This window comes from Oryctolagus cuniculus, chromosome 12, assembly GCF_051225735.1.
Source record: "Oryctolagus cuniculus isolate XC-2025 breed Fujian yellow rabbit chromosome 12, ASM5122573v1, whole genome shotgun sequence".
Taxonomy (NCBI): domain Eukaryota; kingdom Metazoa; phylum Chordata; class Mammalia; order Lagomorpha; family Leporidae; genus Oryctolagus; species Oryctolagus cuniculus.
Genome location: NC_142878.1, coordinates 100,721,003 through 100,927,923, shown reverse-complemented (window position 1 = coordinate 100,927,923; position 206,921 = coordinate 100,721,003). Strand labels below are relative to the sequence as shown.

Genomic DNA, 206,921 nt, shown 5'->3' with positions numbered 1-206,921 from the left:
ACACAACTCTGTCCATTCCGCCCTGGAGGGTGTGCTGCACCAGGACCTCTGGCTGCCAGCAGGGGGCGCCCCTGCCCAGAGGTAGCTCCGGAAGTCATGCCGGACCTCCTGATCACAGACACACGTCTGCCCTTGACAAGGAAGCCCACATTTGCTCTGGCGGAGTGGGATATGATCTTTTCAGATGGTTTGGGAACAGAGGGAGATGGCAGGGGCTGGCAGTGTGGCACAGCAGGTTAAGCCGCCACCTGTGACATGGGCATCCCATATCAGAGCGCTGGTTCCAGTCCCGTCGTCCGGCTCCCTGCTGAGGCACCTGGGAGAGCAGCAGAGGATGGCCTGAGAACTTGGGTCCCTGACACCCATGCGGGAGACCCAGACTGTTGCAGCCATTTGGGGAGTGAGTCAGGGGAGATAAGATTTCCTTCTCTCTGTCTCTCTGCCTTTCAAATTCTAGAAACCTTCTGTTTCAAGCAAGGTCCAAAGGAGTGACCAGTAAAGACCTGTCAGGGAGCTCACCGGCGGGCCGCCTCGGGAGAGCAGACCTGGAAGAGCAGAGACCAGCCCCATCGTCCCCATCCCCGCCCCAAGCAACCGGGGCAGAGCTGGCTTCACGTCCGTTAGTAAGCTCTGTAAATAAAGCGGATGTCAGAGAGAAGCTGCTGGCCGAAGATTTTGAAGTGACACCTCGACCCAAGTTGGGGCTCCATTTTAGAGCACCCGAGACTCCATCTTGAGAAAGCACCCCTGCCGTGAGACGCTGGTTGAAACTGTGTTACTCAGGCTGTAACAGTCCACTGGGTGCTACCTGGCAGGGCACCGGAACGCCCCAGCATGATCGCTCAAGCTTAAAACATGGGCTGCACCTGCCTTCGCTTTCTGACTGTAATTTGTCTACGGCCCACATGTGAGTTGGGTCAACACCTGGATTCAGGTCAATACCTGGGCTAATGTCAAGACTAATTGGTAATGTCAAGATTGTACTTAATATTAGTTCCCCATAGGTCTTAGGTCAGCTTGACCCTGGTAAGCTTGGATTCCCCCCTCCCCCTCCTTGTGGTTTTTTTTTTTTTTGTTTTGGTTTGGTTTGGTTTTTTTTTGCCTTTATAAACCCTGATGCTTTGAGCTTCGGGGTCAAGAGTTCTTTAGGGCATGAGCCCCCTCTCCACCGCAGGCAATAAAGGACCTCTGTTTGCACTCGCTCAGGTATAACCATTTATTTTCAATTTTAGACATTGACTTTGTGCTGTATACAATGAAAGATGTAGCTCTTGGATTAAAAAAAATCAATTTATTTCAGAGGTACAGAGAGGTACGGAATGATCACATCTGCTGGCTCAGGTTCCCAGCTGGGGCTGGGCCAGGCTGAAGCCAAGAGCCAGGAACTCCACCCAGGTCTCTCATGTAGGTGGCAGGGACCCAAAAGCCAGAGCCATCCCTGCTGCCCCCCAGGAGCTGCCTAGCAGGAAGCTGGAGCCAGGAGCCGGAGCCAGGAACTGAACTCAGGCACTCCGCTATGGGACACAGACATCCTGACAGCTAAGCCCAAAGCCTGCCCCGTACTGTATTTTTATTGCTATTTCAGACTGCCCTCCTACTCATAAAAACAGAAACCGACTAGACCGCTGTGTGCAGTCACGCCCCAGTGAGCGACGGCCCCACCTGCTCCAAGTTCAAGTGTGCTGTGATGTTCAGACTACAGCAACACGGCCCGGGGCCGTGTTTCTCAGCTCAGGACCCGCAGTGAAGCCAGCACGGAGCTGTGTCCAGGCCTGGGGCTCAGGCACTGTGCTGCCCTGCCTGCCTCGCTCGTCCCCCCGCGCTGCCTCTAACCAATACCTTTCTGATCTCTGCTCAAACACCAAGCCTCAGAGGAGACCCTGAGTCTGAACGAGCCCCACCCCACCCAGACCAGGTCTTCTCCCTGCCTCCTCCTTCCCAGAATTTCACACTTAGGTGTTAGCCATGGGTGTGTGTTGGGGGTGGTGGTGGTGGTTATCAGCAACTGTTATCAACGGTTATCAATGTGCCTGAGTTAGTGTCTGTCTCCTCCGTGGGGGGAGAGGGGAGGATGAGCCTGTGTCCTGTTCACTATTAGAATTGTCAACATCACAGGCAACCTAGAAATATGAGCGAAAGGTGAAAAACACTAGATGAGGCATCTCAGTAGGAGCGGAGAGGCGACACACGCTCACGTCCACCGGCTGGGGAGGCGGGGCTTGAACGGAGGCCCAGCAAGCCTTCTGAGAACAAGAATGGGTGGAGGAGGGAGGGAGGGGAGCATGGGGGTCCCGGCAGCTGGACTCGAAAATCAGCACCACCGTTTGTTGTGTGCATGTTCTTTTTTTAAAAAAGATTTATTTTTTTTCTTTTTTTTTTCTTTCTTTTTTTTTTTTTTGACAGGCAGAGTGGACAGTGAGAGAGAGAGACAGACAGAAAGGTCTTCCTTTGCCGTTGGTTCACCCTCCAATGGCCACTGCGGCCAGCGCACTGCGGCAGGCGCACCGTGCTGATCCGATGGCAGGAGCCAGGTGCTTCTCCTGGTCTCCCATGGGGTGCAGGACCCAAGCACTTGGGCCATCCTCCACTGCACTCCCTGGCCACAGCAGAGAGCTGGCCTGGAAGAGGGGCAACCGGGACAGAATCCGGCGCCCCGACCGGGACTAGAACCTGGTGTGCCAGCGCCGCAAGGCGGAGGATTAGCCTAGTGAGCCGCGGCGCCACCCAATTTATTTATTTTGAAAAGAGAATGAGAAAGAGAGAGAAACTTCCAGCCGCTGGTTCACTCCGGACTGGCCACAACAACCAGGGCTGGGCCAGGCTAAAGCCAGGGGCCAAGAGCTCCCTCTGGGACCCCCAACGTGAGTACAGGGGCCCAAGCACTTGGGCCATCTTCTGCGGCTTTTGCAGGCCATTAGCAGGGAGCTGGATCAGAAGTGGAGCAGCCGGGACTCGAACTGGCACCCATAAGGGATGCCGGCGTCACAAGTGGTGGCTTTACCCGCTGTGCCACAGCGCCGGCCTGTGTGTGCAGATTCTTTCATTGATTCACCTATTTGGCCCATTATTTTAAGCCGCACCTCTCCCCCACCGGCCCCACCCCAAGTCTGACCAGCTCCACTCAGGAGATGGTGGCCCTGCTCCTGCCCTGGGATGGCGTCACCAAGTTAGCTCCACTCATCCAGGCCACATGGGGTCCAGCTGCAAGACCTCCCCTGGGAGGACACTTGTGGTAAGAACCACCTCTCCCGTTTCCAGGGGGCCCCTCTCTCTCTCTTTCTCTCTGTCTCAACTCTGTCTAGTAGGCTCCACCCTCTTTGGTGACAGGTGGGCAGAAATCGCAGCTCCTCCTCCCCCCATCCCTCTGCTGCCCCTGGCCAGGCCCCTCGGGTCCCCTGTCTTGATTGGAGACTCCCAGCTGGGCTCCTAGCGGGAGAAAGATGCCCTCAGGGCAGCGGTCAGCGAGCTCTGGAGGCCGTGGCCCTGCTTACCCCTCACCCCAGGCTTGTGTCCCCCTCACAACACCTTTGTCCCTGCTCACATCAGAGCCCTGGCCAGCGTGGGATTCTCACCACAGGACCACGACAGTCTTCCTCCCACTGTGGGTGCGCTGGGATAGCACAAGTCGGGACCCAATATCGGCTCATGCTAAGTTCCAGCCGAAGACCAAAACCCCAAGAAAGGCAGGCGTGCAAAGGTTTCAGGGGAGAGATGCTTTATTGGGTCCCAGCATGCATCCTGTCTGTGCCGCGGGGGGACCCAGGCGGGCTCCCCCTGGCTGTGCAGAGACGTGGGGAGGCTCAGCCTGGAAGGGCTGCTGTGAGAACGAGCCCCGCTCTGATGCCAGCAGCTGAGGTGGAGCGAAGGGGACGCCAGGGTGGTCACCTGCCCTCCTGGACACGGCATGGACCAGACCGAGCTGTGGTCAACCGCTCACGGGGGCCCGGCAATGCAAAAGGCCAGATGGCTCCCCGGGGAGCACCTGGGAGCGACCGCAACTGGAGAATCCTGGTTGACCCTCAGATGCCTATGGGGAACCTTCCGTGCAGCCTTCCGGGGAGGGACCCGACCCGTATGTTTCTCTGGGGACGACAGAAGGCTGGGAGACCTGCCGCTCCCCCACGTGCCCGAGGAAGTTGTGCAAGGCTTAGGCGGGGGGGAGAAGTCACTTGAACGTGCAAAGGCCTACTCCTCCAGGCATATTTCCTTCAAAACGTGGGACAAGCGGCTGCATGGGAACCCTCACCACCAAGGCCTGGTTCCAGCACTAATGCTGCGCCAACCCATTTGCGCACTGACAAAAGGCTGCCAGCTTCGGGTTGGGCCCAGAGCCTGTGAAGTCTCTCCGGCTTTACTGTAACCAGTCGGCTACTGGCTGCAGGACACGGAGGTCCCTGCCTTCCCAGGGTGCACCGGGGAGGAGGCCCACGTGGATCCTGCAGGAAAAACGTGGTGGGGACACCCAGGCTTTGGAGCCAGGTGAGGCTCTGGCCAATGAGCAGCGGCAATCCTCTGGGAAATGCCCCCTGCTTGTCACCGGGTTGGGGGAGCCGAAGGATCTGACCGCAGCACACCCAGAGGCCGCGCCGCACTCGTGGCTGGTGTGGCCAGAGGCACGCTCTCATCAAGGGCCTTGTCCTCATGGAGGACAAGCCCTGGGTGCCTCCTCCTGCCGTACGGTCCACGCCCTTGGCTCTGGGAGCAGCCAGGGATTTCCCTTGTGCATTTTGTCAGACATTCGTCTCCGTTGGCCTTGACCTTCTCGTCTCTCCCGCCATCAGGCCCTGCGGGCTCGTCAGATGCCCGGGGCAGCATGGTGCTGTCCCGCTGTATCCATGGACTCAACCAACTGGAATAACTATTCAGAAAAAGCTTGCATGCGCACCGAACATGTGCAGACTTGCCTTGCCGTGCCCTAACACGACAGAGCGGCCATCCCTATGGTACTTAGGCTGTGTCGGGAACCGTCAGTCAGCCAGAGACGGCTGAACGTCTGCAGGGGGCTGTGTGCGGTTCCTACGCAGCACAGCATCTGCGGGTTTGACATCCTCGGGGGTGGGGGGTCCTGGGACCAAGCTCCTGCAGACAGCGAGGGAGGGCGGCAGCGGGCCGATGTGTAGGGCATGCCCTCCCCTGGTCTGGAGTCCCAGAGGCAGCCCTGAAACACCATTAAGAGGCTGGCGCCGAGCTGCAGAAGGCGGAGCAAGCTCGGAACTGGCAGCCGACCCATGGCACCTTCGTCCTGCAGGGCTGGGAGGCAGTGCGGAGACCGATGTCCCGTCACCGTGCCTCACTGCCTTTCTCACACCGGAGGTCTGGGGCCAGGGGGGTGGTGAGGTTTTAGGCCCCAAGGAAGAGTCCTCATGAAGACACAGTGACGGTTCACCTGACTTGGCAGCCCAGGCGGCCACCTCGTACCCCTGAGCGACGGAGAACAGGACGGGGAGCAGCTGGGGTGAAGAATCTGCCCAGAGGAATGCCTGTTGCTGTGTGAAGGGGGCGGGACCAGAGACGGGCAGGCGGGCATTCCGGGAGTGGCTCCTGGAATGTCCATGTCCGGGACTGAGTGCCTGGCACCCGGGCGCACTCTGGGGCTGGACACCTCCCACAAGCCCCAGATCTCTGGTCACATGTGAGGGCCCGGGACCAGCGCTTCCTCCCCGGCTCACTCCATCGTTTTGGTTGACTACAGTCCACTTTCCCCAGTAACGCACAGGTTGTAGAACCTCACAAAAGAGGACGGTTATCATCAGGGATGGTGGACTCTGGAGAAGAGTGGCCATCATCACCACTGGGCTTCGCTGAACAAGACCCTGAGCTGCCTGGGAGAGGAGTGTGTTTTGGGCTGCACGTGGAGTAGTAACACCTGAGACGTGGGGAGCAGGGTGCGTGTGTGTTTGCTGCTATGTGAGGCAGCGGCTTTGGCATTTGTCCACCAAACCCTTTCTGCCCCTCCACTGGCCACCGCTTCTCTGGCCAGGATCTCCAGCCTTTGGAAAATGGCTTCTGGCCTCCTCCGCAAGGTCTCGAGCTTCAGGCCAGATTCGCACCTGGAAGGCGAACCTTCCACGGAGGGGGGCCCCAGGGCAGCCCCACTTCCGAGGGCTGACTGCTCAGCTCTGCTTCCACTTCTGTGAGCTCTCCCACGGACCCTTCTCCGCGCTTAAGTTGGTCCAGGTACATTTCTACTGCTTAAGACTCAAGAAACCAGCAGGCAGGTAACTCCCTCCCGAGACTGCCTCACACACTGTGGCTTCTCAGTGGCCGCCGGCCAGGGCGTCCAGTGTCGGTCTGCGGGGCTGATGGGAGGATGAATGAGTGGCATTCAGCTCTCAGTTCAGGGTCTGGATGTGTGGGCTGGGGAAGTCGGGGGCATGCTGGGGCGGGGTGGGGGAGTCACCTGAGCACAGGAGGAGGTAGAGAAGGGAGCATCAGGCCAGGGAAGGCCCTGGGGCATGGGGCTGGGGAGAAGCAGGGGAGGCCGGTGTGGAGGCAGCCAGAGCCACAGGGAGTCCGCACAGAGCCCCTGGCTTCGCTCTCCCTGCCTGGGCTCCTTCCTTAATGTCCGTCTCTCAGGGAAAGAGCAATGCCAAGGGCGCGAGGCCCAGAGACCTGACACCCGCCCAGTGTGTGCACAGCGTGGAGTGTAGCTGTGGACGGAGAAGGCTGAGGCTGAACTTCAGCCCAAGAGCCAAGGGACTTCCTGGGGGGCCCGGGGACGGCAGGACACCCACTGGGAGCCTGCCTGGGCAGGGGGAGGGGACCTCGACTCCACACACCTAAACCACACTGGAGGAGGAAGCAGATGCGCAGTCGCTGCTTTATTGCAGGCTAGCTCAGGATCGACCCCGCCCCAGGACCCCAGGAGTGTGCTCGGGACCCAGAGCAGAATTCCTTGGGAGCCCCTATCCGTGACGGTTCAGAGCTGGGCCCCCAAGATTGAGAGCTGACAGCTGGGGCGGGCACAGAGGGGGCCTGGCACCCTAGTGCACGGATGGGTTGTTCCCTCCGAGCACCCATACACCCTGCCCATGGGGAGAGCCCCAGGCCTTCAGCCCTGGTTGAGAGGGATATGAATGTCCTGGGACCCCACCACCTCCACTATGGGCACAGCTACCTCCCGGCCACAGCTGCCGACGTGAGCTTCAGGCCAGCTCTCAGCTGCCGAGCAGAGGGCCCAGAAGAAGCGGGCAAGAGCATGCTCAGATACGAGGAGAGGCCGGGGCTCTGTTCCTCACCTGGGTGGTGGTGGGTGGGGCTGGGGTCAGGGTCAGGGTCAGGGGAGGCCTTGGGCAAAAAGACAAGCAAAGAGCTGGTGAGGGCAGGTGGCAGGCTGCAGCTGGGGTCCGAGCTGTGTGTGTGTGTGTGTGTGTGTTGGGGGGAGCATGGGGAGCAGGCGAGCACGTGCCGAGTGACGGGGAGGGAGGGGCAGGAACACACATCATCCAAGATCACGCGTGCGCCAGGGTCCTGAGGCCCACCTGGGCTGAGGGGCAGGTTAGTGCAGGAGAAGCCAGAATGAATTAGACCAAGTAGCCATGAGGAGACACCCTGAGAGTCAGCAGGCCAGACCCAGCAGAGGAGGCCTGGGCCCTGAGGACAGGGAGCGGTCAGGGCGGCGCGGGGCCCGAGGGGCCGTGCCGGCTGCAGGGCTGGGCTGGGGCGAGGGTGGGCTGAGCACTCATGCAGAGGACTCGGGAGCCTCCAGCAGTGGTGACTGTAAACTTAAACTTCAAGGAGGGCCCCGGCCACCAGGCACTTGGCGGGGGGAGGGGTGGCGCTTGAGGCCTGGGAGCCCTGAGTGACGATGGCACTGGCAGAGGCCAGGGGGCTGTGTGCCATGCACCGAAGTCGTCTGACGAGGAGCTGAGTGAGGAGAGGCTGCCCAGGGAGGCCCTGAGCGGGGCCTCGCGGTGCTCCTGCTCTGGTTAGTTCCGTACTGAGAAAGTTTCCATCCGGTTCAAGCTGCTTCCTGGTTGGTGTGCTGCTGGGTGGAGGCCCCCAGCCTCCTGGTGGGGCTACCGCATGCCCTGGGCCTTGGAGCCCCCCTCTTGAGCGGGAGGCTCTCCCAATAACTGGGCGGCAGCTGCCTCTGAGGCCTGCAGGGTGGCCTTGGAGCTTGGGGCACCCTTGCGGGCGCCCTGGGGACTAGGGGGGCCTTTCCTCTGGGGCTGAGGACTCAGCTGGGGGCCCTTCCTGCCAGCAGATGGACTCTTGGAGCCTTTGGCCTTGGCTTGAGGGTGGGCCTCGGGGCCCTTGAGGGGTTTGAGGCCGAGCGTCTCGCAGTAGGTGTTGCACTGGTGGGAGGAGGCAAACTGGTCCAGCAGGGCCGGGCAGCAGCTCTCCTTGAGGCCTTGGTATCTGCAGCCGAACAAGAAGAGCGCTGTGGGGTCCCACCCTTGGGGGCTGACTGGGGAGTCGTGCCCAGGGTCCCTCCCACCCCACCAGAGGGGGGTGGAGTCTCTCCCAGGTGCTACTGCAGGTGGCAGCACCGCCAACCTCAGTTTTACAACGGAGGTCTCACTACACCCTGACACGTGGGACTCCTCGTGAGGACACCTGCCGGTGTAAGCGTGGTTTATGTCAAACGGCCGCCGGAGGAGGCTCGGATCAGCAGCCCAGGCCCGGGCCTTGCTCGTCTGCACCGTGATGAGCACTCCCCAGTGGGAAGGATGCTCGGCAGCACGCGGAGGCGCCAAACCTCAGAGCACCCTGTGTGCGGGCATCAGCGCAGCTTCCAGTCCTGACCTGGGGTCAAGGGCGTGGTGGGGGCAATCACGGGCCTCCAGCACGTGAGCCCAGGACCACGGGTGTGACCAGGCCCCAGGCTAGCCCCTCCGGGCTGCAGAACCACGAGTCAGGACGTCTGACACCCAGAGACCCTTCAAGGACAGAAGACGCGCTCACTCACCCTCGCAGCTTCGTGGCGATCTGCACGTCAGTCATCTTCCAGTCCACGCCTGGAAAGACAGAGGGGTGGGGGTGACATCAGCCTGGGCTGGTTCCAGGTTCCGCTGTCTCAGAAAGACATCAGCTTGGACCAGAACTCCCCAGGACCCAGTGAAGGCACATCTCACACCACCGCCGGTCTCACAGGCAGTGCACCGGCCTCTGTCCTCTTAGTAGTAAGAATACTCCCAGCTTTACAGGCGAGGAGGGGGTTCAGAGCCAGGTGCCTGGCAGAGCCATTGTGAATCCAAGTCACAGCTGAGTTTTCCTGACTCCTGGAGCCAATCTCCTCCAGTCGTGCAAGGCTGCCTCCACTGGGGCAGACCAGGTCACACACTGGATGGCCGCAGGCTTTGGGATAAAATCTCCCCTTCCTCTTAGCAGATTAACAGTCTGTCTGGGCAAGAGACACACGGAGGAAGACAGGAATGCGAGGATAAATCAGGCTGACTGCGGAAACGTGACGCTGATGAGACTGGCTTCCACGCTGACCACGCAGGCAGCGCGCAAGCATGCCAAGGAGCCAGGACGGCCTTTAGCCTTGGAAGAACAGCCAGGCTAAACAGTGAGGGAGTGGGAGGGAGGCTGCCCAGGTATTGGGCCGGCCCACCCAGGTGCCTCAGCATTGGCGGGTCGGGGTGTGTGGTCGGAAGTGGAATCCTCTGCCCCCAAAGGCCCCCTGCCACCCGCCTGACCAGATGCCTGAGCCCGACTTTTCCTGTCACCTTTTTCTCTTGCCAACATTTGGTACAGGTTAGACTGCAGAAGGATGAATTCATAAGTTAATACATGAATGACAGTGGCTTAGTGTGTCACCAGCTTCCCTGCCTCCCAAAATATGGAGCCGTAGACACAATAATTACTGCAGAACCTAGCTCCCATAAAAGGCCTACTGGAGTCAGTTTTGCATCTCTAAGCCCTTGGTTTTCCCAATTCTTTGGCACAGGAACAAGATGGAATAACATGAAATAACCCAGTAACCTCTCCTCCCACTGTAGACATCATTTCATGTTTCCATTCCTGAGTGATGGTTAAACAAAGTAGGCGTGGGGCTGGCACTGTGGCATAGCGGGTGAAGCCGATGCCGGCACTGCAGGTGCCGGCATCCCACATGGGCTCCGGTTTGAGTCCTGGCTGCTCCACTTCTGATCCAGATCTCTGTTGTGGCCTGGGAAAGCAGTAGAAGATGGCCCAAGCGCTTGGGCCCCTGCATCTGTGTGGGAAGACCTGAAGAAGCTCCTGGCTCCTAGTTTCGGATTGGCCCAGCTCTGGCCGGGACCAGTGGATGGAAGATCTCTCTCTCTCTCTCTCTGTTTCTCTGTAACTCTGCCTTTCAAATAGATAAATAAATATTAAAAAGAGAGAGAGAGAGAAAGCCTGGGGAGGACTAGTTCAGGGAGGACTCAGTCTTGCTGGCTTCCTTTGCAGGACTTTCTGGGTGACGGGAACATTTCAGTAAAATAAAGAGAAGTCAGATGAAGTTGTTAACCTAAAAAAGCTAGCCCAGGTGGAGGGGGAGGGGCGACCACACAGCTCCCCAGCCAGGAGGGAGGAGAGGGCTGGGAGGCTGCGAGTGTGAGAAAGTCCAGGGCAGACTGAAAGGGGGGTTGTGTGTTATGGAGTCGATCCCATGTGATGTTTGACATGAATGCCTTCTGAATTTTCAGCTGCCTGCAGCGGGCTCCTCTAAATGCGCTGCAGCGGACTGGGCTGCCCAGACCCTGGGCTGCGTCAGGACCACAGGCGGGATGGTCCCTGTCCAGTGCACTGCACAGGGCGACTGCACAAGGTGAAGCCTTGCAGACCACCGACACCTCCCGTCGCCGAGCCCCTCCCGCCCGCGGCCCTCGTACCTGCCAGGTCTGTGACCAGGAAGCTGCCATTCGTCCACTGATACAGCCAGTGCTGGAAGGTCTGGCACTTCTGCACGGCCTCAGAGACGCCGGAGGCCGCGGGAGGCCCCGCGCAGCCCCATTCCCGGGAGCAGTAGGACTCCAGGGGCTTGCCCAAGTCCTCCTCCAGGGTGGCGTACGGGATGCTGTTTGCAGGCCGGTAGATCAGATACAGGGGGATGATCCTAAACACAGTTTCACCCTGCATGAGCACCAAGGGCGGCCGAGAGGGTGCTTCCCTCCAGCCCAAGTCTGTATTCTTGCCCCTAAAACAAGAGCCCTTCCAAGAAGGGCTTCTCAGCTCTGAACCCAAAAGACAGCAAGGAAGGAAGGCAGCTCCACACTCCCCACCCCCACAGTCAGGGTGGGAAACGGAGGCCGCCAGCTTCAAGTCCTGTCCGTTCTCTGCGGTCAGTGGGCTGGGGAGCAAACACCGTGGTGGCCCAGGCACACTCCGAGCTTGGGTGAGGGCGGAGGCCAGTGTGTGTCACAGGAGCGATGCCTCTACAGAACCCGACCATGGCTCAGGGCCTGGCAGACCGGGGAACGGCAGAGGGAAAGGAGCACACGGCGCAGAGCCCACTCCTGCAGACCCACGCTGACCCTGCCTGCGCACAGAAGCACCCGAGCGGAGCCCAGAGGCTGCGGCAGTCAGCAAAAGCTGAGCTTACAGGTGTGGGGTGTGGGGTGTGGGGTGGGTGTGAGATCAAACCCACCGGGGACTTCTTTGAAGTGAGGAGTGAACCGTGCGGCCTCTGTCCCTCGATTGTGTGGGGCTGCCAAGCCTCCTTGCACACGGCCTCCATGCAGGAGGCCCCGGGAGCCGTGGGGTCACTGCTTCTACACCGTGTGTCACCTCCCTGTGTACTTACTCAGGCACCTCTCCGAAGCCAGGCGCGGCCCGGGCTTCAGCTGCAAAGATCTTGCAGTACTCCCGGCTCATGTTCTGGATCTTGCACCCCTGTGGGTTAGAGGGCATCAAAGCTGATTGGCGCAGGAGCTCTAAGGGGGAGGTCACCTGCCAGGGGACTGATGGCGGCTGCCAGCGGAGGACGTAGGGCTGACTCCCCCATGCCCTGCTCTGCCTTGCTTTTCTCTCTCGTATAACAGAGGGCTATGAGCGCCTTTTCAGGCAGAGGCTGGCAGAGCGGCTTCCGAACTGCATTTTCTAGAGCTCTGTTAGTAGGGGCAGTGCCTCGGATGGCTCTGGGGAGAGCAGGGAAGAGGACACTTCCAAGAGAAAGCGGATTTGCGATGGGGAAGGTTGGAAAACCATGGCCCAAAGGCTTGGAAACGCGCAAGCTCTCGGAGGCCAAGTGCCTGGACCCTGGGCACGTGCCTGGCTCCCCTCTAGGACCGTCCTGGGAGCCAGACAGGCCTGAGACTGACGTGGCTTCTGCCTCCTTAGTGGGTATCCCAAAGGGATCCAGGCTGGGAAAGGAGAGGACTCGAGAGAGGACAGGGAGAGAATACCTGGATGGTGACGTCGTAGTTTCTTCCCAGGAGAGAAGTCTCACTGCTGGGCCCAAACACAAGCAGGCTGGACACCTTGATGATGCACGTGCGGCCCGACTCGAAGAGGGGGTCCAGCCCATAGATGACCTTGGCCTGGGAGGCCTTCCGAAGGCCACACCCACGTCCATGCCCTCGGAGCTCCTCGCTCACCAGTCTTCCAAAGAGCTTGTCCCCCCAGCAGCCGGAGTCAGCCAGACCCTTAGCAAACACCATGGGCGTCATCTCAATCTCCTCGCCAACTGAAGGGGAACAGGGAAAGGTGGGAAACCAGAAACTGCTGCCTGGCCGCCCTGGGGTCGCAGGGAAGGAGGAGCGTGGCGGCCCCCTGCCCTGCTGGCCGCCCTGGGGTCGCAGGGAAGGAAGAGCGTGGCGGCCCCCTGCCCTGCCGGCCGTGGCTGCTCGCCGGGTGTGCACTCCGAGCACCCTGTCTCCTGGGGCCCCTTGGAGCAGAAACCGCACCTGCTCCTCCTGCCACAGCACTGCGTGGGACCCACCACACCATCAGTGCTCGGCGAGCTTCTGGCAAGACAAGGGTTTTCTCTGGCAGCGGCAATCAATACAGGACGCCAGGACGATTCTGTTTCAGATTTGGGTGTTTTGACAAAATGAATAGCTGATTCCATCCGAACCAACACATTTGACAGAAACACAGTTTGCAGGACAAATCCAGCAGTGAGCACCCCTCTGATCGCTAAGTACCATTTCCCACTAAAAGGATCCCTAAAGAAAGGGCTGACTCCAGATCTCGGCAGGAGGTGCACAGCATGGGGCTGAGACATCGTGTGAGACCAGAAAGCATGGAGACAAAAGACACAGGAGCCAACAGGAGGCAACAATGAGACAATCTCAGCAACAAAGAGGCAGTACTGATGGAGTGCACGCACCAGATCCACGTGTCCATACAGGCATCTGCAGAAAACCCAGTCCTCCCTCAAGCAAACCTCAAATCCCACTGGTCACCTCTGGACAGCGCCAGGGCCTCCAATCCCTATTCTGAACTCCAGAAAGTAAGCGAGAAAGAACAAGTAAGGAAGTATTCACCCTGCCTTCTCTGTCGGAACCGTACACACCAGAGAACCAAATAAGCAGTCATTTACGGAAGGAGGATAGAATAAATTAATAATGATAGAATTTTAGTAAAAGAAAGGAAGGAATTAAAATGGATGTCACCCTTCGTGAAGTAATGGATTACAACGCAAGTTGATTTAGGGGTTTCTAACCTTGGGAAGGGTGGATCGTGCAGAACACCTGAAGTAAACACAGCGCGCAATCTTAGCATCAACCAGAGGAACAGCATGTGCCTCCAGACAGGAGCAAATGACATCCCAGCACACCTGTGAACTATCCTGGCCAACGAGGAAGGGCAGCTGAGGCTGACCAAACCTCTGCATCCGGTTACCAACGGTAGATGGGGATATAGCCAAGAAAACCCACAACATAGAAATTCTACACATCAAGTGACTGCAACAAATAAACAGCGAAGAGAAAACTGGCGAGGGAGGAGGGACTGTTACAACTACGAGAGACTTCGGACACACATGAGGCCAAAGCAGTGAGCGGCTGCTGATTCAAATAAGCCAACGCACCTGGGACAACTGGGGAGGCTTTGACTGGATATTCGATGATATTACAGAACTGTTACTAAGTTTTTAGGGGTGAGGTTATATTTGATAGAGATTTAAGTTTTTATTTGGTAACTGAACAAAAGGTACTAGTTGGATGAATGAATGAGTGAGTGAATGAGGGCATTGATGCATTTGTTAGCAATGAAACTAAGAATATGTCTACTGCTGGCTGCCTCCCCGGGCCCGGGCCTCAGTGGGAGCCTTGCAGGCCCATGACAGACTGCCGCTAACGGCGGGCTGAGCCGTGCGGGATGCCCACGCCCCAAGCCGGGTGCCTGGTTGAAGTCCTGGCCGCTCTGATCGCAGTTCAGCTTCCTCCTCTTCCCTGGCAGGCAGCGGGCGAGAGCTCAGGACTCGGGCCTGCAGCCCACATGGGTCCTGGCTCCTGGCTTTGACCTGGCCCAGTCCTGACGTTGTAGCTGGGGAGGGAACCAGCAAATAAAAGCTCTTTCTCTCGCTCGCTCTCTCTCTGGCACTTGACCTTTCAAGTAAATGAAAAGAAACAAACCTTTTTTAAAAATCGCTCAAAGTTTAAAACAAAATGCCAGGCACCTCACCATCACCAGGGAGCCTGCTAAAACGCAGCAGTCCTAGGCCCGACCTGGACGTCGCAGCCGTCTGCAGCAGGCGTTAAGAAAGCGCACGTTCAGCAGTTCCTGTGTGAGTCCAGGGAGCCCGGGGGCCCTGGGCAGGCTCGGCAGGGATGAAGGGAAGAAGCACCACCCCGCCTCCCCAGGGGGCACCACCGTACCTTCACCTTCTTCTCGGGAGATGAATCCAGACAGCACTGCGAGAGAAGAGGAAAGAGGGCAGCTGCCCCAGGCTGCCCTGCCCTGGGAGTGACCCCCCCCCCCCCCGGCCCGTGGCTGCTGCCCGCCCTGGGGGCCAGGCGGGCGGCTGTGCACACTCACCCTCGGGGCTGAGGCAGAAGTCAGTGGAGGCCGAGCCGTGCTCGTTCTGGATGGTGCATCGGTACACACCGCAGTCCACAGGGGACGCCTGCACGATGGCCAGGGCCGCCGGCCCCTCATCCCCGGCACTGCAGAGAGTGAGATCCGTCTGTGAGAGCCTGCGGGCGGCACGGGCCACACCTCGGGCCCAACAGTCCTTCCACCCTACTCAGGGGCTGCTCTGAACTCAGGCGCTTGGGGGCTCTGGGGAGCGGTAGGAGCTGGTCCTGAATTATGCTGATCTGGTCTGTAGCCCTGACACTTGTTGGCTGTGAGACTTCCGGTACGTGACCTAAGAGCTCTGGGCTTCAGCGTCCTCATCTCTCCCATGGGAATGAGGGAGTCTCCCTCCTGGGGCTATTGTGAGGATTAAAGGTGATGGCCTCCAAGTGCTAGGGCAGTAACCCACACGATCACCCTAATAGGGAGCCCGGTCAGCCAGCCATTGTACCCACGCGGCTTACCTCCTGCCCACCTCACCCACTGGGCGCTGGTCCTTGGCCCATGTCAAGACCGAGTCACTGAGGATGTTGAAAAACTGGCACCAGAGCTTCAGGCTGCCGGAGGCATCCGGAAACTGCTCCACCCGGATCTTCCGGATCACCTGGGGGGCTGGCAGGAGCCAGAGCGGAGGTGAGAGGGAGAAGCCACCGCGCTCCTCCTTGGGTGCGCCCTGCCATAGCCCTGCTTCCCCGGGGGGCCTTGGTGGGCCAGGCCAAGTCTCACCCCAATCACGCCACGGCCCTCCCATGTCGAGCACGTTTTAGTTGGTCCTCGCTCACAGCGAGTGCGTGCTCCTGGCCGGCCCACAGAAGCAGGGTAGTGAACCAGGAGCTCCAGTTGCCCCACGGCCCTGTAGCCATGGGAGGAGTCCAATGAGGGGCTGTGGCCACGACCCGGATGCTACTGAAGCCAGGCTTGCCCCAAGTTGTTGGCCCCTTCCCTCTCATGCAACCCAACCCATTTCACGCAGTTGATGCCTCACTGCCCCCTTTCACAGGGTGGCGGGGCCAAGGCGAGACGCAGGCCCAGGCGCCTCTGATTGCAGAGCTCGCAGATGACAGTGAAGAACGTCTTCACAAGGTAGGCGTCCAGACACTGCTTCTTGGCAGCCCCCACCCCGAAGCGTGCCCTGCCCTCTCTGTGGCTCACCTTTGAGCTGGTCTTGGGCTTTCCTGGGCTTGGCCAGAGATTCCTGCCGGCCTTCATCCGGGCCCAGCTCTGTGTCCGCACCACTGGCCTTGGGGCCGGAGCCCAGGGCCGGCTCCTCCTCTGCCCGTGGCACCTCCAGCATGGCCGCCCTTCTGCCCTGGGTAGGAGAGCGCCTCTCCCGCCCCGGAGTCCCCGGGGACCCAGGTGCCAGGCTCTTCCGGGATCCCCGTGGGGAAACTGTGGGGCTCTCTCTCTCTTCAGGCTTGGCTGCCTCCCCGTCTCCTGCTGCTCTGACCTTCGGGAGAAACCTCTTCCTCCGGGCCCCCAGCGCCAGCTCCTCAGGGGTAGCTGCAGGCAGGTCTGTCAGAGCCTCCCCTGGGACCTCGTCCTCTTGGAAGGGCTCCTGGGCCCCGCCCCCTGCCGAGAGCAGTCCCTGCCCAGAGGCTGCCTGCCCCAGGGGCCCACCAGGCCCCTCAGGGGACAGCTCTCCCTCCCCCTCGCTGGGTCCTTCGGAGGCCAGCCGGGTGCCCTCCTCCTCACCTACCACGATGGCGGGGACAGTGAGCGGGCTGGGGCCTGGGCCGCGGGAGCCCTGGGCCGCAGCCAGGGCCCGCTGGCCAGCCTGCACCTCGCGGTCCAGGAGGCCGGTGAGGCGGCGGGAGGTGCAGGGGCTCAGCAGCAGGGTCTGCGCGCTCTGCACCAGGTGGTCGTTCTCCACGCGCTCCAGGATGCGCCTCGATGTCCGCGGGCTCAGCCCAGCCACTTCCACGGTGGGGGCCAGAGTGGACGGGGCGGCCAGACCGCCCGCCGCGGTGCCCTCCTGAGCCTCTGCCCCGGCCTCGCTCGTCTGGGCGCTGGACAGCTTCAGCAGCAGAAGCAAGTAGTTCTTCAGGGAGTCGATGAGGCCAGGGTCACAGCTGCGGGGCCCTGAGGTCCCCCCTTCCCCGGGCGGTGTCTTGGCGCAGGCCCCCTCACTGCTGGCGCCCAGGGTTTCTGATGGGTGACCCTGGGAAGGGGGCCCTGGCCCCAGATGCAGAGTGGGGGCAGAACTCGGCAAGGCCTGGTCTGCAGAGGGCTGGATGGCAGCTGTGCCCCTGTGCTGAGCTGTCAGGGTGCTGGGCAGCCCCTCCCGTGGGCTGCTGGTGGGGCCCATCCCCGGAGGAGAAGGCACACTGGGCCCCTCCTGGCTCGGGCCAGCTGCAGGGCAGCCTCCCAGGTCCACACACAGCATGCCGCCTGGCTGCGCCTCCGTGGGGCAGGGGAACCCTCGTTCTCCTCCCTTCTGCTCCAAGCTCCCCCCGGGAGGCGGCTGGGCGGGGAGAGTAAGTGTTTCTTTATGGGTCTCTGGGGCCGGTACTGCTGCCTCCTCGGGTCTGAGCAGGAAACCAGGTTCCTCTGGGACACGAGACCCTGCTGGGGTCTGTGCAAAGCCTCCGGTGATCTGAGGAGGCCTCGGCCCTTCCGGAGATGGGAGCTGAGGGGCTGCGGCCGGTGGGCTGAGGCTGGTCACGGACGGCGGCTCCAGCTGCCCCGTCGTGGCTGCGGCTGCGCTCCCCCCTGACTGTGTCCCCTTTGCTTCCCGCATCTGTGTGCCTTCCTGAGTCTTCTCACCAGCCTGTGTCCTTTCTGCCTGTGTCACCACACCCCTCTGGGAGCTCTCGACTGACTGTGGCCTCGCACTTTCTTGGGTTACAACTTCCACCTGCATCTCCCCCTCTGCCTGTGTCCTCTGGCTTCTCTGTGCCCCGTCGGCCCAAGGCCTCCCCTCCACCTGCGTCTCTCCCCTCAACTGCTGATCCTGCTCGCCTCCGGCTCTCTGGTCAGCAGATGACGGCCCCCCAGCCTGGGTGTCTGTGTCCATGGGCTCGATGACGTCATGGCTTCTGGAGGTGCCACCACCACCAATGGAGGTGACACCAGAGCTGCCGCCGACCAGGGTGGCTGCAGTTGTGGTTGCCTGGGACTCCGGGACCTGCAGACACAGGGACAAAAGCAAGAGCTGAACAACTCGCATGCTAGGATCTCGCCCAGTGTGGCACCAGAACCGTCCTGCTAGAGGCCTCTCGGGCCTACTGGGGTTAGGGCACAGGCACATGATGAAACCCCAGTTCCTCACCCCAGAGTCTAGACTAGGGACCACCCAGCACCCAGGCCCCACTCTGGCCCTTCCAGCCTTTCCCGAAAGGCCCCACTCATGGGCTCTCCCAGCCTCCAGCCCTCAGGGGCCTCTCCCCAGGACTCCCAGAGCAGTGACTTTGTCCTTGTCCTTTTCCTGTGGCACCAACAGCCCTGGACAGAACTGCAGGCAACGTGGGGAGTGCCAGAGCCCAGCCTCAGGGAGCACCCACTGGTTACGTGGGGGAGGGCAGTAACAGGATGCCTGCAACCAGAGAGGGTAAAGTAACCGGAACAGAAGTACAAGAGCATTCTCCCGGCACCCTTGTGAAGACCTCCTACAGGCCACGCCCAGGCTGGACCCCCAGCTATCACACGGCATACCTCACTGCTCACACGCGTGACACACTCATGAGAGATCAAACAAGGGGAGGGATCTCTTATCAGGCAGTATGTGGCAGAGTTCAGAACAGAAGCTGGAGGGCGCTGTGGTGCAGTGGGTTAAAGGTCCCAGCCTGCAACACCAACATCCCACATGGGCACTGGTTCAAGTCCCAGCTGCTCCTCTTCTGATCCATCTCTCTGCTATGGCCTGGGAAGGCAGAAGAAGATGGTCCAACTCCTTGGGCCCCTGCACCTGCATGGGAGACCCAGAGGAAGCTCCTGGCTCCTGGCTTTGGATCGGCTCAGCTCTGGCTGTTGCCGTCATTTGGGGAGTGGACCAGCAGAATGAAAGACCTCTCTCTGTCTCTGCCTCTCTCTGTAGCTCTGTCTTTCAAATAAATACAATAATTCTTAAAAAAAAAAAAAAAAGAACAGAAGCTGGTGCATCCGCTTCAAAGCCCATATTCTTTGCTATTATACTGTCATGTCACCAAGTCAAAGGACTTTCTGTCTAATCAAGACACTACTTTCTTTGCCTCTTCTATTCAATAGCATCAGAACAAGCACACAACAAAGCAAACTTCATTGTTCGTGAAACTAGAGGTAAATAAAACAATCCCAAAAAACAAGCCACAAAGGACAAATGCTACCAAAAACAGACAGACGCAGACCCTGTGGGGCAGAGGAACCCAAGCTGTTGTGGGGTTGGGCTGGAGGCAGGTGCCCGAGCATGCCAGCAAAAACAGTCAGTGTGGGGAAAGGCCTCCCCTGGAGGACCGGGTAGAAGCAGAAGACACAGGGGTCGACCCAGCAGAGACAGGGAGAGGAGAATGGACACCAACAAAGCCTCCGTGAGAAACCTCCCCAGCACCGCTGCACCAAGAAGACTGGCGCTGAACACACAAGGACTTAAGGAACAGTGTTCCCACGAACCCAGAGAACAAACTTCAGTCAAAGAAAAGATGATTAAGGAAACCATAGCAAAAGAACAAATGGCAAGACTAACTATAAGTACATTCAGTTTCTATGTACACATTACACACACATTATATATGCATCATACATTAATACATATTACACACATTACATATTAATACATATGACTCTATATGACATATTAACACATATTAACATGCACCTGTGGAGCTATGGCTGAACGCAAATGGAGCTTGGAGTGGAGGTCAGGGTGCCAATTCCATGTGCCTTTATAACACAAAAACAAGATAACTAGCACCAACGTAGAAAGAACGACGTCAAGCAGAGAACATTCCTTGATTGTGTCATGTGTAAGAGCCAGGAACCAAAGACGTTACCCAAAGCTGAGCAATCAAGGCACAGAGACCTAGGACATCCAATTACACAAATATAATCCCCCAGAAGTGAGACTTGGCTAATGGGAGGTGGAGGACAGCAGGGGACACGCAGGGAGGAAATAGAAACACGACCCTTTCTCACTGTAAAGAACTGAGAGACGATGACAAAACAGATGAACGTATGGAGAAAATTCAAATGATAAAATATAATAAAAAATGATAAAGTATAAGAAAATTCAAATGATAAGATAAATTACTATCTATAGATAATTCTAAACATAAGAACCACACACAGGGGCCGGTGTTGTGGCATAGCAAGTTAAGCCACCACCAGTGGCGCCAACATCCCTTATGGGTGCTGGTTCAAGTCCTGGATGCTCCACTTCTGATCCAGCTCCCTGCTAATGCACCTGGGAAAGCAGTGGAAGACGGCCCAAGTACTTGGGCCCCTGTACCCATGTGGGAGAGAGACCTGGAAGAAGCTCCTGGCTCCCTGGCTTCACATCAGCCCAGCTCCTGTCATTGTGGCCATTTGGGGAGTGAACCCATGGATGGAAGACCATTCTTTCTGTCTCTCCCTCTGTCTGTAACTCCACCTCTCAAATAAGTAAAAAAATCTTTTAAAAATGTTTTCTAATTGCCCTTAAGATTTCCTTTGTGACCCATAAAACTATGTTTTTTAATCTAGAAGTGCTTAGAGAGTTTCCTATTGTATTTCTGTCATCAATTTTTAGTTTAATTCCATTTTAGCCAGAGCACATATTTTATATGATTTAAATTTATTTTAGTTTTGTTCATTTTTGTCCCATGATCAGAATAGAATACAGTCTATTTTTAAAAAAGATTTATTTATTTATTTGAAAGTCAGAGTTACACAGAAAGAGGAGAGGCAGAGAGAGAGAGAGAGAGGTCTTCCATCCAATGGTTCACTCCCCAGATGGCTGCAACAGCCAGAGCTGGGCCAATCCGAAGCCAGGAGCCAGGAGTTTCTTCCAGGACTCCCACACGGTGCAGGGGCCCAAGGACTTGGGCCATCTTCTACTGCTTTCCCAGGCCATAGCAGAGAGCTGGATCAGAAGTGGAGCAGCCAGGACTCGAACCGGCACCCATATGGGATGCCTGCGCTTGAGGCCAGAGCGTTAACCTGCTGCGCCACAGTGCTGGCCCCAAATACAATCTATTTTGATGAGTGATATACTTGAAAAGAATGAATATTCTTTAAGTATCTATTAGAGACAGATGGAGGATAGTCCTGTTCATTTCCTTTATATCCTTACTAATTTTAAGTCTATTAATTCTATCAACTACTAAGAGAGGAACGTTAAAGCTTCCAATTTTAATTGTTGGCTTAGCCATTTTGGACCACCAGTTTTTGTTTTGTGTATTTGAAAGCTACCTTGTTAGATCCATCCACATTTTTTCAATTATTACATTTTATTGAATTAGTCCTTTTATTATTAGGTAGCTCACTATTTTTCCCCAGTAATTTTGTTTGTTCTGAGGTCTATTTTGTCTGACACTAATACAGCCAATCCAGCTTTCATTTGATTAATGTGTGCATAGTATATACTTTTAACATATATATTATCATATTTAAAATGAATTTATTATAGGCAGCAGAGTTGAGGATGTTTTTTGATTCAGTCTCATAATCTCTGTCATTTAATTTATGAGTTTAGACTATTTATATTTAATATAATTAGTTATATGTTTGGACTTAGAGCAAACATTTTATTATTTGTTTTCTTTTGGCCTCTCTATTTTTCCTTCCTCTGCTTCCTCTTTCCTGCCTTCTTTCAGATTATATGAATATCTTTTAGTATTCTTCTATCTCTTTTTACAGTATTTCACTTGTTTCTCTAAGGCTTACAACACACAGGTGGGCTTCAAATTAAGAGATGAGAATTGGCCTTAAACTTTCTGAAGACCCTGTACACACCTAACTTTCTACAGTACCCTGAGGTTAATTTTACAACTTCAAGTGACATGTAGTAATCTCAGTACCAGAGGTCCCTTTACCCTCTCCCCTTTACACTGCAGTCTTCTTAGGTATTATATTTACAAACTGAAAACTCCAACAAGGTAAGATTTTTTTTTCCTTTTTGGCCTCAAACATATTCTACAGAGTTTAAGAGGAAAAGAGTAGTCTATTACACATGTATGCATTTTTTTATTATTTACCATTTCCTCCTTGATGTTGCTAGTTTCCTTCTGGTGCCACTTCTTTATGTCTGAAATGTTCACTCTAGCAATTCTTTTAGAAGAGATCTACTCATGATGCAGTCTCGGCTTTTCCTTTACTTGAGAATGTTTTTGTTTCACCTTTCTCTTTTAAAAATAAAAAAAGATTCATTTATTTGAAAGTCCATTACAGAGAAAGAGGGAGAAACAGAGAGATCTTCCATCTGCTGGTTTACTCTCCAAATGCCCACAACAGCTGGGGCTGGGCCATGCCAAAGCCAGAAGCCAGGAACACCATCCAAGTTTCCCATGTGGTGTCAGGGGCCCAAACATCTGCTGCTGCTTTCCCAGGCCATTAGCAAGGAACTGGATTGGAAGCAAAGGAGCTGGGACTTGAACTGCACTCTGATATGGGAGGCCGGCATCACAGTGGCAGCTTAACCTCCTGTGCCACAATGCCAGTCCCTTATTTCACTTTTAATACCTATAATTTTTGCTAAATGTAGAATTATCGGTTGAAAGATTTTTTTTTCTCCAGCATTTAAAAAATGTTCCATTTCCTTTTGGACTCCCTTATTTCTAATGAGAAATCCTGTCATTCAAATCATTGTTCAATTAAATGATGCATTATTTTTCTCTGGCTTTTTTTAAGAAAAGGTTTATTTATTTACTTGAAAGGCAGAGTTACAGAGAGGCAGGGGCAGAAAGAGAGGTCTTCCCTCTGCTGGTTCACTCTGCAAATAGCCACATCAGCCAGAGCCGGGCTGATCCGAAGCCAGGACCTTCTTCCAGTTCTCCCATGCAGCGCAGGGACCCAAGGACTTGGGCCATCCTCCACTGCTTTCCCAGGCCACAACAGAGAGTTGGACTGCAAGTGAAGCAGCCAGGACTAGAACCGGCACCTATATAGGATGCCGGCACTACAGGCGGCAGCTTTACCTGATACATCACAATGCCAGCCCTTCTTTTAAGAGTCTTTTTATTGTCTAGACTTTTTTTATTTTTTTTTAAAGATTTATTTATCTGAAAGACAAAGTTACAGAGAGAGGTAGAGACAGAGAGTCTTCCATCCCTATATGGTTAACTCCCCAAACGACCACAACAGCCGGAGCTGTGCCAATCTGAAGCCAGGAGCCAGGAGTTTCTTCTGGGTCTCCTACGTGGGTATAGGGGCCCAAGGACTTGGGCCATCTTCTACTGAAAGAGAGAGCTGGATCAGAAGAGGAGCAGCCGGGACTAGAAGAGGCACCCATATGGGATGCCAGCACTTCAGGCCAGGGCTTTAACCTGCTGCGCCACACTGCTGGCCCCTGTCTTGACTTTTCAGCAGTTTGATTATGATTTTTTTGCAATGTGGAACTCTGTAGGATTCCTCTGTTTGGATTGAAGAACTTTTTGATCTGCAGGTTTACATCTTTTGCCAAATTGCAGATGTTTTCAGCCATTATTTCTTCAGATATTTCTTCCTGTACCACACTATTTCTCCTCTCCTGGTTACCCAATAACATGAACATTAAATCTTTTGATATTGTACTCCAGGTACCTGAAGATCTGTTAATTTCATTTTTTAAAATATTTTATTTATTTATATGAGAGGCAGAGTTACAAACAGTGAGAGGGAGAGACAGAGAGAAAGGTGTTTCATCTGCTGGTTCACTCCCCAAATGGCCTCAATGGCCAGAGCTGTGCCGATCCAAAGCCAGGAGCCAGAAGCTTCTTCTGGGTCTCCCACAGAGTGCAGGGACCCAAGGACTTGGGCCATCTTCCACTGCTTCTCCAGGCCAAACCCTGGAAAGAGAGCTGGATTGGAAGAGGAGCTGCTGGGACTCAAATTGGTGCCCATATGGGATGCCAGCACTGCAGGCAGAGGATTAACCTACTGTGCCACAGTACCAGCCCCATCTGTTAATTTTTTTTCTTTATTTTTTCACCCTCTCTTGTTCAGACTGAATAATTTCTAATGATCTAACTTTAAGCTCACTGATGTCTTTCTGTTATCTATCATTCTGCTGTTATGCTCAATCAATGTTTCCATTTCAGTCACTGTATTTTTCAGTTCTAAGCTTAACATCTGGTCTTCTTTGAATCCTTTATTTCTTGACTGAGATTTTCTAAGTTTGCATTCATTTTCAGAATGTTCATCCTTACTTGTCAAATTTTACAGTAGCTGCTTTAAGTAAGATAATTCCAACATCTATATCATCTTGGCATTGGAATTCTTTGTCTTCCCTTCTAAGTTGAGATTTTCCTGACTTTTCATGTGTCATGTTTTTTAAAAAATCTTTTTCCTTTTTTTTTTTTTTTTTTTGCTATATCCTGGACATTTTTAACATAATGAGACTGTGGTTCTTATTTAAGTCCTATGGAGAATAACATTTTGTCTTAGCAGGCAATCTACTTGGTTGGGTTCAGATTATAAGTTCCCTTTAGCTCTCTGAGGGTCATTTCAATACCAGTTCCTTTTTCAAAAGCCTTCCAGTATTACCTGGGTCTGTACTCCGTATGTGCCATCCAGTGCCCAGTCCAGGACTTAGATGAGGTCTGAGAGCTCCGTTCTCAATTCTTTTAGAATTAGACCCATGTATGAGCAGTATGGGGAAGAGCCCAGAAAGTTATAAGGGGTTTAAAAACTCAGAGATCACAAATAACTCTCAAAGGTCATTTTCCCTCTGAGAAGTCCTCCCTCTCCTTAATCTCCCTAGTACTTTCTTAGTCCCCAGGGCTCCCTTTGTCACTCCTCTGGCCAGATAACTGGGACTTCATTTACCTCTCTTTGCCACTTACTTTCAGACACAAGCCTGTGCCCTGGACCAAGGAAGATATCCAGGAGAGAAAAAAAGCAATAGGGGTTCATCCTACTCATGTAAGACCAGAGCTCCTATGAGTGAAAGGGAAGATCCTCCTCCATCCAAATTTCAGGCACCTGTAGCATCTGCTCTTGTCACGGTCACTACCAGGAGATCCCTTTCCCACTCCTCAAACCTGATCCAGAGGTCTTTCAGAGCTCTCTGTTCATGCGGATGCTTACTTCTGGGTTTCAAATTGCATTAAGACAAGGCCATGAAAAGACCAGAAGTGGTTTTTTTGTTGTTTTTTTAAAAAGAGGTAACACTGCTGTTTCGGTGGTAATTTGAATTCTAGTCTTCTTTCCCAAACTGTCTGCTATGATTTGCTCTTCAAAGTTGTCAAAAACACCATGCATTTTGCCTATGTTTTCACTGCATTCAATAGGAGACACAAGTGGAGGTAGAAAAACTGGATTTGCCATAGTCATCACAACTAACTTAGTATTAGTTGTTATATTTTTCAGTCCTGAAACTCTAGATCGTTCATTTTTAAGTCTTTGGTACTTTCTATAGCTTCTAGTTCTCTGCTGAAATCCCTAACCCTGTTTTTTTAATTTCCTATTTATTTGAAAAGCAGAGAGACAGATAAATATAGACAGAACTGGTTCACTCCCCAAATGTTGGTTCACTCCCCAAACACCCACAATAGCTGGGGCTGGGCCAGGCTGAAGCAAGGAGTCAGGAACGGAATCCAGGCCTCCCACACAGGTAGCAGAGACCCAACTAATCAAGCCATCATCTGCTACCTCTCAGGATGCATACCAGCTGGAATCAGGAGCAGAGCTGAGGCTTAAACGTAGGCACCATGATATGGGGTGTGGGTTTTTAACTGATGTTGCAACCACTAGGCCAAACACTCGCCCACTTTTTAACTTCTTAAATATGTAAGTATAATTATAAATTTCCTATCTGATAATTCCAAAAGTTGGAAAACTGTGGGCCCATCTCTACTGTTTAATGCTCTTGCTATTTCTTTTTTATGTTTTCTTGTCTTTTATGCCTACTTATCTTCATTTGGTACTGAATATTAGATTTGAACAGCTTTTCAAAAGTAATTTGAGGCTTAAGGTAATGCTGTCATCCTCTAGATGTGATTTTGGTTTGCACCTACCAAGTGCCTGGGAGAAGTAGGTGTCTGTCTTGAATTACCTTAATCTAATTTCAGCAACTGAAATATCTCTTAGTCACCCTGATTAACTCAGAGCTCATCAATATCTCAACTCCCATGAGGCAGTCTCAGAAGAGATCTTAGGTGAGGGCACAGGAAAACAGCCACTGAGGACACAGAAGGCCAGTTTCCATCCACCAAGTACCTTCACCAAGACTGCTTCTACAGTGGGGACAGCATGGCTGGACTGGACAGGAAGATCTCACAACATTCGGAAAACCCAAGAGGCCTCAGTTCTAGCATCTGTTCCTCATTAATAACCAAGCAGGAAGTATAACTCAAGCTCCCAGCATTACCCCTTACTCCCAGGGAAGGAATGCAAAGTGGGCAGAGTGAGGGAGTTCTGGCATCAATGCCCAGGAACAGAGACCCTCATAGGATATGCTGGAGGGCTGGCGCTGTGGTGTGGCAGGTAAAGCAGCTGCCTGCAGTGCCAGCATCCCATATGGGCACCAGTTCAAGTCCTGGCTGCTCCACTTCTGATCCAGCTCTCTGCTCTGGCCTGGGAAAGCAGTGGAAGTTGGCCCAAGTCCTTGGGCCCCTGTACTCACATGGGAGACCCAGAAGAAGCTCCTGGCTCCTGGCTTCAGATCGGCGCAGCTCCGGCCATTGCGGCCATCTGGGGAGTGAACCAGTGGATGGAAGACCTCACTCTCTCTGCCTCTGCCTCTCTGTAACTCTGCCTTTCAAATATGTAAGTCTTTAAAAAGAGAGAGAGAGAGAGAAATAGAGAAAGAGAGAGAGAGAGAGATGCTGGGCCCACAGGAAGCAAAGGGCAGAACATAAAAAGAGATGAAAAAGTAGACTTGAAGTAATGGAAATAAATACCATGCCTCCAGATGAGAAAGCTAAACATGAAGCTATTGGTTTTTCAAAACTAATTCTTAGGCCAGCACCGCGGCTCAATAGGCTAATCCTCCACCTTGCGGCGCCGGCACACCAGGTTCTAGTCCCGGTCGGGGCGTCGGATTCTGTCCCAGTTGCCCTTCTTCCAGGCCAGCTCTCTGCTGTGGCCAGGGAGTGCAGTGGAGGATGGCCCAAGTACTTGGGCCCTGCACCCCATGGGAGACCAGGAGAAGCACCTGGCTCCTGCCATCGGATCAGCATGGTGCGCCGGCCACAGTGCGCCGGCCGTGGCAGCCATTGGAGGGTGAACCAACGGCAAAAGGAAGACCTTTCTCTCTGTCTCTCTCTCTCACTGTCCACTCTGCCTGTCAAAAAATTAAAAAAAAAAAAAAAAAAAAGGCTGGCACCGCGGCTCACTAGGCTAATCCTCCGCCTAGCGGCGCTGGCACACCGGGTTCTAGTCCCGGTCGGGGTGCCGGATTCTGTCCCGGTTGCCCCTCTTCCAGGCCAGCTCTCTGCTGTGGCCAGGGAGTGCAGTGGAGGATGGCCCAGGTGCTTGGGCCCTGCACCCCATGGGAGACCAGGAAAAGCACCTGGCTCCTGGCTCCTGCCATCGGATCAGCGCGGTGCGCTGGCCACAGCGCGCCAGCCGCGGCGGCCATTGGAGGGTGAACCAACGGCAAAAGGAAGACCTTTCTCTCTGTCCCTCTCTCTCACTGTCCACTCTGCCTGTCAAAAAAATTAAAAAAAAAAAAAAAAAGTCAGGCTAAGGGGCCAGCATTGTGGTGCAGCACGTAAAGCTGCTGCTTGCTGCTATATGGGTTCAAGTCCCAGCTGCTCCGTTTCCAATCCAGCTCCCTGCCAATGAGCCTGGAAAAGCAGTGGGAGATGGCTCAAGTGCTTGGGCCTCTGTACCCACGTAGAAGACCCAGAAGAGTCTTCAGCCCTTGGCTTCTGTCTGGCCCAGCCATGGCATTTGGGGAGTGAACCAGCAGATCTCTCTCTCTCTCTCTCTCTCTCTCTCTCTCTCATTTTTTAAGATTTGTTTATTTGAAATGTAGAGCTACAGAGATAGACAGAGAGACAAAGAGATCTTCTATCTGCTGGTTCACTCCCCAAGTGTCAGCAATGGGCTGGAGCTGGGCTGATCTGAAGCCAGGATCTAGGAGCCTCTCCTGGGTCCTCCACGTGGGTGCAAGGACCCAAGGACTTGGGCCATCCTATACTGCTTTCCCAGTAGGGAACTGGATCAGCAGGGAACTGGATCGAAAGTAGAGAAGCCTTGAACTGGCACCCATATGGGATGCCAGCACTACAGATGGCCGCTTTACCAGCTATGCCACAGCGCTGGCGCCTCTCTGTCTCTCTCACTTTCTGTATCTCCCTATCTCTCTCACTGTAACTCTGATTTTCAAATAACTGAAATAAATCTTTTTTTAAAAAAATCAAGCTAAAAACTGATGCTATACTAAACACTTAAATTCCAGATCAATTTAACAGTCAAGCCAAAGAATCAAACAACAAAGATTAGAAAAAATATCGATGAATATTTAGTCTTCTAATAGGAAAGCATAAACCCTGTGGAAGAAATGGTTAAAATATTCATAATATTATGGCACCTTTCGTGGCCATTAAAATGAAGTTTTTCACAGGGCTTTTAGGAATCATGGGGAAACACTCTCACAATAATGAAAAGCAGGACATAAAGCTGAATCAGAGTGACAGTGTAAATTAAATTTTAAAAATACTAAAATGATAAAACTACACACACCCATAAAAAAGAATGGTGGGTGCCCCAAGCCATCCCATCACCTCTCAGGTGATAATTATCTCCAGATGGTGGGCTACAGGCAAATTTTTACTTTCTCCTTTGAATTTTACAGTCCCCTCCCCCTCATATTTTCTAGTATGGCTACATGTTTCTTTTATAATAAGAAAAATAAGGCTGCTGTTTAAAAAAAAGATTTGGCAGGATAAGAATACAAAAAGCAATCAAATTCATTGACTGCAAAAAAGCTTAAAATGTAGATAGGTGCTGAATTCACATTTCACGTGGAGGTCGCTTCACAGTTTAAAGCTTAATAAAGTAGAAACCACACAAGATTTTGCAGGAGCCTGGGAACCATGCACCATGCTGGGAGGCCTAAGGGGAGGGGCTGGCGCTTCCTCCCAGGCCAGCCAGGAGCCAGCAGCCCGGCAGGGCAGCCGTCCTGGTGTGGGTTCCCACCCCGGCAGGCAGGCAGGCAGGCAGACGGAGAAGCCGCATTCCCAACAAACTTGGCTGCCAGCCCAGTCACTTCCTAGATGAGCTCCCTAGGGGCCTCCCTAGGGCGTCTCCTGGGAGAGGCCCTCTGCCCAGCCAGTGTGCTGTCGGGCACGCAGGGCAGCCCCACTGAGCTTCCCCTGGGCCACTGTGAACTCCCCACACCTCTGACCAACGTCCAAGTGGGAGCAGCAAGGGCAGGCGCAGATGACAGGGGCTGGTTTGAGTCCTTGGGGTATGCGCCACTCCAAAGCCCATTCGACTACCTAAGCACGCACTGATATAAAACTGTCTCCGTGAGAGCCCCTCCCGGTTCTCCACCAAGCTCCCTCTCCCCCGCCTTTCCTGTTTCCACCACTGTGCCAAGGGAACACCCACGAGAAACAGGGATTTCCAACCATCCCCCTCCTCCCCACGGAGTCTGTACTTCCAGGACCAAGACTCCTGCACCTCCACCCCCAGAAATAGTCCTTAGTGCCCCATCAAACCAGAGGCTGTCTCCACATATTTCATAAAAAGAAACACAGGACACTCAAGTTAAGTTGGAATTGAAGTTAAGCTGGAATTGGAATGAACAAGTTGGAATTGAAGATATATAACCAATCATTTCTCAGTGTAAACATCTCCTATTTGATCCATCCCACCCCACCCCACCCTTGAAACACTTTTTGCTTCTGTCACTCATCAGAAACACCATCTGCTATAGGGGGCTGGCGTTTGATCAGAGTGCTCCAGATTCCAGCTTCCTGCTAATACGCACCCTGGGGGGCAGGTGATGGCTCAAGTGGTCGGGTCCCTGCCACCCATATGGGAGACGCAGGTGAAGTTCCAGGCACCTGGCTGCAGCCCTGGCCCGGGAGATCTCAGTCTGTCTCTATGTCCTTATGTCTTTTAAATAGAAAATGAAGATTAATGTAACAAATACTGTCTACTACAAAACACCATCCTCCTAAAACCCCCCATGAAGCACTGTCCTCCCTCAGCCCTGGCACATGGAACGCGGCCACAGGACACATTATTTCCTCCTGTCAATTACTTTTTTTTTTTTTTGACAGGCAGAGTGGACAGTGAGAGAGAGAGACAGAGAGAAAGGTCTTCCTTTGCCGTTGGTTCACCCTCCGATGGCCGCCACGGCCGGCACACTGCGGCCGGCGCACCGCGCTGATCCGATGGCAGGAGCCAGGTGCTTCTCTTGGTCTCCCATGGGGTGCAGGGCCCAAGCACTTGGGCCATCCTCCACTGCACTCCCTGGCCACAGCAGAGAGCTGGCCTGGAAGAGGGGCAACCGGGACAGAATCTGATGCCCCGACCGCTAGAACCCGGGGTGCCGGCGCTGCAAGGCTAAGGATTAGCCTACTGAGCCGCGGCGCCGGCCGTCAACTACTCTTACCCCTGGTTCACAATGCTGGCCCCCATCTCCTCTTTCCTGGATGAGTGGACACCCCATGACCCGTCTCTACACGGGACATCATCTTCTCTGTGGACCCCCTGTCCCCAAGTGAAACGTGTGCCTCTCTCTCCTGCTACGGTGAGATCTACACTGGCTTCCAGGCCTGGGCTAAGCACCCTGTATCTCACAACAGCCCTTGCAGACAGACATTGGCAACTTTACTACCTGTCCAAGATCACACCATGTCAAGGGTCGTCAGACTTGTGCATAGATACAGCTGACTCCAAAACCTGGATAAACCCAGGGTAAACTGGCACTTGCTGGACACTTAGTAGTTTTCAAAATTCTCTTTTTCTAAAGACAAACTGAATTATTTGAAAGTTAGAGTCACAGAGAGAGGGAGAAACAGATAGAGACAAAGACAGATGTCTGCCATCCACTGGTTCACTCCCCAGGTGGCTGCAACAGCCGGAACTGAGCCAGGCTGATGCCAGGAACCAGAAGCTGCATATCCCGGTCTCCCACATGGGTGCAGGGGTCCCAACTCCTGGGCCATTTTTTGCTGCTTTTCCCAGGCCAGCGGCAGGGAGCTGGATTGGAAGTGGAGCAGCTGGGATACAAACCAGTGCCCACATGAGATGCCGGCGTCACAGGCAGTTTTACCCACTACACCATGGTGCTGGCCCCCAAAAGTCTTCTAACGAGTGTCCAGGCTGACTCTCTGCACGCTGCAGCCCACGCTGCTCCTCAGTGCCCCTTTCATATGCTGTGGCCTCGGCACAGTTCCAGAACACTGGTCCCTCCTCCACTCCCCTCCAGGGCACAGCCCCCTCTGCCGTGGACCCCTAGGCTCTCAGAGACAGGCTCAGTCAGGCCGCGCTGCCCACACGCCTGGCATCTGGAGACTGGCTGGGTGAGGGCCATGCCTGTGGTCCCCTGCTCCTGGCGGGAACTGTGTGCCCTCCCCACCCCTTCTATAAATAGCCCACTGCTCCCTGGCTGCCGAGCAGTTGGAGCAAGAGTTTCCATGAGGTCAGCTTCCCAGGGCAGCCTCCAGGCACCCAACACCCCCACTCACCTCTCCCGGAGTCCTGTGGACGGCTCGCCCCTGCAAGGGGCTGTCGCGGGTGCTGTGTCTCCGCCGGGCAGGGGGTGTAGGCACCTGAGCAGAGCCCTGGGCAGGGGCCTTCCCTAAGCTCTGGGCCCCATGCTCTGGAGTTTGACTCAAGGGAGAAACAGGCTTGCTGTCAGCAGTGGGCTCCGCTCTGGGCTTTGGAGGGGCAAATCTCTTCCTGTTAACGGGCCTAGTTGGCTGTGGGGCCAAGGAGGGCAGGGACTGGCCAGGAGCAGCAGGCACCCTCTCCCCTCCAGCCTCAATGGACAGCTGCCCTGAGAGGTTCTCTCCAGACACCCTGACACTTGGGGTCTGCGACCCCTCCTCGCCCTGAGGCCTGGCTGCCCGGGTGCTTTCCATGTACATGTCCTTCAGGGAGAAATATACTTCCTGGGTAGGGCCTGGGGTAGAGGTATCCTGGGCCTTGTCATTAGTCCCCATGGCAGAGGCTGGTTTTCCGGTGTTATCCACCCTGGAGGGCCCAGGGCCGCGTGAGGCCCTGCCTCTGGGCTGGCTGTGGCCCTGCTCCACGTCCGTGGGCCCCTGTGTGGCCCGGGCATCAGGCCTGTTAGAACTCGGGGTGTTGCTTTCTGAAGAGCGGTGGCTTCCGACTGCCTTCTCTAACTCTGGCTTCCGCACACTTTGCTTAGATTCCTCCTCTTTCTTTTTCTTCTTGGCCCGAGACTCCTTCCTGGGGGCTCTGTGGGGCCGCAGCTCCATGGCCTCACAGATGTAGGTCAGCAGGCCATGTTCCCCATCCTCCCCGTTCTCGGGGGCTGCCTCCCCGTTGGTGGGCATCTCTTCAGGAGCAAAGCTGGTGATCAGGCCCAAGTCCGGGTGCTGAGCAGATTCAGTGTCTCCCTCCTGCCAAGTCCGGGACCCTTCTTCTGCCTCCCTGGCTGGGGCTGGGGGGCCAGGCGCCTGTCCCCCGCTCAGCCGCCGCTTTCGCTGGAAGCGGTCAGGGCTGAGCTTGCGCAGGACGTCAGCTTCCCCTACGGCCTCCTTTCCGTGCTTCCAGCTCTGCTCGATCTCACGCATCTTTGCTGCAGCCTTGCGCTTCAACTTGGCAAACCAGCGCTGGTGGATCTTGTACTCAGTCATGGTGCCCACCTCCAGGACCCCTGAGCAGGACACAATGCCCTTGGTGTTCCGGGCAGAGGCCTGGTAGATGGCCGCGTCCTCTTCTCGACACCTAGAGGTAGGAGCGTGAGGTGCTACCTGGGCTCTCCCAGGAGGCGAGAGCCCTGCTCCCCACAGCCAGAGTCTTCCAGAGTTGAGCATGCTCCCCTCAACGCGGAAGTCCCGCCCCGAGTGCCACACCCATCTCAGACATCACCATGCACAGCACCTTGGGTACAGCTGAGGAAACTGAGGCCCACAGGAGGGCAGCCACTGACCAAGGTCGTGCTGGCCCGGGGGGATTAGCGTGGGGCCCAGGAGAGCTCCCTAGGAAGCGGGTGACCAGCACAGCCGTCCTGAGGTAGAGGTGACACACTTGCTTTTCTCGGCAGCTGACCTCACGGAAAATGTTTCTGTGGATCAGGACCTCCTCTAGTTGCACTCGGCTCTGACTGCCCCCACCCTGGCCTTAGGGGATCCCAGACACCGGCAGGCAGATGTGGGTCCCTGGTGGCTCAACTCAGCCACAGAACCCCGCCCTCTACCTCCAGATACTGCCTGGGCCTCTCCATCCAGCCAACACCGCTACTGAGGGTGGGCTGTGGGCCAGGCAGAGAGGGCGGGACAGGCCCTGCTGCCCTCACCTGTATAGCTGCAGTGTGTGGCGGTTGCCCTGGTGAGTGATCTCGTACTTTGGCAAGCCACAGTATCGGTCCAGCTCTGTGTCATCTTTGTACCAGGTCACCTCTGGCTCTGGGTATCCTGAGAAGGAGGCAAGAGATCAGGATGTAAGAAGGTGAGTTCTGAAATAGTGGGAGGAGACAACAGGCAGCCACAGCTTCCCCACACCGCCCAACAGGACTGGGCAGGACCACCTGCCCCAGGCTTGCCGGAAGCACGGTGCCACTGACACCTGGCTCGTTTCCAGAAGCTAGGCCCTGTCACAGCTGAGAACATTCCCTCTCAGCAACTGCAAGGGGAATGTGGAGGAGAAACCTCGTGGCTTCCTATTGAGAAGAGAAGCAAAGAGTTCCGGAAATCTCCCCCGGCAGTAACGCTTCCTTTCTGCAGTGGCCCATCCTACATCTCCCTCTGCAGCAGGGACTCTGTCCTCAGATGCCGCCTCTTCCCTAGCACCCCACCACCACCATCAATGCCAACAGCCCTCTGCTTTCATTCCAGGTTCCTAAAGTGTTGGTGCTATCCATCTGTTCATCAGCTGGACAATCCATCTGTCCACCAATTCATTCACTCATCCATCATCCATCTATCAATTCACCCATGCCTAACTACCCAGCCCATCACTGTAGTGAGACCACCTGCATTATCTGCCCAGTCCCTCTTCTCTGGGGACTTCCAGCCCACTCCCAAGGAAGAGCTTCCAACTGTCCAGCAGTGGGCACACAATTAGCCAAGCTAGTCCAATTCTTTGACCCAGGACTTGAGAATCAGGACCCAGAGACAGTCTGAAAACAACACTTCGAGGGTGGAACTGCTGCATTCCGCCACACAGACCAGGAAGCAGACAGGGCCAGTCTGCAGTGAGACCCGGAAAAGTGAAGCCGATGTTCACGTTGGAAGAAGAGACAGGAAGCACAGAATCCCAACACGCTTCCAAGTCCCAGGTCCACTCCTTTCTGAGCACAGCTGCCCTCCCGTACCCAACTCCGTAACAAACCCCCAACTTACCAATGGATTCTGCCTCACTGCTTAAGCTGACTCCAACAAGTTGCATTACTAACTGTTAGAAATCAAAGACTCGTAACATGCATCCATTCAAATACATGGAAGCAAGCCAGACAGGCACTCTGTTCTCAGGAAACTCTGCGTAGTGGAAAAGAGAAGGCAGCAATGCAACAGCAAGCGCGCAGGCCTGGCCGTGCCCACATCCACGGTTAAATGCGCCCCTATGGAAAGCAGCCTTCGCCGATCCAGTCTCCTCGTGTCCAGCCAAGGGTATCTTTCCCGCAGTTATTACTGTTCTTCTCTGTACCACTGAATTCTTCCTCTCTTCCCCCTTGTTCCTGCCACCACCTGGGCCTGCTGCGCTGTTTCCCTTCTTTAAAAAGTCCTCTTTGGGGCCAGCGTTGTGGCACGATGCTGCCTGGAGTGCCAGCATCCCACGTGAGCACTGATTCAAGTCCCAGCTGCTCCATTTCCACTTCAACTCCCTGTTAATTCGCCTGGGAAGGCAGCAGAGATGGTCCAAAGGCCAGTGGGAGACCTGGATAGAGTTCCAAGCTCCTTGCTTTGGCCTGGCCCAGTCCCAGCCATTGTGGTCATTTTGGAAGTGAACCTGTAGATGGGAGATCTTTCTCTCTGTAGCTCTGCCTTTCAAATAAATGTCTTTAAAATAAAATGGTTTAAAAAAAAAAAAAAACACAAACTCTTTTGATTCTATATCCTCCTATATGTGTAGCTCCTGCCCCAACTGCTCTGCTCTCTCCTTTTTTAAAAGATTTATTTATTTATTTGAAAGAGTTATACAGAGAGAGGATAGGCAGAGATAGAGAGAGCGAGGTCTTCCATCTGATGGTTCACTCCCCAACTGGCTGCAACAGCCGGAGCTGTGCTGATCCAAAGCCAGGAGTCAGGAGTTTCTTCCTGGTCTCCCACATGATGCAGGGGCCCAAGGACTTGGGCCATCTTCTACTGCTTTCCCAGGCCACAGCAGAGAGCTGGATTGGAAGTGGAGCAGCCAGGTCTCAAACCACCGCTCATATGGGATGCGGCGCTTCAGGCTAGGGTGTTAACCTACTGTGCCACAGTGTCGGCCCTGCTCTCTCCTTTATAGAAAAAGTCTTTTTTTTTTTTTTTTTTTTTTTGACAGGCAGAGTGGACAGTGAGAGAGAGAGACAGAGAGAAAGGTCTTCCTTTTGCTGTTGGTTCACCCTCCAATGGCCGCCGCGGCCGGCGCGCTGCGGCCAGCGCACCGTGCTGATCCGATGGCAGGAGCCAGGAGCCAGGTGCTTTTCCTGGTCTCCCATGGGGTGCAGGGCCCAAGCACCTGGGCCATCCTCCACTGCACTCCCTGGCCACAGCAGAGAGCTGGCCTGGAAAAGGGGCAACCGGGACAGAATCCGGCGCCCCAACCGGGACTAGAACCCGGTGTGCCGGCGCCGCTAGGCGGAGGATTAGCCTAGTGAGCCGCGGTGCCGGCCTAGAAAAAGTCTTTTTAAAAAAAAAAAAAATTATTTATTTGAAAGGCAGAGTTACAGAGAGGCAGAGGCAGAGAGAGAGAGAGAGAAAGAGAGAGAGAGAGAATCTTCCATCCACTGGTTCATTCCCCAGATGGCCGTAATGGTTGGAGCTCGGCTGATCAAAAGCCAGGAGCCAGGAGCTTCTTCTGGATCTTCCAAGCAGGTGCAGGGGCCCAAGGACTTGGGTCATTTGGGTCATTGTCTACTGCTTTCCCAGGCCATAGCAGGGAGCTGGATCAGCAGTGGAACAGCTGGGATTCGAACTGGCGCCATATGGGATGCCAGCACCGCAGGCAGCAGCTTTACCCACTACACCACAGCGCCAGCCCCAGAGAAGTCTCTGAAAGACCTTTCTACTCTACCTGCACTTCCCTCCTGCAGTCAGACCTCTGTGCCCACCACTGCACCAGAACGCCCTTGCCAGGGTCACCTACGGTTCTGCCAAATCCAGCGGCCGACTCCTACGTCCCATCTGGCCAGTGGATCAGTGGTGTGGACTCCACTTCCTGAAACCTCGTCCTCACCTGCTGCTGGGACCACATTCACGCTGGCCATTCCTCCTGCCTCACAGGCACTTCCCCCGATGTCCCCCCACCCCCCACCCCAGGCCTCAGGGGCGGGGCCATTCTCCCTTCTCTTCTCCACTCACAGCCCGCGGGAGCCAATCCTATCCAGTGCACTCACAGCTCCAGATCTCCGTTGGGGCTCAGACCTCTCTCCAAGCTACACCCCCGGCATCTGCACTTGCAGGTCTAAGAGGCATCAGAGTGACCGTACCCTAAGTCCACATCCTCTCTCTCCAAGCCAGCTCCCAAGTAGCTCAGGACAGGGCAACTCCAACCACCTAATCTGACCTGGAGGCAACCCCTTTACTCCTTTTGCCTCGAGCATCCACTCCCTCAGGCACTCCTACGGGAAGGAATCTGGTCCCTTCTCATTCTCCACCGCCAGCCTGGCCCACATCCCCACCACCTCACCTGAGCTCTCTAACAACCTCCTCGGGGATCTCACTGCTCCTGTCCTGCCCTCTCTTCAGGCCACTCTTAGCCCAGTGGCCAGAGCAAGCCTTTGGAAACAGGTCACGGTGCTCCACGGCCCCAAACGCTCAGAAAGCCCCCATGGCACCCAGGCCCTCGTGATCCAGGTCCCTTACTGGGCTGGCCTCATCTCCCACTGCTGGCCCCTGACCGACTGCTCCCTAGCCACTCGGTGCTGCCGGCCTCACTGCGGGAGGGAGACATTTCAGCTCTGCCAGGCCTCTGGCCACAGCTGCAGCCTCCGAAAGGCCTCCCCTCTACCGGGTGGAGCACCACCCCTCCCCCAGCACCTGCCCTCTCACTGGGCGGAACAGCAGACGCCCTCCTTCTCCGACAGCGGTGGAAGGACCAACTCTGGGACACAGGGACTCTCCTGGTGATCGCTGCTGTGAACCCAGTCCCTAGAACAGTGCCTGGTGTGGAATCAACACAGATTTATAGAGGAATACACACAGGGAAGGGAGCCATCACCTCTGGCCGCAGAGGCAGAAAAGGCTTCTGGGTGAGTGGCCCTGGAGTTAGACCTGAAGGGCAGGCGGAATCCAGACAACGTGGGCTCAGTGCCCCCGCTCTCCTCCCAGAGCTCTAACTTCAGCAGTACCTCCCCTCCTCGGCGCCAATCACAATGCTACCGTGGACTGTTTCCTGTCCCTCCTGCTAGACTTGGGTCCCGTGTGGCCAGGAATCCTCTCTTGTGCTGTTTTATCTCCACCACCTAACACAGTAACTGCTCATAGCAGTTACTAAAAACAAATCTTCTGGCCGAGTCAGGAGACAAGGGGCAAATGCAGTGGGTGGAAGGGTGTGCCCGACAAAGGACCTGCATCAGCAGTGTGTGAGCAAAGGGCAGGGGGGAGCCGTGCGCAGGCCAGGAGCAAGGGAGGTGAAGCTGCAGCTGGCTCAGCCAGGGACTAGCTCGGCAGCCGCGGCTGTAAAGGGAGCCCCATGTTTCCACTGTGAGCTAAGGCTGCTGGTTACATCACTCTGTGTGTGGCCAGGGCCAGCACAGGTGGCCTCACCATCCTGTAGGATGATCTCACCCCAGCACAGCCTCCAGGGCACCCGAGTCCAGTCGGCCTAGGGGGAGGGGGGAGGAGTGGAGCAAGGGGATGTCTAACGGATCTCCAAGGCTGGGGTCTCATGCTGCCACGCCACCTACGGTGCCTCCCCACACAGTGGGGGCTGACGTAACACCTTAGGGCTTCCTGGCGACAAAGGGCCTTGGAGTAAAGTAATCTGGGAGGGGGCGTTGCTTGGTCCCCTGGGTAATGCGAAGTGCATCCTGGAGCAGGGGGCAGGCCCCTCACAGCCCACCCACTGTGATGCCCACTCACAGCCCCCCACTGTGATGCCCACTCACAGCCCCCCACTGTGCGTGCCCACTCGCAGCCCGCCCACTGTGATGCCCCTCACAGCCCGCCCACTGTGCGTGCCCACTCACAGCCCGCCCACTGTGATGCCCCTCACAGCCCGCCCACTGTGATGCCCCTCACAGCCCGCCCACTGTGCGTGCCCACTCACAGCCCGCCCACTGTGATGCCCCTCACAGCCCGCCCACTGTGCATGCCCCTCACAGCCCGCCCACTGTGCAGGCCCACTCACAGCCCGCCCACTGTGATGCCCACTCGCAGCCCGCCCACTGTGATGCCCCTCACAGCCCGCCCACTGTGCATGCCCCTCACAGCCCACCCACTGTGATGCCCCTCACAGCCCGCCCACTGTGCAGGCCCACTCACAGCCCGCCCACTGTGATGCCCCTCACAGCCCGCCCACTGTGATGTCCCTCACAGCCCGCCCACTGTGATGCCCCTCACAGCCCGCCCACTGTGATGCCCCTCACAGCCCGCCCACTGTGCGTGCCCACTCACAGCCCGCCCACTGTGATGCCCCTCACAGCCCGCCCACTGTGATGCCCCTCACAGCCCACCCACTGTGCATGCCCACTCACAGCCCCCCACTGTGCGTGCCCACTCGCAGCCCGCCCACTGTGACGCCCCTCACAGCCCGCCCACTGTGATGCCCCTCACAGCCCGCCCACTGTGATGCCCCTCACAGCCCGCCCACTGTGCATGCCCCTCACAGCCCCCCACTGTGCATGCCCACTCACAGCCCACCCACTGTGATGCCCACAGACAGCCCCACATAGGCCCGGGCCTGTGGCCTTCCCTCTGCCCCTTCCCTCCCTGTGACCCCTGCTTCCAGCCAGCAGGCCCACCTAGGGATGTCAGCCCATTCCCGACCATTCCCCCAGTTCGAGGCCCCAGCTCATCCCCGACTATTCCCTGATTGGAGAGGCTCAGGGACAGAAGAACGAATGGGGATTTCTTTCAAACAAAGTCCAGACACAGATACCTGCTACCCTCAAGTCCAGCCTGGGCAGCCTGAAGACCCGCTGCGTGCAGAGGCTGAGCTGGATACCCTTCCTCTGTAGCTCCTCTACTCCTCACAAAAGTCCCCTGTGGATTGTTCTGTTACTAATCCCAATTTAAGGAAGAGGAAATCAAGGCTAATTAAAGCTCTTGCCCGAAGTCTCCTGGTCAGCAAGCAGAAGCAGCAGAATCCAAACCCTTCTCCTCTATAAAATAGGCAGGTGCTCTCATTCCTATTCTATACAAGAGGGAAATGAAGCTCAGAGGGGCTGAGTAGCACCCACCGCCACACAGCTGGCACGTGCAAAGCCCCCGGTTTCCTTTCCCTTCTTCCAGTGCTCTTTCCACTGGGAGGTCTGGGACCAGCACGCGGTTGCTCCTAGCAATGACATCAGACTTATTTCTTCAGACAAATGTTTCTTCAGGGGCTTGGTTCTGTCTAAAGGCTCAGTCCCTTTGTACAACCCGCCTGCTGCCGCTTCCTCCTTCCACCCCAACACGCGTACGCACACCCACAATCCACACCAGAGTTCCAGGGGGTCGGGAGGGAGGCACCACAGCGGACAGAGGCAGGCAGGCAGACCGAAGGACAGCAGGAGCCAGGAAAGCATCACCCAGTGGAGCTGACGAGTCCCAGCCTGCTTAGGGGGGAGGTACGAGGGGTCACTGTCTCCAGCACAGGAGTCTCCCCAGAGGCCAGGCATCGCCAGTGCCCGCCTCTCCAGGCCGGGAGATCCAGTTTCCAGCCCCGACCTCTTAGGTCTGGGCACCTTCACTATCACCCGCTCCCTGGTCTGACTGGAAAAGCTTGTGGATGGTGTACTAAGTGATCAGAGCCTTCTTCCCTAGTTCGCTACAGAAAATGCAGGTAACCTGAGATTTTGGATGGATGTGGGGAGGTACAGGTACAGCAGTGAACTTCAGCATGACCATCAGAGCTAGCCGGAGCCCTGCGCACCTCACGGCCTCTGCTGGCAGCCCAGTGAGGGGTCCTGAGCAGGAGACCACGGCTCTGGCTGGCTGCATGAGATGAGCATGGAAGTTTGCTCTTTTGAGTTAGGCACGAAAAAGGGAAAAACCTGTTTCTACTGCATTGATGACATGAGGAATGTTCAGGAAAAGGCTCCAAGATTCTACAGGCCAGACTCGTGTGGGGTCTCCACACTGCACTCAGAGCCCACAGCTACAAAGGACAGAGTGGAAGGAGAGAAGGGAGCCGCCCATGAGCCATCTCTGACATCTGTACTTCTTGAGTGGGCCCACGTCCCTCGGCAGCTGCTGTTTCCCGGGCACCAAAGGTGTTGTGCAAAGAGGAAAAGCCAGCGATTTCGTCATGAGCACAGCCAGGGTTCACTGTGGTCATCCTGTAAATATGGACTGAGCGTTCTGTCTGCTCCAGCCCAGGGAGGCACGGCCTCTGGGGGTGTGCCCTTTCCTCACAGATCTCATGATCTTACTGGACAGAGACGCACACGGACAGACACTGTGCCGGGAGACTGGAGCCAGAGCTGTCCTGGAAGAGCGGGGGTGACCTCCCAGAGAGGGGACACTTTGAGAAATGACAAGGAATTTTCCAGGCTAAGAAGGAGCCAGCTTCTAGGTGCAAAAGGAGAATGGTCATGCCATCTTCTCTCCCATCCTCCCAACACCCACTCAAATCACATGGGAGAGGTTCCTTCATCGAAATAGGAGGGGACTTCAAAAAGTCTGTGGAAAAATGGAATTAAAAGGTAAGTTTACTTTGGTGCAAAAATTTTGAAATCCATGCACAGTGTTTTCATAACACACATTTTCCATGATCCTTGTACATAGATTTCAACACTTTTTTTGCAACAAAATGAATTTACCTTTTAATTCCATTTTTCATGAACTTTTTGAAGTGCTCTGTGTGTAAAACCACAAGGTTGAAGAGAAAGGCAAGGAGAGCAAGAGGAGCAACAGGATTTCAAAGTTGGGAAGCACGTGGAAAAGCGGAAACCAACTCAGTCAAGCCCAGGCAGCTGAACTCCAAGCTGGCGGTAAGAGGAACAAAACTCCCCCTTTAAAACAAAGTTTACTGGGGCCCGCATTGTGACACAGTGGGTAAGGCTGCTGCCTGCGATGCTGGTGTCCCACGTGGATGCTGGCTGGAGTCCTGGCTGCTCCACTTCCAATCCAGTTCCCTGCTGATCCACCTGAGAAGGCAGTGGATGATGGTCCAAGTGCTTGGGCCCCTGTACCTACGTGGGAGACCCTGAAGAAGCTCCTGGCTCCTGGCTTCAGATCAGCCCAGCTCTGGCTGTTGTGGCCATATGGGGACTGAAGTAGCAGATGGAAGAGCTCGCTCTCTGTCTGTCTCTCTTTCTCTGTAACTCTGCCTTTCAAATAAATAAATAAATCTTTAAAAATATATTTATATGAGAGGCAGAGACACAGAGAAAGAGAGGAAAGATAAAGAGCTCCTATCCACTGGTCCGCTTCCCACAGTGGCCGGGACTGGTCTGGGGCCAAAGACAGGGGCTAGGAACTCAATCTGGACCTGCCCTGTGGGTGCAGGACCCAGCTACTTAAGCCATCACCATTACCTTCCACAGTGCATGGCAGCAGGAAGCTGGAGTCAGAAGCCAGAGCTTGGCTATCAAACCCAGGCACTCCAGTGTGGGATGTGGGTGTTTCTACTGCGAGGCTAAATGTCCACCCCGGAACTTTTCCTTTTATACCAAAGAAATCCCCAAACAGCAGAGGACCTGGCAAGCAGCACCTCTAGAACCGTGGAAACGGGGGGGGGGGGGGGCGGGGAGGTTCAGAGGTGCTTGAGAAGCAGTGGCTCTCTGGGCTCCTTCACCCACCTCCTACCACGGGAAACGGCTCGCCCCTCCACAGCCAGTGAGGTTTGGTCTCTGCAGGTGTAAGTTTGCCTTGAGGGGAAGCAGCATAGATGGGGGCATGGCTATTCTATGAAAAACAAGATAACAGCCATCTGTACAAAAATAAGTGCTTTATGCTGAGAGCCCACCTGGCCCTCTTATCTGCAAGACTTCCAGGAAACTTTTCCCCGGGGATCCAGCCAGCCGGAGAGGAAAAGAACTACAGAGACCTACTCGGCAGTCCCAACAGCGGTGACCAGGCCACCCACAGGGAGACCCCCATCTCCAGGCTCTCCTACCTGCTCAGAACGTCTCGTCAGCTTTGTGGTGCCTCACTCACGATCACTACCTGCCGGCCAGATTCTAACACAGCTGAGGGAAGCCTGTCATGCTAATTAAAGACCAAACAAAACAGAAAGACAGCAAGTTGGAAGAAACACAGAACGACGCGTGGAGGAGGAAACTTTTAGAATAAAACTACCACTAACAGTCTCTGAGAGCGAAGGGAAGAAGCTGCACTCATGAGAAGAGCAAAGACTAGGAGAGAGGGACAGAAGCAGCTCCTGGGAAATTAAACCTCAATGGAAGAGCTGAAAGACAAAACTGAGGAAGTCTCCCAGAGTGTAGAGCAAAAAGACAAATAGACGAAAGGACGAGAAAACAAGGGAACAAGCCCAGAACAGAAATCCAGCAAGAGCAGAGCAAACAGGAGGAAGAAGTCAATGTCAGAGCAGAGTATCGAGTTTCCCAGGACCAGCCGCTCTCAGTTTCCAACTGAAGGCATCAGAGCGTGCCCTGGGACGGGGAGACCCACATCAAAACACACGCTATGAAACATTAGGACACTCACAAGCTTCCAGGGAGAAAGGCCAGTCACGTGCAAAGAATGAGGATACAAGTGTGTTACGGCTCCCGACAGCAGCATGGGAAGCAAGAAGAAGGTGGTAGAGCAATGTCTTTTAAAATTCTGAATGGAGGAGCCGGCATTGTGGCTTAGCAGGTAAAGCACTGCCTGCGACATCGGCATCCCGTGTGAGCACCAGTCAAGTCCTGGCTGCTCCACTTCTGATCCCGTTCCCTGATAATGCACCTGGGAAAGCAGCAGAAGGTGGCTGAAGCGCTTGGGCCCCTGCACCCACATGGGAGACCTGGAAGAAGGACCTGGCTCGTGGCTTTGGTCTGGCCCAGCCCTGGCCATTGCCGCTATTTGGGGAATGAACCAGTGGATGGAAGCACTCTCTCTCTTCCTCTCCCTCTCCTTCTCCCTCTCTCTCTGCTTCTCCCTTTCTCTCTGTAACTCTGCCTTTCAAATAAATTAATTAATTAAAAAAATAAAATTCTGAATGGAAATTATTTTCAACTTAGAATTCTATACCCAGCCAAACTCTCCATCAAAAGTTTTATAAAAAAAAAAAAAAAAGGCATTTTCAGACACAAGTCATCCAACATTTACTTCATGTGTAGTCTTTCTAGAAACCAGCAAAACAGGAATGCAAGTCAACAAAGGGAAAACTGTGGAATACAAAAGCAGGAAATCATCACCAGAGAGAGGTGAAGGGACAACTATAGGGCAGGGCAAAGGGAGACTCCAGGGTGACAACAGTGCATGGCACAAACAGCTGAGTCACACCGGAGCAGAGGGCCCAAAGGAAGACAGCTCCAGAACCTGCCGGCACAACACCCTCTGCTGCTGTGCCATCTTCAGGACCTTGCAAAGCTCCTGGGGCAGGACTTCAACAAAGCCAGGGAATAAACCAAGAAAGGAAGACATAGATCCAGAAAGTCGAGGCAAACCCAGGAAAAAGGCAAAGACAGCTGTGTCTCAGCCCTGAAAGGCCACCAGTTCAGACAAAAGAAAATGCACATGTCCAAGGGGGAGGTCTCAAAGGAGGTAATGGGATGGCCCTGACCTCGGGGAGCATTATGTCAAGGGGCTATTAGAAGGTGTAAGAAACACAGGCAATAGATTCCCCAAAATAAAGAAAGAAGCAGTAAGGAAAGTACTAACCTTAGGGAAAACAGAAAAAAGAAATATAATCACATATTCAGTTATATAAGCAGTAATATGGAGAAATAAGAAGGCAAACAGTAAATGCTGATTTAAGCAAAAATTATGACACAGCTACATGGAAAAGATAAGTGTCGGGAAACAGAGAAAATGATGGTGAAGCACTAACACCTCAGCCACACGAACAGGAAGACAACCAAGAGCACCCGGGACTGAAGATTTGGGGCAGGCACCTGGCACAGTGGTTACAAGGCTGCGTGCAGAGGGAGGCAAGGTAATACCACTTTATTCTTAAAACTGTATCTGTGGACTACATCGAATCTCTTCTCTTTAACATCACACTAACACGAGAATTGTGTTGTGGTAATTTTTGTGCATTTGCAGTGACCCTGAGAATCTATTTAATAAATTCCTTAAAACACACACACACACACACACACACACACAGTTTGGGACACCTGCATCCCATATCAGGTGCCTGGGTTCAAGTTCTGTCTCCACCTCTGATTCCAGTTTCCTGTTACTGTGCATCGCGAGAGGCCAGCAGTGACAGTTCAAGTAGCTGGGTCCTTGCCACCCTCATGGGGGACCCAAGAATGAATCCCCAGATCTGGACTCGGGTCTGGCCCAGTCCTGGCTGTTGAAGGCACTTAGGGAACAAACTAGTTGAGTGAAGATATCTCTCCCTTCTTCTTTTCAAATAAATATGTAACAATAATAAAATATTATAGGCTTAAAAGTTACAAGTATTCCTGTATTACTCAGCACTGTGGCAATGTTTACCTGTCGGAAGAAACAGCTAAAGCAAGGACCAGTTGCTTCTGCAAAGACAAATAAGTAGGATACTGTGTTTTGATGTGTCTTTTAGTAGAACTTGAATCTTATTAAACTGTGTGCACTTACTAATTTGATCAAATAAAATTTAAATTTCCTTTAAAATTAAGGATTAAGAACTTCCTAAATAGAGAAAACAGCATATGAGAAGCATGGTGCCAAGGCAGCATTGTGATGCCGAAACACTGGCACCCTGTATCTGAATGCGGGTCCGTGTCCTGGCTGCTCCCCTTCCTGCTGATGTCCCTACAGAAAAGCAGAAAATGGCCCAAGTCCTGGGCTCCTGCCACCACGTGGGAGACCTGGATGGAGCTTCCCATCAGACCCAGCAGATGGAAGACCTCCCTCTCTCTTTCTCTGTCTCTCTGTCCCTCCCCTTCTCTCTCCGTCCCTCTGCCTTTCCAGGAAGTAAATGAATGGAAAGTAAATGTAAGTAAATAAAACAAAAAACATGGCACAGTGAAAGAACCAGTTTGCTCTCAGAAACTGTCACAGAGGAGACCAGGGTGCAGACCCTACAGACAGCGAAAGCCCATGTCCTGCGCCCAGCCTGGTGGACGCTGGCAAGTCTCTATCCCCTCCCAGCTCTCTCCTCTGTAAATTCGACTAATAATAGCACTTATTTCACAGGGTTCTGTGAGGTTGCAACAACAATGGAAACGGAAAATTGCGAAATACATCACGCTGCTGTTCTAAGGTAAGGGACACAGGCAGGCGCAGCGTCCTCAGCCTGGAGCTCACAGGGCCTTGGGTGAGAGTGAGAGCCACCCCTGAGAACTCGGCCCCAGAGCAGCTGCCTGTGGTGGACGAGTTCCCCGGGGTCAGGACATGTCAGAGCTGGAGACCATCACTGCCCCTGCTTTTCCACAACAGTGGGTTCTGGACCTGGGACCCTGGAACTGCTGCATAGTGGGGGTGGGAGGGCTCTGTGGGGCAGTTATTGCTTCAGTCCCCACAAGGAGCTCAGCAAAAGCCAAGAAGCCTTCGTTTCCAACCCTCACACAGTTCTTACTGTATGCTACGTACTCTCCCAAATGTTTCGCAAGGATTAACTCACTCAGTCTTGCATCAGCCCTAGGAAGCTCATGCCATTATGATCCCATTCTACAGATGAGTGGCTGAGGGGCTACGTAGCCTGCTCAACACCATGGAACTGCAGGACTCCAAGCCAGGCCGTCCGTTCCAGAGCCTGAGTCGGAGTCATTACATGTCCCTGACTCTCAGGCCTGAGACTCCCAAACCTCAAACTACCCAACTGGAAAATGGGGATATTTGGAGAGATTGCAGCAAAGATCTGTTTCAACTAGAGAACTTCTTGTCTTAGAATGAAGATTCATCCCTCGTGGATGTATGAAGAGCAGGGAGGAGAAGTGCAGGTTTATCGTGGCTCCAGAACGGGAGGAGGCATGGACACCAGCCCACACAGGGAGCTTAAGCTAGAGAGGAAGCTAAGAAAGCAAACATCAACCGGCACAGTGCTGCGCACACAGCCCACCTCCCCACCATGCTTGTCCCCATAGCCCCCTGGGACCCTGCTGTGGAACACACAGACAGCCGCATTACCTGTGACAATGCAGGTGAACCTGACGTCGCTGTCCTCGGACACAGCCTTGGACTTGAGCGTGGTCTCGAATAGGGGCTGGGTCTCCTCTGTTAGCTGAGCAATGATGGAGCAGAAGGTGCTCCTAGGAGAGGCAAAGAGCTATTCAGAGCAGCCCTCCCTTGCAGGACAGAGCAGCCTGGCCTTGTCCCAGGCAGCTAAATCTTACCGTGTCTGCCCAGGAGCCGTCCTGGGGCCGCGGCTCCAGCACCTGGGCAAGCCTTTCTTCAAGGGAGGCCGGGCCTCTTGGCCAGACTGTGGGCAGGGACGCTACTAGGGGTCAGATATAATTCTGATCCAGTCCCATTACAACAGAGGTCTCTTGGCCCTGGGGCCAGCCTCTTGAGCATGCCCAACTACCAAATCAGGTACCCCTTCGGGTATGGGGTGGGGGCAGGTGGGGGCTGGCTTCTCCTTTTCCCCTCCAGGGAAGCAGGTACATGGTGGGAGAGACAACAAAGGTCAAGCTCAGAATGGAGCCCCCAGCAGAGAGAGCTTCCATTCATGCCAGAGAGGGAAGAGCCAGCCAACCTTTTCAGAGCCGTGAGGCCCCAAAGAGGGGGAACTCATAGGGCCCAGGAGCCCAGAAGCTTGGGATCAGAAGGAAAGCTCCTGTGTGTGAGCTCAGACCCACAGTGGACCAAGAACGAGCTGGCGATGCCAGAGGCCCAGTTCCAAAAGTGGGCTCTCATTCCTAGGATTATCAGAAAAGAGACCCAAATGAATTCTGATCCCAAACAGAGCTCGGGAGCCACAGTGCAAAACCAGCCACGGCTGCCCTGAGCCATCCCTGGAGACCACATGCTGAAGTGCACACAGCGCTGGCAGCTCAGGCCAACCAGCAGGACTGCCAAACCACAAACAGATCCACCCCCGCACAGCCATAACCTTCAGTTCTCTTGGGGCAGTCCATCTCCCAGGACTCAGGGCTATCGTGGCTTACTGAGTCCAGCACAAACTCACCGTCCTCTCCCTCCTGGGCACAGGAAGCCGACCACTGCCCCAAGCCCTCCCCCGGGCCGACAGACACGGTGCATCGGTGCATCGTTCCCAGGCGTGAAGCACAACCACGCAGCCAGGCTGTGCGGTGCACAAGCCGTGCCCGCCCTCCTCCCCTGCCCTAGGCACGCACATACCCTCTGTGAGCAGCAGGGATGTGGGGTGGAAGGGAACAGGAGGGGGGGGTAGACAATCATCCAAAGGTGGGGTGGTCACCCAGGGTGGTGTTTGTGGGCAGCCTCTCCTCCAGGGCAGGGTGAGTGTGGTGCACAGGCAGACAGATCTGTAACCTTCCATGCCTGGGGGAGGAGCTCCATGGTCAGTGGAGGTTTGTTTGGTTTTGTAACTATCACTCTGGACTTGAATTTGAGGAGAAAGGCTGCACCCCAGGAGAATGTCTGGAATCAACTGAGACCTTTGGCCCAACAGGGCCACCTGTGGTTTCTCCGCAGGAAGGCAGATGCCTGGGTGGCTGCGGTTCATAGGAGCGAGCCCTCCACAAGAAGACTACTCAGAAAGAGGGTCCCAGCTCTCACGCTCCCAGACACTATCCCCTTCCCCTCCCTGCAGGGCTCTCTCATTCACGACCTGCTGTGTGAGCTGCTTGTCCTGTCCCTCGTGAGCCACTCAGAAGGTCCCTGGGACTTCGGCCACCAGCTCCCTCAACGCTCAGGAAATGGAACATTTGAAAACGGTTCTTGCTGTTCCCACACTAAGCAATGTCTGACTTTGGGAATTACCAAATCTCACTCAACAGTTCCTAGAAACTGTCAGGCCAAATGCAATTCTAGTTCTACAATTCAGTAATTCACACCAACAGCCACAGTCCTCCTACGTAATGGGAACACTACCTTGTCCATGAACTGAGCCTGGACCCAGGCTTCTGCATAGGCTTATGGGCGGGAAGGTGCTTGTGCCAACCTAGGAAAACCACTTCAGATCCACAGGCATGAGACAAGGAAGCTATGACTCAAGCAAACTTGCAAAGGCAAGCGCTCAATGCGGGCAGTGATGGAATCTGCTACCCTTTTAGACAAGAGCACTTAACTCCTCAAACTTTCCACATTAGTCCCCAAGCTACATTGTATTCAACATGTCGACATGGGAAAACCCTAAGTGACTGCTGTAAGGTGTGGCGACACAACAGCCCTCCCTCCAGGGAAGTGGGTGTGGGCTACATTTTGGGGCAGGGAGAGTCCCTGTGGACGCTGTCTTCCTCCAATGAATGTCACACAGCTTTTCATTGCCATGAACTTTCTGGCCCCTAGAGCTTTCTGCCAAACTACTCAGACTTGGGATGGGACTGAGGGGGCGGCACCCAGTCCCGTGGGAAGCCAGGAAGTCGGGGCTGTCATTGTGGTGTAAAGCCGCCACCTGCAATGCCAGCACCCCACAGTCTCTGCTGCTCCACTTCTGACTGCTCCCGTGCATCGTCTGGGAAAAGCAGAGGATGGCCCAATTACCTGGGTCCCTGCCACCCACGTGGGAGACCCAGATGTGGCTCCTGGCTCCTGGTTTCAGCCTGGCCCAGCTCTGGCTGTCACAGCCATCTGAGAAGGGGACCAGCAGATGTTCCTCTTCTCAGTAATTCTTTCAAATAAATGAATAAATCCTTTTTAAAAAGAAAGCCTGGCAGTCCACCTCCACATCTGGAGACGGTCTCGTCCAACCCTGATGCCACCAAGCCCTTCCAGCTCCATGACTTCAGGAGGACAGCACAGACCAACCAGGGGTCCGTAAGGAACCCCGGAATCCCTGGGCTTCACAACGTTCAGAGGAACCTGACGTTGGCCTTGCCTTGCTTTGACTGAACACACTACCCTCTACTTTGAATGAGCTGTGATGGCTTCTCCTTCTCTCACCCGTGAGCCACTCAGAACAGGCTCCTCAATGTTCACCCCCATCCAGGTCACGTGCCTGGCGGTGCTCAGCATGGCCATAGATAAGAGCAGCTCTTCAGATACCTGCCACTCAGTCATCTTTGGGAACAGGAACTGCAGCCAATCTCCCCAAATCCACCAGAGTCTAGGATGAGGTCCAAGTGGTGGGGAGTAGCAAGGATGTGCTCCCACCCTGATCATAAAAGTCAGTTCAGCCAGGACAGTGGTCCCCTGCTCAGGAGGCAAAAGGGCCATCATTCAGGCAGCAAATCTCGACCATGGGCTCGCTCAGGCCTCGCCCTGGCTCTGCAGCACGTCATAAAATACGCTCATGCAGGAACACGTTCTCACACGGTACACTGTCTTTGGGGGCACAGGGCAGCTGGAGGAAGGCAATTCAGAGAACAAGGAGGTAAAAGGAGAACTTAAGGGACTGCAGAATGAAATGAAAAGGCAGCAGCCAAAGTCAGGGGAGACAAAGAAAGGTGTCAAACCTCCATATGGGGCTACGGAAACCATGAAATCCAGGAAGAGGACGGGTCACGTGACTGGCAGCTCCCTGTGCTAGTCCCAGGGCATCTCTCCAGGGGCAAAGAGATGTTATCGCAGGCCCCTAGGGACCACTGCCCACATTTCTATTCTTGAGTCCCTGTGCTCCTTTCAAATGACCCATGCAAACTTCAGTCCTGGTCCCTGTGAGGGCCATGCTCACGTGAGACCTCCTCACCTCCCCACTCCTCCACCCACCCCTCTCCCCATGCAGCCTCATTAGTGCACAAGCAGCCCCCCAGTGGCCCCTGAGTGCCCAGACCCAAGAAAAGAGCAATCCAAGGAGTGGAATGCAATGTGCATTTACCTTCCAGAGCTTGGGTGAGGCAGCCGGTTGCTGGATAAGCTAAGCAAAAACAGCAAATGGAATCATTAGGCCCAAAAGCAAGGGGAGGAGGAGGCGAAATCAACAACAGTCGCAAAGTATTAATCGGCCACCATCTGGGGCCCGCAGGCCTTTCTATTAAAAGGGCCCAGCTGTCTTAGTTGGCCTGCTCCAGTTAGCAAGCGGCCTCACCACCGGACACCAACGCATCTGAAACCAAGAGCTCGTTAAAGGCAGCAGAGTCCAAGAACGTGGTTAGGCAGGAGGGGGGCCCCCCGGGGCTGTGCTCTGAGAAAGGTGTGTCCCAGCACTCGGGTCACTGCCCCCAGGACGGGAGCTTAGCGCTCCCTGGCACCTTGCCCAGCCCCGAAGCTCTCCAGGCCTTCTGGGAGAGAAGAGTCCAGTTCCTGGAAACCCCCCTGACAGGCCGGGAAGGAGACAGGTGGCTTATACAACACCCACCATTAATATGTTAAAGTACAGTTAAAGAGTCGCAAGGCAAACCAGCCCGGAGAGGGAAGAGGAGAGAAACAAAGCAGTTAATTCAGCAGGAGCCAGGCGTCCAGCTCCTCAGTCAGTCCAGCGCCAGGCCCACCCCCTGCCCGGAGGCTGGATCACCCCTCCCACCTGGGGCAGCTGGGAACAGACCGGGTGGGGACCCACACAGGGCTGCCCTGAGCACAGCTGGGCCCACTCGGTGTGAGTCAACTGCTACTCCCCTCCGCCTTTCCCAACACAAACATCTGCAGCCCTCGCCCGGCTCCCTGGGGTCCTCTGGGCCCGCCCATCACACTCACTCCCTGCAGTGAAAAAGCTCCCTGCTTCACCCGCACGTCTGAAGCTCTCCGAAGATCCCATCTCTGTAATCACAAAACCAAACTCAGTGTCTTCCCCAAAACCTGGCTTTCCTCCAGGGCTCTTGGTCTGTGGGTTCCACTGGCATTCTCCAAACTCCTGAGCTCAAAACCTGCCATGTCGGGGCTGGCACTGTGGCACAGCCGATTAAAGCTGCCGCCTGTGACGCGAGCCTCCCATATGGATGCTGGTTTAAGTCTCACTGCTCCACTATTTTTTTGTTTGTTTTTTAGATTTATTTATTTTATTTGAAAGGTAGAGTTACAGAGAGGCAGAGGCAGAGAGAGAGAAAGAGAGCAGTCTTCCATCCACTGGCCGGAGCTGAACAGATCTGAAGCCAGGAGCCAGAAGCCTCCTCCGGGCCTCTCATGCAGGTGCGGGGGCCCAACGATCTAGGCCATTCTCTACTGCTTTCCCAGGCCATAGCAGAGGGCTGGGTCAGAAGTGGAGCAGCCAGGACACAAACCAGCACCCATATGGGATGCCGGCACTGCAGGTGGCGGCTTTACCCGCTACCCTACAGCACCGCTCTTGCTCCACTTTTGAGCCAGCTCCCTGCTAATGTGCCTGGGAAAGCAGCATAAGATGGCCCAAGTGCTTGGGCCCCTGCCACCCATGTGGGAGACTGGATGAAGCTCCTGGCTCCTGGCTTTCCCCTGTCCCAGCCCTGGCCTTTGTGGCCATTTAGGGAGTGAACAGATGGAGGATCTGTCTGTCTCTCCTTCTCTCTGTAACTCTGCCTTTCAACTAAATAAATCAATCTTAAAACAGAAAACAAACCACCATATTGGACCCCCCTGCCCCATTCCCCCAGATCCAGTAAGACAGTTCTGGGCCCTTCTTTCTCCCCTTCCCTCTACTCCTGTGTTCTGACTTAGACTCCCAACTCCATATTTCATGACCACTTCTACCCGCTTCTCCTTAACCTCTCACATCAGCACCACTCGTCTGAACAAAACGCTGCAGTACCGCCACTGGACGCTACATTGTGCCGCAGCTCCTTGGCTGAGCTTTTCAGACCCTTGCTGATCTGCTCACACCCTCACCATCACCACGGCTCTCTTCTTCCCAGTATTCAGCGGGCATGGGTGCGGCCATGGCCTTCACTTCTGCTCTTAACGAAGTCCTGTGTTCTCAGCCTTCAAAGCTGGCCAGTTTTGTAGCTCTGTGGTTCTCCGCACAATGCTGGGCATACAATGGGTATTCAACCACTGTGGTGTGGAAGGAAGAGAGGAGAGGCAGGGAAGACAGGGGGATGCGTTTTCAAACAAGAAGGGTTCTGGCCTGCACCCTACCCTCAACCGCCAAGGGAGCTGCCGCCCCAGAAAAGTCGGAAAGGAACAGTGAGCTCCGAGCTTTAGAAAGCCTCTGGAGGCTGCGTGGGCAGAGCCTCCATGGTCCCAAGGCATCCCTTCCTGCAGGTTCACTTCCTTTGTCCCTCTCCTCAGAGTGGAGATCTCTCCTTTGGGTTTGGGGAGGACAGGGGGCAGTTAGCTTTCTAACTCAGAAGGGACAATGCCAGGGGCAGGGACTGAGCTGGACTGTGATCTCTCCCCGGCTCTCTCGGGGGCTGTCTGTGAGGCTCTGGTCCCTGGCCTCACTGTCCTGCTCCCTCTGGGCCTCACCCTTACAGCCTGGGCCTATGGGGGACTATAGGAGGCAGAAGTCCCACCAGCGTCCTGCTGACTAGGCCAAGACCAGGCCAGGGCTCTCAGTGACACAGGGGAGCCTCCCCATCTACGGCTTCCAAGCAAGACAGGAGCAGAAGTCTCAAATGTTGGGGCAGAAAAGCTTTAAAGAGATCTCCATGTGAAATGGGAACCCAGGGGCCTGGAAGGAAAAGGTTACTCCTTTAAGAGTAAAGTGGGCCCAGGGATTAGAGGGGAGCCAGGACTGGCTGTGGAAGCCAGGGCCACCCATCCTTCCTGGCTCTCATCTGCCCTGAGACATAAAAGGCCCTTGCAAAGTCCTGGCTGGCTTGACTCCTCAGTTTCTCTAAAAACCTGAGCTAGGCAGAACAGCAGAGGTCGTTTCAAAGCTGTCTGGAGAAACGTCACAGGATATGCTGTGTCTCTAAGTCCAAGAACCAAGAAACAAGGGAGCCAGGGATTTCCCGAACTTCTCAGTGTCCTGCAAAAGCCAATTAGTCACCACTGCTTCCAACCGACTGCACAACCTTAACCTCCTCTAGCATCCCCACATTACCTTCCTGCAGGGGTGCAGGCCCTGGGGCTGGGTGGCCGAGGAGGCTGGGCCGAAAGGCTGGATGGGCTACCTGTGTGCTGGGCCTCAGACCCCGGTGGGCCCTGGAAATATCCTTCAGCTGGCCTTGGACTGGAAACCCTTTGGCTATGGGCCAGGGAGTGCTGATGTATGTGGAGAAGAGCAGTTCGGGATCCTAAACCAAGGCTCCTGGGGTCCCGGCCACCAGTCCAGCCAGCCAGCCGCTCCCAGGAGCAGCCCAGCCTCCTGATGGCTGTGACAATGCCTCCGGGGTTCCAGAGACGCACAGACAGGTAGACTCAGAAAACGCCGGACACGAGACTGAGGGTCTCACTCAGGGCTGGGCAGAGCTGGAGCCAGACACGGCAGGCCCCAAACGGGTCCTCCTTCTTTCTTCCTCCTGGCCTGGGCCCTCCCTGCATCCCCAGGGCAGCCAGGCTGTTCTGAGGGACAGCAGAATGCATGGCTTTGCTAGAGAACTGCAAACCACCCCTCTTCTACTTTCCAATGCAGCCCCACTCACATTCGCCCCTCTTTGACCAAAGCCTTTTCCAGAAAAATCTGGCTCCTTTATCCCTCAAAACCTGTGACCTACTGGCAGGAGCAGTGAAAAACTGCAAGGACAGAACAGAACCTGGTCCACGGCTGGAAAACCCTCTCTCCCAACAGTCCAATCTACTCCCCCCAAATTCTTAGATACGTTTTCTGAGCACTCCCATGTAGGTCCAAGGGGACTTAAGCAGACAGCCCCCAGCTCTCAGGCTGGCACATGGTCATCAGGTGTGCAGTAAAACATGGGCACCATACCACAGCAGCACCTGTTCACTCTCCAGCCTTCTCCTCAAAGCCCAGGCCCTCTGTTCTGCCTGGTTCTCTGGTTCTCCATCCTTGTCCTCTCTCCAGTCTGCTGTCTCCAGTAAGGATCCTACTTCCTGCCCATCCACTTGTCTCCTTGTATTGATAAAGCCCAGACCCAGGAGGCCAATCCCAGACAAGGTGCTGTGTTGAGTGGGGCTCCGACAGGAAGCCAGCTTTGCGAAGCACTGGAATAAACGTTCCCATTTCCTTCTGGGTTTTCCGTAGAGCCAGTACTCAGGAGAAGGGGGCATTCTTTCCTGGCAGCCAGGAAACCTACTGAATCTGACTCAGTCACTAAGACCAGTTCTGGGCCCTGCCCTAGACATGTGACACCATTTGACAAGTTTTATGCAGAAACCGGTTCCGGTTACAGTTGAACTTTTCCAACTCCAAGGTCAACAGGGCTCAGCCAATCCCGAGGAAGTGCCCAGGACTTTTCCTGAATGTCCTTGGCGCCTGTTTTTGTGTTCTTTTATGAACAGAAAACAGGAGGTCTGTGGACAGTGTCTGAGAGGAGTGGCTGTTGTCTGCAGGATTGACAACCACCCAGATTCAGGGCACCAGGAACCCCTATCCCAACAGCCAAACCCTCACATTTCCCTTTAGGAAGGAGGCTCCGGGGTGAGGGAGCTGAGCGACAGGAAGTGTGCCTCCATGGCAATGCACCTGCCATGTCCTATCTGAGGGCCCCCAGCTTCTCAGTGTCCACCTGTCTTAACTGTCTACGCCAACCTCGCTCCTAAAACAACTCAACCTCCCCTCCTTAGCTCTTGGAAGCCCCCTGAAGGGCTCCTCACCGCCCCTCCCCGTAACTGGGCAGGGCAAAGGGGGTACCCCCAGAGTTCCACACCCTCAATCGCCACATCCCCAGTAGGGCCAACCCATGCCTCAAGGCATCCCCCATCTCACCAGCCCCCACGAAGATGCTGGACCCCCCCCCCCAAGGCCTTCTCTCCCCACCTCCACTTCTTATCTCTCCCACCTCAGCAGAGCAGCCCCCACAGTGCCCTCCTGTCAGTCCGGAAGGAATGTCTGCCACTCGGCCCTGCTTATCGCTGCCTGTGGAATCCGAGGCCAGGCAGCCAGGGCCCAGGCACGGGAGAGATAAGGAAGGCCTTCCGCCCTGGGAAATCAGTCCCAAAGGAGAGGGCCTCAATCCTGTCTTGACTCCCTGTGGCCTGGGGCCTGGGGCCCACGAGCCGCAAGAGGACAGAGGGAGCTCAAGGCCCGGGCCTTGGGCCTTCAGGCTCAGTGTTCGAGGGCGCGGCCGCCAGGGGCTGACCAAGCCTCCCGGAGGCCCCACGCGGCCACCCGGCCCGCCCGGCCCCCGCAGCGCCACTCACCTGGTCTCGGGCCGCACGCTGAGCAGGTAGCTGCGGCTGGCGGGGCTGGGGGTCCACACGGGCCCATCGTCCTCGCCATCGCCCCCAGCCCCCGACCGTCCCCCGGAACCCCAGCCACGGCTGGGGAGCCTCCGCGACCCCATGGCGCCCGCCTTTCCGCCTGCCGTCCCTCAGGCCTCCCCTCCGGCCAGGCCTCTAGGCCTCTGCCCGCCGGCCGCCGCTGTCGCCCGCGGCTGACGCGCGCCCCTATTTATAGCCCCGCGGCCCCGCCGTCACCTGCTGCTGTCCCTCCCCCGCGCGGCCGGCCGACGCAGCTCCAGGACGCCGGGGGTGGGGGCGCCGGGCCGCGGGGCCTCGCTGCCGGCCCTGGCCCGGGTCCCTGTTTCCCTCAGGCGCAGCCAGAGGCGGCTGGAGTCTCCCGGAGTGGGGGCTCTTGGGACGAGCTGCAGATGTGCCCCTCCGTGGAGTTCCTGGGACCCCGGCTTCCCGCTCCCTCAGGCTTTGCAGAAGAGGAAGCTTCTAGAAGCAGCTTGGGAGCTTGGGCCGACCCAGTGGAGATGAGGCTGCCTCCGGAGGACCGGCCTCCTCCTGGCCCCAGTGCTTGGGGGTCCAGCACTTACATAGCCCCAGCCACCTCAGTTTGTGGCCTTGGGGGGGGGCTGGGGCTCAGCCCCTCCAGTCTTCATGTTCCAGTGCCAGAGGGAGGTCATGGGCTTAGCCCTGACACCCGGAAAAAATATAATTTAAATCATTCCACAGTTTCCCACAGCAAGATGCTATGCATTGCCTGCACATGAACACATGTGGATAGCCCCTGGAGCCGCAGGCTGAACTGTTGGAGAGTGGGAGCAACCACCCACATCCCTGCTCCTCGAAATGGCTTCCCGCACTCCACTGGGTGGCTCCAGTGGCAACTCCCAGGTTCCTGCAGATTCCACTGTGGCAGGCGTTGACTGGCACCTGACTCAGCCCCAAGCTGTGCCAATTCACATTCTTCACCAACGTTTTACGTCTGGAATTGAGAATGAAAACCAGTCCCCTTGTAGTGAGCTCAAGCTCTCAGTAGCCACGGCTCTTGCTGGGTGGAGGTGGTTGGTCTACAGGGAGGAGGGGCCCAGAGTCCTGATGGTTGGTGCCTTGCTGCACACGTTCCTGAGAGCTGGTGTTATAGCTTGCGTAAGTGTAGGTGTCCCCCAAACGGCCATGTGTTGGAGACTTGATCTTCAGAATTATGTTAAAGGATTAAGGGTGGCACTTAATCCAATAATAGTGTCTGAAGGTGTGGCCTTGGAAAATGACTGGATTAGGATTAAGTTGTTAGAGAGGAGCCTCTAAAAATCAAAGAATGGTGGCTTTTTAAGGACAGAAGATAATCGTCTCTCTCCCTGTGTCTCGACTTCCAGGCTCACCATGGGGTCCCTCCTCCACACACGCTCTGCCATTACGAGCCTCGCCCTCATCAGACACTGGGACCATTGGGGCTGCTAGATCTTGGACTGTGAACCTCCGAAACTGTGAGCTGAAGTCAACCTGCTTCCTTCCTCAGTAGCTCCTCTTGGGTATTTGAGTTGTAGTGCAGCCTTCCCGCAAGCTGGCCGCTCCCACTTGCCCTGGAATCTGTGTGCCAGGGAAGTTCTGCCTACGCCCCTTGAGCTTAGGTTTCCAAGAGTCCTGAGTCTTGAGTGAGGTCCTCCAGTGAGCACCAGTCCATCTCCTGATCACACAACTCCATTTCTCTTTGTTCTTGGCTCTCTGGAGGTGCATCAGTTTAAACATTTCTTCAGTCATCTACAGCGCAAATATTCTTCAGAGATTTGCAAACTCACCGAAGTGTTGGTTCCTTTGTTTAATTCATGTGAACACCCATATGGCAGGCTAGGGTGTATGAGCTAGAGGCCAGAATTCCATGATCTGTGCCTGCGTGATACTTATCGTATAACTGGGAGACAAACATAGAGGCAAAATACAATGTAGGCGGAAGCATACACTAATAAAACTATGTACAGAGGAGCATAAAAGTAAAGTACAGAGTGGTTCGTTCATTCTACCTGAGGATCTGGTTCGGACAGTTTTATTAGGAAGAACTAAAGCTCAAGGAGAATTTTGAAAATTACATGGTCAATGACTGTGACACAGTGGGTTAAGCCCCTGCCTGAGACAGTGGAATCTTATGTTGGAGCACCAGTTCACGTCCCAGCTACCCAGCTCCCTGAAAATGTGCCTGGGAAAGCAGTGGAAGGTGGCCCAAGTACTTGGATCCTTGCCACCCGCGTGGGAGACCCAGAGAGAGTTCCAGGATCCTGGCCCAGCCCCAACTATAGTAGCCATTTGGGTAGTAAACCAATAAATGGAAGATCTCTCTCTCTCTCTCTCTCTCTCTCTCTCTCTCTCTCTCTCTTGCTCTGCCTTTCAAATAAATAAATAAATAAATTAATTAATTAATAAATAAATGTTGGGAGAGGAGGCTAAAGTTCAGGGGCAAGTGGATACCACCCTGAACTTTAGCCTCCTCCTTTGTGAAGGGGAGTGTGGCATGCCATTTATGTTCCTAAAGCTCACAGCCGTTCATTCCACAAGTGTTTATTCAGTGACTACTAACCACTCCATGCCAGGCGTTATGCCAGGTGCTGAGGGCACAGAGTGACTGAGTCATAATCTTTGCCTAAGGAACCTCCCAAGTCTGAAGGCAAGCTGGAAACAGCGTCGCCATAAATCCTCTGCTGGGGGGTTTGTGCAGGGCGCTGAAAGCACCCAGGGGAACACATGCTGTGGTTCTGCACTGGGAAAGAACGCTGCACAAGGCACCAGTGTTTGCTGTGAAATACAAGGACCGATGAAGCACTGTAGGAATTTGTTATTGGTGCCAGGATCCCATCTTCTGGTTGTTTTGAACTTCCCAGGACCCCAGAGTAAACAGAGTCCTTGCGGTAGGAAAATGTTGGGCTGCTGTGTAGGGACTCAGCGCAACAGGGGAAGCTGCTTGGTGCTGGGGCACACCGCAGCCCAGCCACCCAGCCTGCTGTCACTGAACATGACTGACTAGGTCCCACCTCTCCCCCTTCTGACTCGGCTCTTGCTCTTCCAATGCAAACAAAATTCAAAGGGGAAAACCCATCCTCCTTCATAGTGTACATTTTCAACCTTTAACCCCAGCATCTATCAGCTATCGGGGCATCATCCACGCTTCTTGCCATCTGCCACCTGAATTTATTAAAAACAATGGAATGGCCGACCCACATCGAGTGTCGCTGTGCCCCAGGTCATCCTGATGACTCAGCCGGCATTCTGACAGCAGGGCTGTTGACCTCATCCTCCCCAAGACTCCCCTTAAGCAGCCCAATCAAATGTCCACCACTCGAACCATGTCACCATGAATTCCTCCACCTTGCTATCCTTCCACCTCCCAAGCCTGCCCTCGACTTTAGGGCGACCCCCAAACTTCAGGCTCTTCTCCACCCCAACCTCTACACTCCTTCCCCTCCACATTTCCCCCCAAACTTTAGAGTATGTCTTTTGCTTTGAGGTACACAGAGACAGACACAGAGAGTAAACTCCCATCTGTTGATTCACTCCCCCAAATGACTGCAACAGCCCTAGGCTGGGAACCCAATCCCAGTCTCCCTCATCAGTGGCAGGAACCCAACTACTTGAGCCATTACTGCCGCCTCCCAGCATGCACATTAGCAGGAAGGTGGAGTCAGGAGCATCAGGCACTCCGATGTTCGGTGCAGGCATCTTAATGGCAAAGCCAAATGCCTGCCTTCCCCCTTCTCTCTCTCTCTCTCTCTCTCTCTCTCTCTCGTTCCTCCCTGGTTTCTCTTGTCTATCCTCCACTCCCCCATCTCCGCATGCACACAGGCACAGTGTGGAATGGACAATAACATCAACTTCACTTTCCCCCGGGGATCTCATTTCACTTGCCCCTTGACCTTGTACTTGGTTTGCCTTGCTGGTTCCCAAGCTGCAGTCTGGCTGTGGCTGCTTCTTGCTCCAGGGAGAGCCAACATTTCTGGTTTCTCACCTGAGTCCAGTCCAGGCAACTCGGCAATCCTTTTACATTCTCCCAAGCTGACCCCTTCCTTCCACTATGGCAACTGCTCCAAACTGGATCCCAGCCTCTACCTCCATTGCCTCTTCACTTGCCATGGTCAACTGTTCCTTCATTATACAGGGAAAAGTAGGGGTGGGTGTTTGGCCTGAGAGTTAAAGCGCCCATGTCGTGTACTGGAGTGCCTGGGTTTCAGTCCCAGCTCCAGCTGTTTCCTGCTAACGTACATCCTGGCAAGCAGCAGTGATGGCAAAAGTAATTGAGTCCCTGCTACCCAAGTGGGAGACATGGATTGAGCCCCTGGCTCCTGGCCTTGGCCCCAGTTCAGCACTGGCTACTGTGGGCATTTGGGGAATGAAGCAATGATGGGCACTGTCTCTGTCTCTCTGACTTTCAAATAATTAAAATATAATAAAAAAAAAAACTGGTAAAAGTGAGACCATCAGGCAAGAACATCACCTCTGAAAGACAGGCTGTCCATATAATCTCTGTTCTAACTTCTGCTTCAAAATGAATCACCATTCTTTTCTGGGACTCCCAAACTCAGGGCTTTCTGGGCAGCCCTGCTCCGACCGCTCTGACCTCGCCTGCCGGCCTTCTTCCCCACAGCCCAAGGAGGATCAGGTGTTTGCTCTTCCCTGAGACGTTTACCCTCCCCTTCGCTACCAGACTCCTCAGAGGAACCCAAGGGGGACAGGGCAAATGGTCGAGCAGTAACGGGTTACCAGCTTTGGGTTATAAAGTGCGGACTCTGGCCTCCTGACCACAGCTCGACAGCTAGAGCTGAAGCCCAGGGCCCAAGCCAGCCCACCAACAAGCACAGCCAGATGCCGCTTCCTGGGGGTTCATGTGGGGTACGGGAGGCCAGAGTTGGTCCCCTGACCTGGAGCAGGGCAAGGTGAGAAGTACATATGGCTGTAACTATGAAAAACAGGCAGAATGGAAGGCCGGCGCCGCGGCTCACTAGGCTAATCCTCCGCCTAGCGGCGCCGGCATACCGGGTTCTAGTCCCGGTTGGGGCGCCGGATTCTGTCCCGGTTGCCCCTCTTCCAGGCCAGCTTTCTGCTGTGGCCCGGGAGTGCAGTGGAGGATGGCCCAGGTGCTTGGGCCCTGCACCCCATGGGAGACCAGGAAAAGCACCTGGCTCCTGGCTCCTGCCATCGGATCAGCGCGGTGCGCCGGCCGCAGTGCGCCGGCCGCGGCGGCCATTGGAGGGTAAACCAACGGCAAAGGAAGACCTTTCTCTCTGTCTCTCTCTCACTGTCCACTCTGCCTGTCAAAAAAAAAAAAAAAAAAAAAAAAAAAAACACAGGCAGAATGGGAACCCGGCCGTCACTAAGTATCCTGTCCACCTGTTTCTCCACCCTGCCGTGGCAGGCCCTGCTGGGGCCCAGCCTGTACAGGGATGCCAGCCTCCTCCTCCAGGAAGCCCCTTTCACCTGGGTTTGCCTCCTGTCCTGAGTCAAATCCCATGAGTCTGAACTCCTTTTCCATGCAGCAGCCTCCACAGGTGCGGAGAGAGATCCTGAGGCGTCTCTTTTCTTGATGACACGTCACAGTCCCCGAGTAGCCCTTTGTGTGACACGACCCCGAGAGCCTCATTCTGTGCAGGATGAGCCTCTCTAGAGGCCCTGGAGCTGCTGGGCCGGTGACAGCCGGGCTCCGCGAGTGAGCTTTCTAGGGCAGAGTGGAGTCTAGCTCTGACCCTCCTTGTGGCCAGCAGACCTGCCTGATCCGGTTTTGCTTTTCTCAGCATCCGTGTGGACTCACACTGAGGTGGCCTTTCCCACAAGCAGTGGCAGAGACCTGGGGCAGGGGTCGGACAGAGGGGACTCATCAGCTCCCACAACCAGTCCTCAGAGCTCTGCAGACCTTGGCCCATCTCAGTGTGGGTTGTCACCGGCATGACAAATTAACTCCATACCTGTCCACTGTCTCCAGCTTCCTTTGTTTTCCTCTTGATTCTACTCATTCTAGTAAGGTCTTAGCTCTGAACCCAACAAAACCCAAAAATAGAAACCCTGTCTTGTGCTGCAAGCTGCCCCTGCCGGTGGCACTGCAGCCCCCTGGCGGCGTGTCTGCTCTCCCGTCCAGGAGGGTGGAGACTCTGGGCCCTGTCGCTCTGGCACCTCCCATCCAGGGACTGGAGATAGGGCTGCCGCTGTGCCTGAGTTAAGCAGACTCCAACTAAGGGGTTCCTGGTAACCGGAAGCCACTCCTGAGTCTGGTTGGACTGGAAGGGGAATTTGGAGCCCAAAGGTTGAGCTGCCTCAGGTGTCTGAGTCTACACCTGACCACCAGACATGCAGACACCATCCTTAGATGAGAGGGTGACTCTGTGGTCAGGCGGCAGCAAATCCCAGGACACAAATCCCATAGCAGCATTTGTCTGGGAAAGGCCCTAGCTGTCCAGGACTCTCGTGGTCTTCCTGCAGGTGAGCCAGTCTCTTCCCTCCCTCTCCAGACTTTTTCTCAGGAACTCTGTGTCTCAGCCTTCTCTTTCTTCAACATCTCTATTTTCTCATTATTTTTTTAAAAAAATGAGATAGCTGCCGCCATTACTGCTCACCCATGGGCTGACGAACTGTGCCACTGCCTCCCCTCCTGAGCTCACTAGCGCCACCCCTGTCACCGTCCTGAGTCAGTTATGTTGGTCTCAGGTTCCAAGCCCTCCATTGGGTCACTCTCCCTTTCCCTGCCATCACTTCCTCCTCTTCTCTCCCCTCCCCATCGTCTTCTTTTCCTCATTTTCAAATCATAGCCAAGACCAGTCTGGGGAAGAAGGCAAAGAGCTTCTCCAGAGGCAGCCCCTCCCACCACCACCACCCCCCCAGATGCCCCAAGCCTGCAGCCTTCTGTGCACAGTGGATCTTGGTGTGTGTGTGGGGGGGGCAGGGGCAGAGGGAGGGATTGCACTCAAATCAGTCTGTGGCCTAGAAAACCCCAAGGCTAAACAGGAATTGTGTGGACTAAGCTACAGTTGAAAAGGAAAGCCTGGAGACAGTGCGGGGCTTCCCATTTAAAAGAATGCCATATTGAAGAGCCACCTACTCACTCTTCAAACACCAAAAGCATACCAGCTGTCCCCATTTTCATGGAGAATAGAGGCAGAGGCTATGGGATTATGTGAGTCATGGTCTACACAACCCCATGTCTGCCCAGGAAGCAGGTGCCAGACTGTCACTTGAGCACTCACTGTGGCATCAACTTACGTGCCCGTATCACATCCTTTTGTGCTCTGTTTTTCAAAGAATCAATTATATCTTTGTGGGTTTTTGATTTTTAGTTGTCATACACAAAAAACAATTTAAAACTGCAAACGGTAAAATATGAGTTTTAATGAACTCACTTTACCCACTAAGTCCCAACTCTTCAACTCTGCAAATAGTGCAACGAAATTGACACAGATGCAAAGTGACCGTAAGTGGTATCTTTATTGCTCCATTTACGTTTTCATAGGTGTCCTCTATATGGACGATGGGACATAATGGGTTAAGAATTCACTGGGACCTAGGTCCTTTATGAAAAAATGCCTGGGTGACAGAAGGATGTGAAGATGGCTGGGAATTATCATGTAGGCAGATAGTTCAAAACTTGATAAGGCCTGCCTGACCAAAGTCAGAATAGGTACTCCTAAGAAAGCCAGAACTCACTCTCTCTGCGAATGTAGAAATACATTTATATCTGTAAATTATATTTGTAAGTACAATGGAAGTTAAAACACAAGGCTGAGTGGGAGGGCTCCTTCCCATGTTCGTGTATGTCTAGGCTGAAAGGAAATAAAGCAGTTAAGCAAAAGAGGAAATACAGGAAGAGTTCTTGCCCTGGGTAGGTCTCCACTATTTTGACATGAACATACCCAGCAATGAGAAGATCAAATTTAGCCAGGTTCAGGATTCCCCCAAAAAACAAAGCACACCCCCCAGCTGACAGCACCAAGGCCAAGAGCGACCAGGATGCTTTGTTACAGACTGGAACGGAGGGCTTCCATCTCCGGGGGTTAGCTTTCTCCACTGGAGCACACTGCCGGGGAGTCCACCCAAGAAAAAAGAGGGGTAAATTCCCGAGGAAATAATTCTGCATTGCACTGATGAACTGAGGGATTTATACGTTTTAAGCAGGAAATAATTAATTAGGTCAATCTGGCGGATGAAAGTGATTACAGTCTCTCAAAAATGTTTGAGTCAGAGAGACAGAGTCTCCCATATGCTGGTACACTCCCCGAATGCACCCCCCCACAACACAAGGCGGGGGACCAGGAACTCCATCTGTGTCTCCCTTGTGCGTGGCAGGGACCCAAGCACTCGAGCCATCACCTGCTGCCTCCCAGGGCGCACATGAGTAGGAAGCTGAAATCCCAGGCACTCCGATAAACTGCTGTGCCAAATGCCTGCCCCACGGTTATTGAAAATGATGACTTAAAGGCTATGTAGCAACATGGCATATGCCCATTACATAATGTTAAGTTGGACCAAACAGGGCACAAAATCAGAGAGGTTACCGTGGTGGTTACACCTGAGTGTAAACAGCAGTTCTGTGGCCTTAGGTTAGGTCACTCAACCACGCTGACCCCAACTTCACTGTCTCCAAAGGAATAAGGTTCCTATCTTGTAGAGGGCTGTTGGGAGGCTAAGAGAATGAGTGTGACGACGCCTGCATGTGGCCGTGCAGAGATGTCAGTGGCAGCCACTGACCCTGCCGTGGCCGTATGGTGAATTCTGAAGATGCTGCACGGGGACTGGAAAGCGACGTGCAGAAATGAGAACCGCAGCAACACGCTGGGTGGAGGTCGTCAATGTGTGCTTTAGTCTCCTCTGATGACGTTCAGTCATTTTCCAATAAGAAAAAGTCCCTGGCTCTTCATCCCCACTGTCTTCCCTCCAGGGGCCCAGGGCTTCCTGTGGCCAGCTCCTAACGCTGCCGAGGCATCTGTCAGTGGAGAGAGTGAACCTGGACCCCCAGAAAAGATGGGGGATGAAGAAGACCCCAGAAGGGCCCATCTGGACCAGGTCAGACCCTGCGAGAACTCTGTAGCCACAGCTGCGATAGGGTCATTCATTCACGCACACATTCGCTCACTCATCTGTACATGTTTCCAAACCATTATTTTTACAAGGAACCTATGCTAAGAGCTTTGAAGGAACTACCCTGACCCAGGGCATCAGTGTGAGATAATCTCCAAAATACTATGTAAGTGGGAAAAAAAAAAAGCAAGCTTCAGAACACTGTGTAGAGAATGCTACCATTTGTATTAAAAATAGATATATAAATATACATATTTATAAACTTGTAAATGCATAGAATCGCTCTGGAAGGATACACAAGATAGGGATAACAGTGATTAATTCTGACAAGGGGACTGGAGATGACTTTTGTACTGCTGAGTGTCTTACCAGGTATATGCTGTGAGTTTTCCAAAAACAAACAAACAAAAAGTAAAAGAAACTGCCTGGTGCTGAAGACACGGTGCTGAACAGGGCACAGGTTCCTCAGGCTCGGGGAGGGCCAAGTGTGGAACCTGCTGAGCCGCAACTGTGAGGTTTTTTTTTTTTTTTAAAAGAAAAATTAGACTGTTTACAGAAGGGGAAAGTTCTCCCTACAACAATTAGCATATAGTAATTCAGCATATCAGTTTACAAAGATAAAGCAGTCAGAAAATAAATACTAGTCATTTGTGAAGCCTTCGAGCATATTAAACTGTAGTTTCTACAAGGGCAGGATCTTATCTGGTTAACTTCATCAGCAGAGCCTTCACGGCAGCATGACGTGCGGGTAAGTGCTTGTTCCAGCAAGCACTGTCTGATGACGACACATGATAACACAACCATTAAACAACAGCTCGAAAAAGAAACCTGAACACACTGGGCTCTGAGGGAGCCGTGTGCTCCTGCGCAGGTTTAGGCAGCCTTGGCCGGACGGTCTTCCCGTGGCAAGATGAACCCCAATGAGAAAGAAAGGGTGCAAAGATGCTGTCCTACACTTCAGGGGCCTCCCTTGGGGTGATGAGGCGCGGATGGACCCCAGAGAGAATCTGGCCCTTGTGCGGTACCCGGTGTGGGAGGAAGAGTAGCCAGGCCGGTGGCCAGCCTTGCTCACTAAGGCAGCATAGTAGGGGGCGGGCTTGGCGCAGTGAGGTCCCTTGGTTTTCTTCTCTGTAAGACAGAGGGCAACTGTGAACTTTTGAGGACCGAATGAAAGAATCAGTAAGGAAGCGTTCAGCAAGATGCTGGGCACATGAGCAGGGCTTCAAATGCTGTAACCATCGCTAGTACAAAGTAACGGGCAGGGGTGCCAGGCCAACCCAGCAGGCATTGGGCACCGCGCTCCATGCATGCCCTACGGCCCAATAAAGAACCCCCACGTTCCCCATCTCAGGCGGGTTGCAAAGACTAGTTCCATTTTGAAGGGAAGGGCTGGTAAGGTCAGTGGGTTCGCTCAGAGCTGGTCCAGGGCAGACCCCAGGCCGTGAGCCAGGTTTCCCCAGAAGTAGCTCAGTCTCCTTCACCCCGCACCGCTCCGGGAAGGAGAGATGTGGTCAGACCCGCGGTGTTGCCCACCACAGCCCGGCTCCAGCTACCACTGTTCTGAGCAAGAAGGAGTTCAGCTGTCTGTTTCAAACCCTCCTATCAGCGTCACTAGAACCTGTTCCTGTGAAGAGATCCAGGGTACAGGGCTGACCCCCGCAACTGGAATTGGGGAAGGGACCACAGCTAAGTCGGGGCTCGCTCTGGCTTTCCAGGCAGCTGCAAGTCGTCCCAGCATGCCCTCACTACATGGGAAGCAAGGCGGCGGCAGCCTTGCCACTAACATGGTGCAGCCAGCCAGCCAGCATCGCTCTGCAACCAAGGCAAGCACTAACCTTTCTCCACTAGCATTTCCATTAGCATTTCCATTAAAAATCTGGCATTTGATAGAGGGAAAAATGCAATTTTTTTCCAATTGGGAAAAGGTCATGCATATTTACCTGGCTTAATTTTTAATTGACATTCAGTGCTTCCCTTGAAAGAGCACCTCTAAGACCCCAGCCAGCACCCAGTCCTCTCCCCAGCGCTGGATCCTGCTGGGCCCAGCACCATGCACCTGGGTCTGAGGTCAGAGCACAGGACAGCCCCAGCCTGCTCCTCGAGCCTGGACAGGCCCTAACTCTGCCATCAGTGACAAGACACCCGGCTTCCCGAGTCTAACCCCAGTTCTGAGGTCCCCATGGCAGTGGCAATACCAAAGCCTCATGAAAGTTGTGAGAAAATTATAGAATCCTTCCTCTCCCTCCCTCACCAGTAAAGGCTCTTCCAGTCTGAAAATCCATTTGTAAGGAAGATGCAGGTGCCAAGAACACTTCAATAGGCCCTAAAGCTGCTCGCCCGGGGACCTCGCGGGTGGCTTAATTAGCACTGAGACGCTCCCTAAGCCCTTCACCAGGCCTCTGGAGAACCAAGCAGCATGGGGCTCCTGGTCTGTTACCCACAAGCTCAGGAGGTGGAGAGGACCTTCCACGGACAGGAGGAGGCACTGTCCTCCTCCAAGGCGGCACAACTAAGTCTGGGGAGGGCCAGGCTCACTGGGAGAGGAATACAAGAGCCTACCTGCACGGTAAGAAGATGTTTTTATTTGAAATATAGTCTGAGCAACATGAGTGTAGCCAAGAGGACGAGGGGCTGACCTGCCTGGGGTGGCAGCCCCTCTAATGGCACAGGAGCAAGAATACAAATATCCCACGGTCTGCGTGCCCCAAACCCCACTTGGCAGGAAAAGGCCGAACAGCAGCAGAACGAGGTCCACCCACAGCTCCTGCTGGCGGTTCTGCCTCCCAGGGCCTGCCGTGGCCACACCTCCTGCTCTCCCCATTCCAGACAGGTGTACTACCCAAGTTCTCCCCCACCGAGACAGGATGCGCCAAGGTGACAATCCGTTCTCAGGACTACTTGTGGAGAGAAGAATCGGAGAGGACAAGAAGGAAGGACAGGGCGACTAAGGACCCTCGCCAAGCCAGGCTGGGCAGAGCTTTCCCAGAGAGACTGGAGCAGCAGCCCTCGTTCCCCTGCTCAGGGTAGGAGGAAGGAGGGCTGGAGTCTGCAGGCACAGAGCTCCGAGGAGTCCCCCGGCTGAAGGCAGCAAGCAGGGAACCTCCCAAGAGAGCACAGCGGCTGAGGGGTTTCCGAGCCAAGTTGACAGCACTGGGGTGGGGCCACGCAAGCGGCCTGGGGCTGGAAGGACACAGACAAGAGTCGGGATTCCAAGAAGCAGCACAAAGCCATAAATAACCGAAGCAAATTCAGAGCCGAGAGGGTCCCCAGCAACCCCACATTTTGTGGGGCTGGAGACACCCAGCACCTGCAGCTCAGGGCACAGCCGGCCACACTCACACTGGGCCAGAGCCTTTTACTCCCCATGGTCTACACGGCAGGTGGAGGCGCACACACTGCAGGGCCTCCGGTCACACCTGAGGGGAGAGCGCAGGGCTGTCGCGGTCCTGAGAGGCCTGGGGTTGGCTCTGAGCATCTCGGGTAGCGTCCTCTTCTGGGGCCGGGCCCAGGGGTCTCCTTGCCTCTGCACCCACCAACAAAGGCTCGCCAGCACCCTCCGCCAGTCCATTCTCTCTCGTCTCCACAGACATTTCCTCTCCGGAGCCCTCTTCTGGCTCTGCGGCCTCCACCTTCACCTCCACCGCGGCTGCCTCCTCCTCCTCCTCTTCTTCCTCCTGGTCTCTCACCTTGTGGACAATGAAGAGGTGGCGGCTGAGGGAGGTGGCGGAGGTGTAGCACAAGCCGCAGAGGAGACACTGGGCTGTGGAGCTGTCCACCTGGTGCTGAGGTATGTGGCTCTGGAACTCGAGCCCCGAGTCTGTGGCAAAGCTACATTTTGCACACTGGAAAAGGGACTTGTGCCTTTTGGTAGAAGAGACAGTAACGCCATTGCTGGTGCCTGGAGCGTCCCCGGCTCCACTGAGCGGTCTTTTCAGATGGTTCACCTGAAAGGAAAGACAGTGTAGGCAGAGGCCAGGCCACGCCCTGGACACAGCCGGGGTAGCTGAGGGATCAAGGCTGGTGTCACCCAGGCCAGATGCGCCCCAGCCCAGAACACTGGCTTCGGTTTCAGCTGCCTCCGTTCTTTGCTCTCTAATGGGATACATGCATGTGGTGCAATATTCCAAAGGCACGGGAAGGTACAGAGAAGACTAGGCCCCTCCTCCCCATCCCTGACATCCAGAGAGGACATACTAGCCCGTGGCTTCTGAGAGATCCTATATGCACACAAAACCGAATCCACTGTCTTCTGAGAACAGCGTCCCATGCACACTTCTTCAGCTGTCTTCCTGCCCATTTCCCGGAGCTCATCCCCACCAGCACCACGGGCAGCCAGCGGCACACAAACCCACTGTGGGCATGGCAGTGCCCACTGGCGGGCATTTGCTAAGTTCTGTCCTCGTCCCTGCACACCACACTGCGGCAAATGCCCTCGGGCACACTTCTTCGTGCCCCAGGCCAAAGCTGTCTGACATGTAACCCTAGGGGCAAGACTACTGCATCGAAGGGTGTGCACGCTTCAGGCAGAGGGGACGATGCACACTTCACTGTGAACAGAGGTCACCAGAGGTCAGCTGATACCCCCACCCACATGTGAACGGGCTTTCGCTGACAGCGCAACGCTGCACGGCCAGGCAAATCTCAGGGCTTCCCAGACCTGCTGGACTGCTCTGCCAGACCTGCCGGACACGCATGGGGAGCCACAGTGAGGGGAAACAAGGCTGCTCCAGTTCATCAGAATGGGAATGGGCATGGAATGCGGATGAGGACATGGGACTGGCTTGTCCCGTAACTAGCCTGGGGGACAGGGGATGACTAGGCCATGATTCCCCCAGCCACACAATCCTGCCACCCCTGCCTCTCTCACTGCGGGGCAGAAAGAGGATGGTGGTGAGCACGTGCCCACTCGGCAGAGCGTGCACACAGGTGCCGGGGAACTAGCCATGAAGGCCGACGTGTTGCCTCGCGGGTCTCTGTCCCCGCCCTCTACAAGACTGACCCACATGGCGGGACAGCGTGGCTCTTGCTGCCCTGTGGCCACAGCTACGTATGCACTCCCTGGAGCCCCCGCTGACACTCTTCCAGCCCCAGGCCGCCCCCACTCACCTGAGGGGAATGTCCACCCGGGGGTCTGACTTGGGATGTCTGGCTCAAATCAGGGTTTCGGATACCGTGCATAAGGCTGATGTGGCTCTCCAGGAGCGAGGGTCGGGGAAAGCTGGGACTATCCTCTGCGCAGTACCTGCAAAAGCAGTCGCCCAGGTCAGCCAGGCCTGGACCCCAGGCCCCTACAGGGCTCTCCACACGCAGCAGCGGGAGTCTGGCACGGGCAAAAAGTGCGCCCTCGGGCTGGCCAAGGCTTGCTGTTCCACCAAGGTGGCTGCCAACCACCAATCAGAACACACATCTGCTAGAACCTGGCCCACAGCATGATCTCGGCCCAGAAGCCCCAGTACGGGGCGAGTGGTCAGTGTGAAAAGGCCAGGGCACATCCTAGGCGCAGGCAGACGTCACCAGAGAGGTGCACGGCCACATCACTGCTGCCCCTCTTGAGCCTCAGGGCCCTTCCCCATCATGCAGCCCAGGCCCAGAGAGTGAGGCGGAGGCGGCTCAGGAACTGACGGAAGCCGCCCTGTCTGTCCAGTTAGAAACTCATCTCACAGCAGAGGGGCCCTCTGGCGTCCGGGGCCCAGCAGCACCCCGGGACTCACCCACACGTGTAGACCTTCTTCACAGTGTCGTGGCTGTGGCGGATGTGTTTGCGCAGGCTGTTGGGGGTGTGGAAGGACTGCTCACATTGCCGACACGGGTACCGCTTCATCGTCTGCGGGGAGGAGGAAACGGCGCATCAGAACCGGAGAGTCCGGGGTGCGTCTTTCTCAGCCACAGTGTCCACCCCGTCCAGGTCGCCCGGAAGCCTGCTGTGTGTGACCAGGGGACTGCGCTTACCCGACCATGGCTCTTTTTCATGTGGGAAACGTAGCTCTCCCGATCGGGAACCCACTCCTGGCACTCCTGGCAGGTCCAGCCGGTGCTCCTTAGCCGGGGTCTGGCCTCAGCCCTGCGATAGGCGTCCGGCCTGCCCCAGCGGCCCGAGGGCAGGGAGCTGCCCCTGGCAGCCACACTAGCAGCTGGGGACTCGGTGGTGGGGACGCGGGAGCTGGAGCGGCCCGAGGACGTGTCCGCTGAAGACTGGAGGCTCGACAGCTCGTCCACATTCCGGGGAACACCGTGGGTGCTCTGGGGATGGGGAGAGCGATTACTGACTGGGCAGGGGAAAGATGCACAGAGTCAGACCCTCGGCCTGAAGCGGGTGCCCGCCCCAGCCTCCTCGCCAGGCCTCCCACCTTGACGTGCTGCATTAACTCCGGCTTCTGCAGGAACAGAAGTGGGCACTCAGGGCACTTGAAGACGTTCGCCTGTGCCTCCCTGACGTCCTGGTAAAAATGCTGCTGAATGTGCCTCTTCTTGTTGAAGACCGTTTCACAGGAGCACTTATAAATGAGCCTGACGAGACAAGCCCCAGGACACAAGGTGGCCTGGGCTCTGCCGGCAGAGCCACCCAGCCTCCACCCCACTCTGAACCCGGGCCGGTTCTGGGAAAGCTCTACTGCCCCCCGCCTCAGGATGTCCTTAGCAGGCTCCAGCACCTCTACCGCTAGCCCTGGCTCCCTGGTCCAGCCCCGAGCCTACTGCTCCTGGAGTGCACTCACTGGGAGGGCTTGTGGGGCTGGCTGGGGTGCTGGGAGGCGGTGTGGTCCGCAGTGCTGCCGGCAGTCTTGAAGGCCATGGGGCAAAATGCACACTTGTGGAAGATCTGGCAGTGTCGCTCCTGGATGTGGCTTTTGAGCAAGGCCAAGGTCAGGTGGACGACACCACAGTGGATGCACCTATACAACAGACAGGTAGATGTGGGGGGAGGTCGGCGGGGTGTGGTGGTGTGAAGAGCCAGAGGGGGATGGAAGGCAGGACAGAGCCACCCCAGGGATCCTCTCCACTCCCAAGCATTCAGTATCCCCTCTCCTGCATATACATTGAGAGCCTCCTTGCTGCGACACGGCCCGACCTGGCCACCAGAGCCTGCTAGAGAAGGGGACAGACACACACACCCCCGTCCACCCTGGTCCACTGGCTAGAGGATATTTTCCTGCAAGACACAAGCTCAAAGCCCACGTAAGAGAAGTCGGCGGGAGCTGAGAGCGAGGAAAGTGGTTTAACAGCCTCCATTCAAGCCAAGCGGCTGCACAAGTCCAAAAGCCAGTTCAGAGGGAGGCTGCAAGAGCCTGTGCCTTCCCACAGACGGGCACTGAACAAGCAGGGACAGTCCCTAACAAAACATTCAGCCAGGAAGCGCTACGCTCCCTCTAACGAAAATCCCACGGAAACAAGCAGCCCCTCAAGCCCAGGAAGAGACGCTCCAGGGCAGCGCTGTCCACCAGAACTCGGCTGACGAGGGCTGCGCTCTACTGCTGTGCTGTCCGTGGGGCTACCTAAAGGTAACTCAGTCAGACCAACAGAAGAGGTTCAGTTCCTTAGCTGCACTGGCCATACTCCCAGTGCTCCAAACCCACACACACCTGGCACCGCTCTGGCTGTGCAACTCAGCGCCAGGTCTCCTGAGTGAATGAGGGATCATTTTTTCTTTTTATCCCTACCAATCTGTATTTTCTTTGGCTTCATAGATATATATTTTTATCACGTATGAGTAAATGAAGTAAAAAATTGTCTTTGAAGATTTTTTTAAATTGAGGCTATCTGGAACTCTTCTTTCTTTTCTTTTCTTTCTTTTTCTTTTCTTTTTTTTTTTTTTTGGACAGGCAGAGTTAGACAGTGAGTGAGAGAGAGAGAGACAGAGAAAGGTCTTCCTTCTGTTGGTTCAACCCACAAATGGCTGCTACGGCCGGCACACTGCGCTGATCCGAAGCCAGGAGCCAGGTGCTTCCTCCTGGTCTCCCATGCAGGTGCAGGGCCCAAGCACTTGGGCCATCGTCCACTGCACTCCCTGGCCACAGCAAAGAGCTGGACTGGAAGAGGAGCAACCAAGACAGAACTGGCGCTCCAACCGGGACTAGAACCCGGGGTGCCGGCGAGAATTAGCCTAGTGAGCCGTGGCGCTGGCCTGGAACTCTTCTTTCAACTTCAAAATATCTCAATAAATACTGCCTTTCCTTTTTTCCAATATCAGAGAAACATACAACTGTCTTCCATGCCAACTTAAATCCTTCAAGTCCCTAGTCCCTCCTGTTCAGTGTTTCTTCCTGCCCATAATCCCTTGCAAGACTCCCTACTAGCCCCTTTTTCTTCCTTCTGCTGCAGTATCGCCAGTGCTTGTGACCTTGACATCCCAGTAGGCACTAGAAGGTTGCTGCTTTACTGAAAGGACGTGGCTCCCTTAAGAATTCCTTGAGGCTTGGGCACTGTGGCACAGCGGGATAAGCCACCACTTAGGACACCCACATCCCACATGAGAGTGCAGGTTCGAATTTCAACTGTTTTGTGCTTCCAACCCAACTTTCTGCTAACACACCTGGGAGGCAGCAGATGACGGAACAAGTGCTGGGTTCCTGCCACCCCCATGGGAGACCAGGCTGGAGTTCCTGGCTCCTGGCTTCAGCCTAGCCCGGCCCTGGCTGTTGTGGGCATTTAGGGTGTCTACCCAGTACACGGTATCTCTCTCTCTTTGCACACCTTTCATACTAATACATCTAAGAAAAAACAACTTGGTTTGGGGGCATGTGTTGTGGTACAGCAAGTTAAGCTGCTGCTGTCATGCCTGCATCCCATATTGAGTTCCAGATACTCTGTGCTTCCAAAGCAGCTTCCTGCTAACATGCCTGGAAGGCGGCAGACGGCCCGTGGACTTGAATTCCCTGGGTGTTGTGGCATTTGGGGAGTGAGTCAGGGGATGGAATATTTCTCTCTTTCTCCCCCCTCTGTTACTCTGCCTTTCAAATAGATAAATTACATCCCTTAAGTGGGTGTCTGAAAGAAAAATCCCTTAAGTGGGTATCTGACCAAACTCCTGCCGAAACCACGTAAATACACTTTTCTCAATGTCATTGAAAATCCATTCCATTTATCCAGCAGATTTTCTCTGAGAAGCTTAATTAAAAGTAAGAACATATGGAGCAGGCGCTGTGGCCTAGTGGGTAAAGCTGCCTCCTGGACTGCCGGCATCCCATACGGGCAGCAGTTCAAGTCCCGGCTGCTCCACTTCCAATCCAGCTCTCTGCTGTGGCCTGGGAAAGCAGTAGAGGATAGCCCGAGTCCTTGGGTCCCTGCACCCGCGTGGGAGAACCAGAAGAAAATTCACGCCCCTGGCTTCAGATCGGCCCAGCTCCGGCTGTTGCAGCCATTTGAGGACATACAAAATAGCCTCAGTGCAGGAAACTAATGAAAAAGTGTGAAGAGATGTAAAATATTTAATATTTGCCAATTAATCACAAATAAGAAAATAACATGAACAGTCTTCCAAAAGTTAATGGAAATACATGTTATGAAAAAGCTATGCATGAAAATCTATGCACCAAAATGAACTAGTCTTTGAATTCCACTTTTCATGAACTTTTTGAAGTACCCTCATATTTATTAAAACAGTTTAAACTCATTTCCTTTTGATATCACTGGCTACTTCCCAAATCATCGACAAAGAGTAAGATAACTTACAAAAATTCTAAAATATATAAAAAGTATACACGTACCTTTTACATAAAATACATATAAATTATGTACATATACATTGTACAGACTGTTTATAACAGTCTTCAAGAAAAAGCAAAAACAATACAAAACCTAAAGTAGTGATTGTAAAACTCTGCAGTACAGCACAATGAAATGGAACAAGGGTATCTTCTGAGAATTTACTAAGAGACAGAGGTGTATACCTATAACATATAAAGAACTCTTACACTCAAAAAATAAGACAACTAATACTCCAATTAGAGCAATGTACAGAGGATGTGAACAGATATTTCTCCAAAGAGAGGCAACTGGGCAATAAGCACATGAAGACGCTCGACACTGTTACCTGGCGGGGAAATGGAAATCAAAGCCACAGAAGGACAGCACTTGTCATCTCCAAGGATGGTGACAACCCGAAAGCCAGACAACAGACTACTGGCAAAGATGTGGAGAAGAATCCCAGGCCTTCACACACTGCCATGGGAGCATAGAAACGGGACAGCTGTGCTGGAGCCCAGTCCTGCAGTTCTTCAAAATGTCACACTCACAGTCACACCTGACACAGACTCCGCTCCTAGGTGTACAGCCCAAGAACTAGAAACCACACCCACAGGGAAACCTCAGCCGTGAAAGGGAATGAAATACCAAGAGAGGCGACAACACGGAGAAGCCCTGAAAACATCACGCTAGGGCTGCAAACTGTTATTCCATTCAGGTGGGATGTACGGAAGAGGCAAATCTATGGGACAGGAAGTAGTTGTTGGGGGCTGGGAGGATGAGAGTCGTGGTAGACACGAGATTTCTCTTACAGCAAGACAGAAACCTGGATTGGTCAGGTTTGTTTTTCTTTTCTTTTTCTAACCTTCCGCTATTCCTCACACCCTCACTTCCTAGACCCCTCTTATATCTACCTTTCCTCCATGTCCAAGGCCTCGCCTTGCGGAAGTCCTCCGCATCTCTCCTGGACCATCGCCCGCCTGTGGGGCAGCCCCCGGTCTTGCCCTTCACTAATGCACACGTCAGCCCAGGATGATCCTGCTGAAGCTCCCAGTGCACACCTTTCTGCTGTCTGGACAGAGCCAAGACATCCGCCAAGGTGTGCAAGGTCTCGCGTGGCCTGCCCTCCGTCAGCTCCCCCAGTTCAGGCTGGCACACCACTCCTCCAACCCCTCGGTGCTTCCTGGGGTCCCTGCCCGTGCCACTGCCAGATGCGCTCTCCCTTTTCCTCCGCCCAGAAACCTCCTGCAGTCCCTGATGACGCCCCCTAGGCCTTCACCTGAGTTGCCATGACCACCATACTGAAGTCCCCTCGAGGGCAAGCTCATCTTGGCACTCTGGGCATCCAGGGGGATGCGAAAGACAGTGGTGCACACAAAAGCCAGAGGAAGTCAACCAAAAACATCTCGATGCCAAAATTTGGTCAGAAATAATTGTCAGAAGTGAAAATGATAAAGCAGGAACTCCCAGGTGTAGTAAATCAGTTCCAGGAGACCTAACTGGGTCAAGGTAGAAGTTACAGATCAATGAGCTTTGCAGAGTTTTCTCCGCCACTTTGATCTTTTTCCTGAAATCAACCACTTCTTGTGCATATTTGACGCAATGGAGAAGACACAGGGTCACATCAGAGTCTTGTTGGGTTTGCTACGAGGCTGATCGCTTTTTCCATTCTTGGGTTTTTTCCTGTTTCTCACAAACTGACAAAAAGCAACCACAATGAAGACAGGGGAGCTCTTTTGAGTTGCACCTTAGACAGCCCCATTTATCAACAAAACCGAGAGCACTGCAAAGGTCCTGTAATTAGTAAATTGATTCTTGAATAGTACTTTAGTAAGCCAAACACGATGACTCTGTGAGCAATTCAAATTTATGCACCTTAAGAAATTAACAAAGTGTTAATATGCTAATCTCAAAACCTTTCCCTTAGAAGGTCCTCTTTAAATATCTAATTCTTTCCTGCTCTTCCTGTCCTCTACAAAGTGAGTAGTGTCTGTCCCCAACCTATCAGGCTGGCGCCCTGGCCTCTGAAGACCAAACCTCAGTCTGAGATGAGCTCTGGCCTAGGACAAGGACCAGCCCCTTGGGCAACACCAGGACAGTGAGCCAGACAGCACCCACCTGTAGCCCACCTTGCGGGCATAGTGCAGGCAATTCTCCTTTACGTGGGTCTGGAAGTAGGCAGAGCGACAGAGGACCCCACACTCCGGGCAGCAGTAGGGGGACTTGTGTGCATGAATCCGCTGATGGGCACAGAAACTGCACTGGTTGGGCAGCAGCATCTGGCACACCTGGCAAGTCTAGGAAAGAACACCAAGAAAGCAGATCACACAGGTGCTGCAGGCCCTGGCTCCTGTTCCAGGACACTGTCAGGACGGCCCCTCCCAACCACTGTCTCCTCCAACTCTCCAGTGACTCTATGATTTCCCCCCCGCCCCAACCCTCACTCAAGAGTGGCACTGGCGCGCAGGCAGGTGGTGCCTGCCAGACTCTACTTCCCCTCTTTACCTCCAGGGCTGCACACTTCCCCTTCCTCTGGCTTAGCAGAAGCCCAGCCCTGCCTCTCAAGGGCCACAGCACTTCCAACTCTAGGACCTCACTGCACTGCCAGACACCCCTGGGCCTCAGCAGTGACCTAGTGAGGGGGACCTGCCCGGTGCCTCTCATATGGGGACTCAAAACTTCCAGAATGGACCTGAGCCTCCCTGGGGGGCACTCAGAAAGCCCTGGCTCAGACCAAGTGGCTTGCCAGTTTCCATTCCCCCAACATGTTGGGCCCCCTCTGTGGGGCACAGTGAGCCATAGCTAAGTATACCACCGACCTCAGGCCAGGGCAGGTTACACAGCACTGATGCACAAATAGGCAGAGCCCAGAGAGCCCACAGTGGGACAGCAACAGACTGGGCCTGGATAGGCCCCTTCCAAGTTCTCAGTAAAGGGGGACACCTGCATACCCGCCCTGAGCTGGGGTCATATGAGTTGCTCAGAGGGACAGACTGTTAGGGGAGGACAGGCAAAGATTTCTGCCTGAATCAGCAAATTCCAGAATGTGGGGCCAAACAATCCAATTTTTTCAGTTAAGTAGCAGGGGGGAAAAAGGGCACAAAGAAAAAGGGAACTTACAGATGAAAAGAGTTTTAAGAGATATTTTCAACCAGTTGTAATATGCAGCCCGTATTCAGATCCTGATTCAAACAAGCCACGAGTAAAAAGAAATGAGATGATCCAGAGAAAACTGACCATTAAATTAAGGACAATATTAGGAAAATTGACATCAAAATCTGATCATAAGAAATTATAATTAATGTTTAGATGTAATACAATGTTTACATGTTTTGAAGAAAATCTGTTCATCTTTTTTTTTTTTTTTTAAGATTTTATTTCTTTATTTAAGAGGCAGAGATACAGAGAGAGGGAGAGACAGAGAAAGGTCTTCCATCACTCTCTAAATGGCTATAACAGCCAAAGCTGGGTCAATCTGAAACCAGGAGCCAGGAGCTTCTTCCAGGTCCCCCATATGGGTACAGGGGCCCACGTACTTGGGCCCCATCTTCTACTGCTTTCCTGGGCCATAAGCAGAGAGCTGGATCAGAAGAGGGGCAGCCAGGACACGAACTGGTACCCATGTCGGATGCCAGCGTGGCAGACAGAGGCTTAGCCTACTACACAGACCACAGCACCAGCCCAACCCCTTCATCTTGTAGAGCAGGGGTGGGGAGCGTCCACCTGAGGGCCGTGTGAGGCCCGCTAAATCTGGCCCTGCCAAGGCAACTGCGGGCAGGACTTGAAATTCAATAAATCCAAAGCCAGTTAATTTTTACATCAATAATTTGTATGGCCTGTGAATGAGGTTATAAATATCCAAATAAATGGACCTTGACAGAAAAAAAGGCTCTGCACCCCTGTTTTAGAGATACAGACTGAAATACTCACACATGGGGCTGCCGGGACTTGTTCAAAAATAATCCGCCCACCAGAGAAGAACAGAACAGAAACACTTGAAGCCAGACGGCCCACGGATGGCTCGCTAGCACAGGGGGTTCACTGTACTGACCTTTCCACTTTCACATACGCCTGGGACACTGCACAATAAAAAATTCTGGTTTTTCTTTTAAGTGTCTATTTTAGTTGCAGCATGTTATGTCTTGTGTAAGAGACACACACGCACGCATGCATGCACGCACACACACACATTGGGATAAATAAAAAATGAGTGCGGGCAGGAGGAGGGGTAGGGTGGGAAGAATCACTGTGTTTCTAAATTTGTATAATATGAAAGTATGAAGTTTGTATACATTAAATAAAAGGTTTAAGTTAAAAAAATGTTTTTTTATTTTTTATTTTTTTGACAGGCAGAGTGGACAGTGAGAGAGAGAGAGAAAGGTCTTCCTTTTTTCTGTTGGTTCACCCCCCAATGGCCGCTACGGCCGGCGCACCGCGCTGATCCACTGATCCAAAGCCAGGAGCCAGGTACTTCTCCTGGTCTCCCATGGGGTGCAGGGCCCAAGCACTTGGGCCATCCTCCACTGCACTCCTGGGCCACAGCAGAGAGCTGGCCTGGAAGAGGGGCAACCGGACAGATTCCGGCGCCCCGACCGGGACTAGAACCTGGTGTGCCGGTGCCACAGGCGGAGGATTAGTCTATTGAGCTATGGTGGCACAGGCCTAAAAAAGTTTTGAGAGCAACTCCATTCAATCATATCTCACATTATTTTGTAAAGCCATCCTTCTACTTGATAACTGAAGAAAGAAAAATTCACTCATGCATAACTAATTTGTAGTCATTTGTGGATTACTGGCAGAGCGTGTTATTTTATCAGTTTTTTCTTTTGTTCCTTTGATTTCCTGCCACTGATTATTAGCATGATTCTAACCCACCCCACTGCCTGATCTGGGCAATCACGGGTTCTGTAGCACAAGTCTGTCTTTACTATCTTCTAGCAGTTCTCCAAAGGGGGATGCTGGAGGTGGAGGGGGTCAAAACAACGAACTCAAGTGGGATTTGCTTCTCTTTCACTTAAGTAAATTATTGTATTTAAATGTGAAAAAAATTAAAAATGAGTAACAATGGTTACCTACGGAGGAAGGAAGATTCACTGAATGCACCTGTCATACTTGTAGCTATGAAAGTAAATACTACGAACAAAAGATCACCTAGAATTTGAAAACAGAGGGCCAGCATCATGGCTCAGTGGGTTAAGCCAGCACCTGCAAAGCCAGGATCCCCATGAGTGCCAGTCTGAGTCCCATTTGCTCCACTTCTGATCCAGCTCCCTGCTAATGCGCCCGGGAAAGCAGCTGAAGATGGCCCAAGTGCTTGGGCCCCTGTAGCACAAGTGGGAGACCCAGATGGAGCTTCTGGCTCCTGGTTTTGGCCTGACCCAGTCCTGGCCATTGTGGCCATCTGGAGAATGAACCAGCGGGTGGAAGGTATCTCTGTCTCTCCCTTTCTTTAACTGCCTTTCAAATAAATAAAAACAAATTTAAAAACAGGTCATCTAAATATATATCAAGTTGGTGACATAACTATATAGAAGAAAAAAAAATGATCCCCAGGGACTTACACACACACACACACACACACACACACACACCCTTAGTGGGCCAAGCTGAAACCAGGAGCCAGGAACTCCATCTGAGTCTCCCAGGTGGGTGGCAAGGACTCAGGTACTTGAGCCACCACCTGCTGCCTCCCAAGGTGTCCATTAGCAGAAAGTCAGAATCAGATACAAACTGGGACTCAAACCCAAGCACCCTGATGCTTATCTGTGCACCAAAATTGCTCACCCCTCAGTGTGATATATTGTAAGGGCAAAAAGAACTGGGAACACGCTAAACATCACACAGTTATCCTAATGTTAGGAACAATGTTGGATTTGAAATGTATGTGTATATGTATGCTTGTGTGTGTGTGTAAATATAACTTTGAAATACATGTACATAGTAGGAAAATCTTAGGAGCCAAGATTTTCAGTATAAAATCAGTTACATAAAAATTCTACCATCTTAAACTTGAGCATCAGAACAACTCAAGCATTTCCCAGCTCTGACCACTGAAAAGACCCAGAAACAAAGATAAGCCCAAGAGCAAGGAGCACACCTAGTGTCCAGACTGTGGCCTCCAAACACTTTTCCTCAACAAAAGAGCTGGCTCCCTGCAAAAGTGACTGATTGTAGGCTTAGCAAAGAAACAGGCCCAGTACCTCTCTTCCTGAGAATTACTGAGTTTTGTCAAAAAGACATGGGCACCAGCTTGAAGGGGCTCCCACTGAACAAAGATGTGATAAGCTGGGCATCAAAAAGAATGACAAATAACAAAAACACAGTGCGTTCATGATATGGTACGCTCAGTGTGCTCATCATAATACCAACACTAAAAATAGCAAAGGTGTCTTCATACCATTAGTCAGAGTTACAGAGAGAGAAAGAAAGGCAGAGAGAGAGAGAGGTCTTCCATCCACTGGTTCACTCCCCAATTGGCCACAATGGCTGGAGCTGCACCAATCTGAAGCCAGGAGCCAGGAGCTTCCTCCGGGTCATCCCACGCAAGGGCAGAGCCATCTTCTACTGCTTTCCCAGGCCACAGCAGAGAGCTGGATCAGAAGTGGAGCAGCCAGGACTTGAACCGGTGCCCGTGTGGGATACTGGCACTGCAGGCGGCAGCTCTACCTGCTATGCCACAGCGCTGGCCCCTAGGATGGCTACTATTAAATAAATAAATAAATAGTAAGTGCTAGTGAGGAGGAAAAGAAACGAATTCTTGTGCACTGCTGATGGAAAATAAAATAATTTCTATGAAAAACCGTATGGCGTTGGCTCAGAAAATTAATGACAGAATTACCACGTGAGAGCAGGCAGTTAAGTTGCCACTTGGGATGCCCACGTTCCTTATCAGAGCACATGGGCTTCAGTCTGAGTTCCACTCCTGATTCAAGATTCCTGATATAGCAGACTCTGGGAAATAGGTGATGGTTCAAGTGTTTGGGTGCCTGCAACCCCTGTGGGAGGGAGGCCTGGATGGAGTTCCCAGCTCTTTGCTTTGGCCTGACCCCCACCCCTTGGCTGTCACAGGCACTTGGGAAGTAAGTAGATGAGATACCTTACCCTCCAATCTTGCTCTGCCTTTCAAATTAAGTTTAAAAAAAAAAAGTGACTCAGCCACTTCTCAATATATACCCAAAACAACTGAAAGCAAGAGACCAAAGATATCTGTACACCTGTGTTCTTAGCATCATCCACAATAGCTAAACAGAGAAGCAAGCCAAGTATCCACCCACAGATGATGAACCGAGAAACAAAATGTGCAAACGTTGTACATACACATTATGGAATCTTCTCTAGTCTGAACAAGGAAGGAAGTCCTGACACCTGCTACAACGTGGATGGGAGCTTGTGGCATGAGATAAGGCAGTCACAACACCAGAGATGCTGTAGGATTATGTTTGCATAGTACCTGCAGTGGTCAGATTCAGAGAGACAGAAGGCAGAACGTGGCTGCCATGGGCTGCGGGGAGGAGAACGGGGCGGTCAGTGTTGAGCGGGCACAGGGTGCCAGCGGTACAAGATGAGAAGTGCTCTGAAGATGGCTGCACCACGGTGCGAATGCACAGGACACTGCTCAAGTGTGTACCGAGAAAGGGCTACAAAGGGAAACCTCAGGTCATGTGTATTTCACATCTGAGAACATCTTTTCAAATTGTCAGAGCATCAGCTCACTTCTCTGAAAACTGTTAAGTAAAGGAAACAAATGACTATTTGCCCCATTTTCCAACATAAACTATATTTCAGAGTAAGGTATTTTATATACAATTCTACCTAATAAATGAGAAATAATCAAATTAGAAACACACCCTTTCGGGGCTGGTGCTGTGTCACAGCGGGTAAAGCCGTCACCTACGGCACCAGCATCCCATGTGGGTGCTGGTTCCAGTCCCAGCTGCTCCACTTGCAATCCAGCTCCCTACTAATGTGCCTGGGAAAGCAGAGGAAGATGGCTCAGGTATTGGGTCCCTGCACCCACATAGGAGACCCAGAAGAAGCTCCTGGCTCAAAATCACCCAGCTGCAGCTACTGTGGCCATTTGGGGAGTGAACTAGCAGATGGAAGATCTCTCTCTGCCTCTCTGTAACTCTGCCTTTCAAATAAATAAATCTTTAAAAAAAAAAAAAAAAAAAGAAGAAAAGAAAAGAAAATTAAAGAAAAGAAACACACCTTTTTGCAACTCTTAGTGAAATTAGACCCGAGCAGTGACTACTGACTGATGGCTAGAATCACGAGGTAAAGGAAGAGACAAAGCATCACCACACATACTCACTGGTCAAGTTCAGAACACTGCAAGTAAGACAGCCAGGGACTCTAGCCTCCTGATATAACCTCAAAGAAAGACCACCACACCCTGCACCCCCAGCCAAACTGAACCTGAGTCCAGCCAAATCCTTATCAGAAAAACCATAGGATAGAAGGGAAACGACTTGTGTGAGGAATCAATCAGTGAAACCCGGAACTGTCCCCAATACTCCAGTGTATCCAGTTTCTTCAACAAGTCAACAGCAATGTGGAAAAGGGGGTCTGGGAGCCAGCGTTGTGGGGCAGTGGTTAGGTTGCTGCTTGTGGGGTACCAGTTTGAGTCCCAGTTTTTCTACGTCTGATCCAGCTCCCTGCTAATGTGCCTGAGAGAGCAGCAGATGACCCAAGTGTGTGGGCCCCTGCCGCCCCAGGGGGAGACCTGGATGAAGCTCTTGGCTCTTGGCTTCAATCTAACCCAGCCCTGGCTGTTGTGGCCACTTAGGGAGTGAACCAGCAGATGGAGATCTCTCTTCCACGCTCTCTAACTCTGCCTTTCAAACAATAAACATTTTAAAGGGATGGTCTGGAGGGGTCCAGTGGGAAGAGGTACTGTTCTGGACAGCAACTTAAGAGACATAAGAAACAAATGGAATGTGTGCCCTAAGTGTGGATACAGACTCAAATTGAACTCCACTGTAAAAAGACATTTTGACATAACTGGGATAATGCGAACATAGACTTGTATTAGGTGATATTAAGGAATTCTTCTTAACTTTTTTTTTTTTTTTTTTTTTGACAGGCAGAGTGGACAGTGAGAGAGAGAGAGACAGAGAGAAAGGTCTTCCTTTGCCGTTGGTTCACCCTACAGTGGCCACTGTGGCTGGTGCACTGCGGCCAGCGCACCACGCTGATCCGAAGCCAGGAGTCAGGTGCCCCTCCTGGTCTCCCATGTGGGTGCAGGGCCCAAGGACTTGGGCCATCCTCCACTGCACTCCCGGGCCACAGCAGAGAGCTGGCCTGGAAGAGGGGCAACCGGGACAGAATCCGGCCCCGACCGGGACTAGAACCCGGTGTGCCGGCGCCGCAAGGCGGAGGATTAGCCTAGTGAGCCGCAGCGTCGGCCTCTCTTAACTTTAATCTTGTTAGCTGTGATAATGACCATATAGTCAAATAAAAACTTTAACAACAAGAAAAATACAATCCATCTGTGCTGACATCCTGCCCCAGCAAAGTGGGGGAAATGCAAAGGAGAGAAGAAAGGCTTCAGTTGCCACAGGAGGACCGCACTCACTTCAGGGCAGGGTCCTGGGACGCAGACAGAAGGCCCACGCCCGCCGTCCCACCATCACTGCTCTGGAAAGGAACCCAGCCCCTGCCATGGACGCGTGGCCTGAAGTCTGGGCACTGTCACGGCGAAACCCAGGCCAACTGCCATCCAGACTGGCTTCTGACGCCACAGCTCGAGCCCCACAGTCCCCTGACACTCAGAGCTACACTCGGTGCAGGGTTCTGTGAGGGCCTGGCTCAGCGAGGAGCCTGGCGGCTTTCTCGGGCACTCTCCCTCCCTGGCTGGGGCGCGCTTGTCCGGCTCCACTTAGGCGAGAACAAAGGATGGAAAGAAAGGGCATCAGCCTGGGACCCCATACCCTGCCCTCTGCCCACTCAGATTTTAGAAGATGGAACACTGTGCCAAAGACACACGAGCCCAGGCCTTCCACTGCCAAGGGTCCTGGTCACGTGACTGAGAAAAAGTGCTCCTGGCCCAAGCCAAGCATGCTGGTCAAGCAGGAACACGGAGGCCCCAGGGGAATGGGCTGGGCCACAATCACTCTGAGGCATCCAAAGGAAAACACAAACTGAAAGGGAAAGAAGGTGAACTGAGCGGCCACAGAGGGGCTCCGCAGGCCTGTCAGGCTCTCCCTCCTGCCTCCTCCACAACTCCCCCAAGGCCAGCCTCACACCAGCGACTCCCTGCTCCTCAAACCCACTCTGCACCCCACAGGCCTCTGCCCCTTTGCCCTTCTCCAAACTCACCCTTGCAGGCCCAGCTTACATGTTACCTCTGCCTGGAGTCAGTGTGAATTAGCTCCTCTGTGGTACTGTGACGAGGTTCACAGCCTTTTGGGCAGTGGCCCTACCCTTGCTAAGCCACCATGCACTCCTGGAGGAAGGCGAGACTCCCTGGTGTTGGCACCCCCACTCAGCAGAGCACAGAGCCCCACACACACTGGGCACTGGGAAAATGTGTGCAAAGCCCAATGGCCACCAGTATGCGCCTAGGCCCGTGGCTGGACCAGAGTAAAAACTGCTGTCTTGCTTTCCCCACAGGGCTCTGTGGCCCTGGCTACAGAGAGGGGTGGGCTTGGCTGCATGGTGAGGAAAACCAAAGACCCCTGCCCAGAAAACAGATCCTCCTCCCCCTCCGCTGGCGCTGTGACATAGCGGGTAAAGCCTCAACCTACAGCACCCACATCCCATATGGGCAACAGTTCGAGTCCCAGCTGTTCTACTTCACATCCAGCTCCCTGCTAATGAGCTTGGGAAAAGCAGTGGAAGATGGCCCAAGTGCTTGGGCCACTGCACCCATGTGGAAGACCCAGATGAATCTCCTGGCTCTGGCCTGGCCCAGCTCTGGCTGTTGCAACCACTTGGAGAGTGAACCAGCAGATGGAAGATCACTCTCTCTGTCTCTCCCTCTCTCTGTGTGTAACTCTCTTTCAAATAAATAAAATAAACCTTTAATAATAATAATAATAATAATAATAAAAGCCCCCCTCAAGCTTAACCAAGTGTCAGACAAGCAGCATGATCCACCTGCTTGCCTGGGGCAGCGAGAACACAGAGGGAAGGAGGCCTGCAAGGCCTCCACTGGGACCCCCAGGTCCTGCTGCTGGCCCTGCTGCACCTTCCCCAGAGGGACTCTGCAAAAACAGCTGCATCCACAGCAGGGAAGACAGGATCTCACCAAGGGCACGATTCCTAGAGAACAGACAGGCACAGGGGCAGGGGCTCACCCATCTGGGCTGCCAGAGACCCGAGGACTGTCCCCTAGAGGCCTACCCAAGCCCCACACTGCACCCTGACAGCCCCTGGAGGAGGAGCTGAGCGACTGTGGGTATGTCTGTAAACACGCTTGGCCCAGGGTCTGCCTCAGCTGCGGGCAGGACGCCCTTTCCAGCACACACCAAGCATTCCTGATTCAGGCAGGTCACTAACCGCGGAGCCAGACATCCTCTCCTCAGACTCTTCCACTGCCCCCACGTCAATGACCACTTCTCTCTGTGCCCAAGCATGGCAGGGCCCCTTCCCATCGCGGGGAGGGTCTGCTTACCAGCCCCTCGGCTTCTTCTGTCCTCTGGAAATGTGCAGCCAAGACCATGTAGTCTCGCATCTGCTTGTGACATTCAGGACACTTGATTCCGTACCGGATGAGCCTCACGGGGTCTGGGTAGAGTGGCAAGGCTGGAGGAGGGGGGCTGGCACCGCCAGCAGGGAGGCCAGGCTTAGGGGAGGGAGCGGGGGCCGGGGCTGCTGGTGCTGTGGCGTTTGCAGGGGGCGACACGAACATCTGGTCGGCGGAGATGGGCTTCACGAGCAGCTGAGAGCACTGCATGACCAAGCCCTTGCTCTTGTGGTCGCGGGCGTGCCGCAGCAGGCTGCACTTGTTGAAGAAGAGCAGCGTCTTGGAGCACAGCGTGCACAGCACCTCGATGTGGACGCTCCGCCGGCCGTAGTGCTGGCTCAGGCTCTTCTCTAAGGCAAACGCATCCCCACACTCCAGGCAGCAGTACCCACTGGCCGGCACGTGGATCCTGCTGTCTGCAGGGGGGCTGAGATTTGGCGCGTAGAGGGGCACGGGGTTGGAGCTGTGGAGGACCCTGTTGAAGACCTCCACCACGAGTGGGGCAGCCTTTTTCACCTGGTGGACCAGGGGCACCGACATCTGCGTGAGCTGCGTCTGGTTCCGTCTCTGTGCCGAGGATTTGGCTGTCACGGATGCGGCAACGCTGTGGGGGACCAGGTTCAGGTTGGCCAGGTGCACGGCTTTGGGCAGGAGGTTGGCTGGGCCCAGGGCAGATGCCTGCAGCGCTGTGCTCTGTTGCTTCTTGCCCAGCTGTGAGCCCACGGCAGCCCCCTTAGGGACCCGGGGCCCAGAGCAGGGAGATGAAGAGTCACTGGCCTTTGTCATGCTCTCGTCCCCTTTCTTGTCACCCTGGGGGCTCCCTGAATTTGTGCCAGGCTCAGGAAAGTGCTCCTCCACAGGCAGGGCCGTGACTTCATCCCCTGGCACCTCGCTTGGGGCCTCAGCAACAGTGCTTCCTAGAGGTGACCCAACGGGGGACTTACTTGGATCATCGGGGTCTGGCAGGATCCTCGTGACGGTCCGTTTGATTTCCCCCGAGGATGTCTTAATGGTTTTGATCCTGACTTTGGGAATTGCTGGTGGGGAGCTGGCAGCCACGGAGGGGGAGCCTTTGCTGCTGCTGTCACTGCAAATGCTCCGAGGGCTGTCTGATGGCTTGACGCTTTTCCTAGTGGCCTCCAGAGGGCTTCGGGGACTCTTTGGTGACTTGGGCATTTTGGGGCTGCCTTTGGGACCCTCTTTAGTAGGCCCTGAGGAATCCTTTGTGTGGCCAGGCGAATCCTCCTTGGTGACACTGGCCACTCTTTTGGCCTGCAGGGCCACCAAGGCTGCAACACAAGAGGACAGCTTGGAATGAGCCGGCTTGAGACGCTGCCTGGGGGGCACTGAGGAGCATGACCCAAGCTCTGGGGCAAGCCGCTTAGGCTCTGTAATGCTGTTGCTAGGGTGGCTGGTGAACTCCAAAGCTTCCCCGAAGAATCGCCGGGCATCCAGCTCTTTGTGAGGATCCACTGCCTTCTGCTCACCTCTATCCTGCTCCTGCTGGGATCCCAAGGACAGGGGTTCTGGCTTGGGTTCTTTCTTACAAAAGTGATCGAACATATGCAACTCCGGGACTGGAAACTTGGCCAGAGCCTCCAGGACTGGGCCCCCCACAGCCCCGCACCCAGGAGGTGGTGAGAAGTAACTGTCAGAGTGCTTGGGCTTTGTCCCAAACCCGTTATCTTTGATGGGGTCCTCAGGCTCTGGGCTGGAGATTGGACTAAACTGGTTGAAGGTGGGCAATGGCTCTGACTTGGAGGGCTCCAGCTTGCCAGGAAAACTCCTGGCACTGCCTCCATTCATGAAAGTGGACTCAAACTTCCCGCAGTTGTGGGAGTCGGGAGGCAGGTCTGAGCCCCGGAACCCATTGTGCAGGAGGCTGGGGGCAATGGGGTCTTTCTCCGCTTCAAACGACTCCTGGCGGCTGGTGTTCTTGACAATGACACTCACGGCCGGCACGTCTGGGGCTGATCCCGAGTGAGACAAGGACAGACTCTCATCCATACACATGCCTGGGGCTTTAAGAGGACTCTCATTCTCCTCGCTGGGTGTGTGGATGGCCTCCTTGGCATCAAGGCTGGTGGGGTCTGGGATGTCAAAGGCAGCCAGAAGATCATCAAAATCTGGGGTTTTCATATCCCCCATGGCTGCACAGTGGCAAGGGCTGTAACAGAAACAGAGAACAGACCTGTGACCACTGGGACACTCTGGGCTCCGTCTTTAACCATGCTCATCTCACACCATTACAGCACCATATACGTCAGACACCCCCATGCAGGGCCCCACACACTATGACAGGAAGTCCCATACCTGAGTTTTACCCCAGCAGATTTCTAAAACATAGATGGATACACCTGACGCAGCGGTTTAAGTCAGGGATTGGGATGCCCACATCCCATGTTGGAGTGTCTGGTCAAGTCCTGGCTATCTGCACTTCCAATCATCTTCCTGCTAATGTGCCTGGGAGGCAGCGGAGGAGGCCCAAGTACTTGGGTTCTGCCACCCACATGGGAGAACCAGATGCAGTTCCTGGCTCCTGGATTCACCCTGGCCCAGCCCTGGCTATTGCAGGCATTTAGAGAGTGAACTAGTAGGTGAAAAATATCCCTCTCTGGCATAAAAAATGAAAATAAATTTTAAAACTTTAAATATACAGGGCCAGCACTGTGCCATAGTATGCTAAGCCTCTGCCTGGAGCGCCAGCATCCTCTATGGGTGCCAGTTCAAGTCCTGGCTGCTCCTCTTCCGATTCAGCTCTCTAATGCACCTGGGAAAGCAGTGGAAGATGGCCCAGGTGCTTGGGCCCTTGCACCCACATGGAAGACCCAGAAGAAGTTCCTGTTCCTGGCTTTGAATTGGCCCAGCCCCAGCCATTGCGGCCATTTGGGGAGTGAACCAGCGGATGGAAGACCTCTCTCTCTGTCTGCAACTCTGCCTCTCAAAGAAATAAGTAAGTCTTTAAAATTTTTTTAAATGCTGTATATATAGGTAGGGGGAAACATGGGAGGAAAATGCATATGTAAGCCGACGTCGCGGCTCACTAGGCTAATCCTCCGCCTTGCGGCGCCGGCACACCGGGTTCTAGTCCCGGTCAGGGCGCCAGATTCTGTCCCGGTTGCCCCTCTTCCAGGCCAGCTCTCTGCTGTGGCCCGGAAGTGCAGTGGAGGATGGCCCAAGTGCTTGGGCCCTGCACCCCATGGGAGACCAGGAGAAGCACCTGGCTCCTGCCATCGGATCAGTGTGGTGCGCCGGCCGCAGCACGCCAGCCGTGGCGGCCATTGTAGGGTGAACCAACGGCAAAAGGAAGACCTTTCTCTCTGTCTCTCTCTCTGTCTATTCTGCCTGTCAATAAATAAATAAATAAATGAAAATGCATATGTAGTGACAAGCATGAGTAGCAGGTCTTAAACCTCAATACCTGGAAACCCCAGGCTGCTGCACAGTCAGAAAGAGAGTGTACTCCCAGTATGCTCTCCTGATCTCTCAGGGAACATCACTCACCCTTGATCCTGTACACTGGAGAACCGCCCATCACTCCGTCTTTTTATTTATTTATTTTTTTTTTTTCTAATCACCGCGCTGATCCGATGGCAGGAGCCAGGAGCCAGGTGCTTTTCCTGGTCTCCCATGGGGTGCAGGGCCCAAGCACCTGGGCCATCCTCCACTGCACTCCCTGGCCACAGCAGAGAGCTGGCCTGGAAGAGGGGCAACCGGGACAGAATCCGGCGCCCCGACCGGGACTAGAACCCGGTGTGCCTGCGCCGCTAGGCAGAGGATTAGCCTAGTGAGCCACGGCGCCGGCCTATTTATTTTTAAGAATTGTTCAGCTCTTCTTTCCTTTAGAAAACTTCTGATTCATATGTGATACATGACTACAACTTCCTTTGCCAATTTACTCCCAGTAAGTAATCACCATCTTTATAACATTTTCTTTTTTTTTTTTTTTTGGGGGGGGGGGAGTGTTGGGAGTCACAGAAATTCAATCAAAACCAAAACAATTTGCTACTGCCAGAATCTGTCCACCTCATGAATAAACTCTAGAAAATCATATCATTCCCTAGGTAGTTTTGCCCTCTATGCAACAGATGTACTTCATTCCTTATTTCTCACCCTAAAATTGTTACTGATTGGTGAATTAAACCTAAGGAACAGGGTGATTCGCAAGGTACTGTACAGGTACCAAAGCAGTCAGGGGACAGTTCCAGGGAAGCCTGAGCTGTTTTAACTTAACATACAAACAGAAACCTACATTCTATACACACAAACAGAAACCTGCACTCTATACACACACACAGAAGCCTGCATTCTACTTTAACTTAATACTCCCGGTTCCCTTATGATCTGGGGAAGCAGAGTTACAGAGCTATTGTGACAGAGGAAACCTAAGGCCAAAGGGCAGCTGCACAAGGTCAGGTAAGTGGCAAACCCCTGGGTCCAGGCACCCATTTCACAAATTCATCCAAGAACAGAACTTCTCAAAAGTTATATGCAAAACTGTAATGCTACAGCATCATTAAAGCATCACTAAAGAGAAACATGGGCCAGCACTGCGGTGTAGCAGGCAGAGCCGCTGTCTGCAGCGCCGGAATCCCGTATGGCTGCATTTTGGGTCCCAGCTGCTCCATTTCCAATCCAGCTCCCTGCTAACGTGCCGGGGGGGGGGGGGGGCAGCAGAGGATGGCCCAGGTCCTTGGGCCCCTGCACCCATGTGGGAGGCCCAGAAGAAGCTCCTGGCTCCTGGCTCCTGGCTTCAGATCAGCCCAGCTCCAGCCATTGCAGCCACCTGGGGAGTGACCCAGCAGATGGAAGATCTCATGCTAGCTTGCTCTCTCTCTGTACCTCTTTCAAATAAATAAAGAGGAGCATACACACGGAAAGAATCTAAATGGCCAAGAACAGGGAATGGTTAAATACCTAATGAGCTATTATGCTGTCAATAAAAACTGTAATTGTGAAATATACTCATTGGGCACATGGAACATGGAGCTCTGCTTAAAAGTTGAGTTTAAAAAATCTGGCCGGCGCCGCGGCTCACTAGGCTAATCCTCTGCCTAGCGGCGCCGGCACACCGGGTTCTAGTCCCGGTTGGGGCGCCGGATTCTGTCCCGGTTGCCCCTCTTCCAGGCCAGCCCTCTGCTGTGGCCAGGGAGTGCAGTGGAGGATGGCCCAGGTGCTTGGGCCCTGCACCCCATGGGAGACCAGGAGAAGCACCTGGCTCCTGGCTCCTGCCACCGGATCAGCGCGGTGCGCCGGCCGCAGCGCGCCGGCCGCGGCGGCCATTGGAGGGTGAACCAACGGCAAAAGGAAGACCTTTCTCTCTGTCTCTCTCTCTCACTGTCCACTCTGCCTGTCAAAAACAAAACAAAACAAAAAAATCTAATATATGCATTTGAGCCAAGGAAAAGGAAAAACAATTGTGCATGGTGATGGGATGACTGGTAGTTATCTTTTTTCCAAAGTTTTTGGGCTGACAGATTGACGTTATAGTTTTCTCAAAATGCATATTTATCTATTTTCATCCATTTGAAAGGCAGGAAAAAAGGAAAGAGTCATCTTCTACCTGCTGGTTTACTCTCCAAATGTCTACAACAGCAGGTCTGTGCCAGGCCAAAGCTAGGAGCCTGGAACCCCATGCTGATCTCCCACATGGGTGGCAGGGGCCCAAGCATCTGGGCCATCCTCTGTTGCCTCCCAGGATGTGTTAGAAGGGAGCTGGATCAGAAGCGGAGCAGCTGGTACTCCAACTGAACAAATGATTGTCTCCTGCATTGAGAAGTGTTGAAACCCACAAACAGGAGGAGTCTCCTGAGATCAGCGCAAGCGCTGGGCAGCCTGATGCCAATAGATCGCTGTAAGGAAACACCTGCATGATGCTCACTTTGTACACTTATCCCCTTCCCTCCCTCCCCTCTTTCCACCTAGAGAGAAGGACAGAGGAGATTGGTCCCTTGAGGAGGTAGGAAAATTGTGTAAGAGAGGGGAGATGGAGGTAGTGTGTGCGAGGAGGAGCTGGGAGCCTGCTGCTGCCTCACAAAGTGGTCGGAGCTTGCAGCAGAGATATGATGTTAGATGAAAGTAATGCTGTCCTCATGGAGAAATCTCTGGGATGGCTGAGCACGGTCACAGGTGAAGTGAGTACACTGTGAATGGTGTGGCAGTTCAACAGCCGCAGCAGGAATAACCTTTCTTACGATTGCAACACCAAAGCCAGCAGCAGGAATAACCTTTCTTAACAACTGTAAACACCAAAGCTGAAGCTTTTGAAAGCCAAAGATCAGGACCTGTTTCTATTTAGTCCTGGTGAGGAAAATAAAAGACAACAGCCATCCGTAACAGTGGACAAGGCATGTACCATGTATGTTATTGTATTCCTTTGAACCTTGCTCTAAAGTATCACAGTTTACAAGGAGATGACAGGAATTAATGAAAATACCCTTTTATAAAAACAAAAGAAAATATTCAAAAAAAGAAAAAGAAGAAAGAAAAGATAAGCAATTAAAAGTTGTTTTCATCAAAACCCTTGCCAGCATAAGGTTAAAAGGGAACCAAGAAAGTTTGGCACAGCAGAGTGAAGTCACCACTTGGGCCAACCACATCCCACACTGGGCTATCTGGAAAGGAGTCCGAGTCCTGGCTCTGTTTCGGAATCTGGCTTCCTACAAGTGCACCCTGAGAGGCAGCAGGTGGTGGCCCGAGCACCTGGGTCCCAGACTCCTGGCTTCAGCCTGGCCCAGTTCATGCTGTTGCAGGTATATAGGTAGTGTACCTGAATACAGATCTCTGTCTCTGTCTCTCTACTTTTCAAATAAATAAAATTTCTAAAGTTTAGAAACAAGGGTGAGTAGAGGGAGGGCGGCAAATAACAAACCATAAGGAGTAACTGGAACCCACAGTTACTGTCATTAACATGTTAATAGAAAGGTACTTCAAATGGGCAGGTTTCAACTGCACTGCTTGAGAAGCCCACATCCCATATGGAATCTGACGGCTTGGGTTCAAGAGCTTGGGCTCTGCTCCCAATTCTAGCTTCTTGCTAATGCACACCCTTGGAGGTAGTTGGGTCCCTCCCACCCACATGGGAGACCTGGATGAAATTCCCAGCACCCACCCAACCTCAGCCTCGTCCAGCCCCCGCTGTTGCAGGCATTTGGGAAGTGAACTAGTCTGTCTTTCTCACTCTCTGTCAAGTAAGTGTAATTTTGAAAAATTAATTAATTTTAAAAAATGAGGATCCAGTGTTGTGGCACAGCAGATAAAGCTACCACCTACAATGCCAGCATCCCATATGTGCACCTGTTCGAGTCCCAGCTGCTCCACTTCTGATCCAACTCTCTGCTACAGCCTGGAAAAGCAGCAGAAGATGGCCCAACTCCTTGGGCCCCTGCACCCATGTGGAAGTCCTGGAAGAAGCTCCAGGCTCCTGACTTCGGATTGGCACAGCTCTGGCCACTGTAGCCATCTGGGGAGTGAAGCAGCAGATGAAAGATTTTCTCTCTCTCTCTCTCTTTGCAGCTCTGCCTTTTCAAATACATAAATAAATCATGGGCTCAACTGGCTAAGCCACTGTATGCAGTGCCAGCATCCTATATGGGCACTGGCTGAAGTCCAGGCTGCTCTGCTTCTAATCCTGCTCCCTGCTAATCACTTGGGAAACCAGTGGAAGATGCCCCAAATCCCTGGAACCCACATCCACGTGAGAGGCCCAGGTGGAGTTCTAGGCTTCTGGCTTCAGCCTGGTCCAACCCTGGCCATTGTGGACATCTGGGGAGTGAAGCAGTGGATGGAAGACCTCTTCTTCTCCCTCCCTCTCTATCTCCGCCTTCCCCCTACCCCCCACCCCCCACCGTAACTCTGCCATTCAAATAAACAAAGAAATCTTTAAAAAAAAAAAAAATCTGAACAAGGGTTTCCAAAAGTAATAATCATCTCCACCCAGCAGCGCACTAACAGCAGTGTGGCTGATCTGACCTGTCGCAGGGGTGACTGAGCAATGCCTGCCGAAAGCCTGACATTCACCCTGAGGAATGCAGAGGCAAAGGACAAGAACAAGTGTGACAGGATCACTGGTAATGGAAAGGGGGGTACAACCTAATCGCTCAACAATAAGAAACTGGTTCAAGATTGCTGAAAGACAGGGGCCGGGACTGGAGTAGCGGGTAAAGCCACCACCTGCAGTGCCAGCAGCCCTTATGGGTGCCAGTTCGAGTCCAGGCTGCTCCACTTCCGATCTAGCTCTCTGCTATGGCCTAGAAGAAGCTCCTGGCTTTGGATTGGCCCAGCTCTGGCCACTGCAACCATTTAGGGAGTGAACCAGCAGACGAAAGATCTCTCACTCACTCACTCTCCCACTCTTTCTGTCTCTGCCTCTCTATAACTCTGCCTTTCAAATAAATAAATAAATCTTTAAAAAATGTTGAAAGGCCAAAAATTTGACTTTATGGTTTTCTACCTCAATAACCTTTGATATTTGACCTTTCAATCTCTATCAGAGAGATAGTAAAATTGGTTGAGTAACTGTATAGTAATCGAAGTGCCTGAAATACAATACTAATAAGTATATGTCCTTAGTCATAAAAGGCAAATAAATCTTTAAGATCAGCAGTACTGGGGCCGGCACTGTGGCGCAGCGGGTTAATGCTCTGGCATGAAGTGCTGGCATCCTATATGGACGCCGGTTCTAGTGCCAGCTGCTCCTCTTCCAATCCAGCTCTCTGCTATGGCCTGGGATAGTAGTAGAAGATGGTCCAAGCCCTTGGGCCCCTGCACCCACGTGGGAGATCTGGAAGAAGCTCCTGGCTCCTGTCTTCGGATCGGCACAGCTCTGGTCGTTGTGGCCATCTGGGGAGTGAACCAGCGGATGGAAAAACCTCTCTCTGTGTCTCTACCTTTCTCTGTAACTCTTTCAAATAAATAAAACAAATCTTAAAAAAAAAAAAAAAAAGATCAGCAGTATTCTGTGATATAGCTAAAACATATTTACAAAAAAGTGTATATTGATATCTTTCTTTATGACTACATCCAATTCAGAAATCTAAGCTGTAAAATTATGTTTTGTTTGACAATTGTTTTACATGCATGTGTTTCATTTTCTCAGCTGGCTAGCATGATACAAGGCAGACAATGTGAACTTAATAATCTGACATTTAACTAATACAGAAAAAAAAAAGAAACTGCTTCAATAAGCTACAATATCACACACAATCAAATATGTAAGGGGCCAGCACTGTGGCACAGCGGGTTAACACCCTAGCCTGAAGCACTGGCATCCCATATGGGCACCGGTTTGAATCCCAGTTGCTCCACTTCCAATCTAGCTCTCTGCTGTGGCCTGGGAAAGCAGTAGAAGATGGCCCAAGTCCTTGGGCCCCTGTACCTGTGTGGGAGACCCAGAAGAAGTTCCTGGCTCCTGGCTTCAGATCGGTGCAGACCTCTCTCTCTCTCTCTCTCTCTCTCTCTCTGTGGCCAACTGGGGAGTGAACCATTGAATGGAAGACCTCTCTCTTTCTCTCTGTGTAACTCTTTCAAATAAATAAATAAATCTTAAAAAATGTAAATAATTGTCGTACAACACTAGTCATCATCATAAATCATACACTAGATCAATACTTAAGGCAATTAGGAATGCTCCTGATATTGGATGAGAGGAGTCTGAAGTGTATACACAGAACAAACTCTAAGGCCGGCGCCGCGGCTCACTAGGCTAATCCTCCGGGTTCTAGTCCCGGTCGGGGCGCCAGATTCTGTCCCGGTTGCCCCTCTTCCAGGCCAGCTCTCTGCTGTGGCCCGGGAGTGCAGTGGAGGATGGCCCAAGTGCTTGGGCCCTGCACCCCATGGGAAACCAGGAGAAGCACCTGGCTCCTGCCATCGGATCAGCGCGGTGCGCCGGCCGCAGTGCGCCGGCTGCGGCGGCCATTGGAGGGTGAACCAACAACAAAGGAAGACCTTTCTCTCTGTCTCTCTCTCTCACTGTCCACTCTGCCTGTCAAAAAAATAAAATAAAAATTAAAAAAAAAGAACAAACTCTATTTCAAGTAAAAATGCATATTGTTATTGAAAAAGGCTAGAATACACCAAAATCTTAAAAGTATCCACAGATGATGAAATGATCTTACTTATTTTCAGATTCTAATTTATTAAAATCATTATTACTCATGTAATTTTATTAAATTATATATACATTTTAAAAATAATTATTTATTTGAAAGTCAGAGTTACAGATAGAGTAGGAGAGACAGAGATCTTCTATCCTCTGGTTCACTTCGCAGATAGCCACAATGGCCACAGCTGAGGCAGCAGCCAGGACCTTCTGGGCCTCCCATTTGGGTGGCAGGGGCCCAAGCACTTTGGGTGATCCTCTGCTGCTTTTTCCAGGCCATTAGCAGGGAGCTGGATCAGAAGTGGAGCAGCAGGGACACAGACCAGTGCCCGCATGGGTTGCTGGCATCACAGGCTGTGGCTTTACCCATTACGCCACAATGCTGGCCCCTAAATTATATTTTTAATATACAAAAAGAAAAAAATTGAGGTGCTCCTCATACAGGAGTCTAAACATCATTAATATCAACTTCTTTTTTTCCCCAAGATTTATTTATTTATTTAAAAGAGTTACACAGAGAGAGGAGAGGCAGAGAGAAAGAGGTCTTCCATTCGATGGTTCACTCCCCAAATGGTCGCAACGGCTGGAGCTGTGCCAATCCTCCGGGTCTCCCACACGGGTGCAGGGGCCCAAGGATTTGGGCCATCTTCTACTGCTTTCCCAGGCCATAGCAGAGAGCTGGATCAGAAGTGGAGCAGCCGGGATTCAAACCGGCACCCAGATGGGATGCTGGCACTTCAGGCCAGAGCGTTAACCTGCTGCGCCACAGTGCCGGCCCCAATATCAATTTCTTAAAGCCCATGTGGCATGACTCAGCAGGGGAATGCTGGCTAGAAAATCAATGGTATAACTTAATTAAAATACAAGATGCAGTCAAAACAAAAAGCTTCGGCATTCACCAGCGTGTGCAGCCTGTTGAAAGCGGCAAGCCGAAGTTGGGAAGAGCAAACCACAGGCAGGCAGTTGCCCGTCCTGCCTGGGACAGCCGCTCGGGGACCAGAGCTGAGTTCAGAAACACCAGCCTAGGCACGACAGCCCACTCCGCAGAGCCTTTGGCAGAGGCTCACTCCGGTCTGATGGGTCTGGATCCAGGCCTGACCCAGAAGTAAGTCCTGGTCCACAGGAAAGGCTAAGCCCAGAGCAAATTTCACTTGAAGGTCAGATGGTGGAATTCTGCAACAACATGTGCAAGCCCCCAAAGCAAAAAAGCAGGCGAGGCCCACAGCCTGACACTGCACCCTCTCGGGGCGATTTCCTCCTCCATGGCTGTCTGGAACAAAAGGGCGGGGGACTAAATCCCACGGTTTATTACTGTCTACTGGTTTGCCTAGGGAATGTTACCAAACATTTAAGTAAACCTATTGTTTGGGTAGGGGAAGGAGCATCCTCAATTTAGAAGGGCTCAACAGGCCCAATCAGCCCATTAGACAGAACCAGTATGAATGCATGATTATGGCGAAACCACTAGGTCTACAGACTTCAAACGCCAAAATCCCACCATAAACAAAAACAAACCAACAGAACTTATGTCGCCTGTGTGTATGGATCTTTGTGACTGCCACTTACGGGAACTGTGACCACTTCTGCATGGAGGCTTAGCACTTCCACGACCTCCCTAGCACGGGGTTCCCAAGTCGTAAAAGGCACACCCACAGTCATGGGTGTGCTCCCAGTGATCAGCCAATAGGAACGCCACCGCTGAGTAAGGACTCGTGAACGATTATTTCTGAAAGGAAGTCTCCTACTGAGAACACTTCAGGACCCAGTGATCCGGCTGAAGAAAGTTAGGCCGCATGCTTCGCGAAGGAAGAGCTTCTCTGTATTGACCACTGCATCCCCACTAGGTACTCAAGCATATTTGTTGAAGCAATAAAGTGAAAACTTCATGCTTGCAAATGGCCTTAAAGTTGTTCCAAATCAAAAAGTAAAATTGAATGACAAGTCCTCCCAAGGCTGTGTAAGAAAAGCCCGGCAAAGGAGCATCCGTGAGGGCAAACATGAAGAGACGGTCTGGGAAAGCGGCCCCAATTACACTGTTAGAACAGCGGGTTCCAAGGTAAACCACTCAATAAAGGGGCCTGGGCACCAGCTGAGAGGAATCCCTAACACATACAGTCGCTTGTTTCAGCAAAGGAGGCCCCCAAAATACTGGACCTTATCAGAAAGGACACTGGAAGCAAATTACAGCTTGTGATCCTGCCCTCACTCAGACCACCCTGTATCCACAGCTACTCGTGCTGCGCAGTTTGGTTCCCTAACCTTGGGAAAAAGCAGAGGGAGAGGCTTGAGAAATGAGACTGAAGTTGTGCAGGAGAAGGGAGGGCTTTCTAAGGAGAGCCTGAAAACTAGAACTCTGTTCTCTTCTAGGAGGCGGGAGCAGCACAGCTGAGGTGTGTATGTGTGTTCATCAAACCTCAACACTAAGCATAAGGTAGAATTCTGAAGCTTGATGATGTAGACAAATAAAAGATGGCACTATTCATTAGGCAGAAAATATACTGAGGCTGTTATAGGTAATAAATATCTATAAATGTACAAATGTCCACACATTCAAATCTAGAAGTTAAATAAAAAATGGTGCAGAAGTAGGACCAAGGACTGGTCACGAAGCTCGCAGGCTTTTCCCCTCAACATCAAAACTTTCAAACGGCCAACAGCATTAAACTCCATAGGCAGTTTTTCTTGGTAATGCCAAGTGCAGTAATGGTAGAACAATAAAAGTTCAGTAACAGGCCAGTAAGTTGGTGGAGACATTCTTATAAGACAAGGACACAAATAACACGCTGCAGATTTACAAAGTGAAAGTGAAAGGCAACATGACTGAAGAAACACTGGACTGTGAGATGATACGTCTGCTGTTGTTTATGGAAGGAAGGATGGAAGGAAGGGAGGCAGAGAGGGAAAAGGAGGGAGGGAGGGAGCTTCACAAGCAGTGGGTGAACTCTTCACCCCCCACAACTGATATCCTCTGAGTCCGATCATAGTTAATGATGGCTAAGAACTTGTTTGTTTTTATTTATTTATTAGAGAGACAGACACAAGGACAGCTCCCATCCACCTGTTTCCTCTCCAAATGAAGTGAAAGGGAGCTGGGGACTCCACCCAGTTCTCCCACCTGGGAGTCACCAACCCAAGCACTCGAGCCATGACCTGCTGCTTCCCAGGCTGCACATTAGCAGGAAGCCGGAATTGGGAGGAGAGCTGGAACATGAACTCAGGCATGCTGATAGGAGGGCATTCCAACAACTGACTTAATCTTTGGGTAAAATGCCCACCCTGTAATGGTCACAAAATTTTAAATAGGCAAATGTCAGTTACCCTCAGCTGTCTGTTTTAGGAAAAGGAGCATCTCAGGAGACAGCAGGGCAAAGCATAACAAGCTGGGATGCCAAGGGTGGTGCTGCCTTGGCTGCCAGGTAGAACTTCTCCACCAGGAAGGGGAGCTGCACCAGAGGAGAAGGGAAAAGTAACCAGGCTGAGCACAAGGTGCTGCTCCCAAAGGCTGCAGGGTGCCAGCCTGGGCACTAGCAAGCACCGACCAAGACAGCTGTGGTTCCCAGCGGTGGCACCGAAGGCAGCTCAACCAAACTCCAGTAGGATCAACAACATGGAAAAAAGAGGTCCACATTCCTGGACACAGAACAAAGCCTCAAACTAGGAATGGTAGAGCTAAAATAACAAGGAATTGTAAACCACAGGGAACTGGCTTTCACTCCTGTGCTGTCACTAATTACCTGGGGGAAGACCCCAAGCAGGCCTTAAAAAACAACTATAGGGGGATGCATTTGGCCTTGCGGTTAAGCTGTCACTTGGACAGTCACATTGCAGTGCTCTACCCCTATCTCCAAGCTCCTGCTAATGCGCACCCTGAGAGGCAGCGATGATTAACTACTCGAGTGAGGTCCCTGCCACCCACCCGAGCTTTGGTCCTTCCATTACAGGCATTCAGGGAGTGAACCTTCTGTCAATCTTTGCCTTTCAAATAAATAAAATAAATAAAAATTTTAAAACAAACAACTTTAAGGATTGGCTAGGCTAGGCCAGGCTGTAAAAGCTGAGTAAATTAATAGAACATATTTCTACATAAAATTAACTCCCTACCATATGACTGTATGTATCCATGCCCTCCAGTGTGCCAGCCCAAGGCCTGCTTATAGATCTAAGCGACTCCAAGTCACAGATGCTCTGAGTTGGTCAGTGGCCACTGTTTCATTCCATGCGTCACCTGACATTCAAACCATTAGCAAAAGAAAAAAGAAAAAAAAAAGTCTCACAGTGCTTCTCAGCAATGCAGAAGAAAACAGCTGCCCAGTGCACCCAGGAAACATCACCAGATCAGCCCTCGAAGGCACACTCCACACTCCACGGGGACGCCGCCGCGCAGCACAGAGACGCCCTGCTCGGTTCCCATCAGGACAGACAGGCAGGGCTGTTCTCGGCAGCCGCTGCCAAGGCTCTTTCCTTCTAAACTTTACTGTGCCTCTCTGGGACCCTCACATGCCTCCGGGCTGCCTCTCCTGACTAGAAAAGGACACCCAATATCCGACCTCAGCCCCAGACAAACCTGCCAAAGCTCCTGCTCCAGGGCCCTCCTGCGGATGCTTCCCTGAGTGCCGGGAACCAATGCCCTGCCTGCTCCCCACGTTCTCCCAGGGGCTCCCTTTCTCTTTCTCGAATGGTGAGCTTTTCCCTCAGCTCTTGCAGCACACTGTGGGCCGTCCAAAGCTGAGATCCTCCCCCACCTCCAGGAACCAACACACCTGGGCCCTGTGACTGGGGGGACAGAGAGGCTGTCACTGCTCCACACTCCCAGAACCATTCCTTCATTTCCTTCATGCCTCTCAAACCCCTGGCTGATGTCCCTGCCCACCCCGCCCAAGACGGCCTTCACGGAGCTGCAGCTTCTCTGCTCCACGCCTTGTCTGCCACAACCAAAGATGCTATCGATCAAGAACAGAATTCCATTGCAAACACTGTGACGAGATTCGTAGACGGTTGCACTTTGGGGAATCTCAGAAATGATCTGATGCAATGGCTTCCAAATAGCTGACTGCTACTGCTTACTGTACTGATGCAAAAAGAAACCCAGAGGGTGACTAAAATACAGATGCCTGGCACAAGGCACGTAGGACTGTGTTCAGAACACCGCTGGGGCCAGCACTGGGTTAAGCTGCTGCCTGCAGTGCCAGTATTCTATATGGTCAGTGTTTCGAGTCCCAGCTGCTCCACTTCCAACCCAGCTCCCTGCTAATGGCCTGGGAAAAGCAGTAGAGGATTGTCCAAGTGCTTGGGCCCCTGCACCCACAAGGGAGCCTCGGAAGAAGCTCCTGGCTTCTGGCTTCAGCCTGGCTTAGCCCCAGCCAGTCATTATAGCCACCTGTAGAGTGAGCCGGCAGATGAAAGCTTTCTCTCTCTCTCAATTTCTCCCTCCCTCCCGCCCGCCCGCCCTCCCTCCCCCCTTCCCCTCTCCATTAATACTCCCTTCCAAATAAATAACTTTAAAGAAGAAAAAAAATGCCTCTCTCCCATGTCCACGCAGTTGGGTCTGAGTCCCAGTTCCAGCTCTTGACTCCAAGTCACTGCTAATGTGCACCCTGGGAAAGAGCTGATGGCTCATGTTCTTAGATTCTTGCCACCTATGTGGGAGACTTGGATTGAATTCCTAGCTCTCGGCTTCACAGCCCCAGGTGCTGTGGGCATTTGGGGAGTGAAACAGCAGATGGCGGCTTGCTTTCTGTTTCTGAAATAAAAACCACTAAAAAATTAAAAATAAAAATCAGAGGCCTACACTGTGGCATAGAGAGTAAAGCCACTGCCTGAAGTGCCAGCATCCCATATGGGCACCAGTTCCAGTCCCAGCTGCACCACTTCCAATCCAGCTCCCTGCTAATGCACCTGGGACAGAAGCAGAAGATGGCCCAAGTGCTTGGGCCTCTGCTACCCACGTGGAAGACGCAGAGGAAGCTCCTTGCTCCTGGCTTTGGATCAGTTCTGACCATTACGGCCATTTGGGAAATGAACCAGTAGATGGAAGATCTCCCCCCAACACACCCATAACTGCCTTTCAAATAAATAAATACTTAATAATAAAATAAAATAACAGATGTCCAGGCTCCAGTCGTGGAAACCCCAACTCAGCAGGGCTGGGATGGGCCTCAGCTTTTTGTTGCTTCCCAGTTGACTCCAGTGTACCGATCCTGTCCAGCCTCTTCCTTTCCTTCCTGGAGAACAGAGGCTCAGAGAGGTAAAGATCACCCGATAGTCACCAAAGGCCACAACACAGCTGACAGGGAGGACCCAACGCTGGAGGCCCAGACTCAGCTCTTGAGCGCTGCCCCTGAACCCATGCAAGCCACTGAAAGTTTGCTGAGGGCACAGGATCCCTTTAGGGTCCGCACAGCCAACCTCATATTCCCCTTTGTTCCACCACTTCTTCCCCACCACATAATCTGCTTTTACCATGGTTATTCCCTCTTGCTATTTTATTCATTTATTTGAAAAGTAGAGTTGGGGCCAGCATTGTGGCGCAGTGGGTTAATGCTTTGGCCTGAAGCACAGGCATCCCATATGGGCGCCGGTTCGAGACCTGGATGCTCCATTTCTGATCCAGCTCTCTGCTATGGCCTGGGAAAGCAGTGGTAGATGGCCCAAGTCCTTGGGCCCCTGCACCCACATGGGAGACTCAGAGGAAGCTCCTGGCTCCTGGCTTCAGATCGGCACAGCTCCAGCCATTGTGGCCAATTGGGGTGTGAACCATCAGATGGAAGACTTTCTTTCTCTCTCTCTCTGTGCAACTCTGACTTTCAAATAAACAAATAAATATTAAGAAAGAAAGAGAGAGAGAGAAAGAGAGAGAGTTACAAACAGAGAGAGGGAGAGACAGAGAGAAAGGTCTTCCTTCCTCCAGTGGTTCACTCCCCAAATGGCTACAATGACTGGAGCTGGGTTGATCCAAAGCCAGGAGCCAGAAGCTTCTTCCTGGTCTCCCATGCAGATGCAGGGGCCCAACCAAGCACTTGGGCCATCTTCTACTGCTTTCCTAGGTCATAGCAGAGAGCTACTTAGGAAAAGGAGCAGCTGGGACACAAACCAGTGCCCAAATGGGATGTCAGCACCATAGGCGAAGGCTTAGCCAACTACCCCTCCTGCTATTTTTAAGCCCCTCCCCAACAGGCAGTCACTAAGTTATTAACTGGTATTTCTAGGGTTGGAGCTCAACCTGGAAGTCTAATTGTCATCTAACCCCTAAGCACCCTGTGTCTAACTCAACTTCCTCCAACAGTCTTCCCCATTTCACTAGACAACAACTCCTTCCTTCCAGCCACCTATGCTAAAACATCCCTTTCCTTCAGACCTTTCCAACTTCCCATTCAAAACATATCCAAGTCCAACCGTCATCCTCTGTCTCCTGGATTCCCACAAAAACCTCTGCCGGCTCCCTTTGCTCCCCTCCTCCCCAGTGCAGTGGTAAAAGCAGAAGTCATACCACAGCCCTTCTCTCCTCAAAACCCAAGGTCAAGTCAAGGCTTTCCCATAGCCTGCACAGCCCAAAGAGCTTGCCTCGTCTCCTGAGTCCCTGCTCTCACCCGGTGCATCCTGCCCCACAGGCCTGTGTACCGTCAACAAGTGCGCTGGTCTGGCGCCCACCTCTGCCTGCAGCCTACCTGCGCGCTCACTGCCCTGCATCCTTAGGGTCTCTGGCCCATGTCACTTGGCAGGACCCTTCTGTGACCAGCCCATGGGAAGCCCCCCTCCCCTGCTTTGTCTTCACAGAACTCCCCAGCACCTGACACACAGATCAGAGTGGCTCATTTCCTGATTGTCTGGTTATGCGCTTCGATGTGCCTGCTGGAAGGTGATCCACCGCGAGAAAGGGGAACAGTTTGATAATTCAGCTGTCTAGACTGAGACTGTCCAAAGACAGTCAGAGATTCCCAAGCAGGTTTATTACCAGTCAAGCATTTGGCAAACATGCAATGTCTTTTGTGCCTAGCATTTAGAACTTTAACGAGCCCTTCGGCAGGGATGGGAGCTCGTCAGCAGGAAGGACCTACTTGTCTACAGCCCTTGTCGATGAATCCTGGACCCCTATCAGCATGACTAAATTAAATGTTTTATCAGCAGGGAGTGCCTGCTAGCCAATGTCCCCACTACAAGGTCGTCTGTCTTGATGGCATCAGTGTCACACTGATGGAAACAGGACGCCAGCCCTGAGACCCACAGGCAGAGGAGGCCACAGGTGCTCTCGAGTCTTAGAAAGGAGGTACAACCCTGCAAATGAACTGAAATCAGTGTATTACACTTATTTTTAAGATTTATTTATTTATTTGAGAGGCAGAGTTACAGAGAGGGAGGGAGGGAGGAAAGGAGAGGGGGGAGAGAGGGAGAGAGAGGGAGAGAGAGGGAGAGAGAGGGAGAAAGAGGTCTTCCATCCTCTGGCTCACTCCCCAAATGGCCACAACAGCCGGAGCTGGGCTGATCCATAGCCAGGAGCCAGGAGCCGGGAGCCTCCTCCAGGTCTCCCATGTGGGCACAGGGCCCCATGTACTTGGGCCATCCTCCACTGCTTTCCCAGGCTATTAGCAAGGAGCTGGATTGGAAGTGGAGCAGCTGGGACTCAAACTGGTGCCCATGTGGGATGCCGGCACTGCACCGCTGTGCCACAGTGCCAGCCCCTGAATGTTCTTTAAATGGGCAAATTGTATGACATGTGAATTACACCTCACTGTAACCATTATGTTTCCTAAAAAGATAAACAGAAAAGGGGCTGTAACTGGAGGGAGCTGCGATTTTGCAGGCACAGAGGCAAAGTGACACAGAGCTGAGAATTGGACCCCCTCCCTCCCTTGCCTGAGACAGACCACTGCATGTTAGAGGGGAGCAATCCAGAGACCTGAGAGAAGAAGGGCAGGAGCCCTCCTGCTCATACCAGTCTGGCTGAGTCCTTCCCACTGAATTGTGTAAAAGCATCACCTCACGTGTGCAGGCCCTCAAGCCTCCACTCCCTGAGCAAAGGGCACCAGGAAAGCTCCCACTCTCTCTCCAACCCTGCAGCCCACGTGGCATGGATCTGAGGGTTCTACCAATCTCATCCAACAAGGCAAGCTCAGTCCCAAAGATTCCAAAACTGAGAGGAGCACACTGTTAGTCTTGGGGTATCCCCATGGTTGTCTAGGTCAGTGCAGGAGCTGAGGGGCCAAGGGGTTTGTCAACAGTCTCCCCCCAGTGCCCTGCTCTCGTTGCCCCTCTCTTGCCCACCCCACCCCATCCACATGCAGACACACCCCAGCTTACCCCTGGGTTATATCCCCTTAAGCCCAATGCAAATTGCAAACATCCTAAAAGTAGAAAACGCACTGAATACACTTAGCCTACTGCCACAGCTGACAGCCCATTCCAGGACCCCCAGTGAAACTTCACCACCACCACTGCAAGGTGGGGCCTCTGAGGGGCAAGCGGACCATGAGGCCACGCCCCATGCACACACTCACAACTGCATGAGTGATTCCTGACAAAGAATGAGTCTGGCTCCATCTCCCCCTGCAGGCTCACCTGGCCTCTGCCGCTTCCACGCAGCAGGAAGGCCTCAGCAGATGCAGCTCCTCGATGCTGGACTAGCCAGCTTCCAGACTGTGAGCCAAACAAACCTCCATCGTTGAGACCACCACCCCCCCCCCGGTCTGTCGTACTGCGGGACAACAGCACAAAGTGGACCACCTGGCCCGCACCGACCACTGCGCCGCAGTGACACTGCACACCTGGGGCGGCCCAGGAGCTGCAGGCCCCTGCTGCTGCCCAGCCTCAAGAGAGCTGCACCCCAGACAACGGATCCAAATGCAAACCCAAGGATCGTTTCTACTGAGTGCCCATCGCTTTCACACCACTGGAAGGCAGAAATCTTCAAAGCGCAGACCTCATCAGCTAGTCTACTCTTATCCTTATCTTCTCGCCCTGAGTCTACTCCCTCAGGGTGCATTTTTCTCTCACTTGCTCCTAGTGCTCTTCCTTATCCCCACCTGGCTCCCTTGTCTCTCCTTCCCTCTCAGAGATCTGGGTGAGCTCGGCTGCCAGGGCAGTCGGCCCTCTGCAGGAAAGCAGGGGTCAGCCAAGGCACCCTCCCTGGCAACCCAGCCTGGCATCGTGGGGTTACCATGGGCGCCTCTGCACGTGTCCCTGGTGTTCCGACGGGATGATGGAGATGTGTCCAAGGAGAAATCCCTATGTGCTTCTCCACCATCAGACAAGAAGGGCTATTAAGAGCCCTGACCCTTTAAGATGCACTCTAAAATGTCTACAGATGAAATGGCATGTGTGTTTGAGGATTGATTCAAAACACAGGCGAAAAAGAGCAGGAAGGGGGTATGTAAATGAAAGGAGACTGGTCAAGAATTGGTAACTGCTCAACACCCATGAGGAGCAAGTGGAGGTTCATCACGGTATTTCTTCTGCTGTAACAGGAACCAGAACTTCTCTAGTGGATTTCATAGGTTCCTACAGAGAACAGTCACCAAAGTGATACCCGTTAGGACAACTACTGTCTTTAAAAAGGAAAGGAGGAAGAAAAAAGCATTATCAAAATGGGAAGAAACTGGAGTAACTGTGTACTGCTGGTGGCAATACAAAACGGTGCAGCTACTTTGGAAAATAGCATGGCAGGGGCCTGTGCAGTGGTGTAGAGGTTAAGCCTCTACCTGCAGTGCCGACATCCCATATGGGCACTGAGTCAAGTCCCATCTGTTCCACTTTCAATCTAGCTCCCTGCTAATGTGCCTGGAAAAGCAGCAGAGGATGGTCCAAGTGCTTGGGCCCCTGCACCCACATGAGAGGCCCAGAGGAAGCTCCTGGCTTCTTCTGGCTTTGGCCTAGCCCAGCCCCAGCCCTTGTACCAGTGGATGGATGATCTCTCTCTCTCTTTCTCTCTCCTTTCTGTATCTCTGCCTTTCAAATAAAAATTGAAAAACAGTATGGCAGCTCCTCAAAAAATTAAAAACAGAGGGGCAGATGTTGCAGACAGTGGGCTAAGGCACCACCTGTGACATCAGCATTCTATATCAGAGCGCTGACTGGAGTCCTCACTGCTCTGCTTCTAAGCCAGTTCCCTGCTAAGTTCTTGGGCCACCGCTACCCACATGGAAGACCTGGATGGAAGTCCAGGCTCCTGATTTCAGTCTGGCCCAGCCCTGGCTGTTGTGGCCACTTGAGGAGTGAACCAACAGACGGAATATCTCTTCCTCTGTCTCCCCCTCTCTGTCACTCTGCCTTTCAATTAAGTAAAATAAATCTTTCTTAAAAAATTAAACACAGGCCGGTGCCACAGCTCACTTGGCTAATCCTCTGCCTGAGGCACCAGCACCCTGGGTTCTAGTCCCAGTTGGGGTGCCAGTTCTGTCCTGGTTGCTCCTCTTCCAGTCCAGCTCTCTGCTGTGGCCCGGGAGTGCAGTGGAGGATGGCTCAGGTCCTTGGGCCCTGCACCTCCATGGGAGACCAGGAGGAAGCACCTGGCTCCTGGCTTCAGATCGGCACAGTACGCCGACCATAGTGGCCATTTGGGGGTGAACCAATGGAAAAAAGGAAGACCTTTCTCTCTGTCTCTCTCTCTAACTCTGCCTGTCAAAAAAAAAAAAAATTAAACACAAGAGTACCCATTATGTCCAATAATTCCAATGCTGGGAATATAATCATAAGAATTAAGACTAGAATATAGAGATATGTGCACACCCATGTATGTGCAGCAATACCCACAACACCCAAAAGGAGGAAGAAACCCAAGTGTCCATCAGTGGATGAGTAGATAAATAAAATGTATACATACAGTAGAATATTTTTCAGCCTTAATAACGAAGGAAATTCTGACACACACTACACATGGATGAACACTGAAGACATTATGCCAAGTGAAATAAACTGTATACAAAGGGGCAAATGTGAATGATTCCACCTGCACGGCATCACTAGAGTAGGCAAATTCATAACAGACAGAAAGAAGAAGGGTGGCTGCAGGGCCTGGGGGCAGGGAGAGGCAGCTACTGTTCAGTGGGTAGAGTTTTAGTACCAGGTGTGCAGGGTGTGGAGACGGTGGTATGGACTCCATGCCACTGAACGGGATGTATGCTGAAAATGCTAAGTTTTGTGAAGTGTATTTCACCACCAACCAACCAAACCCAACCCAACCCAACCCAAGGAACAGAAAAAGATCTCTGTATCCAAACTCTCAACTCTTCGAGGCCAGCTCAGGTCAGCCGGGACATCATACCTTAGTGAGGTTCTCAAAACAAGGGTGTGGTGAGCGTTGCTGGGGAAGCAGAGCTGCGGAGAAAGCAAAAACTACCTAGGCACATGGTCTAGTGTCCACACACCACCTAAGGAAAGAAGAAAAACAAAACGCTTTTTTAATGAGCTTGAAGGTCAACATGAAAATAAGGAAAGACAGTCTTAAAAACTAAAGCATAACACAGTGTAGGTGCAGCCCCGAGAGAAACCTCTAGGCATAAGTCAAAGCAGATCCCAAATGAAGCCCCAGACAAACCCTCCCCAGCCCCAGCTCCAGCCCCGTTCCCTTCCTGTCTCAGAGCCCTGCCACTTCCTGGCTCATGACCGGGGCAGGATTCTTCACCTCAGGGCCTGTTTCTTCAGACGTAAAATGTGGCTATTACAGAGATTAAGTGAGTTAATATCTGCAAAGCTCTCCCAACGCCGCCTTTCACAATGCGATCACGTGTTGTGGAGTCCTCTGCCCATCCATCTCAGGGACCAGCCAGTCTCAGGGCGCCCGCCGACTGCTGAGGGCAGCTTGGCGAGAGACGGGCTGCAGCCCGGCCCACCCTTCACACAGCTCCTCCTCCAGGGCTCAGGGTGCCGCTGGGGAGCAGGGGGCTTGCGAGTGGGAAGAGGAGGGGAGGGGCAAGCGGAAGCAGCGACAAGGACGAGAGGAACTGGGGAGAGCCGGCAGAGCTGCAGCTGCCCCAGACTCAGGTTTCACTGCTACTGCTCGGGGAGACTGGTAGGTCCGGGCGGTGCTTGCCCCACAACTGACAAGTTCTTACTTCTGCACACACTCCTGCTAGTCCCGCATTCCTTCACCTGACTTGATTTTTGTCTGAACTCTGACGGACCATTAGCGGGGATTCCAAACAGGCACAGAGACAGCATTAATGGAAAACTAGAAGCGAACAAAGGAAACCAATGATCCCAACTCCTCAGAGAGCGAACAAGGAAGCCTTCCCTGGGGCTCCTCCTTCTCTTACTTGGACCTCGCTGTTTCAAACATAAACCAGCAGGCAGGCCCTGTACCGTATAAATGAGGACAAAAATCAGAGTCGGGGTCAGGGGGTGCCTGAGGCCTGTCATCCAGTAAGAATAAGCTCCAGGGTGCTCTGGTGAGTGTACCTGGTTATTTCTCCCATTGACCTTGGTTCCTCCAGCCGTGGGACCCTATGGGTTGCAGTAACATGGGTTGGTTGCAGAGGGGGCAAACACACCTGAGCATTAGGCTTCACTGACCCCGGCCAGGTCACTCTCATCACGTGCTCACAGGCACATCTCACGGCTGTACAGGAGCCGGACAGTTTCCGACTCATGAGTGAGACAGGACTAATGCTCAGCATCCCCCCGCTCCCAAGGACCAGGCTGGCCCTGATTCAGACTCCGACCTGGGCGGTCAGCTTTCACATTGCCATTTCCCAACACCCTCATCTTCCCAAGGAGCTGCTGTGTATGGCACAAATTTTCCTTCAATTTGGTATTGAGCCATTTACTACAGCCCTTGGCACAATTATGACACACCTTAGGGTGTTGCAAGAACGGGATTAGAAAACACTGTTCTAGATTATTCTAGATTAGAGATTCCTCCAGCACCAGAAAGATGAAGGGCTCTCAGAGCCAGACAAACGGTAGGAAACCACTAAACATAAGCTGCTTACTCTTCAGGCAAGGCAACTGAGGCTCGGGGAGTGAGGTGCTTAAATGAGGAAGATGCACATTCCTGCAATTCCAACCTCAGTCTTCCCAGGCACTTCTCCGTCAGATGCAAAAGACAGGTCTACCCAAGCCTCAGATCAGTGACTTCAGTCCTGGGTGCACACTATAAACACCTGCGGAGCAATCCTAACCTCGGCCTCAGCCCAGACCAGCGAAATCACATCCTGGGTGCGTCCCTCCCACCTTCCCAAGCAGCCCCCCAGCCCCACACTGCTCCCTGTACTCCTCCTGCATCTTCTGCCTCAAGGGCTTCTCTCCATCCTCACTGCTCTTCCCTGTGGTACCCACACGGCGCACTCTCTCCTCTCTCTGCTCAAATGCTTCTCTGACTTCCCCACTTAAAATAGAAAATTTGCTTCCTCACCTGCCATCCCTTCATTTTTCTCCATATCACTTTCTGTATCTCTCATACTTTGCGTTTTCCTTGTTTATCGTCCATGAACCAACACGTACTAGAGTATGAGCTCAGGAGGGAAGGATTTCGTTTTGTTCCCAGCTCTATTCCCAGTGCCTAGAACAGTGCCTAGCACCTAGCTGGCCCTTGAGGATTTATTCTAGGAATTAATGAACACACCAGAAACACGGATGTCAAACATGACTTGCACTGGAAGATCACAGAAAAGCCGATTACACCAAAACCACTTTCTACATCGATTTCATCTCAGCCAAAGCCTTTTTCAAAACAGGCTAGAAGCCTAATGAAATAGAAACCATAGAAAAATAAGTTTTTCCAGTCAATGAATCCAATCCAAATGGGTTTGTAAGTCGAAGACAATGGAGACTGTGGAGACAGAAAATAAAGTTGAAAGAAAGTGATGGGACAAATAGATTTCAGATACCATCCTGGTTTGTGCAGGCTCACAAGAAAGCCAAGAGCAGGCGTGGCTGCACTCAGACAGGAAACGGTTTGCAGCAGCCCAGAGCAGACGGACGCCTTTCCTGGGTAACAGTCTGTGTCACTGCCTGCCTACCGCCACCCCACTGACCTGACACACACTGGCCACATGTCGAAGAGGACACCCTTTCTTCAGCTCCGTTTCAGATCCCACTTCCACAACTCAATGAAACCACTGGAAAGACTTGAAGCTTTTCCAAAGTGGGGTGCACTGAAACCCTTTGTCAAGGCAGTCACTCAGCAGCTGGGGAGTGTCCTGCCACCACCAAGTCCCACTGATGCCACCTGCTCCATCCCATGCCTGCCAAGCCCTTGGCTATACTCTCTCCTTCGCCACCTTGGCCTCTCCCCACACCACCCTCAGTCATCCCGCATGTCCAAGTCTGTCTGATCTTCCCTGAAACACCCTTCTCATCAGGTCACTATCTCTGCTCTGAAACCTAAAACCAACAGCCTACTCACCAGACCCTACCCTCAGGGCTAGCTTCCATGAACGTCCACTCTGGACCTAGCCCAGGGCTACTGATCGTGTATTCCAGCAGCTGCTCCTTCATGTGCCTCACAGTATGAAGTCACTGTAAGAGATGAGATTGTGGAGGCTGGAACAGACTGGACCACGTCTCGCATCTCCAATCCCGTCATGAGCACTTCATTCTCCTCCACACCGTCCACACTCACTCTCTCCAACCTCAGTTTCCACACTGCCCTTTCCCTCCCCCTCTCTGGAAGGTGCACACACGTGAGCATGTACATCCATTCACTCAGTGACACTCTGTGGGTTCCAGGGTGAACAGAACAGACTGGGTTCCTGCCCGGGTGGCACCGACAGCCCACTGGAGGGAGTCAGCTAGTCACAGAGCCTGTCTCAACTGGGCTTCCTCACCTGAAAGGATCGGGAATGAAGATATTCTCAATTCTGAAGCAAGGGAGACAGCAGCCACACGAATACGGGAAAGAGGTTTGGGCAAAGGGAAGAGCAGGTGGGTTGGCCTGAAGCAGCAGGGGAAGGGGTGGGTGAGGAGGTGAGCGAGGCCACTGCAGGGCTGTGGCTCTCACTCTGGGGTGGAAGGCGACAGGAGGTGATGATCTCTGAGAGTTTAAAGTTTTTTATTTACTTGAAAGGCAGAGAGACAGACAGAGAAGGAGACACAGGAAGAAACATAGGCAGAGAGAGAGCTCTTTCACCCACCAGTTCACTCCCTCAAATACCCACAACAGCCAGGAGCCAGGAACTCCACCTGGGACTCCCATGTGGGTGGCAGGGACTCAGTACGTGGGCCATTACCTGCTGTCTCTCAGGGTGCACATTAGCAGGAAGAAGAAGCAGGAGCAGAGGCAAAGCAGGACTCAATGCCAGGCGCACCAATATGGCACATGGACATCTCAAGTGGTATCTTAACTGCTGTGCCACAACACCCGCCCAACTTATATTTTAAAATGATGCTTCCCTGGGTAAGCATTTGGCATAGGAGTTAAGACACCCACTTCCCATATTGCTTCAATGCCCAGCTCCGGCTCCTGATTCCAGCTTCCTGCTAATGCAGACCCTAGGAGGCAACACAGATGGCTCAAGTCACTGGGTTCTGGTTACCCACAGAGGAGACCTGCATTAAGTTCCAGACTCCCAGCTTTGACCTGCTCCAGCCCTGGCTGTTGTGGGCATTTGAAGAATGAACAAACAGATAGGGGCTCTTTCACTCTCTCTGATTCTCTCTCCGCCCTTCAAATAAATAATTAAAATATTATTAAAATGATCTTTCCCCTCTTGACTATACATCTCTGCCATTTATGATTAAGAACAATTGAGGGGGCCGGCGCCGCGGCTCAATAGGCTAATCCTCCACCTAGCGGCGCCGGCACACCGGGTTCTAGTCCCGGTTGGAGCGCCGGATTCTGTCCCGGTTGCCCCTCTTCCAGGCCAGCTCTCTGTTGTGGCCAGGGAGTGCAGTGGAGGATGGTCCAAGTGCTTGGACCCTGCACCCCATGGGAGACCAGGAGAAGCACCTGGCTCCTGCCTTCGGATCAGCGCGGTGTGCCGGCCGCAGCGCACCAGCTGCGGCGGCCATTGGAGGGTGAACCAACAGCAAAAGGAAGACCTTTCTCTCTGTCTCTCTCACTGTCCACTCTGCCTGTCCAAAAAAAAAAAAAAAAAGAACAATTGAGGGATCTCCTCCTCTTGTGAACATCCCCAAATTTTCTAAACTGAGAATATGTTATTTCTTAAATGAGGGGGAAAATGATCTGTCCAACTCTTAAAGCTCAAACCCCACCTTAGCGGGCTGGCACTTTGGTGTAGTGGGTCACGCCGCCACCTGCAGTGTCAGTATCCCACATGTGTCTCTCTGTTCAAGACCCGGCTGCTCCACTTCCGGTCCAGCTCTCTGCTATGGCCTAGGAAAGCAGTAGAAGATGGCCCAAGTCCTTGGACCCCTGAACCTGTGTGGGAGACCTGGAAGAAGCTCCTGGCTCCTCGTTTTGGATCGACGCAGCTCCGGCCATTGTGGCCATTTGGAAAGTGAACCAATAGGCGCAAAAGCTCTCTTTCTCTGTCTGTCTCTTTCTCTAACTCTGCCTTTCAAATAAATAAATAAATCTAAAAAAAAAAATTCTACCGCAGCCCCAAAGCCCCTCCCCTCACATTTGCCAGGGCTGCACCTCACAACCCAGCCAGCAGGCCACCAGGATGGATAAAGCCAGCAAGAAGTGGCTCAGCTGCCCCGGACGGCAGCAACAGACACTCATGGAGCCCGCTCGCCGCCCTCACTCCTTGAGGGCCTGTTGCTTAGCATGTCCCTTCGGGTGCCTTCCCCGCAGGGCCTGTGTAGGTCCTAGTCTTTCTCTCAGTTGGCTTAATTAATTCCCGGTAATTAAAGCCACTGTTTGGTGATGAACTACTAAGAGTATGACCTCTCCCAGGGGTGTAAATATTTTAAAAGAGGACTCAAAGATCCAAGTGCAGACGCCTTCAGACGGTGGAATGACAGGCACTAGGGTTCATACTGCATGAACAGGGCTCTCTGCTCCTAAAGGGGGCAGGTGCCTCAGGAGACAAGCAAAACATCCAAAGGTGAGAAGACACCACCACCCCTCCCCTACATGCCCATGCCACCCATTCTGGGAGCTAGAGAATGCTCCCCATGGTAAGCCAGCCACCTTACAGGGTGACCTGAACACCAGTAACCACCACCCCTAAAAGGAAGGCTCCTGAGGACTTCTTGTCTGGCAGCAATTGCTCTCCAGCTGCTTGCAGCGAAAGACTCCTACAGGGCAAAAGTCATCTCACGTGCTTCTCTCGTGCTCCAGAGCTCTGGGCCCAGCCCTGCAGCCCTGCAGCCCTTTCACCTGCACCTGCACCTGCACCTGCACCTGCACCTGCGGATGATGGAGCAAGCAGGGCTCCGCGGCAGGAAGGCCCTGTGGGACTGTAAAGACGAGAAAACACTCATTAAGGGTAACGGTGGTACTGACCACACCTCCACTATTTTTAAGGCCTAATGAAGTGCTAGACAGTGAAGCAGCCTTTACAACCTTGACCAGTTCAGCTCTGGTCTGGAAAGATGAGAGCAGCCCTTCCCCACCCAGAACAGAGTACAGCCGGGCCAAGCCCAAGAGAGTCTGCAGAGCTGCTCAGTCAGTGCCCAGCCCTGGGCTCCCTTCTCTGAAAAACGCAAAAATGGCCACAGACATGTCTTCAGTCTCCACTGGCCCCGTGCTAGCTCGCGGTCATGCTGGACACCTGCCCCCAGAACCTATCCCTACAGCCCCACTCTGCCCTTCGCCTTGCCAAAGAGACAACTCCAACTTTCGAACCGAATTGGCAGAAGGCGTGGAATGTTGTAAACCACAGCAAATCAAGGGAATAAGAGTGGAGCCAGAGTCCATGCCGCTGGTTTACACTCAGCTCCAGCCTGCCAAGGCCAGTGTGGGTAAAGTGTTCCAATACCCAGTACTGGATGAGAGCAAGGAGCAGTCCTCCGCAGGGCACGTGAGGCCCACATGGGAACTCTACAGGCCCTTCCTGTGCCTCAGACCCAGGCCTCCAGCACCCCGTGTCAGCATGTGGGCCACACCAGAGAGCAAGCGACTTCTACAGAGGCACCTGACTAACTAAGGAAGAAAATACACAAGCCAAGCTAGAAAGGCAGTTTACTGCTTGTCTCCAAAATGGAAACTGATTCACTGGTTGGTTTGTAAAGAAGGAATGTAACCCTGTATAAAAATTCAAGTGGTAGGAAGAAAATATAAAGTATGTACCAGCCCCTTTCACCACGCAACAGCAAAAACCTTGCATTAGGCCCTTCTGAGTTGGACCCTGCTGCAGGTAGGTCTCAAGTTCTCTGGACAAACTGTGCAGCTGTTTGCAGAAGAACCTCAAAACCCCCTCTGGGCCACTTCAAAAGTTTCTGTTAAAAATGTTTCAATTGTTCAAAAAAAGTTGTAGATTTCAGGATCTCCCAGTGGTCCCAATAACCTGGCGCCCTCCAGACAGATATAAACTGAAGCTCCACAGACCCCAGCCCAGCACACACTGATCAGAGACCAGGCGTTAACGTGGCCAGCAGACACTCCTCTCCCTCGCTCAATCCTGCAGCAGTCTGTCTGCTGCCAGCCACACCTGCAGCAGCACATCCCCAGGCACAGAGAGAAAGGGTTTACTCACACCTCTCAGCGCATCACCTTCAGAACCTGCCTACAATGACAAGGCAGGGACTAAGGAAACTCACACAGGGAGCAGACGTCAGCCTGTAAGTGCGGTCAGGAGGAATGGCTCTGGCGACACCGAATGTGAAGGGTGATCCTTAACTTCTCTCCTGGAAGGGGCCGGCTGTGTCATTTCTATGCACACACGTACTCACTGCAAATGCCTGGCTGGAACAGCGCTTTGGTCCTCTGAAAAGCCTCAAAATGTTTAGCTAATGGATATCTCATCCTACACCCCTGGAGGAAGTGAAGGCAAGCTCGGGACAGATGGGAACACAGACCACACGGGTGCATCTGATTGCTTCAACTCAGCCATCCACAACTCTCCTACCCAGAATGCTCCTATTTTTTTAAGAACAGAGAAGTAAAAAAATCTTACATATAGAAACGACCTAATACAAACACCAAAACAGTAGTTCTAGGTTATAAGATTTACTGGTGAGTTGTACTTCCTGGGTATGCCTATGTGTAGACTCTAAGTTTTTTCTGTTTTGCTTTTTTTTCAGATTTATTTTTACTTATTTGGAACAGAGTTACAGAAAGAGGTAGAGACATAGAGAGAAAGGTCTTCCATCTGCTGGTTCACTCCCCAAATGGCTCCAACAGCTGGAGCTGCACCAATCTAAAGCCAGAAGCCGGAAGCCAGGAGCTTCTTCCAGGTCTCCCATGTGGGTCCAGGGGCCCAAGGACTTGAGCCATCTTCTGCTGTTTTCCCAGGTGCATTAGCAGGGAGCTGGATCAGAAGTGGAGCAGCCAGGACTTGAACAGGTGCCCATACGGGATGCTGGTGCTGCAGGCCGGGGCTTTAGCCTGCTGTGCCACAGCGCCAGCCCCGACCCTAAGTTTTCTACCTCTGTATGTATTTCTTGTGAAATTACTCCTAGAATTTTAATTTTTAAAGATTTATTGATTTGAACAGCAGAGTGCCAGAAAAAGGAAGCTCTTCCACTTGCTCGTTCATGCCCCAAATGACTTCAACAGCAGAGAACAGGCCAGACTAAAGCCAGGAGCCACGAACCGCATCCTGGCTCCCACAAGGATAGCAGGAAACCAAGCATTTGGGCTATCTTTGTTACCTTCTCTGGCACAGCAGCAGGAAGCTGAACTGAGAAGCGGAGAAGCTGGGATCCCAACTGGCACTCCAATACAGGAAGTGGGTGTCAAATTAACCCACTGTGCCATAATTTAAGAACCCTAGAGTTCTGGGGCTGGTATTGTGGCATAGCAATAAAGCTACCACCTGCAATGCCAGCATCCCATATAGGCACTGGTTCATGTCCTGGCTGCTTCCTTTCTGATCCAGCTCCCTGCTGACAGTCTGGGAAAAGCAGCAGAAGATGGCCCAAGTGCTTGGGCTCCTGCCACACACGTGGGAGACCTGGATAAACTCCTGGTTCCTGGCCCAGCCCTAGCCATTGCAACCATCTGGGGAGTGAACCAGTGGACACAAGATCACTCCCCTTCTCTCTGTGTAACTCTGACTTTCAAATGAATAAATACATCTTTTTTTAAAAGAAAAATAATAGAATAAAAACTGTAGTTTTTACAGAAAGACAATTAACCCACAATCTAGGTTAGTCTGTTTGCAGTTATTTTTCACTGTAGATAAACACAGATTCAAAACTCCAGGGGTCCACCATTATTCCAAGGCTACAGAAGCACAAGAAGCACAGGAGGCAGTGCTGTGGCACAGCAGGGTGTGTGCCAGCACCTGGGGCGCCCACACCCGTGTCAGGGGCCCAGTTCAAGTCTCAGCTACTCTGCTTCCCAGTTCAGCTTCCTGCTTCTGTGCCTGAGAAAGTGGCAGAAGATGGCCCACATGCTGGATGGAGTTCCTGGCTCCTGGTTTCAGCCTGGCCCAACCTGGTTGTTATGAACATTCAGGGATTGAACCAGCTGATAACTTACAGCTTTCTCTGTCTCTCTCTGTCTCTGTCTCTGTCTCTCTCACACACACACACCCCTTACATTTAAAAAGAGAGAAAAGAAAGAAATACAGGATGAAGCTCCAATCTCATGGGGATCCCAATCCAATAAGAAAGCTCACCACGCAGGCAAGTGTTCTGGCACCGTGTTAAGTACGCACGCACGCACGTGTGAGCACACACACACACACCCGCCCCGTGCGATGTCAGCATGGACATCCCTTATCAGAGTGTCAATCCAAGTCCATGTTACTCCACTTCTGATTCGGCTCCCTGATAATTTGCCTAAGACATAGAAGATGATGCTCAGGTCCCTGCCTCCCATCTTGGAGACCGGTATGGAGTCTCTGGCTCCAGCTTCTGTCTAGCCCAACCCTGGTCATTGCAACTATTTGGGGAGTGAACCAGTAGATGGTGTGTGTGTGTGAGACTCTGCCTTTCAAATAAATAATAAATCTTTTTTAAAAGATAAAGAAAGCTTGTCATTACCTACTGAGTCTAGAGAAGGGATCATTATTATATTCCTTTTTTTAAAAAAAAATATTTATTTTTATCTATTTGAAAGAGTTACAGAGAGAGGTAGAGATAGAATCTTCCATCCACTGCTCCACTCCACAAATGGCCCCAATGGCCAGAACTGGGACAATCTGATGTCAGGAGCCTGGAGATTCTTCTAGGTCTCCCACATAGGTGCAGGGGTCCAAACATTTGGACCATCTTCTGCTGCTTTCCCAGGCACATCAGCAGGGAGCTGGATTGGAACTGGAGCAGGCAGGACTTGACTCAGTGCCCATATGGGATGTAGATCCTGGTTTTAACCTGCCACGCCACAGGGCCAGCCCCATTATATTCTTTTAAGACTTACTGATTTACTTATTTGAAAGGCATAGGATCAGAAAGAGAGAGAGGAAGAGACAGAGAGAGATTTTCTATCTGCTGGTTCACTCCCCAAATGGCCACAAAAGCCATACGTGGGCCAGGCCAAAACCAGGAGCCAGGAACTGCATCCAGGTCTCCCACGTGGGTGGCAGAGACCTAAGCACTTGGGCCATCTTCTGATACCTTCCCAGGTGCGTTAGCAGGGAGGAGGAGCAGCCCAGACTTCTACTGGCACTCTGATAGGTGATGCTGGCATCGTGAGTAGTGGCTTAATCCACTGTAGCACAACACAGGCCACAACTTCTGTCTCCAATGTGTAGGGAATGCAAAGCTTCTAAACCAATCTCTCCTTCGAGTGCAACACGAAAGCTCCCTAGGAGCTCCCAGAGTTCAGAGACCACTGCTTAGCCACAGAACCACCCACACCTCTCAGAATCTGCATACCTTCTCCATTAACCCAATTCTAGGGAAACCCCTTTTCTGATATTTTATTTCTCAAAAAAGATACTCTTTCTTAAGTTTAATAAACACGGGATCCCATCCGAATGATATAGAATTACTCATTCCATCAATTAGTAATCATTGTTGACTACACCGAGCAGTGTTTGAGGAAAGATGATGTTAACAGAAAGGGTTGGTTTTCAGGGAGCCTGAGAAAAACAAACAGGAGTTGAGGCCAGAGTCAGTGAGTCTCAACCCTTGGCTAAGGGGGCGGCAGCAATGGCCAGAGGACTGAAACATCTGTCATTCTGTAGTTTCATTTCTCATGGTCAGTTAATACCTTAAGTTTATTCATCAGTCTCTTCCAAGTCTGGTTAGTGAGTCAGCCTCCCTGGAGCCAATCAGGTCGCAGTACCCTGCAAAACTGAATTTCTCGTCTCCGCCGCCCCGCCCACTCTAGCCGCAACACTCACGGGGGGATGCATCTAACTGATGGAACACTCTTGGGTAGCTCCTATGGCTTACAGAACAAAATTTAAACTCCTCGGCCTATGTTTCACAGCCACAACCCAGCTTTCCAGTTTCCCCCAGACAGCAAGACCTCTCAAGTTCTGTGTGTTCACATTACGGCTCTCTACCCAGGCTGTCCTTTGCCCAATCTTACCTACCTGCAAAACTCCTACTCTTCCTCCAAAGCCCTGCTCCAAATCACCTCCTCACGGAAGCCTTCTCCACATCCCCATTTAGTTCCTAATGCTCCCAGCAGCTCTTTAGCTATAAACACACTGAGAATTTAAGTATACATTGTAGCTCATTCTTTAAAATACTCTAGTGGATACTCTGAGCTCCTGGAGGGAAGGAACTCACTTTGTAGCCACAAGTTTTTGCACAGTGTCAGGCATGAAAAGGGAAATCGCAGCCCAAGGACAGATCATATGGAACAGGCCATTAAATGAAAAGAAAAATCACACAAAATTCAAGAATTACAAAATATACTCAATTGCATCCAAAATGACCACAATATGGCTGAGGGGCAACAAAATTTTTAATTAAATAATAATAGCAACTAACTGTTCAACTGTTAGGCTGTTTACATGACTTAATTTGATCTGTACCACCCTATGAAGTAGGTCCCTTTATCTGCATTTAAGATGAGGAGACCCATGCACCAGAGAGGTTGGGTAACTTAAGATCACTGAGCTAACAAGTGGCAGAAGTGGAATCAGGCTGACCTGGGTTTGAATCCAGACCATGTGACAAACGTGACAAACTTTGGATAAGTCACCCATCCCCTCTGGGCCTATTTCCTTGTAAAATAGGTTTGATAAGCAGTTTCTCTTAGGATGTGAGGATTAAATTAAACAGATGCAGGCAAAAGTGCTTAAAATTGGTTTTCTCACCTGGCAGGTACTTCATAAATATGAACTCATTGTCCAGTCCCTTCCTAAAAGCCAAGTGAAGCAGAGGAAAAGATTCTCCCCTAAACCACTAGAGGCTTTCTCAAACCCATCAGGCAGCTAAGGCCACTCCATACAGAAACCCTCAACTCACCAGCTAATCTCAAAATCCATTCCCAACACAAGGGCCAGAGACCTTTTAAAATGCAAATATGTCACTCCCGGTAAACCTTTTAAGGCTTCTAATTACCATGGAGATACAACCTAAAGCTAGGAGCACAGGAGTAGGTGCCCTGGGCCGCAGCTCTCCACAGTCTCTCCCCACTCCCTTTCCCCTCCAGCGGGGCGGGTCTCCTTTCACTTCCTCCAACCTGCCAAACTCTGCTCCGCTCCACACATGGTTAACTCTCAACCCCGCTCAGGGTCAAGGCCTAAACGTCACTTCCTCAGGGAAGCCTGCCCTGAGCCCCCAACTCCAATCAATCTCTCATCCCTCCCTCCACCTCTTTCCTTGTGCAGTTATTTACCACTTCCTTCTAAGTTTTATTACCAAAGACACCTTGGTCAAGTCAACCCCCGCCTGACAACTCAGGTTCCCCTTCCCTGTTTTCCTTTTTATCCTGAGCACTGAGCACTTTGCAACAGACTATATTTCTTTATTACATATTCTGCTTATTGCCTTCCCTCCACCACACACTAGAATGAAAGCTGCAGGAGGGCAGTTTTTTTAATTTTTTTTTTTTTTTTTTTTTTTTTGCTGGCTGTGTTTGCTGCAAGCAGAACAATGCCTGGTACATATTTGTTAACAAATATTTGGTGCTCATCATTCCTTATTCCTGGACTTTCCCACCAGGCCACAAACAAAACACACGGTGTCCTGGTTGACCAGTGTGCTTGCCAACATCTAACTCCCTTGCACCGCACCATGATACGTGCACAAAAAAAAAAAAAAAAAAAAAAAAAAAAAAAAAAAAATCACCCAATGACTCAAAGCCACAACTAGTGGGAAAATTGGAAAGTGGTCAAAATGCGTGCACCAGCACTCTGCTTCCTCCTCTCTCTTTACCGTGAAGTGCACCAGTGGGACTAGGAAACAGACCCCTGGAATCCCACCCAGCAGGCGCCTGTCATCCCAACGGGCCCTACCCCAACACAGGACTGAATTCAGCAAGCGCGCAAAGCCCAGGCCAAACACCTTTTACCACCACCTCCAAAGTCCTGTCCTCCCACTGCCAGTCCTTTCTAGCCTAGTCCCGGATGCCAAGCATGCTGCCCCGGGTGGGCCTGTGGGCTTATCGCAAGCCAAGACTTTCAATGCCACCTCTGGCCTACTAAAAAAAAAAAAAAAAAAAAAAAAAAAAAAAAAAAAAGCTAAAATCTTAACAGCTCCAGCAAGCCCGGGGCTCCCAGGCGCAGGCACACCTCGGGTCACGCGGACCCCTCCCCCTCACGGCGCTGGTCCCAGGCCAGGAGGCCATCTGTCCGGCAAGGCGCTCCCCCGGCCCGCCCTCGGGCCGCCCCGCGCGCCCCCGGCCCCGGCAGACACGCGCTCTCCGCCCTGATCAACAGGCCCGGCCACCCCAGGGCGCCCCAACTCCGGAGCAGGGACGCTGGGTGCCCCGGGGAGGAAGCGTCCCCAGGGTCAGAACTTGGGCGCAGGAGAGCGGTCGGCGCAGGCACGCCCGCGAGGGTCGCTCCCCGCGGCGTCCGCCCCCTGACGGCGCGACCTCTCGGGGCGCCCGGGGCGCTCGCGCTGACAGGGTGTCCCAGCGGGGCACGGCGGCACCGTTATCCGTGCCGGGGCGGGGGGCCGCGGCTGGCGCCGGGGCGGCCGCCCGTCCCGCGCGGGAGGACAGCGGCGCGCCCGGCCGACCGGGGGAGGCGGGTCGCGGCGGCGGAAGAGACCGGCGGCCCGGCGGCCGGGGGCGGAGTGGGGTGGCGGCGGCGGCCCGCCAGGCGGCGGTCGGGGGAAGTGGCTGCCGCCCGGGGCGGCGGGCAGGTCCGCCAGGCTTGCAGGGCCGGGCCGCGGCGCGGGCGTGGGCTCGGCCACGGCCAGCTTCGGTCCCGGCCAGGCGAGGGCTGCCCCGGCGACGGCCTCGGCCCGCCGCCCCGCCCGGCCCGGCCGCGGGGGGCGCTTACCTGGCGGCGGCGACGGCGGCGGCGGCGGCGGCTGCAGGCCCCGGGCTCGGCCGCGCGCGTCCCCGGCGCCGGCTGCGGGAGCCACAACATGGCGACGGCGGTGGCGGGCGGGGCTGCGGCTCCGGGGGCGGAGCGGGGGCGGGAGCCGGCCTGGCGGCGGGACCCGGCTGGGGCCGCGGGCGGGCGGGCGGTGTGGGGGGTGGGGAGGGAGGTGGCAGGCGGAAGGCGACTCGGACCTGGGCACCGGCCCAGGGCGGTGCGGCGGAGGGGCTGCCGGGCCTGCGCCGGGCCTGCCGGGCCTGCCGGGCCTCCCGCCTCCCAGCCGGCCGCCCGGAGTGGGTTGCGCGGCGCGGGCCTGACAGCGGGCGGGCGGGGCGGGGCTGGGCGGGGACGGCGCGGCGCGGGGCTGGACCCCCGACCCCCGCGGCCGGTGCCAGAGACCCAGCGCGGCAGGCCGCACGGCCGCTCCGGGCGTCCCCCGGCGCGCCTCGGGGCCGAGGCCTCGGGTAGGGCTGAGGCCGCCCGCTAGCGGGGCGCGATCTGCCTGCGCAGACGGCGAGCGGGTGCGAGCCTGGACGGCGGCCTCCTCCCTGAGGACCGGCTCCGGTGGGGCCCGGGGAAGGCTGCGAGGTGGAAGCCGGCCGGGGCGGCGCGGCGCGGACGTCGGTAGAGGCTGGAGGTGCGCGCGGCCTCCGGGGTAACCTGGGGACGCGTGGCAGACGGAGGACTGGCGGGGGCGGCCCGGGGGGCGTCTGGGCGTCGCTGGGCGAGGCGCTCGGGGCCCCGCGCTTTCCGAGAAGCCCGGGGTGTGCAGCGCCGAGGCGGCCGCGCGGCCTCCCTGGTGGCGGCGGGGAGCGCCCACTGCCACCCGCGAGGGAGAGCCTTGAAGAGGCAGGAGAGAGGTGCTGTTTGCAGGAGGGCCTGCGGTGCAGCAGGCTCTGGGGTGAGGAGGATGCGGGTGCTGCAGCAGTGAGGGGGGCAGAGGGTGGCCGCGCTTTCCAGAAGAGTGGCAGTGGGAGGGAAACACAGGCCAAAAGAGACAGGCCATGTTTTATGTTTTGCAACTTGAGACGACCTCTAATAAAATAGCTGGGAGGGGGGTGGGAGATGAAGAGATAGTCGATGGTGCAAGATCCTTAAAGGGAGAAGGAGAGAGGGGGGAAGGGGAGGGAGGAGTCAGAGGAGGCTGCTTAAAACTAGGAAAATTCGAGATGGGGAGGCACACAGGGGTCTATAGGCCCGCTGCAGGCTAGCTGTGGGTTGTCCATTAAAACTTAGGTCTGGGTGATTGAAGCCCCTGACCACTTCCGATGGAAAGCGCAGGTGCCTGGCAGTATTTCCAGAGACTCCTGGAGAACGTCACTTCTCTCCTGACTGTCTGTGGCCTCGGCTTCTTGCTTCCACGGAGACTACTGCGTGCCCTTTCAAGAAATGTATCGCTACCATGGATGCCATTCCGCACGCCTCCAAAATACTGCACAGTACACGTGCACAAAGTGCCCAGTGTTAACATGACTGCTGAATCAATTAGGGTTCATTTGTAGCCATTAAAAATCAGGTTGAAGGAAAAGATTTAATGACATGGGAAATATAGTCATTGGAAAGCACGTCGTAAGATGATATACCAGCAGGTTGTAATATGTAAATGTACATAAATATGGATCATGCATTATAGATTTTTTAAATGATATTTTTCTTCTGTGAATTCTATATATTTTCTTATTTTTACAATCCATTTCTATTTTCCTTGGGAGCAGGAAAAATGAAATTTCTAAATAGGATTCAGAAATATTTTACAGGCTGGCGTTGTGGCTTAGCAGATTAAGCTACTGCTTGCAATGCCAGCATCCCATGTGGGTGCCAATTCTTGTCCCAGCTGTTCCACTTCCCATCAAGCCCTCTGCTAATGGTTGGGGAAAAGTACCAGAGGATGGCCCAAGTGCTTGGGCCCTTGCACCCACGTGGGAGACCTGGAGGAAGCTCCTGGCTCCTGCTTCCACCTGGACCAGCCCTGGCTACCGTGGCCATCTAAGGAGTGAACCTGCGGATGTAAGACCTCTGTGTTTCTCTCCTTATCTCTCTGTAACTCCAACTTTGAAATAAATTTTAAAAAATATATTTTAAAGACTTTTTTTAAAGATTTATTTGGAAAGCAGAGTGGCAGAGAGAGACAGTTTCCATCATTGGTTCACACCCCAAATGTCTGGTATGGTTGGGACTAGCCCAGGTGGAAGCCAGGAGCCAGGAACTCAATCTGGGTCTCCCATGTGGGTTCAGGGGTCCAAGTATTGGGCCATCTTCTGCTACTTACCGAGACTTATTTGCAGGGAGCTGGGCGGAAAACAGAGCCGGCCCAAGAAAGGCATTTCTAAAAAAGATATTTATGGCGTTCAAAAGAAAAAGATACCAGAATTTGAGAAAGGAAATTAGAAATGGTGTTCAAAGTATTCATGGGACTTAGGCAAGCAGAGATAGGCTGGCTGAGGGCACTGTCCCAAGCACACGGAAGGGTTCGATCAAGACCCAGAGAAAGAAGTGGATAGAATGTTCAGGAAATGCCAAGAAGTCCATTTGGATGGAGCTCCGGATCCATGTAGGAGAAGAGCTGGGCTGGAGTACTCTGTCTGCAGAGGTGAGGTAGGGTTATATCAAAACCAGCCCTGAGCCTTCTGTGCCTTGCAGTCAGGAAGATCCACTGGAGCATGACCTGGGCAGGTGTTGAGGTTGTAGGTCTCAGCCCCTCTGTGCTAACATTTGGACATTGTAAGATTCAGAGCCATGAAGTAGGGGGCAATAGTCTCCCACTGACAGAGGGAGATTGAGTCTAGCTTTTCTGGTTATTAGTTACTATCATTGTTACTCACTGTGCAACAGTTTCACAGAGAACAAATTAGAGAGAAGTGAAAATGAAAAAAACAAATCACCTTCAGCCAGTACTTGGAACATTTTTTTGGCTGTGGTCCTCTGTGAGAAGTAGATTCTGTGTCTCAGGCCAGCACATACACCTGTGCACACACACTTCTAAGAAGGGCTTGTGAGCTGTTACCCTCGTTTTGTACAACACATGCTGATATTTTTGAACCTTCATATTTTTATTCCTTTTTAAATACTGGCTGGGATCTCCCACGCCGAATCCATCATCATGTGACCATGATAACCATGATGAAATCAGTGTGCCTCAGAACACTGCTATCTTAGCAGGCCTCGTGTTTTGAACAACCATATCACCCTGCTGTAACCTTCCCATGTTTATAGGTCCCAGAAACCAACAGGACAGATGACCTTCCCAGGATGCTTTGGGGGAAAGGAGGTTGGCACAAACCTTGTTTGGGTTCTGTTCCCTTCTCAGTAAATATTTCCTAATATCATTATTCCTCAGGGGCTATAAATATTTTGTTCAGCTTGAGGTAATGATTGGACTTCAAACATGGCAGACTACTGCCTGCAAAGCAGAGGCAGCGTTTCCTTTGAGTGCACAGAATTGTGAAGTACAATAAAAGGAAAAGTCATATCTTGTTATTGTAGTTGTGGCAATACATAGACGTTGTCTTATCCAGCACTGTTAGAGAGGCAGTAAATATCGTCCCTTGTAAGTTTGGAACCAATAAAAAGGTGAAAATATCAACCTTACTACCAATAAAACTGAATTAAAGAACACCTCTTAGATTGTGACCAATAGAATTTTAATCTTCCTCACCCCTGCTGCCCAAACAAATTGGATCTTGCCCAATAAATTGTCAGTTATTTGGATAAGTAGATTAAAGCAAATAATTATTTTTAAAATAGCAAATGTACATCCTAATATTTAATTTTAACTTAATAAGGAACAGCCATGTTCCAGTCTTCAGATGGGGGGGCCCAAACCTCTCAAGATGGTTCTTTAAAAAAAGAAAGGTTTATGTCTTTGAAAAATCAGAGTTTCAGAGAGAGAGGGAGAGACAGAGAAAGAGATCTTCTTTCTGCTGGTTTGTTCCCCAGATGGCCACAATGGCCAGGGCTGGACCATGCCAAAGCCAGGAGCCAAAAGCTTCTTCCAGGTCTCCCACGTGGGTACAGGCACCCAAGCACTTGAGCCATCCTCCATTGCTTTCCCAGGCCATGTCAGAGAACTGGATTGGGAGTGGAGCAGCCGGGACTTGAACCAGCACCCATGTGGGATGCCAGCACTGCAGGCGGTGGCTTTACCCATTATGCCACAGTGCCGGCCCCTCATACATTTTTTTAGAAGTTTTATTTTTTAAAGATTTATTTCAGAGTTACACAGAGGAGAGAGAGAGAGGTATTACATCTCCCACAATTGGCCGCAATGTCCGGAGCTGCACTGATACAAAGCCAGGAGCTTCCTCCGGTTCTCCCACATGGGTGCAGGGGCCCAAGGGCTTGGGCCATCTTCTACTGCTTTCCCAGGCCACAGCAGAGAGCTGGATTGGAAGTGGAGCAGCCGGAACTCGAACCGGCACCCATATGGGATGCCAGCACTGCAGGCGGCAGCCTTACCTGCTATGCCACAGTGCCGGCCCCTTAAAGAATTATTTATTTATTTATTTACTTACTTATTTATTTGTAAGCTAGAGTTACAAAGAGAGAGAAGGAGGGCCGGCGCCGCGGCTCACTAGGCTAATCCTCCGCCTAGCGGCGCCGGCACACCGGGTTCTAGTCCTGGTCGGGGCGCCGGATTCTGTCCCGGTTGCCCCTCTTCCAGGCCAGCTCTCTGCTGTGGCCAGGGAGTGCAGTGGAGGATGGCCCAAGTGCTTGGGCCCTGCACCCCATGGGAGACCAGGAGAAGCACCTGGCTCCTGCCTTCAGATCAGCGCGGTGCGCCGGCAGCAGCGCACCAGCCGTGGCGGCCATTGGCGGCGGGTGACCAACGGCAAAGGAAGACCTTTCTCTCTGTCTCTCTCACTGTCCACTCTGCCTGTCAAAAAAAAAAGAAGTCTTTGTGTCTCTGCCTTTCAAATAAGTGAAAATTTAAAGATGACTGAGGACTCACAACCTCTTGCAAAGCGATATAAGTAGATGCTCCTTCTTAAAAAGAAAAAACGTCTTTTATAATTGTCTCACATCTGGTTCAACATTAATTTTCAACTGGTCTTTAATCTTTCCAAGGCATTCATCAGACAGGTCATGGAAACAGCTTTCTTCTCATGCTTGTGATTCATCAGTTTATGTCGTTTTAATTAAATTAATTACACTCTGGCATATTGTTGCCATGAACGAGTTTAGGACCAAGTTAGGAAATCTAACTGCATGGACAGGAAGAAGTGCTCAGGGATTCCAGAGAGCAACTCACTGATCAAAGCCAGCAGCAGGCCGTGGTAGTGGCGAGGCTTTAATTTGGAGGGATTAGAAAGTGTTGATTCCAGTTCATCCTCAGGGACGAGTATGACCGACGCTGGATGCATCTTCCTCCATCCTTTGTCCATCTTAGAAATGTTTGCTGACGTTCAGGACGTGGCCAGGCACACTGTAGGTGCTGAAGAAGCAAAGCTCACTGAGATGAGGAGCCCGACAGGTGATTAAGTAAAGAGGCTGGGAGAAGGCGGCCTGCTGGAGAGCACCCCTGCAAAATCTCTGTCCCTTCTGTCCTGATTAGCTTTAAAAAATCACTAAAAATGTGGACACGAAAGAACAGCTGTCAGTGACTTGGGATTGATCTGGCTGCGAAGAAGTTCAAACGCTAAGACAATCTACTCCATTAACAAAATACAAAATGTGATCACTTCAAAAAGTTCACAGAAGGTGCAGGCACATGTGGCACTGGCATCCCCTGTGGGCACTGCTTCCTATCCAGCTGTTCCTCTTCTGACCCAGCTCTCTACTTATGGCCTGGGAAAGCAGTGGGAGGTGGCCCAAGTGCTTGGGTCCCTGCACACATGTGGGAGATGGGGAAGAAGCTCCTGGCTCCTGGCTTCGAATCAGCTCAGTTTCGACCATTGCAGCCACTTGGGGAGTGAACCAGCAGATAGAAGACCTCTCTTTGTCTCTGCCTCTCTCTCTGTGTCTCTGCCTCTCAAATAAATAAATAAAAATCTTTTTAAAAAATGTCATGGAAAAATGAGGGGTTTTTTGGTGCCAAAAAATCCATGCATAATTTTTTCATAATGTATATTAATTAACTTTTTAAAAAAGATTTATTTATTTATTTGAAAGGCAGAGTTACAGAGAGGTAGAGGCAGAGAGAGAGAGAAAGAGAGGTCTTCCATCTGCTGGTTCACGCCCCAAATGGCTACAACAGCCAGAGCTGAGCTGATCTGAAGCTTCTTCCAAGTCTCCCAAGGACTTGGGCCATCTTCTACTGCTTTCCCAGGCCATAGCAGAGAGCTGGATCAGAAGAGGAGCAGTCGGGACTGGAACCAATGCCCATATGGGACGCCGTTGCTGCAGGCGGAAGATTAACCTACTGCACCACAGCGCCAGCTCCAACTTATTTTTTAAATTCCACTTTCCACTTTTAAAGTGCCCTCACCCTATATGTAATTTTCCAGTGCTAATGAGATGATGCAACTGGTACATTCAGAAAAGCCGTAGCAGTTTAATTGGAATAATCCTTTTAAAAGGTAATTTGACAATACTCTGAAGAGCCTTAGGAGACAAGTGACTCGCTTTTGACTCATCAGTACCACCCCTGGAAACTTTTCCTTGAGAAATAATCCTCCCCAAAAGGGAAAGGCCACATGTGCTACAGTGTTTAGTCTTGTTTGTGGTCATGGAAATTCAGAAGTGTAATAAATGGTTAAGTAAGGGAAGGTGCGCAACACTGTGTAACTTTAAAGTGCAGTCCAAAGACACCGGGGTAACTTGGACAACATTTGATTATCTAGTAAATGAAAAAAGAAACAATTTGCTTCAGTGTATTAAGAACCCCTGACCACTCTAAATGGGTGTGTTTTGTGAACTTCATCTCAATTTTGCTAAAAAGATACAATTTTATATTTTTGCTTTTGCTGTAGCCACCATCTGGCAGGGAACAGATGGACCACTGGAAACGGGAAGCCGAAGAGGGTCAGGGAAGGGACTGCTTACAGAGATGTGGGCAGGGTTGAAGGAAACCCAGGGTGGAGAGTGAAGCCCCAGAGGCTGGCATCTGCTGGGAAGCCATGATCAGCCAATGTGTCGAGGTGAGGGGCAGAGAGGTGGAGCAGCCACCAGTCCAGAAGTGCAAGAAAGAAGATCTAAGCCCTCCTTCTCTTCCTCTCCGATCTCCTGTGCTACCTGCTACTGGCTGGCCCCAACAGGAAGCCTAAGGATGAGGGAACCCAGGTGTGGGTGTCCCTCAGGGTCAGCCCCTGGAGGCTGACCCCCAGAGCAGAGGGGAGCAGGGTAGGAAATGGATCAGGAAGCCAGGGAGTATGTGATCATCCATGTGATGACTATGGACGCTCGGGGCCGAGATCTTAGGGGTACCTGGAAGAAAACAAGATTTCTAGATATAAAATGCAATGATAGCCAGAGAGCAGGGAAGACAGCAGGATGGAGCAGGAAAGAGTCACTCACGCTGAGACAGGATGAGGTCAGAAGTGGGACCCTTTTATTGTCTGATTAAATATTGCACTGGTGTCTGAGCTAGGAAAGGAATTAACAGGAGATATGTCTCAGTTACATTTACCTGGAGTGTTACAAATTCTTCCCGGGCTGGGCAGCTGGCACAGGGGTTAAGACACCACTTGGAACACCTGCATCCGATATTGGAGTAGCAGGGTTCGAGTCCAGCTCCACTTCCAATTCCAATTTCCTGGCAGTGTGCACCCTGGAGGCAGCAGCTGATGGCTCAGGCACTTGGGTCCCTGCCACCCACATGGGAAACCAGATTGAGATCCAAGATGGTGGCTTCAGCCTGGCTGCTGTGGGAGTGAACCAACAGATGAAAGATTGTGTGTGTATATACCTTTCAAATAAATAGAGGGAAAAAAATTTTAATACAGTAGAAATCCTTCACCCATTGGCTATTAGCCTGTCTTTGTTTCTTCCTAGCTAAACTTTGGTATTCCACAAACAATTATATACTTGTAACCTATGATGTGCCAGAAAATGTGAGGCCTTAGAATTTAGGAGGGAATAAAATGAACCTGCTTGCTCTGTGGGTGCTTACAAGTTGGTGGGGGTGGACAGACAACAGATAAGGGAGAGTGGCAAGTGGTGATAAGTGCCATGGAGAGGAGCACAGAAGAGCCCACCCCACCTCTAAACCACACCCACCTGCAGCACCGCAGCTCCTGCGTCGGTTGGGCCCTGGGTGACTCTCACCAGCTCTGGGAATAAACTGCCCTCACTGAGGCCGCCTCAAGCAGCCTCCAGTCAGCCCTGCACAGTTGTGAAGGTTGCTGATGCTCTAATCTCACACCTGCTTATCGCACCTCCTTCCTCTTCTGGTGCCCTCCAAGGCCTCTTCCTCTTCCATTCTCCCCCTCACCAAAACCAATCGCCCGTATCTCATTGGCCATGCCACACTGCCTCTAGCGTCTGTGCCTTTGCCCAGGCTGCTCTTTCTACTTGGAAGGTCTTTCACATTCTCTGCTTCCTCTCAAGTTTGGCAGCCCTCTACTTATTCTCCAAACCTGTCACTCACCTGCTTGGTCAAGCTGCCCAGACCTTCCCAAAAAGGAGAGTTTCCTCCAGCTCCTGTGTTTCTATTATCAGTCTATAATTGGGTCTCTAAAAAGTTCACAGAAGGGGCCAGACTTGTGATGCAGTGGGTTAAGCTGCCTCCAGCAATGCCAGCATCCCATATGGACACAGGTTGGAGTCTCAGCTGCTCCACTTCTGATCCAGGTCTCTGCTAATGTGCCTGGGAAAGCAGTGGAGGATGGTTTGACTGCTTTTGTCCCTGCACCTACGTGGGAGATCCAGAAGAAGCTCCTGGCTCCTGGCTTCAGCCTAGCCCAACCCTGGCCATGGCAGCCATTTGGAGAGTGAACCAGCAGATGGAAGACCTCTCTCTCTCTCTCTCTCTTCCACAAATGGCTGCCACGGCCAACGCTGTGCCAATCTGAAGCCAGGAGCCAGGTGCTTCCTCCTGGTCTCCCATGCGGGTGCAGGGCCCAAGCACTTGGGCCATCCTCTACTGCCCTCCCAGGCCTAAGCAGAGAGCTGGACTGAAAGAGGAGCAACCGGGACAGAATCCAGCACCCTGACTGGGACTAGAACCCGGTGTGCCAGAGCCACAGGTGGAGGATTAGCCAAGTGAGCCGCGGTGCCGGCCCAGGCTGCTCCACTTCTGATCCCTGCTGACATCCTGGGAAAACAGAAGATGACCCAAGCACTTGGGGCCCTGCACCCATGTGGGAGAACCAGAGGAATCTCCTGGTTCCTGGCTTTGGATCAGCTCAGCTCTGGCTGTTGTGGCCATTTGGGGAGTGAACTAGTGAATGGAAGACCTCTCTTGGTCTCTGCCTCTCTCTGTTTGTAACTCTACCCCTCACATAAATAAATAAATCTTTAAAAAAAAAAAAGCTAAACATGAATTTCAAAACTTTTCTACACCAGAATGTACCTTTTTTGAAAGGCTGAACAACTGAGAGATCTCCCATCCACTGGTTCACTCCGCAGTTGGCTACAACAGCCTGGTATGACAAGGCAGAAACCAGGAGCCTAGAACTCCATCTGGGTCTTCAACATGGGTGACAGGGTCCAAAAACTTGAGCCGTCATCTTCTGCCTTCCCAGACACATTAGCAGGGAGCTAGATTGGAAGCAGGGCAGCTGAGTCTGAAACCCACATTTCCATATAGGTTGCTGGCAGACAAGCAGCAGCTTAACACACTGTGCTACAATGCCAGCTCAAACTTATTTTTTTAAATTCAGTTTTCCTGTGAATTTTTCCTTTTAGTTTGAGAGAGAGACAGATACAGGAAGCTCTCATCTGCTGGTTCATTCCCCAAATGCCCACAATAACCAGGTGAGGCCAAAGCCAAGAGCCAGGAGCCCAATCAAGGTCACCATATGGGTGGCAGGAACCCAACTTCTTAAACCATCACCACTGCCTGACAGGGTGTGTGTTACTAGCAGGAAGCTGGAGTCAGGAGCCAGGAATTGAACCCAGGCACTCTGACATGGGATACACACATCTTAACCCCTGGGTCAAATGCCCACCCCTCTGTGTGCTTTCAGGAGCACATTCATACATCACTGGTGACCTGTCCTCTCCCCAGAGAGGCCCAAATGGCAGGCAGGGAGGGATCTGGGCCAAAGGTGGAGGGCCTGGTTTTCCTAGGAAGTCACTTCCCTTGAGAGCTGAGGGGAGGAGGGAGTGGGGGTGGCCTTACTGATTCTGGACTAACCCAGGCCTGCAAGAAGGAATGTTGCCAATAGGGATGGGGGAAGAGGATGGGGAGGGTGGGACGCACTGTTTCCAAGAGAGAGGATGAGAGTGCCAGGGACCATGTGGGGCCAGTGAATGGACAGGGACATCCAGCTGCATGGTGGGTAAGGTGTTCTGCTGGCCATGGCAGCTTCAGGAGCAGAAAAGCAACCCCAAGAGGGGACATCATGGGGATGGAGCCACGCAGTAAGGGTTGCTGGGCTTGCCAGCCGACTGCCCTCCCCGAAGCAGCATTTCGAATCCCTTTGGTGCCAGAGCAGATGACGCATGGCTCAGAAGGAAGGAGAGAGACAGCCAGGCAGTAAACCTCATGCAATCCAAGAACTGGAAAGGGTAAATTAAGGCATCCACCGGAGAGAGTGACGGAGTGCAGTGAGGCTGAGTTTTCTTGCTAAAGGAGGGGAAAGATGTTGTTGGCTTGTTTGCTTTTAAGCAAAGGCAGGAAAGGGAAGGACGGGACCTGAAAAGTTTGGGTGGGGTATAAGGCAGCATGATATAGTAGGAGATAGCTCCTCTGGGCCAGGGTTTCCCATAAGACTGTGCTATCCCTGGGTTACACAAGAGAGGACTGGGCTCAGAGAAGCTGAGTCACTTGCCCAATATCACCCTGCTAGTAGGTGACAGACCCAGGATGTGCACCCAGGTCATTTGGCTCCAAAGAACCAATGCTTGCCGCCTACCCCTTTGCTAAAAGGCAAGCAGAAAAGTTGCTGCTGTAGGGCAGGAGGGAGGCTGATGTCAACACCGAGGAAGGAAGAGGAGAAAGAGCTGAGATTTGTGTTCATTGTTTAGAGTTGTTCTCTTTCCCACTTACATACATGGGCACAACCGAGAAAGCCTCGCTTTAGAGAAAACAATTCAGGCCAAAGGACGGAGCTGACCTTTCCATGGTCAGAGCATGAACTGGACACGGCCACGGAAGGAAGTTGCAGCTGGAGCTTCAGGACAATCGTGTGGCCAATCGATTTGCCCGGTCTGCTACCCAAATGCTTGCATCGCGGGAGGACTGGGCCTCCCTTCATTCAAGAGGCTGGAGGGAGGCCGGTGCCGCGGCTCAATAGGCTAATCCTCCGCCTTGCGGCGCCGGCACACCAGGTTCTAGTCCCGGTTGGGGCGCCGGATTCTGTCCCGGTTGCCCCTCTTCCAGGCCAGCTCTCTGCTGTGGCCCGGGAGTGCAGTGGAGGATGGCCCAAGTCCTTGGGCCCTGCACCCCATGGGAGACCAGGAGAAGCACCTGGCTCCTGGCTCCTGGCTTCGGATCAGCGCGATGCGCCGGCTGCAGCGGCCATTGGAGGGTGAAACCAACGGCAAAAAACTGATGCACCTGGGAGAGCGGAGGAAGATGGCTCGAGTCCCTGGGCCCCTGCACCCATGTGTGAGACCCAGAAGAAGCTCCTGGCTCCTGGCTTCAGTTCAGCTCAGCTCTGGCTGTCATGGGAGTGAACTAGTGGGTGAAAGATCTCTCTCTGTCTCTTCCCCACTCTATGATGCTGGCTTTCAGAGAAAGAGAGAGAGGGGGGGTGGGGGGAGGAAGGAAATGAAAAAAAGAAGGCTCCTGTAATGTATTTCTCATCTGTCAGTGTTTGCTGATGGATGACTTTAAAATATCGGCCTAAAGAACTGACCTCACTTTTCTGGCCAAAACTCCCACATGCTGCAAATGTGGAGAAAACCCAACCAAACCACAGGGCAAAGGGAACTGTGCAGTGTCACGATCAGGTCATGGGCTAGAGCCAGAGGCAAAAACCTAGAGCTATGGTGAGTGAACTGGGTAAACAGCACCCAAGACCCAGGACGCCAAGGGGCAACCCTGTCGCCAACAAATTTCCCTACCCCCGATGTCACACCAAAGGCAGCACGGGAAATGCCAGGGTTCAGGGCAGCTAATAGACCGAGAAAGGACTGAAAAATGCAGATCTGATTTTTTTTTTTTTAATTTCATCCAGTACAGGCTGCAGACATTGCAAGCAGCAGCTTACCCTGCTGCTTCACAACATCCCTCCCCCTTTGGTGAGCTTATAGAAGACCTCTTATATACATTATGTACAGCAAACGGATTATCATCCCTACTTTTTTTTTTTTTTTTTTGACAGGCAGAGTTAGACACTGAGAGAGAGAGAGACAGAGAGAAAGGTCTTCCTTCCATTGGTTCACCCCCCAAAAGGCTGCTATGGCCGGCGCTGCAGCGATCCAAAGCCATGAGCTAGGTGCTTCCTCCTGGTGTCCCATGCTGGTGCAGGGCCCAAGCACTTGGGCCATCCTCCACTGCCCTCCTGGAGAGGCAGAGAGCTGGACTGGGAGAGGAGCAACTGGGACAGAATCTGGCACCCCGACCGGGACTAGAACCTGGTGTGCCAGCGCCGCAGGTGGAGGATTAGCCTAGTGAGCTGCGGCGCTGGCCTATCATCCCTACTTGTAATTATCTTTTTTTAAGATTTATTTATTTATTTCAAAGGCAGAGTTACAGAGATGCAGAGGCAGAGGAAGGGAGGGAGATGCAGAGGCAGAGGAAGGGAGGGAGGGAGGGAGGGAGATAGAGAGAATATCTTCCATCAGCTGTTTCACTCCTCAAATGGCCACATGGCTGGAGCTGGACTGATCTGAAGCCAGGAGCCAGGAGCCTCTTCCTGGTCTCCCACGCGGGTGCAGGGGCCCAAGGACTTTGCCATCTTCTACTGCTTTCCCAGGCCATAGCAGAGAGCTGGATCAGAACTGGAGCAGCCGGGACTTGAACTGGAGCCCATATGGGATGCTGGCACCACAGGCAGCAGTTTTACCTGCTACGCCACAGTGCCCACAGTGCCGGCCCCCATCTTTTTTTCATACTAAGCCTTCAGGGTCAGCATTTATCATTTGCGGCATGTCTAACTCGCAGCTAGCTCCATTCTCAGTCTTAGGAGCCACGTGAGGCTAAGAGTGATTGTGCTGGACCCTGCTTGAGCCATCACTGCTCCTCCCAGGGTGTACATTAGCAGGAAACTGGAATCAGCAGCAGAGCCGGGACTCAAGGCCCGGCACTCTGATGTGGGGAGCGCTGTGCCAGATGCCCGCCCTGCTTCTGTTGTGTTCAAAGCCCACTGGTGCACAGGCTCGTTTGAGAAGCTAATAAGGCAGGGGGGTGTTGCGTTGCTGCTTTCTCATAACCACAGCACTATGGGGTGGAGACCATGCCCACGGCTGGCTCACAGACTTCTTGCCTGGCTTGGGAAGCCTACCAGTAAGCAGAAAAGCCAAACAAATATCCCCTATAAAAAGTGATATGTGGGGGCCAGTGCTGTGGCGTAGTGGGAAAAGCCACCTCCTGCAATGCTGGCATCCCATATGGATGCCGGTTCGGGTCCTGGCTGGTCTTCTTCTGATCCAGCTCTCTGCTATGGCCTGGGAAAGCAGTAGAAGATGGCCCAAGTCCTTGGGCCCCTGCACCCACGTGGGAGACCAGGAAGAAGCTCCCAACTCCTGGCTTTGGATCGGCCCTGCTCTGGCCATTGAGGTCATCTGGGGAGTGAACCAGCAGATCAAAGACCTCTCTCTTTCTGCCCCTGCCTCTCTGTAAATCTGCCTTTCAAATAAATAAATAAATCTCTCTCTTTTTTTAAAGTGATACCTATTGTAATAGAGAAAGACCGAGGGGCCAAATGGCTACCTAGGAGAGTAATTTACCCCATCCAGGAAGACAAGAGAAGGCTTAGGGGGTGGGAAGAAGTGATGTCTAAGCTGCAAACTACAGAGTGAGTAAAGAACGGAGAAGGCAGGGCTGGGGAGGGTCAGCAGCCTTGTGGGGAACTGACCTCCAGGGGGCAAGTGAGGTTGGCACCAGGCTTGATTCTCTGGGCAGCCTCGTGAGCACTGGGGGCTGAGAGGCAGGCTGTCCATAGACCTTGAATAGGCACACCCAGCACAGGAAGGAACTCCACGTCCAAAACATTCCTTCACCCTTTCAGCTCAAGTTCTCCAGGCAGAGACTTCAGTGCTTCCACAAACTCTTCTAAAGGAAACCAGGACTGGCTGCCGTAGTGATTACCGTATTGTCTTCCCAGATCACGTCGGGCCTAGATGTTCCGTGTGGATTTAGAAAAGTGCAAATGATTGAAGCTCCGCGTGAGGAGAGACGGGTAAAATACCAGCGTACAGCTAATCGGAGAGCGACTTCACCCTGCATGGGGTGGGGCCGGTCTGTGCAGGCTTCACAGAGGGTGGGACACTGAGGGTCTGCAAGAAGAGCAGAGACGGTTCACGCCCCGGAGAGAGGGGCCCTTCTGCTGACAGGGACCACTACGAAGTGTCAGGCACTGGGGTAACAATCTTTTTTCTTTTTTTTTTTTTTTTTTTTGACAGGCAGAGTGGACAATGAGAGACAGACAGAGAGAAAGGGCTTCCTTTGCCGTTGGTTCACCCTCCAATGGCCACCACGGCCGGTGCGCTGCGGCCGGCACACCGCGCTGATCCGATGGCAGGAGCCAGGTGCTTCTCCTGGTCTCCCATGGGGTGCAGGGCCCAAGCACTTGGGCCATCCTCCACTGCACTCCCTGGCCACAGCAGAGAGCTGGCCTGGAAGAGGGGCAACCAGGACAGAATCCAGCGCCCCGACCGGGACTAGAACCCGGTGTGCCGGCGCCGCAAGGCGGAGGATTAGCCTATTGAGCTGCGGCACCGGCCTCTTATTCTTTTTTTAAAGACTTATTTTATTTATTTGAAAGACAGAGTTACAGAGAGAGGTGGAGACAGAGAGAGAGGTTTTCCATCTGCTGGTTCACTCCCCAGATGACTGGAAACGGCCAGAGCTGCACTGATCCGAAGCCAGGAGCCAGAAGCTTCTTTCAGGTCTCCCACATGGGTGCAGGGGCCCAAGGACTTGGGCCATCTCCTACTGCTTTCCCAGGCCATAACAGAGAGCTAGATTGGAAGAGGAACAGCTGGGACTCAAACCGGCACCCATATAGGATGCCGGTGCTGCAGGCTGGGGCTTTAACCCACTATGTCACAGGGCAGGCCCCACAGTCTTCTTCTTTGGATCACTTAATCTTCATCAGAACCCTAGACACTATCATCACTATTCATAAAGAAATCAAGGCACAGAGAGGGAAAGTAACTCGTCTAGAGTCACGCAGTAAGGGTTAGAGCAGTTTAACGCCAGCACTCACTTCACTAACCCCCACGCCAGGGGTGGGGAACATCCAGCCCGCAAGGCCAATGGAGGCCCAGGAAATCATCTGGTCTGGCCCTGCCAAGGCAACTGCAGGTGGACCCAGAATCCAATACATCTATCAGGGGCTCATGTGTAGCTTATAATTTTGTGTGGCCCTTGAATGATGTTATAGATATCCGAATGGCGCTTGGTTGGTTCCCCACCCCTGTGCCTATGCCATACCCTGGGGCTGAATGTTAGCAAGGAGTGTCAGAGACCAAACTAACCAAGGAGGCAGTGGCCAAATAATGCAGTCTTGGCACGAGTGCCTCAAAGACAGGCTCAAGGTAGCCATTAGGCAAATAGGCTTTATTCCTGAATGCATATATAATTGATCACTAATGATCCTATCTTCAAATGTGGTTGCATTAAGAGAACATTATATTCATATCCAGATTTTACTTCCTGCAGCGGTGCACTGCCTCAACCTATTCCTGTAGGATCCCTTAAGCTGTCAAGAGGTGTCAGGAGCCAGCCCTCTGTTGTTAGCTGTAAAATGCAAGAGCTGGAAAGACAGCTCATCAGAGAGCGAGGAGGAATAAGCCCCATTCAGAGGGATAGGCCAAGGCTGGGTCCTCTCCTGGCGCACTGCCCACCAGGGCTGTCTCTTCTCTAAGAACCTGTGAAATACACAGCAAGGTGTCTTTCCTCTTTTAGCCAAAGCAGTGTGGCCCAGCAGGGAGCTGGTGGGTCCCTGCCCCACCCCTCCATCCTCCTATATTCACACATACCAACCCCCTACCCCCACACCCGGGAGCCTGGGGCTTTCTTCTCTCAGCTGCCCCTGCAGCTGTTCAGGACTTTCTGAAGAGAGCTCTCCAAAAATCTTCCACAGAGACAGGAGCGACTCCAGTAATCCTGCTGCACAGGGGGTTGGGGGTAGGGGCTTTGATTTTGAGAAAGGAGAGGGCTTCCTGACATCGCAAGCTTTACAGAGCCGCCACACCTTTTTATTTTATTTTATTTTTTAAGGGTTTGTTTATTTATTTGAAAGTTAGAGTTACACGCGGAGAGGAGAGGTAGAGAGAGAGAGCGAGAGGTTTTCATCCTATGGTTCACTCCCCAGTTGGCCACACAGCCGGAGCTGCGCCGATCTGAAGCCAGGAGCCAGGAGCTTTTTCCAGGTCTCCCACATGGGTGCAGGGGCCCAAGGACTTGGGCCATTTTCCACTGCTTTCCCAGGCCATAGCAGGGAGCTGGATTGGAAGTAGAGCAGCCAGGTCTCAAACTGAAGAGTTAAAATTGTATATGTGTGGGTGTAAAAAGTTAAGCTTAAGCTTACAGGTTTAAACCTTCCTGGTGCAGCTGTGAAAATAAGACAGAGTAAAGTAGCACTTTGACAGTAGGGACTCCATTTTGGAGCACTTGAGACTCCATTCTGGGAAAGCACCCCCCCCCCCCAACCGTGAGACTCTGGTCTGAAACTATGATCTCAAATAGTCGGACAATAGCAGTGCACTACATCACCCTTGGCAGAGCACAAAAACCCCCTAGCATGATTGCTCAAGCTTAAAAGTAGAAAGGTTGCACCTGGGTTACTTGGGCTAATAATGAAGATGTGATTTGTCTGTGTCTTACATTAATGTCAAGTCCTAATTGCTAATTGTAAGATTGTAACTGGTATTGTCAAGATTATGATGAATATTAATTTCACTTAGGTTTTAGGTTATGTTGACCCCAGTAACCATATACTCTCTTTTGATTTTATGTACTCTCTTTTGATCTTAGCAACTGTGTATAGCAACCGTGCATAGCAACCGTGTATTACCCCCTCCCCGGTTTTGCGGTTTTTGCTTTTATAAACCCTAACCTTTGGTTATTCGGGGCTGCTCTGCTCTTGTATGATCAGACAGCCGCAGCATGCTGGATAATCAATAAAGCTTCCCCTTGCTGTTTGCATAAGAAACGTGTCTCTTGGTGACGTTTTTCGGGCGGTCGACTCTAACAGAACCAGTGCCCATATGAGATGCCGGCGCTTCAGGCCAGGGCATTAACATGCTGTGCCACAGCACCAGCCGCTGCCACACCTTTTAAAGTTGTGCTCCCTGTTGTCCCCAGCCAAGGACTTGTAGGTGGAAAGTCCTGTCTCTGCAGCCCCCAGGCCTGACCTCGCACAGCAAACCCAGACAGATCCTCCTGGGAGACAGCGTCAAGGAGGAGGCAGGTCCACAGCATGGCTTATGCACTGCCTTTCCTGGGACATGCCTGGGCCACTTCCTTTCCTGGCACCATCACAGGGGGACCTTTCTTCCTACCCACTGCTTCCTCCCCTGAAAGATCAGGACAGGGTCCAGCAATGTGGTGCAGCATCCCATATCAGAGCACCAATGTGAGTCCCGGCTCCTCCACTTCCCATCCAGTCCCAATGCCCCTGGGAAAGCAGTGGACGATGGCCCAAGTGTGAGACGTGGGTAGAGCTCCAGGGCCCTGGCTTCAACCTCGCCCAGCATCTGGGGAGTGAACCAGTGGATGAAAGATCTTTCTGTCTCTCCTTCTCTCTCTCTCCTTTCAAATAAATAAATCTATGTTTCTAGAGACCATTCAAATTGTATTCAACATAGTACTGGAAGTTCCAGCTAGAGTGATTAGGCAAAAGAAAGAAATAGAGGGCATCCAAATTGGAAAGGAGGAAGCCAAATTGTTACTGTTTGCAAATGACATCGTCTTATATACAGAAAAGTCCCCAAAGACTCCACTTTTTGCTGATAGAATTCAGCAAAGATGCAGGCTATCAAGTCAAAGTACAAAAACCAGTAGCATTGTTATATACTGACAGTGAATCATTTGGAATCATCTGGAAGAGAAACCAAGACGGCAATTGCATGTCCAGTAGCTACACTAAAGAGAAAGAGAATACCTGGGAATAAATTTAACCCAAGAGGTAAAAGAGCTCTACAATGAAAGCTATAAATCATCAATGAAAGAAATCAAAGAGTATTTTAAAATTTGGGATTAGCATGTAATACCGGTAGTTTTATAGGCTACAGTACAATATTTCAACACATATACCCGGCATGTCCTGATCATGACAAACAATTAGCCTCCCCAGAGATCTTACTTCTTTACAGCTTTGTGCTCCTACCTACTGTCCTGTAGTTCCACCTGAAAGACTCCCTCCATGCAGGGCAGGTCTAATGGTGACAAATGTCCATGTCCCTCCAAATTTCAAGTTCGATGTCAAAGTTTTAAGAAGTGCGGAATCTAGGAGGTGATGAGGCCACAGGATTCCACTCTCCTGGACAAGAAGAGTGTTTTTTTAATTTGAAAGGCTGAGTTAGAGAGGGAGAGACAGAGAGAGCTCTCCCATCTGCTGGTTTACTCCCCAAGACAGACACAACAGCAAGGATTAGGCCAGGAGCCTGGAACTCAATCTGGGCCTCCCATGTGGGTGGCAGGGGCAGAAGTACTTGGGCCATGGTCTGCTGCCTTCTCAGGCACATTCGCAGGGAGTTGGATCAGAAGTGGAGCATCTGGGACTTGAATCGGCACCCACATGGGATGGCCGGTTCTGTAGATGGCAGCTTACCCCTGTTGCGCCACAGTGCTGGTTCCAACATTCTTTCGTACACCCACTTCTCACACCAGAAAATTGAGGGTTAAAAAGACTTAACCGACTGTCAGACTAAGATCTCACAGCTTAGAAGCAGCTGATCTGTGGTTCAAAGCCAAGCAGGTCTGCAGCCTTCAGGAAGATTCCAGGCGTGCTGTTGGGATTGACTTATGTGTTGGGAAGACTGGCATCCCAGTCGGTGGAGAAAATAGCGTATCAGAGTCCCACATTTGGCAAGTTTAATTCCTGGGGCATTACATCTTCATCCAGGCCGGGGGTCACCTGTCTTAAACATCTGAGTTATGTTCAACAAAGACTCTATTTCTACCCCAGCCCTACAGGAAGCCTCATTAAGCCTTTGGACTCCTCCTAGCTTATATTACTCTCTCCCAGTCCTGTGCCTTCTTAATGCATTCTTTGCATCCCAATGATTTCTTGCTCAGCCTGTCCCCTCAACACTGCAGACTACTGGGGTGTTAGCCATCTCCCCACAGCAAGCTCCCTGCCGGTCTGTATTTGGCATTGTGTGCCTCTTTTTTTCTTGAGATTTTATTTATTTATTTGAGAGGTAGAGTTACAGACAGTGAGAGGAAGAGACAGAGAGATAGGTCTTCCTTCCATTGGTTCACTCCCCAAATGGCCGCTACGGCCGGTGCTGCGCCAATCCGAAGCCAGGAGCCAGGTGCTTCCTCCTGGTCTCCCATGTGGGTGCAGGGCTCAAGCACTTGGGCCATCCTCCACTGCCCTCCCGGGCCTCAGCAGAGAGCTGGACTGGAAAAGGAGCAACCAGGACTAGAACCCGGCACCCACATGGGATGCCAGCGCCACAGGCGGAGGATTAACCAAGTGAGCCATGGCGCCGGCCCCCATTGTGTGCCTCTTTGACAGTTCAAAGCTGACCCCACTGCAGCCCAGTCTCCCTCAGAAGCCTCCTCTAAGGCCATGACTAAAATCTTCTTTAAGCTCCCTGCAGTTTTTATAGCATGTGCAAGCTAGTAGTTATACCTTAAGTTGTTCCTTCGTGTAACAGAGACTCAAAGCTCTTGTAGGGAGTGGCTGGTTAGCGTAGTGGTTAAACACTGATTAGATGTCTGCATCCCAGGGTCGGTGCTGTGATACATACTGTGATAGAGAAAGAACGAGGGGGCCAAATGGCTGCCTAGGAGAATAATTTACCCCATCCAAGAACATCAGAGAAGGCTTTGGGGGCTGGCGCTGTGGCACAGTTGGTTAAGCCGCCACCTGCAATGCCAGCACCCCATATGGGCACTGGTTTGAGTCCTGGCTGCTCCACTTCCGATCCAGCTCCCTGCTAATGCTCCTAGGAAAGCAGTGGAAGATGACCCAAGTGCTTGGGCCCCTGCACCCACATGGGAGACCTGGATGACGCTCCTGGTTCCTGGCTCCTGGCTTTAGTCCGGCCCAGCTCTAGCCATTGTGGCCATTTGGGAAGTGAACCAGCAAATGGAAAATCTCTTTCTCTGTGTCTTTCCATATTCCTTTCTGTAACTCTGATTTTCAAATAAAATAAATAAATCTTAAAAAAAAAAAAAAAAAAAGATGGCTGCATCCCAAAGGGGACTACCTGGGCTCCATTCCCATTTCTCACTCCTGGCTCCAATGCAAACGGTGGGAGGCAGCAGCAATGGCTCAGATAATTGGGCCCCGGCCACCTACGTGGGAGACCTGGATTGAGTCCCCAGCTCCTGGCTTTGGCCTGGCCCGGCCCTGCCTCTTGTGGGCATTGTGTGCTTGTTTCTCAAATAAGAGAAAGAACGCTCTTCCAGCATAGGGCTGTCTCTCCTGCTTCTTTCTTCATCAAGTCCTCTTCCAGCCCAGAGCTCTGGGTACTGTCCCGGTCAGCCGCAGTGAGTGAGGAAATGCTAGCTTTACAAGCTTGCTTATCTCATCTGTCTGTGGCAAGGCTGGGCCTCCAGGGCTTTAGGGATTCCATGCACTCATTCAACACTTCTTTCAGTGTTTTCTAGAGGGAAAACACTGGGATCAAAAGATAAGTGACAAGGCTCTTGCCCCCAGAAAACTCAAGTCTGGTGAGAGCAACAGATCCAGACCGAGATAGAGTGTGCTGATAGAAGTGTGGTGAGGGCTTCCTGGAGGAGGTGGTGCAAGAGGAGTAGCCAAGGCTGGGGTGGGTTGGAGAGCTTTTCAGGCAGGGAGAGAGGAACACCAGACACCAGAGGTGGGGGATGTGCTGCATTCAGGCAGGTACTCACGCTCAAGCATGAGAGCAGTGAGTGCAGCCAGAGAGGCCAGATCCGGAAGCTCATGCTAAGGAGTTTGACCTTGTCCTGAGAGTCACCACGATCTACTGAAAGGTTTTGTGCAAGGCGGGAACACAATCAAATTTATGGCTTGTATACATCATTCTGGCTGTGGAGAATGGTGGGAGTGAGGTGAGATATGGGAACCAGGCTGCAGCCCAGTAGATGAGTTAGGAGTTCATTGCTGTAGCTGGGATGAGTGACAGTGGCATAGACCAAAGCAGTGATTGTGGGGATGAGGAAAGTGGACGTTAAGAAAGACACTCGTGGGCTGGCGCCGCGGCTCAATAGGCTAATCCTCCACCTAGCGGCGCCGGCACACCGGGTTCTAGTTCTGGTCGGGGCGCCGGATTCTGTCCCGGTTGCCCCTCTTCCAGGCCAGCTCTCTGCTGTGACCTGGGAGTGCAGTGGAGGATGGCCCAAGTGCTTGGGCTCTACACCCCATGGGAGACCAGGAGAAGCACCTGGCTCCTGGCTTTGGATCAGCGCAGTGCGCTGGCCGCAGCGCGCCAGCCGTGGCAGCCATTGGAGGGTGAACCAACAGCAAAAAGGAAGACCTTTCTCTCTCTCTCTCTCACTATCCACCCTGCCTGTCAAAAAAAAAAAAAAAAAAGACACTCGTATCTACATGAACTCTGTTCTCTTTATATTAATTTTTTTTTTTTTGACAGGCAGAGTGGACAGTGAGAGAGAGAGACAGAGAGAAAGGTCTTCCTTTGCCGTTGGTTCACCCTCCAATGGCCGCCGCGGCAGGTGCGCTGCGGCCGGCGCACCGCGCTGATCCGATGGCAGGAGCCAGGAGCCAGGTGCTTTTCCTGGTCTCCCATGGGGTGCAGGGCCCAAGCACCTGGGCCATCCTCCACTGCACTCCCTGGCCATAGCAGAGAGCTGGTATATTAATTTTTAATACATAAATAAAATTGGGGCTCTGTTGCGGTTGATTTCTTCTGAGAGGAGGAGTGTGGTGGGGGCAAGAGGTGTGGAGTCACCACACAGACCCTGGGAGTCGGGTATAAGCAGGCCAGAGGCGAGCAGCCTGCAGACTCATTTATTTCAGTTGCTACAGCTGCTTATATAGCAAGGCAGCCAATCTGGTCAAGGGGCGGTCTATGCCCTAACCAATTACAGCCTGTTGCCAGGCAGTTTCCAAAGCCATCTAATCACAGCCTGTTGCCAGTCAGGCTCTGTTGTCATGTGGTTTCCGAAGCCATCCAATCATGGCTTGTTGCCAGGCAGTTTCTGTTGTCAGTGGCCATCTTGGCATGACCTTCTCACCTTCTCATGACCTTCTCACCTTCTCATTCCACCACAGGGCTGGTCTTGTGGCATAGCAGGTGAAGTTATGCTGGTATCCCATATGGGCACTGGTTCACATCCCAGTTCCTCCACTTCTGATCCAGCTCCCTGCTAATGGCCTGGGAAAAGCAGTAGAAGATGTTCTAAGTACATGGGCCCCTGCCACTCACGTAGAGACCCAGATGAAGCTCCTGGCTCCTGACTTTGCCCGGCCCAGCCTGGCCATTGCAACCATCTGGGGAGTGAACTAGTGGATAGAAGACCTCTCTCTCTCTCTCTCTCTCTCTCTCTGCCTCTCCCTCTCTCTCTGTAGCTCTGATTTCAAGTAAATAAACAATCTTTTTTTTTTTTTTTTTTAAAGGAAAGACATTGGTGACTAATGGGATTTGGGAGGTGGGGGAGAGAAGAACCAGGATGACAATAGGATTTCTTTTGTTTGTGATTGGGTGGAGGCATTCGTGGAGATTTGGCAGCTAAGAAGGGCAGGTCTCTGAGCGTGGGGAGCTAGGATATTGGGACAGAGTGAGTTTGAGGTGTCTGCTGGACACTCAAGTTGAGATGTCCAAAGGCAGTTGACGAGAAGATCTGACACCCAGGGGAAGGGGAGGGCTCTAGGTGTTTAGGATATAGAGCTGTGTGGAGAAGGGAGCTGGAGAAGGAGAAGAGATGAGGCCACACGGAGGCAGTGAGGATGGTGCAGGATTCGCCCGCTCGAGGAGTGGATGAGAGAGTCCGCGGTGGAGACTGGAACCGTCGTGCAGAGCCGCCAGAGGCAGGCTGGGAAAGGGGAGCTGAGGCAGCACCCGGGGTTCCAGCAGCTGCTTTAGGACTCTCGGTGGCAGAATGGGTGCAGAAGTCAGCTTTCAGCAAAGTCAGGAGGATGCAGACGGTGCCTAGATGGGTGCATATATTTACTGAGATTCATTGAGCTGTACACTTCTTTCGGCATTTGACCATAAGCAAATTATACCTCATCAAAGCACTGGACACAGATTCTATAAGAAATATTTGAACACAATCATATGCTGGGAAAAGAGAAAGTCACAGGAGAGAAGGATTACAGGGAGCGGGTTCCAGAGGTAGATGGGAGAAGCTTCGGGCAGTGGAAGGGCTAGGTTTGGACAGGAAGGAGATGTGTCTTTCACCAACAGAGGAATGAGGGAGGAGGCAGGGAGGTTGGTGGGGGTAGCTATGTTGGGTAGGGGTAAGGTAGGAAATGCAAAGTTTTCATTTAAGACTTTCCTTTCTCTATGTAGCTGGACTCCAGATGTGGTGGTTATAAAATATGTCCATAAATTCCTTGCTCCTCTGCTCTTCAAAAGATGGAATTGAATCTCCCTCCTTTTGAGTCTGTTTTGGACTCATGTCTAACAAAAAGAATGCAAAAGAAATGATGACGTGAGGGTATTTCAAAAATTCAGGGAAGGGCCGGCACTGTGGTGTAGAGGGCCAAGCTTCTTCCTGGGCTGCTGAAATCCCATGTTAGAGCACCAGCTGGAGTCTCGGCTGCTCTGCTTCCCATCCAGCTCCCTGCTGATGTGCCAGGAAAGCAGTGGAAGATGGACTGAGTCCTTGGGTCCCTGCCACCCATTTGGGAGACCTGGGTGGGGTGCAGGGCGTCTGGCGTCAGCCTGGTCCAGCCCCAGCTGTTGAGCCCATTTAGGGAATAAACCAGTGGATGGAAGCTCGCTTTCACTCTCTCTCTCTCTCTCTTTCCCTCTCTCTCTCTCTCCAACTCTGCCTTTCAAATAAATACATGTTTACTTAAAAAAAGTTCATGGAAAATAAAACATAAGTTTATTTTAGTGCAAAAAGTTGAAATCCATGCCTATGTTGGATGAGTATTTAAAAAGCTGATGAAAATGTGTATTACGGAAAACTATGCATAAATTTCAAATTTATTTTGCATCCAAATGAATTTATCTTTTCTTTAAAAAGATTTATTTATCTATTTGAAAGGCAGAGTTACAGAGAGGCAGAGACACATACAGAGAGAGAGAGAGAGAGAGAGAGAGAGAGAAAATCTTCCGTCCCCAAATGGTCACAATGGCCAGGGTTGGGCCAGGGGCTGGACCAAGCCAAAACCAGGAGCCAGAAGCTTCTTCTGGGTCTCCCACATGAGAACAGGGACCTACATACTTGCACCATTCTCCACTGCTCTCCCAGGCACATTATCAGGGATCAGAAGTGGAGCAGTCGAGACTTGAACCGGTGCCCATGTGGGTTGCCAGTGCTGCAGAGGGCAGCTTAACCCACTGTGCCATATTGCTGACCCCAAATTTATCTTTTAATTCCAGTTTTGAAGTACCCTCATATGTCATTTTCAAGACTAGGTTATAAAAAACTGACTTTTGTCTTAATAGGATAATCAACTGTCCTGACTTACCTGGGATGGAGGGATTTCCTGGGATGTGCAAAATCTGAGAAAGTTCTGGGAAAGTTAGTACAAGTTGATTGCTCTTGTCTTGGGCTGGCTTGCTCTCTCTCTCTCTCTCGGATCACTCGCTCCAATGGAAGCCAGCTGCCATGTTGACAGCTACCCTACAGAGTAAACCACAGGGTGAGAAGCTAGGGGAGGCCGGTTTCTCAGCAGCCAGCTAGGAAATGAGGCTTCAACCCAACAGCCAAGGAGGAATTCCGGTCTATTGGAAGCCACGTGAATGGAGTGTGGGGGCGGCGGGGGCAGTGGGGGCAGCTCCTTCCCCACTGAAGCCTTCAGATGAGACTTCAGCCCCTCCAGACAACACGACTACAGCTTCATGACAGAAATATCTAGCTAGGCTGACCCTACATTTTGACCCACAGAAGCTGTTAGTTAATATTTATTGTCTTATTTGTACTTGAGACACAGTTGGAGACAGAGTTATCCACTGGCTCACTCCCCAAACACATACCCCTGTTTAAGTTGGATAACTTCTCTCCAGCTGCTCTGGGTGACTGCAGACCATGTGTTTCCTCACTTTGTATTCCAGCAATGTTATGCAGTATCCAACAATATCTTCTCCCTCCAACAATACCTTTTGGTAAAGGAAATTTGCCAAAAGCCTATTTAATTTTCTTACTGAATATATTGATCATTAGCACTGTCACTGGCTTTAAAAGCTGCTTGGTAAAAAAGTAACCTGTTATTATTTTGACCAGGAGACGTACAATTTGAAAGAATGCCTTTATAGCTTTGAACATTGTTCTTTTCTTTAGGGAGAAATTTCATCAATGTTGCATTATTTTCTGCCTCTTCCCTACTCTAGAAAGTTTGTTTTGACTCTAAGAGGAGCCACTGAGGTTTTTTTTTTTTTTTTTAAGATTTTATTTATTTATTTGAGAGGTAGAGTTACAGAAAGCGAGAGGGAGAGACAGAGAGAAAGGTCTTCTATCCGCTGGTTCACTACCCAAACGGCTGCATCTGCTGGGGCTCTGTGGATCCAAAGCCAGGAGCGAGGAGCTTCCTCTGGGTCTCCCACATGGGTGCAGGGACCCAAGTGCCTGGGCCATCTTCTACTGCTTTCCCAGGCCATAGCAGAGAGCTGGACCAAAAGAAGAGCAGCCAGGACTAGAACTGGCACCCATATGGGATGCTGGCGCTGCAGGAAGAGGATTAACCTACTGTGCCACAGCACCGGCCCTGATTTTTGGTTTTTTGAAAATGTTTATTTACTTATTCTCATCTGCTTGAAAGGCAGTGTCAGAGGGAGGGAGGGAGGGAGGGAAGGAGGGAGGTAGAGAGAGAGAGAGAGAGAGAGAGAGAGTCCCAGGTGCTCCATTTCTGATCCAACTCCCTGCTAATGCACCTGGGAAGAAATCAGAAGATGACCCAAGTGCTTGGACCCCCATCACCCAAATGGGAGACAGATGGAGTTCCGGGCTCCTGGCTTTGGCTTGGCACAGCCCTAGCTGTTATAGCCATTTCGGAAGTGAAGCACTGGATGGAAGATCTCTCTCTCTCCCTATCTGTAATTCTGCCTTCAAATAATAAATCATTTTTTTAATGGCTAATCCTCTGCCTAGCGGCGCCGGCACACCAGGTTCTAGTCCCGGTTGGGGCGCCGGATTCTGTCCCGGTTGCCCCTCTTCCAGGCCAGCTCTCTGCTGTGGCCAGGGAGTGCGGGAGGATGGCCCAGGTGCTTGGGCCCTGCACCCCATGGGAGACCAGGAAAAGCACCTGGCTCCTGGCTCCTGCCATCGGATCAGCGTGGTGCGCCGGCCGCGGCGGCCATTGGAGGGTGAACCAACGGCAAAGGAAGACCTTTCTCTCTGTCTCTCTCTCTCACTGTCCACTCTGCCTGTCAAAAAATTAAAAAAAAAAAAAAAAAAAAAAAGACTTGCCTCTTGGAGGTTTCCACACTTCCGATCAGCACTTTCCTTCATAGCTGTTCACCAGCAAATGCCACACTCACACACAGATTCACTCCATGTTTGTTTGCACTGGATTCTTGGTCAATGTTTCACTCACATCTTTTTTCTAAGTTTAAAAGTGCAGCATTCAACATCCTAATTTAATTAACCTTTAACCAGCTAGTTTGAGTTACTGGTCCATTTATGAGAACAGAGAATGAAATGTAACAAAACAAGTTTGGGGGCTGGTGCTGTGGCATAGCAGGTAAAGCCACTGTCTGCAGTGTTGGCATCCCATATGGGAGCAAGTTCAAGTCCTGGCTGCTTCAATTCTGATCCAGCTCCCTGCTAATGTGCCTGGAAAAGCATCAAAGGATGGCCAAGGTGCTTGGGTCATTGCCACCTATGTCGGAGACCCGGATTAAGCTCCTGGCTTTGGCCTGGTACATTGGCCTGGCTGGTGTGGCCATCTGGGGAGTGAACCAGCAGATGGAAGATTTCTCTGTCTCTCCTCTTTCTCTCAATAACTATGACTTTCAAAGAAATAAATATTTTTTAAAAAAGTTACCTATGTCTTCTTAATAGACTGTTAGCTGGCATACTCATAGAGCCATGGCAGTATAAACTTTAAGAGCAAAATGAGTGTAACAGGATTTCTGAGAAAGTCATAATATAGGGGTTCGTGTTGTGGTTCAGCAGGTTAAATGCTGCTTGTGATTCTCGCATCCATATCAGAGTGTCAGTTCCAGTTATGGCTGCTCTGCAGTTTTTTTAAAGATTGATTTATTTATTTTGAAAGTCAGAGATACAAAGAAAGAGAGAGAGAGAATAGCTTCCACCCATCTGCTGAATTACCACCCAGATGGTCACAGTGGCTAGCATCTGGCCAGCCCAGGAGCCAGAAGCCAAGAGCTTCATTCAGATCTCACATGGGTGCAGGGGTCAGAACACTTGGGCCATCTTCCACTTCTTTTCCCAGGCAATTAGCAGAGAGCTGGATCAGAAGAGGAGCAGCCAGGACATGAATCAGTGCCCATATGGATGCCAGCGCTGCAGGCAGAGGATTAGCCTACTATGCCATAGCGCTGGCCCCACAGATCCATTTCTGATTCCTTCTAAAGTGCCTTCAAAGGTAGCAGAGGATGACGTAAGTACCTGGGCTCCTGCTGCCCACATGGGAGACCGGACGGAGTTCCAGGCTTCTAGATCCGACCTGGATCAGCCTGGGCTGTTGCAGCTCTTTGGGGAGTAGAAGATTTTCTCTCTTTCTGTGTCCATTTTTCTCTCTGTTGCTCTGCTTTTCGATAAAAATGATTAAATGAATGAATCTTTGGGAAATAGAAGCAAAGGTTTTTTAGTTCAATAAAATAGCCTGCAGACAACTTGAGAGATTATTGGTCCCGGGGCCACATGTTAGAGGGATGCTGATTCATGGGAGAGATGGTTGCCCAGTCAGGGGACTGGAGGACTCGTAGACGTGCAATAGTGTAAGTGGAGTGAGTGCAAAAGCTGAAGGGAAAGGCACAGTGTGGTCCCATTCATGAAAATGCGAAAAAAAAAAAAAAAAAGTATAATGTTTCAGTGCATAGAAAAAAGCACCAGTAGGGACAACAGCAGAGATGAGTGTGAGAGGGGAGAGAGAGAGCTGGAGAGCTAAGAGAACATGCACTTCTACTCTGTGTATGTCCATCTTTCTATTTTCTTTGGTTGTACCCAAACACATTGTTACTTAAAATTTACCTTCTTAAGTGTTTAGTTCAGTACTGTTAAGCATCGTTGCATTGTTGTACAGCCCATCGGCAGCCATTGTTTAGAACTATACCTACAAATCAGCAACAAATCAAATCCTAGCCTCTGGCAACCACCAGTCCACTTTCAGTTTCTTTGAGTTTGACTACATTATATATATATTAGGTAGGTGGAATTCGACCTCATTTGTCTTTTTGTAACTGGCTTATTTCATATGACATAAAAGTCTTCAGGGTTTATCCATGCTTGTCTATAGCACATGTCAGGATTTGCTTTCTTTTTTGAAAAGCTTTTGAAAGAGGGGCTGGCACCATGGCTCACTTGGTTAATCCTCTGCCTACAATGCCAGCATCCCATATGGGCACCAGGTTCTAGTCCCAGTTGCTCCTCTTCCAGTCCAGCTCTCTGCTGTGGCCTGGGAGTGCAGTGGGGGATGGCCCAAGTGCTTGGGCCCCTGCACCTGCATCGGAGACCAGGAGGAAGCACCTGGCTCCTGGCTTCGGATCGGTGTAGCTCTGGCCATGGCGGCCATTTTGGGGGGTGAGCCAATGGAAGGAAGACCTTTCTCTCTCTCTCTCTCTCTCACTGTCTAGCTCCATCTGTCAAATAAAATAAAATAAAATAAAACAAAAGCATTAGCTTCAAAAAAATTTTTAAAGAGATCTATTTATTTGAAGAGTGACAGAGAGAGAAAGAGAAGGAGAGACAGAGAGAGATCTTCCATCTGCTGGTTGACTCCCCAAATGCCTGCAGTGGCCAGGGCTGGACCAGGCTGAAGCCAGGAGCTAGGAATTCCATCCTGGTCTCCCACATGTGGCAGGGGCCAAGTACTTGAGCCATCCTCTGCTTCTTTTCCAGGTGCATTAGCAGGAAGCTGGATTGGAAGCAGAGTAGCTGGGACTGAAACTAGTGCTATGATATGGGATGTGGCATCGCAAGCCGGCAGTTTAACCTCAGCTCCAGCTCCTCCATCCTTTTTATGACTGACTAATATTCCACATGTTAATATTAAGCCACATTTTGTCGATCCATTCATTTGACGCTGGACACTTGGGTTGCTTCCACCTTTAGGCATTGTGAGTTGTGCAGCTATGAATGTGGGTGTGGCTAGGTTTTAGTTATGGTGTGAGTGGCCCCCAAAGGTTCATACATTGGAAGCGTGGTTCCCAGGGTGGCAGTGCTGGGAGACAGTGCGAGCCTTTGGGAAGTGGTGACTAGTAGGAGGTCCTCAGTCCATAAGTGTGTACCCTAGAAAGGGGTTAAGGTATTTCTTGTGGGACTCTGGTTCTCTTGAGAGAATTGCTATAAAAGCCTGAGCCTGAACCAGCATGTGGCACAGCGAGTCTCACATGTGCACTGGTCCAAGGCCTAGCTGTTCCACTTCTGTTCCAGTTACCTGTTGATGTGCCTGGGAAAACAGGAGTTCCAGGCTCCTGGCTTTGACCTGGCCCAGCCCTGGCACCTGTGACCATTTCGGGAGTGAACTAGTAGGTGGAAGATCTCTCCATCTCTCCCTGTCTCTCTGTAACTGCCATTTAAATAAATAAAGCAAATCTTTTGTTTTTTAAAGCCAGACCCTGGACCCACTCAATCACTTTCTGACTTCCTGTCTGAATTGTGAGCCCTTATTCCACAGGTGCTCCTGTCACTGAACCTGCCATGATGTGTCACAGTCAAGAGGACCCTCACCAAAGCTGAGCCAATGCCAGTGTCATGCCCTTGAACCTAGAAAACTCCGAGTGAAATAAGCCTTTTTCCTTATAAGTAGCCTGCCCTTGGTCATTGTAGTAGTAAGTCAAAACTAATACAGACATATAAATATCTCTTTGAGACCTTGCTTTTAGTTCTCTGAGATATGTATCCAGAAGTGGAATTGCTCAACTGCTTGTCTTTGTCTTTTATGATTTAAATGTACACAGGCTGGCATGATGGTACCAGGGGTTAAGCTGCTGCTTGCAAGGCCAGCATCCCATATCAAAGTGCCAGTTTGAGTCCGGGCTGCTCTGCTTCTGATCTAGCTTCCTGTTAATGTGCCTGAGAAAGCAGGAAGCAGCAGATGATGCCCTAAATGCTTGGGTCCCTCCCACCCACACGGGAGATCTGGACGGAACTGTAGGCCTCTGGCTTTGGTCTGGGCTAACATCGACCACTATGGGCATTTGAGGAGTGAACCAACAGATGGAGGATCTTTCTCTCTGTCTCTCCCTCTCTGAGTCATTCTGCTTTTCAAAATGAATAGGCGGCCGGCACCGTGGCTCAATAGGCTAATCCTCTGCCTTGCGGCGCCGGCACACCGGGTTCTAGTCCCGGTCGGGGCGCCGGATTCTGTCCCTGTTGCCCCTCTTCCAGGCCAGCTCTCTGCTGTGGCCAGGGAGTGCAGTGGAGGATGGCCCGAGTGCTTGGGCCCTGCACCCCATGGGAGACCAGGATGAGTACCTGGCTCTTGCCCCAGATCAGTGGGGTGCGCTGGCTGCAGCGCGCCAGCCGCGGCAACCATTGGAGGGTGAACCCACGGCAAAGGAAGACCTTTCTCTCTGTCTCTCTCTCTCACTGTCCACTCTGCCTGTCAAAAAAATAAAAAAATAAATCAATAAGCAAGTCTTTAAAAATGAATAAAATTTACAGAGAAACAAAAAAATAAGTAACCTCAGAATGTGGATTTTGGGGCTGGCACTGTGACGTAGCAGGTAAAGCCACCACCTGCAGTGCTGGCATCCCATATGGGTGCCGGTTCAAGTCCTGGCTGCTCCACTTCCAATCCAGCTCTCTGCTATGGCCTGGGAAAGCAGTAGAAGATGGCCCAAGTCCTTGGGCCCCTGTACCCATGTGGGAGACCCGGAGAAAGCTCCTGACTCCTGGCTCCTGGCTTCAGATCAGTGCAGCTCTGGCTGTTGTGGCCAACTGGGGAGAGAACCAGTGGATGGAAGACCTTTTTCCCTCTGCCTCTCCTTCTTGCTCTGTGTAACTCTGTCTTTAAAATAAATAAATAAATCTTAAAAAAAAAAGAATGTGGATTTCAGCAGAACCTATACAGACATGGGTAGGAAATGTGTGGATCCTAAAAGTAATTTTGCAGGCTTGCTCAAGTTTTCTTGGAAGCAAGATAATCTGCAGGTCAGGCTAATGAGGTAGGATAAGGTTGAAAAATCAAACTGAATGATTCAAATACATTTTCCAGTTTCCTACATTTGTGTGTTTATTCCTGAAAGTTCTCTGACTTTGGTATATCCTTTTGCCTGCCAACTTGACCCACATGTCAAGTGGACTTCATACATATCTCAAATGTTCTCTCCACTCTGAGGCCCCTTTTAAGCTTCCTATCAAGCTGTCCAAGAAAGTTGACTTTTCCCACATCTGAGGACTCACAGGGCTCTTTCTTCATACTATAAGGGGTGGATTGAGACTCATACTCATATAAGTGGTTGTTGACACTCATCTTCAGATTTGAGTTCAACATTAACAAGCATGAGTCAAGGGCTCTAGTCACAATTTAGATTAGAACCCACACTCAGCATTTATTAATAAGGACTTAGTGAGTATCTGCCACATGTGTGGCACTGTTATGGAAACTGAAGTAGAAAGGAGGATAAGGGCCCTGCCCCTGCGAATGTACTCTTCATAGTTTGCATGTATTTTCTTCCCACTTTGGAGAAATCAAGAACCTATTTTTCTGAAAGATTTATTTGAAAGGCAAAGCAACTGGTGTGGTGTGGGGAGAGCTCTTCCATCTGCTGGTTCACGCCTCAAATGGCTGTAAACAGCTAGAGTTGGGCCAGGCAGAAGCCAGGACCCAGGGACTCCAACTGGGTTTCCCATATGGGTAACAGGAGCTCAAGTACTTGAGCCATCATTTGCAGCTTCCTGGGTGCAGGAAGCCTTTCCCAGGAAGTTGTTTGGTAAGTGAAGTGTCCAGGACTCCAACTGGCACTCTGATATGGGATGAGGGTGTCACAAGCAGTGGCTTAATCTGTTAAGCCACAATGCCTGCCCCAAGAATTCATTTTTGAACTCATTAAGCATTGGGCACTTAGGGATAGCAATTGGAGATCATAGCCCCCCACACACATTTTAAGTTCATTAAGTATTTACTGCATACCTCTTCTCCTATTCATTCTCCTAACAGTTTTATTGGGAATAATTTGTATGCCATACAACTGACTAAGTTAAAGTATATAATTCAATGGTTTTTAGTATGTTCATGGAGTTGTACAAGTACTACCATCCTCCTCCTCCCCAGTGAAACTCCATACCCATTAGCAGTTACTCTGCATTTCCTCCAGTTCTCTCAGTCCTGAACAAACTGCTTTCTCTCTATGGATTTGCCTATTTTGGACATTTTACAAAATGGAATCATGTAATAATTTGGTCTTTTGTGACTGGCTTCTTTCACTATTCTCTTCTTCTTCTTCTTCTTCTATTTATTTGAAAGGCAGAGTTAGAGAGAGATGAAGGGAGAAAGGGAGGGAGGAAGGGAGGGAGAGGGGTACAGAGGAATCTTTCATATGTTGGTTTACTAACCAAATAGCCACAGTGGGCTGGGTCAGGCTGAAGCCAGGAGCCAAGAGCTTCATTTGGGTCTCCTACATGGGTGGCAGGGGTCCAAGCACTTGGTCCATCTTGCGCTGTTTTCCCAGGAGCATTAGCAGAGAGCTGGATCAGAAGTGGAGAAACTGGTACTTGAACCAGCACTCATACGGGATGCCAGCATTGCAGGTGGTGGCCTACCCCACTATGTCACAACAGCAGCCCTAATTAACTTACTGTTAACTCCTGCTGCAGTATTTCTTTTTATTGCCAAATCATATTCCATTGTACAAACACTTTTCTGTCGCTGTTTGTGCCTTCATCAGTTGGTGAACGTTTATTTGTACTGGCAATTATGAGCAGTGTGGCTAAGAACATTGGGCACAGGTTTTGTTGGACCAAAGTTCCCAATTCCCTTGGATATATGCCTGGAGAACTATTTAATACAGTAACTGTGTTGAACCTTTTGAGGAACTACCAGGCTGTTTTCCAAAGTGGCCGCACCATTTTCCATTTCCACCAGCAGTGTATGAAGAGTTCCAGCTCCCCCATTTCTTCTCTCAAAGTTAATTTTTTTTAATCCTAACCATCCTCCAACATATATATATATACATACATATATAAAATAATTTACAACTTTAAAAATTGCAAAGATAGCACAAAGCGTTGCGGTCTCCCTTTCACTCGGCTTCCCGGTACTGGCAGAGTCCCACTACTCTGAAATAACATCAAGAGATTCAGCTTTAGTTCTTGACGGCTGAGGTGGGTATTAAGAGCTTGGCACCCCCAAGGCCGGCGCTGTTTCTCCGTAAAGGAGACAGGAGGCGGCCAGAAGCGGGGCACATCCTGGTGCCCGAGGTGACACCGGAGTTCAAGGAGGCAAAGCCCGGGAAGGAAGGCACTTCCTGGCGACACGCGTCCTCAGGTTGTCCCCAGCCGGACAGCAAGCTCCGGGTTGGTCCAGTGCTTCCAAAGCCTCTCGCGCCCATCTCCTGACGCGAACCATCTCCATCCTCGGCTCCGCTGCGCGCCGGACCCGAGAACAAACCGGCAGCCGACACGTCCCGTGCCACACCCAGCCCTCACCGCGGGGCGCTCGGGCACGCGCCGGCCACTCAGGGGCCACTTCTGCCCGCCCAGACCCGACAGGCGGCTCCCCACTGGCTGGCCGTGCCGAGGGCCCGCCCTCCGGAGGCGGCGGGCCTATCTAACCCCGGGTCGCCGCCTGAGCGAGGGGACTCGGGGACCGGGCGCTGGACGCGCGCTCGGGTCGCAGCTCCGCAGGCCCGGCACGGAGCAGGGAGGCCCACAACGGCGAGGCCAGGCCCGGGACCGGACCAGCCGGCTCGCGCGTCCCTTTGTCCGCTCTCGAAGCGAAGAGGCGGGGCCGCGGCGGCGGCGGCACCCGCCCCGGAAGCGGAAGTGCAAGCGCCGCGGGGTCTTGTCCAGTGTGAGCCCGGCCCGAGCTCCAGCCGTTCCGCCCTCTCTGGTCGCTGCGCGCTCTCTCTGCTGCCCGTGTCCCGCTAGCTGTCCCCACCATGCTGTCTCTAGACTTTTTGGACGATGTGCGGCGAATGAACAAGAGGCAGGTGAGGTTGGCCGCCCTCTGTTTCCTCAACTTCCCCTTGTCCCCATGGACGCCGCCACTGCGGGACCCCGACGGACCCCAGGGCCCCGAGCCGCGGGCCCGAGAGGGTCTGAAGCCGGGAGCCTTCCCTGGCTGTGGGGTCGGCCGTCGGAGGCTGCTTTGTGTGCCCCGGGGTTTAGCCCCCTGCCACCGCGGGGCCTGCCTGGGGCAGCGGTGTGTGCAGCTTCCATTCCTGCCCTTGAGCCGGCGGAGCAGATGGAAACCGTGGGGCGCGTTGTGAGCGGGAGCTGGGGCTTCCTACTGATGGAGACGTTGTACGGCGGCAGACCCGTGGTGCCTCGCAGCCCAGCGACTCCTGATGGGTTCCGGAGACGAGGGTTAGCAGTTCACCGCTAATCCGGCTGCCGGGGCCGCTCGGGAGGGCGGTTGTAGGCCCCACAAAAGCCATTTTGCTGCTTTCGGTCGGTCGCAATCCTTTTTGGGTCCTGCGAGGCTGCCCGAACTTTGCCTTGGACCATTCTTTGAAGTTGGAAGAGTTACTCTGCTTGCCCTTAGCAGTAAGGTGGCCGCTCCCCGTCTCAGGTTGGCAGCCCTGGGATCTTGAAATTTAGGTCTCCTGGTTTAGTCTGTAGACCTTCCCCTGCCTTGGTCTGCCAGATTATATGTTAGAAGGGACTGGGAATAGCGTTGTAATTACTCCGTCGTTGGAAAAGGTTCCTTCTTTTGGGTGTGTGTGTAGAACCTGGTTCTACACCGGGTGTGTGCGTGGAACCTGGTTTGCTTGCGTCGGACCTCTTCCCAGTATTGCTGTCGAGACCTGTCCCGGTGTCGTTACATCGTTTATGATAGCGCTCCAGATGTTTTACGTGTTGTATAATGCTTTTTTAAAAATTTTATCTGTTTATTTGAGAGGCAGAATTACAGACAGAGGGAGAGATAGAAAGGTCTTGCATCTGCTGGTTCACTTCCCAGATGACCGCAACGACCAGAGTTGGGAGCTTCTTCCGGGACTGGTGCAGGGACCCAAGCACTTGCTGCTTTCCTTGGCTGTTAGCAGGGAGCTGGATCAGAAGTGGAGCAGCCAGGACTTGAACTGCGCCCAATGGGATGGCGGCATTGCAGGTGTTTGTTTTACCCACTATGCCACAGCGCCAGCCCCTTATCCATGTTTGGGTTTCTAGATATCACAGATATTTCTCTGAAGAAAATGTTTATTTTGGGTCTGCTGTCCATTGGACGCTGTGCTAGGCACAGTGACACAAAGACAAGACAGACTGCCTTCAAGGAGCATCCGTGGGTACAAAGTGACCAAGGCAAAGTGTGAACTTTTTTGAGCTCTTGCTGTGTGTGAAGTGCTTCATCTGAGGGTCTTCCAAAAATTTGTGGGAAATGCGTATTATGTAAAAACTACGCATGGGTTTTTGCTCCAAAATAAACTTATCTTTTAATTCTATTTTTCTGTGAATAGTTTGAAGTGCAGAGGAGGTGGGTAATGTTCTTGTTATACATGTGAAGAAAATAGGCTTTGTGAGAAGCAGTTCTGACTAGAAGTTGAGAGTGTGGACTCAGAAGCTAGACTTCAGAGGCTTGAGGTAACTGTTCCTTACTGGCGTGTGCTTTGGGCTAGTTAACCTCTCTGTGCCTATCTTTATCTTCTCATTGTGGTAGAAGTATATAAAATATAACATTTGCCATTTTAACCATTGTTAAATGATTTATTTATTTATTTATTTGAAAGGCAAAGTTACCGGGGCTGGCACTGTGGCGTAGTATGTTAAGCTGCCGTCTGCGGGGCCAGCATCCCACATAGGTGCCCATTTGAGTCCCGGCTGCCCCACTTCCCATCCAGCTCCCTGCTAATTTTCCTGGAAAGCAGCAGAAGATAGCCCAAGTGCTTGGGCCCCTGCGTCCATGTGGGAGATCCGGATGAAGCACCTGTCTCCCAGCTTTGGCCTAGCCCAGTCCTGGCCATTGCAGCTATTTGGGGAGTGAGCCATCAGATGGAAGGAAGAAAGAGTTACAGAGAGAGAGGGAGAGAAAGATCTTCCATCAGCTGATTCACCCCCCAGCTAGCTGCAACAGCCAGGGCTGGGCCAGGCGGAAGCCAGAAGCCTGGAACTCCATCTGGGCCTCCCACATGGGTGGCAGGGGCCCAAGTGCTTTCCCAGGCACATTAGCGGAGAACTTGGAAGTGGAGCACCTGGGACTGGAACTGGCACTCCTATGGGATGCCGGCATTGCAGGCAGTGGCTTAACCTGTTGTACCACAACGCCAGGCCCTGTTCTCACCATTTTTAAGTGTATCCTTCAGAGGCAATATTTGCATTTACAGTCTATATTGTATATGAGCTGATATGAAGATTAACTGAGTTAATTCATAGCAAGTTCTTAGAATGTGCTCGGCACATGATAGATATTAGCTGCATTGTTGTTGGCAGTGTTTTGCTGCTAGAGAGATTTTAAAAGTTTGCCTAAGATCCAAGGTGAATGGCAGGACCTGGATTTGATCTCAGCTCTGATTTCAAAGCCTCAACACTGGGACCAGAAAGGATAAGACAGTTTCTAGCAGTGGTAGGAAGACTGAGAGACATTTCAGTCAGCTTCAAGGAGAGTCTTGAAAGACCTTAGCAGTCACCTTTGTGGGTTGGTTATCATTTAGATAATTCAGGATGGAGAGGAAGTAAGAGCATTCATTGAACACTGGATTTGAGGCTTCCGAGTTACACAAGGCACACTTCCTGCCCTCGAAGAGTTTCTCATTCTAATAGTGAAAGAAAGAAAATGCTGATTATTACATAAGCAGTACGATGCATACTATAACAGAATTACAAGCTGAGGGAACAGAAATGTGAAGTTAGGAAGTAGAAGCTATCCTGCCCTTCTCTTTCCACTGCATGGAATGATTGTGGTTCAGAATTCATTGCTTCCGTACCTTCAGGGTAATTGAAATATAGTAGTTGTAGGTATTGACAGCTAATCAAATGAGGAGAGAATCTAGAATTTTTGTTCTATTCTTGTAAAAACTCATTTGCATAGCTTTTCTATTTATGCCTAATTTTATATTATGCATATATCATCAAATGTTTCTGTTATTTTATTCTTTAGGTTTTCTTTCGATTTTTTTAAAGGTTTATTTATTTATTTGAAAGAGTAACACAGAGAAGGAGAGGCAGAGAGAGAGGTCTTCCATCCGCTGGTTCACTCCCCAGTTGGCCACAATGGCCGAGCTGTGCTGATCCGAAGCCAGGAACCAGGAGCGTCTTCCAGGTTTCCCACATGGGTCATGGGCCCAAGGACTTAGCCATCTTCTGCCGCATTCCCAGGCCATAGCAGAGAGCTGGATCAGAAGTGGAGCAGCTGGGACTAGAACTGGTGTCCATATGGGATGCCGGCATTGCAGGCGGCGGCTTTACCTGCTACACCACAGTGCTGGCCCCTCTTTTACTTTTTTATAAAGATTTGTTGTTTATTTGAAAGGCAGAGTGACACAGGGAGATCAGTCTTTCACTCTCTGGTTCATTTCTCAAATGGTGACAACAGTCAGAATTGTGCCAGGCTAAAACCAGAAGTTAGGGAACTCCATCTGGGCCCCCGTGTGAGTGCGAGGGACCCAACTACATGGGTTCTGCGCCTTCCCAGGTGCAATAGCAGGAAGCTGGATCTCCAGCCCTCCAACCTGCATTTCATATGGAATGCGGGTGTCCCAAGTGGTAGCTTCGTCTGCTGTGTCACAACACCTGCTCTTGGGTTATTGTTCTTTTTTCCCCCTTAGGAGGTTCAGGAGGAATACTTTTGTAAATAAACTCCTTTCATTTACACCAGGGTGCTGCTCCCTAAATTCTGGTCATTTAAAATGTTTGAAGAGTGGGCTTTTAGGTGTAGCAGGTTAAGCTGCAGCCTGGGCACCTGCACCCCGTATCAAGAGTGCCTGGATTTGTGTCCCAGCTCTACTGTGCATTCCAGCTTCCTGCTAATGTGCACCCTGGGAGGCAGTAGGTGATGGTGAAGGTATGTGGGTCCCTATCACTCACACACCCAGATTGAGTTCCTGGCTCTTGACTTTGACCTGGCCCAACCTGATTTCTTTTTGTTGGTATATAGGGGTTTTCATTTTATATAAATGGAATCATAGAGTATGTATTCTTTAAATTTTAACTATTTTGTCTTTAATTTTTAAAAGATGCCCTTTTCTTAGGGCAGGTTTAGTTTCACAGCAAAATTGAGGAGAGATACAGAAATTTCACGCAAACCCTCAGCCCCCACACAGGCCTAAGCTCCCCCAGTACCAGCATCTCTCACCAGAATGGTGTGTTTGCTATAACTGAGGTGCCTTCACTGACACGTCATAATCTTGTAGAGTCCAAAGTTTCCCTTAGCATTCACTCTTGGTGTTGCGTGTTCTGTGCATTTGGACAGATGTGTGGTGCCGTGTATTTCCCTGCCATAAAAATCCTCTTTGTTTCACTTCTTTATCCCTTTACTCCCACCCTTGGCCACTACTAATCCTTTTACTGTTTCCATAGTTTTGCCTTTTCTAGAATGTCATACATGGGTAGCTGGACTTAGGCAGTACATAGCCTTTTCAAATTGCTTCTTTCACTTAGTAGTAAGCATTTAAGTTTCCTCTATGCCTTTTCATGACCTGGTAGCTCATTTCTTTTTCAATTTTTTTTATTTTTTTTTAATTATTTATTTATTTATTTGAGAGGTAGATTTACAGACAGAGAGAGGGAGAGACATAAAGAAAGATCTTCCATTGGCTGGTTTACTCCCCAAATGGCAGCAATGGCTGGAGCTGAACCAGTCCAAAGCCAGGAGCCAGGAGTTTCCTTTAGGTCTCCTACGTGGGTGCAGGGGCCCAAGGACTTGGGTCATCTTCCACTGCTTTCCCAGGCCGTAAGAAGAGAGCAGCCAGGATGAGAAATGGCACATATATGGGATGCCGGCACTACTGGGGGGAGGCTTAGCTCACTATGCCACAGCACCAGCCCCTTGATTGCTTTTAAGTTTTGATAATTTTTAATAAAGCTGCTGTAAATATCTGTGTTCAGGTTTTTGTGTGGGCATAGGCTTTTAGCTTCTCTGGATAAATACCAAGGAAGAGGATGGCCAGATCATATGGTAAGAATATGTTTAGTTTTACAAATCAGCAAATTGTCTTCTGGTGTGGCTATCCCACCTTGCATTCGCGTTAGCAATGACTGTGAATTTCTTTTTTCCATATCCTCTCCAGCGTTGGTGCTGTCATTGTTCTAGATTTTGCCATTGCAATAGGTGTGTAGCAGTATCTCATTTTTGTTCATTGATTTTTAACATCTGTGTTCTTTCTGTGTCTTTGGGGACTGCCCTGGAGGACTGCATGGCCTCTGTGTCCTGCCCTCTGTTCTGTACTACTTTATTAGTCCTCTTCCCTTTTCTTGGTTGTAGCTCCTTTACTGTAGTATCAAATCACCTTTTACTGGGGCTTGTCTTAATCTGTGAAGCCCTGCTTTGTAGGATTTGCCAGTTTCTGTGGTGTAAATAATTCCAAAATGTCAAATTTCCTGGTACCAGTGTGACATCACTGAGTGCGAAATTAGGAAGAGACAGGTAATAGCACAACAACCGGATGCCTTACAGATGAAAAGAATAACCTCAAGAACACAGATGAGGCACAGCGTGTGGCACGGCCAGTTAAGCTGCCACCTCTGACGCTGGCATCCCATGAGGGCCCTGGTTCATGTCCAGGATGTTCCACTTCCAATCCAGCTCCCTGCTAATAGCCTGGGAAAGGCAGCAGAAGGTGACTCAAGTGCTTGCGCCCCTGCCACCCATGTGGGAGACCTGGATGAAGCTCCTGGCTTCTGCCTGGCTTAGCCCTGGCTGTTGTGGCCATTTGGGGAGTGAACCAGTGATGGACAATCTCTTTCTGTCTCTCCCTCTCTCTGTTTCTATAACTCTTGACTTTCAAATAAATAAATAAGTAAAGTTTATTTAAAAAAAAACATAGATGATAGTAAATTGTAAAATAATTAGGAACTGATGAATTTAGAGTATCTTTTACCTTCATTTTTAATGTAATTTTACTAGTTTTTAGTAGCACTGTATTTAACAACTGGCTTGCAAAATTCCAAAAAGTTTAGTGGATTGGCTTTAATACAGCAGTGGTTAATGTGACTTTTTTTTTGGAATTTAAGTTTTATTTATTTGAAAGGCAGAGAGAGATCTTTCATGTCTTGATTAACTTCCTAAATGTCAACAACAGCTGTGGTCAGTCCAGGACAAAGCTGGGAGCCCAGAACTCAATCTGGGTCTCCTATGTGGGTGGCAGGGACACAACTATTTGAGCCATTGCCTGGTGCCTTCAGGGGTGTGCCTTAGTGGGAATGCGGAATCAGGACCAGAGCCAGGACTTAAATCCAGGTACTCTTATATGGAATACAGGCATCCCAAGCAGTATCTTAACTAGTGCACCATATGCCTGCCCCAAATTGCAAGAATTTTGATGCATATTAAAGTGACATTTTTACTTTAAATTAAAAAAAAAAATTGACAGACACAGGAAAGAAAGACATAGAGAAAGCAAACTCCCATCTACTGGTTCACTCCTCAGATGCTCATGGTGGCCCAGGCTGGGCTGGGCTGGGCTGGGCTGGGCTGAAGTGAAGCTGGGAACAAGGAACTCGTGCCCATATGAGATGCTGGCAGCTTAAACCTCTGCACCATAGCACCAGCTCCCAAAAACTAAAATCTTAAAAACATGTTCTTTCTTTAGCTTTTAGAATCAGTTTATAAATCTGTTTAAAATATAGCAAGTTTTTTTTTTTTAAGATTTATTTATTTATTTGAAAGGCAGAGTTACACAGAGCAAGAAGGAGAGGCAGAGAGAGAGAGAGGGAGAGGGAAGGAGGGAGGGAAGGAGGGAAGGAGAAAGAGGTCTTTCATCCACTGGTTCTCTCCCCAGATGGCTGCAACGGCCCAAGCTGCACCAATATGAAGCCAGGAGCCAGGAGCTGCTTCCGGGTCTCCCATGCGGGTGCAGGGGCCCAAGCATTTGGGCCATCTTCTATGCTTTCCCAGGACATAGCAGAGAGCTGGATCGGAAGAGGAGCAGCCTAGACTTGAACTGGCGCCCATACGCAGGTTGCAGCTTTACCCGCTATGCCACGGTGCCGGCCCCAAATATAGCAAGTTTTTTTTTTTTAATTTTTTTTTATTTTTTTGACAGGCAGAGTGGACAGTGAGAGAGAGAGAGAGACAGAGAGAAAGGTCTTCCTTTTGCCGTTGATTCACCCTCCAATGGCCGCCGCGGCTGGCGCGCTGCGGCCGGCGCACCGCGCTGATCCGATGGCAGGAGCCAGGAGCCAGGTGCTTTTCCTGGTCTCCCATGGGGTGCAGGGCCCAAGCACTTGGGCCATCCTCCACTGCACTCCCTGGCCACAGCAGAGGGCTGGCCTGGAAGAGGGGCAACCGGGACAGAATCCGGTGCCCCAACCGGGACTAGAACCCGGTGTGCCGGCGCCGCTAGGCGGAGGATTAGCCTAGTGAGCCGTGGCGCCGGCTTATAGCAAGTTTTAAGAATCACTTTTAAGAGCCTTTTAATATTTGATTTAATGTATAAATATAAACATCTTAAAAACAATGAAATTAAATTATAAATTTTTAAAAATTTCTTTTTAAGAACTTCAGTTATTCAACAATCAGAGCATTTATATAATTTTTATAAATCTGAGACTTCTTAAATTCTCTTACAATGTTTTAACAGTTTGAATAAATGGTAAACTTTCTGATCAAATCATAAACCTAAAACAATTGATTACACATTTTAAGCTGGAATTCTAAGGCTGATTTATTACTTTAATAGAGCAAGTTTTCTTAAATTTGCAAATAGCTAAAACAGCAAATGTGCAAGAGTTCTTAACACAATTTTTAAAAAAGATTTATTTGAAAGGCAGAGTGACAAAGAAAGGTCTTCCATCCACTAGTTTACTCCACAAATGGCCACAACATCCAGAGCTAAGCTGATCCGAAGCCTGCAGCCTGGAGTTTCTTCTGGGTCTCCCATGTGGGAGCAGGGGCCCAAGCACTTGTGCGATTTTCTCCTGCTTTCTCAGGTGCTTTGGCAGGGAGCCAGATTGGAAGTGGAGCCGCTGGGACTTGAACCAGCGCCCATATGGGATGCCAGTAGTACAGGCAGCAGTTTTACCCACTGTGTCACAGCGCCAGCCCCTTAACACAAATGTTAACACTGTTGGGGGCTGGCACTGTGGCATAACAGGTTAAGCCTCTGCCTGAGATGCTGGCATCCCATATGGGCATCAGTTTGAGACTCAGATGCCCCAGTTTCAATCTAGCTTCCTGCTAATGCGCCTGGGAAGGCAGCAGCAGATTTCCCAGTACCTGGGCCCTGTACCTGAGTAGGAGAGCCAGAAAAAGCTCTGGGCTCCTGGCTTGGGCTTGGCCCTGCCCTGGCTGTCACTGCCATTTGGGGAAGAACCAGCAGATGGAAGATCTCTCTCTGTCTCTCCTTCTCTCTCTATAACTCTGCCTTTCAAATAAAAAATTTTTTAAAATCTTTAAAAAAGTATTGCTGGCACCACGGCTCAAAAGGCTAATCCTCCACCTGCAGTGCTGGCACACCGGGTTCTAGTCCCGGTCGGGGCGCCGGATTCTGTCCCGGTTGCCCCTCTTCCAGGCCAGCTCTCTGCTATGGGCCGGGAGTGCAGTGGAGGATGGCCCAAGTGCTTGGGCCCTGCACCTGCATGGGAGACCAGGAGAAGCACCTGGCACCTGGCTTCGGATCAGCGCGGTGCGCCGGCCACAGCGGCCACTGGGAGGTGAACCAACGGAAAAGGAAGACCTTTCTCTCTGTCTCTCTCTCTCACTGTCCACTCTGCCTGTTAAAAAAAATATATATATATAAAAAAAAGTATTAACACTGTGCATTTTTAAAAGATTTATTTATTTATTTATTTATTTGGAAGACAAAGTGACGAGAGAGAGAGAGAGAGATGGAGAGATCTTCCATCTGCTGGCTCATTCCCCAAATGGCCACAGTAGCCATGGCTGGTTGATGCCGAGAGCTCAGTCTGGGTCTCCCGTGTGCATTGCAGTGGGTGTCAAGAACTTGGGCCAGATGCATTAGCAGGAAGCTTACTTGGAAGCAGGGCAGCCAAGACTCAAACTGCACTCTGACATGGGATGCCAGTGTCTCAGACAGCAGCTTAATCCACTGCGCCACAGTGCTGGTCCACAGACAGAGATTTAATGTGAGTTAAACGTGCAGCAAGTTGGAAATGCATCTAGCACAGAAAATGCATTATGTTTTTGATTATTAAAAACAAATCTGGGGGCCGGTGCCGCGACTCACTAGGCTAATCCTCCGCCTGCGGCGCCAGCACACCAGGTTCTAGTCCTGGTCGGGGTGCCGGATTCTGTCCCGGTTGCCCCTCTTCCAGGCCAGCTCTCTGCTGTGGCCCGGGAGTGCAGAGGAGGATGGCTCAAGCCGCTGGGCCCTGCACCCCATGGGAGACCAGGGGAAGCACCTGGCTCCTGCCTTCGGATCAGCGTGGTGCGCCGGCTGCAGCGCGCCAGCCTCGGTGGCCATTAGAGGGTAAACCAATGGCAAAGGAAGACCTTTTTCTCTGTCTCTCTCTCACACTGTCCACTCTGCCTGTAAAAAAACAAAACAAAACAAAACAAAACCAAATCTGGGGCTAGCGCCGTGGTGCACTAGGTTAATCCTCTGCCTGCGGTGCCAGCATCCCATATGGGCGCCGGGGTCTAGTCCCAGTTGCCCCTCTTCCAGTCCAGCTCTGTGCTGTGGCCCGGCAGGGCAGTGGAGGATGGCCCAAGTGCTTGGGCCCCTGCACCCACGCGGAAGATGAGGAGGAATCACTTGGCTCCTGGCTTCAGATTGGCACAGCTCCGGCTGTTGGTGCCATTTGGAGAGTGAACCAACGGAAGGAAGACCTTTCTCTCTTTCTCTCTCTCTCTCTCTGTGTCTCACTGTCTGTAACTCTGTCAAATAAATAAATAAAATCTTGAAAAAAATCTACTCTTTAGGATCAGAAAAATTTTTATCATCTGCAGGGTGTCAGCATTCATTTGTTTATTGCAAAGTTTCGATATGGTAATACTAACATCAGTCTCCATTACATGTACAGGGAAGTCACAAATGTGTTTTAACCATACTTCCCATAGCATTCATGTGTATGTTCTCCTTGAGCATCTAAAAGTTATTTTCTATCTTACGTGGTTGGGTGAAGTCCAGATTACAACACCTCGTAAGGTCTGAAGGTGCTTTCTTGCTGCTGCCCCTTGCTGCTTCCCATCTTTCAGTTTTGTCACACCGTTCTCTCTGCAGGCATGAAGAGAAGCATGGATATTCATTCCCACAACCGTTTGGCACAAGCCCACGACAATAAACATGGGTTTCCTGTAAGCAGAAATGGTGATTACAGTGTCCCTCTTCTCCAGAGGGTTGTCTTCTGACTTCAAGGAAAGAGATGCAGAGTAGAATCCCAAAACTTTGGGCCGGCGCCGCAGCTCAGTAAGCTAATCCTCCGCCTTGCGGCGCCGGCACACCAGGTTCTAGTCCCGGTCGGGTCGCCGGATTCTGTCCCGCTTGCCCCTCTTCCAGGCCAGCTCTCTACTGTGGCCAGGGAGTGCAGTGGAGGATGGCCCAAGTGCTTGGGGCCTGCACCCCATGGGAGACCAGGAGAAGCACCTGGCTCCTGCCTTCGGATCAGCGCAGTGCGCCGGCCGCAGTGTGCCGGCCATGGCGGCCATTGGAGGGTGAACCAACGGCAAAAGGAAGACCTTTCTCTCTGTCTCTCTCTCACTATCCACTCTGCCTGTCCAAAAAAAAAAAATCCCAACACATTATCCACAGGGCAGGACGCTTTGCTGAAAATCACAGTTGATCACTCAGGGTTTAGTCTGGGAAGAACTGTGAATATTAGGGAATAAGGAATTTGTTGTAGGAATGACTTTACGCAGTTGTAGAGCAAGCAAATACTTAAGGAGTTAAGGACAGGTAGTTGGCACAGTAGATAAATAGCTGCTTGGGATACGTGCCTGGGTTCCAGTCCTGGCTCTGTTCTCCATTTCAGCCTTCTGCTAATGCACATTCTGGGTGGCAGTGGGTGATAGCCTATGTAGTTGGGTCCCTGCCACTGCCACCCACATGGGAGACCTAGATTGAGTTTCTGACTTTAGCCTGACCCAGGTCTGGCTTTTAGGTGTTTGGGGAGTGAACCAGTGAATGGGAGATCTCTGTCTTTGTCTCTCTGCCTTTCAAATAAAATGAATAAAAGCAGAAGTTAAAGAATCATAAATGTCACTAAGGAGCTCTTTTTTAAAAAAACGACTATTTATTTGAAAGGCAGAGTGACAGAGAGAGACAGAGAAAGAGATCTTCTGTGTGCTGCTTCACTCCCTAAATGCCTGCAACAGATAAGTCTGAAGCCACAAGCCAGGAACTCCCAGCTGGGTCTCCCACGTGGGTGGCAGGGACACAGCTACTTGAGCCATCATTCGCTGCTCTCCCTGGTGCATTAGCAGCAAAGTGGGTCAGAAGTGGAGGAGCTGGCACTTGAACTGCGCTCTAGAATGGGGTGCTGGTGTCTTAATCTGCTGGACCGCAGGGCTGGCCCCCAACCAGCTCTTCTGAAGCACTGGTGTGGGTGGACATCTTGCCGTGACATACGGGGCAGAACTCCATGTCCTGCTACCGGATTGGACCACAAAGAGCATTTGGCAAGCCTGGGAAAAGCAGCTGCTTCTATATCCAGTCTGAGCTGGCTGTGGAGCGTTAGAAGGAGGACAGAATAGGTTCTGCCAGCCCTTCAGTGTCTGTCTCACCACCTCTAACCAGCGACCTTCAGCGCAGTCATAGCTGCTTCACTTTCACCTTCCAAAACTTGGGCAAATTTCTCTTTTTTGGCCGACTTTAATCCAGATCTATATAGGGAAGGGGATTGGGGGAAATCTAGTTCTAGCTTATGCAAGGTGACAAAGTCAGAAGCTGCTGTAGTCTTTGTCAGCGTGACATCTGTACAGACCTGTTTTCGTCATACTTAGCTTTCAAATAAACATAAAAGCAAGGTTATGTTTCTATCTAATACGCCATCACCTTTATTTCTGTAGCTGGTCCCGTGGCTACAGCAGTTTTCTTTGTCTCTGCCCCCAGCAAAAACCTAAATTCATCACAACCTCTTGCCTGGTGGGGCATTACCGAAGGACTCACGTCTGCTGTGGTTTGAATATGATGTGGCTCCCAAACTCACGTGGATGTTTCAGCCCGGAGTCATGTGTTACTGCAGGGTGGGAAGGAATCCAGTTACAGTGTTGAGGAGGAGCATGCAAGGGAAATCCTTGTCGTCCGTTGTGCCCTGGAAGGTAGTTCTCCAGAGAAGGTTGGCTCTAAAGTGTGAGTGGGAGCCGGCGCCGTGGCTCAATAGGCTAATCCTCCACCATGCGGCGCCGGCACACCGGGTTCTAGTCCCGGTTGGGGCTCCGGATTCTGTCCCGGTTGCCCCTCTTCCAGGCCAGCTCTCTGCTATGGCCAGGGAGTGCAGTGGAGGATGGCCCAGGTGCTTGGGCCCTGCACCCCATGGGAGACCAGGAAAAGCACCTGGATCCTGGCTCCTGCCATCGGATCAGCGCGGTGCGCCGGCTGCAGCGGCGGCCATTGGAGGGTGATCCAACGGCAAAGGAAGACCTTTCTCTCTCTGTCTCTCTCTCTCACTGTCCACTCTGCCTGTCAAAAAAAATAAATAAATAAAAAAAAAAAAAAAAAAAAAAAAAGTGTGAGTGGGGCCCCGAGTTCTGTCTCTCTCAGCTACCTGGCTCACCACGTGAACCTCCACGCGTGTGCCACTGTTCCTCATCAGAGGCCAGCCAGTGTGCTTCACATTCTTGCACTTGAACTCCAGAACTGTAAGCTGAATAAACTTTCTCTTTCTAAAGTTGGTTGCCTCAGATATTTTCTTGTGGTAACAAAAAGCTTAGTAGTACAAGTGCTGGTTTGAGTTCTGGCTGCTTCACTTCTGTTCCAGTTTCTGCTAATGTGCCTGGGAAGGCAGAGGAAGATGACCCACGTGTTCGGGCCCCTGCCACCCACATGGGAGACCCAGATGGAGTTCTAGGTTCCTGGCTTCAGCCCACCCAGCCCCAGTCATTGTGCCATTTAGGGAGTGAACCAGCAGATGGAAAATCTCTATCTTTCCCTCCCTCTCTGTAATTCCACCTTTCAAATAAATAAATAAAATTTTAAAAATAAAAATTTGAGTAATGAACATAGTCCTGGTTCAGTTGGATTGTTTTCCCTAAATTTTACATGGAGTGCTGAGAGAGGGCTTGGAGGATCTTCCGTATTCCAGTTCTACTCACTGTCCTTGTTGTGTAGTAACAGTCTGGTTTTTGTCTGATCAGGATTAGTTTGGTTCACTGGCATGAGGAGCACAAAGTGCCCAGGTAGCAGTCAACTTCAAGTTTAATGGAACCGTTGTGTTCCTGGTGGGTAGATATCTCCTTTGGGAATTAAAATCTCTAAACAGCAGAATCCAAAGTTGGGAGCATGGGAAGTATACATTTCACTGCAGATCATTAGGGGTCATAGGTCATAGTAAGAGAGTCAATCTCATTCTACACTTTAAGTCCCGGGCTAGTGAATCCTAGCTGTAGAAAAAGCAGCTGATTCAGAGCCCCACAGGGTTTCCATCAGATGATGCTATACTGTGTCATCAAAAGGTGATTTATGTCACTCAGAAGACAGAAACTACATCAATAATTGTACAGGAAAAATTTAAAGAATCGTTAATGGGCAGGTTTTTGGACTAGTGGTTAAAACACTCACATCCCACAATTATGGTGCTTGGATTTAATTCATAGTTCTGGCTCTGGCTCCAACTTCTTGCTAGTGCAGATCTTTGGAAGCCCAAGAGATTGGGTTCCTGGTACTCATGTGGGAGACCTGGCTTGATTACCTGCCTCCCAGGTTTAGTCCCGGCCATGGGCCATTGTGGACCTTTGGAGGGTGAATAAGCAAAAGACACTTAACTACTAAGAGAGGTAAAAGAGCACCCTGAAGAGGGTCCAGAAGATAACTGCCACTTCCCAGATGAGTGTGACAAGGACTGCACCTCCTGCCAACTGCACAACACTGCCTGAGAGTCGCCGTGGAGAGGGAGTGACTGCCACGTGGTTGGCGCCTGTTGATGCGGTGTTGTTTGCCAGAGTAGTAATGGCCCATTGGAAGGCTGAGGACTTGGCCAGAAAGAGGGTGTAGGCTGGAGCCAGTCTGCGATGGTTATGGAGGTGAGCACTGCGCGGCCTGCTGCATGCCGACTCCTGTGTGGAACACAGCATGTTGGAATCAGAAGCCCCTCCTGTTGTCTCTTGGCAGTGTCCCTTCAGCACCCTTCTTTAAGAAAACCTAACGTCATTAAGCCTGCCGGCCAAGGAGAAGTATTTATAGACCTCAGTAACACAAAAGAGGGTGGATTTAGAGTTGAGACAAATTGATAACTGCTCTAACATTCCACGTTCTCTCAGGCCAGCTACTTCTGAGTGATGGGGGATGCAGTAAGAGCAGGGAATTTTGTTATATTTTGGTTGCCATAAAATACATTCTCTAGACAGAAGCAATTTGTGTGGGATACTGTGATACACAATAAGGCATCTGTAAGGCCATGGGAAGGCTGAGGAAGATTGCTCCGCATCCAGGGTCTAGTCTGGCAGGAAGGAGTTAGTACTGCTTCCGTGTTGGAAGTGATCCAGCATCATCGGCCTGCTGTGGGGCATGACACAGTGTCGGTTTTCTCCTGTTGGCAGGTTAGGATTAGCGTCGGCTGGAACCTAATTGATCTGGGTGAGGGGAAGTCCATGTTGCTAACCTCACCTTGGCTGCTACCAACCCCTGTGCTCATGTGTCTGTGGGGCAAGACAGGAGGCTCCGGAAGGAGGCTGACAGGCATCCACAGAACAGGTCATTTAACTACCCTTGGTGAGCATTTGCGTTGGGCACAGTCATCGTCACGTTCTGTATACCTGTTTGGAGAGCTGCATCCAAGTCTCTGGCATCCAGACTGCTTAGCTTGATGGTTGATGGAGGACCCTTTAAAAACCAGGCCCAAAGCCTTTGTTGGTGAGCTGGTTCGTAGGGAGCTCCTCATGAGGCCATGACTGCAGGATGAGGAGCTGTGAGTCACTTGCTCACACTCGTCTGCAGGATGTGCTCGAGCTCAGTCTCGCACGTACCACCTCTCCCTGTGGGTGGAGGACTTACTGTGCGTGCCGAGGTCATGAATCCATGGATCTAACAGTGTCCACTTCATTCCGGGAAGTTGAGATCGCATGGTAGCTTGGGGGCCCGGGGTCTAGTGATTGATCTCTGTTAGAACTCAGAAGCAAGCTAGATGCTGTTACTCAAGAGGGGAACACTTCTCCAAAGGACAGCACAGCTTTGCCCCAGATCCCAGAAGTCTCTGCTGGCATTCACCTTTAGGGAACAACGACAGGTACTTGGGACATTCCTGTCTGTCAGACAAGTCAGCCACCATGAAAACTTGTGGATCATGTGGCCCAGTGATAAACAGTTTTCACTAGGTGTGGAGGCCTAATCAAAACTGGCTGAAAATTGGTTTACTACATAAATAGAATAAGTTGAAAACTATTTCCTTTTATGCAGTTTTCTGGAAGAATTAGTATAGAATTATTATGACTTTTTTCTTAAATGCCTGGTAGAAGTTATCAGTGAATGCCATCGGAACCTGGAGTTTTCCTTGTAGAAAGATTTTTTTTTAAGATTTATTATATTTATTTGAAAGAGTTACAGAGAAAGGTAGAGACAGAGAGAGAGGTCTTCCATCTGCTGGTTCACTCCCCAGATGGCCGCAATGGCCAGAGCTGTGCCGATCTGAAGCCAGGAGCCAGGAGCTTCTTCTGGGTCTGCCACTTGGGTGCAGGGGCCCAAGGACTTGGGCCATCTTCTGCTGCTTTCCTAAGCCATAGCAGAGAGCTGAATCAGAAGAGGAGCAGCCGGGACTAGAACCGGCACCCATATGGGATGCTGGTGCTTCAGGCCAGGGCATTAACCCGCTGCGCCACAGTGCTGGCCCCTGCAGAAAGATTTTTAAACCATAAATTCAATTTATGTAATATGGGGCAAGTGTTGTGATGCAGAAGGTAAGGCTTCCACTTGGGGTGCCCACATCCCGTATCAGAGGGCCTGAGACAGAGTTCTGTCTCCACTTCCAGTCTGGTTCCTGTTAATGTGCACTTTTGAAGGCAGCTGGTCATGTGGCCCACCTGAGAGACCTGAATGTAGTTCCTAACTAACCCAGCCAGCGTGGGCATTTGGGTGGTAAACCAGTGAATGGAAGGATTTCTCTCTCTCTGCTCTGCGTTTCAAATAAACACACACTTTAAAAAAAATGTATTTAATAGTTGTAGATCTGTTCAAGTTGTCTTTCTTTTTGAATGAATTTTGGTAGTTTGTATCTCTTCATTTCTGTAACATTAGATTTAAAGTTATTTATGATACTTGTTTATTACTCATAATCTTTGTAGACTCTTTAGTGATGTCAGTTCTCCCAGTCCTTTGTTGATACTGATAATTCATATTTTTTCTCTTTTTTTCCACCTGGTTAGTCTGGCTGTTGATCTTCTTAACCAATTTTGGTTTCATTGATTTGATTTTTTTTTATTGTTCACTTTTTTCTCCTGGAAAAAAAACCAAAGATTTATTTGTTTGAGAGGCAGAGTTACAAAGAGAGAGGAAGAAACAGAGAGAGAGATCTTGCATCTACTGGTTCACTCCCCAGATGGCCACAAAAGACTGGGACTGGACCAGGCTCAAGCCAGGAGCCTAGAAAGAACTCCATCCAGTTTCCCATGTGGGTGTAGGGGCCCAAATACTCGGGCCATCTTCCACTGCTTTCCCAGTTACATTAGCAGGGAACTGGATTGGAAATGAAGCAGCCAGGATTTGAATGGGTACCCATACAGAATGCCAATATTGTCGTCTTAACTCTCTATGCCACAACACTGGCCCCTTATTTATTTTTTCTGATTAAAAAATTATTTGAGAGGCATACGCACACACACATACAGAGTGAACAAGCGAGCATGCACTTCTATCTGCTGCTTTACTCAGCAAGCCTCCTGCGTGGATGGCAGGGTCCCAGTTACTTGAGCCATCACCATTTTTTGCATTAGCAAGAAGCTGAAGTCAGGAGCCAGAGCCAAAACTGGGAATTGAACCCAGGTACTCCATTTATGGAACACAGATATCAGTCTCTAGGCTGAACATGTCTCTTCTTTAATGTATTATTCTGTTTCTTTGTCTGCTAATCTTGTCATCTCTAACATTTCTGAATCTGTTTCTGTTTATTGATTTTTCTCATTATGTCATACTGTTTTGCCTCTTTCATGTATGGTAAATTTTTATTAACTACCAGACTTGGTAAGTTTTACCTTTCTGGGTACTGGTTATTTTTGTATTTGTAGGAATATTCTGGGATGCAGACAAGTTACTTGGAAGCAATTTGGTCCTTTTTTAAAAAATATATATATATATATATATTTTTTTTTAAAGATTTATTTTTTGAAAGGCAGATTTACAGAGGTTTGGGGATCTTTTCATCTGCTGGTTCACTCCCCAAATGGCCACAACAACTGTGGCTGGGCCAAGCTGGAGCAAGGAGCCAGGAGCTTCATCTGGGTCTCCCACATGGGAATGGGGCCGAAGGACCTGGGCCATCTGCTGCTGTTTTCCCAGGTGTGTTAGTAGAGAGCGGAATCGGAAGTGGACCATCCAGGGCTTGAACTGGTGCCCATTTAGGATGCTGGCATTGCAGGCCGTGGCCTAACCCCCTGCTCCACAACACTGGTCCCATTAGTCAGACTTTTAAAAGGTTGAACAGATGTTTTAAAATGAAATTTGTTTATTACTGATATTATGCCCATTTAGACTGTTAAGAATTTTGTCTTACCATTTAAGATTCATACTGGAGCCTTCACTGACTTTATTGGGCCACAGTAAAAGTATCTATTCTGAATGTAGTTCAGTTTTTCCAGTGTCATCAGGTTGTTTTTTTTTTTTTTTTTATCTATTAGCTATTTGGAAAAGAGAGACATAGATTGATACACCAAAAAGGTCTTCTCCCTGCTGTTCGCCCTGCAAATGCCTGCAACAGCCGGGGCTCAGCAACGCCGAAGCCAGGAGCTCAGAACTCATTCTGCGCCTCCCATGTGGGTGGCAGGGACCCAAGTACTTGTACCGCTGCCTCCCAGGGTACCCACCAGCAGGAAGCTGCAGGCAGAGGCAGAGCCAGGATTGAGGCAGGCAATCTGGTGTGGTATGCAGGGGCCCTGACTGCCGCACCAGACGCCTGCCTCAGTGCCAGACATCCAGCCCAGCTTTACTTCTAGCTGGTCTGATACCAGCCTCTCACTGCCCCTCCTCCTCCCCGGAGTTAGAAAGGGAGGGAACTGTGGTTATGGGCTGATAAGTCTTCAGATAAATGGAATTTAAGATTTAGGCCAGCTGCTGTTTCGTGGCTTTACAACACACTTTCTCTTCCGTGGTCACTACCGTCTTTGCTTAAAATTGGTGGCAGTCTGATTGCTATGAAATATCATGTGTAGACCATTGAATATGTCTTGTAAAAACTGGAAATAAACAAGAGTAAGAAACAATAGTTGACAACTGTAATAGGTATTGCCAGGGTATAGCCTCTAGATTGTAGCATGTTAAATTACTGTATTTAAAGTTACTGAAGTATCAGCTTTTACTTTGGTGGATTTTATGTCCTAGCCTTTTTCTTAATTTCTTTTATATATTTGTATAAATTTCTTTTATACACACATACACACACGCACGTCTTTGTGTATGTATATATTAGAGTGTATGTGGGCCGGCGCCATGGCTCACTTGGTTAATCTTCCGCCTAGCAGCGCCGGCACACCAGGTTCTAGTCCTGGTCGGGGCGCCGGATTCTGTCCCGGTTGTTCCTCTTCCAGGCCAGCCCTCTGCTGTGGCCAGGGAGTGCAGTGGAGGATGGCCCAGGTGCTTGAGCCCTGCACCCCATGGGAGACCAGGAGGAAGCGCTTGCCTCCTGGCTTCGGATCGGTGCAGCGCTGGCCATGGCAGCCATCTGGGGAGTGAACCAATGGAAGGAAGACCTTTCTCTCTGTCTGTCTCTCTGTGTCTCACTGTCTGTAACTCTGCCTATCAAATAAAAAAAAAAAAAAAGAGTGTATGTATATATTAGAGTGAACTATCAGCTGTCCTGTAGACTTCTAGTCACAGGACTTTTGCGGGAGGGTTCCACACATTATTTCCTAAAAATGAAAACCGCACAGCTAGTATTCAGATCTCCACACAATACCTATTTAGAGGTATTATATAGCACTTTTGTTGATTTTAATAGCATTCTTTTCTAGTTTCACCTAGAGCATTGAGCAATAAGCTGTTCTGGTCACTTATTAGAAAAAAATAATAGGGCATTCAGTTCTGTGGTTATTATTCTACATATGTCACAATGTCTTATTAATAATTAGCTTGATGTGACCAAGTGGCATGAGAAGGTTAGGTCACTGCCACTTGGTTTCTGCCGGTACTAGGAAGGGAGCGCGTTCAAGTGCAGTGGTGAGGAAAGCAGGGCCTGTGGAGCCACGTGTTTGACTTTTGAGTAAAGGTTGGTGGCAGCAAAAAGAGGGGAGAGAACAAAGGGAGGAGAGCGACAGCTTGGAAACTTACCTGGGTCGGGTGTTTCCTTCAGCAAATCGTTTGCCTCTGTCTGAGTTTTGGCCTGCACACTGACTTGGCGCTCCCCTGCAGGGGGCACATACCAGGCACACACACTCTCAGGGACTTTGACCCTCTTTCTCATAAAAACAAAGAGCAGGATCTTGATGAGGAGGCAGCTTTCACAGTGTGGCTCTGAGGTGAAGGTGCTGTTGTGTGAGGGAGAGGAGTGGCCTTGCAGAGGTGGAGGAGATCAAGTTCCAAGTTGCTTATTTTTCTTTCAAAGGGAAATTATCTTATTAGATATCATGTTAGGTGCTTGTTCTGACAGTCTTAGCCCTTCTGAAAATGGAGGATTTTTCCTTAGCAAAAACAAGCTTGAACTGATTGGTATGTTGCTACTTTTAGTTATTTGTTTCAGTGTGAATTTTTACATTTTACTGTGTAAATCTTGATACATTTGTGAAATCTTGTTGTAGACTCTGCATTTTGTGCAAATGGTACGTGCAGATACTACCTTTTCAAAATCTGGCCAGTTCTGAGTTCTGAAACACATCCGACTCCCTCCCCAGGGGTTTTAGAGAAGAGATGGTGAAACTAATTTTTGTGGAATCCAGCAGCCTCTCCCTCAGATTCTGGATTGAGGCCTATAGTCCATTGACCTAACCAGTACTGTAGGTGTTTTTGTTTTGTTTTGTCTTTTTTTGTTGTTGTTGTTATTTTTTAAAAGAGTTATTTATTTATTTGAAAAGCAAAGTAGCACAGAGAGAGGGAAAGACAAAGACATCTTTCGTCTGCTAGTTCATTCCCCAGATGAACACAACAGCTAGGTCTGTGCCAGGCCAAAGCCAGGATCCCAAGACTCCCTCCAGACCTCCCACATGGGTGACAGGAGCCCAAGTACTTGGGCTGTCATCTGCTGCCCTCCCACTTGGCATTAGCAGGAAGCTAAACTGGAAGCAGGGCAGCCAGGACTGGAACTGACACTGTGATATGGGATGCCAGTGTTACAGGGGCTGCTTCACCTCGTGTGCCACAACACTGACCCTGATCACTTCTTTAAAGCTAGTTGTCCTGCTTTGTCATCCCCTGGTTTACTTCTTCAACTTAGTCGTCTGAATAAAATGACCATGTTTGTCTTTTTGTTTTGAAGATTAATTTTTTTATTTGAACATCAGAATTACACAGAGAGTGATCTGACTTTCTCTGATTGACTCCCCACATGGCTGCAATGGCCAGGGCTGGGCCAGAACTGGGAGCTTCATCTGGGTCTCACAGGGGTGTAGGGGCCCAAGCTCTTGGGCCATTTTCCACTGCTTTCCCAGGCACATGACTAGGGGGCTGGATCTGAAGTGAAGCAGCCTGGACTTGAACTGGCACTCATATGGGATGCCTATGTTGCAGATGGTGACTTAACCTGCTACACCATATTCCGGCCCTTCCCCCCCATTTTTGTCTTTTAAAAAGCTACCATTGGGTGCCAGCGCTGTGGCTAGTAGGCTAAGCTTCCGCCTGCAGCAGCAGCATCCCATATGGGCACCGGTTCTTGTCCTGGATGCTTCTCTTCTGATCCAGCTCTCTGTTGGCCTGAGAAAGCAATGGAAGATGGCCCAAGTGCTTGGTCCTTTGTAGTTGCATGGGAGACCCTAAAGAAGCTCCTGGCTTCAGAGTGGCTCAGCTCTGGCCATTGCAGCCATTTGAGGAGTAAACCAATGGATGGAAAACCTTTCTCTCTCTCTCCCTCTCTCTGTCTGTAACTTTATCTCTCAAATAAATAAAATCTTGAATAAAAGTAAAAAAAAAAAAAAAAAAAAAAAAGCTACCACTGGGGCCAGTATTGAGTTAGGCAGCCTCTTGCAACGCTAGAATTCCATGAGTGAGCACTGGTTTCTTCACTTCCAATCCAGCTCCCTGCTGATGGCTCCCGGGAAAACAGCGGAAGATGATCCAAATACTTGGGCCCCTGCCACCCTCATGGGAGACCCGGATGGAGTTCTGGGCCCCTGGCTTTGGCTTGGCCCAACTTTGGCATTGTGGACATTTGGGGAGTTAATCAGCAGACTGAAGATACCTCTGTGTGTGTGTGTGTGTGTATGTATGAGTGATTCTCTGTAATCCTGCCTTTAAACTGAATAAAGTTTTTTGTTTTGTTTTTTAAGCGGTCATCTTGGGGCAAGCATTTGGCACAGCGGCTTAAGTTACAGCAAGTGTAAGTTGCTGCTTGGGACGCTCACATCATGTATTCTGAGTGCCAGCATCTCTTTCCAATCCAACTTCCTGCTAATGCATACCTTGGGAGGCAGCAAGTAATGAGTGACTCCAGTGCTTGGGTCCTTGCCATGCACATGGGAGACCCAGATGGCATTCTGGACTCCTGGCTTCATCCTGGCCCAGCGCAGGCTTTTGCACAAACTCAGAGAAATGAACCATCAGATGGAAGATTTCTGTCTTCCTGTCTCTCTGAAATCAAATGACAATAAGGAAATAAACATAAACACATATTTTAGCCTCCCTTTCCTCACCTGTAAATGGGAATGTTTCAGATTACCCATGTCCTCATGTTACTGTTACTCCAAAGGACAGCAGATGTTTCCAAGTGCCTCCTAGAAAGTTTTCCCCTTGTAGAGGACACTTAACCTTGGTACAGTACATGATGTTTCACTGGAATGCCAGAAAAATAGTTTTCTGGCCGCTAGCATAGACTTTGGAAAATAAGCTGAGACAGTTTGGAAAAAAAAAAAAAAATAGATGTTGCTTGTGTATAGCAAAAGCTTAAAAAATAGAAAGCGTGTATATATTGTAAAGTATTTTCCTTCTCCCCCACCATCTCTTTCCTCCTCAAGAGGCTGTCTCCAGTTTGTTATGTACCCTGCCAGAAATTAACCATGAGTTTGTAAGAAGATAAATCTTGAAATTTTCCACTAGGCAGGAAAAATAGATAGTTCTAGAGAAAAAACAGAAAATGGCATAAGAGAGCTGAATTCCTCATAAATGCTAAACATCGTCTGTTAACTACCTACTATAAAACGAGAAACAATTGGTTTTCAAAAAGTTGTTGGCGAGATGGAGAGACAAGAGGGCTCCCATCCAGCGGTTCACTCCCCAAATTCTTGCAGTGGCTAGGGCTGAGCCAAGGTATGCCTTAGCAGGAAGCTGGAGTCAGGAGTGTAGCTGGGACTCGAACCCAGGCACTTTACTCTATGGGATGCAGGAGTCCCCATTGGCATATTAACCATTAAGCTTAAACACCCACCCCACAATTAGAAGGAGGAATGTAGATACCAGAAGCCATAAAATATATAAAGACATTTGCTGTAGATGGTATGCTATGGCTAGAATATTGCTGGTTTTTATTATATATCTCTTGTATATATATGAGTATAATATCTTGATAGAAATAAACATTGATTTAAAGAGGAAAAATGTTAAAAATAAGGATAAAAAGTTAATAAAATTTCTTAATATTATATCCCAAGATGTAACTACCAACATGTTTAGTTCCTTCCATTTTACTGTACATTTTTTCAATATTTAAGAAAAATTGAGGGGCCAGCACTGTGGCGGAGGTTAAGCCTCTACCTGCAGTGCCAGCATCCTATATGGGTACCAGTTGGAGTCCTGGCTGCTCCACTAATGACCCAGCTCCCTGCTAATGCTCCTGGGAAAGCAGTGAAAGATGGCCAAAGTCCATGGGCTGTTGCCCGCACATGGAAGACCTGGATGAAGCCCCTGCCTCCTGGCATCAGCCTAGCCAGCCCTGGCTGTTGTGGCCATTTAGGAAGTGAACCAACAGATGGAAAGTCTCAGTCTCTCTCATTCTCTCTCTTTCCTTCTCTCTCTGTATCTCTGCTTTTCAAATAAATTAATCTTTAAAAAAAATTGTAAAAGTAGTACAATGAGCACACCTATCAACTGCTACACAGATTTAAACTGTTAATTAACATGTTGCCATATTTGTTCTGTAAATTTTTTTATATGCATATATATGTATAATTTTTCAATCATTTGAAAATGGATAGCAGAAGTTAAATATCTCAAATCCAAAAACCTAGGGGCCTGCGCTGTGGCGAAGTGGGTTGGCGCCCTGGCCTGAAGTGCTGGCATCCCATGTGGGCGCCGGTTCGAGTCCCGGCTGCTCCTCTTGTGATCCAGCTCTCTGCTATGGCCTGGGAAACCAGTGGAAGATGGCCCAAGTGCTTGGGCCCCTGCACCCGCATGGGAGACCAGGAGGAGGCTATTGGCTCCTGGCTTCGAATCACCACAGCTCCAGTCTTTGTGGTCAGTTGGGGAGTGGGCCATTGGATGGAAGATCTCTCTCTTTCTCTCTCTCTCTCTCTGCCTCTCCTCTCTCTCTGTAACTCTGACTTTCAAATAAATAAATAAATCTTTAAAAAAAAAATCCAAAAACCTGTATTCTGAAATACTCTGAAATCTGAAATACAACAATTCACTCCTGACTACAACTCTAGCTAACTATTGAAATAGAGTATGGTGCCTACATTACCGCTGTACATACCTTTATCACACCTAAGAAAATTTGCATTGATTTTCTAGTATCATTTATATTCAAGTCATATTTGGAACTCCCCAGTTGACCTCAAAATGTCTTTTGGTTGGTATTTTTCAATATGTTTTTTTTTTTAACAAATATTCAATTGAGTGTATGTATTACATTTGATTCCTGTATGTGTCTTTAGTTCTTTTTAACCTAGTACAGTCTTCCATGACATTGAATTTTTGAAGACTAAAACAGTAGTCTTGTAGAATGTCCTCTGCATGTTTATTTTTTTTAAAGTAACAAAAGTGGGACATGGATTTTTGGTACAGTAGTTAAATCTCTGCTTGGGACTCCCACATCCCGTATTGGAGTGCCTGGTTTGAATCTTGGTCCCTCTGCGTCTGATCCAGCTTTGTGCTAATGCATGACCGGGAGGCAGCAGGTGACGGCTCAAGTATTCAGGTCCTTGCCACTGGTGTGGGAGACCCAGATGAAGTTCTGAGAGGCTCCTAGCTTTTTTCTGGCCCAGCCCCAGCTTGCTGCAGGCATTTGGGGAGTGAACCAGCAGATGGAAGATCTGTTTCTCTGTTTCTCTCGCTCACACTGTCACCACCTTTCAAACAAAATGAAAAATTAAAATAAATATGAACTTAGGTTGTGCATTTAAAAAAAAGGATTTATTTATTTATTTGAAAGAGTTAAAGAGAGGGAGGGAGAGTCAAAGAGAATCTTCCCATCTGCTGGTTCACTGTCCAGATGGCCACAAGAGCCTGGGCTGGTCCAGGCCAAAGCCAGGAGCTAGGAGCTTCATCTGGGTCTAACATGTGGGTGCAGGAGCTCAACCACTTGGGCTGTCTTCCTATGCTTTTCCAGGCCATTAGCGAGGAGCTGAATTGGAAGTGGAGGTAGCTAGGACTCACCCAGCGCCCTGATGGGATGCTGGTGTTGCAAGCAGTGGCTTTACCTGCCATACTACAACGCCAGCTGTTTATGCGTATTTTTGAAACTTTTGTTTTTGTACTTTAATGTGTATTATGAATTTTTCAAGCTCGTATTTTCAGTCCTACATTTAGAATTATTGATAATTTGACCTAAAATGCTTATTCAGATTTTTCCCAGTACTGTGCAGCATTGTCTCTTTATTCTCTTTCTTGTTTGTTTGTTTGTTTTTGACAGGCAGAGTGGACAGTGAGAGAGAGAGATAGAGAAAAAGGTCTTCCTTTGCTGTTGGTTCACCCTCCAATGGCCGCCGCGGCCAAAGGCAGGAGCCAGGTGCTTCTCCTCGTCTCCCATGTGGGTGCAGGGCCTAAGCACTTGGGCCATCCTCCACTGCACTCCCGGGCCACAGCAGAGAGCTGGCCTGGAAGAGGAGCAACCGGGACAGAATCCAGCGCCCCGACCAGGACTTGAACCCAGTATGCTGGCGCCGCAAGGCGGAGGATTAGCCTATTGAGCCGCGGCGCCGGCCAGTTCATTCTTTGAACTGTTTGTCTTGGTGTCTGGTCATCCTCTGTTTTACCCAGTTTCCAAAAAGCCACGGCCCAGCACAGTTAGCTCACATTATTTCCCTTGCTTGAAACGCCTTCATAGTGTTGTATCTGCTTAATTCGAGTCATGGGATGTTAGAGTTTGTGGACTAGTGGAAATTTAGTAAGACAGAAGGCTGACCTTCAGGTCCTGACTGTGTGACTGACAGGCTGTGACAGTTTGGCAAAGTCTCTTTTTGGTTCCCTCCCACTGTAAAATGAGGGGAGAGAGTTAAGTGTTCTTGACTCTGCCGTGGTTGTCAAGGGATAAATGCCATAGGAAATAAGAAGCAGAGGGAGATTAGCCTTGGCTGGTATGTGACTGGAATGTGATTGAACCTAAACTGAATAGCTATGAAATGAAATAAATTGTGCAAAGATTCTGGCAATATGATGTTATTAGGCAAATGTAACTGGTGTTTTAACAAACAGGAATGGGGGCCTGTTTGGGGTCACCGACAGTGCAGTTATTGCGGGATTTTAGAGAGTGCCCAGAACTTCAGCTGCCCTGGTAGGACTGCTTGAAGCTTCTGGGTTTACTCCGTTGTTTCCCTCAGTGGAGAGCACGGTGGGTCTGATCTCTTCTCTCTTGTTCTTACAGCTCTATTACCAAGTCCTAAATTTTGGAATGATTGTCTCCTCGGCACTAATGATCTGGAAGGGGTTGATGGTAATAACTGGAAGTGAAAGTCCGATTGTAGTGGTGCTCAGGTAACAGTTAATTTTTCTTTTCAAGGCATGGAATTGCATGGCATTATCTGGGAGAAGAATTGAGATATTGAAAACTGGTTATCAGTCTCTTAGAAACTACCCTTCCCCTGAAGAGCCTGGAAGAAAATTAGTGACTGTATCTCAGCTGTAAGAAATTCTCACTTGTCATGATTACCACTCAGAACCGCGAAGCGCCTGGGACCTTTCCGTGAAGTGGCTACTACTCAGTGGGCGTTAGTTCCCTGAAATTCTTTTGTCCTCTTAGCTTCTTTGCTCAGTGGGTCAGGCCTGATGTTTTGCCATTTGTTCCTTAGATTTTTATAGAACTTCCGTGTTCTCAGTGTCAGTGCAGAGCATCACTGATTACGTCCATGTTTTCCGCTGACCCTCAAACATCACTTCTAAACTAGGCCTCAGGAATTTTGAAGTTGCTAATGCCATCTCTCTCTCTCTCTCTCTCTTTTTTTTTTTCTTTTTTTTTTAAGATTTATTCATTTATTTGAGAAGTAGAGTTACAGGCAGAGAGGCAGAGGCAGAGAGAGCGAGGTCTTTTATCCCCTGGTTCATTCCCCAAATAGCCACAATGGCCGGAGCTGGGCTGATCTGAAGCCAGGAGCCAGGAGCTTCTTCTAGATCTCCCACGCAGGTGCAGGGGCCCAAGGACTTGAGCCACCTTCTACTGCTTTCCAAGGCCACAGCAGGGAGCATGGTTGGAAGAGGAGCAGTTGGGACTTGAACCAGCGTCCATATTGGGTGCCGGCACTGCAGGCAGTGGCTTAGCCCAGTATGCCATAGCACTGGCCGTGCCGGCCCCTTAATGCCATCTCTCTCTCTCTCTCTCTCTCTCTCTCTCTTTTTTTTTTTTTTTTTTGGTTTTTTTTTTTTTTTTTTTTTTTTTTTTTGACAGGCAGAGTGGACAGTGAGAGAGAGAGAGACAGAGAGAAAGGTCTTCCTTTGCCGTTGGTTCACCCTCCAATGGCCACCGCGGCCGGCGCGCTGTGGCCGGCGCACCGCGCTGATCCGATGGCAGGAGCCAGGAGCCAGGTGCTTTTCCTGGTCTCCCATGGGGTGCAGGGCCCAAGCACCTGGGCCATCCTCCACTGCACTCCCTGGCCACAGCAGAGAGCTGGCCTGGAAGAGGGGCAACCGGGACAGAATCCGGCGCCCCGACCGGGACTAGAACCCGGTGTGCCAGCGCCGCTAGGCGGAGGACTAGCCTAGTGAGCCGCGGCGCCGGCCTCTCTTTTTTTTTTTTTAAGATTATCTTATTTATTTGAAAGAGTTAGAGAGGTAGAGACAGAGAGAGGTCTTCCATCCCTTGGTTTGCTTCCCGAATGGCCGCAACAGCTGGAGCTGAGCCGATCCAAAGCCAGGGGCCAGGACCTTCTTCTGGGTCTCCCATGTGGGTGCAGAGGCCCAAGGACTTGAGCCAACCTCCACTGTTTTCCCAGGCCATAACAGAGCTGGATCAAAAGTGGAGCAGCTGGGACTTGAACCAGTGCCCATACGGGATGCCAGCATTGCTAGGCCAGGGCTTTAACCTGCTGCACCACAGCACCAGCCCCCAGTGCCATCTCTTAATGTGACAAATAGTACTGATTTTTTTTTTCTACATTCCTTCCCTGTCTTTGCATTCATACCTTTCAGTGGTTTTAGAATCTCATTTTGAAACTCCTTTTTTGAGAGTTACCACTTGCTGTTTTAATTGAAATTGTTCTGTCTTATTTTAGGCTTATTTTTGTAACCATCTCTAATTCTTTGTGGAGATAATAAAGTACAAAGATAGTATGAATTGAATCATTAATGTTATCTAGATCCAGGTAGTAGTATATTATGTGTGTTTCTTAACGACTTTATTGAGGTGTCATTAACACAAAAAACTAATGTAGGCAACTTGATGAGTTTGGACATGAATATACACCTGTGACATAATTGGTGCCTTCCAAAGTTTCCTCCCTCCCTCTTAATGTACTTAGTTTGGTGGTAACACTTAATATTTGTCTTAACAAGATGAATTTGATTCTTTCGGCCAGCATCGCGGCTCAGTAGGCTAATCCTCCACCTAGTGGCGCCGGCACACCGGGTTCTAGTCCCGGTCGGGGCACCGGATTCTTTCCCATTGCCCCTCTTCCAGGCCAGCTCTCTGCTGTGGCCTGGGAGTGCAGTGGAGAATGGCCCAAGTGCTTGGGCCCTGCACCCCATGGGAGACCAGGGGAAGCACCTGGCTCCTGGCTTCGGATCAGCGCGGTGCGCTGGCCGCAGCGCGCCAGCTCTGGCGGCCATTGGAGGGTGGACCAACAGCAAAAAGGAAGACCTTTCTCTCTGTCTCTCTCTCTCACTATCCACTCTGCCTGTCAAAAAAAAAAAAAAAAAAAAAAAAGAATTTGATTCTTTCATTGTCACATTCTGATGTACTTTGGGCAAGTGGTCAGAGGTATTGGGGCTCTAGTTTTATTTATTTATTTATTTATTTGACAGATAGAGTTAGACAGTGAGAGAGAGACAGAGAGAAAGGTCTTCCTTCCGTTGGTTCACTCCCCAAATGGCCGCAGTGGCAGGCACTGTGCCAATCTGAAGCCAGGAGCCAGGTGCTTCTCCTGGTCTCCCATGTGGGTACAGGGGCCCAAGCACCTGGGCCATCCTCCACCTGCCCTCCCGGGCCACAGCAGAGTTGGACTGGAAGAGGAGCAACCAGGATTAGAACCCGGCACCCATATGGGATGGCGGCGCCACAGGTGGAGGATTAACCAAGTGAGCCACGGCACCTGCCCCTCTAGTTCTTATTTATACCTGACCTATACTCTTACTTATACTTGTATCTTAATTCTATTTGTTTTTGTTTGTTTAAAGATTGGTTTATTTTATTTGAAAGGCAGAACAACAGAGCAAGAAGGAAAGAAAGGTCAAGATCTTCCATCTACTGGTTCACTCCCCAAATGGCTACAATTACCAGGTCTGGGCCAGGCTGAAAGCAGGATTCAGTACCTCCATCTTGGTCTCCCAACTGGGTGGCAAGGGCCCAACTACTCAGGCTACCTTCTGCTGCCTTCCTAGCCACGTTAGCAGGAAGCTGAATTAGAAGCAGAGTAGCTAGGACTTAAACTGTTACTCATATATGGGATGCCAGCTTTACAAGTGGTAGCTTAACCCACTGCATTGCAACACCTGTCCCTTAATTCTATTTTTATTAACAAACACAGCTATAGTTCTAGAACCTAAAGAAATGTGTGGATTTTACTACTGGGAAAGCATTTGATGGTGTAATTTAACATTGCTTTAATACTACTGTGAGAATATAGACTTGGATCTCTATTTCTTTCATTGTCCAGCTACAGCCTTGAGCAAGTCATTTATTTACTGAACCATAGTTTCCTCATCCATAAAGTGAAAGCTAGACCTAGGTGTCATCAGAGGACTGATGCAGTTCTAAGAGTGTGTGGCCTGTGGCCCCGTGATCCCAGATGGTCTGGAATTTGGTGCAGAGCTTCGATTTGTGACACGTTCAAACACTAACAGGAGGAGAAGCCAATGATTGGCACTCTGCGTGGAAGGTGTAGAAGAGAGGCCTAGGGAGGCTGCTTTTGGAGATTGTTCTGGGATTATTTCAGATTTAGTTCCTACAGTAGAGATGTTTACGAATATCCGGCCTCTAAAGTGCGGATTAGACCAGAGGACCTACTGAAAACACTGGTGGTGCTGAGAGTGTCCTGCCCTCTGTAGCTAGGAAATCTGTGCTATCAGTGGTACTTAAAAGAGGTGTTTGCCCTGAATTGTTTGGTGGCTAGGCGATTTATAGCCTGAGCTTCTCTGGTCGCCATGTGGAATAAAGAAAACAGGCCAGGTTGTGTTAGAGGGGAATCTAGTCAGGATCAGAAGGAGCGGTCATTAGAGAAAGGCCCCTTAAGTGGTGGGGTGATTGGATAGGTTTTGCATGGACAGGGTTTTGTGTAACTCCAAGGAATACAGCTTTTACCTGGAATTGCATATGCCTCAGAGGATGCAGGCCAATTGAGAACCCACTTTTGGGACTTTCATATTATTTATTTTATTAACTGACACTTCAGGCAACATTCAAAACTGGTATTTTTTCCTTTATAAAACTGAAGTCTCCAGCGCCGTGGCTCACTAGGCTAATCCTCCGCCTCAGCATAATAACCATGCAATCCAGCTCCTGTTCTGAAAACCTCTCTTGCCCATTTCTGTGGCTGCCTCCACCATCTGCTCAGTCGCCAGTGTTAAAAACCTAGGAGTCATCCTTGATTTCCCCTTCTGTCATCTCCAGTTGCCACCAAATTTGTTATTTTCCCTTTCTCTGTTCAGTCCCTTTATAGTGCTCTCCCTGCTATTCTATTTCAAGCCCTCACCTTTTCCTGCCTGGCCTGTTGTAGTGACCTTTAAAGAAATGCTTTTATTAAATAAAAAAGTTGGTAGGTTTTCTTTTTTTTTTTTTTTTTTTTGACAGGCAGAGTGGACAGTGAGAGAGAGAGACAGAGAGAAAGGTCTTCCTTTGCCGTTGGTTCACCCTCCAATGGCCGCCGCGGCCGGCGCGCTGCGGCCGGCGCACCGCGCTGATCCGATGGCAGGAGCCAGGAGCCAGGTGCTTTTCCTGGTCTCCCATGGGGTGCAGGGCCCAAGCACCTGGGCCATCCTCCACTGCACTCCCTGGCCACAGCAGAGGGCTGGCCTGGAAGAGGGGCAACCGGGACAGAATCCGGCGCCCCGACCGGGACTAGAACCCGGTGTGCCGGCGCCGCTAGGCGGAGGATTAGCCTAGTGAGCCGCGGCGCCGGCCCGGTAGGTTTTCATTATATGAAATGATGAAAACACACCCAGAAAACAAGATGAAACTGGGTCACCCATACTACTAGATACAATCGCCATTAACATTTTAGTCTCTTGTCATGTATTTTTTTACATAATTGAGTTAATATTTTATGTGTATCTTTTCCTCTCCATATCATTTGTCTGTCTCTTTTCTATAACACTTTCAGTAGTTGCCAAGCAATCAGTTATAACCTGGCCAGCTGGTCTCCCAATCCACCCCCTCCTCTTTCTCAGTTTACCCGTGGATGCAGTGTGTGTCAGTGTTGTCTCTGTCCTCCATGTCTTCGGAAGCCATCTTCCATTAGTGCAGATGTGAGGATGGCGTTCTCTCCTTGAGATTCCAAGGGGGCCTGGAGGCACCTTGACACCGCGAGAGCAGATTCTGCTGGACACTCTGGGTCCAGATCTCATCTTTATCGATTTATTGAGATATAAACTTCAGGCCTTTCTGAGCTTTAGTCTCCTTGTCTCTTAGTTGGAGTAATAATAGTACCTCTATCATAGACTTGTTTTGAAGATTATTTGAAAAAATACTTAGAATAGCACTTTGCATATATCAGTACTCAGTAAAAATGAGTCATTCACCAAAGCAACTCAACTCTTATCTGTTTAATTTATGTACTTGTCAGGTAAGGTTTCATTTGAACAGAGAGTGTCACTGATTTGAAAAAATGAAAGTACAGGGCAGGCCCTGTGGTGCAGCAGGTTAGGCTGCTGCTTAGGACACCTCTATTTCATATTGGAACACCAGCTCAAGTCCGCCCTGTTCTGCTTCCGATCCAGCTCTCTGCTGTGGCCTGGGAAAGCAGCAGAGGATGGCTCAAATCCTTGGGCCCCTGCACCCATGTGGGAGACTGGGAAGAAGCTTCTGGCTCCTGGCTTTGGATCGGCCCAGCTCTGGCTGTTGTGACCATTTGGGGAGTGAATCGGTGGATGGAAGACCTCTTTCTCTTCCTCCCCCCCCCCCCAAGTCTGTATTTCAAATAAATAAAATAAATCTTTTTAAAAAAAGGAAAAAAGAGATTCCTAATCACTGTAAATATGTTAGAATTTTCTTAAAACTGGTGTAGAGTAAGTGAAAGGTAAGAAGACACTGTAAGGACTTTATCTCACTTATTACCATAAGACTAAATCTTTTTCTGGTTTCTGAAATTGTTAGGCAGAAATCTCTGCTTGAGTGCTTGGTTTTCTTTCTTGTTTCTCTTTTAAAAATAAATAAGCAGATTGATAACACAAGCATTATCTCTATGGCTGTCTGTTCTTTGACTTGGTGAGCTGTTTTTCCTTCTGAATGGATGGAACTCATAAGGTCATCTTGGTCTGTATCTTTATAAATGGCAGATGATCCAGTTCTCATTTGAATATTTGAATATGTTTAGTGTGTTCAGATAAAGTGAGAATAAGGGCAGTGTTTTCTGAAAGTTCATTCTTTTATATTCTGTTTGTCATTTGAAATTTTAAAAGGTTAAGGAATTGGTAACACTGCCCTTTTCAAGATTTAAGCTTCTTGGGGCCAATGCTGTGGCATAGTGGTAAAGCTGTCACCTACAGTGCCAGTATTCCATATGGGTGCCGGTTCAAGTCCCAGCTGCCCCACTTCCAATCTAGTTCTCTGCTGTGGCCTGGGAAGCAGTAGAAAATGGCCCAAGTCCTTGCCCCTGCACCCGCATGGGAGACCCGGAAGAAGCTCCTGGTTCCTGGCTTTGGATCAGCACAGCTCCGGCCGTTATGCCTATCTGGGGAGTAAACCATCGGATGGAAGACTTCTCTGTCTCTCTCTCTCTCTCCCTCTCTCTGCCTCTCTCTAATTCTGCCTTTCAAATAAATACAATAAATATTTTAAAAAAAGATTTAAGCTTTTATGAATAGTAATGCCTGAAATGGAACTAGTTACTGAAAGCTAATTAAAGAACCCTGTATTGTATATCATTAGTCTGGAGAAACCATATTTTGAGAATAATATGCATTATGTCAGTACAGTTGTTGAGGTGTCAGGTATACTCTAGGTGATACTTTCAATTATTTTGTTGAATATCTAATTTTGAAAGTAAATGTAACCTCACATGTTCTTTATGCTGTTCTTCTCCCCCTCCCAGTGGCAGCATGGAGCCTGCATTTCATAGAGGAGATCTTCTGTTCCTAACAAATCGGGTTGAAGATCCCATACGAGTGGGAGAAATTGTTGTTTTTAGGATAGAAGGAAGAGAGATTCCTATAGTTCATCGAGTCTTGAAGATCCATGAAAAGTATGTGCAAATACATTTCTTCATGTCTATGTATTTTTGTTTTTGTATTTGCAGGATTTAATTTTGATCGCTTTGAGCGTGAGGAAGCCCTTGGCTCTTCTTCCAGTTCATTTATATGTGTGGTAAATATTTAGGAAGCTGTAAATATTTATTTATTAAGTCACTTATTTACTGAGGCTCTTCCCAGAGATTTTTCTTGGTTCTCTGTTACTTCCCAACCAGTTAGTAACCCTGAATATAACTGCAAAAACCACAACACGAAATGGATCTGAACTACGGTCTTCTGATGTTAAGGGAATGAAGGAGGCCTAGCCTTTCAAAAAACCTTTAAGGCAGTTTAACAGACATTTCAAAGGAGAACAAATTTAAGAACATTTTAAAATTTCAAAGGAAAATAAATGTTAGTTATCCTTTTAAATACAGAGTTTTGTGTTTTGGAATGGGAAAGGACGTGTATACAGTCTTTAGGATCTCCTTGGGGCAGATGTGGGTATGGCAGTGAGTGGAGTATTTCACCGCTCTGGGTCTCAGTTTCCTACTGGTAACATAAAGAGGCTCAGGAAGATCAATTAAAAGATCTCTGAGTCTGACTCTGATCCCTGTCCAGATACATATTCCACAACCTTCCCTTAGATTGTGTACTATTTCTAGTTAAGGAAAACTCCCAGGAGGGAAGGAAAGAAAGAAAGAAAATGAAAGGGAGATGCCCATGAGCCATGAGGACTCACAAAGAAGAAGAGAAATTCTCTGTGTCTGTGTGTTGAGGGGAAGGGAGTCTTTTTTTTAAAAAAAAAAAAAAAAAAGGCAGAGTTAGACAAAGAGAAAAGTCTTCCTTCCATTGGTTCACCCCCCAGATGGCTGGTATGGCCGGCGTGCTGCGCTGATCCGAAGACAGGAATCAGGTGCTTCCTCCTGGTCTCCCATGCGGGTGCAGGGCCCAAGCACCTGGGCCATCCTCCACTGCCTTCCCAGGCCACAGCAGAGAGCTGGACTGGAAGAGGAGCAACTGGGACTAGAACCCGGCACCCTTATGGCCCTTATGGGATGCCGGCACCACAGGCAGAGGATTAACCAAGTGAGCCACGGCACCAGCCCCTGGATTTAGGGTTCGTGAATATGAGGAAGCCCTAAATAAGTACTATCCTCACTGCCCTGTATTTTGTCTTCTTCAGTTAAAGAAAAGGGAACTCTCAGCCGTTGTTTTTTATTTAAATCCCTTAATCATTCTAGTTGAGAAGAGTTCTTTCTTCATTGATGAAATAAAGATGTGATTTCTCTCTCTTTTTTTTTTAATCAGGATTTAGTATATATTTTGGAAGCTGATAATTTAGAATGACATTCTGGGTGGGGGGTGTTTAGCACAGAGGTTAAGATGCCACTTACTGAGTGTGTGGGTTTGAGTCCCAGCTCTGCTTCTGCTTCCAGCTTCCTTCTAATGTGCACTCTGGGAGACAGCAGATGGTGGCTCAAGTAGTCGGGTCCCTCCTACCCACAATGGAGATGCAGCTTGAGGGGAGACATAGCTTGTGTTCTGGGATCCTGGCTGAGCCTTGGCTAATGTAAGCATTTGGGGAGTGAACCAGTGGGTGGGAGAGCTCTCTCTTTCTCTCTCTGTCAATCTGCCTCTGCCTTTCAAATAAATGAAAATTTTAAATGATACCTTGTCACTGAGTGGGAAGAAATTGTAAAGGTTTATTCAGCACAGGTAGTGTTTCCAGATTCCCATAGATCCGTGCTATCATTCTTAGCATTGCTATTGTGAGTAAAACAGAACCAATTTTCCCCTGAAATTACCAGCAAGAGTCAGATGAAGCCCAGGCCTTGCTTTGACTAGAGCAGAATTTCTCCACGTTTATCTAGGATCCTTTGAAATTGAGTGAGTTCTATAGACTTGACTTTGAAGCAGTTCCTTTTGTTTCAAGGCAGATTCATTGCAGATAATATGTTAATTACAGATTCCTTAAATTTTTAAATATGAGCCAAATGACAAAACTGCATGGATTTTAGTAAATTCAGCCCTTGGAGGTATTATAATTTGATGATGATGAACACTGGCACATGATCAAGTATGTGAAAGAAGAAATTCCACCCTTGGTGTGACCCAGACCGTAGCTTAGCTTTTCCCCCAGCAGGCAGATATACAGCTAGTGAACTCTATACCCACTGGTCTTTGGGGTCTTCTTTTTTCTCATCGGTGAAGTGATTATTTCCTCATTCCTAGTGTCACAGTACTGTGATGGATGGATGACATTCTGAACACTCTGAGCTCTTTAGAAGTAGATAATATTAAATATTTGGTCCCTTGCTAGCAAGGGAGAACTCCTGTAATAATGTTCCTTGAGTATTTTGAACTTATGAGTTGTGAAGTGCTGGAATAGATCTGGTTGTCACCTTAGGATATTTGTTCCGCCATTAAGTTGTTGGGGATCTGTGCCTTTTTAAAAAGCTGGTGTTCTCTCCTGGTAGTACCCAGGAGGGGCGCGTGTGTGTGCTTTGCTGAAATCAGGTCTTTGGGAGCAGCCCGGATCATGTGTCACATCCGTTTCCTTGCAAATATCCCACTGTCTAGGTTTTTTTCTTCTTCTTCTAAGATTTATTTATTTATTTGAGAGGCAAAGTTAGAGACAGAGAAGGAGAGAGAGAGATCTTTCACCCACTTGTTCACTCCCCAAATGGCTGCAGTGGATGGGGCTGGACCAGGACGAAGCCAGAAACAGGAGTTTCTTCCAGGGCTCCCATGTGGGTGGAGGGCCCAAGTACTTCGGTCATCTTCCGTAGCTTTCCCAGGCACATTAGCAAGGAGCTGGATTGGAAGTGGATCAGCTGGGACTTGCACCGGCGCCCTTATGAGATGCCAGCACTGCAGGCCTTGGCTTAACCCGCTGCACCACATCGCTGGCCCAGGTCTTCCCTTCTTATCTCTGGTTTTACTTTTCTGCTCTTTGGGGTCAGTGTTGCTTTCCTGGAGGAACAGACTCTACCTGCGACCCCTGACTCCCCGCTGGAGCCAGCCTGTGCTAGCACCTGTCCTCTTTGACCTTCTAGGAGTTTTCAGATATTCTTTCACTTACTGGAGTGTCAGCCACAGGTTCCTTTTCTCCGTATATATTTGCATTTGTTCTAACTGGAATCTCATTTGTAATGTGACTGTTTGCACTTAACTGTCTTTGGTGTTTGCAGCACCTCTCGATTTAGTTTCATCTGCAGATTTAGTGTCTGGTGAGCCAGTTTCTGACCCAGAATCTAACTGGGTTTTAGAAGTCTGAAGCTAATTTTCTTCTTTCTAGTACAATGATTAACCCAAAATCATCTGAAGTAATTTTAAGCTTATCATTATTAACTATAAAATACACTTTTTGTTCAGTTAAAAAATATTTTAAATTTATTTATTTGAGAGGCATAGAGCTTCTACCCATTGATTCACTCCCCAAGTGCCCACAACAGCCAGAGCTGGGGGAGGCCCATGCTGGGAGCCAGGAACTCAATCCAGGTTTACCATGGGGTGGCAGGAACCAGTAAGCTGGAGTCAGGAACCAATGAAGACAGACAAGCCAAGCACCTGAGTGTGTTAACCAGCTTCTTGACTGCCAGGCGAAACAACCACCCCTCAGTTAAATTTTAAAATCACTGAAAACTTCAAGGTTCTTTGGTAGACTTAAACTTTAAATTTTTTAAAGAAGATTTATATATTTATTTGAAAGTGCAAGTTACAGAGAGAGAATCAGTTCATTCACTCCCCAAATGGCTGCAAAGGCCAGGCCAAAGCCAGAGCTTCTTCCAGGTCTTCCATGTGGGTGCTAGGGCCCAAGTGCTTTGGGCCATCTTCCAGTGCTTTCCCAGGTGTGTTTGCAGGGAGTTGGGTTGGAAGTAGAGCAGCTGGGACACAAATTGGTACCCAAATGGGATGCCAGTGTTTTCAGTGGTGGCTTAATCAAGTATACCACAACGCCGACCCTTAAACTACTAATTTTTTTGAGTAAGCAAGATGCTGTTCATATAAACTGTGGTATGTCTGAAGAATTGAAAGGTTTTTCCTTTTAAAACTAATCTTTTCCCATAATATACAAGTAACATTTTTTTATTTATTTTTTTTGATAGGCAGAGTGAACAGAGAGAGAAAGGTCTTCCTTTTGCCGTTGCTTCACCCTCCAATGGCCGCCACGGCCGGCGCGCTGCGGCCGGCGCATGGCGCTGATCCGATGGCAGGAGCCAGGTACTTATACTGGTCTCCCATGGGGTGCAGGGCCCAAGGACTTCGGCCATCCTCCACTGCACTCCCTGGCCACAGCAGAGAGCTGGCCTGGAAGAGGGGCAACCGGGACAGAATCCGGCGCCCTGACCAGGACTAGAACCCGGTGTGCCGGCGCCGCAAGGCGGAGGATTAGCCTAGTGAGCCGCGGCGCCCGCTTACAAGTAACATTTATTACAGAAAAGTAAAGATACACTAAAGAAAACTAGAGATAGCCACTGTTTATTTATTTTTAATTTTTTAAGATTATTTATTTGAAAGGTAGAGTTAGAGAGGTAAGAGAGAGAGGGACAGACAAAGCTGTGTGTCTTCCATCCGCTGGTTCACTCCCCAAATGGCTGCAATGACCAGGTTTGGGCCAGGCTGAAGCCGCAAGCCAGGACCACTGTCCTGGTCTCCCATGTGGGCGGCAGGGTACTTGAACCATATTCGGCTGCCTTCCCAGGTGCACTGGCAAGGAGCTGGATTGGAAACGGAGCAGCCAGGACTGGAACTGGTGCTGCAGGATGGATAGCAGTGTCGCAAGCTGTGGCTTAACCCACTGCGCCACAACAGCGCTGGCCATTTTTTATACCTTCATCTGTGTTATTTTAGACCTTGTTTAGTGCCTTTTTTTCCTCTCCTTTTCTTCTTCTAATGTGAAGAGTTTCCAACACACATACGAGAGTGTAATGACGCCCTGGTACCTGCTGTCCAGTCCTAGCCGCAATCAGAACGTGGCCAGCTCTCAACTCTGCACTTCCCGCTCTTCCCGTCTGTTATTTTGAATCAAATCCTGGATATCATATCATGTCATCTGTAAAGGTTTCAATAACTCTTTCTAAAACATGATCACTGGGCTTTTATAAAACATAATGACAATTAGCATGGTTATACTAAAAAGAATTCCTTTGTCTGATTAAGATACTGGTTTCTTGTTCAAATTCTTACTGTATCTTAAGTTTTTAAAAAATGCTTTATCTGAATTTGGATTCAGTTAACGTCCTTGGCCTGAAGTTGGTTGATAGGCTTTGTGGTCTCTTATGTAGTCTGTGGTTCCCTTGCTAACGTTCTTTGTGTCTTGCCCTCGTAGGTGAAGAAGCAGGGTTGTTTTGTGGTTTCTCATAGTCTGCGTTTTGCCCATCACCTCCTGTGGGGGAGTCTGATGTGTTCTGTGTTCCTTGTATTTTCAAAAAATGGGTAGCTTATGTATATTTTACCGCAAAAATGAGATTATATTGTTCATGCTTTTTATAATTTTTTTACCTAATAAATTTGTATGCCTTCCTAGAGTCATTAAATATTCTTCTACAACATTGTTCTTAATGCTTGCAATGTATGTTGGATTTTTAGATGTTTTTAGTCCTTATGATAACAACACTGCTACAAACATTCTTTTAGCTAAATAATTATTTTGATACTAGGAATGGTGATGAAATACCACAGTGCCACAGGAGTTTTTGGTTAACAAGAATAAATCTTGTGCTTTCAAATGCCATCAAGCTATTGGATGACTTGGCTTTCTCTTTCTCTTTTAAGGCAAAATGGGCATATTAAGTTTTTGACCAAAGGAGATAATAATGCAGTTGATGACCGAGGCCTCTACAAACAAGGACAACATTGGCTAGAGAAAAAAGACGTGGTGGGCAGAGCCCGGGGGTAAGTGTGGGGGGAGGGGGCACAGAGCTTTTTCATGTCTTCTGAAATGTGGCGCTCACAGTGGTGCTGTTGGATCCCACACCATGGAACCCATCCGATGACCTTGGTGTCCTTTGGAAAGTGTGCTTCTTAAACTGCATCTTTCACCTGAGGCATGTTGCTACAGAGAGAGGCACGGGTGCAGTCCAGGAACAGAGCATTGCTGGTGACGGTGAATGGATGTAAGCATTTAAAAATCCGTTTGTTTATGCAGATCACTGAAGAAATGGTATTGGCACTTGCATGTGCTCTGATGTCGCTGCTGGGCTGGGCACTGGGTTGCAGACCAGTGTTAATCCTGCTGCATGAAACACGTTTCTTAAGAATGTACTGAATCAGCGATTTAAAGTGTTCAGCTGAGTTAATTATTTTGTATTAGTTTATCCCATACTGTTTTATTTCTAGTCTTGAAATTTAAAAATTATATAAAGCCTGTTTATTTCAGATTTTATCAGGAGAACAGATCAGTGGAGGACAGGACTTGTAAGTTCCTGGTGTAAGGAAGTATGGAATTGTTACTACCTCGATATTATTAATAGTATTAACAATAACTTACCTTTATTAGGGCTACTATGTACCAGACACTCATTCTAAGTGTTTTACAACTATTACCTATTTTAACCTCAGAACAATTCTAACATTCCCATTCTACAGATGAGGAAACACAAACAGAGAAGCTCATTTAGCTGGGATCACAGTGACGGTGGTGGTGGGCTGACTCCAGCGCCTGCCTCCAGTTGTGCACACAGCATTTCTGAAAGGGGCGGTTTCTGGCTCTCGCTTTAAGATGCCCAGGGCATTCTTGCCAATATCAGAACCTCGGCTGCTTCTGACCAAGGCTGGATGCAGGCCTGCATGCTGAGAACCCTGTTCCTGCAAAGAAGGAAGTCACGTTCCTGAGTGAAAGTTGTCCCAGTTTCGGCACCAGAGGTGTTCAGTTTGGGGCCACAGAGATTGGTTTAGAAGAAGCACCACTGTGTTTTGTCCCTGCAGAGTTGTTTTTCGTGCGTGCCCTCTCTTCAGGGGAACTTCTTTCCTATGATAGAGCTAAAAATACCGTTTGCGTCCAAATCAGGTTATCAGTGCTTCTGAGACATAATAGTACCCTTCTCCCCAGGTTCCCAAGATGTTCCCAGTGTGTTTATTCAGCCAGAAACGTCTTTGAATTTTTTTGTTTTCCTCTCATTGTGAATACACAGGTTCATGTAGAAACAAAAGGGAATACCAGCCGTCAGAAGGGTGGGTGATAGCTCCTTTCTGCTCTCCCTCTCACTGTCCACTTTCTGATTTATGTTCTTTTAGCCTTTATGTATAGAGGTAAAGAGGCAGAATTTTTAAAAAAGATTTATTTATTTATCTGAAAGGCAGGGTGATAGAGGGAGAAAGAGATCTTGTATTCACTGCTTCACTCTGTAAATGGTCACAAAACCAGGGCTGAAGCCAAGAACCTGGAACTCCATCCTGGTTTCTCACATGAGTGGCAGGGATGCACGTACTTGGACTACTGCTACCCTCTGCTGCTTTCTCAGGTACATTAACAGGGAACTGGATCAGAGGTGGAGCATCTGGGACTCGAACCAGTGCTCCAGTATGGGATGCTGGCATTGTAGACAGCAGCTTCACTCACTGTGCCATAATGCCAGCCCCCAAGGTGCAGATGTTAACATACGTGCATTCATACATACGTGAATACATTTTGTATGTGGGAGAAGAATAGCCACACCATTTTATAACCCTTTTTTCACCCAAAAAATTACAAGCATATTTACCTAGCAATAAGTTATCTCCAGATCGTCCCTTTCAAAGCTGTGTGCTCTCTCACTCTAGGCTAGGTCATACTTTCAGTTAGAAGTCTCCTGTTAGATGCTCTTGATTGTTCCCAGGCTTCACATTTTTTAGTTGATTTATTTTAATTTTTTAAATTTAAACGTAGACAGAAATCTTCCATCTACCGGTTCACTCCCCAAATGGCTGCAACAGATCAGGTCTGGGCCAGGCCAAAGCCAAAAGCCCGGAACTCAGTCTGGGTCTTCCATGTGGATGGCAGAGACCCAAACACATGAGCCATCATCCACTGTTTCCCAGGATGTGCATTAGCAGGAAGCTGGATTGGAAGCAAAGGCAGCCGAGACTCAAAGCAGGCACGCCGAGGCGGGATGCGGGCATCCTAAGAGCTGGCTGAACTGCTGAGCCAAACGCGGGCCTGGCTTCAGGCTCTTTGTTGTGAACAGTGTGGTGACGAACATCCTCGTCACATAAATGCTGGTGCCTCTGTCCGTTCATTCTTCACAGTAAATTCCCAGAAGTGAAATTACAGAATGAAACATGCATTTTTTAAAAGATTTATTTATTTACTTGAAAGTCAGAGTTACACAGAGAGAGAAGGAGAGGCAGAGAGCGAGAGAGAGAGAGAGAGAGATTTTCCATCTGCTGGTTTACTCCCCAGCTGGCCGCAACGGCTGGAGCTGCACTGATCCGAAGCCAGGAGCTTCTTCCAGGTCTTCCCACATGGGTGCAGGGGCCCAAGGACTTGGGCCATTTTCCACTGCTTTCCCAGGCCATAACAGAGAGCTGGATCAGAAGTGGAGAAGCCGAGACTCGAACTGGTGCCCATATGGCATGCCGGCACTGCAGGCGGCGACTTTCCTGTTATGCCACAGCACCAGCCCCGAAACATGCATATTTGAAGGTTTTTGACAAATTTTGCCATACTATTTTATTTAGACTGTATCAGCACAACCGTGTCCTTTGACCTGGGTCTTGATTCTGAAGTGTTTGTTTCCACTGTTTCTGCTCTCTGGCCGTTTGTTGGGTAAAAGATGATCTTCCTATGACAGGTTGGGGAACCAGGCTTTCACTCCAGTAATTTGTCTTCCTGAGGAAATTTTGGCAAATCTAAAAATATATATGCTGCTGTTTCTAAAACCCAGTGTTGGGGCTGGCACTGTGACTCAGCAGGTTAAGTTACCACTCACAACGCTGGCATCCCGTATCTGAGTGCCAGTTTGAGTCGTGGCTGTTCAACTTCCAATCCAGCTTCCTGCTAATGTGCCTGCAAAGACAGCAGATGATGGCCCGAGTACCTGAGTCCCTGGCACCTGTGTGGGAGACTTGGGTGCAGTTCCTGGCTTCTGGTTTTGACCTGGCCCAGCCCTGGATGTTACATGCAGCCTTTTGGGGGGTAAGCCCGTGGGTGGAAGATTTCAGTCTCTCTCCATCTTTCTCTCTTTCTCTCCCTCTTTCTCTGTTGCTCTGCCTTTCAAACAAATAGTAAATAAATCTTTTTTTTTTAAATCCCAGCATTGAAAATATAGACTTCTTGTAGCTTTTAATAAAAATAATAATAATGTAATAGTCTAGAACTCTCTGAAGTAAGACTTGAGGCATGAACAGCAGGAGCCCAGAATCTTACCTACACAAACTCACTTTCCGTTGATTGTATCACCATTTACTTTGACACATAATGGAACACATCACCTTCCTTTGTGGAAATTGTGTTTATAAAACACTAAGCTGATACTGCAAAGTCAGGCTGTACCCAAACCTTGAGAATAGAGCTTTTCCGCAGAGAAATCTGTGCCTGTGGTGCAAATGTCTTCATGCGTGTTTTAAAATGCTTGTTTTGCTTTATTTTTAAATAACATATAGAAAGTTTTACACATGGGCTTGGGGCCCAAAGTGATAATTATTTTTAAAAAATGTTATTGAGACAGAATTCACATATATTTGGATATAAAATTCACACTTTGAAGTGAACAATTGAGTGAGTTTTAGCCTATTCACAAGGTTGTGCAACCATGACCACAATTAAAATAAAACTGTTCTCATAAGCATCGTTCCTCACGCCATCCTTCCTGCTTCCCCTGACAGCGCTAACCCACTCTCTGTCTACGACTGCCTGTCCCGGGTCCTTCACACAAATGAGATTCCATTACACTTTGTGGACCTTTCTGTCTGGCTTCTTTCACCTAGCCTAATGTTTCCATGTGAGAAAACCAGTTTTAGAAAAGTGAAATTCATACTGGCTGATGAAGTATTAAATGGAGGTCATTCTTTCTAAATCCAGGAAATTGAAAAACACGAGAGGATCTATTAGGAGCAGAGAGCAATAGGATGGATTTCTGGTGGGAGATCAGGGAGTGGAAACATTGAAAACGGAAAGAAAAAGGAAAATCCAGGAAAGCAGAGCTGTGTTGACTGAAATCGGTTTCATGGACAAGGCTTTTCAAGTTTACTTTTTTGATGAACTGGAAACATGTCATTCTAGAAGCAACGTGGTCGGTCCTATTTTGGTCATTGTGTATTCTCTTGGCTCTTGGGGGTCAAACTTCTCAGATACAGACTCCTTTTGTTATCTGACAAAATTGTGCTGGGTCACGTGTTCATTTTTTCTTTTTCGAGATTCATTTTTATTTGAAAGGCAGAGTGATAGAGAGACACCTTGCAACTGCCGATTCACTCCCCAAATGGCCACAATGGCCAGGGCTGGTCCAGGCTAAAGCCAGGAGCTTGGAACTCCATTTGAGTCTCCCATATTGGTGGCAGGGCCCAAGCACTTGGGCTGTCATATGCTGCTTTCCCAGGTGCATTAACAGGGAGCTGGATTGGAAGTGGAGCAGCCAGGACCTGACCTGTGCTCACATGGAATGCTTGGTCGTAGGTGGTGCTTAACCTGATAGACTGCAACGCCAACCCCTGTTGTTGTTTTCTATGGCATTTTTCTTGAGTGTCTGCGTGGCCTTTTGCAAAACAGTCGGTTTTCATTTTCTCCCCAAATGTTGGCAATGGACAGTTGTTTCTGCAGAGGCTACTTCCTCAGCAGCACCTGCGATCCCAAGAACCCCCAGGGACAAGGGATTTGACTGCACTCCACCTTCCAAATGCTAACTTGTCATAGGCAGGTGTTGAGGATGGCATTTGTTTTGCTTATTTTAGACCTCAGTCTTTGTGTTAGCAACTCTGCTTTAGCATATGTGTTTATCTGAACAGAATGGGAAGAAAGTGCAGCTGATTTGAATTTCAGATGACTGATGGTAATGGCATTGTGAACTTGATTATCAGCTCTTTGCCATCTCTGTCCAGGGAGGGAAGCGGTGGTACAGATAATTAAACCTTTTGTTTGACTTTGGACTGCCCTGTCATATTCTGGCAGCCCACGTTTCCCTTATATTTCTCTGAAGGAAAGCTAGCCTTTAGACAGCAGGATGCTTCCCTGGACTACTCGTAAACAGAATGTGTGGTTGTTGGGAACCGAGTTGTGGATTTCAGGCATAGATATTCTCCGTGGAGGTGACAGAGGAGATCTTGTGTGGGAATGGCTGCCGCTTTTCCATCGCGAGAGAATTAGCAGCTGGGTGTTTTCCAGGAGTCACAGAGGCTTAGAGCTCCTGTTCTGCATTTTATGGAGGCATTTGCCTTTATGTATGTTCTTAAATTTCTCACCTTCACTAAAGTGATTGCATTTAAAGAAACAAGTATTGCATTAAAGAGGAAAAATGTTCTACAAACTATGGAAGACTTCCATCTACCTCCTGGAGCTTAGCAGGGCCATTTTGTGGTGATTGTCATTTTTTTTCTTTTAAAGATAGCTAGCTAGCTAGCTAGATTTATTTATTTATTTATTTATTTGAAAGGCAGAGCGGCAGAGAGAGAGAGGGAGAGGTCTGCCATCCACTGATTCACTCTCCAAAAGGCTGCAACGGCCGGAGCTGGACCCATCCAAAACCAGGAGTCAGGAGCTTCTTCCAGGTCTCCCACGTGGGTGCAGGGTCACAAGGACTTAGGCCATCTTCCACTGCTTTCCCAGGCACATTAGCAGGAAACTGGATTGGAATTGGAGTAGCCAGGAGTTGAACCATTGCCCGTATGGGATGTCGACACTGCAGGCGGTGACTTTACCCGCTATGCCACAGTGCCAGCCCCGTGTGACTGTCATTTTTCAGCCTTTTTTATTTTTTTTATTTTTTATTTTTTTTACAGGCAGAGTGGTCAGAGAGAGGAGAGACAGGGAGAGAGGTCTTCCTTTACCGTTGGTTCACCCTCCAATGGCCGCTACAGCTGGCGCGCTGCAGCCGGTGTACCGCGCTGATCCGATGGCAGGAGCCAGGTGCTTCTCCTGGTCTCCCATGGGGTGCAGGGCCCAAGCACTTGGGCCATCCTCCACTGCACTCCCTGGCCACAGCAGAGAGCTGGCCTGGAAGAGTGGCAACCGGGACAGAATCTGGCACCCCGACCAGGACTAGAACCCGGTGTGCCGGCGCCGCAGGCGGAGGATTAGCCTAGTGAGCCGCGGCGCCGGCCCATTTTTCAGCTCTTAAAGGTCTCAGGGTTTGAGACTGAAGTGTAGGCTCTACAAGGGGTGTTCCTGGCCCTGACGTATCTGTCACAGACCTCACACGAGAACTGTGCTGCTTGAACTTCCCTGTGCCTTTCAGAGTTGGGGGAGGGGGAGAGACAGGCCATGTGCTGCCATAGGGAGAGGGGCAGGAGATAGGAGGGGAGGGGAGTTATTAAACGGAAGTGAAATGTATCGAAGAAAAGATGTCTGTTCAAGGTTGCCTGAGGCTTTGAAGGTGGAGATGTTGGAAAGAAGGGACTTTGTATTTGTGCTGCCCTTGGCATGGTGCAAAGGTGCCCTACGCAAAAGTATCTGGGCTGTTTAATGCCGTGCCAAGGTCAGCCTCCCCTGCAGCCCAGCTTCCCTTCTCTGCGGCAGGCTCTAGCCTGCGAGGGTGTCATTCGTGAGTCGTGTCATGGAAGACACAGGGTAAGGGAGTTGGACGTGTCCTCCCGTACCCGTGGTGCCTGCGTTTTCTCTTCTGCCCTGAATTCTTGTGATGCTCGGGGCTGAGGTGTCTTTTGCTTCGGGAGGGAGGGAGGGTGTTGAAGCCCTTGGAGAAGATGAGTTTTCCCCAGAGGGGAGCAAAAAGTAAGAGGCGGAGACAATCCACACGGTCAGTCAGATAGTATTTCCTGACTGTGTGCGGGGCACTGTGCTGGCCTGGGGGATCAGAGGGGACAGGGTTGGCAAACAGCTGCTTGAATAACTACTTCATTAAAGTTATGACACAGACCTCAGGGAAATGTCAGGCACTGTAAGATTATTTATCAGATAATTTTGCTGTAAAAACTCATGACCCTGTTTTGCTTAAGAGAACAAACTTTTAGAGTGAGAAGGAAGGGAACCAGGGAAAAATCAAAGGTGTCACAGCCAGATTCATGGTGCATTACAGAAACCACGGAGAGACTTCAAGGGCAAGGTTGTGGTTGCCGTGGAGATGTGAGGGCTGTGAAGGACGATGAGGCTGGTTTACTGCCTGTGGTGATTAAAATGGTCCGAGAAAAGTTTGAGGATTGAGAGCCAAATCCAAATTACAGATTAAAAAGTGAGAGAGTGGTGAAACCCTGAGTGCTGTGAGAGCTCTCAGACTTACACTGTGGCCAATTAACGTGAAATACCTTGTGATGTTCTGGTGTGTTTGCCTTGCCTGGCCGCCCCCCTCCCCCTCCCCGCTAGATTGGCAGCTCCCTAAGGGTTGGGACCAGAAACCCACACTGGTGCTGAATTAGCACGCAGCCGTCAGTCACCAGGGCAGGTCCTGGGCCTGATCATCTGTTTCCTCATCTATAAAATGGTGATATTCCTAACTCCCCCGTAGAACAGGATACACCACTCCTGGGCCTTGTGAGCGGAAAATCAGTCGGTTAATGGTAACAGCTGCTTCACTTAAAAAGTCCTGTGGTGATTGGGTTTTGGTTTGTTTGTTTCAGGTTTGTTCCTTATATTGGAATTGTGACAATTCTCATGAATGATTATCCTAAATTTAAGGTAAGAATGTCTGCTATATGTTTCATTAAAACATAATCTTTCACTTAATTTTGAAACCGTTAAATGGATTGCAGTTTAAAAAATGAAGAAAGAGCCAGTTAATTCAGAAATGTGTCCTGGCCCTGAAGGCCAGCTTGTTGACTGCAGCCTTGTGGGTGTGGAGCCGCTTCTCTGACGCGTGGTCGTGTTTGTCTTCCAGTACGCCGTGCTCTTTCTGCTGGGCTTGTTTGTGCTGGTTCATCGCGAGTAAGAAGCCTGCCTTGCCGCCTCTGGGAAGATGCCGTACTTTCTGTTACCGAATGCTTGGAGTAGATTCTGGTCTCTGATTGGTGGAGTGGAGAACACACGTGTTGGCGCTTCTTGGTAGCACTGGTTTGCATTAGTTCATGTTTCCACGCCAGAGTATGTGTGGGCGGGCGCGTGTGCATCGCAGGGTGCACTCGAGGGGACTTTCAATCACAGGATTTCCTATGTTGTCATTGTCACACTTTGGCATTTTTGTACATCAGTGAATTTTTTATATTAAAAGGTTGAGCCAAAGCCCCCAGTGTTTGTATCTGAAGCCAGGCTTCACTTCTGAAGTGCCTACAGAGCTCTGCAGACGCAATGCAGCTGCCACGAGCTCGCGGCCGTCCTTCCTCCTGCCAGGGGGTGGCACGTGCTCAGGAGGTCGTCAGTCTTAACTTTGCAGAATTTTAAATAAAAGACTTTGCACATTGAACCCCTTATCCCTGAATTGTGTTTATCGGGAGAGCTCCTGAAAATTGCCTTCCGTGGCTGGTGCTTAGGACCCTGTAGGAGATGTAACGGCTTTGGTGTGAACAGTCCCCCAGAAAAGAAGGTGGCCCTACTAGGAACAAGAGTTTCTTCTTTGTTTAGATTTTGTTTTTGTGAAGCAAAAGTAGCTATTGACGTTCATAGGAAGTCTCTTAGTCATAAAATTGATTCTTCACCAGGGCGTGACTCAGATGTGTTATAAGCCCAGACAGTGTTGCTGAGAGGTTCAGAAAACCTGACTTGGCTGTAAAAGCTCACAGCCTTTCTGAACTGGAGACACCTTCAGCTCTCCGTGATGGCAGTGGGCGCTAGCGGCTGCAGGAGCTGGGGGAGGGGTGCTGGAGAGCAGGCGTTCTCCTGTTGTCTTTGGTTTTTGAAGATGTATTTATTTATTTGAAAGCAGAATTACAGGTAGGAGGGAGAGAGATCTGGCTTTCGTCTGCTGCTTTACTCGCCAAATCACTGCAACAGCCAGGGCTGGGCCAGACTGAAGCCAGGAGCCTCTTCCAGGTCTCCCATGTGGGCGGCAGGGCCCAAACCTGTGGGTCTCTTCCTGCTGCCTTTCCAGGCACATTAGCAGGGAGCAGGATCAGAAGTGGAGCAGCGGGGTCTCCAGCCGGTACCCATGTGGGATATCAGTGTGGCAGGCGGCGGCTTGACCCTCTCCTGTTGCCTTTACATTTTGATTGGCCTGACCGTGTTGTCTTTTAAGTGTCTGGCATGGCTCTCCTCTAAGGTAGACTCGAAGAAGGCAGAGTTGAAAGTAGGCAGTGCAGAGCCCAGCTCATGGCAGGCAGGCAGGGAAAGAGCAAATAGTAGAGTGAGCACGAAATGCCTGTGATTCTATCTGTTCTCTTGTGTTACTGTGAAATTGCAAAGTAAGCAAGCTTTCTGTGTTGGGCTCCGTGAACGGTTTCTGTTATTTGTTCAGCCCATGCTATAATGTTAATGGAATGAAGCCTCCTCTGTAGAGACCAGTGCCACCCTACATCCATTAACGAGGCTTTAGCCTTCATACCTTGGATGTGGGATCTTAATGATCTCAATAGAGTAAGACACTTGGCAAGTCACCGCTACCAAATGCTTTTGGAGCCTGGCTGTAAGGCTTATATAGTACTAAATTTTCTTAGGAGCCATTTGGGGTTCTGAAACAGCCTCTATGTGGAATGGGAGGAAATCTCAGGCTGGTGTTTTGGCTCAGCTGGTTGGGCCTCCGCCACCCACGCCAGACCCACCTGGACCCCAGTTCAGTTCCAGCTGCTCCACTTTAGATCCAGCTCGCTGCGGGTGTGCCTAGAAGAGCAGCAGAAGATGGTCCAGGTGCTTGGGCCCCTGCACTTGGAAGACCCACAAGGAAGACCTGGATGAAGTTCTTGCCGCCTAGCTTCTG

At 51.0% G+C, this 206,921-nt stretch overlaps 3 protein-coding genes and 1 long non-coding RNA gene across 22 annotated transcripts; 2 read left to right on the top strand and 2 right to left on the bottom strand.

Moving 5' to 3' along the window:
• Positions 1–6,795: 6,795 nt before the first annotated feature.
• ALPK3 (alpha kinase 3) lies at positions 6,796–55,984 on the bottom strand. Of its 5 annotated transcripts, XM_051834231.3 has the most exons (14): positions 55,749–55,984; positions 50,452–50,490; positions 46,680–46,801; positions 33,467–33,584; positions 31,668–32,895; positions 16,084–18,055; positions 15,396–15,543; positions 14,893–15,020; positions 14,733–14,768; positions 12,315–12,595; positions 11,714–11,802; positions 10,803–11,026; positions 8,912–8,960; positions 6,796–8,361 (listed from the first exon to the last, which is right to left on the bottom strand). In XM_051834231.3, exons 1-14 carry the CDS (start codon positions 55,889–55,891, stop codon positions 8,019–8,021), a joined length of 4,920 nt encoding a protein of 1,639 aa, XP_051690191.2. In that variant the 5' UTR covers positions 55,892–55,984; the 3' UTR covers positions 6,796–8,018. The 5 variants fall into 5 exon arrangements, with proteins under 5 accessions (XP_051690191.2, XP_051690192.2, XP_051690193.2 ...); XM_051834232.3 differs by lacking the exon at positions 50,452–50,490; XM_051834233.3 differs by lacking the exons at positions 46,680–46,801; positions 50,452–50,490 and having other exon boundaries at positions 55,749–55,971.
• Positions 40,825–57,774, top strand: LOC103352496 (uncharacterized). Of its 2 annotated transcripts, XR_016218361.1 has the most exons (4): positions 40,826–41,158; positions 41,309–41,446; positions 45,747–45,813; positions 57,152–57,774. It is a non-coding gene; the product is annotated as an uncharacterized LOC103352496 (long non-coding RNA). The 2 variants fall into 2 exon arrangements; XR_519940.4 differs by lacking the exons at positions 45,747–45,813; positions 57,152–57,774 and adding an exon at positions 42,444–43,611 and having other exon boundaries at positions 40,825–41,158.
• Positions 57,775–65,026: 7,252 nt separating this feature from the next.
• On the bottom strand, positions 65,027–122,806 carry ZNF592 (zinc finger protein 592). Of its 9 annotated transcripts, none has more exons than XM_089310747.1 (11): positions 122,638–122,786; positions 108,537–108,642; positions 87,129–88,351; positions 86,113–86,788; positions 76,617–76,795; positions 71,534–71,710; positions 71,168–71,327; positions 70,770–71,060; positions 70,532–70,644; positions 69,927–70,062; positions 67,383–68,764 (listed from the first exon to the last, which is right to left on the bottom strand). In XM_089310747.1, exons 4-11 carry the CDS (start codon positions 86,722–86,724, stop codon positions 68,231–68,233), a joined length of 2,202 nt encoding a protein of 733 aa, XP_089166873.1. In that variant the 5' UTR covers positions 86,725–86,788; positions 87,129–88,351; positions 108,537–108,642; positions 122,638–122,786; the 3' UTR covers positions 67,383–68,230. The 9 variants fall into 9 exon arrangements, 6 of the variants coding, with proteins under 6 accessions (XP_089166873.1, XP_089166870.1, XP_069910659.1 ...); XM_089310744.1 differs by lacking the exon at positions 122,638–122,786 and adding exons at positions 111,618–111,730; positions 119,442–121,868 and having other exon boundaries at positions 86,113–88,351; XM_070054558.2 differs by lacking the exon at positions 122,638–122,786 and adding exons at positions 111,618–111,730; positions 113,426–118,794 and having other exon boundaries at positions 86,113–88,351.
• A 234-nt stretch (positions 122,807–123,040) lies between these two features.
• On the top strand, positions 123,041–205,475 carry SEC11A (SEC11 homolog A, signal peptidase complex subunit). Of its 6 annotated transcripts, XM_008275309.5 has the most exons (7): positions 157,316–157,461; positions 183,821–183,930; positions 190,851–191,000; positions 196,768–196,887; positions 197,372–197,409; positions 204,697–204,754; positions 204,954–205,475. In XM_008275309.5, exons 1-6 carry the CDS (start codon positions 157,411–157,413, stop codon positions 204,720–204,722), a joined length of 495 nt encoding a protein of 164 aa, XP_008273531.1. In that variant the 5' UTR covers positions 157,316–157,410; the 3' UTR covers positions 204,723–204,754; positions 204,954–205,475. The 6 variants fall into 6 exon arrangements, with proteins under 6 accessions (XP_089166876.1, XP_051690228.1, XP_008273531.1 ...); XM_051834268.3 differs by lacking the exons at positions 157,316–157,461; positions 197,372–197,409 and adding an exon at positions 123,061–123,316; XM_017337548.4 differs by lacking the exon at positions 197,372–197,409.
• Positions 205,476–206,921: the final 1,446 nt, after the last annotated feature.

Excerpts from the sequence above, each read along its gene's own strand:
- ALPK3 (XM_051834231.3), bottom strand. The coding sequence starts at position 55,891 with ATGGGGTCGCGGAGGCTCCCCAGCCGTGGCTGGGGTTCCGGGGGACGG. Across the intron at positions 18,056-31,667 it reads TCCACAGGACTCCGGGAGAG|GTCCCGGAGTCCCAGGCAAC; the intron begins GTGAGTGGGGGT and ends CTGTGTCTGCAG. Across the intron at positions 11,027-11,713 it reads GGCTTCGGAGAGGTGCCTGA|GATCATCCCCCTGTATCTGA; the intron begins GTAAGTACACAG and ends AACTGTGTTTAG.
- ZNF592 (XM_051834234.3), bottom strand. The coding sequence starts at position 88,332 with ATGGGGGATATGAAAACCCCAGATTTTGATGATCTTCTGGCTGCCTTT. Across the intron at positions 76,796-86,112 it reads CAGAAGAAGCCGAGGGGCTG|ACTTGCCAGGTGTGCCAGAT; the intron begins GTAAGCAGACCC and ends GTTCTTTCCTAG. Across the intron at positions 68,765-69,926 it reads CGGGTGGACATTCCCCTCAG|GTGAACCATCTGAAAAGACC; the intron begins GTGAGTGGGGGC and ends CTTTCCTTTCAG.
- SEC11A (XM_017337548.4), top strand. The coding sequence starts at position 157,411 with ATGCTGTCTCTAGACTTTTTGGACGATGTGCGGCGAATGAACAAGAGG. Across the intron at positions 157,462-183,820 it reads GGCGAATGAACAAGAGGCAG|CTCTATTACCAAGTCCTAAA; the intron begins GTGAGGTTGGCC and ends TTGTTCTTACAG. Across the intron at positions 191,001-196,767 it reads GTCTTGAAGATCCATGAAAA|GCAAAATGGGCATATTAAGT; the intron begins GTATGTGCAAAT and ends TTCTCTTTTAAG.